The sequence below is a fragment of the Globicephala melas genome, chromosome 21, assembly GCF_963455315.2.
Source record: "Globicephala melas chromosome 21, mGloMel1.2, whole genome shotgun sequence".
In the NCBI taxonomy this organism is placed as follows: Eukaryota; Metazoa; Chordata; class Mammalia; order Artiodactyla; family Delphinidae; genus Globicephala; species Globicephala melas.
The window spans coordinates 14,618,120-14,906,477 of record NC_083334.1 but is presented as its reverse complement, the minus strand read 5'-3'; the positions used below and the strand labels follow the sequence as shown (position 1 = coordinate 14,906,477).

The window sequence follows — 288,358 nt, the reverse complement described above, 5'->3', positions numbered from 1 at the left end:
TCTAATTCCTATGAACTTTTTCTAAATTCTCTTCCATTAGTATCATTTCTAAACACTACTTGCAATATTCAAAAAATTCATGTCAGACACATAGAATGCCATAAATGGCATTGGGGAAATCTCACAGAATTTATTTTCCACCAGTAACAAAGAGAAAAAAGACATTGTTCTGATTCATAAATGCTAACTTATACCTGCTTGGCAAACAACAGTACACCTGTACAACAATATAGATATCTGTCACTCTCAGATACTTTCATTTTTCATTAAGAATTAATTTTATTCCCATATGAGAAAAAATAATATTGGCGTGCAGTAGCTGCATTTTAGATTTTCTACTGTAGTAAACAGTTTATTATTAAGTATGTCAGATCATTTCAAATTAGTCAGTGTCCATCGTGTCCTGTACTGTACTGTTTCTAGCACTTACTAGCGACTAACATTATCACAACAAAAACAGCCCAGGTGCTGCTCTCCATGACATTGCAGTACTGGATATGTTGCTGATGGAACTGGGCTATTAGTTCATTAAGCATCCTGTTAACAGCTTACTGTGCACTCAGCTCTGCTCCAAGAAACTGACCAAAGTATTTAGGAGAGTATAAAAGATACTCAAATGGGTCCAAATCAAGAACTAACAAAAAATAGTGTGTTTTACTTATGGAGCATTTTTCACATGATCTATCCAGTGTGGAATTCTTTGATTTATTGTCTATAAATTTGCTTTAGCCCTTACAACAATCTGGAAGAAAGTTATTTTTATGAAAATCACTTTATAGGTGAGGAAACTGGGGCTTTGAGGGGTCGATAATGTCACCAAGATCTTATAACTAGTAGTAAGTGTTGCTGAACCAGCTTTCTGGTCCCACAGCCTATAGTTTTTGCCATCGTGCTACATCTATAGTGTTCAAGAGCATGGTCTTCTTCAAGGTGAGGCCGTTGACTTCAGTGCCGCTTTACTCTGACAGCAAGATTCAACATGTTGTGTAAATTGCTCTCTCTATAAAGGAGTAAAAAAATAACCTGATCTCTTCCAGTAGCTTCCTGACTCCTGTTTCTGATCTACAAAGCAGTAGGAATCTTTCCACTCCTGCTTTGCACTCTGATTAATATTTCATTTCATTTCTATTGCAGTGAACCAGACAGTCAACTTTGGTCTGGTGCCCATCAGAGAAAGAGGGAGATGGTTTGTGTTAAAATTTTTGAATAATAATCTTAATGGGGGCTTCCCTGGTGGCGCAGTGGTTGAGAGTCCACCTGCCGATGCAGGGGACACGAGTTCGTGTCCTGGTCTGGGAAGATCCCACATGCCGCGGAGCGGCTGGGCCCGTGAGCCATGGCTGCTGAGCCTGCGCGTCTGGAGCCTGTGCTCCGCAACGGGAGAGGCCACAACAGTGAGAGGCCTGCATACCGCGAAAAAATAAATAAATAAATAATCTTAATGGAATGCAGAATAAAGGATCAAAACAGTGGGAACATGAAACCCTACGGAACAGCATCAGTATAACACTTCCACACATAGCAGACACTCAGCGTTGAAAAATTTCAATAACCTGTTGATGGAATTGTATTTCTAAGGGAACAAGTCTGCGTTTCCGAGTTTTAATGAGCATTCACAATGTTAAAACAATTTGCTTATTCCTCTTTAATTTATTCGTATTGAATAGAACTTATTCAACCAGTAGGAAATGTGCTCAGTCTTGTGACAGCTAAGACATAGAGGTGTTTGTGAACACTTTTGGAAAAGAAAGGTTCTGTCGATTAAAAGCAGAAGAGAAAGAAATCAGGGGTTTTGAGGATAGCAAATAACAAAGTAACCAAATCTGATAACCAAGAAATGAGACAGAAAGGGGGCTTTGAGAGAAATCAAGTGAACTTGATGATGCCCTTCTTGTCTCCTTGTTCAAATTCCCCTTTTTACCCTCAAATTCACGGAACTTTTGTGGAGGCCTTGGTTATCTCCAGTGTTTGGGATGGGGCTTGAGGCAATGTCATGTAGGTTCCAGGGGCTGGGAAATGTCAGCTGATATTAGGAGTACACAGGCACAGCCAGAAGTGTGTAGCCTGCGCGTTAAGAGGTTACCTGGCAGAAGGGGGTGGGAAGAGAAGAGAGCGATCACTTTCATTTATGATACATTTCAGTCCATACGGAGATGCCTTGCCTGCTGTTCAGGTGATTCACTGATCTGTCCCATCCATCTACCTCTCTGGGTCATAGATTCGCAGTGTTTTATGGTTACCGGGTCTGCTGGACTCCAAACACAAGCCTCTTTTATGGATGAAAGGCAAATTTATAGACAAAAGGACAAATAGGATGCTTGGAGATAGCATCTTTTGGCCTTTATAACCTTTCTGGAAAATTCAAGTCTATAAAAACACTTCCATAATGTACGAACAATCCAGAACCAACGACATTACATCCAGTTGTTACAGGGCTCACATAATAAAACTGTGGCACCTCCAGTCCAGTAAAAGTGTTTGGACCTGTCAGCGACCCCACTAGCTTTTGTTTTAAAAAATATTCAACCAGTGTTTGTGGGAAAACAACACAAAATGTCAGCAAATGGGTATCTTCGGTACTTTTGTTTTCTCCCTGATGATTTCTAAAGATGGCCTGTACCTTTACACGTGGTTTATGGGTCCATAAAAGACTTTTCTTTCATTTTTTGCTAATTTTAAGGAATGTAATTTCTTTAAAGTACAATATTTATCATAAAAGATCGAATAAGGAAATTCGATGGAGAAGGCAAAGTATCCAACCTGTAGAAACATACTAAATAGTTCAGGAAAGTACATTTTGCAAAATTAATTGAACAATCTGCGGACAGCTTCCAGATGGTCAATCCTCCCTCTGCTCGAAGGCAGTGAGAAAGGCATGTGGGGGAAGGACTGTGACAAAAAACTTGAGGACGATAGTGCCCGTGGCTATTCGGTCATTAGCGAGAGTCTTTCCCTTGGCAAAATGGACAAGTACCATCGATTTTTATGAAATTTGAGACAGTTGCCAGAATTTAAGAAATTGCAACATTAAAAGAAAAGTTGGCTAAAGACTCTTACACTCATCAGGTGGGGAGTGATCATGGTCTAGAACGTGACATTTGTTCCTTAAATCCTACAACCAAGGGAGTTTTTGTAACAGAGTAAAAGTAACACATGGTGTCCTTATGTTAACAGCATTCAACTAGAGTCCTGAGAAACACCCTTGGTAACGAACATTTTGACCTTTGCAAATAATTCTCACTGTAATCATTTTGTGTATGAGCTCTGAAACCACAGAGCAGAGTTGCAATTCTGGCTCCACTCCTCAGTAATTGAGTGACTCTGGGCATCAGTTAACCTCTTTGTGCCTCTGTTAATTCACCGATAGTGAGGATAATTATAGTATCTAACTCATCTATATGTGCAGGGATAATAATAGTATCTTCTTCATAGAGTTGTTCTGAGACTTAAGATGATGTGTGAAGCTTTTCGAACAGTAGATACTTAGCAAGGCCTCAATCATATTAGCTATTAATATCTTTCTGAAATCCCAAATTTACAAACAAGCAAGCCAAAGTTCAGAGAAGCTATATGCTTCAAATGATGGCTCCTGGAAGCGACAGGGCAGTGAATAAGAACCAGATCTACCTGATTACAAACACTTATTCTTTTCTACATCATCATATCATAGGTCTGCATATAGGTCCAAATAAAAGAAGCAAAACAAGCAGGCCCTTGGTTAGGTTAGGTGAATGAGAAGGGGGAAAGGAGGGCTGATTATGGTACAACGGTGAGTTTATGACTCAGCATTAAGGTTGTTTGAGCTGATGACTTGGTCTGGGATATAAGTGTCAGAATGACTTAAAATGACGTAAGAGTGGTTACATTTTGAAGCTATCCAAAATTTCATCTCACCTGAGTTGTGTGATACAGGATTGTAAACGAATCTCTTAATATTCTGTCATATTTTTGTCATTTGTAAATTCGAAAGAACAGATCAAAATCATCTTTTAGCCCCCTTTCACATTTAAATCTTTGACTCAGTTATATACGATTAGCGTTAGCTTTTTGTCTGATCTAAACTTCTTTCACGTTTTAAATGAATCCTTGCTACCTTATTCATGAATATTTATTGAGTCCTTACTAAGCATATAAACTATGACGATTATTATAAAAGTTAAAGAGATAAATTAGTGTTAATCCAGCTCTGAAGAACGTCACATTCTAGTAGGAAGGGCAAAGCATATGCACAAGACGTTCAATATAAGGTAGAAAGCAATTATTTCTCTTTTGAACATATAAGTGAAATGCTACTGAAATTCAAACCTTGAAAGATGTGGGCTTGGAGCAGGGTCTAAAGTTGGAATGTGCAGACATAGAGGAGAAGAGAGATATTTTGAACAAGTTTAGAGAACATGAACTGCATGAACCAAACAGCTTTGCTGGAGTGTAGGGGGGTGTGCATGGAGAAATAGAAAATGAGGCACGACCTCTTTATAATAGGGACTGGGTCCGTGGGGTCAGGGTAAGTACTTGAGAGTAGCCTGGGGAGAGCAGGTGGCCATTGCAAGTTTTAAGCAGAGGATGACCAGATTAGAGCTATCTTTTTAGGAGAAGAATCTGACAGCATATGGTATGGCAGGGGAAAAGGAACTGAAGGAAGGTCAGCCAGGAAGGAATTGCCATAATTCTTTTTTTTTTTTTTTTTGCGGTATGCGGGCCTCTCACTGTTGTGGCCTCTCCCGTTGCGGAGCACAGGCTCCGGATGCGCAGGCTCAGCGGCCATGGCTCACGGGCCCAGCCGCTCGGCGGCATGTGGGATCCTCCCTGACCGGGGCACGAACCCGTGTCCCCTGCATCGGCAGGCGGACTCTCAACCACTGTGCCACCAGGGAAGCCCCATAATTCTTAATCTATATCACTGAACGGACAAATACGTGTCTTTGATTGGTGGACCTGGTTTAGCCCTTTACCAGCCCATTAATATACTAATTGAATGAATAAATAATGTTTTAAGATTAGAAAAAAATGAAACAGTGCTCTGCTGACCCAAAATAAAACTCAATAGACTTGAGCTGACAAGGATTAAGGTAATCCTAACAAAAGTATAATAGCATTATAGAAAGCAGATTGAAGAACAGGAGTGTTTTTGTTCACATGACCAAAAATACCATCTAATCCATTAAAATGTCCATGTTATTTGCAGAATGGACCTGTTTAATATTTTATTTTTACTCATTTCCATCCATGCAATCAAAACTCCAATATATTTCACATCCAAGCTTGTGCTGTGAAATATGATCATCTGTTCAATCAATATTATAATAACACAGCCTCAAAAAATTTACACATAATCTTTCAGAGTTTCCTCCACAATCTATTAGTTGTATAATAGGTTGGTGGGTCCATTTACAACATTTCTCCCCTGCTTCAGTTCAGTTTTGGGAGTGTGTATAGAGGACCCAAATTAAATAAAACTAGATGAGGTGAGTCATTTAAGCGCTACTGAGCACGAGTCTTTATTGGTGGCTATATAGGAGCCTGGTAAATATAAGGACTGTATTTAACAGGGCTCTTCTCCTTAAGCAGTTTATCTGACACTATTAAACATGAGTAAAGCATATTTTTTCTACTCATCCCAGGACTCTTGGTAAATGAGAACTTGCAAGCAAAACCAGAGCTTACAAAATTATCAGCTCTTATATAGTTGATTGATATTGCAATTTAAAAATCTGCCTAAATGTCTTTGTAGTTTCCATATCTTTTGTTATGTGACCAACTTTCTTGGAAAGAGGGAGAGATAGGTTCCCCAGACTCTCTCTTAGAACCAAAGAGACCTTACCTCTCTTAGAGAAATGTCTCTCCCATCCCATTTTTACCTGCTTTTTTAGCGTGAGTCACAGCCCAGGCAAAGAATGTGAAGGTTGCCTGAGTGGTTACTATGGAATGTCTTATACAGCTCACTGTCTAGGAGTAAATGCTTCTGGTGTTGAGTAGCTTGCCCATTTTGCTTCTCCACGGCCATTTAAATGCATTTGGAGAGGCCCTCTTATCTGGTTCAACTAAGTCTTCTTGCAGACTGGTTATTTGAAAAAGTTAGCAAATGGGAGTCATAAAATATGATCTTATATACTTTGATATTTTATCCATTTATCTGTTTATTTGGTTTTTAATTTATTATCTATTTAATTTTCACAGATTGGGGAACCAATTTCTTTTTTCTTCATAAATCACAGTCATAATGCATCTTTGTAATTTTAGAATTATGGTTTCTTTAGCATGAATTAGAGCTTAATGACAATTACACAGCAATATGGTTGCAGAATTCTAATGAACTTTCTCCTCCACGCCAGTCTACTTCAGTTGTCTCGCTCATGTACAATCAACAGCATATTTTAGCGGTTTGAAAGTTCAAAAACCTTTAAGTGAATTTTTATTAGTTTTTATAGAAATAGCAACTCTTCCCTTTTGCACTCAAATTTTACCACTTATTTATTAAGCAGCTAATTAAAATATTTAAGTATAATAATAAGTAAGCCTGGCATAAATAAATTTAGGAAAAATATGAGTAGCACTTGCTAAACATAGAACTTAACTAATTGGAGCAGAATTGCACCATGAGGGACTCCCCTGGCGGTCCAGTGGTTAGGACTCCAAGCTTCCACTGCAGGGGGCACGGGTTTGATCCCTGGTTGGGGAACTAAGATCCCGCATGCCCCACAGTGCAGCCAAAAAAATGAAATAAATAAAATAAAATACATTAAAAAAAAGAATTTCACCATGATAGTGGAGTATAACGACCAGCCACACGATTTCAGTGGGTTATGGCAGGGGTGTTTAACAGAATAAATAAAGAACGTTAATTAACTGTTGCGTTAGTTAAGTAAAGGTTGATTTCATAAGGTATTCCTCCCTAGAGTTGTCAACCCTTGGGCATCTTTGCTGACAAAGATTTGAATCTCTAAGGTAGTTGCTTACTTCAAGAACATATAATATATATGAGGTATCTTGACCTTGTGTAATTCCCCCAAATAAAGTTTCTTTCACCTTTTAATAATTGGTAGATTTCATAACAAACCAAATTGTAGCTGAGAACTACTAATTATTATCAGACACTTGAAACTTAGCAGATACTCTGCTCAGTGTTTGTTTGTTTATTTATTTATTTCCTTCCTTCCTTGGGGCTGCATTGAGTTTTCGTTGCTGTGCGCGAGCTTTCTCTAGTTGCGGTGAGCGGGGGCTACTCTTCATCGGGATGTGCGGGCTTCTCATTGCAGTGGCTTCTCTTGTTGCGGAGCACGGGCTCTAGGCACGTGGGCTTCAGTAGTTGTGGCTCATGGGCTCAGCAGTTGTGGCTCGCAGGCTCTAGAGCGCAGGCTCAGTAGTTGTGGCGCACGGGCTTAGTTGCTCCACGGCATGTGAGATCTTCCCAGACAAGGGCTAGGACGCCTGCATTGGCAGGCGTATTCTTAACCACTGTGCCACCAGGGAAGTCCCTGCTCAGTGTTTTTAATCAGTTATTTTATTTAATCTTTTTAACAACTCTATGAATTTAATACTAGTATTATCAGCATTAGCAGATGAAGAAACTGAAGCTCAAAAATGTAAAGGTACTTATCAAGAGTCTCGCAGATGATAGGCAAGTGCTACAGATTAAAATTCACATGCCTATGACCATGAAGCCGAAGCTTTTTTTTTTTTGCGGTACGCGGGCCTCTCACTGTTGTGGCCTCTGCCGTTGCGGAGCACAGACTCCGACGCGCAGGCTCAGCGGCCATGGCTCACGGGCCCAGCCGCTCCGCGGCATGTGGGACCTTCGCGGACCGGGGCACGAACCCGTGTCTCCTGCATCGGCAGGCGAACTCAACCACTGCGCCACCAGGGAAGCCCGAAGCCGAAGCTTTTAACCATTATAGCATTGTTTACTATTGTCCCATTTGTTTATTCAGTTTTTTAAAAATCTGCGTTTGGGGATCCTTTTAATGGATATCTCAGCAATTAGGTTCTCAACCTTTTTTTTTTTTTTTTAATTTGGCCACACCATGGGTCTTGCGGGATTTTAGGTCCCCGACCAGGGATGAACCCGGGCCACGCAGTGAGTGTGCAGAGTCCTCACCACTGCACTGCCAGGGGAGCCTCTAGGTTTCTCAACCTCAGTTGCTTTGCTTAGTCTTTCTGTGAAGATATTAACCTTTAACTTCTGTGTCCAGTGTTAGTACTAATTTCTAAATTTAAATGATCAAAATTCACTCAGTTTTCATGGCAGTATTTTCACATCTTACTTATTTTTTAAGGATCCGAAGGTTCTTGAATTCCTGTTCTTTCTTTTTCCCCCTCTCCCTCCCATCCTTCCTTTCTTCATAAAAATGGTGCACGTGATGATGTTCATTAGTGTCCTAACTGGTCTCTCCTGCTTCCAGCCTATGTCCCAACAGTCTATCCAGAGCACAGTAGTCAGAGTAATTTTGCTAAAACAGAAGTCTGACCATATCACTGCTCTGCTCTGACCTTCCAGTGGCTTCCTGACTCAGCTGGGATGTAAATCAAAGTCTCTAAAAACACCTGCGGCCTTAAGGGATTGGCTCCGTGTCTGCCCCTTCCTGACCTCACCTTCTGCTCCTCCGTCCAGCCACCATCCTCCTTGCTCCTGTTGCACACGTCTGGCACACTTCTGCTGCTGGGTTTCTGCATCTGCTGATCCCCTTCCTGGAACCCACTTCTCCCACATGTCTCCTCTCTCACTACATTCATTTTTGGTCCAAATGTTATCCTTTCATTGGGATCTTGGTTGCCCACCCTAAGTAATATTATATACCCCAGCATCTTCTGTTCCCCTTTCCCACTCACTATACTTTTCTCCATAATACTCATCACCTTCTGATAGTGTGTTTTTTTACTCATTTGTGTTGCTTGTGATGTTTAGGTCTATCTGAGCAAAATGTCTCTTTGTTCCACAGCTGCATGCTCAGAGCCTAGACCAGTGCTCAGCATAGAGTAAGGCTCTACATTGTGTTGGATGAATGACTATAAGAATAAATTATGATTTTAATAAGCATATTTTATCAGATCATAATGTATGTGGGTAGGAACCTGAACATGTTTAAAAGCATTTGTGAAACTGTAGGCAGTTTAAAGATCAGATATTTAGGCAACATTTATCATAAGATACAATAGTATTTTACTTTGACAATTCAAAATTGTTATTTAATCATAGGAAAGATTTTAAAATGCTGATATTTTGTCACCTAGTGATAGTATAAAGGAAAATATGTCTGTATAGCATACATATAAATGACATATATTTTATATATATATATAGAGAGAGAGAGAGACACACACACACACATATATGCATACACACAGAGTCACTGCTCCATATTAGAATCTTAGGAAATATATTCTCGGGTTATATTCAGCAGAAAACATCACAGTATTCTGTCTTGTAGTAGCTTTATAATCTGCCAAACCAACTTCCCCTAGGTCTGTTACAATTAAGGGACAATGAACAGGTATAAATGGACTGTATCAAGGAGTTCTTCAACTTAAAAGCTTGACTAGGAGGGAATTACATCAACCTGTTCTTAAGGTCGTGAGAGTCTTAAAAGAGTTCAGGTTGACTGAATTACACAGGTGAAGGAAACATTTTCAAATCATGCTTGCTATATGAGTTTCCCTGGGAATTGCCTAGACCAAAAATAAATAACCAGCCTTACCTTAGTTCAGAACAATGTCACATGCTTGCTAGGTTAGCAGACATGGAAAAATTATACCCACTGTGGCTGTTTAGAAGAAATATTCTGGTTTTCTGTTCTGTATTTTTGCCATAATAACTCCTACTCATTTGGTGAGACAGATGTATCAAATGTAATTTTAAGATCAATATTAAAGGGGAGGCATTTTCACTCACAGAACAATCCAACTGTGTCCACATCTGTCTTAGTAATACAAGGGTTTGAATTAGAAAATCTGTATGTTTCTTTCCAATTCTATTGTGGTGTGATTCTAAGAAATCTCAAAATTCACAATTTGTCTAATATCTTAAGTTTTTTTGAGGCCCAGACCATGTCCTCTACCTGTAGCCACACTATAGCCCTGGTCATAATTTTCCGTGAACTTTAGTTGCTCTATAATGTGATCTTTAGAAAACTACTAAACTAGTAGATCATATCAGCTATGTCACATTCCTAGTTTACTAACTATATTCGGTAACCTGACCAGAAAAACACCTTAAAAATCACTTCTCCAGGGCTTCCCTGGTGGCACAGTGGTTGAGAGTCCGCCTGCTGATGCAGGGGACGCGGGTTCGTGTCCCAGTCAGGGAAGATCCCACATGCTGCGGAGCGGCTGGGCCTGTGAGCCATGGCCGCTGAGCCTGCGCGTCCGGAGCCTGTGCTCCACAACGGGAGAGGCCACAACTGTGAGAGGCCCGCGTACTGGAAAAAAAAATCATTTCTCCACAAAAGAAAACTGCATTTGGTTGAAAACTCCACTTTTTGCATGTTCAATTCTGAGTTGCTTCTGGATAAGCAGATAAAATGTGTCTCATTTTTTTTCTTCCAGTTTTATTGAGATATAATTGACATACAGCACTGTATAAGTTTAAGGTGTACAGCATAATGATTTCACTTATACACATCATGAAATGAATATCACAAGTTTAGTGAATATCCAACACCTCATATAGGTAAAAATTAAAGACATAGAAAAAAATAAATTTTTGTCTGATAAAAACTCTTAGGATTTATTCTCTTAAAAATTTTCATATATAACATACTGTAGAGCTAATTATATTTACATGTTGTACATTACATCCCTAGTACTTATTTATCTTATAAGTGGAAGTTTGTACCTTTTGACAGCCTTCATCCAGTAGGCAGAAAAAACGTCTGTTTAATCATGTAAGGAAGAGAGTCTGCCTCACTCAAGTTTTCAGTAAGTGGTAATATAGAATAGGATTTTATTGAATTGAGCTTGTTTCAATTAGTTTGTGTCAGCTTCTAAAGCTTTATGAACAATTATTGGCGAAAAAGTCTTGAAAATGGGTCAACAAATTTAGTGGGTTTTTTGGAAAAATGTTATAGATTTTTTAAAATGAGGCTTACTGCATCACTGGATCTGTTTCTGTTCTTGGATTTAGGCCCACGTAGGGCAGCCCTAAGTGCTCTTAGAGGGGAAATCAGATTGAGTGCTTTCTACACCGCTCTTTATTAGCCATGCTGAACCAGTTATTTTCCTGCCTACCATTCCCTACACCCACGTCTGGCTCCTTACCAAGTAAATACATTAGGGACAAAGAATTTCAGGCAGCACTTAACTAGTCATCTTTTATAAATCTCAGTTATACGAAGTTGAGTCGGGGGTGGGGTGGAAAAATGAGTGTTTCTCTTTCTAAGCATCACCCTACAAAGCACAGCGCTTTAAAGTTTAGGTGCTTAGATGTTGCCCTTGGCATTCTCTAGCTTTCGTACAGACCTCCTTTCTTTTCTTCCTCACCATCACCTTTTTCTCCTCAGTTCTTTCTTTGAAATCCCAGTTTTCCCCCATGCACCAGATGCATTATTCCATTTCTCAGCATTCATGGAATCAAAACTCCACCATTAGATTGTGTAAGCTGTTGCTTCTTCTATCACTGATTATAAGACAAAATTATTCTACCTTTTCATTCTACGTTCTCCTTCTACCTGTAAGTGGTTTCTTTTCTGAGTGTGGAAGGGACGGGAGTGAACTTCTAGTACCCTCAGTCTCAACTTGGAATTCATTCAAATTTAATTTCCACTCATCACACCCTTCACGATACAGCTAAAGATTCACCTTGTCTAAAAAGCATTCTTCACTGATCCCTCTCAAATTACTTTAGATTTTATTAGCCCATCTCTGAATTATTTGTTCATATTTTTAATAGTTTACATACAAATTTTGTATTTCCCCATCCATGAGATTAAATCAAGGAAAGAGACTTTGTTCTCTCATTTAGAAATTTACATTTAGAATCATAGAGTATTAGACCCGCAATTCACCTTAGAGATCATCCAGTTCAATGGCCTCATTGTAATGATGAGTAAATGGAATTATTTTATAGCCTCCCATTAACATATAACACAATGTACACAGTAAATATGCAACAAGCGCTTGTTGAATAAATGAAGCTCAGCTGCTCATTTAACTGCTCTCATTACCTTTACATGGTTGGGGGCATTTATTCACTTCTATGTGAAACAGTGGTAAATGCTAAACAAATGGAATTTAAGTGAAGCAATCACAATAGGAAACAGATAACATTGAAGCAGGCGACTCTATTAAAGCTATAATCATGGCTGAGTGGTTGGGATTGGTGTGACATGCCGGTAATAAGATGACTCATAAAGAGGGAATTTCTAGTGGGGAGTGTATGTTGCAAGGAACCTTCCAACCCCCGGCACATTAGTAAAGACTGATTTAATTGAAAGAGTACGATTTTAAAAGTTGAATGATAGTCCTGAAGCATCCAGGAAGATGAAGTATTCATTCATTGTCTTGTATGCTCTGTTGTTAATTGGTAAAGTGGAGGACCAATTCTCTAGAGAGCATGTATTATGAATTATATTTACATTCCTAATTAGTTCTATTCTTTCCTATAACATGAGTCTTCCAGGACAGTTCTTCTAATTGTTGAATCTTTAACATGCATTTATGGTTGTTAGAGAAACCATCCTTATTTCAAGTTCTGTGTCTGATGTTGGAAGCATTTAATTTAAGTATCTAAGTTAAAAATGCAGTTAATTGGTCTCTGGCTTAAGAGAGAATATGCTTTAAGCCATGCTCAAGAGATGGGAATGATTGCCTAAATCTTTTTAATCATTTTCTTTCCTGGGAGAGGTAAACTTTAAAGTTCAAAAAAGAGAAGAAAGGCAGAATCAAAGTAGAAAGCTGTTTCAGACAAAGGGCAATGAGTATATATAGTTAATATGTCTGCATTAGAGAATTAATGACTGAGTAAATACAAATATCTAAGAAATGAGATAGCCAGAACATTTGGGATGCTAAGTAAATGCTATACACTATAGAAATACAATTTTTTAAAAGTATAATACACATTCATGAAAAAATTCAAACACTGTGTAAAGGTGTTTAGAAGAACGTAAAAGTCTCATTTCCCACATTTCATTTGAACTTCTTAGAAACATTTGTTATCAGTGTCTGTCGTTTCCTTTTCAAAACTTCCCAAAGATACCTCCATCTCTGTTTCCATATCTATCTACCGACCATCCTACTTACCTACCTTCCTACCTATCTATCCATCTTTTAATTTATCTATCGCTATAGATATCAATCTATCTTTATGTTACTCTGTCTGTGGGTACATACAGTTTTAACATAAGTGAAATTATTACACATTTCTCTCTGCAACTTTCCTTTTTGTTTTAAAAGTTAGCAATATACCTTGATAACTTTTCAAATTAGCAATCATATTTTATCTCCCATTTTTTTCATTGCAAAATATTCCATTATATGAGTGTACAATTTTGAAAATTTAATCACTTCCTTATTTATAGACTTATAGATTACTTTGTCTGGGAGGAAGTTCTTTTCCTCCACCCTTCTAGGTTCTTCTGGCTGGTCTAAAAATTAAATTGACATGAGCTAGATTAGCAGGAAAAAAAAATCCATTACCAGCTGTTCTCTGGGGCCCCTTAACTGTGCTTTAGGAAAGGAGAAACATCACTATTGTGAAATTAGAATATTTAAACTGGATTTTTGTTTTTGCTTGAAGGTGGTGTCACGGGCTACTTCTGTTGTACGGCTAATGCTAAGCACAGTGACCAATTCTCTCTTTAAAAAGAAAAAAATCACACAAAAGTTTAATAACCTGTATACATGGAAGAGACCCAGGACAACTGAGTAACTTGCAAAAACGGCCAAAACCCTCACCTTAAATATGACCTTTAGCTAAAGACAAAAGAGGATGTTGGGGGTAGTGGTTTGGGACTTCAAGGGGGAGGAAGGCAATTGACATGAAGACAGAAAAGCGAATGTTTGGTGAATAAATGTTTTCTGGGCCAGGAAGAAACAATGGGACCAATTTTAACAAACAGACTTTGCTAGGTTCCTCCCCGTCTACACACCTGGTTCGTACTATAGTTACCTGTGATCGTAGTTCTCTTCCTGGGACAAATCCTCTAGCTACATTCTTTAGGCAACGAAGGGGTAGGTCACAGTTTCTTGCTGAGTCTTTTGGGCATTGACTGTTTTCAGCTCAAAACGATCCGCATGCCAAAGAGATATTTTGGAGTGACAAGTTTTGCTCCCCTGGAACTTCAAGGTTTCTTGCAATGAACCTCCCTGGGCATATAGCTGTGATAAATTCAAAGCATTTTAAAGGCTCCTAAGAGGAGAAGTGAGCCAAGTTTTCGAGAAGGTTATATAGTTAGAGGAGAAATGAGGAAAAATGGTTTTAACCAGGTGGAATATTGAATGCAATCAGTGTCAGAGCTGCACTAAGTAGTAATATATACATGTGAAAATTCTCATCCATTTAAACTATTTTTAGTTAAAGCCAAGAAAGTTAGAGAATTTTTCCATAGTTTAGAATCCACCTAACACTAATTATGTAACCCAATTCATCATTCTGAATATTACTAGTTTTTATGTTTAAGTTCAAATGAAAGGCACTCATATAGAATAGAAGTAGCATTTTTGTCTTGGCAACACTTTTCTTTTTTTAAAATCAGAGTCAGCAGTGAGTCTGTCCAGGAACTAAACTTTGTGCTAAATTTATTCTCTACTTAATTGTTTGTCAGAGCTTCTGAAACTACCAACGATTCTTTTCCTCAAGCTTTATAATTCCTGCAGACTTTAGGACAGAAAAATAATTCTAGATTGGGAAAGCTAATTTATGATACCATCAAATCCATTTATAGTCCACTCCAGACCTGTAAGCTAGGATAAAGCAAATGATCTCTCTCACAAATGGTTAAACTGTTGTAATATTTGCAGAAAAACTTCATATTAAAATGTTTAACAGTGAATTTCATCTATTTTAGTTAAGTGAAAAATTATGAGGGTCAAAATGGGGAGACAGATAAAATCTTTTTTTTTTTTGATCTTTAAAGAAATTCTGAAAAATCTTTTAATCTTGTGAGGGTGTTACCCTTGCAGTAGGCACTTGGTACTGAGGGGTCTCTCTGTGGTTATGGGGGTCTGTAACTGTACTTCTTTGCCCAGATAAGGGAGGGGTTTGACAGGAATTAAGATGTGAAAAGAGGTCATTTGAACAGGAAATCATTCACACAAGTCTAGACAAGACCTTTATGAGCACTAGAAAAAGAGCTAAGGATTGGAAACAGCATCTCTTTACTATTTAGGATGGTGGCTGCATCTAGATCCGTGCTTCCCAATCTTCCATTTGTGCATGAATTTATGGACCTTACTAAAATGCAGATTCTAGACTTGCCTGGTGGCGCAGTGGTTAAGAATCTGCCTGCCAATGCAGGGGACACGGGTTCAAGCCCTGGTCCGGGAAGATCCCACATGCCATGGAGCAACTAAGCCCATGCGCCACAAGTACTGAGCCTGTGCTCTAGAGCCCACGAGCCACAACTACTGAGCCCACGTGGCACAACTACTGAGGCCCGCGTGCCTAGAGCCCGTGCTCTGCAACAAGAGAAACCACCTCAATGAGAAACCTGTGCACCACAACAAAGAGTAGCCTCTGCTCACTGCAACTAGAGAAAGCCCGCGCGCAGCAACGAAGACCCAACGCAGCCAAAATTAAATAAATAAATAAATTTATAAGGAAGAAAGAAAGAAAAAAGAAAATGCAGATTCTGATTCAGTGGTTCTGAATTTCTCACAAACTCCCAGGTGGTGCCAAGGCTACCATCCTTTGAGTTGCAAGGCAGTCTAGGTATTAATGAGAAGATTAGTTGTGGAAATGGGAGGCAAAGCTGATTGAAAGTGGCAATTGATAGTGGGGGCAAGCAATTTCATTTCCTTGGAGGAGCTAGTGCTCATGCGTAGCTTCAAAGGACTGCAAACACAGTTCTAGGAGTGTTGATAAAATATTTAGCAATTTCTGTTACTCTTGGAGTGTTAATTTCAGTAGCTGAAGAAAATGGTTTTTGGCACAGTGTCAGAAAAGGAACTTTGGTTGGGCCTTGCCAACAAAAGAATGTTGCTGTCCATCCAGCTCTGCAAGGATTGAGTCATTAGCCACTGCTGTTGCTGAACTGACCTTGAAAGGAGTTCAGGGTGGAGATCAGAAGTGAGGCACTGTGCTCTGGCAGATCAGGACATCAGATAGTTAGATATAATCAGGGGAAATTTTTATGAACCCGATTTCTTGCATCTTCCCATATTTAGAAAAGCACTAAAGTCATTAACTAAGATAACTATTCCTCTTGACTGACAGCAGCCTTCTACCAAGATGTAGGTTTGATTGCACATAGCCCTTCTCCAAAATCACATATATACTGACCTCCCACACCTCTTTGGAAGAGTTCCTCAGGGCTACGTGAGAGGCTGTCTCCCAGTCTATAGTCCTCAGTTAGACCCTCCAATAAAACTGAAACTCACAGCTCTCACGTTGTGTGCCTTTATTTCAGTCAACAGAATCCAGTTCTCGGAAAGCTATTTTGGTCTAGGGTTACAATTCCACTTCATTAGAGTCTGGAGGATGGATGGGAACTGAACTGAAAGGAACCAAGAAGAAAAGGGGCAAGAGAATTGGAAGGAAATGGCCCCAAAACATCTATAATCCACTGATCAATCATCAGAGAAATATTAGTAGCTCTTTGTGGGCAAAGATTAGTAACTTGCTAGAAACATGCATTCTCTATGTCTGCATACACAAATTAATTTCATTGAATTAAAGAGAATTCATTTGTTTAGCTATTCTTCTCAAGCTAAAGCCAAATTACTGATCTAATGCACTCTTTTTGGTAAAGCCATGTACTTTCAAGTTTAGATTGTTTCAAACAAGGAAGATGACGGAAATGGTATCATATGGAGCTATAATTCCTCCATATTTTGTCGTATCTCTTACTAGTGTTATGGCTAAATATGTCATGCAAACTATGTCTAAATATTCATTAATTTGACCATTTAGATGTGAATCTTTAAACCACTTGTATAAATAAATACAACCTATATGTTGTAGTCATATTAGGGCAAATTTTAATTAGAAGAATGAAGATCATTAGAAACTATAGAAAATCTTTTAAGTTCTGAAGACAGGGGAAAAGCAAACTTTGTAAAAATAATAGAAACATATTTCCTGAGTACTTGCAGTTTTAAATGTGAATAGAGAAAGAAGATGTTAACATATAGGGAAAACAATGGAATAAAATATTTATATATAGTATTGATAGTCATATGAGCTGCAGTTTTTCCCTTTTTCTACTATTAATATCATTATTTTCAAGAAGCATAGCCAAAGCCTGGTGTTTTATGATTGTTGAAAAAGCATATTTTTTTATTATCTAATACTCAAGGAGTTTCAAAATTGATTGCATTTGTTGAACAGTACAAAAGTAACGTATTGATCTCAAAATGTCCTATTTTAAAACTTTCCCATTTTATATTTCTTGTTTATTCATGTACATTTTATAATTAACTTTCATGTTTTGACCAAAGAATGGTGTGTCCTTCAGCCTAACCCCTGCTTTTGTTACACATGAATATATTTGGTGCTTTCCATATGGAATCACATTTTAAAATTAGATTTAATGCCTTAACTTTGGGTCAAAGCGTTGAGAGAGAAACACCAGGTAATTTGACTTCAAAGCCGCTTCTCCTGCTTTCTCTAAATAAGTTTATTGTTCTCAGACTCTTCTGGCAACATAATCAAAATGGCTTACACCATTTTGAACCACATTTAGCTCCTTTGAGATGTTAAAATGCTGAAGCTTGGAAATGTACCAAAAGCATGTTTAATTTTCCCCCCATTTTCGAACTAGATAGGAAGCAGTCAATCAACAGCATTAATTGGGTTCTTACTGGGTGCTGTGAGCGGCAGGGTAGATGATATGCAGAAGTGTTGAAAAACCCTGGGCAGTGTATTGGGTTTAGAAAGGATTTGCCTCTCTTCAATTTTCTAATGCTCCTACAAAGGAAGGAGTCCTTTTGTTGTCGGTAAAAATTCAGATGAGATGATAGAGAGGTGATAAACTGACCCAGAATCAACGGCTAATAACAAAATTTAAATAGGTAATCCTAAACCCTCAATGATGATAAGGTTGAACAGTAAAAACCATAAAAGTAAAAAATAAATAAATAAAATTGGCTCTCTATATCTGGAAATCCAAGTCAAGGAAGAAATAAAGACATAGCAACTGTGAATTCATGCAAGTGTTTGATGAGTGTTTTGTCTATGTTATCTATATATCTATCTATGTTTCTATGTATGTATGTATCATCTATCTATTATCATTTTACTTTGATTCAAAATAAGAACTTACAAAATGCTAACTTCCTCCTGACCTGATAACTGTTTTGCGTTTATCCCAATATGGTAACAATAGAATCATAAAGGAAATATGCAAGTCTTCAGTGACTGAGGAGGGACAGTACAAGGTTACAAGCTGTGTCATCACCACACCCAAATGTTGGTATTTGTTTGAGTCATCACACTGCCTTGATAAAAAAGAATATGTATTTTGTGTGTGTGTTATGCAAATGAAAACGTCCACTGTTGTATTTGATTCACTTTATTTTAGTCAGTTAAAAATCAATAAATAAACAATGCAATATTTCCTGATTTTAAAACCACATTAAAAAAATGTTTACACTATTCCAAACCATACCAGGAAATGCACAAAGAAATAATACTCTATAAATATTCTACATGTCCTTTATAATTGGCTTATTGGCTTCTTTAATTTCATTAATCACATTATTGCAATATCAGCAAGCAAATGTTGTAATCCGTTATCTTCCGTCTTTCAAATCTATGGCCATTTCTAACTTTGCCACCCCAGAGTAACATTCCAAATGTTATTACTAGTAGGTGATTAAAGCAACAACAGCAAGTGGGGTTCACGGTAGTGGTGTCAACTACCAAATTGCTGTTCTGTCTTTTCAGATTAATATATAAAAAGTGGCATTGCTAATTACTTTTTTAAAAAATAAGTTGTGTCATTGTCAGCATGATGTCTACATGATAAGCCAGAAACATCACTTTCTTTCTCTGAAGTGATAAGAACTCATTATAGGCAATGTCTACTGCTAAAACCCATGGACAAAAAACATTAAGGCAAAAGAAATACAGATAATTTCAAGTTCTGTTGTGTTGGTTTTGTAGGTTTGTCTTTATTTGCTTAAAACATAATATACAAATACTTCAAATATTTGAGGAATCAGTCTCCACATTTTGTTTTTATTTTTTACTCTTGAATTTGTACTGTGGTATCTGTGAAAGAAACAAAATATAACTTAAATATATCTTTCTTAATTTAATATCTGACTTGAGGAATTCTACTTCTGGAATCACATTACAGTATTCATCTCCTTTCTCCTTCTCTCTCTGTTCTTGTTTTTCTTTTTTTTAATGAGTATATATTGAAAGAGATTTGCTTTCCCTGTTTAGAGACGAGCGAGGATTAAAATGAAAAGTCACAATGAAATTCTGCTTTATTTTTTTTACCTGTTTTGTCAAGGAACAAGAGAAGAAGACCCTCAAATAGATCAGTATTTTTTTCCTTTTAAATATGATGAACAAAGCCATTTTGATTTATTATTTTCCTTCAAAGGACAGGTGACATTTCCTGCAACATTAACTTTAGTTCATAATCCCCTTTTGGCAAGTCAAAGAGAATTACAATCGGAAAGATTTTCACAGTCAGACGCTCAACTAGAATAAAATGCTGTAGAGCACTTCACTTCAGCCAAACCAGCCAAATCCTTCCATTGCCAATTTTATTTTATATTTTGAAGTTGGCCTCTCAGAACAGATTTGATTCACACCATTTAAAAATAAATCTGGCTCTGCAAAGCAGAAAATTCAGGCTGTGTTGTCATAGTATCAGTATTTCCATTTTTATGCCTGGAGACAACCTAGACTTCTAAAAAGAGCTACGGTTCCTAATTCTATGGTAAAAGTAAAAACTAATTTTATTGTAAGTGTTCCCATGATTTTTATATTTACTAAAGAAAAAAGTACCTCATTTATACAAGGCACATTAAACAAATTTTATGAGTGATTTACTTACATGAAAAAAATATATATTTGTGTTAAGAAGTGATACCCTATGGCAACAATTGATTTTGAGATATATAGCTTAAATTAGAATTTGAATTCAATATCAATATTCCATTTTGTTTTCACTTTATCGTAACGATTTCATCATTACCTGCTTAAAAATCAGCTAAAGAATCAGTGGTGTTTGCCTGGTATTCGTGTGGTAGCTCGCCTCTGAAGATGACTTGACAATTCTGTCCGTGCTCCCTGTACACACAATTGCTGTGAGCATCAAGCGGTAGAACTTTTGCTGCCTCCCTTGAATTCTGTGATGGCTTTGACTAAGAGGATGCAGAGGATGTGATGTTATGGGATTTCTGAGCCCAGACTTCAGAGTGTGATAACTTCCACTTCCTCCATCTTTGAGCCTTGAGCCACTATGTATGAAATCCAGACTACATTGTGTGTATGTATGAGTGCATGTGTTTGTGTGTGTGAACGAGAGAGTGATAAAGAGAGAGACAGAGACAGAGAGTGTGTGGAGAGGACCTGGAGGACAAGATATCACAAAAAATGCAAAACCAGAAGTGTCACAGACAAGAGGAGTCTAAGGAGACATGACAACTGAATGCAACAAGGTATCCTGATGAGATCCTGGAACAAAACAAAGGACATTAGGTATAGATTAAGGAAATCTGAAAAAAAAACAACTCTGGACTTTAGTTAATAATTATGCATCACGACTGGTTCATTAATTGTAACAAATGTACCATAGCAAAGCAAGACGTTAGTTATCGGGGAAACTGGGTGTGGGCTGTGTGGAAACTCTATACTATCTTCTCAAGTTTTCTATAAATATAAAACTTCGAAAAACTAAACTCAACTAAAAGAAAAAGTGTAGGAACTGGGAGAGGCATTAGGGAGGTAGACATGAAGCCACAGCTCCTCCGCAACCGCAGAGAAACTGCAAGTGAGGCATCAGCAGAAGCACCCCGCAGAGCTCCAGCCGATCCGCAGAACCAAGAGGCAACCAAACAGCTGTTTAAGCCTCTGTGTGTTGGGATTATGTATTATGCTTCAATAGGTAAAATAACCAACATGCTACTTTAATTTGATTATGTCAATGATGTATGCCTGTTTTATTATATGTAACTTCAGAAAAGGAATCACTAAGAATTTCAGTCCATCAGGAGGCATGGAGATGTCCTGAGAAGGGGCTGCTTTCTGGGAGAGCTGATGGCTTAGTTTGAAGTGTGAACACACAGGTTCTGGGGTCAGAAACCAGGTTCGTTTGTTCCATTTACCTCCAACTAGTAGAGTGTACTAGGAGTTACTCTTCCTCGTTAACTAAGAGATTTTTCTCCCCTATTAAATGTGTTACTATGCTTATATCATAGCGTAATAATTAAAAGAGATAATACACTTAGGTTCTTGACACAATTCCAGGCACATTTCTTGTGCATTAAATGTTAGATGTACTCAGCAGGCCACACTATCATGTTGTGTCTCCTCACTCATCCTTGAGGCTGCACGAGAGGCCCCTCTTCACCATTGCTTAGTTGCAGATCTAGGTCTAGTTCTGTTATAACCACGTCTGAGCAAATATTAAACTCTCAGTTATTGAGTAATTAGTGTATGTCAAATATTTTACATACATTATCATTTAATTTTCAAGGCTACTATCTAAGATGGATATTATTACTTTCTGTTATCCAATGGGAAACTCATGCTTTAAACCATTTACATTACCTACCCAAGCTCAAATAGGTTGAAAGTGGTAGAGCTGGAATCTAAGTCCAGGATATTAGATTTCAAAGCTCATGCACTCAAACATTTTTATTTATTCTATTTGCATAATTTAGTATTTTTTTGCTCTTATTAATTCAATACTGCTCTAAAATGTGCTATTTTTAAGCTTGGAATTATTTTACTTATATGAAACCAGCTAGATATTCACCAGTTTGATCGAGGTCAGAATTTTTTTTTAGTTGCTTTGCTGTGAAACCCTATCAGAAAGGAAGAGATGTAAATACACACACACACACACACACACACACACACACACACACACACACACACACACACACACACATATATATATATATATATATACATGGCTTAAATTGAGAAGACCTAGAAGTAGAATACTCAAGTAGTGGAAGGAAATGTTTTTATACTTAAAGAAAGAAAAATTCAGTACAGTTAAAGGTCAAGAAAAAAATCTCCCACAATACTGCAGTGATTGAGCTGAAGAATAAAATTAGGTTGTGATGAAGGGCAGCAAATGATAGTGATAGAGATATGAAAAGGAAAACAATAAATGAGGAGAAATACAGTATGGTCTGCTAATATTGGCAATGTTCTCAAGAATTCAGCCTCAGTGGGGAGAACCAAAGTTACATAACTAATCTCTGATCATAATCTCTTAAGGGTTAATAAAGAAGGAACAGGAGAAATGCTACACAAATATTCCACAAAATAACATTTAAAAAAAAAAGGCTTCAAGTTGGTTATCTACTCAGAATGCCCAAGTCCATCACTTTAGTAGCTGTATTTTTAAAAATGGGAAATGGTTTTCCTCCTGATAAAAATGGCATTTCCATTTCATCTTTACGCCTCCGTAACTGCTGCAGGAATAAGAAGAGAGAGGCAATAGGAGGTCAGGTTGACAGAAAACAGCCCTTTAGAAAAGAGAAAAAAATCATTCTTTGAAGGAAAGCAAAATGAGCAAAGGAATAGTTATATTAGACAATCAACATTGTATATCACATTTGTAGTTTCCTGTAACAAGATGCACATTCTGCCTTATGTGGCTGTTTTATTTATTTCCATATATATATATATGTGTATATATATATATATGTGTGTGTATATATATATATATATATACATATATATATATATGACTTGAGGTTTGTGGTAAGTAGAATAATGGCTCCCCCAAAGATGTCCATGCCCGGATCTCTAGAACTTATGAATTTGTTATGTCACAGGACAAAAGGGACTCTGTAGATGAGATTAAGGGTATAATCCTTCAGATGCAGAGATTACCCTGGATTATCCACCTGGGTCCAGTCTCAACACGAGAGCCCTTAAGTGGAGAGCACCTTTCCTGGTGGGTCAGAGATCTGTGACATGAGAGAGACAGGCTGCTTCTGTTGGTTTTGAGAACGAAAAAAGGGACCATGAGGCAAGGGGTGTGGCCTCTAGAAGCTGAGAATGGCCCTCATTTATAGCCAACAGGAAAACGGGAACCCGAGTCCTAGAATTGCAGAAATTGAGTTCTGCCAACAGCCTGAATAAGTAAGGAAACAGAGACTCCAGAAAGGCACTCAGTCATGCACACCTTGATATTAACCCTGGGGATGAGCAGCAGACTCTCGATCTACAGAATTGTAAGATAATAAATTTGTGTTGTTTTAAGATTCTAAATTTGTAGTAAATTGTTACAGCAGCAATAGAAAACGTATACAAGGTTAATTATTATATCTTGTCCATCTTACATCTTACATCTGTCCATCTTACATCTTATATCTTGTCCATCTTTACAGAGCATAGCCCAGTGCCTTATTTATATATATGTAAGTATATTATATATAAATATTATACAATTAATTTTATGTACAGTATACATAATTATGTATAATTGTTAATAATTGCTAAAGTTACCAATTAGTTATTTTCTAGTCCTAAAAATGAAACACAAAGGGGAATACCATTATCACTCTTATTTTACAGATAAGGAAATTAGGCTTAGCGAAAACAGAGGGTAAATACTTAGGCAATTCTATTTCTCTTTTAGATTTTCAAAGGTATAAAAATAACTTGTGAATGTGTCCACTATGACGGAATTAATTTAAAGACCCTTCACATAATAGTTCAGCTTGCCACCCACATCTATGTTAACTATATAGGCATTAATTATGGGCTAGACATTTTTTCATCAATGTGAAATTTAAACAATAAATGATACAATTTATTTTAAAAGCTAAAAAGCATTGATGTGGGTAGTCAAGAGATCAAGCTTAATGAATCAAACAAACTTTATATTGTTCATTCAAAATAGATCTTATGTATTCCCCAAAACACTCCCAGCCCAATTAACATTTTATTCAAGCTAAAAAATATCCGATTCCAATAAATGGACTTTAATAAGCTCGTACTTTTTCCTTTTTGTGCTTCATACCTCCCGGTACACAAAGAATGTTACAAATATATTGTTTAAGTGAACAATCAAAGGCATGTGGGTTAATTACTTAGCACAGAAGCTGTAGGATCCCTTAAAGATGTTATCTGTATGTCAGAATTGATGTTTAACCAACAGATATTTAGAATAGGAAGGAACCAGATGCAGTTTTATCTAGTGAATAACTCTAATATGCTTGTCTGGAACCACGTTAGCATAGCACAGAGCTTCCTAGGATAATAACGATAATGAGAAAGAGGAGGAAGACACAGCAACCTCTGCGGATCACATTTTACACTCAGTGTCTCACTGAATTCCTCCCTAAATGCAATAGGCATCTTCAGTGACATTTTATAAGGGTGGAAATCCAAGCTTTGCGAGGTTCAGTATCTTGTACAAGAGTGCAGATAGAGCACATCTCTGGATACGCAGGTGTCTAAAATGAACAGGTTCTCTGTTTATACATTTCAACTTTTCATTATTTTTCTCATTTCAAAGGATTCTATCTTTAAATTGCTGCAGGTGTCCATCAGGGAGAAAAAATTAACCCAGTTAGTAAGTGTATAAATAACATTTGTTTGTTGTTGTTTAGCAGTAAGTGGCATTGATATGATACTTAAGTAAATTTTGGCCTTGGAAATGTTTCCATTACTTCTTTGCCTTTAGCTGCTGAGTCCTACGTGTGCTGATCATGATTACTTTCAGGAGATGCCTAATATGTCACAAATTAAAAACACTTGATACTTTATTTCTAATATTTCTGAATTATGATAATAATAAATGGGATGAAATCAGGGCTCTATGTGTATATATACATATGTATATCAGAAAAAAAATCTAAAAATATATATCTGAAATACATATAATATATAAGGCTATGCATGTATTTCAGTGATATATTAGAGCCATATATTTCTCAAATATATATTTTTCATATATATGACTTTTCATGTATATATTTATATATACATATATATATATATGATGTATGGGATAGTTGTTTCAAAAGTAAGTTTCTCAATTAATTCACATTTTCAAGGTCCTTTTTATTCCACCTTTAAGAGGTAGGCTCTGAAATAATGGGAAAGGGTATAAATATAAATATATATAGTTTTCCCCAGGTGTTTTACCTGAGAAAGTTATATTTATTATTTTCACTTTCTTAGAATCCAGGCTCACTACTGATCAATAATTTGATCATTGTGCTCACTCATTTTTCCCATTAACTCATATGATTAGTTCTTTTGGAGATTTCATTTTGAAAAGACATGTTTTTTTATGGAGTGTTAGTATGTTACTCCAGCAAGAACAGACATATGGGAACCAAAATGTACTTACAAAACTACATTCAACTCAACTTCACCTTTCAATGATGTCATTTGATTTGAAAAAATAATCACACCCTCTTTAACATATATAAATCTGCATTCCATGACATATAAATCTGAATTCCAAGGTGCCATAAATGATTTTATTTCTAAATGATTAATATTTTGGAAATGATTCATTATACCTCTCTGTCTATAAAAATGAAAAGTATTTGTAAATGAAATCATAACACCCATAAGTAGATGATCCTATATTTTTATAGGTGTGAAAATATTCCAGGATTTTTGATAAAATAAATGAAGACAGAGTGATATTTAATAACATATATCTAAGGTGGAATAAAATGTTTTACCCACCATTTTAACACATGTACTTTTAAAAATGACATAACTTCTGTACATTTATAGTATAGTAAAAATTAGTGTTCATCTTTTATTTTTTTATTCATTCCCCAAATCATATATTGACCACTAAAACCTGTTCATAGGGTAAGAAAGTCTTCAAGCAGCATTTTGTTGGTGAGATGAATTTTGTTAAGAGATCTTCAGTGTTCTGCAGAGTTCTATTATTCTATGTCCTGCTCCAGGTTATAAGAATCTCTCCCATTGTATTTGTTTCCTAAGGCTGTCCTAACAAGGTACCACAAACTTGATGGCTTAAGACAACAGAAATTTATCCTCTCACAGTGCTCGAGGACAGGAGTCCAAAGTTAAGGTGGCAAGATTGGTTGCATTAGGAGGCTCTGAGGGAGAAGCTATTCTGTGCCTCTCTCAGCTCCTGACGCTTGCTGGCAATCCTTGGCATTCACTGGCTTATAGACACCGTACTCCAGTCTCTGCCCCCATTTTCATGACACATTTTCTGTGTCTTGGTGTCTTCTCCTTATTGGATTTAGGGTTCATCTAAAATCCAGAAATAATCTTGAGATTCTTAGTATAATTACATCTATAAAGATCCTTTTCCCAAACAATGTCATCTTCCGGGCTCTGGGGTTTAGGACTTGGACATATCTTTTTGGTAGCCACTATTTAATCCGCTACACTCATCCTTAATATGTATGGCTCTTTGTTCTATACTGTACACTCAATCATTGGCCATCAATCTTATATGTGTCCTGCCTTAAGGAAGCAATAAAATATAGTGGTTAAAAGCATGGATTCCTGAGCCAAATTGCCTTTGTTCAAATCCTGGCTCTGCTATTTTACTAGCAGTTAACATTAGATGAATTACCTAACTCTGCCTTGGTTTCCTTACCTGTCAAAGGTACATAATAATAATACTTAATGCATAGAATTTTTGTGTAAAGTAAGTTAATACGTAAAAGCACAGACACATATGAGTGTTGCCAATTACCATATGGAACAACTGTTTTCTTTAGCATGAGCTATTATTTTGAAATGTGACTGTACTCACAAGAAAAGTCAGTGGGATTGCTAGTTCTGCAGAATTGCACTTTGACGGGAGAGATGAAATCCACGATTTTAGGTCAAGAACTTGACAAAATGGCAGGGATGGTTTAAGTATAGAGCCGGCTCAGAGAAAGAAGGTTTCTTATAACAACTCTGCCCCAAGAGAGAACCTTCTGGCCATTGAGGGTTGCAGAGCAGGAGGTGCCAAGTCATGGGAGAGAGTGAGGAGAAAATAGTTGTTTCTGTTTATGTATGTTGAGTTTGAAGTAACAGTAGTCGTGTTTAGCCAGCAATTAGAAAGTACAACGAAATCTTGGGAGTGAAATTTTGTTAGTTATTCACACAGAAATAAAGGACAGGACTAAGGAGGAAAACTTAGAAAAAGAAAAATAACCCCAGAGCACAACAAAAATCTCAGAAAGCATCCAGTTGAGGAAGACAGAAGAGGGAGAGCTCCCACTAAGAAAGATAAGAACAGGTATTTAAGGATAAAAGTGAAATGACAAAATATGCTATCTCATAGAAATTAGAGGAAGGAATTTCATGAAAGGGATAAAAAAGAACATATCAAATACTTTAACAGGGTCAAGGATACTGGAAGACATTAGCCTTTTCTCAATTTGCAATTAGAAAGTCAGTATTGAATTTTAAATGAGCAGTATTTGTAGAGATTTGGAAAATCCACTGAGATTTCAAAAGGTTGCAGGCTGCATGAGTTGAGGAATTGGAGCCAATAATTACTCCAGGAGCTTAGCAATAAAAGAAATAAGATAAAAAGTTTGGTAGCAGGATTTATTCTAAAAGTAAGATTTTTGACCATCTTCGAAGATAACGAAGATGAAGCTAACATAGTGTACTAACTGAAAGGATAAGGGAGAGGGGACATAATTTTTGTGAAGGCTTAGAGGATGCAGGAGGGGAGGGACTAAAGGAGAGGGATGGAGACCTCAGGTCTGGAAATGATTCCATTCAAACAGACAACAGATATTTATATGGCCTAGAGAAAGCACATTCCTGCATTTTTCTTCATTGCTTCAGAGAATATTTATTGAGCCCCTACTACAAGATAAGCACTAAATAATAGACACTGAACAATGAAACAGACCAAAAACTCCTTCATAGACCTCACTTCTACTTTTTAATGTGAGCTTAGATCTAATTTATAGAATAATCAAATAGCATTTGACATTTAAAAGCTCTGCTTAAACACTTAAAGTTGAAGATGGTGTCACCTAGGTTGAATGGTTGATTAGAGCAGAAGGTTAAAAGATCTTGAGCTGTTAATCTAGAGTAGAGTTCTAGCTAAAGCAAGGTTTCTTAATCTCCGCACTGTTGACATTTGGGGCTGGATGATTCTTTGTGTGAGGGGCCGTCTTGTGCGTTGTAGGATGTTTAGCAGCATCCCTGGTCTGCCAATGGCAACCCCCAGCCCCCAAGTTGTTGACAACCAAAAATGTCTGCAGAATTGCCAAAAGCTCCCTGGAGAACAAAATCAGCCAAGTGAGAAGTCTGAGCTAGAGAAATATCATGGACATGGCTGACAGAGGTCTAGCTGTGGAGAGAGGAAGAACAAGCTATCCGGAATTATGTGGATATAGAGAGGAGTGAAAGGAGAAGAGGCTATAATGATGGTGAACAGCAGATTCAGTGTGAATGAGGGGAAAGGGGAGTTGACATGATAGGGGAACATGATGGCTGATTTTACATGTCAACTTGACTGGGCTAAGGGATGCCCAGATAGCTGGCGAAATAGGATTTCTGGGTGTGTTTGTGAGGGTGTTTCCAGATAGGACTAGCGTTTGAATCAGGAGACTGAGGAAAGGAGAGTGCCCTCATCAGTGCAGGTGGGCACCATCCAATCTGTTGAAGGCCTGAATAGAATAAAAGGGTGCAGGGAGTGAGAATTCACTCTCTCTGCCTGAGCTGGAACATCTGTCTTCTGCCCTTGGGTATCAGCACTCCTGGTTCTCAGGCCCTCAGATGGCACTGAATTACATCACCAGCTTTCTTGGTTTTCCAGCTTGCAGATGGCAGACTGTGGGATTTCTCGGCCTCCGTCCGTAATTGCATGGACTAAGCCTCATTAGAAATCTCCTCTTATATCTCTCTCTATACATATAACCTATTGGTTCTGTTTTTCTGGAGAACCCTGACTAATACAGGATGTTGCCAGTAGCAACATCGATAGAACTTGGAAATCAGATGTGTGTGACCTGAGTAAAACATTTACCTGCTGAGTCTCAACTGTTTCCTCTGTAAAATGAGGGTGATGTTACAGGTTGTTTGGTTTCGTTGTAGAGTTAAATAAAATTCTGCATATTAAATTATTTCATACAATGAAATGTGATCTACAAAGAAAAGCACTTTTATTAAGTTTGAACATAAGAGAAGAGAAGAGAAGTCAAAGGGAAGGCACAGTGCTTTAGCTATTTCACATGAATTTCATATGAATGCTTTTGCACATACTTAACACTTCAAAGATGAGTAGTTTATAAAACCTCAACTTTTTTAGATTTGTTTCTCAAAAACTTTTGAATGCTTTCAATGCTCTCTGCATAATCATGATGGAAGACAGAATTTGGACAAAATAAGACTAGAGAGTTTTGGACAGTGGCCTAAAATTATGTATTCTTTTTGTGTCCTGTGAATTTAGAAATAGGACATTTCTGGTTTCTTTTAATGTGTTTAAATGTGTGTAAAGTACAGCTATATTTGGGCCTGAAAAATCCTGTGTTGTTACCACCCTTGTGGTCTACATGGACTAAAAATATTACTTTTCCAAAAAGGTTTCAATGCCTAGATCCTGCCTGACTTTTATAGTCAACATATAAACTCCAGATAATATAGGTTTATGACAGAAATGCTGACAGGCTTTTTGGTCTACCAGTTTTAACTTTCTGGCCCTGACTTGCAGCCCTGCCCAACACCACTGTGAAAGGTTATTCAGTATGATCTTTCAAAAAGGAGGACTCTGGGAAGGTGAATTTGGGTGAAATCACACCATTAAAAAGATGTATTGGCATTTAGATTCGTTTGATAAGGTACTCTCTTGGTCCTAATTCTAGGTGGATGTCAGTCAGTCTGTATGTAGTTTTAAATGTCACCTTCTCCAAATGGCCATGAAGAAATGATTAGGAAAATCCTTTTAAAAACGTGTATAAAATATTGCAACTATTCCAGACTAAATCTGCCTTCGAGCCTCTACATATTCCCATTCCCCCTATGATCCACTGGCGTCATTATTGTCTTATTGCTCTTCTGATGTGTTGTTGTTTGTACTTCATGGGTAGAGAAAAAGCTTCATTTGGGCTTATACTTGGCATTAGGGTTCATACTTGTTTATGTGTAATTGCCCTGAACAGACCTCCGTGTGTTAAGAAAACCATCAGAATGGCAAGACCAAGGATAACAAATTTCATGAAAGTATTAGAAAAATTCTTTATGTTACTTTCTTTCCTAGAGGTTTTTCTAAATATGGAAACTGGTTATATGTACATACTAAAGTTGAACATATTCAATAAATTCTCAGTTTCACACCATTTCCGTTAATATAAACCTATTTGAACTTCAGAATTGGCACCAAACTACAACAGTTACCAATTTTTAATCTTTTGGAGTTTTGTGTGCATGGCAGAAATGAGCATTAGAAGGTAACAAATCAATATAGAATGCTTTGTAATATAATTTCCCAAATCACTTATTAAGATCTTTTTTCTAAAATATAAAAGACACAATTTCCATATGCCCATAAAGGATGCTACAGTCATTTTTCTAGTTTGTCTTTCTTGCCTGTAAAGTTGTAGAATAATTCCCTTATTTGTCAGTGAAATGACAGCAAAATCTTTATTACTGTAAAGGATTTTACTGAAAAGATGAACATTAAAATAAACCAGAAACACTGAAACAATTTTTTCAGTGTAATTCATGTTTCTGCCTTTTTAAAATGGTCATATGAAAGGAGAAAGATAATGAATATCCTTGGTGGGATATTTTTACTATTCAGAAGATGCATTTTCCATGTACTAAATCTCTTATCAAGTAAAATTTTCTATAGCCTCAATGCAGAGGGTTCTTTTCAATTATTTTTTGAAGTTCTTATGTTTGGATTTTGGCATTCTAAACACAAAAGCCTTTTTATAGGTTCTATTCCTTTTTAAAATCTGCTATATTATTCCGAGCATTGTATATATTGCCCATTATTTGTTTGCAGACCTTCTGGGCATTTTCCCCAGTACCATACAAATTGGATCCCAAGAGATTTTTCTATTGAGTACCTCTTTCATTACGGTGTCTTCTATTTATTTCTAAAAACATGCTAATATTGGGTAGAACCGAAAGATTGAGTGTATGCCATGATTACATTGCATGAACACATTTTCAAGAAAAAAGATAACTGCAATTTTTAGGCCAACTGTATGTAAGCCAGGAATAGGGATGCAGTGAAGTAGGGAGAGAATGTACTGTGACTTAGATTTTTATGGAAATTCTGTAATTTTTTTTTTTTTTAATGTTGAGCTTTGTTTGCACAGTCCTACAGATGCCAGCCTTTCTTGGCAATTTTGATTTGCTCTATTTTAAGCTGCTGTTTCTATTCCTCATTTCTAAGATTATGGTAGTGTGTGTCTGTGGTGTCTATGTATATGCATATACACATACACATATTGGGGAGGTGGGAGAGAGAGAGACACACAGAGACAGAGACAGAGAGAGGGAGAGGGAGAAAGGGGAAGAGAGAGACAGGCAGAGGGAAAGCGAGCTCAGAGGTGAGGCAGCAGAACTCACCTCTATTTTATACAAGCTTTTTCTACAACGTTTGTCACTTTATCCCAATTATTTTTCTCTGCAAGGGTCCGATGTTATTTTTATCACCAAAACGTCCAGCGTTTGAAGATGCTGCTGTTTATAATCTGCAACTTATATCTTAAACATAATTTATCTCTGTCACCTAAATTCTAACACTATAATTGGCTTAAGTTCATCAGCATCATTAATAATAACAAGCTTTAGCATGGTTAAATATTGCATTGTATATTATAACCATTTTATGCATTACATTGCTTCTAAAAATTTGACAATCATATAGTTTTTCAACAATTCTGACCCAGCTCCTCTTCAATATTGCTCTTGATTAAAAGCTAATTTTTCCACCTGAATACATGTTCCCAGTATCCTGTGATTGAATTAATCTCTTTCTACCTATATTCTCTCTCTCAATTGATCCTGTATCCTTTGAATTATTTTCAGCTTTCATATTTAATCTCCATGTATAATTCATTATTGTTCAATGAATCAAAGTTATTTTAATGGGAAGTGATGGAAATATAACTCAGAATAACTTATACAGAAAAGGGACTTCATTGGCTCCTGCAGCTAACAAATCCTGCCATGGAACTGTCTTCAAGGAAGAATTTATGCAGAGGCGCTAACTAGCGAGGAACTAACTGGCTTTTGGGGGGGTGGCTGGCGGTATCAGCAGAGTCGGTTCTCACTACCAGGAAGGAGTAGTTTACCACTTACATTGTTTAAAATCGTTGGTATGCAATAATAACAAAAAGCACAACTTGGCTTATTTTTACACTTTTAGGGATTCTTTTTTCTTGATATAATTAATCTTTTATTAATAATATATTATTATTTATTATTAATACTAATTATCTATTATGTATTAGCATTTACATGAATTTAAAGTAAAGTATAAAACAAGGTATATTCAGAGACTTAAATCTTCCATCCTTGTCCTGAACACCCTATTCAGTCTGTCTCCCTTTAGGTAACCATTGTTTCTTTTAAAAAATACAAGCGGGTATATCTATTTAATTTACACACACACATACATATAGAAACACATATATATGATATATATGTTATAGAATTCTCTCTTTTCTACAACAAAGGGAACTATACAATAAGCACTGTTTTGTGTCTTGTTTTTCTTCACATTATGTTCTGGTGATGTTCCCATGTCAGTTAATAGCTTCCTCATTCTTTTTTTATAATTGCATTACATTGTAGTTTATTGTGCAGTGGTAACTTACACGGCTGGGCCATTTTCTTTTAACTAAATAAATAGCTGCACTAATAATAAAAATAAAATTTAATTGTAAAGCAAAATTACTTTAAATATTATAAGTAACATAAAAATATATGCCTTTATCCCTACAACAACTCCCTTTATGTAAGTTCCTATTTGGACAATATTTCTACTCAACTGTAATCATTGTTAAGATTTTTTAGAGCAATTTCCTCTTATATAATTTCAAATCTAAACCTCAAAGTGTAAAACAAATTGAGGGCAGTTTTCCCTTTCTTCTGCCAGCAAAGAGCTTCCCCTTTAATTGGTGTTGATGTCTCTGTTCAAAAAAGTTACACCCCATTTTTCTTTTTTAAAATCAAAGACTTTACTGAAGGGTTTATTTAGTTGTTTGACAACTTCTGATTTTGTTTAAGAATCCTGGTCAATTAATGTCCAACTTCATCTTAACTTCTTACCGTATAAAGTTATCTGTGGTTCCCTGAATGTGCTGCTACCCTTTGCCCAGGTCACCCTCTCATGCTTACCTACTGGGCTCCTGCTCTGAATAACCTCCGCTGATCTACCCCATCCTAGGCAAAATTAGGGGCTTCTCCTTAACACTCTAAAAACACTGTGTGCATATGTCACTCTTAGCACTTATCACACTAAGTTATTTACTTGCCTGCTCCCCTCCTATCTGAGTTCCACTCGAACAGGACTATGTCACTCTTCTCAACACTTTCAACACGCAACACGGTACTCGGTAGGGTAGCTGCGTTAGAAAGTTGTATGTACGGATGGTTAATTGTGTCACATTCATTTTTAAACTTTGATACGCCTAACACAATGCCTAAACATAGATGAAATATACAGCGTCCTTCTTGAACTGCAAAGTTTAAACTCTTAAAGGGACATTAGCACCTATTTAGGTTCACTTAGCATTAATACCTCTATTTTTACTTAATGTTATAAAAAGAGACCTTACCAAAATTGTTCAGTTATAGAAAACGGTTATGGAACAGAGTCTGTGGGTTTGGAAACACTCACAACAATAACAACACGTTACCCAGAGATAATGAGATTTTGTTTATCTCTTTTTCTTAGCCTGCAGTTATAGTATCCTTGCTAGGTCATTCTGCCATGCATTCTAAAATGTTATCTCTCATTGAGTTGAATAGAATGCAGAACTTTCCTTCTGATTATAGGAACAAAATTTTTTTCTAAAAAAAATGGTTTAGAGATAATTGGAGGGTGACTATGTTCTCAGATATTTTCAGAATAAATAACATTGATAAAATAAATATAACTTATTCTTGGTAGATAGAATACTTCTGGAATTTAAGCATTTTAAATGTGATTTTCTTAGATCATTCTAACAAGATTTTATTATCCTTTTTTTTTTGCCTAAATGTTCTATTACTCATCCTGAAATATCCTCATAAAGTTTATAAAATTCTTGCATTAATTACTTGCACTTCAGAAAATAGCATCTGGTTTGTAAACTATGAATAGTAGAAATATATTGTCAAGAGCAGAATGTACACTTTTTCTATTTTAAAAAATAGATTGAATATGAATATGCTATATGGGAATGTATAATACTCCACATAATAACTTCATGATGGAAGTGAGCTATGTATTTCCTTCTAGAAAGGCTGAGGTAAAGTATTCGCCGTGCAATAACAAAGAGATTTTTTTCTTCAGAGAATCTATATCATTTGGTCACCTATGCCCTCTTCATAAGTCTCTATTTGAAATGACTAATGAAAATAACAGTTCTTTGATACTGGTAAAAGTTAGTTGACTGGTGTTTTCTTAGACTTTATAGGTAGTAAAAGAATAATCCTAACTTTTTACCTTGAAATAAGAGCATCAGCACAACATTTTGTTGTTACCTTCTTTCTGAGACTAAGTTTTAGAGAAAATTTATTTTTAGGAAGTTCAAAAGAGATGATATGCCATTAGATGATATGACATGCCATTACATTAGCTACATATTGATACCACCACTGATGTAAATGACTACATAGAGTATTTTGATATGCTGCTCTCTTGCTGAGGCTCATTCAGATTTTCTTATAAATATGTTGGATTTCTTCTGATTGCCCTTCCATAGCCACCCACCACCCAGCTTACCTGCTTTCTACCCCTACAGTTCCAAGGGATACAAACTAAATCAGGGGGTTTGCTTCCTGACTTCTTTTTTTTTTTTTAACATCTTTATTGGGGTATAATTGCTTTACAATGGTGTGTTACTTTCTGCTTTATAACAAAGTGAATCAGTTATACATATACACATGTTCCCATATCTCTTCCCTCTTGCGTCTCCCTCCCTCCCACCCTCCCTATCCCACCCCTCCAGGCGGTCACAAAGCACCGAGCTGATCTCCCTGGTTGAACTTGACTGATGGGAGGCATCAGTAGGAAATCGTGGCAGAAGGAAAGTGAGGTCAGGCTCTTTATTTCTCTGGCTTTCTTGCTGCTAGGTATCCATGGGCTAACTCTGTATGTCCAGGAAAGACCACAGCTCCTCTCAGGCAGCCTTCTCTGTACAAGAGTCCCTTCAGATTTTGGTAATAAAGTCCCCTCTCTGCCCCTTCAGGCCTAGCCCTGGAAACAACTTCTTGCTTCTAGCCCCAACTATTATGCAATCCTTTGTAGCTTCTCTTAAACCCTGTCTGCCTCTTTGTAACTACGGACATGTCTTGTTTTATTGTGTTTCACTTTATTGCACATTTAAGTTTTTTTATAAATTGAAGGTTTGTGCAACCCTGCGTCAGACAAGTCTCTGGGCACCATTTTTTCCAATAGCATTTGCACACTTCACGTCTCTGTGTCACACATTGGTAATTCGCCCAGTATTTCAAACCCTTTTTCATTACTATTATATTTGTTATGGTGATCTGTAATCAGTGATCTTTGGTGTTACTATCGTAATTAATTTTTTGTTTTGTATTTTTAAATTAAGGTATGTACATTTTTTAGGCATAATGCTATTGCAGACTTAATAGATTACAGTAAAGTTTGAATATGACTTTCAAATGTGCCGAGAAGCTAAGAAATTCTTGGTACTCGCTTTATTGCAATATTTGCTTTTTTGTGGTGATATGGAATCAAGTATTGTAGGTTTGATATTGTAGGTTTGATACGTAAGAATCAAACCTACAATATCTCTGAGATATGCCTGTAGTCTTCTATTAAACTCTTCTCAAAATACCCAATTTGAATGAGCTGTATGTTTCCAGACAGGGCTCAGACTGATACATACACTATTTTTGCATATCTCCATTGATATTCAGTCCTTGAATTTCTGTGGAGACTCATTAGTGTTCATATGTATGGTGTCAGAATAGACATCTAATAGTAAATTTTCAGACATCCATGGCACAAGTAAAAATGAGAAACAGCCATACAAGATGGACTATCTGCTATAGACTTTGTAGTCTATAAACTTTATTCAGAAGCAGAATATCTCACTCAGAGTCACGTTTCTCATTTTTAGGACACAATAATAATTAGTTTGTCTCTCTGTCCTACCTAAGACATTTTATAAACTACAAATTGGAATGAAGAGCTTAAAAGCACACTAACAGCAAAATTTAAAACAGCAAGAAAGGTGACAGGAAATATAAATAGAAGACACAAGCCTTAAAAAACACAGCCGTCTACAGCAAAAGGAAAAAGTAAACATTTCAAGACACCTTGATAGACGCTGGAAACGTCATCACATTCTAACCCAAAGGACAACTCACATCCATAATGGTGATCCCAGGCTACATTGTCCTGTGCCTAAGAACACAGGAAGGCATAAATATACCTTAGAAAAATCCTGTCAGTGATAATTGGATTTTGTTAGTTTTTTTTTTTAACTTTAAGTAACAGTATTTAAATATCTGGAGAATGAGATGAATTTATATCAGAATTTTACACACACGTATAGCATGAAGAGCCTTCCTTATCATAATTGATGAAAACTCCATCTATCCACTTGTTCAAGTCAAGACCTTTGAAATCATCTTTGATTTCTCTCTTTATTTCATACCCCACGTCTATTACACCGAAATCATCTTGGATTCAGAATATATCTTGGATCTAGACCCTCAACACCTTTTAATCTAGACCTTCACCACCTTCTTGCTACCTTTTTTAAGGTGATGTCATCTTTCCTTGACTTCAGTGGCCTCGTAATGGTCTCCATGCTTCTACTCTTTTCCCCATGACATCTGTTGCCAACATGTGAGCCAGTGTTCATTCTGAGGATAGGTCAGAGCAGGTCACTCTATTCAAAACTCTTCTATTGATAATTTGGAGTAAAAGCCCAAAACCTTGCAATGGCCGCAAGTTCCTACACGATTAAGTCCCTCTACTACCTCTTTGAGCACATTTATTAAAACTTCCTCTTCATTCTTCCAGACACACTGGTCCCTTGCTGTTCTTCATATATGCCAGGCACATTCCTGTTCTTGGGTCTTTGCAATGGCCATTTTTTTCTGCATGTATCTTTCCCTAATGACTCATGGCTAAATTCCTCACATGCTTTATGTGGTTTCACTTAAAATCCTTCTCAATAAAGCCTACATTGACCACCTGATAAAAATTGCACTATCATTGAAATTTTCATTCTCTTTGCCCTGTTGTATTTTTCTTTTTATTTTCCAAAGAATTCCCACTTTTAAACATACCATACAAGTTACTTATTTTTATGTGCAAATTTATCGTCTTATCTCCCTGCCTCTGGAATATATACTCTTTAAAGGTGATGTCTTTGTTTTGTTCACTGATATAAGACTTAAAAACTGCCTGGCACATCGTAGGTGCTAAAATATTTAATACAATGTAAGAATCAATTTAGAATTGCTTAAGAGGTTTAAACTTTTTATCATAAAAGGTATAATAAGTGTAAATTAATATTATAATTTTAATAATCCATGTCAATCTATGAAGCTAGTCTTAAGAATTCTCATCTCTTCAAATATTTTAATTTTGAACAAAAGCAGATTGTTATCATGGCCTGATATTTTATTATGTTGTCCTGGAAATTTACTGGGGTTTTTTTGGAACATCTGCTTAAAATTACACTTAAAACAAAGTAATCTCTCCTCTTTATCACAAAACATATAATTGCCATACTTAAAGGATTATGTAATATTAATCAATTTGATGTTATATATACTTAAATTAATACAAATAAGCTATATGATCCATAGCATTAGAATGTTAAAGAACTAATGTATATTGAATTGCTAGCGTGTACGTTTAAGATGTGTATCCTTAATTCCACTATTAAAATTGGTTTGTGTTTTCAGCCTGGTGCTAGGTAATTTGTATATGCTGTTTCAATGAATTATCTCAACAATTCTATCAAGTAGGTAAAATGATATGTATTTTATATGTGGGAAAACTAGAATAAGAAGAATTAAAGTCATCTGCTTCCAGCAGCATTAATAGATGTCAGAGAGTGCACGATCTCAGAGCCTGTGTGATACCACCATACTGTGAGAGGCCAGCTGTGCTAATTTATGTAGGAGGCTAGATTCAAACACCATTTTTAACTAAGGGACACTCCTTTCCAAAAACACAAGTTCTCACAATGAAAGGAATGCAGTTCCAGAGTAATGTACATAGTAGCTATTTTTGATATTCATTTCAGAAAGTCAGGCATTCGGAACATAACTTGTTCTCAGCTTTTAAGAAACTTTTGGCCGCTCTTCATCCAAAACTTTGGCTTCACTTTTGTCACATGACATAATAAAGTGCAGATAATGTAAAAGACAAGTTCTTCATCCACGGATGTGAGGAGACCAACCACTGATGCCGACTCTTCCAGGGGGGTGCAAAGCACACACATACACCTTTTCAGGATAACCTGAAAATTCAGGTTATCCATGTGAATATAAAGTTGATGTAAAAAGTAATGAAAAAGAAAAAGTCTAGTCATATTCACAGAGTTGTTAGGCCAACCCCTAGAAATGAAACGTTTGAATAGTAGAAATCTATAATTTACTCTAACTGTTGTGAAATGTCACTGAGGAGGTCTCCAAACAAATATACTTTGTGGTGGGTAAATTGTTATGAAAAAGATGAGGGGGGAGTTCTTCCATTTTAAGATGCTGAGAGCAGCAGGATGTGTAGCCACTGGCTGTCGTTTCAAAGCCATAGAGGACCTACAGGGTGATGATCTGGCTCTGCTGATACAGTTCCTGGATTTTATCTGCACTTATTTAAAAGTGAGTCATTCCTGATGCATATTGACTCTGAAGTTAATGGTGAAGGATTATATTTCAAAATAAAGAAAGCATTTTTTTTTCCTCAAAGCATCTTGTAACCCTAAAAAAAAAAATTAAAATTGTTAAATTAAAATTTGTTAAAATTGAACAAGAAAGAGAATAAGCTAGTTAATAGTAAAAATGAAAAATAAAAGGTCATATTTGGGGGTCTATTTATATTACTCAAAAATAGCAAAACAGATCCGAGACATTTTTTGAAATAAGTGTGATTTTTTTTTTAGGATTTATATTTCCTAACTTAAAAATATGATGATCCATGAATTTTCAAATTTTTGAGATTTCCGTTGAAAAAATTGCTTTCTCCAAGTATTTTTCCAGTCTTTTGTTTAGAAATAGCATTGTTGACGTATAGTTCACATACCATAAAATACACCCATTTTAAGTGTACAATTAGTGGTTTTTAGTATATTCGCATACTTGGGCGTCCATCATCACAACCAGTTTTAGAGCATTTTCATCACCCTTAAAAGAAAACCCTGTAGCCTTTAGTTATCACCCCTTCCCCCAATCATCGCATCCCCTGCAGCCCTAAGCAACTGTTAACCTCTTTCTGTCTGTAAATTTGCCAATTCTGGACATTTTATAAAAATGGAATCATCCATTATGTGGTCTTTTATGACTTTTTTTTTAACATCTTTATTGGAGTATAATTGCTTTACAGTGTTGTGTTAGTTGCTGCTGTATAACAAAGTGAATCAGCTATATGCATACTTAGCATAATGTTTTCAAGGTTCATCATGTTGTAAAATATATCAGAATTCATCCTTTTTTATTGCCAAAGAATTCCATTGCATGGTTTTACTACTTTTTATTTTATCCATTGATCAGTTAAAGAAAATTTGGGTTCCCACTTTTTGCTGTGATGGAAAATGGTACTATGAACATCATGTACACATTTTTGTAAGGACATGTTTTCATTTCTCTTGGGTATAGATCAAAGAGTAGAATTGCTGGGTTCTATAGTAACTCTATGTTTAGCCTTTTAAGGAATTGCCTATGATGCATATGTTATACATTTTAAATTATCACACAGTTCTTTTTAGTTTGTTCAGCTTTTTTTTCTTGTTGTAAGGGCAAAGGGTGACAACTTCCAAGCTCTTTACATGTCCAAGCTGAAACTGGAAATCCTGATACCCTTATCCTCTTATCCAGAGACCTATTTGTCTTTCCCAACCATGGATTTCTGTGTCCTTGAGGCTGTGCGGCCCGAACTGGGAAGGAGAGCTAAGCTTAGCTAAGCTGAGTGTAGTTTTGATGAACTTGAGTTTTCTCTTTTCTGAGATTGTGTCAAATATACTCTACCAAGAATCACTCTATTCCCTGGGGATGATTTGTCTTCAACTTGAATACCAGTTCAGCGTGGAGCCTCCATATTTTTGTTCATTTTTCCCTTAACACCTTGGATATCCCCTGTACCACCCATCATAGAGTGAGGCAAGTTTAGGGCAGAAACCACAATTTTATGCATGTTTCCTTTTCCTTTCTTTTTAATTTTTTTCTTTCATTCTTTGTCTTTCCCGTTCTCTGTCTTTCTCCAAAATCTATGGCGAAGGTGTTACATTTGTTTGTTTAATTCCTGCTAGTGGGTTGTTTTTTTTTTCCTGATTTTTAAAATTTTTGTTAATCATTTATTGGAATTGGGAGATTCTGTATTTACTGTCATGGAGATGTCTACCTGGAAGTTTGAAAGAAATTTTTCAAGTAGAACATTTTGGCTAGTATTTGCAAAAATGTTTAGAATATTTTTACATGGGAAGAAAAAAAGAAAAAAAAAAGATTTTTTTTCTTCAAGTAAAAGACAACCTGGGAGGGAGAACTCAGTGACAGATCCCTTGACTAGTGGTTAGTAGATGCAGGGCTCAGCCTGGTTGTGCCACCGACCCTGATGCTGTGACTTAGGACAGAGGCATCTACATCCTTCAAATACTATTTGAGCATCTATTATATTCCCAGCATTGTATCACTGGGGATTCATTGATGAGTAAAACAAATTCCTACCCTCAAGGGCTTGCAATCCAGAGTTAAACATTCCTTTAAAATAGAAATTAAAATAAGGAGTTTCAATGTTTCTTAATCTGCTTAAAGCTCACATTCCCATCCCATCTTAAGAGAGGCTTGCCTAAATACTTAGTAGTATAGGACATTTTGCTCTAATGTTCTTTGATTCCCAAGGACAAGAATGATAGAACTTGAACAAGGTGTGTGATGAAAAAAGAAAGGATCTCTGTCATGGTGGACTTAGCTAAAGAAAACATACAGCTGATAGGTTTGCACTTAAAACACTTTAAAAGGAATGGGAAGTCCATCAGCATATTAGATGTCCATACTTTCTAAAAATGTTTTCTTAAGTTACTGAATAAGACATTAGAAAATCTGATGTCCTTGAGCTCTATACTCTGCGGTTTCTTGGCAACTTAGAGGAAGCAACTTTTCATTGCTCATCCACTTAATACATTTTTTTCAAACTTTTTTTTTATTGAGTTGATGTACAATATGTGTTTCAAGTGTACAACATAGTGATTCACAATTTTTAAAAGTTAACTTCCATTTATAGTTATTATAAAATATTGGCTATATTCCCTGTATAATACATTTTTCAGTTTAAACATTACCAAGCTTGCTACTGTATTCCATAATTTTCAGTTCTGTAATCATTGAGAGAAAATATTACAATGGTTTAAAATGACAGGTAAACAAAGGATGGAAGAGGTTTTATTAAATATCCTCCTAATTCAGGGACAGAAGAGTACATTAAGAATTATTGTTCCTGTTCCCCAATTTTTTTGTGCCCAAATGGCTGAGCATTGAACTCCAAGAGAAGAAAAGGTGAAGGATTTGATTGGGGCTCCCTTCTCTTCCCTGTGCAAAAGCTGCAGTTAAGAACACAGAGGGGGGAAAGGAGTATCTGTTAAGAGTATTTAACTCTAAGCAAGAGTACCCTGGACCTTGTTTCTGAAGCTTCTTTACCTTCATGTTATTTATTTATTCCACATACAGTTCATTAGAACTTCACTTAAAGATGAAGAGAGATAGCAAATAATAGTATCTTTCATCTAAGACCAGAACATTCCAAGCCTTTTCAAAAGGTATTGCAAGAGGAATAAGGTATTAGCTGTGAAGGCCTTGCTTGCTTGTGTCTCAAGTCCTAATCATATAAGTTAAACACCAAGATGCTTTTCTATGAAGTCTAATAATTTATTTTTTTTGCATATATACAATTTCTTCACTGTAATATTGCTAGCAGAACACTGGAAATAACTCAGATGTCAAATATCAGAAAAAAAATTATTGAATTACTGTATATCCATACAATGAAATTCTATGCAGCTAATTAAAAATTAAGGATGTACCTTCTTATTCTCAGTATGTGTGTGTGAGTGGGGAGGGTCAAGGCAGGTTTTGAATTTAAAGAATGTCTAAGACATTTGCTATCATAGGAGAAAAAATGTTCTGTTGATGGCTTAAAGTAAAACAAGGAAACCAACCTCCCACTATGGCCACTGAACCTTGGAGCAATACTGAGCTTGTCTTTAGTATGCATATCTCCTAGCACTAGATAGGTCTTTGTTCCAAACTTGTCTTTAAAGCTACCTGGAGCAGCACAATATCCAGAGAAGTGATATTCAGAGCCTCAGGAGACAGCATTTTATCCAAGTGCAGCTCCTGGAAACAAAATGCGTTTAGAGGATTTCATCTGATGTTGGGAATTTCCAGGTAGGCCCAGCTGCCTCTGCAACCCCTGAGCCCATTTCTACTTGAAATGTCTGCCAAACCACAAGCACCATGATCACGGTTAATGTTCACTGAGCTCTTACTCTGTACCAATTGTATTATATCTACTGATTTATTTATTTCTCATAATAATCTCACAGAGGAGGTGAAATTATTGTCTTTGTTTTAAATATAAGGTTAAGTGAAAGTAGGTGACTTATTTAGGACCACAGGCCCAATAAGAATTGAACCAGAACTGAAGTAGAGGTAGTCTGACACTAGAGACCTTGCTTCTGAGGCTAGGATAGGACCTATCCTATCCTCTCTGAGGCTCAGTTTCAGACCAGGATGCTATAAACACTCTTCAGAGGTGCTTGTGGTTTAAGAAACCTGTTAGCCCAGATCCTCCCCCCAGCATAGTATGGCGATGCAACCAGCTGGCATAGGAATTTGCTCAGAAATGCCTCTAACGCTAGGTAGGATTATCTGGCTTATGTTGAAAGGTTTTGTGCTGGGTTACTTTCAGATGTGTCACTGAAGCATCATTAAATGATGCCACACAATCATAGACTCTGGGGACCTAACAGCACCTGCAGACATTCCAAAAGGCTTCACGATTTCTTTTCCTGCATCCTACCCACTAGCCAAATGATTAATTCACTCTTAACCACAAAGACTCATGTTCTTCTTGACTGTGAAGACTCATACATATGCCTGTTTTTTGTTTTTTGTTATTTTTTTTTGCGGTACGCGGGCCTCTCACTGTTGTGGCCTCTCCCATTGCGGAGCACAGGCTCCGGACACGCAGGCTCAGCAGCCGTGGCTCACGGGCCCAGCCGCTCCGCGGCATGTGGGATCCTCCCGGACCGGGGCACGAACCCGTGTCCCCTGCATCAGCAGGCGGACTCTCAACCACTGCGCCACCAGGGAAGCCCCATATGCCTGTTTAAATGTTGCCCATCCTCATGATTCCAAAGATAGGCAAGCTTTCTTAGTTTTCCTAAGTGGAAGTAACAGTTCCTTCTGTGTTTTCATTGTGATGTTTGCCATTCATTATCCTCCTCATCTAAGAGCGATTTTATTCCTTCCCTCTTTCTCTTCCCTAGCCATAAAGTCATGTTTTTCATACCAAATTCGGTCTTTTGTATGCCATGGTGCCTTGCCCGTAGTAGGAATTCAGCAAACATTTTTTAAAAGAAGTAAATCAAGAATGAATGAAGTGTGTTGAGGAGGCATGATGCAGGGGAATGTTAGCAAATTTTAAGGGAGAGGTTGATAGAAGCAAACATTCATGCAGCAACTGAATACTTTGGCATTGCGTCCATCAAGCAAGGCCATTACTCAAAGGATGTGATGCTTATTTTTATGTAGCATTGCCAGATGCATATGAAATTCCTCTAACAGATCTTTGTGGGGATCTAGCTATCATATTCCATTCCAGTAAAGGTATATGGAAACGTGACTAATAGGACAAAAATAAGATAAAATCAGCGTGGGGTGTTTGGGGTAAAATAGCTCCCTTCGCATGTGGACATATTTTGGGGGTTGCACAAGGAAACTAACAGAGAGATGAGATTCCTCCACCTAATTTCACTTTCTGTTTCCATAGACACTCGCCACACTTTCTTTCCTATCAAAGGCATGGGTAAATCCTACTTTATAGAACGCATGAGGGAATAATTTATCTAACTATGACTTCAGAGATACTATAGTATCTCTAAGCCTTCCTTGGATTCCTTCAGAGTTGTGGGAGATGCAGATTGGGCTGTTGTTTAGGACATCAGACTCTCAAGGGTTTAATCATTGTTCTCCAGTATCTGAATCTCAGCCTCTTTCTTCTGGACACTTGACTGTCATATGACCATAGGTGACAGCTCCTTTGGCATTGGCATCATGTAAAGTTATGTACAAAGCAGAAGGTAAATGTGTATATTGATAATAGGGGGTGTCCTCTTCTCACTCTCATCCCATCCTGATATTAACGTACTGAAAGTTCTAATTTTTTTTCAAAGACTGCTTAGTGGCTTTCAAATCAGAGCAAGGGATGGTAAGTGATGTGTATGAATGTCATCAAAGTGTTGGAAAAGTTGCCTGCAATGTTCCCACTGCAAGGAGAGAACACTTCTCTACGTGAGTTCCCAGGATTCCCTTCTGCTTACACAGGGCTCGACTCACACCAAGAAATTTACTTCTGCTTTTCTAGGCTGACCATTCCCTTCCCACTGATACATTCTTTCTATTAGTGGTGTTGACACGGTTTCCATATCCCAGTTCCCATGCCGGGGAGATATCCTATGTGGGGAGGTATCCTCATGGACCACTTTAAATAATTTAACCTTCTCAAGCATAAACACTGGCTCCCTCATGTGACGGAATTGACACTGGAGTGCCCAGTTACCCTCCCCTCTTTTGCCTTTTCAAGTAACACTGTCACACTCAGCCAGGCAAGTCTATTCTTATGACTCCCTTAATTTTTTATTCTGCATTTCAACTCCTTTCCTTTATACATTTCTCCAGGGCTAAAATAAATTATTCTTCTTTGTTTTCTAAGAATCTTTCTTTTTCTCCTTCAGAGAGCTCTCAGAATCTCATTTCTTAAGGTTTCCCAATTAAATATAAGATAGCAATTTCTCTTCATTGTCCTAGCAACTAATTCCCATACTGCAAATAAGCCTTCAAAACTGAGATATACTTGTAAAACTTCTCTATTCTAATTTGTGCCTTTGTTGGGATGTCTGTGTTTCTATATTGACTGGACAGGAGATAATGAAAGATTTCAAATATATAAGATTTTCATAAAATTCTTAATCACATTTGGCTGGATACTCTGTATTGGTTCATTCAAACTCCCTTATACTTTATCTGGGAAGGTTGGAAAGCTAAAAGGTGCACTCTCCGTACTCCTTTGCTGCTAGGATTCTGGATTGATGCACCTGTGCGACACTGGGAAGACAGGAATGAGCAGAGTCCCTCTTCCTGAAGGTTTTGGATGGTGTGGCTGGCAAAAGCAAGTTCATGGAAATATGAAGTTCCTTGAGCACCAGCCAGTGACCATTACGTGGAGTCTTGGATGTTGAGACAGTGGTGGCAGAGGAGTTTTAGCTTCTTATTTCCAGCAAAGCTCCAGTGTGGTGACCTCAGAGATAGTTGTTCTGTGTTGTTTTGTGTGTGATTCCAAGAGAGAAAACCCCTTGGACCTTCTACAGATCTTGCAAATATCTAACTTGCTGTGTGGGATACCTTCCTGCTTAAAATACCTGGAGTTCTTTCTAGTTCTGGCCCCTAACTCTAACTGATGCATTCCTCCCATGCTTGTGTAGAAAATGTAACATCCAGGGACCTCCAGACCCATCCCCCTAGAAGGTCTCCACCAGTCTCAGCAGCCTCAGCACTCAGCAGTCCTGCCAGACAGTGTGTCCTCATCATACCATCCGGAATCTATCCCAGCTTCCATATTTCTGTGCTCTGAACAAGCCCTTCACTTTTAGTCATGACCCACCCCCTTCTCCCCCCTCCTCCCTGACTCCCTTTCTTGTGCCACAAGCTTAAGAGTCTTCTTCGGTTTCCTTGAGCCATTAGCACAAAGTTAACGACTTCTTCTGCATTGGGGGGGAGTTCTATCACTGAACTTTTCACCCGACCCCACAGGAGGCCTTGGGATCTCTATCTCCTCTTCTAGACTGTTAGTTCCTTGCGCTGGGGTACCTCCTACCCCATTTGTTCTCAAACTTTTAAAAAATGGATACTAATTGCTTGTTCGCATTTTGAATGAGTAAATGGAAATTATTCATGGCTTCTCAATGGCTTCATAGTATTTCTGTCTCCCTTATGCTCGGTACACTTTGCAGCTGCATATAAATTATAGTGATCTATTGGATGGCAGTGTCATCCACCAATGAATGAAGTAAAGCATCAAATCTTTCCACCCTCACAAACAGTATTTACACATATTTTATGGCTGTTTTCACACTGATTTACCCCACTCAAAGCATATGCATTTGAATATGATCTGCTTTATAGCATAAATTCTCAGAGGAGAGAATTGAATCTGTTTAACTTGTTTGATATAGATACTGTGGCTGAGTCTTCAAAAATATACTAGAGGAGGGATTGGTTCAAGATGGCAGAGTAGAAGGACATGCTCTCACTCCCTCTTTCGAGAACACCAGAATCACAATTAACTGCTGAACAATCATTGACAGGAGACACTGGAACTCACCAAAAAATATACCCCACATGCAAAGACAAAGGAGAAGCCACAATGAGATGGTAGGAGGGGTGCTATCACAATAAAATCAAATCCCATAACTTCTGGGTGTGTGACTCACAAACTGAAGAACACTTATACCACAGAAGTCCACCCACTGGAGTGAAGGTTCTGAGCCGCACGTCAGGCTTCCCCACCTGGGGGTCTGGCAATAGGAGGAGAAATTCCTAGAGAATCAGATTTTGAAGCTAGTGGGATTTGATTGCAGGACTTCAGCAGGACTGGGGAAATAGAGATTCCACTCTTGGAGGGCACACACAAAGTAGGGTGCACATCAGGACCCAGGGGAAAGAGCAGTGACCCCATAGGAGAATGAACCAGATCTACCTGCTAGTGTTGGAGGGTCTCCCACAGAGGCGGAGGGCAGCTGTGGCTCACCAAGGGAGAAGGACACTGGCAAGAGAAGTTCTGGAAAGTACTCCTTGGCGTGAGCCCTCCCAGAGTCTGCCATTAACCCCACCAAAGAGCCTGTAGTTTCCATTACTGTGTCACCTCAGGCCAAACAACCAACAGGGAGGGAACCCAGCCCCACCCATCAGCAGACAAGGGGATTAAAGTTTTACTGAGCTCTGCCCACCAGAGCAACAGCCAGATCTACCCACCACCAGTCCCTCCCATCAGGAAACTTGCACAAGCTTCTTAGATAGCCTCATCCACCAGAGGGCAGACAGCAGAAGCAAGAAGAACTACAATCCTGCAGCCTGTGGAACAAAAACCACATTCACAGAAAGATAGACAAGATGAAAAGGCAGAGAGCTATGTACCAGATGAAGGAAAAAGATAAAACCCCAGAAAAACAACGACATGAAATGGAGATAGGCAATCTTCCAGAAAAAGAATTCAGAATAATGATAGGGAAGATGATCCAGGACCTCGGAAAAAGAATGGAGGCAAAGATTGAGAAGATGCGAGAAATGTTTAACAAAGATCTAGAAAAATTAAAGAACAAACAAACAAAGATGAACAATACAATAACTAAAATGAAAACTACACTAGAAGGAATCAGTACCAGAATAACTGACTCAGAAGAACAGATAAGTGACCTGGAAGACAGAATGGTGGAATTCACTGCTGAGGAACAGAATAAAGAAAAAAGAACAAAAAGAAATGAAGACAGCCTAAGAGACATCTGGGACAACATTAAATGCAACATTAGCATTATAGGGGTCACAGAAGGAGAAGAGAGAGAGAAAGGACCCGAGAAAATATTTGAAGACATTATAGTCAAAAACTTTCCTAACATGGGAAAGGAAATAGCCACCCAAGTCCAGGAAGCGCAGAGAGTCCCATACAGTATAAACCCAAGGAGAAACACGCCAAGATACATAGTAATCAAATTGACAAAAATTAAAGACAAAGAAAAATTATTGAAAGCAGCAAGGGAAAACCGACAAATAACATACAAGGGAATTCCCAGAAGGTTAACAGCTGATTTCTCAGCAGAAACTCTATAAGCCAGAAGGGAGTGGCATGATATAATTAAAGTGATGAAAGGGAAGAACCTACAACCAAGATTACTCTACCCGGCAAGGATTTCATTCAGATTCAATGAAGAAATCAAAACCTTTACAGACAAGCAAAAGCTAAGAGAATTCAGCACCACCAAACCAGCTCTACAACAAATGCTAAAAGAACTTCTCTAAGTGGGAAACACAAAAGAAGAAAAGGACCTACAAAAACAAACCCAAAACAATTAAGAAAATGGTAATAGAAACATACATATTGATAATTATGTTAAACATGAATGGATTAAATGCTCCAACCAAAGACACTGGCTCACTAAATGGATACAAAAACAAGACCCATATATATGCTGTCTACAAGAGACCCACTTCAGACCTAGGGACACATGCAGACTGAAAGTGAGGGGATGGAAAAAGATATTCCATGCAAATGGAAATCAAAACAAAGCTGGAGTTGCAGTACTCACATCAGATAAAATAGACTTTAAACTAAAGAATGTTACAAGAGACAAGGAAGGACATGCCATAATGATCAAGGGATCAATCCAAGAAGAAGATACAACAATTTTAAATATATATGCGCCCAACATAGGAGCACCTCAACACATAAGGCAACTGCTAACAGCTATAAAAGAGGAAATCGACAGTAACACAATAATAGTGGGGGACTTTAACACCCCACTTTCACCAATGGACAGATCATCCAAAATGAAAATAAATAAGGAAACAGAAGCTTTAAATGACATAATAGACCAGATAGATTTAATAGATAGTTATAGGACATTCCATCCAAAACCAGCAGATTACACTTTCTTCTCAAGTGTGCATGAACATTGTCCAGGATAGATCACACCTTGGGTCACAAATCAAGCCTCAGTAAATTTAAGAAAATTGAAATCATATCAAGCATCTTTTCTGACCACCACGCTATGAGATTAGAAATGAATTACAGGGAAAAAAACGTAAGAAACACAAACACATGGAGGCTAAACAATATGTTACTAAATAACCAAGAGATCACTGAAGAAATCAAAGAGGAAATCAAGAAATACCTCGAGGCAAATGACAATGAAAACACGACAATCCCAAACCTATGGGATTCAGCAAAAGTAGTTCTAAGAGGGAAGTTATAGCTATACAAGCCTACCTCAAGAAACAAGAAAAATCTCAAATAAACAATCTAACCTGACACCTGAAGGAACTAGAGAAAGAACAAACAAAACCCACAGTTAGCAGAAGGAAAGAAATCATAAAGTTCAGAGCAGAAATAAATGAAATAGAAACAAAGAAAACAGTAGCAAAGATCAGTAAAACTAAAAACTGGTTCTTAGAGAAGATAAACAAAATTGAACAAACCATTAGCCAGACTCATGAAGAAAAAGAGGGAGAGGACTCAAATCAATAAAATTAGAAATGAAAAAGGAGAAGTTACAACAGACACGGCAGAAATACAAAACATCCTAAGAGACTACTACAAGCAACTCCATGCCAATAAAATGGACAACCTGGAAGAAATGGACAGATTCTTTGAAAGATATAACCTTCCAAGACTGAACCAGAAAGAAATAGAAAATATGAACAGACCAATCACAAGTAATGATTAAAGATCTTCCAACAAACAAAAGTCTAGGACCAGATGGCTTCACAGGTGAATTCTATCAAACATTTTGATAAGAGCTAACACCCATCCTTCTCAAACTCTTCCAAAAAACTGCAGAAGAAGGAAAACTCCCAAACTCATTCTATGAGGCCACCATCACCCTGATACCAAAACCAGACAAAGATACTACAAAAAAAGAAAATTACAGACCAATACCACTGATGAACATAGATGCAAAAATCCTCAACAAAATACTAGCAAACAGAATCCAACAACATATTAAAAGGATCATACACCATGATCAAGTGGGATTTATCCCAGAGATGCAAGGATCCTTCCATATACAAAAATCAATCAATGTGATACACCATATTAATAAATTGAAGAATAAAAACCATATGATCATCTCAATAGATGCAGAAAAAGCTTTCGACAAAATTCAACACCCATTTATGATAAAAAATCTCCAGAAAGTGGGCATAGAGGGAACCTACTTCAACTTTATAAAGGCCATATATGGCAAACCCACAGCAAACATCATTCTCAATGGTGAAAAACTGAAAATATTTCCTCTAGGATCAGGAAGAAGACAAAGATGTCCACTCTCACCACTATTATTCAACATAGTTTTGGAAGTCCTAGCCATGGCAATCAGAAAAGAAAAAGAAATAAAAGGAATCCAAATTGGAAAAGAAGAAGTAAAACTGTCACTGTTTGCAGATGACATGATACTATACATAGAGAATCCTAACAACGCCACCAGAAAACTACTAGAGCTAATCAATGAATTTGGTAAAGTTGCAGGATACAAAATTAATGCACAGAAATCTCTTGCATTCCAGTACACTGATGATGAAAAATCTAAAAGAGAAATTAAGGAAACACTCCCATTTACCAATGCAAAGAAAAGAATAAAATATCTAGGAATAAACCTACCTAGGGAGACAAAAGACCTTTATGCAGAAAACTATAAGACACTGATGAAAGAAATTAAATATGATACCAGCAGATGGAGAGATATACCATGTTCTTGGATTGGAAGCATCAATATTATGAAAATGACTATTGTACCCAAAGCAATCTACAGGTTCAATGCAATCCCTATCAAACTACCAATGGTATTTTTTACAGAACTAGAACAAAAAATCTTAAAATTTGTATGGAGACACAAAAGACCTGGAATAGCCAAAGCAGTATTGAGGGAAAAAAATGGAACTGGAGGAATCAGACTCCCTGACTTCAGACTATACTACAAAGCTACAATAATCAAGACAATATGTTACTGGCACAAAAACAGAAATATAGATCAATGGAACAGGATAGAAAGCCCAGATATAAACCCACACACCTGTGTTCAACTAATCTATGACAAAGGAGGCAAGGATATACAATGGAGAAAAGACAGTCTCTTCAATAAGTGGTGCTGGGAAAACTGGGCAGCTACATGTAAAAGAATGACAATAGAACACTACCTAACACCATACACAAAAATAAACTCAAAATGGATTAGAGACCAAAATGTAAGACCGGACACTCTAAAGCTCTTAGAGGAAAACATAGGAGGAACACTCTTTGATATAAATCAGAGCAAGATCTTTTTTGATCCACCTCGTAGAGTAATAGAAATAAAATCAAAAATAAACAAATGGGACCCAGTGAAACTTAAAATCTTTTGCACAGCAAAGGAAACCATAAACAAGATGAAAAGACAACCCTCAGAATGGGAGAAAATATTTGCAAATGAATCATCGGACAAAGGATTAATCTCCAAAATATATAAACAGCCCATGCAGCTCAATATTAAAAAAACAAACAACCCAATCCAAAAATAGGCAGAAGACCTAAATAGACATTTCTCCAAAGAAGACATATAGATGGCCAAGAAGCACATGAAAAGCTGCTCAACATCACTAATTATTAGAGAAATGCAAATCAAAACTATAATGAGGTATCACCTCACACCTGTTAGAATGGGCATCATCAGAAAATCTACGAACAACAAATGCTGGAGAGGGTGTGGAGAAAAAGGAACTGTCTTGCACTGTTGGTGGGAATGTAAATTGATACAGCCACTATGGAGAACAGTATGGAGGTTCCTTGAAGAACTAAAAATAGAATTACCATATGACCCAGCAATCCCACTGCTGGGCATATGCCTAAAGAAAACCATAATTCAAAAAGACACATACACCTGAAAGTTCATTGCAGCACTATTTACAATAGCCAGATCATGGAAGCAACCTAAGTGCCCATCAACAGACGAATGGATAAAGAAGATGTGGTACATATACACAATGGAATGTTATTCAGCCATAAAAAGGAATGAAATTGGGTCATTTATAGAGATGTGGATGGATTTTGAGACTGTCATACAGAGTTAAGTAAGTCAGAAAGCGAAAAACAAATAACGCATATTAACGCATATTTGTGGAACCTAGAAAATGGTACAGATGAACCGGTTTGCAGAGCAGAAATTGAGACACAGAAGTAGAGAAAAAACGTGTGGACACCAAGGGGGGAAAGCCGCGGGGGTGTGGTGGTGGTGATGTGATGAATTGGGCGATTAGGATTGACATGTATACACTGATGTGTATAAAGTGGATGACTAATAAGAAAAAATGTATATATATATATACACACACACACACACACACACACACACACACACACACACACACACACTAGAGGATAATAATTTAAATACTCAGGCTAAGTGGGACATTCTATTAGGGGCTTTTCCATTCCGTGCTTGAACAAAGAAGTATCCCTATTTGTTGGTTCATTTGTATGAAGAACAAGTAGTCAAAACTGTCTTCTACTGTAAGGGGAAAAAATTACAGCAGATGGCTATTATACTACTTCTGAACACTGGTATTTCCTTTTATGGGGGTTAATGTTTGAATGTGGCATGAGAATTATTACAAGACTTATGGTAATACTAAAATGTGCAGCTAACTTTCTGTATAAAATTTTATTTTCTACTGTATTTGTTATTCTGTCTGATCATTAAAAAATATGTATTTATGGGAATGCCAAAGCAAGGAGCATATAAATTTATTTCTCTTTGTGTAATAGGGTGTGAGGGAATTTAGTTTTTCTCACAGTATGTACTTTTAACTTTTTTTAAAAAATGAACTTTTTGAATCTTTCTTTTTATTGGAAGAGATGTTATTCCAAAGAAACATTAATTTCTTTTAAACTGAAAATTGTTACCACCGTTTCATCATTTTATGTTTTCTTTATATCACACCCAAAGTCAAAAGTCAGTAATGAGTGCAAAGTATTTATTAAGAATGAAGGTATAAAATAGGGTTATAATGGAATACTGACAAATTTTATACAGTTTTCATAACCATTGCTAAGCTCCCTAAAGAAATATCTATTCCCACCAGGAGAACCCACACACTGAATGTGTTTATGTAAATGGGTTATTTTCACATGAAGCTCATTCCAAGCTACTTTTACGAACCAGAAATCTTTGCATCTTTGAGAATGAAAATTGAAATTTGTCCAGTTATTGGGCAATATGGACACCGTCAACATCAACACTCACAGTGAATTTTGGTACATGTACGTTAACTCCTTATCTACTAACTGTAGGGCTTTTTTTTAGAGACTTTTTTTTTTATAATATCCAGTTTTAATTTTAATTTTTAATTAATTTTTTTTTTTGGCTGTGCCACGCAGCATGCGGGATCTTAGTTCCCTGAACAGAGATCGAACCCATGTGCCCTGCAGTGGAAGCACAGAGCCCTAACCACTGGATGGCCAGGGAATTCCTAGAGATAAGTTATATTCTATGACTTTAATATTAAGCAAATTGAAAATACTCTTTTAAAACATATTTCTTTGCATTTAAACATATAAATGGTTCAGCATTGCTGTGTGGCCACTCAAGGAATAAGATGACCCCCCTCAGAAAATTTGATTTGTACATCAAGACTGATAGCACCGTCCACACACCAACAGAGTATGAACCGTTTATGTCTCACATAATGAGACATTTTAAAGAGAGGAGTGAAAAGGTCCCACGTCGACCCAAAAATCGCTTGAGAGAGAAAGAAAGAAGCCTGGCCGGGGGTTTCTACGGTGCTTAGAGGGTCAGCGTATGATGGTTATTTTGAGTGGTATGAACTTCCTCTTGGTGCTAAACGAGAGCACTGAGACTTTCGTGTCATCTTGTCCAAATGTGAGATGTACGAGGGAAGGAGAGTGGGGGTAGGATCAAAACCTGTCAGCAGTCAGATATCAAAAATCAAGTCAGAATCTTTAATATAATTATGCTTGGAATTTTCTTCATTTACGTAATATTGAGCTCCCTTCGGAAGTTAGCGATGCTTTGTATCACACAACTTGACAAGCATAGCAGAATGAACAAGAGCCTTGGATATAGATGCCCCGAGTTCACATTCTAAGTTGTTGCTTGTTTGTTTTCTTTTCCCAGGGCTCTAATGAGAAACTGATGAGAACAAACGGATGGAGAATGCCTGGTGCACCTGAGAGATGGTCAATAACAGTAAGTCTTAGTATATTTTGCTTGAGATTTTTCGTAAGCGTTGACTCCTCTGGCATTTATGGCAAATTTGGTTGCCATAGCTACAGAACAAATAAAAATAAAATTTCACCTTTGCCAAAGATAAACAAAGAGGAACACTAGTTAAAATGGTAAGGACAGATTTTAATCAGTCATAACTATTGCAATAGGGAAAAGAGTCCATCATGAACTGAACTCAACTTCGATTTGTACAGAGATGAATGGGCGTTCTATAGAGAAAATGTGGGTTTAGGGAGGGGGCGATCAGGGGCTTGGTGAACAGAGTCTGGTAAATGAAAAATTACGAAAAGCAGAAGTGGAGGTTGGTCCGTGTGAAATCACGTGGGTTTGCTAACTGGTGCTTGTCGAAACGTTGAAGTTAGGCTCCTATTTTCCCACAGAGACTGAGAGACAGGGGCTGATCTTCAGGTGTTGGCTGGAACAGTGAATTTCTTTGGCAACCTTGAGTTTTCTCAGGCAAGCACGTTAGGGGTGGCTCAAGTCTTCCCAGGGATGCAGCGTTGAGCTGTTAGAAACTGTTAGTGTCTGTTCGTCTTTTCAGGCCAACCTGGCGGCCTATCAAGAGGAGAGTTCAGCGGGCCCTGGTTAGTCTGGTCAAGGAGAGAATCTTTATCACCTTAAAAAGGAATATTAGAGGCATAGTTTTTGGAAATGTATACTAAACTTAAAAACTGCTAAAATTATTTACTAACATAAGTTTAAAAATTCTTAGTCTTCTTTTGAGATAAAAATCTCAGCATATGGAGTCATTCATACCAAAATGAGGTTGAAAAAGTATATGAGATTTATTCTTTTTTTGGAGAAGGGTTTACGAAGGCAATTTAAAAAATTTATTTTGAAATAATTATAAATTCACAGGAAGTTGCAAAAAAAAATGTGTAGGAGGTGTCAAGTACCCCTCACTCAGTCTCCCTCAGTAGTAACACCTGACATCATTATAGTATAATATCAAATTCAGGAAATTGACATTGTACAATCCAAAGAGCTTATTCTGATTTTATGGGTTTTATTCTTAGGCAGCAAAGTTAGTATTTTAATTCTATAGTGATATGCTGCCCCTGGAATGCAGAAAAAAAGACCCTTCAGTCATGCTAAGCTTTGTCATGTACCCATGACTTGAGTTGTACTCTTTTCGGTGCTTTTAGTTCTGTCATCCCCGTACACAAGGCTCTATCATTTCTCTCATTCTTTTGCCTTATTTTGTTTTACTTTTTATTTTGACATAACTTGAGACTCTCGTAAAAGTTGCAAGAATTGCACAAAAATTCCCATGTGCCATTTATGCAAATTTCTCAAGTATTCATATTTTACCACGTTTGCGTTACCATCCCAAACATGCACATACACACACACACGTGCACACACGTATTTTTACCTGTTTTCTTCTAAATACTTCAGTGTTTATTTCAAAGCAAAGACATCCTTTTTCCAACCCCAGTACAATTATAAAAATCAGCAAATTAGCATTGACACAATACTATTACCTACTTTAAATAACTTATTCAGATTTTGCCAGTTCTCCCAATGATATCCCTATACAGCAAATGCGTTCAGTTGTCACGATTTTAATCTCCTTTAATTCTGGAACACTTCCTCAATATTCCTTTGTTTTCTGTGACACTGACATTTTTGAAGAGTACAAGCCAGTTATTTAGTGGAATATCTGTCAATTTAGATTTGTCTTCTTTTTCCTCATGATTAGAGTCAGGATATGCACTTTTAGCCAAAAATACTCATAAGTAATTCTATGTTTTTCTCAGTGCCTCAGATCCGCAGATGGAAGAAGTTTATTTGTGCCATTATTGGTTATATTAACTTTGATAACTTGGTTTAGGTTGTTTACACAGCTTTATCTAGTATAAAGTAATTATTTTTTTCTGTTTGTATTTACTAAGCCTGTGAGAACATAACCTTGTCTCCCTCCCTTTCTCCCAGTCCTTTAAGGTTCAACTCAAATATTGCTTCTCTACCCAACATATTCTCCACTGTATACCTATATTACTAAGAACTTAACTTCATTATAGTATTCGTTATATTGAAAAATATTTTTTTTCTATAGTACCTAGTAGGTTAGAAACCTTTGCCATCAGAGACTTTATCATATTCATCATTGTATGTTCTAGAAAAATAATAGGTTCTCAATAACTATTAATTGAATTGAACAAATGAATTCCAAGAGGCAGAATTAAGAGGTATTATCTTCTCTGTTTTATAAAGAAGAATACTGACGGTCAGCAGAGGATGATGATTTGTGACAGCATTTCTTAACATAGCTATTGATTAGGTAACAATGAATATTATTGAGCTCATTTTCTGGGCGTTCAAGAGGCTACTTTAATTCACTGTAACCCAAGAACAGAGAAGGCAAGAGACTTTTTACACCTAGGTTCACAAGGCTCGATGGATTCGAAAATGTTTTGTGTCTGTTGATCGTGCACAGGGCATCAGTTAGCGCTACAAAACAGCCCACCTACCACTTAGTGAGCTGCAGTAGCACTCGGCATTCTCTTACACCCTTCTGTGGGTTATCCGGGAATCAACCCATCCAGACTGAGCCCAGCTGGGCTGGCTGCAAGCTTTGGGTTGGATCCAGCTGCGCTCCACTTAGCTCTCGCTCTCCTCAGAGCAGCAGACTCTCCAAGACCAGAAGAGCAATAGGCAGAGGCCGTAACATGTAAGGCCTCCCAGGGCTGGTGTGCAGAAGCAGCGCGTGTAACTAACTTCCATCTACTGTTTGCTAAAGCCAACCACATGCCACACACAGCCTCGCAAGGGCAGGTCAGTACACTCTGTGTGGATACGAGAGGGGAAAAGAATTAGGAAGAGTAATGGGAGCAATAATGCAATTACTGCAGAAATACAAACCCAGGGATAGATATATGCCAACTTCAAGTTGAGGAGGGACACACCAAGATTGCAAACCATGTGAGAGATCTCCTGAGTGTCCAGGTGCCTGGGTGCAGGCACATGTGTCTGCCTGGCAGGTACTGGCTTCCCTCTGTATTCCCTGTGCTCTGCTAAGCCCATATTCTCATTAGATCCAGAAATCTCGTCTTCTCAGTGACTACATACGTGTGCTACCTAAGGCATTTAAACATTTGGATGTTACCATATGCCCAAGCTAATTCACACAGTTGTTGGGAGAATAAAAAGTCACACAAGAGAAAATACTGAAAAGTTACAAGTACCATACTAATAACGTCTTATTGTTATTACTAGTCTTTTGCTCTCCAGTCCAGATGTCAGTTGCTCCCCAGAGAGCATGAAGATGCTCATTCCCTGAACAGGAGAACTTACTTTCTGAGTAGAGACGCATCAAGGTTTATGTTAGCTTGTATTGGGCAGAAATAAATGAATTCGTCCATTTCTGTAATTCCAAGGAAGAACACTAGAAAATGTCCTGGATATCAGGTAATTTTTCAGCAATTAAAAAAGAGGAAGAGAAAGACGGAGAGAAAGATGAAGAAAATTCCAAAAACAAAGCATCCTTTCCTAGAGTTCTGGTTTTCAACAAATATTTAGAACTGAATTTTTAATATATGTTTGCTGAGGGCTACTTGAAAAACAACTTATATTTCCAAATACAATGCAATCAAGTAAAAAGCATAATAAGTTCGGGTAAAATTCACTAAAGGTCTCTACCTGCTTCACGAAGAGCAGATAAAAATATCTTTTCTTCAGATGTGCTCATACTTGGGCCATTGTTCAATCCATAACTATAAAAGTCACGGTCTGCTTTTATGGTTCTGTGGGTCTTTTTGGCAACAGAAAACAAATGTTTAAGTCTTTAATATGAGAATGTGAAATAACTGCTTTGTTCTGTCATCTAGTCGTGACAAGTGTTTACATCAAAACAAAAAATACAACCAAACAATCATTTGCCAGGTTTCTTTTATCAGGAAAAAAAATAGAACAACCATTCTTAGTTTTAAACACAGGAAGTGTAAAGAAACTATTTGATAAGAAGAGAAGTACATAGAGCTGAATGGATGCTTCTGTAGATCACACACTAAAGAAAGGTGTTTACTGTCTCCACGTTCTCATTTACCGCCCCCCGCAAAATGTGTACCTTCATAGCCTTCAAATTAAAGATTTGCTTTCTGTGGTGCCAACACTCTGTTCTATTTATTATCAGCCATCTTTTATTCTTAGCCATTTTCTTTGCTTTCTTTTTGGGGGAATGACTATGTAAAGGAGAATAGTTTCAGAGTTTCTAAGAAGCTTCTATGAATAGATTGGTCACTGGTAGAACTAACTGTGCCTAAGTTCGATATGTGCAGACACCATGCTCAGAGTAGCTCTCTTAATTCTCATTTCATTCTCAAACTTAAATGTTTCCAACAGGTACCATAAGCACATGTTCAAGACTGACTTGAAACATTTTCCTAGATTTCACTTGGGTGATTTGCATTTTGCAACAAACACATCTCATACGAACATGGCAGCAAATATAATGCTACAGTGTGCGAATGCAGGTCTTTCCCTGTTTAATCTCAAGCTTCTCTCCTGTCTGAAAGTCAATATTCACACCAATCATTTTAAGCATATAGTATAGTTCCAGAGCCAAATAAACCTCTGGGGAAAATGCAGAACAAATAACATTCTGGTTCTCTTACAGAGAATGAAATACCTGAGCTTCTAGAACTATAACTAGATCTCAGGAAGTTTGTCTTTTTCCTAATCTTTTTTAAGTTCCATGTCATTTGCCATGTGAGTCTTACAGATGACGGGCTGTGTAGGAATAGTCTGAGGTCTTTCTTTCAGAATGTTTCGCAGTTCCTACCACCCTCCTTCCCTCCCTCCCTCCCTCCCTCCCTCCTTTTCACCCTCCCTCTTTTTTCTTGTTCTTTCTTTCCCTCATGAATTTAATTATGAGATCTGATTTGCCAAACAACAGATTTGTTATATTCCTTAATGTTTATATTTTGTTCATAAAAAGATTTCAAATTTGTTATCATAGAATAAGTGAGAAGAAATCTTGAGTCCATTTCAGTCGTTTTCCAGGTCAGTATTACATGATATGTAGCCTGCTCACATTGCCTTTTCTGTGTATCATTTTTTTAAATTGCCATGCACTGCTTGGTACCATGTGCTGGTATAATTCTCACAAAGTCAATCTACATATATTCTGGATTTCACTAGTCAAGGTTTCTGATATTATATAATGATGTTTTAAAACGTAAAAACAGTGGATTTACTGTCTCTTTTTTTTTATTGTGGTTAAAAAAAAACACATAAAGTTTACCATCATAACCATTTATAAGTGTACACGGTTCAGTAGTGTTTAGTATATTCACATGGTTGTGACACAGATTTCCAGAACATTTTCATTTGCAAATCTGAAGCTCTATACCCATTAAACAATCCCTCTTTTCGTCTTCCCAGCAGCCCCTACTAACCACCATCCTATTTTCTATTTCTGTGAATTTGATTACTTTAGATACCTCATAACAAGTGGAATTGTACGGCATTTTTTCTGTCTTATTTCACTTAGCATATTGTCCTCCAGATTCACCTGTGTTGTAGCATGTATCAGAATTTCCTTCCTTTTATGTTCATCCATTCCTCCACTGATGGACATTTGAGTTACTTCTACTTCTTGTCCATTGTGAATAGTACTGGTATGAACGTGGATGCACGCAGATTGACTGTCTCTTGCAAAGGACAGAACTGTATGATAAGACCTTCAAAATGTTGAGTTATCTGAATTAAATATAGCGGGTATTTTCTCGAGTTCTGCAATGCACACTAAAGAAATATTTCAGATTAAATACCTTGCCCTACAACTTGTAATGGAGAGCAACAGAAATAATTAGGTTAAAAAATTTTAATTAAACATATCTTTTACTTAGGTTTTACCTACGTGGCTCAAGGCCATTCTTAAACTTGAAAGAGAAATGTATACAAGGGAGGTATATTTGAAGGGTTCCAGGGTGCCCTCCTCCCCAACAGAGGCTAAAAGCTAATCTTTACTTTTGATACTCACTCCGCTGAGAGGAAGGATCTGGTTGTTCTCCATGGCTTCCTGATAATGACTGTTACTTGGTCATGCACTTGCTGGTGCTTTTCTGAATGCAGGAGTGCCAGGAGTCATTTTAGAAGCCTAGTTCTTTGTTGTGGCTCCTGAATTATCCTAAAGACTCTTTTACCAGTGATAGAGCTTGTGAAGTGGTTTAGATGCTATAGAAAAGTGATAGTACCAGGAAGCACTTCTTTTGATGTCTCATGATTCATATATATATATGTATGTATAAATCATACAAATTAACTTATTAATTGAGAATTTTCATTGGTATGTATGCTTAATAAAAAAGTAAAAGTTATTTCCTTGACCCTGCCTTTGGTAATAATCCAGGACTATTAGAACCTCATTTATTCTCTCAGAGCAGTATCACCAGGGAGCCACACTTTCTGACAAGAGAAAATCCTGTCTTTACTGGGAATGCTACAACCACTGTGTCATAAATCAAAAAGCTCTAATGGGTTGGGGGAAGGGAAGCTGCTGTAAGGAAACATAATTAAACCACTCTTTGAAGGCAGTGTGTGAAGGTAACTAAATCCATTTATCCCTTCCATGAACTCCACTCTTATGTGTGTTTGCTAAGGCTGTATCAGAAAACCAATTACAGATGTAGCTTCTGCACCTTGCTTGCTATCACTGAGGAACAGCTAATGTCCTGTAAATACTACTCTGCTATCTCATTAATTGAAGAAACACAACTCAAAAGGGAAGTGTATTTACTTCCAAGCTAATTAAAAGAAATATCGAAAAGTCTGGGGACTCCGTACTAACCTGCCTGCCTTTCAGAAAAAGTGAATGACCTCAAACTTCCACTTAATGCTCAGCTATATAAATTCTCACCAGGAAGTTCCGAAGGGATCAAGTTAAATATTTTAGATAAAAGGTTTGTTCTGTAAAGATTTATAATTAAAGGAAACATTGTCTCAAACGTAAGAGAAATATTTATGTCCTTAGACAAAGGAACTTCAAACTAGTTAGCCAAGGAACATGCAAGCAGTCTAATAAGTGTCTTTTGAAGGTAAAAGTGAAGACTCATGAATAATTCAGGTTCAAACGGGATAAGAGGCAATGGAACTACTCCTCACCTACAGGTATCTGGGGAAGACTTTGTGACCAGGTGCGATTTCAAGAGCTTTTTGGGTGATGAGAATATTTGAATTGGTGGTTTCGTTGCAACACATCCTTTATTCTTAAAAAAAAAATACAGATACACTAAAATTTTAGACAGTATGCAGAGACATTCTGAGAAGACAAAAGTTCAAAAACACTAAACCAAATTTTCTTCAAGAATAAATTATTCCACAAAGCACTGCAGTGGAAATTTACTTAATGATCTGAAATAGTGAACGTGCATCCCACAGTACCTACACTGTGAGTGAAAAGAAAATGGGAGCACTTACAGGAAGAATGAAGGAAACCTAGTTAGTAGAAAGAAGGAAATAATAAAGATCAGGGCAGAAATAAATGAAGTGAAACTAAAAAGATTGTAGAAAAGATCAATGAAACTGAGAGCTGGTTCTTTGAAAAAACAAAATTGAAAAACCTTTAGCTAGAGTCTCTAAAAAAGGAGAGAGAACATGCTCAACTAAAACCAGAAACAAAAGAGGAGAATTGCAACTGATATCAAAGAAATACAAAGGGTCATAAGAGACTACTATAAACCATTATACACCAAGAAATTGGACAACCTAGAATAAATTAATGAGTTCTTAGAAACATACAATCTTCTAAGACTGAATCAGGAAAAAATAGAAAATCTGAATAGAGTAATTACTAGTAAGGAGGTTGAATCAGTAATCCAAAAAACCCCAACAAACAAAAGTTCAGGACTTCACTGGTGAATTCTCCCAAATGTTCAAAGATTTAATGCCTAGCCTCCTCAAACTCTTTCAAAACACTGAAGAGGAAACACTTCTGAACTCATTTTACAAGGCCAGCATTACCCTGATAGCAAAATCAGACAAGGATACCGCAAAAAAAAGAAAAGTACAAGCCAATATCCCTGAGGAATATAGATGCAAAATTCTCAACAAAATATTAGCAAACCAAATTAAACAATTTATTTAAAGGCTCTTACACTGTGATCAAATGGAATTCCAGGGATGCAAAGATGGTTCAACATCCGCAAATCAATTAGTGTGACATATCACATTAACAAAATGAAGAATACAAATCATATGATCATCTCAATAGATGCAGAAAAAGCATTTGACAATTCAACGTTCATTTATGATAAAAACTCAACAAAGTGGATATAGAGGGAATGTACTTCCACACAATGAAGGCCATATATGACAAGGGTACAGCTAATATACTCACTGGTGAAGAAATGAAAGCTTTTCTTCTTAGATCAGGAACAACACAAAGATGCCCATTCTAACCACTTTTATTTAACACAGTGTTGGAAATCCTAGCCAGAGCAACTACACAAGAAAAGAAAAAAAAAAATCCAAACTGGAAGTGAAGAAGAAAAACTGTCACTATCTGTTGATGACAGATTGTATATATAGAAAACTCTAAAGACTCCACACACACAAAAAAGACTGTTAGGGCTAACATGGGTGAACCTTGAAGGCATTATGCTTAGTGAAATAAGTTAGACAAAGACAAATACCATATGATTTCACACATATGTGGACTCTAAAAAACCAAACAAAGAAAACAGAACAAAACTAGTAGATGCAGAGAACAGATTGGTGGTTGCTGGAGGGGAAGGGGTTGGTGGGTGGGCAAAATGGGCAAAGGGGGTTAAGAGGTACAAACTTCCAGTTATATATATACATAAGTGAGTTCTTCCAGTTATAAAATAAGTAAGCAATAGGGATGTAATATACAGCATGGTGACTACAATCAATAATATTGTACTGAATACTTAAAAGGTGTTAAGAGAGTAAATCTCTCAAGTTCTCAACACAAGAAAAAAGATTTGTAACTTCCTATGGTGACAGATGGTAAATAGACTTATTGTGGTGATCACTTTACAGTGTATATAAATATTGAATCATTATGTTGCACACCTGAGCTAATATAATGTTATATATCAATTATACCGGGAAGATCCCACAAAGAAAAAAAGAAAATGGAATTACTTATACTCCAAAAAAAACATATATATATATATATATTTTTTCGGTACGGGGGCCTCTCACCACTGTGGCCTCCCCCGTTGCAGGGCACAGGCTCCGGATGCGCAGGCTCAGCGGCCATGGCTCACGGGCCCAGCCGCTCCGCGGCATGTGGGATCTTCCCGGACCGGGGCACGAACCCGCGTCCCCTGCATCAGCAGGCGGACTCTCAACCACTGCGCCACCAGGGAAGCCCCAAAATATTTTTGATGTAAACTACCAACAGTCAAATATTCAATAAATTGCCAACATCCAAAATATAGAATATGATTATAGCTTAGGTTAACAGTCTTAGGTTAACAGTCTTTTCAGTATCCTCATTAAAATCACAATGGTCTCCATGGAAGGGACTCTCTGGGTCCCAGTCTCATTAAGGATGCTTTGAGCGTGCAAGTCTATCTTAATTTTCTCAAATCATTTTTAATGAGTTACTTACAAAAGCAAACAACCAATATATTTACCTGCTCCTACCTCTCATACAACATGTACCAGAATATCAACAGAGCAATAAAATACTGAAAAATTGCAAATGGATAACTTGGGATGGGTTTTCACTCCATGTTTAACAATTAAAGGTATCTTTAATGTTTTCTTCAAATTCTTAAGAGATTTAAAGTGTCGTTCTCAGGCAGTCAAAGCACATGGTAAGTAACTAGCAAGAATGTCCACGAAAAGTTGTGATAATAAGAATGGTCACATGGCATTCCTATAAATTTGGTAAATGAGTCCTGTCAGGAATAAATCCTGGTAGTAGCTGCTTTGTATGCATAACTCACCCTTGCTTGGAGGATTATGTTTTAGAACGTCATGACCTTACTGAACAGTAATAAGAACTAGTTAGATAAGTCTCTCCTCCTATGACACAATAACTTCAGTCAACTCTTGGAGTTATGTAAAAATTAAGAAGGGTAGGCATCAGTATAGAGATTTGTCTAATTTTCTGTTATTTAATCTTTTTTTAATATATCTTTTAAAAAATATTTATTTTATTATTTATTTATTTGATTGTGCTGGGTCTTAGTTGCTGCAGGCAGGCTCCTTAGTTGTGGCATGTGAACTCTTAGTTGCGGCATGCATGTGGGATCTAGTTCCCTGACCAGGGATCAAACCAGGGCCCCCTACATTGGGAGCTCAGAGTCTTAACCACTGCACCACTGGGAAAATCCCTCTGTGATTTAATCTTTAGCTCCTTTGCCTTCTCTCAGGAAAATTTCACGGAGAGTATTTCTTGGATCCTTTCCAATTAAGCCAGGTTTTTAGACCCACTTAGTGGAAAATATAGAAAATATTTCAACAACTCATGTACTGTATACTTTTATTTGTACAGTACTTATTTCTAGTTACATAAGAAAAAATAATTGAGAGGGAAATCAAATGCTTAAATGTGGAAGAAGAGAGGAATCCATTTAGGTTTCTGGAACAAAACCTTACCTTTTGATTTATCCATCTATTATGAGTGCTTTGGCCAGTCTCAGGTTCCCCTTCTTAAAACACAAATACTTCTTGCATTGGGATATATGTTAGTACCTTTTATTCTGCACAGCATTTCTATGAAGAAGACCTTACCTCATTTCACAGTTTCAAACTGGGAGACCCAAACCCCAGTTGAGTGCTGAGAGTTAATTCTATCTTCTGACTACCAGAAGTAGATTTTTAACCACTATGCCTGCCTTAATGTTTTCAAGGGAATTATTTAAGGAAATGGGAATTTTAATAGAGGAATTGACATGGATTTGGAATTCCAATTTTCCTCATTTCCTATCAAAACAAAAACTATAGTTCTATTCAATTCAATTAAAATTTATAGGGCATATCCTATGCTCAGGGCAGTGCACTTAGTACTGAAAGCTACAGATACATGAGAAGATTCAGTCTCTGTCCTCGAATAATTTATATCTAGCATGAAAAAAGGAAATATGATTAAATCAACCAATCTTCGACTATCCGATGTATAAGGCAAGCACTGTATCTTGTCCTATATAATATGTCCTTAGAGAAACATGAAATGTTGTAGGGCTGGGGGAAAGGAAAAAATCATATTCCAGTGAGGAAGGAGGCTGATAGAGATGAGATGACTCAGAGAGAGGAGAAATACAAAAGAGATGGTGGTGGGGAGTCACAAACAGGTTTTCTTTGCTTCCGCCGCATTGCTTAAAAGAAATAGAGCTCTTCTTCTGGCGTATGTTTCCTGTGTAAGTCGGCTTTTTGTGGTAAAGTCTTCTCCACCCAAAGACCACGTTAACAGTTAACAATAATGACAAACATAGGAAAGATTGGGGAGGGTTTGCAACAGCTGACTTAAGCCCTAGGCAATGTGTCAGAACTGAGGAACCAGGAGCCCATGATGTTTAAGGTACACAGGAGGTAAGAAGCCATGACCTCCTCTCCCTGCCTTCAGGCTCTGTGTGCTTCTGAAATCTCCCTGGCCAATCTTCCCTCTCTCCCACACCTTCCAGCAAAGCTCATAGCTATTTGGATGGAGGCTGGAGTTCATGGTAGACAAAGGTGAATATTGTTTGGGGCTACGTGGCCCTTATGAGTTGTGTTGAAAGGATTCCGTGAGGCAGGAGGAGAGATAAGAGAGGACAAGAAAATAACCCAAGGGAAAAAGTGAGAGAACTAAGTTTAGAAAGGGAAAAAGAGTGCAGAATGAACTGGTTTGAGAAGAAAAAAAGAGAAAGTTGGAAACCCGGGGACAGTAGGAAGTTTCTACTTGTGAATAAGAAAGAAGACTATTTTCCTAGTTTGTAGTACTCTTCAAAATACACAGAAAATGACCCTCAGTTTTCAAATCTGTCCTTGGGATTGCTTCTTTCTAATAGTTTCTTATACACAGATTTTCATTTGAAAATTAGTTTATCTTGGTAATGTTTACCACTTGCAAACTTTATTTTCTCTTCTTCATTGTGCTCTGAGAAATTCAGAGATCATATTACCCCATGAAATCACATGTGCAGCATCACACTGTGTCTTTGAAATGTTGCTTATAGAGCTTGGAGATAGTTCCACTACAAGCAGAGAACATAGGAGGTCTTAAATCTGTTGGGGCTGCTATAACAAACTACCGCACACTGGGGAGATCATAAACAACAGAAATTTATTTCTTACAATTCTGAAGGCTAGACGTCTGAGATCAGGGTCCCAGCATGGCTATGGGAGAGCCCTCTTCCAGGTTGCAGACTTCTCATTGAATCCTCACGTGATGGGAGGGATAAGGTAGTGCTCTCAGGTCTGTTTTATAAGAGACCTCCTAATACCATCACCTTGGGCATTGGGTTTTCAACATATGAATTTTGGAGGGACGGAAACACTCAGACCGTAGCATAGAGAACTCACAAAAGATTATTCACCTCCAGCATGATTTTCCATGCTTTAAAACAGCTCATATAACTTCCTAAAAGAATAAAATAAGGAATACAAAAAGAGAAAGGCACGAAATTTGTGATGGAGAAGATAAAATAAGAAGTGAACTATTTGAAGATATCAAGGGATTCTAACTAAATTCTTTCGGTTCAATATAGAATTTATTAATAATTATACTTGCTAAGTAAGGAACCATTTTGAGTTCCCACTAAGTGATAAACATTTTTCACTGTTTGGTGATTTTGTTGTTTTTTCTCAAAATCTGTATAAATTGAATGATATTATTCTCATATGACAGCTGAACTTAGTAATTAAAATAGTCAAGCTTTGAATCTAGCATTGTCTGATTCCTAAGTCTCTGCACTTTTGTACTCCCAAGGTAGCTAACTCAAAGGTCTGCTGGACTCAGGATATGTAAGGGGAAATTCAGAGTTGGGAATCCTCAGGTTGGGAGAGAATGGAGCTTAACAGCGTTTTACCTACATAATAAAATACAACAAAATTTTTTTTTAGATATTAAGTGTAGCCCCCCAAAGGACAGAAAGAGACAGATTTGCCCTGAAGGTCACCATTTTGTGACTGCATCATGACATACTATTTCATTGATTTACTTGCTCTAATATAGACATGCTTTTGAAGCAATTTTCACTTGGGTTTAAAATTTGTTCCTTAAATAGAAGTCTGTGCTTATCTCCTTTCTATAATGAAAAATAAATGCGTTTATGCTTAGCAGAAAAGTAGCTTTGCCAATAAGCAAATACACCAATGGCTTTCAGATTATTTTCCCCACTAATATCCTTGCTAATATCTCATAAGAAACAGTGGCTGCACTTGAGTTTGGCAGAATGCCACAAGGAAATACAACACCAAATGCCTGGAGTTTAAAATTTCCACATGGAGCTTCCACTATAACCACCATGCAGTAATATAAGCCATGATAGACAGTACCAAATGCCTAAGTTGGAAACCTTATATGTGTGCTGACATTATCATTGCCCTGGGACACTCTGGGTTTCAGACAGAAAATAAAGAATTACTACTGCATTAGAAATACACAAATGTGAGTTCAAAGGCAGGGGGGAAATAGATGTGGATGAGAAGACAAATGTGTGATAAGAAAAGTACACAGATTCTTTGCACACTGAATCAGCTTTTGAAGAACAGTTGTTCTTTATATAAAACATGCCTCTTTAAGGAAGATTAAGACTTTATTTACACATTGGGCAAGATTATTGAACTTCCATAAAATATCTAATTTGGTGAACACTGCACTAGACAGAAATGTCCACTAGAATCATATGTGCTCTTTTTGTTCATATCCTTTGCCCACATTTGATTTGTTTCTGTGTCTAGAATCAAAGACAGTTTTGTTGACTAAGCAAGGTTATATGGAAATGTGACAAGAAAGGAACATTCCATACAATTTACTATTTTAATTACACAAAGGAGAAGACAATAAGATTTGTCTGCCAACAGTAGTCTCAGAATGAAAAGGGAAAGAACGTTGAGGAAAATATGCTATGTTCTTCATTACTGTGATCACTAAAACAACATTTTTTCTTTGGCTTTTTTTAGGAGGTTTTATTTTTAATAATAAAGGATCTTATAAGGATTTAATATCCAAAATATATAAGGAACTCATACAACTCAATAGTATAAAAGACAATCTGATTGAAAAAAGAGCAGAGAGAACTTGAATAGACATTTCTCCAAAGAAGACACACAAGTGGCCAAGAAGTACATGAAAAAGGTACTCAACATCACTAATCATCAGGGACCTACACATGAAAACCTACACATAAAAACCACTAATCATCAGGGACCTACACATAAAAACCACATAAAAACCACAAGGTATCACTTCACACCTGTCAGAATAGCTATTATCAAAAAGACAAGAGACAAGAAGTGTTGGCAAGGATGTAGAGAAAAGGGAACCCTGGTGCACTGTTGGTGGGAATGTAGATTGGTGCAGCCACTATGGAAAACAGTAAGGAGATTCCTCAAGAAGTTAAAAATAGAACTATCACACAATCCAGCAATTCCAATACTGGCTATATATCCAAAGGAAATGAAATCACTGTCTCAAAGAGATACACCTCCTCCATATTCATTGTAGCATTATTCACAATAATCAAGACACGGAAGCAACCTAAGTGTCCACCAATGGATGAATGGATAAAGAGAATGAGGTATATATGTATGAATACTATAGAATATTATTCAGCCATAGAAAAGAAGGAAATCCTGTCATTTGTGACAAGGTGGGTGGACCTTAAGGGCATTATGCTAAGTGAAGTAAGTTAGAGGGAGAAAGACAAACACTGTATGATCCCACTTATATGTGGAATCTAAAAACATCAAACTCATAGAAACCGTAGAATGGTAGTTGCCAGGGGCTGAGTGGTGGGGGAAATAGGGAGATATTGGTTAAACTTCCAGTTATAAAATGCATAAGTTCCAAGGATCTAAAGTACAACATGGTGACTGTAGTTAACAATATGCTGAAAAGTTGCTATGACAGTAGAGCTTTAGTGTTCTCACTATAACAACAACAGCAACAACAACAGAATAGTAATTATGTGAGGTAAAGGTGGAGTTAACTAACCTATTGTGGTAAACAATTGTATCAATACACCTTAAGCTTATACAATGTTCTATGTCAGTTACATCTCAATAAACAAACAAACAAAACACCAAATAATTTTCACAAGCATCTCAAACTTAACATTTCCAATCAAGCTTTTATATTTTTCTCATGGAATATCGCAGTAACCTTCTAAGAGGTCTTGCCACCACTATTCTCTCTTCACCTCCAATATACCTTCTATATTGCTTCTAGAATGTTCTTTGTAAAACAGAAAGCCAGGCATGTCACTCCACTATTCAGATGGAGGCAGATATTAAACCCTGCTTGATTCCTTAACATGGCATATGTGTATTCATAATCAGATGCCCTCTCACCCTCCTAATTCCTACCATATATATCCCTTGTCTCATGGCCCCTACCCTCTCTCTGGTTAGATTATATTATTGCAAATGTAACCATGTCATACTTTATTCACTTCCTTTTCTTTAACATTCTCTGCCTCTTTATTTCAAGATATTCTATCTCCTGAGTCGCCACTCTACCTCAACCTGGGGAACTTTTGCAAACCTGGGGAACACCTACTCACCCCTCAAGGTACAGTCCAAATATCACCTCCTTTCTAAAGCCTTCCCTAGCCACTCATTATTACTTCTTCTTGGGTTTCTCAAAACAACTTTCACTAAAGCAACGGTCCTTTAAGATGTCTTGCTGTTTCTCCCTACTAAGGTGAGAAGAATATAACTTACTAAAGTCTTGTCTAGTAGTTGACTGGGCCTGGCTAATACCAGCTTGTTAGATATGATCATTAAATATTCAGGAATTTTGCAAGATGGTTGTTAAATTTTTAGTAGTTTAAAATCAACCCTGGTAGGAGAGTTTACACACAAAATTGACAAACACTACACATAAAGACTCTTTTTTCTTGTTTTTCCTCAGAGAGGTGGTTTGTGAGCATGGCTGGGTTTGTCTCCATAGACTAGCAGAGCTCCTAAGTATTCAATAGCATTGCTCGAGTTACTAATGTGATTTCAATTGGCTGACAATTACTTGGGCATAAATAAAAAAAGAATTATAGAAATAATGATGGAATTTCATACACTGTCACAATTTGAATTACAATCAGATAACAAGAAACAAGTATGGCTTTCAAGTTTATAAATACTTGGAGATTTTATTCCAAGACAACATGATCTGTAGGTCCAGGTAGAGTGGCTCAAATACAGGAATGTAGGCTTATTAATCTTTGTGTCGTATACATCATGCAGAATCTGGCATGTGGTTGATCCTTATTAAATTCTTATTAAGCAGATTTCCACATGAGAAAACAGAGTATATTTCTGTATCTGAAGCTTTGGCTGTTTTTATCCACTCATATAGAATCACTGCTGGAAACTGGCAGCACCCATATGGTAAAATTTTTGTTCAGAAACAAATAATTAAGCTAGTTAAAAGCAAAATAAAAACTTTTCGAAAAAGGAAAAATCTGAAAAATAATTGCTTTTTCTTCAGAGGTGTTGATTTTTGAGGATATTATATATTGAGCATTTTGTTCATTTGCTTATTTTTAGTAACTATTATTTATATTTATGTATAGTAACTATATTATATATAATAATCATATTTATATATTTATTATATTAGCTACTTACATATAATTTCATACAGTAAATATATATAGAGAGAGAGAGAGACAGTGTAACTATAATCTTATAAGCAACTGAAGTTACTTATAGTATATTGTAAAAAATTATTTATGTACAGGGTAACCAAAAGTTTTTCACATACATTTGTGTTTAGGTTTTTAGTCATTTCAAAAGTCATATATAACTTACATCACTGGTTGTCAGTTTTCACATCAGTATCACCAGAGGAGCTGTATAAAACAGTGACTCTCACTGCATACATGATGAAACCCACAGAGCCATATGGGAACCAGCCCAGGGTTAAGACTACCATTTTAGATAAACTTTGTCCAATACACTTATTTTACAGGTGAGGGGTAATGTCAAAAGAGGTTGATTTTATTTGATTATCTTCATACAACTGGCTAAGGGCATAGCCAGGATTTTAAGTCAGGTCACTGACTTTTAAGTTGGCATGTTTAATAGTATATAAGCTTCGGTGTGTGTGTGTGTGTGAGAGAGAGAGAGTGTGTGAGTGTGTGTGTGTGTGTTGGCTGTAGAGAAGCTAAGAATGCTATTCAGAAATTAGTAAAGACTAAAGAACAAAAGAAGAAACATTTTAAATTTATGGTATCTATTTAGCAATCCAGTCATGAGCTGGGTGCCCACAGAGGAGTTATCACTAAGAATGACAAAGAAGTTACAGACCCAAACCCACAGCTCGTATTCAGGTGAATGAATATGGACTCTCCCAGATTTTCTATTTTTTTGGTGTGTGTGTTCTTTAACCATTACTGTTTTAGTTTTTTTAAAGTAATTTTGAATTTCCCTCCATAACATAGGAAGATCACTTTCTGTATTGTTTTCTTATTTCTAATTTCATATTTTTATGATTTTGCAATGTAGAGGAAAAGCATTAATAAACAATTTTATCAAACTATCAAATTTTACCATTGGTAGACAGTGAGGGTTTGAAAAATAGTTCTCAATGTATAAATGATTTTATCACACTTGATAATTCCTTTCTACTAGCTGTCCCATTTCCTTCATCTCTAACAGAAGAAATTTTGGAAATCCGTTTCAGCTAAATTTATCTGATCATTGAAAACTCTTATCTGGGTGTATTTTTCACATATCTTATTTCGGGCGAAATATTTATCTCCTCCCAAATTTCCCCTTGATTATTCAGAAAGGTCAAGATATTCCTTACAATTTAGGTTAAATATGCCTCACAGCTTAAATTTTATTTTTTAATTAATTAATTTATTTATTTTTGGCTGTGTTGGGTCCTTGTTGCTGCACGTGGTCTTTCTTTAGTTGCGATGAGCGGGAGCTACTCTTCGTTGCAGTGTGCGGGCTCAGTAGTTGTGGCACACAGGCTTAGTTTCTCCATGACATGTGGGATCTTCCCAGACCAGGGCTCGAACCTGTGTCCCATGCATTGGCAGGTGGATTCTTAACCACTGCGCCACCAGGGAAGCCTTAAATTTTAAATTTATGGCCAAAGAATACAGATTCTCACTCAAGTGATATTGTAGTTTATGCTAGTGGATAACCAGTTCCAAACATTCATAGTCCCTTGTCTTGTTTTTTGTAACAATGACCTCAATGGGATTAATTTCATAATTCAAGAGGTAAACTTACTGGAAAAAAGAAAAGTATCTTTAAGTTCTTGTTAAGGGTAGAGACCATATCATCTTTATTTCTTCAGTACTTAACACAATGCTAAGTACAAATAAATTGTCAATAAATGTGTATCAAGTTGAACGACATTAAAAAAATATGATCCAAAATCAAAAACATTTTAGCTCTCCTACAGGATTCATTTTTTTCCAAAATGTCTTTCAGTTTATACCCTGCATAATTATATTTAGCGGGTAGTTCTACAATATTATTTATATTAAAAATGTATATTGGGACTTCACTGGTGGTCCAGTGGTTAAGACTTCACCTTCCAGTGCAAGGGGTGTGGGTTCAATCTCTGGTCAGGGAACTAAGATCCCATGTGTCTTGGGGCCAAAAAACCAAAACGTAAAACAGAAGCAATATTGTAACAAACTCAATAAAGACTTAAAAAATGTATATCTACTTATTACCTTATTAGGTTATTTAAAAATAAAAATAAATGGTTTAGGAAAATAAAGTTTTTCTTCTTTTAATACAGAGACAATTTCAGAATCTTCTTCCAACTACTCAATGTTTATTGACCCCTGAAAATATTTTTGCACTAAAAAAAAGGTCCAGGACCTAAAATGCTTCAGGAAAATAAATTAGGTACAAGTACGCCTTTATTACAAGTCCCAAATTGTAAACTATAAGAAAGCACTGTGTACTGTTGTCCAATATTGAGAGACAGGGAGGCTTACTGAGATTCTGAAGCAATGTACTTCTTCCTTTAACAGTTGTTCTTGTGAGATTCTTGTGAAATAATGAAGAATGGAATTAAGTAGTCATGAGATGGCTACCATAAAAAACATATTTATTTTAATGAATTGTGAACTGTTTCTATACCTCAGTGACAACTAAATAAAGATTAGTGATTGAAAACATAAAAGGTACAGAAGAAAATGGAAAATAAAACTATATTGGAAAATTTATTTAGTTCATTAGTTAAATAAAATAAAATTTTTCAAGATACATTGAACTATTATTTTAAATTCTTAGAAAAGATTAAGAGATTTTATATAATTCTGTTAAATTATCATCCTTTATTAATTATGTAGTTTAATTCTGCAATCAACACCTTCAGTTATAATGAACATCTTAAAACTTGACTCTAGAAATGTTCATAATAAAATGCTTTGAATACCCAATGATACAAATGTGATATATACTTTTAATTATATTTATCTCCTAATTTTTCCTCTATTGTTCTAGTAGATGCATTGCCATATTTGGTATTACTTTGGGATGTATTTTCAAGTTTCAAATGTTCAGATATAGGGTTATACAGATTTTCAGATACTAATGAATATTTAATTCCCAGATATTTAGATGCATTATATCATGCAATTTACATTGTAATAATAAGATGCAATAAAACTGAACACAAGAATCAAGTGCCTATCTATCCCAGACAGATCATAAAATTTTAAAAAATGTTTATAAAGATGAGAATTTTAAATGTAGTCTAATGATACAAAATTTTCTTACAAGAGTTTTATAGATACCTAACCAACAATTTGTTTTACTACCGAAATAGGTATGACTATATACAAACTAATATTACTGTATGCGGTAATATTACTTGTATGCAGAAAGATGATGATAGAGATAGATAGATGATAGATATAGATAGATGATACATAGATAAATAGATAGATGATAGATATATAGGTAGATAGATGATAGTTTTGTTAGTCAGCCTTAGTCTTTCAAATCAGAGGTAGAAGTCTAGAAATTTATTCTACTTCCTGCAAATTATTTTTGTTTTGTATTGATTTGTATTCATGGAGTACACAAAAAATATGAGGTCAATCTGATAGTAGCTACTCTGCCATTATTCTACTAGTTAAACTTAGTGTTTAGCTGAACACATGGCATAGATGAGGTGCTCAAAATTGATGAATCAATTGCTAGGTATATGACTGTTTAGGTGGTTTCGAATATATTGTTATATATTGTCGGCCTCCTTAAATACTTCTTGAAAATGAGTTAACGTCTATGTTATGCATTTTGAGATTTAGGCTAAGTAATTTGTTCGAAATAGTTCTATGAGTAAAAGTAGAGCAATATTTTGAATAATTTCAAACCTGAAGTGGTTTTTAATAGAAAAATAATCTAGCTTGGCTAGGTAAATAGCCAGGTTATAAAGATTTCAGAGTGTCGGGGAGAATCACTGACACTACATGCTTTTAAAATTCTGTCCAAGGATTAGAGAAGAATTTAATGAAAAGTGAGAGTGAGTTAATCTCTTTAGTATTTATGATATATAAGAAAACCACATTTTCAGAAACTAAAGTGAAGTAAAATAGAATGGATAATTTTAATAATAATGTACGTAATATTCTCTAGTGGATGTTTTCCTTTTGTGTTGAACTTACTATAGATTATTAAATTTGTTTATGAATCCTATTTATAAACTCTTCAAGTTTTATGTCTATAATTTATGTCATCTTTGTTCACAGCAGCTCTCAAGTCCTTATGCTCCATCCCTGTTTAACCTAAGGATGGAATAAAAACATTTCCGGTATCCTTAAAGACTTTGAATGATTTTACCATTGTTCTGTAGGACAGATTAGGGAGTGGATATCTGCAGATTTCACAACATGAAGATTTTCATCCCATTCAGACTGTATTGGGCTACTTAGAGGGCAGTGTCAGATCCCTGACAGCAGATATTAGAGCTAGTGGAATGATGAGTCAGAGTCCTTACTTTAAGGGCTAGAATTCTTAATCTCCAGTTGTGCCCAGGAATAAAATAGAAACCCTCACTGAAACCTAAGTTACGGTCAGGGGTCTCAGATACCAGGCAGTAGTTGCCCCACCAACTGCCAGATGGTTTCTGCTACATTGTTTTGGGAAAGTATCGCTGGTCTACCTCTTCAGCGCTGATTCACCTGACTCAGCACAAAGATCTTTACAGCATCCCTCTCTGACAGGATAAAGGGCAGGGGCACCTTTCCTAGGGAGCTAGAAGAGCCAAGTATGGTTCTTAATGTCCTTCATCTCAACCTTTAGGCTATTTGTCACTGCTTCTGCTAGACCGAACAGAGACACAGAACCCTAGGCACAGGAGTAATGAAGAGAACTTTCACAATGACAAAAACAAAATCGAGTATCTCCCCGTGAGGGACAGTCAACAGCACAGCAAAGCATTTCACTTTTGCATAAAATTATTGAGATCTTGTAATGTTATTTTACCTGGCTCATCTGGAAATCTGTCAGGGTAGCCACGAAACTGTCAACTCTACTGTAGTTACTTTGGAGGCACTGATTTTTCTGAAGGTTGGGCCTTTATTATAGTGGTGGTGGGAACAGAGGGAGGTTATTGACAGAATACTAGTAATAGTAAAGGCAGAGTTTTGTACGCATTACTAAACCAAAGACAAGACAGATCGCTTCATGAAGAATTGTTATTCCATTTCTAAGGATGAAAATAAGTTTTAGCAGATGAGGCTTGGGTGTCAAAAAATTGGGATTTCTAGGATGATATTAAGGTTTATGGGACCAATAATATAAGAAAATGCTTCAGAAATCCCAGAGTCATATCAGAATATTTAGAGCAAATGGTCACTATGGATATAGTAAATAATGCCACCGCTTCGGAGAGAATTGCTGTGGGATTTATAATATTTACAGCTTGCAAAGAACAAGGAGTCAGACTGCGTAAGATGCTGCTGTGGTTGTCACAGTGGACAAAGCCCAGAGATTCTTTCATACTCACTGTGGCAACATGGAGATACCTAGCGTGACTTGCTTAAGAAACCAGTGGTTCAAAACCGATGAAGTAAACATTATTTGCATTATACAGAGTTCATGAAAATAAAATTAAAAAATAAAATCATAGTGTACATCTGATTTGCATTTTCTCTGTACTCTCAGTATTATCCCTAGACTGTGGGATTTCAATGGCCTGGAGCGGAAAAATTCAAAAGCTTTCCACAACTGGAAACAGTGTGGTCAGGAGCCTAAAGCATTCCGAAGTGATTGGAGAACTGACTTCTCATCAGGTCCAGGGTGCTAAATGACACCTCTTAGGTAATAAATTTCTGCTTTTGAGTTTAAGGTCCTACAGTGCAGGATAATTCTCTTTGCATGGTTCCTAGAACAGCTCTCTGCACATTTGCACATTTAATCAGCACTACTTGATAATGAATATAGGATTTTGTAGCACAGGGTCAAACTGGTCCTGAGAGAAAAATATCTCACTCTCGGAGCAAAGCGCTTTCTTCTGAGTTGTGAGTAGCATCTCCCTGAGCTTATCCTCAGGTAAAGAGCCACTTTCACTTCCCTTGAACTTCCCCAAGGTCAGACTCAGGAATGACTAACAATAGAAGACAGATTACATGGTCCACTTCACTTAAAAACCGAAAAAACTAACAGTGGTTCCTGAAGAGTCACCCATCCATAGGCCATTTTTCAAGAAAGTCATGCTGCTTCCAAACTGTCACAAACTGAGAAGCACTCAAGGCCCAGAGGTCCTTAAAATGTCTTGAGAGACTATTGAAAAGACAGTTCACCTCTAACGTCTGGGTCATAATTCTTTCTACTATGTGAGAGAATACAATACGCACTACGTATCCACTCATTAGACTCACATCGCCACATGCAGTCAGGAGTCCTGACAAAGCTGTCAGGGTCCAAGGGCAGCAAGCCCAGTGCCAGTGTGGGTGGGAGGTGGGGGAAGGGAAGGAGGGTGTGAGGGAGGATTCCTAAGGCCAGTTCTAACCTCCTCTTCCTCCTTGGTCCCGGCCTAGACTGCCAGTTTTCAAATTTGACTAATTCTATGAGCTACCCAGTGTCCTTCCAGTGGTTTCCTTTCCTCTGTAAATTAACCATTTTCTGTTTACTTTTCTTAACTCAAGAACCCTGATGAGTAAACATGGGTACTTTATGAATGTCTTCATTAACAAGATGTATTGATAAATAAAGGGAACATTAGAACTATATTTATTACAGAATCCCATTTTTGTTTGAAATATATTAATACATTCACAGGAAAATAGAAAAAATAACACTTTCATCAGCGTGTGACATAATGAGAGTCCTATTCGATGCCTGGCCACTTTGGGTTCCTTGTGTTCAGAGACCTGCAGCTAAGAAAAGGAAAAACCAACGTGGCCAAGGTAATTGACTGAGTGAGAGTAGGGCTGTGGGTCACAGCGGGGTGTGGAGGAATGTGTGGGGAACCCAGGTGGGCCCCTTGGGTTCTCTCTTTGTCCTGCAGGGCTCAGAGCATCCTTCCCAGTAAGCCATGAAGGCAAGCAGCAGTGCCGGTGAGGAAGAGGGGAATCGAGGATGCGCAGTGGAGACAGGGGTCCCGGCCATCCTCTGCGAAGCTGCCTTTAGGCACAGAGGCAGTTGCTGCTTCTCAAGTGTGTACGAAGAAAGGCAGTGGCACCAGGGCTTGACTGTGAAGGACAAAGAGGACCACTGCATAGGTAGGACTTCAAGGTAGGACTTGTTGCCCCAGATGCTACGAGTCCTATCAGAGACGGCCTCTGTTTATAGCCTCTGTCAGGCTTTGCTTCAGCCTCAGAGAGCTGCCTCACCCAAGGTCACATCCCTCCCAGGGTAGCCCACGTCTTATGACTAACATGATAGGACAAATGTCTGACCGTTTTACCCCAACACGGAAGGATTCTGATAGGTCATTTTCTCTCTGCCACTGGCCCCAGGCTGCTTCCTTCCCATCAGTGTTGATGCGAAAGACACAAACAACCTGCATCCTAAACTCCGTCTCACATTTGTTCCCCAGGAAATCTAACCTGTGACATAGGACTTACAGCACAGGAGACCTTGAGGTCCCAAATAAAAGTGATTCCTTTTATTCTAAGGAAAATGTGAAAACTAAATATCACCACTGGTCATCTGAGGAATTACACTATATATATATATATATGCTTAGCTCACTTAGTGAAATCACTTCACAGGCACCCGTGTACTCTGCTCTGTTCAGTGGGGGGAATGACCTCCAGCTAGTCATCTTGTAAATGGGTCTGATGGTCATAAATGGGACTAGGTAGGAAGGGAAATACCCATCTGTCATTGAACCTGAAAACAAAACATTAACCCAAAATTCCCAAATGACACATCCTATGAATAATAAGGCTATTTCATCAACCACTGATTATTCCACTTACTACAATACACCTTTGCCAAGGCTTCTCCCTAATGAGGAAGGATGCAACAACATGGAGAAATTTCAGAGCCCCAAGCCTGAGTTCTGTGCTTGGATTTAATACCTTGTCCAAGCTCCTTCCTTTAAGCAAACTGTGAGCCCCTCTTTGAAGCTTTGGGGTAACGGGAGAACTTGTTTATCTATTGTAGAAGAGCATGCAACCTCCCAGGCTGGACAGGCCAGTGCCCAGGTGGCACTGAGCGAGAAGCTGTGAGTTGCTTGAGCTGAAGATGGCAGCCCTTTTGCAGCTTCCAAATTACTGCCAAGATCTGTTCTGGCTGCTGCAGCCCAGATGTTAGAAGATTTCTCTGTGTTTGATCCCAAACCTAGATACTCCTTTATAAATTTCATGTGCATTCCTTTAAATCCTTAAATGTGTGGACTGAACGAAAAATAGCAATGAACTTGGAGTCAGATATTCTGGGTTTAAATCTTAATTCTGCCACATAGAAGCTGATGAATTCAATATATTTTCTCAGTGGCAAAAAAAAAAAAAATAACCAACCCAAGGATTTTTAAGGAAAATTTAATAATAAAAATGTAGTTAAAAACACCCTTCCCAGGACCTGACATCTATTACAGCTCAATGTTTACCAGTTTTTTAGGTAAATTTGGATTCTCAGCCATAGAACTACATTTTTTTTTTGCCCTGGCTTTATTCTTCCCCCTTACCCCCTAGTTATTTATTTATTCAACTTGACTTTAGAATTTTAAGTAAAATCCAGACTTAAAATTTACACATAAAGATTTATTTAAGATTATGAAAATTAAAACAGTTCCAGAAACTAGATTATGCCTTTCTAGCATTAATTATGTTACCATTTTATGATACAAACAATAAACATTTTTAAAGATGTGATTACATTAAATGCCTTGGCTTTTCATGTCTGCAAATAGTTTTAATAATTTGCATAGCATAATAACAGGAATAATCTATTAGTTTCCTTCACTGTTTCTCTGTCCTGGTGAATTTTGTGATTATGTATAATAACATAAATTCTTATGAAAGGTATTCTTGTTTTTAAATACTTGCTCTCTCTCCCCTGGGTAAGGATTAAAATTAGGCTTGGCCCTGTGACTTATTTTGGCCAGTGGAAAATGAGTAGCAGTGATACATGCCACTTCTTAGAGAAAGCCTTAAGGTCCCGTGAGTGCTTTGCAATTTTTTTCTCTCTGCCAAGGCCATAAAATTTCCAGGTAGAGAATGTTCCAACATCCTGACTTGGAGCTAGAATCTCTAACCTTCCAAAGCCCAGAATTGCCAAGGTGGAAAGCCCAAAGTCTCCTAGTGGGTTATCAAGAATGATGGTATGCAAGGTCACCCTGCTTCCACCCTTGGGTTCCCCAACCAATGTGTTTTCCTTATTTGGGACACAGTCCTATTTAAGTTCTTTGATTCAAGGTGGATGTTGCATCCTGAAGGAGTGTGACCCATCCTCAGAAAGTAGCACCACTGAGCTGGTGCTTTAGCTATACCTTCAGGGGGCCATTCTAATGCTCCATTTTATCTGCAGCAGTCTAATATGACTAATGGACCCCATGATATGCTGTTTCAAATCTCCTTTGCTGTAAAGTGAGCCCACTTTATGCTGAATCCCATGCCAGTAGATGACTTTGTAAACACTTGGAGTAGGAAAGGCAAATCTAAAGCTGGAATATATGTCTAGTTCTGTGATAACAAACTGTTTGCTCTTCCAGGGTGGAAGGGTCCAGTGTACTCAACTTGCCACCAAGTGGCCAGTTCATTTTCTTGAGAAATGGTGCCATAATTGAGTCCCAGTGATGGTCTCTGTTGCTGGCAGGTTGGACATCGGATGGCAGAAACAGCTAATCAGCCTTGGTAAGTAGGAGTCGATACATAGCCTCCACTTCTTCCACTATGACCTCTCTAAGCTGGCAGCCCTTTCTGTCACTAAGTACATGGGCCGGATTAGTATTTCCAGGTGTGGAATATGCAGCTTCCAAAACCCGAAGAGGCTTACCAGGTATTGTGTTTTGTAATTCATGGAGGGACGTGCCATGCAATAATTTATCTTTTACTTTGGCTGGTGTGTCTTGGCATGGTGCCCAGGATCTCTGGCTGCCTACAACTTTTAGTGATGAGGAAGAATTCTGATCATTCATAAGGTTTATATCCCACGCCCCGGAGCCCATATGTCTTAACAGGGCTTCCAACATACTGGCCCCTTCTTGCATATCCGATTTGATTAGCATGATACAGCAGCTCAGTGTGATAGTCTGCAGGCTGTCCAGACAGTTCTGAGCACGGCACATTAACAGCAGAAGGAGAGGGAGTTAACAAAGCCCCAGGGCACAACTATAAATGTATACTTTTGTGTGTTATAAGTGAATGCAAATTGCTTCTGATTTTCTTTTCTGATAAGGGTAGAGAAGAAACTCGTTTGCCAAGTCAAAGGGTGCATGCCCTGTACCTCAGGTCCTATTAAGCAGAGATGCAACATCTGGCATGGACACTGCAGCTGGGGCTACTCCTTATGGCCTGCAGTCATCCTTCGGGTCCTTCCGCTTTCTGCAGGAGCCAGAGCATTAAATTAAATGGTGACATGATCCTTTAGACCTTAAGGGAGGCACTAATTTCTGCTATTTTCCCTATCACCCAGGGTGCAGTACTACTTGGATTCACTATTTTGGCAGTGTCAGGGATGACTTTTAAGGGTTTTCATCTGGCCCTCCCACTATCAAAGCTCTTATTCTCTAGGCAAAGGGCCCAGTGTGAACTGTCCCAAATACCAAGCATATCTATCCCAATTCTTCATTTGAGGGCTGGGAAAAGGACGTGTGAGGGGTGAGCAGACCGTGCAGACTCATGGCGAGCCTGGTCACAGAAGGAGCGCTGTACATTATCCCCTGACCTCACATCCCCCCATGCTGATAGAGGACAGCATCCCACACAGAAACAAATACAGCAAAGAAAGCTCAAGCCGTTCTAATGTTCTAGGCACTGAAAAGCAAGGATTGTGACCAACGTATCTCAAGCACCTGTAAAAAAAAATGATCTTGGGCTGTGGAAAACTGTGAGATGATTCAAGCAGTGACACTAGTAATGATATTCAGACCCTGATGTTAAAGATGCACATGAAGAAAATGGCTAGCTGGCTTCCCGCTCCCTCTGTGCTGAGTGAGTCTTAGGGTATCATCCTCTCCTGACCATGGGATGCGTGGAAAGTCTGCATGAAATTTCCATGAGTTCCTTTTGCATCCCCAAATTTAGAACCGTATGACAGCTGTCCTCGAAACCGCCAATGCAATCCTTCACTATAACTAATACCATCTATATAGAATCACCTTTTAATTCAATACGGCAAGGAGTAACAATGGAGAAAATTCGGTGTAGGAGGAACACTTGTGGAGGAAGCAAAGAGGAGAAATAGAAGAGCAGAAAACTTGAGTTTAGAATAAAAGAAAGCTAGAAAAATAAAAATTCAGTAAGTGTACATAAACGCAATATTGCTCAGGGATAAATGCATTCTGCTATTTTAGGCATTTCATTTTATTTTATGCTCTGGGCCTTTGTGGACACATTTAGGAAATCTCATTTGGTGGACAGTGGCCTGTTTCCCAAAGTTTATCAGAATCCTATTATACTTTAATCTTCTCCTAAAGCATTTATCCTTGGCTTTGCATTGTCCACAGATCCAGTTAGAACACTTTCAACTCAATTTACCAAGTATTTAATAGCAAGACTGAGTAGAATGAGATTGAAAAGGAATTCTAACGCACAAGTTGTCATTAGGCTACTACAAATACATGCAATTCGTATTCTAAAGTTTTCCCCTTAAGATTGGGATGAAATCCTAACTGTTACTGTAACAGCAATAATAATAACCAACATTGGGTTACTACATTTATTTTTATTTATTTATTATTATTTCTTTTTTGCGGTACGCGGGCCCCTCACTGCTGTGGCCTCTCCCATTGCGGAGCACAGGCTCCGGACGTGCAGGCCCAGCGGCCATGGCCCATGGGCCCAGCCGCTCCGCAGCATGTGGGATCCTCCTGGACCGGGGCATGAACCCGCGTCCCCCGCACCGGCAGGCAGACCCTCAACCACTGCGCCACCAGGGAAGCCCCACTACATTTATTTTTATAAAACTAGTTCACAACCATCATTTTATTCTTTTCAATAACCCTTGGAGGGCAGCTAAGCATCACCACATAAATTCTTGATACATTATTGATCTGACTTTGGAAGATGTGAAAATAGTCATCTATCTTTGGAATACTGATAAGAAAACCTAAAATGGCTTCGGCAGTTTGGAAAACATAAAGTTTAAACTTCAGTTCAGTATCTTAGTATTTCCTATTAACCCAGTCCCATGATATCGAACCATATTTTTCTCATCTCAAAATATTCATCCTTATCTATCTGTCATGGAACAAAAATTGGTTACTCTTTTTACAAATATGAAGGAAGAAGAAAAACAATCATCAGCTAAATTTTCTGACAGTCAACATCTATTTGTGCATGCAACACAACTGTACTGAATCACTTTATCCATCCCAGGATGGCTTTGGACACTGCTTTGGGTGGCTGTTATATGTCTCATTATCCTATCAGATGGCTTCTCCTCCCTTCCACTTTCCTGCGGACACTTCACTGTAGTGGACCTCTGCTGACCACATGACAAATGACGAAGCAACAAGGAAAGTTTCATTAAACTCTCTAGAAGCCTGAACCATCAAACAGGTTTTTTTGGAAAATGCAGACCATCACTATAATAACTAGAATAACCATCACTGTAATAACTCAGCATCCTCTAAACACTTAGCACACTGACATGCACCCCCAGGAGCAAAATGTCACGAGGAATTGTTTTAGAAGCAACTGACCCCAAGATTCTCTAACCCCAATCAGGTGCTTTAAAGTTACCATGATGCCAACACAAATTTATACTCGCTTTGCCTGGAAGGAACACCTTAATGTCTATTTTTCTGTCTAAAGAGATTGCTAGGATCATTAGATTCTAGCCGTTGTTGACTGAGAAATCCACTGTGGACGCAGTGGTGGCTCTTGTGACAGACGGAGCACCTGACGTGGTGGATGCCTGGCTGAAGCCACTCCAGGTCTTAGCGGGCTCTTCCTCACCTCACTGGTCCCTCTTCTCTTTAACAGAAAGCTGTTGCCTGAGGAAGTGAAAGGTTTCCCCTTTCACACATCTCTGAGATATCTCTGGATGTGCCCCGAGCTTTTTCCAAAGCCCCCAGAGCAGTGCTACACCTGTAAGGGTTGCTCTTCTGCACCAGAATTCCCACCCTCTACCCTAAAGCGCGTTCGAGGGGTCTGCTCTGAGTCTGTAAAAATAAGTTTATATTTTAAAAAGGCTTTCTTAAAATCCTTGATATTTTTAATGATACTGAGTTTTGGTGAGAATATTACTTCTCAATCAATCCCTTTTCTTTCAAAATTTCCTGTCACCTTCTGTGACTCTCTAAGGTACTTTTATTCCCTTCTGCCATCAAGGGTGGGCTGGCTGCCAGGCAAAGTCATAAATGTCCCCATCTATGTGGGAAGATAGATTCAGTTTTTACATGATCCAGGTCAGAAACTTTTCAGTATGAAAGAGAAGAGTTGACTCATCACACCAAGTGTACTAGGCAAAAATGGGTTTGCTTATTTTGGTTCACTTTGGCTCTGGGCCAAAGTGCAAAGCACGAAATAAATTTTACTATCACTGTCTGAACGTGCGTCCCCGTATAGCAAAGGCTGTGGTGGCAGATGCTACTCTTTTACTGGAGAGTGTGATCCTAGGGGCACAGGAGTGGGTGGAAAAGGGTGGTGGGTGCGAGCAGAGAAGAGCAGGAGAGATGCCCCTTCCCTTCCTATCAGTCCCTGATCACTGCTCAGCCTCCCACAGGCCTGTTCCCACCGAGATCCATGGCTACCTGACTATAACTGTCCATGGAAGATATGTACACATATTCCAAAACATTTATCCATGTCACTTTGTAAATGGTATTCTGAAACAGACTTAATATTCGAGCAATGCAGTCATCATTTTAGAAATAACATGGCATATCTTTTTAAACCCCTGATTAATTGTTCGGGCTTGATGAAATCAACAGACATGAATTAACACAAGATTTAAGGCCCAACAGGCAACCTCTTCTCTCCTCCCCCAACCACAACACCCGGAGGAACTAGGAAACACTCCCTAGAAAACAGAAGGTATTCACAGTTGTAGGAATAAAAATGTGGAACAGGAAAGGACATATGCCATGTTTCTAAGGACAATATAGAATCCCTTGTTTGCAGTGACCCCTACAAACTCTTAAAGAGGAAAAGGACATCTTCTGATGTCTTATATTCATCCGCCAAAGAACTGATGTGTTCAATCCATTTATGACTATAATACTTGAATTAGAATCAGGTGAACGGTCACGATGAAATTCAACAGTAATCTCAGGCTTTTCTCACAGTGTTTTTCTCAGTTGAGGAGTTCTGACTTGTTATTTTATTATTCACACGTAACATGTAATGTAGTTATTCCGTATATAAACTCAGGAGGTAACATTTGACCTCTTTTGTCATGTTTGTTTTTCAAATGAGGAAACATCTGTGAGCCATACATCATCACTCTTTTTCCTGATTTGCAAAAATCACTTCTACCCTTTTTAAGCTGAGATACCCTCTGGTGAGATCAAATTTAATGAGATGACCTCTCTTGCATAATTCCCTTCAAAGATGTACAGAGAGATACTCTTTTACTACATTTATAATTACAGACCAATTTTATAGAATCCTTAGCAACATTGCCTGGAAGAAAATTCACACAGATTGATATATGTGATGAGAAATTATTCCCACAATTTTGGGTTCTCTCACTCAATCTGCTCATGGCAATGGAAAGCATTTATATGGAGGAGCGAATTCTAAAACAGTAACAACGGGATGAATGGATCATTTGTCAGAAATGCACTAAAACAGTAAGGTTGTTGGTTCCACCATGGTGTCTGCAGGAGCGTGATGTGTAAAGTAGCTCAGGTACTCTGACCCTGGGCTAAGGGAGCATCCTCACATCCCTCCGTGCTGTTCATGCTGTCTCTCCTCTATTGACTATTGCTTGGTAGGAGGAAGGGCGTGAGTGCTGGAGGAGGGAAGGTGGCTGTGGGTGGGACCAGGGAACGTGATAGGGTCGGTAGCATGGCAAAGCTCAAGGACAATTACTTTGTGATGAAACAATGGCTCCCCTGCTTTCTGTGGTGTGTTTGATAGCCTAAGGGAATGACCCTTGACATTTCTGATTTATAAACAGCATCTCTACCTGAGAAAACTCCTGGTGGGTGGCAAGGGGGGCGGATATCACACAAAATCAATGTGTGAAACATATCAAAGAGAACAAGTTACCAGGAATAAGCAGAATGCTTGATGAAGGTGGAGCAGGGTTGGCTGTTAAAAGGCTGCTGTAATCTTGTCTCATCCTATTTCAGTGAAATCCTTGCTCAGAGGAATAGATAAAAGAAAGTTGAGTGGGATTTTGAATGTGGTAAAGACTTTATATTTGATAGCCTTAGCATGTTATTATCCCCCACGTACCTCCTGTATATCTGCATAGTTGTGGGACTTTTTTTTTTTTAACTATCAGAAGTAAAAAGTGAGTATTCATTTTTGTATTAACGTAGAAGAGCTGAGTTACTAAGTTCCATGTGGCATGCTTTGAAAAAGAGTATCTTCTCAAAGTTCACTAAAATCTAAAATGGATTAGACGCCTGATTCCTTTGAATATTATATTTTAATTCTCTGCTAGTCATTCAATCCCCCCCCCAAAGGAGTTTAATATATAACTAATTTTAGAATTTAAAAGTGATTAAATACCCAATTAAACTGAACAGTGAAATATAATTTAACAGAAATTAACCATGTGTGAAGGATAATATTCTGGAGTTTTTTTGAAGTTTTATGATTTTTGTTTGCTTCTTTTTTAACACATGAATCATTTCCCTGTATTATATTTATTTATTTATTTATTTTTGCGGTACGCGGGCCTCTCACTGTTGTGGCCTCTCCCGTTGTGGAGCACAGGCTCCGGACGCGCAGGCTCAGCGGCCATGGCTCACGGGCCCAGCCGCTCTGCAGCATGTGGGATCTTCCTGGACTGGGGCACGAACCCGTGTCCCCTGCATCGGCAGGCAGACTCTCAACCACTGCGCCACCAGGGAAGCCCATCTCTGTATTATAAGTACAGGGACTTCACAGTCTCCCTCTGAACACTACTGTGATGGCAAAAGTAGTTTCTATGGGTTAAGCTCCCCTAATCAGAAGACCAAGTAGAATAAATACAGATACACACACACACACACACACACACACACACACGTATATATTTGTAATCAGAAGACCAGGCAGATTGAATACACATGCATATTTTATATATACAATGTATTATATAACTATCACCTATGTTTTCACAGGCTAAAAACCTAAAGAGATTAAAATTATCCTCATAAATAGTTATAAAATCAACATTTCCTAGGTGGTGCTTATACCTCAAGGGTCTGTAACAAAACTCAGAAAGAGGCCAACGTAGCCAAGGGTGTCTCCTTCAGAGATTGTGTGAATGGCAAACAGAATAACTTTTCCCCACTTGTGTATGATACAGCTAGTGTCCCTCACCACTCAGGAGTCCCACTCCCTTCCGGGTATTGGCCTCATGGCTTCCTTGACCACAGGTTACAGTTTTGCCTGTCCCAAGGCCTGGATCACATTTGGTTATTCAGCATGCTGTTACTGTCCCTGTATGGGCTGCCCTGAACTTAGAAGGCCACGTAGAACTTTAGTGAAATTCTTTTTCCATACATTTTGTGGCCATCTCCCCTCTTAAGAGCTTTAACACAAGTCTCTGGTATGGGTAGGGCAGGGAGAAAGTGGAGCAAGAAAACCACAGAAGCAAGATCTCTCACTCTGACTCACTCTCCTGGGACCTGACTTGTGCTCTTAGAAACTCTCCCCGCTACCATGGATTTTTTTTTGTCTCTTGTACATGACCAAACACATCTGAATTTTCTGAGGAACCAGGCTTAGGTTCAAAACTTGAAATACTCTCCCCCGTTACCTATTTTTAAATGTATTTTTCTAATATATGATGATGAGAAAGGGAAATACATCTACATTGATGCAATTTTACCACCGAGACACTGTATTCTGCTCTAAGGTCATATTATCAACTGTAACGCCAAATGCCAAGCCCAGCTGATTAAGAAAATTGATAAACACATGCAAAACAATCCTTTATTTCTCTACAGTCATGCAGTCAAAAGAGGTGATATCCCACTTTGCAAATAAATTCAAGTTCCAAGAAGAGTACTGTTAGTAATTTATGCCTATGGATGTATCTACTTATAGCAAAATAGCTCCTGTTTTGCACCTCTTAGGTTGTGCTTTAAACTCCTAGCACTCATTCAATTCAGTCTTTTATTTCTTCCTACATTCATTTACAGAAAATTTTTAAAATATGTCTACTATGGTGTGAGTACTTCTTTGTGCTAAGCTAGTTTCTCCAGAAATACAAATGATCACCATGCAGTATCTTTAACTAGCACAGTTTAATTTATCAATCTGCAGTCCCTCACAGAGGGTGAGGTCCTACAGCAAAGAGTAGGCTTTGATGTGACTGTTGGAAATAGGGCTTTTACTAGACACAGATTTCTTCCTGCGTGGGGTACTACATGGAGGGATTGTGGTTAAATAAAGAATACCAAAAGCATATGAGAGATGCTGTATGCAGGGAAGAAGGTGGTACGTGGTAAGAAAAGGGAAGAAAAGGTGTAAGATGAGCTTGCCAAGACCACAGTGGAGAGACATAGAGTTGAATGCCTCTGAGGCCAGGATAAGGTGACCAACCATCTCCATTTATCTGGCACTGGAGAGTGTCCTTGGATGTGGGAGGTTTAGTGCTCAAACAAGGATAGTTGCTCATTCTAACCCTAAACCAAGTAGAAACCACCAAATACTAGTTGGGGTTGTGACAATCGGTGCAAAGATAGGAAGCTTATGAAGTATATGTACAAAGCAAGGACTAGAATATTCTCATTGGAAATCAGGGTTTTTTTTTTTTTTTTTTAAATGAAAGCTTCTTTCTTTCTTTCTTTATTTTTGGCTGTGTTGGGTCTTCGTTTCCGTGCGAGGGCTTTCTCTAGTTGCGGCGAGCGCGGGCCATTCTTCATCACGGTGCGCGGGCCTCTCACTATCGCGGCCTCTCTTGTTGTGGAGCACAGGCTCCAGACGCGCAGGCTCAGTAGCTGTGGCTCACAGGCCTAGCTCCGCGGCATGTGGGATCTTCCTGGACCAGGGCTTGAACCCACGTCCCCTGCCTTGGCAGGCGGACTCTCAACCACTGCGCCACCAGGGAAGCCCTGGATATCAGTTTTATTTCTACTTTATTAGGACCATCCAAAAAGTCCCTTAGCTCTTAGAACTTTGTACTGCTTGAAAATAACTCATCCCCTAAATTCAGTTGATGATTCAAAAAATGGTTAAGGAAAAATATCATGGCTCATTAACTCACAAAATTAGTTGAAAGGGCTCCAGACACCCTTATAATGCAGGGAAATTTACTTTTTTCTATTATTCAAAGTATTGCCTTTTAGCTCAAATAGCTAAAACTTTGTACATTATTGTGATTTATCAAAAATGCTCATATTACACTCTTTTAACAGAATAAAATATATTCTAAGATCACTCATTTACTTTTGCTTACTTATCACTTCAAGCATTAAGAAATGTAATTAATATTTATGTCGGGCCACACAGTTAAAAAATGTATTAAGGTATTTCATTTTATTTATATATCAAAAAAGGTTTTTTGTTTTTTCAGGAAAAACTTAATTTAATATCATCCAAGTAAATCTCATTGTGTCTTTTATCAAAGACTTCATATTCAGCTTAATTTTATTGTCCACATGTGGGCTTCAAATTGCTTTGTATTTATAAAAAACTACTTTTTTCTAAATACAAAGTATTGATGTCACCTTTTTACAAATTAATTAATTTTCGTAAGGTAATTTAGCGAATTAAATACTCTTAAGTATCGATATTATTGACAGTTTTAAGATGTCTGATAACTAACTATAAGCAGTGCCTAAAGTTTAAGGAACAGGCAAAAAGAGTTGTTATGCAAATAGTCATATTCATTGTGTAATAAGGAGTGAAGAGCTTCCCTGACACCCTCAGCTGACAAGATTATCTTTTTTTTTAATAGATCTTTATTGGAGTATAATTGCTTCACAATGCTGTTGTTAGTTTCTGTTGTACAACAAAGTGAATCAATCATATGCATACCAAAGAAGACATACAGATGGCCAAGAGGCACATGAAAAGATGCTCAGCATCACTAATTCTTAGAGAAATGCAAATCAAAACTACAATGAGCTATCACCTCACACCCCTCAGAATGGCCATTATCAAAAAATCTAGAAACAATAAATGCTGGAGAGGGTGTGGAGAAAAGGGAACCCTCTTGCACTGTTGGTGGGAATGTAAATTGATTACAACCACTATGAAGAACAGTATGGAGGTTCCTTAAAAAACTAAAAAGTGAATTACCATATGACCCAGCAATCCCACTACTGGACATATACCCTGAGAAAACCATCATTCAAAAAGAGTCATGTACCACAATGTTCATTGCAGCACTATTTACAATAGCCAGGATGTGGAAGATTATATCTTAAAGCATGAGATCTGCCCATTTTTACTCTGTCCTCCGTCTGTATATGTTCATTGTTATGGAATGCTCCAGCCATTCAGCTATGGAACCTAAATCCCTATGGGGCTTGCTACGGTGATGAATGATTCATGATAACTTAAAGACATGAGATTTAGCTTTAAAAACATTCTTATTGAATCATTAATAATTGTGATTATCTAGTTTTCACATAAACCAATGTCCCCAAACAGAAAGGCAAACTGATGCACTGAATCTGAAAGAAAACTCATCAAGCCTTCCAAACTTATTTCCATGTTTTGTTTGTGCTTGTTATGATTCAGGAACTTTTTTAAAAAAATGTTTTTAGGTTGTAACCATTTGACTTTAACTTACTGAGTAACTTGGTCCAAAGAAAGGCCAAGTTATTTGGTCAAAAGAAAGGCCAGAATAGAAAGGAAGAGGCACAATGGCATCCTTATCACTGTATATATTCGAGGTGAATTTTTATTGATCGCTGGGAGTCAAAACAAGTTTTTAAAAAATAGGAGGGAAATATGTGGAAGAACTTTGTGGACCAGGAGAAGACAGTGACCTCTCTCTACGACCAAGTAATGTCAGGTGTTTGATTGATTATTGATGATACTCATCTTGAAGCCACGGAGAAAGCTTGTGAAAAATGCATTTGCTAGTCCAGCTTCATCTACTCCGGGAGTAAGTTTTTGTTTTTGGTTAACCAACTTTTCTTCAAGAAAGAGAAAACAGAATTATATGTAATATATGGGGTTTTTTGTTTGTTTTTTTGTGTTTTTTTGGTGGTACGCAGGCCTCTCACTGTTGTGGCCTCTCCCGTTGCGGAGCACAGGCTCCGGATGCGCAGGCTCAGCGGCCATGGCTCACGGGCCCAGCCGCTCCGCGGCATGTGGGATCCTCCCGGACCGGGGCACGAACCCGTGTCCCCTGCATCGGCAGGCGGACTCTCAACCACTGCGCTACCAGGGAAGCTCTAATATATGTTTAATCAACTGTTCTTCAACAAAGAGAGAACAGTATATGTAATGTATGTTTAACCAACTTTTCTTCAAGAAAGAGAAAACAGAACTATATGTAATATGTGTTTTCAAAACCCTCATCTATCCACTGCATGATCCTCCTGCTCAGTTTTGTGAATTTTATTCTTTTGTGAATAATATTTATTTTAACAATTTGTCTCATTTTGAGCAGGTTCCCCAAATGAGGATATTTTAGGAACGCGATCACAAAGCAGAAGAATCTGAGGAAATTGACAACAGGGAGTATGTTCGCTCACTCATGAACTTCGTTAAGTATTGATTAAGCACTTACAGCATGCCGAGCACTGCTGAACCGGGATATAGTGGTAAACAAGAGGAATAAGGTCCCTGACCTCAAATAGCAACAGATCAGTAAAGATGACGTTGGGGAGTTTGCCAGTGTGCCACAGCAAGCAACAACGATAAAAACCTTTTTCAGGTTGTGCTCAGCCTGAAAGTTGCGTCTTTCTGCCCCAAACAGCTAAGGCTGTCTATAAAGTCACTCCTGGTGACACTGAAGAGTGAAGATGCTCAGAGCAGAGGACCAAGGTCAGCAGACTCTTCCCAGGTAAGAGAGAGAAAGACATCACCTCCAACAAGCTGTGGTCCGGGTTTGCAGGTACACATTGGAAAAAGGCTTCTTTAAGACACTATTTATAGGATGAATCAGCAGTGGTTACTAGGAAGCAACTGAGATACAGTTGAAGCATCTGTGCTTAACTTTTGAGTACTTCAGACAGGGAGGCTGGAAATGCCACACAGGCACGATAAAGGCTCTGAAATAAGTGCAATGTGAGGTCATCTATATGGATGGGGGCCCCTTCCCTTTAATATCCAAGTGAAGTGACTCAAAACTCCATCCTCTACAGGAACAGAATTTTTCTTTCTCACTCCTCCTTGGTGGGTCATCTTCCTCTAGGACTTGAAAATAAGATTGGCTTTGTCTCGTCTGCTTGAGAATCGGTCTGCCTTCAGCCTGTGGGCAGAGACCCACACATTGGAATTAGGTGCAAAGTCTTAAGCTTCTTTCTGGGCTATCATCATAGAACTGTGCTCTCAAGGAGATTCTCATCTTCAGCTGAAAATAAGGTGAAAGTTAAGGCTTATTTTTCTCTGGGAGGCAAAATAGAATAGTGGTTAAAGGCTTTAACTTCTGAGTCAGAATGTCCAGGTATGAATTTTAGATCTGCCAAAATTCTATGACATTAAGCATCTAAAACCCTCTAAACTTTAGTCCTCTCCTCAGAAAATGGTCCTGTTAGTTGTATTTACCTCATAAGATTGCTGTGAAGATTAAATGAGATGATGCATGCAAAGAATTTGGCACAGTGCAGGATACAGAGTAAGCATAAATAAGTATTAGAAATTATGTATAAGGACCTTATCTACCACTCTTTAATTTTCTTAGGGAAGTCTGAGTTGTTTATGTTCCACTTTGTTAAGAAAGAGAGAATCTGGGTCTAACAAACTGAATTAATGACTTTGAGCAGAAAAACTCAGATTGGTTTTAACTGAAAGTTTCCAACAGTTGGAACATATTTCATGTCTTCAGAGTGTAAGGTAACTGGAGATGTTTTAACTACAGCATTCTGAGTCAGTCCCCGTTTTTCCCCCCAAACACACAATTGTCCTCTAAGATTTAAAAAAATTCCACAGCCAAAGTTATGTCATCTTGAAGAGACAAAGACCTCTTCTCTTAGTCTTTTTTTTTTGCATAAAATAAATTGTTCTAAAAGTTAACTCTCATCATTATGAAAGCAGAATTATTAATGGACTCTTGAAGATACACATAAGGAAAAATAAGCCCATGTTCATATTTCTCATCTGGCTTCAAAGAGAGATCATTTGGTCATAGCTTGGAGTCAGCCATCAGCTCCACCATGGAAAGAAATGACCTATTTAACTTTGGTATTTCTCACTGGAGATTAAAATATATAAAAGTTTAAAGAGTCGTGTCTGGATAGATCTATACAAAGAAATCTATATAAATATAGAGGTGTGTATATATATATATGCTTAACGCTATAAAACTATATAAAATTATGATAATGTATTTCAAATGCATGCATTTTACTTACAACTTAATATATTAAAATTCTATAAACATTTTGTTATAGCTTTTGCTATGCCATTTCCAGGAAGAAAATACAATTTCAGAAAAGTCATCTTAGATTTGTATTCCATGAATGCTTCACTTTTTTTTTTTTCCATCTGGGTTGAAAAATAAGGGCAGACTTAATTCCATTCAACCGTGTCTTTAAACAACTCTTGGAGCAATGAGATTATAACAATGGAAAGTCCTAAATTGATGAGAGACTGTTCCTCTCTTTACTTCCCCAACCCTGATTTCTCAGGACCCAACCAGGACAGCAAACGACCCCTTGGTAGGGTGAGGGCTTGAGTATTTATAGGATGGGGCTGCTGCTAGGAGAAGTTACTATCGCTGTCCTTGCTGGAAATGAGCAGGTTCCGGAGTTGTCTTCTGCTTTCAGTCATCCCAACCCGCTCGGCCCCCAACCCGGGAAATGGCATTGCTAACAGTTTGATTATTTCTGAACTTCATACTTACCCCTTCATGATTTAGTTGTTTATGCTTCCAGAACAGTTGAGGAAAACAGAGTGACACATAGAAAATAATTAAATAATAGCATCATATTACAAATTGATGCAATGTATAACTAAATATCAAATTCAGTGCTAAATTAGGAAATTGGTTATGTAAGGACTGAGCTATTCTAGAGAATGTTTGATCTTTGAATTCAGAGAGTTGCCTGGAGATTGGTGCAGGTGAGCACAGGTGAGGGAGAAGGGCTTGATAAGTGTGTGCTCATTGGGAACTCAAGGAATATATTTGATGGGACGGGTGGAGCCTGCTTGGAGAGGGGATGGATTGACGACCAGATAGAGGAGTTTGGGATTGATGATGTAGAAAATAGGGAAAACTCAAATGTTTCTGAGCAGGAAAAGCCTGACAAAAAGCTGAATGGCAACATTAATACTAAAATCTCAGTTTTCCAATGTGTAAACACTGACGTGTTTGCGCACTCATATATTACAAATATATTGTGCAAGGAAAAATTTGTTTGAGGGAGGTAGGAAACAAACAAATGTGTTATTGACATTAAGTGAGAAACTCAAATCTTTCAATTTTGCATTAACGTTAAAAGCATAAACCCTTTTTTTCAAAGTTTGCTTATAATCCAGTCATGTGTTAGTTCTGCCAACAGCTATGACAGCTCCATGTACATCATGAAAACAACAAAGGTAAGGAGCACAGGAGCTACTGTATCTGTGAGCATTTAGGTAAAATAGACACTGGTACTACTTTATTTTGGGTTTGGAATTACATTCTTATTTCGGAAGTCCTAAAGTGCACAATCTAAAGAAATCTAAAGGAGCCTACAATCTAATGGGATCCAATAGACAGTTTAGGATAACTTGCTGTTCATGGAAGCTGTGACGGATGCTGGCTCCCAAGAGGGGATGCTGGGCACAGCACACACGTGGATGCTGAACCAGACTGAGGTCTATGACAAGCAGAGGAATATGTGGCACCAAATTCTTTGTGAGCCAGGAACAAGAGGCACCATCTTCACATTGTGAGGTCTGGCTCACCCCTCTATTGGCTGAAAGAGGACTCTGGCCAAAAATAGAAAATGGGAAGTGATTTTCTGGAAAGCTTGCTTTATATTCATATTACTACATTTATCAGGGTTTCTAAAATGCTTAATAAATTAATTTTTTTCTGAACAAATACTTTTAAAAAGTTTTAATTGGATGGCATGTTATAAAAACATCACACATAATATGTATATATTTTAAAAATTAATTTCTTACACAGTTGTCAAAACACAAATTTTGTAGTTTAGTTCCTTAATGTGCCTAAGATGAAAATTTCTTGAAACAGGACAAATACTAACAGCCATCCTCTGCTTCGAATGCTTTCTGTTCTCCCCATATTAGAGAGGACGACTAGAATTCATGTTCTCAAATCAAGGCAAAAATATCTTTGAAACAGTATGAGTATTATGTAGGTTTTCCCTTTTAGTGCTCTTTTTAAAAGGCACTGCAGTTCATTTTTAAAAATTAAAGTCCACTGACATGTAGAATGATCATAAAATAGATGTTTCATTGTTAGTGTGGAAAGTTTCTATAACTGGGTTTTAATTAAGTTATTTTAAATGGATATTTCAAAACCTGAGTGGGTGTTAATAATGTGCTAATATATGCAGCTGGTAATGTCTTTTCTCCTATTGACTGTCAGTGAATTAAACTTTTATCAAGATTTGCCCCTGTCATTTCTTCCTCAACACCCCCCTTTTTTTTTTCCCTACGTAGGCATTCTGGTGGCAACCATGAAAATACTCCTAACCAGGAAACAAAACTGTGAAGCCTATTACCAGGCTTCAAATCAAAACTTCCACTGTACATCTTTACATATTACGTCCACATTACTTAGGATGTCAAACAGCGTTGATGCTTCAAAAGGAAGCCTATGGTATGTCATCTGAAGGTCAGGCACAGAAGACATTGCTATGAACACAGATCCTTTAGCTTTCATAACATGTTGGAGAAGAGGAAGGAGCTGCTGGATACAGGGAAGTCGGCTTGCTAGGGAAAAGTCAAGTCCCTCAATCATTTCATCCTGTTTTTATTACTGGGAACTCAGGGTTCTAACTCGGTACCACACAAACTCTCTGGAACCCACGCCAGATGGCTAGAGATGAGATTTGGATGAACTAAGAAGACTCCTTGCTCCCTGTTGCAGGGACTGATTTGGTAAGACTGCCCTTTCCCAAGAGTGTCCCCATGGCTGGCCCACATGCCGGACCTTCTGACTCCAAACTATGTTTGCAGTTCACGTAACAGGCTCAGCAGACTTCAGTTCTATCGTGCCACCTGGTAATCTCTAGGAGCTGCAGCGAGTTCCCAAACCAGACATCCACTGTGGCTCCAGCCTTCTTGTTCTGGTCCACATCTCCCGTGCGCGTAGCCCTCTCACACTTCCAGCCCTCTTCCTATAGTTTATCTTCAGCATCACGCTGCTTCTGAGGCACTGGAGAGCATTCAAGAAAAGGTAAGGCATCAGTGACTTGGACATACATCAATACTAATATTCTCTCATAGCTTAAAAGGGCTGTGCCAGAGTGTCAAGAGGACAAGAAGTAGCCATACTACTCTTTAACCCACTGACCAGATTTGGGTGGTTCAAGGTAATACGTTCCGTTCTCATGCCTAGATGCTGCACTGGCATCAGCATGCTTACACATCAGTATATTTATGATAGAAATATACTGATCTGTAGAAATGAGTTAGATGACTAAAACCTGAGAATATAAGGGAAAAAAAGTGCTGTCTTGGATTTAAGCTGCAAACTCTAGAATAACATGTGCAGTTTCAATAAAACAATGTGCTCTGCTAGTTGGTTTGATAAATTGGTTAAGAGCAGGAAGGCAGGAGCAGGGCTAACTAACTAGGTTCACATCTTGGTTCTACGACTTTTACGACTTGTGTGAGGTTTGGAAGAATTCCTGAACTCCAAGCCTCAGCGTCCCCAGCTGTGAAATGGCAATGTTGACTCTCTCCTGTGATTGTTGTGAGAATTTAGTGAATTATTACATAATTAGAAAAGCCTCAAGAAGTCCTACCTGTTACTGTTATCGGATCAGGTGATAACGTTTGAATGGAACCCTGTTTGCAAAATAACTTTGACTCAGTGAAAGGCAAGTGAAGCACATGTTCAAAGAAAAGCACATTCATTCTACCTTCATAACAAATAAGGATATGGCAAATATTTTAATGTACAAATCACAGAGAGAAAATGCAAATTCAATACATTCCAAATACATTTGTTCAATAAATTCTGTTCTACCCAGCTTCTAGTATCTGAGTGATTTCAACATTCCCTTTTAAGTGGCTTCATTTGTTAAACCTCAGAAGCTGGTTTTACAAACTTGTTCTTCTGTCTCTTATTCTCAAACTTCCCATTTTTACCAAACCTGTAATGCCTACCAGCCCTGCTTTGATCTGTCAGTGCTGCCCTTACTTTCTTCCTACATCTTTACTAAGACAGGGGTTTGGAAACTAATATCTCCCAAAACTTCAAAACAAGTATTTCACAATCCTCAGAAAAATGCCCACATTATCTGTATTAAAATGGCACTCGGCCTCAGCACAGAAGCCAGAATGGACAAAGGAATTGGAAAGTTTATCATTTAAGGTAGGCTGGAAGAAACGACACATGCACAACCACTACAAAATGAGACGAAGTCCCTGATACTTAGCTACAGATGTAGACGTGGTTCTTGCCAGGTGGGGTCTTGCTAGAATAGAGCATCTCAGTTTCCCGGTGTTTCACAGCTTTTTCATGCCCATTCAGGAAAGACATGCTGAAAATTTACACACTTATGGGCAGACATCAGTGCCCCTCTGGATTCTTGACGGAAACCAATGATCAACAAGGCTACACCTTCAGTTAGGAGAAGAGCAAAGAGTTGTTAGAGTGACGTTCCTGATGTGTATCTCTAACCCCACAGCAGTCCCCTTTCCACCTCCAGCTTTTCTTTATCACTTACTCTGCCATTGTATTGGCAATTTGATTCTGAACTTCTGGAGTCTGGAGTCTTCAGGGGCAGCTTTGCCCTGCTGACACTTGATTTTGGATTTCTGGCCTCCAGAGCCGTGAGAGAATAAATTTCTGTTGTTCTAGGTCACCTGGTTTGTGGCAGTTTGTTACAGCAGCCTTAGGAAACTAACACACCCCATAAGTCTTACAATTCATTCTGTTTAACAGGAGCAATATTTAGTTTTACTAATAAGCAAAATTATTTCACTAAGACAGAGGTTATTTGTAAATAAAGTTACTTCACAAACACGATTTAAAATTATAGTTGTTATAGGACAACAAAATATATTTTAAATAATATTAAAATTATTTAACAAACTATTGAATCATAACGAGGAGATAATGTATAATCAGGACAACAACCTCCCTATAATCATTGTTTGGCCATTTGACATGAGCTCAACATCCAATATAAATATTTTCCCAGCTATTCTGAGATGGGAAGATCCTGGCATGAATTTAATTTTTCAAAGTTTTGTTTTCTAATCATCCATGGGAATGATAATGTGTTTTTTCTTTAGATACCAAAGTGAAGTACAAATCTATAAAATACTATATTGAAAACAGGAAAAAACCATCTAATGGGAAAGGGGAAAAGAGGCATTAGATTCCTAGGGCTCTATACTAGACTCACCACCCACGGTCTCTTTCTCAACTCGATGGGAATGTTCTCTTTCTCAACTCGATGGGAATGTTCTCTTCGGCTGTAGCCCGTTAACTAGCTGATCTTCTAGTATCTCGGGCTATAGTAAGAGATTCCATCTTCCCACAGGGGGACATGCAAACGATAAACATACAAAGACCTAGAAAATTGACCAAAACACTGGAACAGGGTATGATTTAGCCAAACTCACTCAATTTACAGAGAAAAGCTATGGCCCAGAGAGATGATGTGAATTCCCTACTGCCGCATAGCCAGTTAATGCATCCTTACCGCTAATAAGTGCAGGACCAAGGATGCAGTAGGACTGGACTGCTTAGTAATGCACAAGCCTGCCAAGGAAAAGAAAAAAAAAAAATCAAAACAGCAGCAAATACAAAACACTACAAGATTTTAAAATGCTATTTTTGGTCACTGGAGGAAACTGATTTCTGCTTTCGATTCCACCTCTCTGTCCCTGAAGTGAATAAGAAAGAGAAGTTCATGTTTCTTTTGAAAGCTATGTTGTCTGTTCAATAAAGTCTGAATAGTAAGAAATTAGGTTCTGCCCTGCCCTTGTCTGTATTTTTCAGCTGGGTATATATTCCCGAACTATGTCACACATCTGCAAGTAAATTAATCCAAGAGAAAAGAAAATGGTGCTTATTTAAGTCCAAAGCATTTCTTAAACATAAGCATTTGGTCCAATGGCTCCATTTTCAGAGCACTGATAACAAAATCCATACACTTAAACATTAAGAAAATAATAATAAGGAAAACCTTTTACTTTTTTTTGCTTCTTCTCCATGACATTTCTTGAGGGTTTAGGCATTTGGCCCCTAATTTTATTTTCACTCCACAGCTCTGACAGCTGAGCCGCATAGCTTGGCATTTAAAAAAAACCAGTATAAGTGGTTGAAATATACAATTTCCTTGGTTTGGGAAGCCTTGAAATATCTGGACACTTCCTTCCCAGCCATCTTTGTTGGTTTTATTGACACGATGGGTCATACAGCTTTTTGATGAAAGATGAATCAGAAAGAAAAGAGGAATATAATTATCCAGTTTTGGGTCCAGTGGAGTGGAGATGAACTGGATGGCTCAGTGCAAACCCGAATTCCTGTCCTCTCCCCACAGCAGGACATGAATGTCAACTGAGGCTGCTGATTTCATGTTCTTGTCATTACTCAGACAGGAAAGCAGTGTTTTGTTTTTGAAGCATTGCCACTGTGTTTTCTGTAATCTTTATAATCATTTACTTCTAATCTCCTCTCAATCCTGCAAATTTAGTCTTCAGGTTCAGTCAGATCAGTCAGACCATCCTCCTCATCAGACAGTGCTTGTCTTAGGTTTCCCAACTGAATGCTGTCACCTTGGTAGCCTTGCTTCCCCAGGCCATTCTCAAATCCAGCCTTATCTCAGTTCCAGCCCCTTTGTAAACAACCTTCAGGTGAGATTTGTAGATTCCAAGCAAATTCGAGGCTCCATTCCTGCCTTCCTTTAGCTATATCTATGCTGGCTATTATTTCTCACAGAAATCACTCACTTCTTGGCACAGAGTATTGAATAGCCTCAGAATCTTTAGTTATACTGTTTGGGGACAGAGGCAAGACCCTGCCGCCCTTCAAGCTCCAACAGAAGCCATACAGAGCCATTTTCTTAACTACATTTGAAAACAAAAAAAAGCAATGCCTAGAAATGCCTCCATTTGCTGAGTTTGTAAATTGTGAATGAATTGCATATGTTTTCCATTGTTGTGGAAAAGGAAAATCTAAATTTTAAATATCTGCTCCTCAAAAATAAATGCAAGAAGGGATAATCCAGAGAAAATAAAATAAGAGCAATTTGCAATAATTATTATTTTTTTCTACAAGGCCTAACGCGGGGCTGCAGGGTGAAGGAGTGGGTCATATAGCAAAGGTGGAGCTGGGAGTGGTTCTCCCTGGCGTTGTTCAGTGCAGTGGCCTCAGCTTTGGAGGAGTAGGCAGGTTGGGGAACAGATCCCTTCTCAGCTTAAACTTGACTGAATTGTGCTAACTGTCAGTTAGTGCAAGAGCCCTGGTAGAACACCCTCAAAGTAGCCTCAAGATGGGGAAGGACCCACCCTCCTATTGAATTGGAAGTCTAGGGACTGACATGTATTTTTTCCCAGTCTCTCAGTGTATTCTGCTTGGAACTGGGTTCACCCAACATTTAATGCCCCCTTGCCCTTTTAACGTAAAGACATCCATATGTTATTTATCTCTTTTCTCCATTCTTGTATATTCCAACCTTTCCAGGTTATTGCCATTATTTATGACTCTACTAAAATGTAAAACTGGCTTCAGAAATGTCAAACAGAATAATGGGAATGGAGAAATCAGAGACAGAAGTCAACTATAACCAGTCCCATAGTTCCTGCTTCTACGTGGCAAATGCGACTTATTTTCTTATATAGAGTGCTTTTGTGGCTATGGGAAAATACCATTCTTTAAAATGCAAACACACACACACACACACACACCCCAACTTGTCCACAGAGGTAAAAAGGCCATTTGCTAAGATGTAAGTTTACTGAATAAAGTCTGTATTTAGTACTGCCTCAGTTTCATATTAAAGGGCTTACATGCTCTTTTTGGAGACAATATTCAGTACAGTCCTATGTAAGCTCATTTTGATAGGCTATATTTCAATCAAAAGGAAAAAATAGAAAACAAAATGAAAAAGAAAACAAAGCTAAATTATTCAAAATGGAAAAATTTTTGCAAAGCAATAAGTACTGGTAAGTAAGGGTTACAAGTCAAAAATAATTGACCAAATTTCTGTTATCACTGTAAGTTAAAAAATAACTATGAAGAACTGGGGAAGTGGGGCCCCCCTATGTCTAGCTGTGAATTTTTTTCTAACTAACCATATAACAATAGACGAATTTCTCAGTATTATGTTATCTCCATTTCATCTGGGAGAAAGAGAATTTGAATAGACAATCTCTAAAGTCTTCTGAGACTCTTAATTTATATATACTTTTAAGTCATATACAAATTCAGATTGAAAAATATCAGAAGAGGTTAAAAGTGCATGACTGTGAAAAATTCACCTATTATTTTTTAATAATGGTATTTTTCTTTTAAAAATATGATTATGTTCATAGATTATAACCTATTTCTAATTTACAAATTTATTTTTGTGTCTAATCTCATTTGGAATATTATTAGAAATCCACAGGGTAGATGCCATTAAGCTGACTTTTAAGTGTAAACACTGATACACAGAAAAGTTAAGAGTAAAAAGTATAATGTATAAAGTATAATCCAAGTTTTCTGAGTCCTTCATACTATGCTTATTCTTTTAAGCCAAGCTACTTCTTCAAAGGTGCAAGAGACATAAATAACTTTTTAGAGAACCACTGAATACATCCCTAAAATACTGAGATTAATTTCAGTAAATCTGAGGGAGACAGTAGAAAACAGAAAAGAAACTGAGCTCTGAAAGACTCACCGTATCACGCATACAAATCTCTCCCATATGCAGGGGCAAGAGTGAGAACAGGCTGTTAAGATCGATTATGAATATCTGCTGTCTTAGCTTGGTTCCCTGGAAACAGACTCTAAATTGGAGACTTGTGTGCTTGAGATTTACTGGGGATTGGTCTTGGGAATTATACATGCAAGGGAGTAAAAGAAGTAGGATTTAGCACAGGGCAAGGCTGAACCATGATGCAGTTGCAACATGGACCCCAAATGATTCTTCAGGGAGTTTTAGAACTTAGATCCCTACAGAGCTGTCCTCTAGTGAACAGTCCTTTATATGCCCTCATTGATCACCACTGGAGGCAGGCTTCTCCTGGGATGGAGACATGACACTGGACTGGGGGATTCCATTTTGCCAAGGGAGATTTTCACATAAGGACTCAGCTATGAGATGTCAGCACCCAACAGTCCCAGTGGCTAAGGTATTCAGTTCTCTCAGCTAGTAAATGAGGACTATAGTAAGTAGGTTTTAAGGAAGGGATATAAGCAAATTGGCCTTCTAAAAGGCATATAAGAAGCACGCAAATCGGACTGGATTAATGGGACAACTCAAAGGTCTGAAATAGTCTTTGGCATTCAAGAGCAAGTTGACTTTCTCACCTGTCAACTTGACAGGTGTGGATAATCAGGTTTTTATGGAAATGGCATATGAGGTAAAAATTATCAAATTAAAATTTCCGTATACATTTTATCCCTATATCATATTTCTATTGTAGTACTGTTCAAAAAGTTATATGTTTTCTAAAAAATGGAGTACTAAGCAATCATTTTATTTCTAAGCCCACAAAATACATTAATTTTCCCCAAAGCTAACCTTTTTTTCTCTAGGGTTTTGAATAACAATAAAACACTTTGAATGCATTTGTCTAGACTATTTGAAGGTTTGTTTTTTGGTTTTATTTTTGCGGTACGCGGGCCCCTCACCGCCGCGGCCTCTCCCACCACGGAGCACAGGCTCCTGATGCGCAGGCCCAGCAGCCATGGCCCACAGGCCCAGCCACTCCGCGGCATGTGCGATCTTCCCGGACCGGGGCACGAACCCGCGTCCCCTGCATCGGCAGGCGGACACTCAACCACTGCGCCACCAGGGAAGCCCTGAAGGTTTTTAAAATATTTTTCAAGATGTGTTACCTTTGTTTCTCTATGTGTTTAACTTCTATTCTCTCTGACAATCTTTCTTTTTTTTCCTCTCTGACAATCTTATATCTAGCTGGAAATCTAAACATTTCTTTCCACTCAAGAAATATATTAAACTGCAAAAACATGATATCCAGGGTCTGAACAAGACAAAACAAACCAACCTTGAGATATTCATGAACTTCAAATCATTTAAAATTCACAAATCTGTATACATTAGGCTGCAGGAATTTTAACAATACGTGTAATGTGACATGCTGTCTGCTTTACATCTAGACAAAATAAATAAAAACGGTAATGGTTTTGTGGAAATCTTAATACACGTGAACATTATAAGATACATTAGGTAGGAAGTCTGTTATGAACATTAAAACAGCATCTTATGACTTTTGCAATAAAGAACCTGACCCAGATATCTGGAGAGTACACATGATCACATCTCTTCTATTTTCTCAAGCATCCACAATTTAGACAGTTCCCGGTAAAGAGAAAATGGGATTGATTTTAATGCCATTTTCTTTCAGTCACTGCCATTTGGATACAGACTCTATGCATGAACCTCTTCCTCTACTTACCTTTTAAATATTGAAGTATCTCACAGCTAGGTTCTAAGTAGTCTTTTCTTACTCATACACACTCTCCTCCAGTTGATCTCAACTATCCCCATGAACGTAGATACCATCTGTAGGCTGAGAAATACTAATTATACCTTTAACCCAAAATGCCCTCCTAAATCTAAGCTTATATCCATTTGAAATCTACAATGAATGCCTCTTAAGCATCCCAGATAGGTTGATTGTCCCAAATATGTTGTCTGACCTTCCCAGACATATCCTGTCATGGTCATCTACATTTCAGTGAATGGTGCTGTCATTCATTTAGTTACCAGCCAAGCCAGCCAAGAACCCAAGATTCCCCTTTGACCCCTTCCTTCTCTCGTCCCTCACAACCACTCCTCAGCCTCTCTTGGTGTTCTGTCCATATCGATCTTATACTCAACTACTTTCCTCCACCTCCACTCTCATCACCCTGGTCCAACCCACAGTTACGTTGTTCCTGGATTATTCATTCACTGCTCTCCCGAAGTCTACTTTTGCCCTTTTCAACCTTCTCAACCATGAAGCTGAAAAAATAATTTTTTTAAATGTAGGGCTTCCCTGGTGGCACAGTGGTTGAGAGTCTGCCTGCCGATGCGGAGGACGCGGGTTCGTGCCCCGGTCCGGGAAGATCCCACATGCCACGGAGCGGCTGGGCCCGTGAGCCATGGCCACTGAGCCTGCGTGTCCAGAGTCTGTGCTACGCAACTGGAGAGGCCACAACAGTGAGAGACCCGCGTACCGCAAAAAAAAAAAAAAAAAAAAAAAAAGTAAATCCTGGGACTTCCCTGGTGCGTTGGTTAAGAATCCACCTGCCAAGGCAGGGGACAGGGGTTCGATCCCTGGTCCAGGAAGATCCCATGTGCCATGGAGCACCTAAGCCCGTGTGCCACAACTACTGAGCCCACGTGCTGCAACTACTGAAGCCCGTACATTTTAGGGCCCACGTGCTGCAACTGCTGAGCCCATGTGCTGCAACTACTGAAGTCCGCACACCTAGAGCCCATACTCCACAACAAGAGAAGCCACCACAATGAGAAGGCCGCACCCTGCAACGAAGAGTAGCCCCCACTCGCTACAACCAGAAAAAACCCAAGCATAGCAACAAAGACCCAACGCAGCCAAAAATAAAACGTTTAGATAGACAGATAGATAAATAAATAAATAAATAAATGTAAATCCTATCCTAGGAGCAAGACACTTCCCACTAAAGTCTTTCAGTGGCTTCCCATGACTGAGAGGGCCCTGCATGGCCTGACCCCTGCTTTTCTTTCTAGTCACCCCATTTCCCCAGCCACTGAACTCACTGTTCCATTCATACACCAGACTTTCCAATCTCATGATCTTCAAAGTTTCTCTTCTCTTGTCTTTTCATATGACTGGATCTTTCTTATCTGAGTCTCAGTTTAAACCTTACTTCCATAAAGGGCTCCCTACTCCAAACCATCTTAAAGTAAATTCTCTAGATGTTTTTCCCTCTATTTTAAAGACCTAATTATTATTAAATAAGGACCTGGAAATACCATTTTTGTTCTTTGTTACACTTTTCACAGTCTGGATTTTATTTGATTATTTGTTTTTCTCCCCGAGAAGAGTATGAGTCTGAGTCAGGACCTGTTCCAGTTAGATTCCCTAAACACAGTGCCTGTCCCATAGGTGATAAGCCAAAAATATTCTGGAGTGAATAAATGCATGGATGAATGAAATTTGGAATTTGAATTAAAATATCAACAGTACTAAAATTACAAATTCCCTTCTAGAAATTATTTTCTTAGAGCTTAGTAGGTAAGCATAACAGTAGAGATGTTCAACAGCCACCATCTTGGAACAAAGTTCTTCTTAAAGTCACAGTATGGAAAAATATAGGGAGTAAAATATTTCCATGAGAAAAAAATAGACCATTTGTAACAAGGTTGCCACAAATTTCAGGCTGTCTCAGAAGGAACTGGCTCTCTCCAGTTGAAGCCAAGCCAAGGACAGTAAATAGAGTGTGGTGATATATCTCAGAAATTGTGTACATTGGCAAAGTTGGAGGAAGACAGTTTTTCAACTGCTGCTTCTATTATATTTGAGCACAGGATAGTATCATTAGTCTTTTTCTTCCTTTCAAGAACGACACAATTTACAATTTAAGAAACTCGTTTTATTTCTAAAAATAGGCTCTAATTTTATAATATTCACATTTAATAAGGTGTGAATTAATAGCCCCTTAAAACGATGTCATAAATTGGACATTTATTAAACCCTCCAGTTTTATTTAAATTTGCAACAAAATCACTATTGTAATTAAAACACTCGGGCTTAGCCTACCCTGGCATCGTAAAAGAGGACAAACTAGTAAAACATATTTTTATACTAAAATAAATAAGTAATCTTTGGTAACTCGTTTTATAATTTGGAAACAAGGCTAGTTTTCTTCTTGAAGGGAGGAATTTTATTCTTACCTCTGACATTATCCCTATTTACTGGGGTTTCAACTTCATTGCCAAAACTCCAATCCCCATTCATGATTTTGACAATGATGTATTTTGCTTTCCTGAGGCAGAGACAAAGCTATACGGCCACCAAACCTTTCTCATTTTCCTTCTGGGCACACCATGAGACTGTTTCCCAGTCTTGCTTACAGTTAGGGTGGAGCTATATGACCCATGTGCGTAGAAGTGATGTACACCACTTGCAGGTTTGACTTCTATTAACACCTTACAGGATCCTGTTTCCTCATGTGCTGGGCAAAGGTGGAGGCTTCCAGTGGAGGAGTCCAAAGATTTCAGATCCACAGCAAAGAAGGAACCTACGTCCCAGAATAACTTCATGGAACAGAGACACCATCCTTCATCTTGACCATGCTGATTGGACTCTGACGGATGCAAGAGTTAAACCTTTATTTTGTTAAATAAATGAGATTTTTGGACCAGTGTCTTTATAGAAGTTAGCTTTTCCTAATACATCTGCAAAACTCCACTTTTCTATTTAGTTAAAAGTTGTGACCACTTATTGTTTTATTTTTTTAAATTAATTAATTAATTTATGGCTGCTACTCTTAATTGCGGTGTGCAGGCTTCTCACTGCAGTGGCTTCTGTTGTTGCGGAGCACGGGCTCTAGGCATGCGGGCTTCAGTAGTTGTGGCATGTGGGCTTCAGTAGTTGTGGCACGCAGGCTCAGTAGTTGTGGCACGCGGGCTTCAGTAGTTGTGGCACGCAGGCTCAGTAGTTGTGGCTCGCAGGCCCTAGAGCGCAGGCTCAGTAGTTGTGGCGCACAGGCTTAGTTGCTCCGTGGCATGTGGGATCTTCCCAGACCAGGGCTCGAACCTGTGTCCCCTGCATCGGCAGGCGGACTTTCAACCACTGCGCCACCAGGGAAGCCCAGGAATACAGTTTTTGAAGGCAGTTCCTTAATTTAGGACCTGACACTCAATAAAGAGTGACTTAAAAATATGTGGTAGCATATATATGGTAAAACAATACCTTTACTTCTTGGAATATTTATCAGGCATAATGATAAGATAATGAATCAGAAAACAATATGCCAGAAGGCTTTTTTTAAACATAATTTGATCAGTTTATCACTATAAAAGAATCTGTTGTATCAAAAGAGTTATCAGACTGATTAACATGGGGAACGCTGATATGTAAACAAGCTTTACAATGTAAAGATCCTGCTATATAGTGTACAGTTGTGAACATATCAGAACCAGCAATAAAATAGAGATATTCAAAGGAGATCCTTTTGATTTCAGGGAGAATTCCCTCTTATTTACGATTATATGGGTTAAAGGAAGATTCCAATATTTAATGACAAATTAGGAGAGAACACACAAGGAAATTCACAGTCAAATTATAAGAAGAAAATAAAGTTAAATGTCAATGCACAGTAGGAAAAAGTATTTTATGCTATTATTTACAAATTGTAGATACAATTTTTGTTTCAGTTTATTTTCTAGGGACTAAAATAAACTAATACAAAAATCAAACTAATAAAAAATGTTTAATACTTTAAACATTTTTTAAAGTGTAAAATATTAACTTATAAAATCTCCTGATATAAAAATTAAACATTGGGCTTCCCTGGTGGCGCAGTGGTTGGGAGTCCGCCTGCCGATGCAGGGGACACGGGTTCGTGCCCCGGTCCGGGAGGATACCACATGCCGCGGAGCGGCTGGGCCCGTAAACCATGGCCGCTGAGCCTGTGCGTCCGGAGCCTGTGCTCCGCAATGGGAGAGGCCACGACAGTGAGAGGCCCGTGTACCACAAAAAAAAAAAAAAAAAAAAAATCAAACATTCTTCCACAGTAAAGAAATTATTCATATTTTAAATGCATGCAGAGCAATGAATATTTGCTTTTTAAGTGTAGAATACCTTTTAAGGCTCTTGAGAAGCATGCTGTCGCACATATTTTATTTTACCAAGTTAGTCCAGAGCATTCATCTTATATCTTTCCATTGAATTCTTCTTTGAGAAACTTTTCTGATGGGCACTGAAATTTTCCTTTCATCTTATAAAAAAGCACATGTAGATTTTAAAATTAAATGTTAATATTATCATTAGTTCCATAATAATCAGGGATCAAAAGTAACCTCTCTCTCCTCTTCCTTCTTTCTCTTCTCTTGATACAATTAAGAGCATCTTGAGAGTATCTTATTAAATACTTTCCTATTAGATACTCACAATATGACTTTAATTGTATTTATAATCAAGAACAATTCTGTTTCTCGTGAAGTTCTCACTAGGTACTTTAGGAATTCTGAATCCAAAGAGTAGTCATCCTTATCATTAATTGCATTCATAGACTGTGCCTAAAATTCCTCATTTTATCATAGTGGAATGTGAAGGAGGGCAAAAAGCCTTTCAACAACAACAGCACAGACAGGAGAAGCTGACCCATAAATCAGCATTAGTTCCTCCACCTGAAGCAGGAGGTGACCCTCACTCAGCCATAATTACTATGAACAGCCACTATAAGACGCAACGGGAGAAAGCTCAGTGAGGAATTTCGGAGTTATGGTGTGGATAGTACAAGTTCTTCTGTCTAATGATAGAATCTCAAAGGAGCTCTAATCAACTCCTATCTCTGCAGTGCCTTATGAAACATCCTTTCTACAGCCTGAAATATTTTTCCCAAAATAGAGCTATTTCTTTAAAAAGCAGACACCTTATGCCCCAGCCCCCCAAACAATGAACTTTCCACTGACAGTTTTCCCAAGTGGTACGATGGCTTCATGGGTATCACACAATCCCTTGGAAATTTTGTTTTTTTTAATTTTAATTATTGGTGCATCTGGAACAAAGTTAGCAACTACATGGTAAATCAATTTCAGATTATTTATAAGAAATTCTGGGAGACAGACATCACATATACAGATAAATAAGCATCAAAATAAATAACATGAAAACAAAGTGTCCGGATGTCAATATTTTTTTCACTGCAATCGCTCTGATTAAAAATGCAGGGAGGACATTTCTAGTACAATCAAGAGATTTTTACAGTCTCTTCACTAAAATAATTCAAGATTTTTGGTTAGTGCTTAGAAATGAAAAGTTTCTCAAAAACCCTTATCATCAAAAATACAGGACAAGCCAAAAAACATGATATTTAAAAAATCCTTAGAGGATTTCTAGGGGCCCACTCCAAAGCCACTGAGCTTAATATAATAACTTGAATAGTTGAAAGATTTTATATGTATTGTACAGTGTCTTAGTTCACTAGGATTGCTATGACCACAAACCATAAACGGGGTGTCTTTTAAACAACAAACGTTTCTCACAGTTCTGGCAGCTGGGAAGTGCAGGATGAAAGCACTGATGGATTCAGTATCTGGTGAGGGCCCCCTTCCCAGATCGTAGATGGCTGTCTTCATGCTGTAACCTCACATGGTAAAAGGGTGGGGGAACCCTCTCTGGCTTTTTTATATGGGCACTAATCCCATTCGTGGGGCTCTACCCTCATGACCTCATCACCTCCCGAAGTCCCCACCTCCTAATACCATAACCTTGGGCGGGGGGCATTTAGGATTTCAACATAAGAATATGTGGGGGACAAGCATTCAGTCCATTGTAACAAGGTTGTAGATTGGGTCAAATATGGAATTTTAAATTTACCCTGAATGAGATACAGGGGAATCTGACTGTATTGAAATTGGAATTGACATAAACCATAAAAGAAGCAGACTTAGAAAGGAAGTTTGTTCCTAACAATATGAGGTTTTTAGAAACCCAGAGTTGTCTCTCCTTCCAACCCCATGGGAATTGTGTGATGTCACTTTCCACCAAGCACAAACCCAGTCTATGAACCATCACTGTCACTGCCATCGCCACTGCCACCACTGTTACAACTCCCTTTTGGGGAGATGGCTGCAGACCTCAAGGGAGCAGTGCACATGCCCAGGGCATGAGGAAGTGTGCAGAGCATATTAGCACAGTGCATTTAAGGAAATGGGAGGGTTTACCATTCATTCATTCAACAAGGATTTATGAAGATCTTCTGTGTGGGACACTCCATGCTGGATGCTGGGTATAGCGGTGAACCAGTCAGACACGGGCTTTGCCTCTGTACTTATGCTCTACATATCACACAATAGATATGTACAACTCCAAATATGGAAAGTGGTATGACAAAAAGATAAAGTTACTCTATGTATTAGGGGGATTGATCTAATCAGGGAAGTCAGGGAAAGGATCTTGGAGGGAAAGATAGTTCAGCTAAGAGCTAAAGAATGAGCAGGATCTAAGTAGGTGAGAAAGGAAAGTAGTACCTTCCAAAGAGATAAAGCATTGTGTGCAGAACCTGTGGCAAGTCTTGATCAAAGGGAGCCTGGGTAGCTAGAGCGAGGAATGAGAGCAAGTGTGGTTTGGGATGCAGCTACGGTGGTAAATCCATGGACTATGTTAAAGAGATTTGTTTTTTATCCTACAATCAGTACAAATCCATAAGAGCACTTTAATGGGGGAGTGGCACAATCAAATGTTTTTATTCAGAAATTATTACACTGGATACTGAATAGAGATTTCTTAGAAGCTTTGATAAATATGAACTACTAAACACTGATATATACAATTTGAAATATATATATATAATTTGAAAAGCAACAGGTAATGACTAGGCAATTCATTTTCTGAAACTGCAAACTAAATTCAACTGCTTGGGCCTAGAAGAATCAGATTTTACTTCTTAATACATGTACCAGCATGCCCCAAACTCTTAGTGACTAAATATGACACCTGTAAGATTTCTTTCATGATATTTAAGAATCAAAGATTACAGAAAGTGTATGTATACATACCATTATCAAAAATTACATTCATGTTTTAAACTTTCAGAATTGAAGTTTTGAAGAAACCAAACACAAAATCTATATGAGTGGAATTCCCTGGTGGTGCAGTGATTAAGAATCCACCTGCCGATGCAGGGGACACAGGTTCGAGCCCTAGTCCGGGAAGATCCCACATGCCGTGGAGCAACTAAGCCCGCATGCCACAACTACTGAGCCTGTGCTTTAGAGCCCGTGCGCCACAACTACTGAGCCTGCGCTCTAGAGCCCGTGCACCACAACTACTGAGCCTGTGCTCTGCAATAAGAGAAGCCACCGCAATGAGAAGCCCGCACACCGCAACGAAGAGTAGCCCCTGCTCACCACAACTAGAGAAAACCCGCATGCCGCAACGAAGACCCAACGCAGCCAAAAATAAGTAAATCGATAAATAAACTTATTTTTAAAAATCTATATGAGCAAAATTAATATTTTATGGAGAAATTCAAGAAAGACCTTATTAGATTGATTACCTTCTCTCCCACAAATGTTTGTAACTCCCTTTTATAGTAACTTCTGGGGCTTTGTGATTACACACATTTTTTTTTTGGAGGGGAGTCAGGGGAGGAAAGAAATAGGTGAGAGAGATTAAGAAGTACAGACTTCCAGTTGCAAAATAAATGAGTCAGGGCATGAAATATACCCTGTGGGGAATATAGTCAATAACTATGTAATATCTTTGTATGGTGACATATTGTAACTAGAGTTATTGTGGAGATCATTTTGAAATGTGTAGAAACAGTGAATCACTATGTTGTGTAACAAGAACTAACATGCTGTAGGTCAATTATACTTCTTTTTTATTTTTAATTTTTATTGGAGTATATGTGCTTTACAATGTTTTGTTAGTTTCTTGCTGTACAACAAAATGAATCAGTCATATGTATACATATATCTACCCTTTTTTCGATTTCCTTCCCGTTTAGATCACTATAGAGCACTGAGTAGAGTTCCCTGTGCTATACAGTAAGTTCTCATTAGCTATCTATTCTATACATAGTTGTGTATATATATATATGTCACTCCCAATATCCCAGTTCATCCCACCCCCACTTCCCCCCTTGGTAACTGTAAGTTTGTTCTCTACATCTGTGACTCTATTTGTTTCGCAAATAAGTTCATCTCTACCATTTTCCAGATTCCACATATAAGTGATATTATATACTTGTTTTTCTCTTTCTGACTTACTTCACTCTGTATGACAGTCTCTGCGTCCATCCACATCTCTGCAAAAGGTACTATTTAGTTCTTTTTATGACTGAGTAATACTCCATTGTATATAGGTACCACATCTTCTTTATCCATTCCTCTGTCGATGGACATTTAGGTTGCTTCCATGTCCTGGCTATTGTAAATAGTGGTGCAATGAACGAACATTGGGGTGCATGTATCTTTTTGAATTATGGTTTTCTCTGGGTATATGCCCAGTAGTGGCCTTGCTGGGTTATATAGTAGCTCTATTTTTAGTTTTTTAAGGAACCTCCATGCTGTTCTCCATAGTGGCTTTATCAATTTACATTCCCACCAACAGTGTAGGAGGGTTCCCTTTTCTCCACACCCTCTCCATCATTTATTGTTTGTAGATTTTTTGATGATGGCCATTCTGACTGGTGGGAGAATTCTGACTCATTGTAGTTTTGATTTGCATTTCTCTAGTAATTAGTGATGTTGAGCATCCTTTCATGTGTTTGTTGGCCATCTATATGTCTTCTTTAGAGAAATGTCTATTTAGGTCTTCTGCCCATTTCTTGATTCAGTTGTTTGTTTTTTTAATATTGAGCTGCATGAGCTGCTTGTATATTTTGGAGATTAATCCCTTGTCAGTTGCTTCATTTGCAAATATTTTCTCCCATTCTGAGGGTTGTCTTTTTGTTTTGTTTATGGTTTACTTTGCTGTGCAAAAGCTTTTAAATTTAATTAGATCTCATTTGTTTATTTTTGTTTTTATATTCATTACTCTAGACACATTCTTAAAGAAACAAAAACTATTGTATCATAACAATTTTAAAACATACAGAAAAACAGAAAAAAACATGCAAAAAAGACATATACTTATCATCCAGATTCAACACCTGTTAACATTCTGTCTTTTCTGTTAATCTAGATCTATACTCTATATCCAAATCTATGCTTGTATCATTACTTATGTTTATCTTTTTGGCTATATCATTTAAAATAATTTACAGATATCATGATTCTTTCCCCTAAATTCTTTAGTATGAGAAGAAATGCTCTCCTAGTATGATCATCTACCTAACAAAATCAACAATTCCCTAATAACATCAAATACCTGTTCTATATTCCAATTTTCCCAAATGTCTGTCCACCAGGATTCAATCAAAAAGTACTCAATACCTACGTTTGTCTCTTAAGTCTTTCTAAATCAAGTAGTTTCTCCCTCTTTTTTCTCCCCAAGCTATTAACTTTTTTAAGACATCAGACCCAACGTCCTATAGAATGTCTTACATTCTGTGTTTGACTGTGTTTTCATCTATGATTTATTGTTTCTCTATCACCTGTAGTTTCTATAAGCTGAAATTTAAAACTAACATCATGATTAGATACAACTTAAATACTTTTGTGAAAAATAGTTCGTGGAGGGCTTCCCTGGTGGTGCAGTGGTTGAGAGTCCGCCTGCTGATGCAGGGGACACGAGTTCGTGCCCCGGTCTGGGAAGATCCCACATGCCGCAGAGCGGCTGGGCCCGTGAACCATGGCCGCTGAGCCTGCGCATCTGGAGCCTGTGCTCCGCAACGGGAGAGGCCACAACAGTCAGAGGCCTGCGTACCGCAAAAAAAAAAAAAAAGTTCATGGAGAAAATTGGTTTTCTTGTTGCATTTAATTTACAGAATGTCTGAGTTGTTCATGATTAAGTGGTGCCACTGAATTAATGTCATTAGTCAGATCTTTCCACCATAAATGTATGCTTTCTCCTTTGCAATTAACAAGTAATCTGTGGAGAGATACTTAGCATTATGTGAATATTTTTTTACCAACATTTCCCCAAAAAGTGTTAGCATCCATTGAAGTCTCTTCCCTTAGGTTTTTCATTAAGATTAGCAAATGGTGATTTTCCAATTCTACGTTTTTTTACATTTATTATTATTATTCTGTAAATAAGCTTTTTTTTTATCAACTAGGGTCACTTTTTAAAAATCCTTGAATCTACAGTTCTTATTGAAAAAACAGGATATTCTATTTTGTTCTCATCTTTTAATTACCAATCTTCAAAGTAAGGAATTGGTATATTATTCATCTCCAGTGGTGATAAATGAGTTTGTTTGATTTATAGTGTCTTTTCTTAGTATTACTATTAACTCAATGATATGTATTTATATAATAGATTCCAATGAATTATAGTTATTATTATTGATGTTTGAACTCTCCCAGTTTGGATCAGGAGGGGTCACTCCAGGCTGGCAACTGCATCCTTTTAACATAACCCATTTGTCCTTGAATAGTTATTTCTCAGAATATGTAAAACACTCATGGTGTTAAAGGCTCACGCTGTCACCGCACCCTGCCACCTCCCTCCCACTCCCTCCTTTAGAACCAGCCATTTCCTAAGGGTCTCTGCTTCCTTCAGTGTGAATAATAATTAGAAAATTAAATCTGGGTGTGAGGAGTGCTGATTTCCACAAGGAACATTATTTTTTCTGGATGTTTTTCAGTGGAGAGAGCTAGAAAATTTATCTTGTAAAATTATATTTTTATTTGTTATTTTCAACTTTTAACATTACATGGTTTTATTTGACATTAAAAAAATTTTTTTTTTTTTTTTTTTTTTTGCGGTATGCGGGCCTCTCACTGTTGTGGCCTCTCCCATTGCAGAGCACAGGCTCCGGACGCACAGGCTCAGCGGCCATGGCTCACGGGCCCAGCCGCTCCGCGGCATGTGGGATCCTCCCGGACCGGGGCACGAACCCGTGTCCCCTGCATCGGCAGGCAGACTCTCAACCACTGCGCCACCAGGGAAGGCCCTAAAAAATTTTATACATATATCTCTTTTCTATTTTATTGCAACTCTTGGGTCTTAAATAATACAATTACTATGAACACAAAACAACCAAGATAATTTTAAGATTCCCCTGCATTTTAAAAAAATTAATTTATTTTTATTTTTGGCTGCGTTGGGTCTTTGTTGCTGCACTCAGGCTTTCTCTAATTGCGGTGAGCAGGAGCTACTCTTCGTTGTGGTGAGCAGGCTTCTCATTGCAGTGGCTTCTCTTGCTGCAGAGCATGGGCTCTAGGCGCGAGGGCCCAGTAGTTGTGTCTCGTGGGCTTAGTTGCTCCATGGCATGTGGGATCTTCCAAGACCAGGGCTCGAACCCGTGTCCCCTGCATTGGCTGGCAGATCCTTAACTACTGCGCCACCGGGGAAGCCTCCCCTACATTTTTTAACTTTAAAATACACCTCTAAGAATAAACAGAGTGTGTCGTACGTTCTAAAGTCATTCTGATGTGAACACATATTTCGAAAATCTTGTAAGTGCTACACATTTTTTATTTGTCTTATAAAAACCATCTCTTTACATTTCCTTTCTCTTGTTTTAGTGCAGACCTTCTAGTAGCTTCCAGTTAACCTGTAGTATGAAATCTAATTGAATCTGGTCCTCCCAACCATTTATTCTACATTTCTATAATCTCTGTTATTACTTGTAAACCAAGACTCCTCCCTCCAAATAAAGAAAAATTTAATTCTGTGACACTCCAAACCCGATGCCAATTCTTTTAATTACTTCCTCACTTTCAGAACTAATCCAACATCTTCCTCCAAAATTAACAGGATCTTCTCTAGTAATACCAGCAATTATATATTTTGAAAGACACTTGATAATATTTTTATGCTGTTTGACATAGGTGTTGTGAATAGAAAGTCTTTTTAAACCAATCACAACATGACACCCAGATACTCAGAAGTTAAGTGTTAGGAATAATCCACTGTTGAGCTGGAAAAGGGAAAGCCTTGAGCTGAACCAATTATTCTGACAACTTAGACAGGAAAAGGAATTTAACTAAAGAATAGTTCTACAGTGGAGAAAGTGGGAGAAATTTGGCTAAAATTATCCCAGTTGAGTGTCTAGTTTGATCAAATCCTCAAAATAATGGCTGGGTTTTCTATTTCTTTCTATCTGACACCATGGGCTTTTTTGCAGTCTTTGAAGCATTGTGGGAAATAATTTAGTAATGCATTCTTGTCCATTATAAGATTTGCAGTGTTTTTCACCATGGCTTTGGGTGTTTTCTTTCTGTAATAACTTTGACCCTCACCTGATATTTATCATTTACTCAATTGATGATCTATTTCTCACACAAATAATTTTGGGGGAAATTTTATGAAGCAGAAAACTTGCAGTGCTCCATGTAAAGTTCTGATATTTCCATAACCTTCACTAATAGTCTGCCCTGATTCTTGTGAGAAATTAACTTTTATCTCATTCTAAGACTCAATAACAAGATAAAATGATGTTAAAAATAAGTTTAATTTACCTGAGAATGTTATCAAAGTATGCTAGATATCCGAGTCACATTCTAAAAATAATGTGAACAGAGTTGATTACATATATTAAACAAGAATATTTAATAAAATTTGTACTGGTGTAGATCCTTCTAGATCTTGAACAACATACTGTAAAATACTAATTTACTGTCTTCTATGCGATAGTTTGACTGCATTGTTTTATTTAATCTCAGAATGTATACTTTAGACAAAAAGAACCCTCAGATGGAATAAATAATATTGACTAAAGGGAAAACTGAACTGTAGTAATTTTTAAAGGAAATATAAGTATACAGAATTTAACTGCATGCAAAGTCTTTAATCTTAAGTGTTTTCAAATGGATACCATTGTGTTTCATTGTATGCAATATTTCACTTTCTATGCATTTTAAGGGCATCTAATTTTGAAGAAAGCAAACAGAGCTACATGGAAAAGAATATGTCGAGATGTTTACTGCTGAGTATCTTGGGAGCTGGAACACTGACCTTGAAGATTCATTACTAATAATGAAAAGGTGGCATTATTTGTGGGTTCACATTAGGAATATTGAAATCTAAGAGCAAGTTGTGAAGCTCAGATTCTTTTAAAATCCCAAATTTAATTTTTCTTTGGAATTTAATATTAACAGTAGACAGAAGAATCAAATGGAGGAGACTGAAGATCATCTATGTTAGTTTGTTTGAGAGAGAACTAGACATTAAAAGCGTAGTGAAGCAAAAGAGAAGAAATGAATTAAATTCACAAAATACTATGATAATGTTTTTCAGCTGCTGAAGAACACAAGCAATAATGTTTCCAGCCACAGACATCTTAAATAAGAGCATTTGATACGTGACAGCTGTGGCAGTCAGATAAGAAAAGTATTGTGAAACACTAGAGAAGTAATTTTCCTGCAACTTACTTAGAGTAGCCAGGGCTATAAAGGTGCTGGGAGAGGGGTGTGGGGGGCATAGAAAAATCAACCCCCGACTTGGAGAGAAAAAACTCAATACTTATTTTGTAAACATTATACATTGAAACAGTGATACCATTATTCCACTTCATTTCCCATGGTTTTGAAATATAAATCAGCCCAGTGAAGAATTCTCACTGATACCAAGATGCGTTTCTTGGTAGTTGTCAAATGTTGTGAGACAGCTGTAAAACTGCTAAGAGTAATTCAGTTTTAGCAGATTCTAATGACATTTGTGTTGACAGAATAATATTCATGGCATGTAGCTGGACAGAGCCTCGTGGAGATCTAATAACCTCCTGGCCTAATGTGAATGCCTATTATATCTCCCTAAAGAAGCGAGGAGAGTTATTTGAAACAAGGTACAGAGACACACTGTCTTCTGTTTCTGAAATTTCCACTGGGCATCTAGCCTAGATATCAGTGCATTTACAAAGTATTACACACTTTAAAAAGGAAACACAAAATCTAACTATAGACCAGCAAATTGCTGGAGCATCTTTAAACTCTGTCCTCTCCCCAAGACTGCTGAGTACAGTTACAAGAGCAAGAAAAGGGGTAGAAGAGGAAAAAAAATTTACCCTTCTATGAAGGATAGGCTATGAAATCATAGGGAAAAAATGTTCTGACAAAATACAGTGTATAATCTTTTCAAAATACCCTGGATGCCCCTTTACCCTGAGTGCTTCAACTGTGAAAATAATATGACTTAAAAATTGTAAAATGCATCTTTTAAGAATTTGAGTTTTAAAGTAGATTAGTTATAACACTGTGGCTATTATTCCCACAGCTTCCCTGAGGGGCTTAGCTTACTTTCTCACGGAAGAAGTAATGCTGTGTATTACAACTCCTAGAAAGAACTCAGCCTGCTCTTGAAATAGCTACGTAGTATTCCAAAAATAAGAATTTTATGACTATGGGAATCCCAGGGTCAAAAATTTTGCCACCAGGGACCATAGTCCCATGCCAGCTTGCTTCCTCTTCTTTGAGGGAAGCCAGTGACTTTGATGCTGCTCTAAAGGCCAGTCTTTTTCAGAGGTGACCCAGAGGGCTTGCGGATCAGATAGAACGAAGGGGTATTTGCATAGGTCAGCAGAAGTGGAAAGAATAGAGAAGAAAATCAAAATGAAAGTCAAAAGAAAACCCAATTTATTCTGGAACATGTAAAATCAAATATAGAAAAACTGGGAAAACCTAGTTTCTCTATACAGCTAATACTGTGAACCAAAATATGTTTTTTACTAATTCTTTTAAAGGGTCTGTTAAATCATCTGGCCTTAGAAATCTTCCTTTATCGTTTATTTTTCTCTTCATGATATACCGGTAGAGTGCTTGGGATGTAACTTAAGTGAAAATAAATTCAGGGAGACTCGGTCACCCCTGCCTGAGGCATATACTTCGTTTGCTCTGTTCACCTGGCACTTGTCACATACTGCCTTACTTCCTGATTTTATAGATTTGTCTTATTTCCCTTAATAAGGCATAAAATTCTTGAGCACAGGGATCCTGTCTTATTCAACTTGTCTCCTTCAAAGTGTGATAGATCCCAAAGGAGGACCAGAGATGGCAAGATAAACTGGATCCACAAAAGCACAGCCCGAAGAAAACAAAATCACGTCACAGAGAAATGCCCTTCATCTTCTCCTTCTCAGACACTGATGACTATTTCTACAGAAAGAGCATGAATATCCTGACAGAAAATTGGATGGATGTGGCCATAGTAATGGATTCCATTTTTAGAAACAAACACATAAAATTTTTAATATATTGGGACTTCCCTGGTGGCACAGTGGTTAAGAATCCACCTGCCAATGCAGGGCACACGGGTTCGAGCCCTGGTCCGGGAAGATCCCACATGCTGCGGAGCAACTAAGCCCATGCGCCACAACTACTGAGCCTGTGCTCCAGAGCTCGTGAGCCACAACTACTGAGCCCGTGTGCCACAACTACTGAGCCCATGTGCCACAACTACTGCAGCCCGTGTTCCTACAGCCTGTGATCCACAATGAGAAGCCATCACAATGAGAAGCCCACACACGGCAATAAAGAGTAGCCCCCACTCACCGCAACTAGAGAAAGCCCGCACACAGCAACGAAGACCCAACGCAGCCAGTAAATAAATAATTTAAAATGTAAAAAAAAAATTTAAATATAATTTTACTCTTATTTCCCAAAATAAATTGTATATTTAACCTCAGGGTTGCAGGGTGACAACCACAGTTATACATGTTTGGAAGTAAAAAATGTTTTTTCTATAATAGGCTAATATTTCTTCCACACCATTCAACTGGGAAGTAGAAGAAGAGAATACTTTCACTTGTTCATTAAGAGTGCATGTCATTCTTCTAGTATTTAAAGAGTACTGCACTAACTGCCCCTACTTCAGATAAAGACTCGGTCTTTCCGACTGCAGCTCATGGCACCCTCCCACAAGCATGTACACAGCACACATATGTGCACACAGATACATATACATAGCTCCTCCACAAGATGGTGTCCAGGTGAGTGAAGAGGAAATTGGGTGCCTTTTTAGCAAAGGGGGGAGAGAGACTTCAGTCCACAAGGTTTTATTTGCAGCTTCACTTGTCCTTGTTCCGAAGTACCAGTTGAAACTGTGGCTTGTTCTAACTACTCTGGAAGGACATCCCTTGGTGACTGGTGCTGTTGATGCCTCTGAGTCTGAGCCTCAGCCATGCTGTGGCACCTCACGGGCCTCCGCCCAGCAGTGGATCTCTCACCATGGTGCTGCATTGGCAGACTTGTTGGCCCTTAGCTCAGGGACCTCCTGCTTCTGAATCCTTTCCATGACACACAGAAGCTTGAAAATGCCAACTCAGACCCACTTTCTGCCTCAGTCAACAATGCTGCTTCCACAGCTCAGTGGCCCTGATACAGCTGCCCCTTGGTAGATGGGCCCTGGGGCTTCACGCTTTTTATTATGCTGGTGGCAGTTCCTCTGCGGTCTCCATTGTTAATATGGGACCTGCCTGTGAACAGCCTTCTCCCAAAGTTCGAGTTAGAAAAAGGAGCGTAAGTCCCTTTGATTCGTTTCCCCTTCAAATGATCTAAGAGCCCCGGCCTTCCCTTTCATTCTAGAAGAGAGAATTGAAAGAGAAACATACCTACTTTCTTTTCTTATCCTTTTCCTTGTCACCATTTCACCATCATTTAAGGAGCAGATTTCCCCTCTCTTTTGTCTTCTGGTTTAGAAGGAATTCACACTATATCACATCCTCCTCTTTCTCAAGGTACATTTGTTCTGCTTCCTTCCAGAGGCTTTGAGGGTGGACACGGTGCAGAGAGAGAGGCTGGATAACGAATAAAGGCTTTGCCAAAAAAAATGTTTCCTCATTATATAGCAAATGAGTGGCTTTACAATCGGGTCCAAAAAAGGAAAACACTTGGTGAAACTGAATTATCCTTTTAACCACAGGCGACATCAGAAATCGTAGCGGAATCTAAAGCAGCCAATGTCAGTCCTTCTCTAGATGTTTGTATCAGGATTCTCACCACTGTGAAACACTCTTCCCATAAGGGTGGTTGAACACAGCTGCAAAGTCTGCTCTTGAAGGCATGAGGTATTCAACCACAAACATTTTTTTCTCAAAATATCAGTGGTTGTATCATGAAAAAATCATTCATATGATATTACCTTAAATGTTTAAGAATAACAGTGAAAAATAGCACTGCAGTATTAACTAATAACAACCACGAAAAATTTTTAGAAACACTGAAGAATTTAGTTGGATTATGCCCAATTACATTAGCAACTGGAAAATATTTCTGTACAGGAATAATATGAAAAACATGGATCTAATCCAGAAAATCTACTACCTAATAAAATGAAGTAACACCTTTTAAAAATTTTCAAAATAACCTTAATTTAAGACCTAACTCCATGGCAGAGTGAGAAGAGGTGAGTCTAATTCTAGAATCAGTACTATTTCCTTAGTTCAGTTCCATTCAGCTAGTGCCGTCAGCATGATCTGCATGCTTTTTCCCTGGGCCTAACTCTCAGTTTAGCTAAATGTTTATCGATTCTTTGCTAACTGTCCAGCATTCTGATAAGCATCAAAGATTGAGCAGTCCCTGCTCACAGGGTGCTTTATAATCAGTAGGGAGAAATAAATGTACAGTTAATGATAATTCAAAGTACAGGAGGGCACATGTCACAAGAACAGTATAAAAAGATTAGCTAAGGACCATGCAGATTCCATTACTGATGTTTCTTTTCCAATTTTATTTTAAGAACTTTATTTGGTATGTGTTGTTAGTGGAGTTTATCCAGACTACAACAATTTTAGAATATTACCTTAAAAGTTTATTTATTGATAGGAAGTCTCTTAGAAGAGTAGCTGGTTAGGGAGAAGGAGGTAGAGACATTAACTTGTAGGATACAAAACTGATAAAACTATTATTCTTAAACCTCCATATATTATCACAAAGGAGAGACTATAGGAGCAGTTTTATTTTTTTCTATAAACAACCATCAAGATACACTTCACCTGTTTAAAACATCTATTCTCCATCAAATAAACCCTTATAATTTATTTTAACCTGTTTTTATCTGTATTGTTGTATAGGGAATATAGTATTTCCCTAGATTTTATATTCACTTAAGAGTTTCGTGGCACTTGTTATTAACTGTTCAGATTGACATATGTAGACCTAGGAGAAAGATAAGTGACTGTATTCTGCAGCACTAAAAAATATAAAAATAGGGGCTTCCCTGGTGGCACAGTCCTTGAGAGTCTGCCTGCCGATGCAGGGGACATGGGTTTGTGCCCCGGTCTGGGAAGATCCCACATGCCGTGGAGCGGCTGGGCCCGTGAGCCATGGCCGCTGAGCCTGTGCATCCGGAGCCTGTGCTCCGCAACGGGAGAGACCACAACAGTGAGAGGCCCGCGTACCACAAAAAATAAATAAATAAATAAAATAAAAAATAAATAAAAAAGAAGAAAATAAAAGAAGAAGTCAATGTCATTGTGCCAAGTTACCAGATGGAAGAAAATAATAAAGATTAGAGCAGAGACTAATGGAAAAGAAAACAGAAAAACAATACAAAATATTAACAAAACTGACAAACTGTTAAGCTAGAGTAGACAAGAAAAGAAGAAAGATGATCCAAGTATATAAAATTATAAATGGAAAAGGAGACAACTGATACCACAGAAACACAAAAGATAATAAGAGACTACTATGAACAATTCTACCCCAACAAACTGGACAACCTAGAACAGATGGATGAATTCCTAGAAATATACAACCTACCAAGACTGAATCATGATGAAACAGAAAATCTGAAAAGATCAATGAGTAAGGAGTGAAGGAGTAACCAAAAACCTGCTAATAAAGAAAAGCCCAGGACCAGATAGATTCACTGTACAACTCTACAAAACATTTAAAGAAGAATTAATGTCTATCCTTCTTAAACTCTTCCAAAAAATTGAACAGAAACATTTTCATACACATTTTATGAGGCCAGAATTACCATTATACTAAAGCCAGATTAGCACACTAAAAGAAAATAAAATTGCAGCAATTTGCCTAATATAGATGCAAAAATTCTCAACAAAATTGTAGCAAACTGAATTTAATAGCATATTTAAAAGATCATACACCGTTATCAAGTGGGATTTATCCCTGGGATGTCAGAATGCAAATCACCCAGTGTGTTATACCACATTAATAGAATGAAATAAAAATCATCCGATCACCTCAATGGATGCAAAAAAAGCATCTGACAAAATTCAACATCCATTCATGATAAAAATTCTTAACAATTTAGGTAGAGAAGAAACGTACCTCAACATAATAAAGGCCATGTAAGACAAGCCCACAGCTAACATCATACTCAACAGTGAAAGATTAAAAGCTTTTCCTCTAAAATCAGGGACAAGACAAAGGAGCCCACTCTCACCACTCCTACTCCACATAGAAATGGAAGTACTAGTCAGAGCAATTAGGCAAGAAAAAGAAATAAAATGTACCCAAATTGAGAAGGAAAAAGTGAAATTGTCCCTGTTTGCAGATGACATGATCTTAAATATAGAAAATCCTAAAGAATCCACCAATTTTTAGAACTAATACCAGAATTCAGTGAAGTTGCAGGATACCAAACCAACATACAAAAATCAGTTGTGTTTCTGTACACTAACAACGAACTATCTGAAAATGAAATAAAACAATCTCATTTACAATAGCATCAAAAACAGTAAAATAATTAAGAATAAATTTAAACAAGGAGATAAAAGATCTGTACACAAAAAACTATAAAACACTGATGAAAGAAATTGAAGAAGGCACAAATAAATGGAAAGGTATTTTGTGTACATGTATTAGAAGAATTAATATTGTTAAAATGCCCATACTACCCAAGGCTATCTATAGTTTCAACGCAATCTCTATCAAGAATCCAATGGTATTATTTACAGAAGCAAAAACAATCCTAAAAATTATATGGAGATAAACATAAGATCTTGAATAGTCAAAGTAATCTTGAGAAAGAAGAACAAAGCTGGAGGTATCATGCTCCCTGATTTCAAACTATTTACAAATCTACAGTAATCAAAACAGTACAATACTAGCATAAAAACAGACACATAGACCAAAAGAACAGAGTTGAGAGCCCAGAGACAAACCCAAGCATATATGGTCAATTAATTTGACAAGGAAGCCAAAAATACTGTATTGGAAAATGATAGTCTCTTCAATAAATGATGCTGGGAAAACTACATCTTAACACACAAAAGAATGAAACTAGACCCTTATCTTACACCACTCACAGAAATTAACTCAAAATGGATCAAAGACTTAAATGCAAGGTCCGGAACCAAAAAACTCCTAGAAGAAAACATAGGGGAAATCTCCTTGACATTACTCTTTGCAAAGATGTAATGGATATGACACCAAAAGCAAAAATAAATAAGTGGGATTACATCAAATGAAAAAGTTACACAACAAAAGAAGCAATCAACTAAATGAACCTACAAAAGAGAAGAAAATATCAATATCTGCAGACTATATATCTAATAACAGGCTAATATCCAAAATAGATAAGGAGATCATACTTCTCAATGGCAAAAAACAAAAAGTCCGCAAATAATAAGATGGACAAAGGACCTTAATAGACATTTTTCCAAAGAAGATATCTGAATGACCAACAGCTATATGAAAAAATGCTCAATACCAGTAATCATCAGGGAAATGCAAATCAAAGTCACAGTGAGATAGCACTTTATACCTGTTAGAATGGTTATGATCAAAAAGACAAGAGAGGGGCTTCCCTGGTGGTGCAGTGGTTGGGAGTCCGCCTGCCGATGCAGGGGACACGGGTTCGTGCCCCGGTCTGGGAAGATCCCACATGCCGCGGAGCGGCTGGGCCCGTGAGCCATGGCCGCTGAGCCTGCACATCCAGAGCCTGTGCTCCACGACAGGAGAGCCCGCAACAGTGAGAAGCCCGTGTACCGCAAAAAAAAAGACAAGAGAGAAAAAGTACTGATGAGGATGTGGAGAAAAGGGAACCCTTATCTGTTGGTGGGAATGTGAATTGGTGCAGCCACTATGAAAAACAGTATGTAGGGTCCTCAAAAAATTAAAGATAAAATTACATATGATCCAGCAATCTCACTTCTGGGTATATATTTGAAGGAAATGAAATCACCATCTTGAAGAGGTATCTGCACCTCCATGTTCACTGCAACATTTTTTACAATAGCCAAGACATGGAAATAACCTAAGTGTTCACTGATGAATAAATTGATAAAGAAAATGTGAGATATATATATATATATAATGGAATATTACTCAGCCATAAAAAAGGAAATCCTGCCATTTGAGACAACGCAGATGAAACTAAGGGGCATTGTGCTAAGTGAAATAAGTCACACATTGAGATAAATATTGTATGATCTCACTTAACATATGGAATCTAAAAAAGCCAAACTCACAGAAAAAGAGAACAGTTTGGTGGTTACCAGAGGCAGGGAGGGATGTGTGAGCAATGGGTAAAGATAGCCAAAGGGCACCAACTTCTAGTTATTAGATAAACTTTAGGAATGTCATATAGAGCATGGTGACCATAGTTAACACTACTGTATTGCATATTTCAAAGTTGTGAGAGAGTAAAGAGTAAATCTCAAAATTCCTCACCAGAAAACAGTGGCAATTACATGAGGTTATGGATGTGTTAACTAACCTTATTGTGCTAATCAGTTTGTAGTAAATACATATATCAAATCATTATGTTTGTACATCTTAAACTTACACAATGTTATATGTCAATTATATATCAATAAAATTGGAAAACAAAAACTCATCAAATTGCATGCATTAAATATGTGCAGTTTATTGTGTGCCAATTATACCTCAATAAAATTGTTAAAAATGAATAAGTAAATTCTTTTTCAAAAATAACGGGAAGACTGTCTCAGGAAGAGAGAAAGGAATGTGCAAAGCCATGGAAGCTTGAGAGAGGAGTTCCAGGTCCCTCAATTAGCATAAATTTCAATGTGACATCAGTAGAGGTGTGGGAGGAGGACCCATGAGGAAAGAAAGGACAGCAGAGTGGAAAGATCAGTCCTAAAACTTTGGTTCCTCTTAGAGGTAAAAAACTTTCATCTGTTTATGCATTTCTATTCCACTTTGCTCTAGAAAGAAATTCTGGCAACTTAATAATTTACAATGAAATGATTCTGTAGATCTTTCCATAAGCCCATAAATTGGATGGGCTCCCCAGCAACACTACCATATGCAATTTCTTTGGTGGAATGTGAAAAGCTAGAAACCAAAAAGGAAACAGTTATTAAATGTAATTTTAACAGACTCCAATTTGGAAAAATATGTAATGAGAAACAAAACAGAAATATTAAAAATAGTCATTACTTAAGTAGGGAATCCTGGATTGAGAAAAGAAAGTGATGTCACATACATTACTCTTAGTGTTGTCATAAAACCAGGCCAAACAATAAGAAAAAAATCTGTAGACAGTAATCTGTCATGAGTCAGAGGAAAGTCTCAATCATCCATGAACATTTTTCCAATTCTAATTGATTTAATTCTGTGAATACTGAGATTTGTTTAAAGAAACACAACAATACAGGAAAGAAGCTAGATGGAACTTGCCAATAAATAAAGTATGCCAACTTCTATGCCAAGTTATGTTGCCAATATTCTTTAAAAGCAAAGCCCAGAATTACTATTAAGTGATAATTAAAAGAAAAACACATGCTCAGGGCCAGCCTGATTTACTGGGGGAGGGTAAATTTTGACAGCCTTGTACTTCATAAATTTGTGAGTAATTCTGTTATATAGTGGACTAACCCAGGCTAATATATACATGCTTTACCTGATTAAAAATGCCAATCTATGCTGATCAACTTACTGTTTCTCTTGCCATAAATTCAATCATTAATTCACTGTGAGTCACTACATAACATAAAATACATTTTTAATTATTATAAATCCATATTTTGAGAGAAAACTAAATCTAGCAATGTTCCAGCAAACAAAAGAAGGAAAAGAATAGAGCCTTAAGAATAATCTCTCTGACAAGTTTTAACCAGAATGGAATAACTGTAGAGACTTTTCTTTATCTAAAATTAATGTCAGTCTAGGGACTTCCCTGGTGGCTTGGTGATTAAGAATCCGCCTGCCAATGGAGGGACACGGGTTCGAGTCCTGGTCCAGGAAGATCCCACATGCCACGGAGCAACTAAGCCAGTGCACCACAACTACTGAGCCTGTGCTCTAGAGCCTGTAAGCGACAACTACTGAGCCCATGCGCCACAACTACTGAAGCCCACGTGCCTAGAGCCCATGCTCTGCAACGAGAAGCCACTGCAATGAGAAGCCCACGCACCGCAACAAAGAGTAGCCCCCCTCACCGCAACTAGAGAAAGCCCACGCGCAGCAACGAAGACCCAATGCGGCCAAAAAATAAATTAATTAATAAATTAATTTTAAAAAATAAAAATTAATGCCAGTCTATACAACAAATAATCTCATGCACTAGCATGGGCTTATACCGTTCTGATAAACCCAGAGAATAATGGGGAAGTCACCAAGTTAGGCCATTGTCTCTGGAAATATTTGACTTCTATAATACTTAGTCCACTTACAGACACTTATAACCAACCTATATGCCTTTTTGCCATATGCCATTTTTATAGATGTGCTTAATACCGTGATTTTTTTTTTTTTTTTTTTTTTTTGCGGTACGCGGGCCTCTCACTGCTGTGGCCTCTCCCGCCGCGGAGCACAGGCTCCGGACGCGCAGGCCCAGCGGCCATGGCTCACGGGCCCAGCCGCTCTGCGGCACGTGGGATCCTCCCGGACCGGGGCACGAACCCGCGCCCCCTGCATCGGCAGGCGGACTCCCAACCACTGCGCCACCAGGAAAGCCCAATACCGTGATATTTTTGATCCTAAAGTTATTTGAACTGTATTTCAAGGCCCAGTTCACTGTACCATGAGTCCAGCTCACAGGAGTAGATAGAAAAAAGAAAGAGGCTCTAATTTCTCTCCTTTAATTCTCAGAGCACGTTAGAATAACTCCACGACCTGGTGTCACAGAGGAAAATGAAATGGTACTTTTTGTTTCAGATAGCCGCTTGAACACCACCATGGAAAAATCTTCACCATGTAGGGAGAGTTGCAAGGCTGTGATCTGGGTGTCCTGCAAACTCCCCATTTCTAAGATTATATTTTGTTTTACAAATGAAAGTTTGTTTCATAAAAAACAGTACAGCTCTACTTGGGCTTGTTAAAAGACTGTACATTCCACAGCGGCTACAGAAAATGGATGCAGAAATCAGAGCCCTGGGGTTATTTGCCTGAAAGGATCTGGAGAAATACAAAACTGCTTTTATAAAAGTCTTTCTAGAAATCAGACTGCTGTGATTAGGATGTGAAAATTGAGGGGTTTGCTTTCTAATATTTCCATTTCCATGCTCCCTTCTGGGTCATGACAATTAATTGGCCTACTTGGGGCTAAGTGCAGCCAGCTCTGTGATAATTGCTAAAAAACCTATCCTGGAGCCAAAATAACTCCTTGGGAATTTCACTTTTCAGTCAATGAGAGACTCCAGGACAAATACTTAATCTCTGTCTGATACATCCCTCCCAGTTACCTTTACAGGATGACTAAAGGGTCCACATGTTGGCAGTGGCTTTTTTTAAACCTTGTGAATAATAATAATAAAAAAAATGTGTGCAGTCTGAAGTTATATTATTAAACATTAGAGTAGCAAAATCTTTTGAGAGCTATAGTATTGAGTCTTGCTGACTTTCATCTAGTTTGCCCATGACTGAAGTGATCCATGTGGATTAAGGCAATAATTCAATCTGAATGTTTGCTTTGTATTTTAAAAACAAATGAAATGTTGAACCGTTGTCAGGTGTTAGCTTGATCTTTATTGTAACTCTTTGCTAAGATTATGAGGATTACACTGAGCACTTGAAGTAAGATTTGAATAGTGACAAATACCAGGTTACTATTATCTGGTTTCAGCATCAATCAAAGAAGTGTTAAATAATCAGATAATGTCTCCAAGCTCTCAAAAAAACGAAATCCCTTTATGCTAATCCACACATGCTACTAATCATGAGGCAACCACAGAAACTACCCAGAAAACAGTATATATGGTTGCATTCACAGATCCTGTATTCAATATAAATTAGGAATTAAGATACTCTGTTCTGATTCATCCACATGTCTTATACCTTTAGGCAAAAAAAAAAAACCTATGGGTTGAAGGATCTCCTCTGGCTTATGAAACTCACTGTGAGATCCCCATTCTTGCTTCTGGTGATTCCTTCCTATTTTTCACCTGTTTTTGGACCCAACTTAAAAAATGAAAACATAGTTATTATAGAATCATGGTATTTTGAGTCTAAATTAGATCTTCAAAATGGTTTAATCTAATCCATTCACTTTATAGATAACAAAACTGAAGCCTACAGGATTATAGTTCATTTTTAGTAGAACTCAAAACTTCTGATCCAGAGCTCAATTATATTTTTATGACACCAAATTAGTTTTTTGTTTTGGAAATTTATTGTCTGCCTGCTCTCTAAATTATCATTATTTATGAAGAGGAAGACACTTAGAATTTTTTAACAAAGCTCTAGAACATTGCTTTCCGTTTTCATTTGATGATATGGGTGCCTTTATGAACATTTTCAGTGAGAAGCAAGGATTCTAAGCATACCAAAAAGTCAACATGTTTACTTTAGTATACGGTTGATCCTTGAACAACATGAGTTTGAACTGTGCCACTCCACTTATATGGAGATTTTTTTTCAATAAATATATTGGAATTTTTTTTGAGATTTGTGACAATTTGAAGAAACTCTCAAGTGAAATTTGTGGCCCAGAAATATTGAAAAACTTAAGAAAAATGTCATGAATGCACAAAATAAATGTAAATAGTAGTCTATCCTTTCATAGACAGAAGATGTGTAATATTTAATATGAAATACTGAAATTAGCAAACAATAATTTTAAACCAAGTATAATAGATATTTTTAAGAATTTAAAGGAAAAGGTGGCATAGTAAGTAAATATATGAGGAATCTCAGCACAGTAATTAAATCTATTATAAAGAATCAAATGGAAAAGTCTAGAACTGAAAATTACACTATCTGAAATAAAAATTCATCAGATGAACTTTACAGTAGACTGGAGACCAGAGAAGAAAGGACAATGAAATTAAAGACAAAAAATTAGAAATTATCCAATTTGAAGAACAGAGAATAGAATATATTTTTAAAGTGCAGTTACTTGTGGAATGACATTAAGCAATATAATATTCATGTATGTTTTGTGCCAGAGAGAAGTCAAAAAAATTCTTGAAAAAAATGATATCTCAAATTTTCTTCATATTTGATAGAAACCATCAATACAGATCCAAGAACTGCAGCAAACCCAGAACAAGATTAATGCAAAGACAGCCACATCTAGGCACATTTAATCAAACTGCTGAAAATCAAAAAAAAACAAAATATCTTAAAAGCAGCCAGAGAAATAGACAATTTTTATAGAGAGGAACAATGATTTAATTGAGAGCTTACTTCTCATCAAAAACAATAAAGTCCGGAAGACAATGGAATGGCATCTTTAAAAGGTTTTAAGAAAAAAAAAACTACCAGAATTATAATATTCTGTTTTCTAATAAAAGTATCCTTCAAATTATGAGTTAGAGATTCAAATAAACAAAACCTGAGAGAATCCATTGCCAGTAAATCTTCACTACAAGAAACAGTAAAGGAATTCTTCAGAATAAAGGGAAATAACACCTAAGGAAAACTTGAAAGGAAACAAGAGCAAATACCTGAAATGGTAAAGATGTGGGTAAGTAGAAAAGATTTAAGAGAAATGTGTCTTCAAATTCAGGGGCTCACTGTTGTGGTTTTCTGTCTCTGACCCTCAGGTTTTAATAATTTCAGTTACCTTTGCCTCCAGAGCACAGTGAAGCTCTTATTATCTGCTTGGGCTATTGCCCTGAGGGAATAAACCAAGGTAATTCTCTGATTTCTTTTTCTCAAGTACTCTCTGTGCCCTTGCTCTGCAATGTATTCAAAGAGCTGTTTTCTATATTTTGTCAAGGTTTCACTTTGTTGTCAGCAAGAGAGTCTTACAAGCTAGTCAGTCATGGCTGAAACAATAAGTCAGCCAAGCAACCTTTAAGGAGGAAACCAAAGCTAAGGAGCTTAACTTTGTATTTCCAGACATTACAAAGTTACAGCAATTAAAACAATATGGCTTGATGTAAGGAGAAAAAAATACACAAATTGAACATAATAGAGTCCAGAATAGACACAAGTAGATGGAACTAAATTTACGGCAAATGTAGCACTTGATCTCAGAGGAAAATGTACAGACCTTTCAAAAACTGAAATTGGGAAAAAAAAAAAAAAAATATATATATATATATATATAATCTGTACACCTAATTCACATTATATGCAAGAATCAGTTTAGATGAATTATAGATTTAAATGTTAATTATAAAATAATAGAGTTTCTTGAAGTAAACACAGGAGGATATTTGAATGATCTTGGTCTAGGCAAAGACTAAACTGAACACAAAAAGCATTAAAGATAAAGGAAAATATTTTAAAATTAAATTACATTAAAATTATAATATTCTGTTCAACACCAGTAAATCAAACAACACCAATAACAGTGAAACTACAGAGTGAAAATTGTGTTTAGTTTTCGTTTTGGTTTTGGTTTCGTTTTGCCACAGTTAAGGATAGAGATAGGGCTAAACACCTATCAGAATAAATATTATTTATTTAAATTTAATATAAAAAATTATAGTAGTTAAGTGTTGTCAAGGTTATGTAGGAACAAGGACTCTCACATATTTTTTGATAGGAGAGTAAATTAGTGACACCACTTTGAGGAACAATTTGGCAAGGTCTATTAAAGCTAATATTAGTGAAACATCTAAAACTGAGAAATTCCACTTCTGATATATGTCTAAGAAAAATGTACACCTACATTTATTAAAAGATATGTACAAGAATATTTATAGTAACATTATTTATAATAACCAAAAATGTAATCAACCCAAATGCACATCAATAGTATAACAGATAATTAGACTTACAGATAGTTATAAAAAAGAATACCATCCAACAATGAAAATGAACAAAATCATGCTACTCACTATAATGTGGATGGATCTCATAAATCTAATATTGAGCAAAAGATGACAGAGAGAATCAGGCATACAAGAGCACTTATGTATATAAATTTATATGAAGATCGAAACAGGCAAAAGTAATCAGTGATGTTAGAGGTCAGGATAGCGGTTATTTGGAAAGAGAATCAGAGACTGGGAAGGAATAAAGAGGAAATGTCTAAGGTTCTAATATTTTTGACCCGGATAAAGGTTACAGAAGTTTATAACATGAACAGTCTTTGAGCCCTGTTTTCTGGTTTGTATGTTTGTATATAAGCATACTGTGCTTTGATACAAGAAGCATCTTACTAAACATGAAGTTTGGTAGAACAGAAGGTGTGGGTACAATGATGAATTGGCAAGAAAGGGCAACAACAGCAAGGTTACAGAGATAATTGTTCTGAATTCAGTTTTTCTAGGGCAATAGCTTTCAAACTCTTTTAAAGCCAAAAACTCACATTGTGTGTGTGTGTTTATACTTACTTAGGTATATATAGAAAATGAAAGAGAACGTTTACAAAACGGCACCACACCAATAGCAACACACTCTGGTAACTTCTATTCTAGGTACTTTTCAATTATCTTTCTCAATCTGAAAAAGATCATCTACAAAAAACTATGGTGGCAACATCATTTTTATTGGAGAAAATTTGAACACTTTCTCCATGAATTTGCGAATAAGACTAAGATGTTCACTAACACCACTACCAGTCAGCATCGTACCAGAGGTGTTATCCAGTTCACTTAAACAAGGAAAATAAATGAAGTTATAAAGATTGGAAAGAAAGTAAACTTAAATCACGTCAGGATTGTATATGTAGAAAATCCAATGCTTGGTTGGGAGATTCTTCAAAACCAGGATTGTCCAATTCCCTAGTTTATCTTTTTTTTTGCGGTACGCGGGCCTCTCACTGTTGCGGGCTCTCCCGCTGCGGAGCACAGGCTCCGGACGTGCAGGCTCAGCGGCCATGGCTCACGGGCCCAGCCGCTGCGCGGCATGTGGGATCTTCCCGGACCGGGGCATGAACCCGTGTCCCCTGCATCGGCAGGCGGACTCTCAACCACTGCGCCACCAGGGAAGCCCCTTAGTTTATCATTTTAATCAATAATCTACAATATCTTTATTTTCAGCTAATGAAAACATAGCATGTGTTCAATACATACTTTTTTTGAGGTAGATACATACAATGAGTGAGAGTGAGATTCAAATTCTAATTGTAGGTAGGCTTTGAACCAAAATTGTAAACTTTCATAACATGGTTTTAATGTCTAAAATCATTTACAGTTTCAAATCTCTTTATCAAATTTTCATACAAACTTCTCTGAATGAATAAATTTCTTAGAATACAGACATTAATACTATTATAGAACTGTTAAATCTAATAATTCAAATGCCCAGTGAATGCCTAACAAAGTTAGCTTAACTATACTAGGAATGAGTATATAAGTTATCAAATGCTAAGTACAGACTTAAGTATGTAGAATAAAGCAAATACCTTCCAAAGATTGTCTTTCCATCTTTAGCTCTATTCTGCCTTTTATTTTCATGTTATCAAGTAATTAGGTGTGTATGCGTATTTGTGTGAGTGTGAATGTGTGTGTGTGTGGGTGTGGGTGTGTGTTCTGCAGGTAACACTGGGTGATTCTACAAGTGCTCCACAGCCAAGACATTTCTAGGGCAAAGGAGCTGGAACTTTAGTACCTGGTTGCCTCTGGGAAAACTACCTTGGTTAACAGGAATTGATCCAACAGGCTTTTTGGCTAGCATCCAGCTCAATAGGAGGTCACATTTTTCAAAAATGAGTTTTTAATTTTGTATGTTTATTTATTTATTTTGGAACTCCACTGGGACTTTTCAGGATTTAAACTTGTATTACTTTTTAAACATATTCTCCTAAGGATATTTAAAAGTTCTCTTTCATGTATAGCTTCAAATTGAGTTCAGAAACTCAAGGCAAGGATATTCGGTGTGTCTTAACCCTTAAACTTAATGACTTCTAATTAACCCAGCAAGAAGCTAATGACCTGTAATCACTTGCCAATTGATTGAGTCTTTTTTTTTTTTTTTTTTTTTTTTGGTAAAATTAGTCTGGGTGAAACTGAGAGGGCTCTGGCTGGTGGGGAAAAGCAGAGGAGGATCCATGTTTAAGAAGTCACTCACAAGGTGAGTTCTGAAAGATATTCAGGGTAATGGGAACCATATTTGTGGTCTTTTGCCAATTATTATAAGACCTATGAATGGTGTTGTAAATAAAATGCACGTATTGGAGACTTTATAACTGAAACAATGAGGCAGTCATTTTCTAATGTCATTTCAGTGACCTTAGTGCTTATCACCTGCAACAATTCAGTTACAAAAAGAGGAATACACAGCAAAACTATGCATCAGATAATTGATTTTATGAGATACTTCACTTACAAAGATATATATATACTTTGATGAAAGCTGTTCTATAAGAAGATGGCAGAACATGTATGATTATGAATCACATAAACATTTATTAAGAATCTACCTTTGAGCCAGAATCTGGGCTATCCATTGGGCATTGAAAGATGAATAACCCACAGACCCTTTCTCCAGGAGTTTACACTGTCCCAGATTAATGAATAATCACCTAGAGCAAGGAACCCTATGACAAAGAAATACTTTACAGAGTATAAATTTTGAAAATGCATGCATAATCCTCTCAGGTCCTTCATACAGAGCACACATATATTTTTATACCTCTTAGAATTTGCCAGTTACTAGCAATATTGAAGTTCAGGAGGCTGACAAAGGAATCTCAACACAAGGAAGATTTGATGGAACAGTGGTATTGGCTAGCCTTATTTGAATTGTAAGAAATGTTCCAGAGAACATTCAAAAGCAGTCCCTACAATTCCAGCTATGGAACAAGATATCTAGTTTAAGACTAACACTATTCAAAAGCATTATGCGTTAAAAAGAGTGGTTTGTGACTAGGTATAATTGGTTGTAACAGAGTGATAAGACACTGGAAAAAATTGTCATTATTCATTACTATTTTTCAAAATAAGAAAACATACAGAGAAGCCTGACATTATGGAACAATTTTCACAACCATGATGTAAAAAGCTGTACCAATAAGGAGAAATTTTTTTTTTTTTTTTGCGGCACGCGGGCCTCTCACCACTGTGGCCTCTCCCGTTGCGGAGCAACAGGCTCCGGACGCGCAGGCTTAGCGGCCATGGCTCACGGGCCCAGCCGCTTCGCGGGATGTGGGATCTTCCCGGACCGGGGCACAAACCCGTGTCCCCTGCATCGGCAGGCGGACTCTCAACCACTGCGCCACCAGGGAAGCCCAATAAGGAGAAATTTTAAAATAAAATAAGGCAAAAAAAAAAGTACAGTGCTTCAAACACTATCTTTTTTCCCCCTTAGAGCATGGTTGAGAGCAATTCAGCCCTACAATTTTTTCCAACAGAGAAACAAGAAGGTCAGGGTTATCAGCAGCACTGGGCTCACGAAGCCACCGCCCTTTCTGCCTCTAAACGTGGTCAATACCTGCTTCCTCACCAGTCCTGCAGTGAGTCACCCACTGACTCACTCATTTTTAGCTGGCACCCCTCTTTTTAAGTGCCTGTCAAATATCCTACTTACTACTATGGCAAGAAAAAAATCATCAAAGTAGGAGAGTAAAGGAAAAAAAAAGTAGATGTTGTTGTTTTAGACCAGAGCCTGGCCTTTCTTCTGGTTTCTCTTCTCATCCCCCAAAGCCATTTTCTCCTACTGCTCTCTATACGATGCCTCTCAGCACCACAAATCTCCAGGCGATCTAGTTTGAAAACTCAGGTAAGTTCAACCCTACCTGCTATTTGTACCAGTAAAACACAGCATATTATCCTTGCAAATAAATATACATAAAGATCATCAATTAATCTTTCCTCCAAACTACACAATCCTCTGAGTAAAATTAATAATTACAGACACAATTATGCTCTATTAGCATGAGTAAAATGTTTATGGAAAGAACCTTAGCTAAGTAAATGCAAATGATGGTAAATCACAGGCACAGAATTTTTACTTTGCTGTTTCCTCTGGAAGGAAATTTCCTAAGATCTTTCCCTGCTTTCTTCTCATTTTTGAGGGCTCAGTTCAGATGCCATCTACTGAGAATGGCCATTCTTAACTATCGCCTTTCATGAAACACCCCAAACTCCCTTTTCCACATTACCTTGTTTAGTTCTTACAGCACTTTGATTTTTATTTATTGTTCTTTTGTTAATTGGCTGTCTGTCTCTCCCATTAGCCTGTTAAGCTCCATGAGAGCTGAGAACTTGCCTTTCTGATTCACCTCACTATTTCCAGTGCCTAGAATCATGCTTGGCATATAGTAGGTACTCATGAATATCCAATCAGTGAACGAATGAACAAATGAAATGCTCATGTTTTTGTTGTAAAGGAAAGGATTATATAGAAATAAAAAGGTGACCACCTGCAAACCAAGCGCAAGACTAATTTTACCTGGAAGTATTTGTAGTTTACCAGGCAGCACTTATTACACACTTGAATTTTCAGACCTGTATTAATCTTCCTGAAATTGTACATATAATAACCATCTTTATAAGTGTGGAGAATATGCAAAAGACCCCACACATAACAATGGCAAATGCACAGTATTACAGTGAAGTAAAATGGCTTCTCTATGTGACAACTGGCTCAAAGTTAAATTTGTAAGTAATTGATTTAGAATCGTTACCTGTTTTTTTAAAAATGAATTTGCAGATTGAGACACACTAACTCTATCCACATTGTAAACTCATGAAACATAGCAATTATAAATTGATCAAAGTAGATGAGAGCAATAAAAATTCATAACCTAGTTTCCACATAGGTAGGTCACCTATGAACAACCAATTAAGCACTATAATACAAAAGAACAGGAATTATTCATTTTGATCTATATTCTAATTGTGTTAAATGTTGTTGCACAATATGATTTTGAATTCTCATTGAAAAGAAGACCTTAAAAAATGAATGGTATTTTCTTAGCCATAAAATCAAAATCTGAGTTGCATGACTCTTAAAGTACTTTTCCTGGCTAATCCACTTTTTGCTATTAAAAGTGTGATAAATTATTATATGATTCAAAACCATAATATAACTAAAGGAAATGATCGTTTGAAAGGATTTTGACTGAATTATGTTTCAAATTATGTCTCAAGAGTACTTGCCTAAAACACATTATTTTTCTCCGTATTTTTAAGTGTCAGATCTGCTATAAGGCAGAACTTTAGGTAGCAAGCTAGAAAAATTCACTTGTAGATTAACAATAGGCGTTTTCATGTATTTTGGATAGCACAAAGCTGTCTGAATTCATTCTGTATTGATTAAGAGAAAAAACAGTGTATAAAAATTATGTTTTGTAAACTCTACACCTTTCCTTGGTCTTGCCACTGGGGAAATTTTTGTTTTATGTTAAACCCCAGTGATGAAGAGCTATGTGATTCATTTCAATATCTGTACTCAAAAAAAAAAAAAAAAAGAAAATTAGATTAAACTATAATAAGGAAATTTCAGAACCAGGGTTCATTTTACTGTAAGAAGTGGACAGATGTGGGGGAATGTGGATTTGCTAACCTAGAATCTTTTTTTTTCACTGTAAAGATAATTAATTCTCTTTCTATACTGTAATATCGTTCAAGTCAGACCTCCAAGAAAAATTGATTCTGAAAATCTGACATAGCCGTGCTGGAGTTCCATAGGATTACATTGAAGATTTACTATCGAGAGCACGTCCTTACACAGCTGAAGGTTTGGGAAAATATTAAACCTATAAAAATTAAGTGTCAAGTTGTTAAAATCAATGACACAAAATTAGAACAATTTATCGTGAAACAACATGGAGACTTGTAGATATACATCTAGTACAGTCAAGTATTCAGTCATTACAACGTAAAGCATTTTGAAATATTTTTAAAACCAAATTTGTAGTCACAACAATTTCTGAGCCTCTTTTTCACTGCACTAAAAATTTGTTTTAGTTATTTTCCCAAAGATGCTTATAAAGTGCACCAATACTATGTGACGTGATCAATAAATGCTGATGATTGATTGATTGATGTCTTGGTCCTGGACAGAAGAGTTTCTAAGTCACCTGTGCCTTCTTGCAAGACGAAGATTGCAATACGGAATTGTACATATTATAAAGTCACCCCTCTGAACTTGTGTGTAATTCATACCATCTATGTAAATTCTGAAAATTTTCTGTAAAACAGACAAGGCCATGGCTAAGTTCAATGTATATTGTGCAAGAAAATATTACTTAAAAGCTTTTACAATAAATGCTGGAGAGGGTGTGGAGAAAAGGGAACACTCTTGCACTGCTGGTGGGAATGTGAATTGGTACAGCCACTATGGAGAACAGTATGGAGGTTCCTTAAAAAACTACAAATAGAACTACCATATGACCCAGCAATCCCACTACTGGGCATATACCCTGAGAAAACCATAATTCAAAAAGAGTCATGTACAAAAATGTTCATTGCAGCTCTATTTACAATAGCCCGGAGATGGAAACAACCTAAGTGTCCATCATTGGATGAATGGATAAAGAAGATGTGGCACATATATAGAATGGAATATTACTCAGCCATAAAAAGAAACGAAATTGAGCTATTTGTAATGAGGTGGATGGACCTAGAGTCTGTCATACAGAGTGAAGTAAGTCAGGAAGAGAAAGACAAATACTGTATGCTAACACATATATATGGAATTTAAGGGAAAAAAAGGTCATGAAGAACCTAGGGGTAAGACGGGAATAAAGACGCAGACCTACTAGAGAATGGACTCGAGGACACGGGGAGGGGGAAGGGTAAGCTGTGACGAAGTGAGAGAGTGGCATAGACATATATACACTACCAAACGTAAAACAGATAGCTAGTGGGAAGCAGCCGCATAGCACAGGGAGATCAGCTCGGTGCTTTGTGACCGCCTAGAGGGGTGGGATAGGGAGGGTGGGAGGGAGGGAGACGCAAAAGGGAAGAGATATGGGAACATATGTATATGTATAACTGATTCACTTTGTTATAAAGCAGAAACTAACACACCATTGTAAAGCAATTATACTCCAATAAAGATGTAAAAAAAAAAAAGCTTTTAATTGAGAAAAATTAAATAGTTTACATCATTTATATTTTCTAAATTCTCTTGTGTTTCTTTCTCACAACCACTGCTGAACGTAAATTTGCCTTTCCTTAATGAAATCACTTCTAAGGACACAGTCATCTGAATATGACTTACTTAAAAAAAAAAAAAAAAAAAAAACCAAGTCCAGAAATGATATTGCAACTTCACATTCTCATGACATCTTGGTCAAAATCCTGAGAAAATATTGACAAAGTTATTATTTTAAGATATTAAATACCAATAATAATATGTGTGGCAATCTAGCTAAATAGCACACTAAAACCCACCCTGTTAAGAATGTCAGGAAAAATTAGTTCATGGAAAACAACAAAAAATTTTAGATTAATTTTAAATTATTGAGTTATATCCAGACTCAGTCTTTCTTCTCTCCTCTAATTTTTACATATTTTTAGAGAATCCTGATGATATAAAGATGAATGAAAGCCAGCTCCTAATAGAGCCCATTCTTCAGTCTATTGGAAGAGATATATGTGAATAATAATAAAGATTCGAGCTATGATATGTGGAAACTGTAGCCCTCATACATTGCTAGTGGGAATATAAAATGGTGCAGCCAGACTGGAAAAGATTTTGGCAGTTCCTCAAAATGTGAAACACAGAATTACCACACTATCCAGCGATTCCACTCCCAGGTATCACCCAAGAGAAATAAAAGCTTATATCTATACAAAAACTTGTACACAAATATTCATAGCAGCTTTTATTCATAATAGCTGAAAATGGAAACAATCCAAATGTCCATCTACTGATAAATGAATAAATTAAACGTGATATATTCATACAATGGACTATTACTCATCAAGAAAAAAAAATGAATTACTGATACATGCTACAACATAGCTAAACCTCAAAAGCATTCTAACTGAAGAAGTCAGTGACAAAAGACCACATATATTTATCTGTTTTTACGAAATGCCCAGGATAGGCAAATCTACAGAGAAAGAAAGTAGATTAGTGGTTGTCTAGGGGGAAGAAGCAGTAGGTGGAGGTGGAAGGGAGGGTACAGAGTCACTGAGAATGAGCAGTAGGGTTTTGGGGCGATAAAAATGTTCTAAATCTAGATGATATGGCTGCACAATTCTGTGAATATACATTTAAACAGGTAAATGTTATAGTATATAGCTTATAGATCATGTATCAATAAAGCTATTAAAATACAAGGCAATATGTTGTAAAATAAAAATAAAAAGTAAAGCACTCCTGAGGATGGAAAAGAGAATAAGTAATTCCTTGTGTGGTAGGGCAAGGGACGAAACGGAATATTCGAGGTTTCCCAGAAGAGAACATTTTTAAGCCAGATCTTGAAGAATTAGTAGAAATTCTCTAAGTTGAGAACATTTGTCATGTTAGGCAGAGAGGCGAAAGCATGAACACAGGAAAAAACCATAGTTTATTTGATGAATGATTGAGTAGCGGGAGGACAGATAGACTTAGGGGAGGAAAGGCATTTGGAGTGATAGGGAATGGTAGAAAATAGACTCAAAAGACAGGTAGAGAACAGGACTCCTTAAAGCCCTTTAGGCCATGCTAAAAAAAAAAGAGATACATTTCTTTGTATTTGACAGAACGCTATTAAAGTTTTTCTTAAGAAAATTAGCATACTCCTTTTTGTTTTAGAGAAATAAAATACAACTCTTCTAGATAAGATTTTCGTCTCTGATCAAAATTGTCTACGAAAAAAAAAAATTGTCTACGGAATCTAGGAATTAATAAGACACTTATAAGACATTGATTTTGACTGCTCATCAATTGAATAAGTAGGAAGAGCGGAACTCTTCCACTTTCAGGGAAAGATTTCTTTTAACTTTGCGGTTCAAGAGGGAGCTGATATAATCTTACAGACAAACCTTCCTGGCCACAGGTCTATCCAGGGATATTCTTGAGCCAAGTAAAGTCAATCATAGTAACCATGACACGGTCCAAAGTCTTTGGTCCTTTGTCACCATTTTTTTTTCCTCTAATTGGGACTAAGAAATGAGATCCCCTTTCTGTTTGATTGTTTGATGGTAAAACTGAAAAGATAAGGTAATCCAAAAGTCACTAATTTTATTGGTGCCAGTGTCATAGAGAATGTCTGTTTACGAAAATTAAGTAGAAAAGCAAAAACTGGCAGCAGTAAGAAACGAGGGGCATCCTGATGGTATTCAAATCCATGGTTCTAGCAAGCTCCGAGGCCACACCCTGCCCCTCTTGGTAATGGGAGCCTAATTTCCTCTTTTGGGTGAAGCTGGCTAAAGTTGAATTTCTGTCATTTGTGGCAAAATATTTCAAACAGTAGTAGAGTTAGCCAGTTTAAGCAGTAGATACTTGCTGGCTTATTTAATGCACCACAATTTATCAGTCATCTGATATCTATGACCTTCTGGTTTGGCTAGAACGTGGATATTAAACTCAGAAGCAAGAACAATGTGTATGTGCTGTGAAAGGGGAACTGAAAAGGGAAGAAATGAAAAAGTTTCATAAATTTTTAACGTCCGTTCCTAGCCAATAGATGGATGTTATCATATCCTAAATGGACACATTTACTCTTAGAAAGTCATTTGCAACTAAGAATGTAGGTCAGAGATTCCAAATATCTAGGATGTGTGTCAACTTTCCCTCCATACTTTTGGCAGGCATGGCTAGCTGACAACAGAATCTTACTAAACCTGGATGTGCCCTAGAATTCTTCATGAACAGCTCTCTAGGAAGCCACTGACAATTAAGTAGAGTTTGCATGCAAGATAAAATCTACTTGCCAGCCTCGATTAGGTTAGTGATAATTATCTTAATAAAATCATTATGACCCTTTTCTCTCTTCTCTATAAAGTTAAACCTTACTATCAGTTTAAGACAGAAAGCCTGCTTTCAGGAATCTATTATTCATGTATTCCATAGTGTCATTTTAAGCAAGGGGTCACCTTTCCCAATATATGTGCATTTTAATCCTTTACTACAAACATTGGATGAAAGGATTTCCTTTTGGTGATAAAGAATTTCAGGCATCTGAGAGCAAATGGAAGAGTTATTTCAGGAAGACTTTTTCCCAGAGTTCCTGAAAGCCCACCATGTGTTTGGGGCTAATCCCCCCTTTTCGGAAGTCATACCACCTCTATTCTACCCACCAGGCCCACTCTAGACAAAGAGAATTTGAGGGAAAGTTTGACCTGGTTTATTAAATGAACTGCCCGCAGTTCATTTTATAGAATAGTTCAGAAATCTGTCAAACCTGATTTCAATATCCCTCAATATTCTATAGACCTAAAGTTAAAAATAATATGTATTTTTTCTACCTGGTACATTCTCTGATTTCTCTTAGCCAAGATAGGGGTGGGGGGATATCAACCAGCTGCTTCTAGAAGCTAAGCTCCTGAATCCTTGCAACAACTGTCGGGAGCCTGTTCTCTTACACACACACACACACACCCCCACACACACACACACCCACACACACCCCACACACACCCCTACACCCACACCCACACCCCCACACCCCACCCCACCTCCACACCCTCCCCACACACACCCACACCCCCCACACACACACCCACACACACACCCCACACACACACGACTATGACAAACTAAGGAAATCATATTAATTTAATTTAAGGCACATACACACATTTATACCAAAAGTGGAAATCCAGAAAGTGTGCATGGAGTGAAAACCTCGTCTCCTTTTTCCCCTCCTAAAGAAGTCCCATTGTTCTTTGTCTTTCTCATGAAGTTGTCAAGAACAATGAAGGGCCTGAGATTTTATCCTAACTAGAAGCTAATTAGGTAGCTCACCAAAGTTCCATGGATTCTGTCAAAAGTCATGAGACTCAGAGGTCAGTGACAAACGACTTTGTTATTCAAGAAATAACAGTAGCCAGAATAACCGCATTTTCCTGCTCCAGTTCCACAAGCCTAATTCCCGAAGGGCAACTCAAAGAGGTTCAGGTGACATTTGTACTTGCAGTGGGTTGTATTAGAGGAGAAGAAAACTGGGTTTAGGGAATTCAAGTCTTTTATAATGGGCAGTAAACGTGTCTGCCCATTTGTGCTACAGGAATATATTATGGTATGGTATGGTATGGTATGGTATAATGTAATATGGTATATATAGTATCTTTAGTATTATTATTATTATTATATTAAGCAAATCTGCCTTTTGCTCTAGAGACACTATCTGTATCTTCCAAGGCTGGTTAATATTTAAAAAATCCTTAGAAAAATAGCACAAGAACAATAGCAGTCAGTGCCTCTGCTCACAAGACATGTAAAAATGAGACACGTGGAAAATTATCTCTCAACAGGTGTGTACAACAGATTCTTATTTGTTAAGTCAATATGGGTTGATTATATTAAAAGTCATAGAAGTCCAATTAAATTAATTATGATCAATAGATTTCATGATAAATGTTCTCATTGAGAATTTCTGAATGTAATATTAACTGATTATTGTCATGTAATGGTAAAAAATACTGTCAATGTATAAATTCAGAAAATCAAATTTCAAAAGGAAGTAGTGGCCATTTTATCCCTATCTTATTCCAAGAGTGGAACGCACATTGAAAACAATCCGGGAAGAATTTTATAATTAGAGCAGCAGCTTCATCAATCTGAAATCAACCATTTAAAGATGGTGTAGTACATATTGGACATTGGTTTGCCTTTGTGACAAATGTGTAAAAAATATTTTTATTTTAATTATGTGTGACCCAGAAAGCCAGCTTTATTTTAGATAAAATAGGTGACTAAAATAAGCATCATATATTTATGCCCTCAAATGACAGCTCACTTCAGATTTTATAACGTAAATCTATAATCAATAGTAGTTTAAAAGTATGCTACTGCTAACTAGAAATAAAATTTGACACGCACTCCCCTTCAATCACTTAATAAAGTGATTGAAGTAATTCCAATATTTTTACTATAAACTTGTCAGGTGTGTAAAATGCCATTACCATGCACATGACTCACATAGAAGCTGTGCTTACCACTTCTGATCATCTCACTTCCAAACTTACTTCTGCTCATGAAGGGCCCTCATCTCTCACTTCAGGCACAAATTGGTCCCTGCCTTCCCCTATAACTTCAAGGTCTTATCTTCCCTAGGTTGGCATCTCACAAGGGACCCTAAACAAGGGAGGCATTTTTAGGAGCCGCCATAGAATCGCTGTACATTATTTGAGTGATACGCCAGTTGGTAATCCGAGGCCACATCTGGTGGGCGTCAGACTGGATTGAACCTTTCGGGCCACCTGAGCTCCATGCTATTATCCAGGACTGTATCCATGGTTTCAAGGCTCTAAAAACTCCAAACTCTTAATAGTTTCCTTTAGCTCCTGTGCTCCCGATTTATCTATTCCTTTCCAAGCATATGTTTAAGGGACCATATACCAGGTCATTACAGTTCAATTGAAAGACTTTGTAGAGGCAAAGTTGCCTTTCTTTAGAATGAGCCTGCATAAGTAGATATTCAGATATTTCCTCTCTGTCGTACTCCTTGTTAACACACTAATGTTTCACTTGTCATCAAGCCGGCCTGTGCCTTGTGCTAACAATTCCTTCATTCTTTTGTCACTGCACGTAAATCTTCACCCTGTTCAAATTAGCCCATTTCAAGTTGTTCTCCTCGAATGTGGCTCCCTGATCAACACATTGCTGTCAGTTTCCAACATGGAAGAAAACCAGCATGCCTTCCACCTTCCATGAGGGTTGGTTCAATTTTAAGAACACTGATAGCCAGCAGCTTAATGACCACTTTTGGGGTTTTTTCTCTACTTCCTGCCTGTCTAAGCAGCAGAGTGTATGAGACTGAATGAACCCAGTAAATGTGGTACTGGTTTGTATTTTTCTTGAATGAAAAGCCATAATTAGTTTGTTTCCTTTATACAGTGTAAAACGAACAAGATGGATTAGAGTGGTTGCTTCAAGTAATTATGCAATTAAGATGTGTGTGCACTGCTAAGTGAATTCATAATCTTTAGGAAATTCTTTTCAGTTATGACTAGTGCATCGTAAGCAATGTTTTAGCTTTTAAAATCTCAACAAATGTTTATTTTTTTCCTTAACATGCTGAACTAGACTTTATTGACATACTGGCCTACAAATGTTGGTGTTTAAATTTTAGCTGGCTAGAAATGCTCTAGAAAGGTTCATAATCACGCCTGAAAATCTGAATTACCTAAAGAGCACTTGTTAAAAATTGCCCTAATGCACTCACTGAAACTTACAGTCAACAGCTTGGATTTTATGTATTTCTTGCTTCTAAGAGCTTGCTATGAATTAAATTTGTATGGCCTGACAATAACATTATCTGAACATTCAAAACTAATTACATTGCTACAAATATTCTGCAAGAAGCTAAATCAATATGAAATTCAAAAGTGCACAGCAAGCTTATTTGCTTCATAATATACCTATTTACCATTTTTAAATTATAGCATTGTGATTTTTGAAAGTCCATCCTAATTTGGTGGAATGATGAAATTCCATCATTCCATCCTAACTTGTCTTTCATTACTACCAAAACATAATCAATCAGAAATGCACAGAGAATTTGTTCATTCAACAATTATAACCACCATTCAATAATTCATATCTAATGAACCAGAAAATATTCTCACGTGTATTATAATTATCTTTGTACATGTTTTATATTACTCTATCTCATTTTCATCAGCCAAAGAACCTAGTTTAGTACATTGAACATACATACACACATATTTGTTGAAGGAAGTGCTGGAGGGAAGCGGGGAAGGGAAGGAAGCAAAAAGAAAGAGGGAATACCCACTTTTAGATTTTTTAATTAATTATTTTACACATTTCAAAAGTTAAATATAAGTTTAATTGTAACTGGGCAAGGGTATCATGAAAAGGTTCTGATTTTTGCAGTGAATCTTTAAAATTATTTCAACCCTCTGCATAAAATTTACTTTTAGAAGAAGTTGAGACTATGATGGTAAATACTTTATCTCAGGGATAAGTTAATAGAAATATTTCCTGGTTTTAACATCCTAATATTTTACAAAGGCGTTTGGTATTCTCTAAATTAAATATGTTTAAGTATACTTACATTTTATAAACAATTAACTAATCCATATTTTCCCCAAATGTGAAACCATTCCATCACCATTTTCAAATATGTTTACTTAGCTTTAACTTAAAAAGAAGTAATATAAAGACCAATATTTGTGCTAATGATAATCAAGTTCTTCAGTAACTATGAGTTTTCACAAGATTTTTTTGGCGGGGGTTCCTAAGATTTTGGGTCATCAAAATAAGGAAGGTTTTCTTTCCTTTTCTTAACTTTGAGGTATTCTATCTTTCTCTTGTACTTGAACTCCAGCTTTGGAAATGGCATCTTGTGGTTAGCCTCAAAGTGAGCATCTTATACCTTCAACTCAAATTATATTTATGTTGACCAATTCTAAATTTTAATTTCAAACACAGCTGTTTCCTCCAAGCTCCAAATATCTCCAACTGCCTAATCAACATTACAATTCAAAAGTTGTGTTATTTTCACTTAAAAATGAACTTAAATGTCAGTGTATTATTACTTATCTTTCTGTTTGGATCAGTGGCACCTATACCCCATGTGACACATGCCTGAAATAATTTTGGACCCTCCTGCATGGTGACAACCACCTTTTCTCTAAATTGTGCTGGAATTGGACTTTTCTTGGGAAAGAATTGTAGTCACAGACTGGAAGGCTTGTGATGCTTTAACGTGTGAAAATAATCACCCACGTGCTTCTTCCTGATTTAAGGATGTTAGATACAGACTCAGTAAGAAGAAGCATGTTATTTAAAAGCAAAGCTCAAGAACTGTAATATGACCTTTTACCTTGTGTATCAAGTGATCTTGAATGTCCAGGTGACTACAACGTTGAGAAGCTGTACCATATTCAAGAGTCAGCAGCAAGATGCCACAAAGTCCTTTTGTATCTCCATCAGGATTTACAAGTGTTTCTGACAAAAGATGAAAGGTGACACCATTTGAGATACACCATAAACTAGTGAAGATTCAGTCCGCATGCTGCACTTTCTCTAACTCTTTCAAGCCTTATTCATCAGTTATTGATTGTTGACTAATGTATTACAGGTGATCAAATACTTATCCCTGAACATAAACTATTCCAACTATTCCAAATAATTCCAAACTATTCCAAGGATTTTCTACACTTTTCCAGTATTTCATGGAAAGGCTAGATTTCCAGGATTCTTGGTGTTTCCAAATTCCATGATGTCCTCTGTAACTTGCTCAGCGAACAAACCTGATGTGTGAGATGCTTATCACAAAACAAACTTATTTGAATTATTGTTTTCATTAAGTTTTCCAGAACTCTATTTTATCCTACTTTTGGATTAAGAAAAAGAAAAAAAAAAGCGGCCCCATTATTTTCTGAACATTCTTAGGTAATTTCAGTGTCCAATGGTGACTTTTAAGACATAAAATACAAACTAAATTTTTAACAAAATAGAATATTAGAATGTTTAGTTCCATGAAATAATCAACAGTTTGACCTTCATTCAAAGATATTCTCTCTTCTCTGTCATTAGCTAAGGTAAGGGAAATGATCAGCCTCTTCCCTCCTCCCTCTCCCTCCTCCTTTCTCAGTAGCTACTACTTCTGCCCTCCCAGGTTCGGGGCAGGGAGGATTGGAGGGTAGGAAGACAGATCAGGAAAATCCTTATTGAATTGGTAGGCAGGTTTCATTCTCTGAGTCTGGAAGTTGTTTGAAGAAAACTCTCTCCTCTTTGCAAGTTATTAGGTTTTCCGGAGCCTCCCTTTCCTTGCTCTACCCCGCCCTCTGTTCATTCGTAGGGATCTCTGACTTGTAATTCTCCTCTATTCTGGCCGCTTAGTCCTTCTGTAGCTTTTCAGAATTCAGAGGTTGAACTCTAGCAGTTCTCTTCAGGCGTATGTACAGAGGGCTGTGGGGAGTGGGGACAGGGCAGGAGGAAAATAATTAAACCAACCATAATCTTATTTCCACCTTGTTCTAGTCATCAGTCAACTCAGCCTTTGAGTCGGGAGAAAAGAATTGTAAAAAGACATTTTGAGATGAGACATTGAGGACACAAGAATTATAAAGGAAGTTTCAATGGGCCCTACAGGAGAATTACTTCCACTCAGCATATAAAAAAGGAAATAATGTGATTCAAGTTTTAGACTCACAAATTAATTAAACTTGCACTGTGTTTCCTAAAAACTCTGAGGATCTGTGAATCTATTAAAAAATTCTAGACTATTTTTTCTTCCAGAAATAGGAAGATAGATGCTGCTTTTTTTGCAGTCTTAGAAAGTAACAGTAAAAAACCCAAAAGTTTTCGTTTTATCCATATTCACCCATGGCTGTGTGGATCTGACCTAACCTGCTCACTGGTAGAATTCAGTCTCAGCCTCCATTCTGTCTGTTACATGGCATTGTAAAGCTGAAATTGCCTAAGACCTTGAATTTAAATTCCAAGCAATAGTTTGGAAAATCCCACAATGGCAAAAAATTTTGGCAGCAAGCATGGAAAAGTGCGCTTTGTCAGGACAAAAGGACAGACCTGACCCCTGGAAGTAGTCAGACGCTCTTCACAGAACGTTTCCTTTTTTTTTTTTTTTAACATCTTTATTGGAGTATAATTGCTTTACAATGGTGTGCTAGCTTGTGCTTTACAACAAAATGAATCAGTTAGACATATACATATATTCCCATATCTCTTCCCTCTTGCGTCTCCCTCCCTCCCACCCTCCCTATCCCACCTCTCCAGGCGGTCACAAAGCACCGAGCTGATATCCCTGTGCCATGCGGCTGCTTCCCACTAGCTATCTACCTTACATTTGGTAGTGTATATATGTCCATGCCTCTCTCGCTTTGTCACAGCTCACCTTTCCCCCTCCCCATATCCTCAAGTCCCTTCTCCAGTAGGTCTGTGTCTTTATTCCTGTCTTACCCTTAGGTTCTTCATGACATTTTTTTTCTTAAATTCCATATATATGTGTTAGCATACGGTATTTGTTTTTCTCTTCCTGACTTACTTCACTCTGTATGACAGACTCTAGGTCTATCCACCTCATTACAAATAGCTCAATTTCATTTCTTTTTATGGCTGAGTAATATTCCATTGTATATTTGTGCCACATCTTCATTATCCATTCATCTGACGATGGGCACTTAGGTTGTTTCCTTCTCCGGGCTATTGTAAATAGAGCTGCAATGAACATTTTGGTACATGACTCTTCTTTAATTTTGGTTTTCTCAGGGTATATGCCCAGTAGTGAGATTGCTGGGTCATATGGTAGTTCTATTTGTAGTTTTTTAAGGAATCTCCATACTGTTCTCCATAGTGGCTGAACCAATTCACATTTCCACCAGCAGTGCAAGAGGGTTCCCTTTTCTCCACACCCTCTCCAGCATTTATTGTTTCTAGATTTTTTGATGATGGCCATTCTGACTGGTGTGAGATGATATCTCATTGTAGTTTTGATTTGCATTTCTCTAATGATTAATCATGTTGAGCATTCGTTCATGTGTTTGTTGGCAGTCTGTATACCTTATTTGGAGAAATGTCTATTTAGGGCTTCTGCCCATTTTTGGGTTGGGTTGTTTGTGTTTTTGATATTGAGCTGCATGAGTTGCTTGTATGTTGTGGAGATTAATCCTTTGTCAGTTGCTTCATTTGCAAATATTTTCTCCCATTCTGAGGGTTGTCTTTTGGTCTTGTTTATGGTTTCCTTTGCTGTGCAAAAGCTTTGAAGCTTCATTAGGTCCCATTTGTTTATTTTTGTTTTTATTTCCATTTCTCTAGGAGATGGGTCAAAAAGGATCTTGCTGTGATTTATGTCATAGAATGGTTTCCATTTACATGAAATATCTTTTTCCAGCCCCTTACTTTCAGTCTGTATGTGTCTCTAGGTCTGAAGTGGGTCTCTTGTAGACAGCAAATATATGGGTCTTGTTTTTGTATCCATTCAGCCAATCTGTGTCTTTTGGTGGGAGCATTCAGTCCATTTACATTTAAGGTAATTATTGATATATATGTTCCTATTCCCATTTTCTTAATTGTTTTGGGTTCATTATTGTAGGTCTTTTCCTTCTCCTGTGTTTCTTGCCTAGAGAAGTTCCTTTAGCAGTTGTTGTAAAGCTGGTTTGGTGGTGCTGAACTCTCTCAGCTTTTGTCTGTAAAGGTTTTAATTTCCCCATCAAATCTGAATGAGATCCTTGCTGGGTAGAGTAATCTTGGTTGCAGGTTTTTCTCCTTCATCACTTTAAATATGTCCTGCCAGTCCCTTCTGGCTTGCAGAGTTTCTGCTGAAAGATCAGTTGTTAACCTTATGGGGATTCCCTTGTGTGTTATTTGTTGTTTTTCCCTTGCTGCTTTTAATACGTTTTCTTTGTATTTAATTTTTGACAGTTTGATTAATATGTGTCTTGGCGTATTTCTCCTTGGATTTATCCTGTGCTTCCAGGACTTGATTAACTATTTCCTTTCCCATATTAGGGAAGTTTTCAACTATAATCTCTTCAAATATTTTCTCAGTCCCTTTCTTTTTCTCTTCTTCTTCTGGAACCCCTATAATTCGAATGTTGGTGTGTTTAATGTTGTCCCAGAGGTCTCTGAGACTGTCCTCAGTTCTTTTCATTCTTTTTTCTTTATTCTGCTCTGCAGTAGTTATTTCCACTATTTTATCTTCCAGGTCACTTATCCGTCCTTCTGCCTCAGTTATTCTGCTATTGATCCCATCTAAAGTATTTTTCATTTCATTTATTGTGTTGTTCATCATTGTTTGTTTCATTTTTAGTTCTTCTACGTCCTTGTTAAATGTTTCTTGCATTTTCTCTATTCTATTTCCAAGATTTTGGATCATCTTTACTATCATTATTCTGAATTCTTTTTCAGGTAGACTGCCTATTTCCTCTTCATTTGTTAGGTCTGGTGGGTTTTTATCTTGCTCCTTCATCTGCTATGTGTTTTTCTGTCTTCTCATTTTGCTTATCTTACTGTGTTTGGGGTCTCCTTTTTGCAGGCTGCAGGTTCATAGTTCCCCTTGTTTTTGGTGTCTGTCCCCAGTGGCTAAAGTTGGTTCAGTGGGTTGTGTAGGCTTCCTGGTGGAGGGGACTAGTGCCTGTGTTCTGGTGGATGAGGCTGGATCTTGTCTTTCTGGTGGGCAGGTCCACATCTGGTGGTGTGTTTTGGGGTGTCTGTGGACTTATTATCATTTTGGGCAGCCTCTCTGCTAATGGATGGGGTTGTGTTCCTGTCTTGCTAGTTGTTTGGCATAGGATGTCCAGCACTGTAGCTTGCTGGTCATTGAGTGAAGCTGGGTGCTGGTGTTGAGATGAAGATCTCTGGGAGATTTTCGCCATTTGATATTATGTGGAGCTGGGAGGTCTCTTGTGGACCAGTGTCCTGAAGTTGGCTCTCCCACCTCAGAGGCACAGCACTAACTCCTGGCTGCAGCACCAAGAGCCTTTCATCCACACGGCTCAGAAGAAAAGGGAGAAAAAGCAGAAAGAATTAGAAGAAGGAAGGAAGGAAGGAAGGAAGGAAGGAAGGAAGGGAGGGAGGGAGGGAGGAGGGAGGGAGGGAGGGAGGAGGGAAGGAAGGAAAAAAGAAAGAAAAGATAAAGTAAAATAAAATAAAGATAAAATATAATAAAGTTATTAAAAAATAATTATTAAGAGCAAAAAACAAAACAAAAAAAACGGACGGATAGAACCCTCAGAGAAATGGTGGAAGCAAAGCTATACAGACAAAATCTCACACAGAAGCATACACATACACACTCACAAAAAGAGGAAAAGGGGAAAAAATCATAAATCTTGCTCTCAAAGTCCACCTCCTCAGTTTGGGATGATTCATTGTCTATTCATGTATTCCACAGATGCAGGGTACATCAAGTTGATTGTGGAGCTTTAATCCGCTGCTTCAGAGGCTGCTGGGAGAGATTTCCCTTTCTCTTCTTTGTTCTCACAGTTCCCAGGGGCTCAGCTTTGGATTTGGCCCCGCCTCTGCGTGTAGGTCGCCGGAGGGTGTCTGTTCTTCGCTCAGACAGGACGGGGTTAAAGGAGCAGCTGATTCGGGGGCTCTGGCTCACTCAGGCCGGGGCTAGGGAGGGGCACGGAGTGCGGGGCAAGCCTGCTGCGGCAGAGGCCGGCATGACGTTGCACGAGCCTGAGGCGCGCCGTGCGTTCTTCCGGGGATAGTTTTCCCTGGATCACAGGAACCCGGCAGTGGCGGGCTGCACAGGCTCCCCGGAAGGGATGTGTGGATAGTGACCTGTGCTCGCACACAGGCTTCTCGGTAGCGGCAGCAGCAGCCCTAGCGTCTCATGCCTGTCTCTGGGATCTGCGCTTTTAGCCGCGGCTCGCGCCCGTCTCTGGAGCTCCTTTAAGCAGCTCTGAATCCCCACTTCTCGGGCACCAGGAAACAAAGAGGCAAGAAAAAGTCTCTTGCCTCTTCGGCAGGTCCAGACTTTTCCCCCGACTCCCTCCGGGTCAGCTGTGGCGCACTAACCCCCTGCAGGCTGTGTTCACGCCGCCAACCCCAGTCCTCTTCCTGCTTTCTGACCGAAGCCCGAGCCTCAGCTCCCAGCCCCGCCCGCCCCGCCCGCCCCAGCCGCCCCGGAGGGTGAGCAGACAAGCCCCTCGGGCTGGTGAGTGCCGGTCGGCACTGATCCTCTCTGCGGGAATCTCTCCGCTTTGCCCGCCCCCCCCCCCCCCGCACCCCTGCTGCTGTGCTCTCCTCCGCGGCTCCGAAGCTTTCCCCCTGCGCCACCCGCAGTCTCCGCCCGCGAAGGGGCTTCCTAGTGTGTGGAAAACTTTCCTCCTTCACGGCTCCCTCCCACTGGTGCAGGTCCCGTCCCTATCCTTTTGTCTCTGTTTATTCTTTTTTTTTTTTCCCTACCCAGGTACGTGGGGGTTTTCTTACCTTTTGGGAGGTCTGAGGTCTTCTGCCAGCGTTCAGTAGGTGTTCTGTAGGAGTTGTTCCACGTGTACATGTATTTCTGGTTTATCTGTGGGGAGGAAGGTAATCTCCGCGTCTTACTCTTCCGCCATCTTCCCGGAAGTCCCAACTAACATTTCGCACAGAACGTTTCTTAAAGTCAAAGCATGTACTGGCTGGTTAGAAACTCCACTCCAACCAAGTCTCTTGGAAGGTTAAAATTACACCAATTCAATGTCAGAGCTTTCAGTGCAGGGTTGATATTGAAGTGTGGTATTTAATTCAATGGGATGGAATTTTCCGGTACAATTAAATCCAAAGCTATGGCTAATGTGACTATAAAAAGGGCATTTGACTATCCAAGTACTGTGACCCAGAGAATATGTTTGTTCATTTAAAATGTTCAAGATATTGAGAAGTAAATTGATAAGTGATTTGTTAACTGAAGAGGGGAGGGGAATAGTAGGAAGAGGATTAGCAAAAGGCAAGAAGAAGATTAGAAGAAAATTAGACTTTTAATCTCTTTCTATAATTTTTTCTTTGTTTTTTATATATATTTAAAAGCCTTAAAATGTGCTTATTCATGGTCTCACCAGAAACAAATACATAAAGAGAAAGAAATCCAATTGACTTTTAATTGTTGGACACCAAATTATCAATTCAGAAAAATTTCTAGGAGAAATATAAAATTAGGTACTAATGTAAGCACACATGTCCTCTGCATCTTGTGAAGCTACAACATAGCCCAGGGAAGCTGAGCACACATTAACCAGGGCCAAGATATAGCCAATCAAGACCATTAAGCAGCATGAAGTCAGTCTAGAAAACTACAGGTCTGGATGGGGACTGCTTATACTTCTTCCTATGATAGATATTATTTGACTACTGCTATGAAATTTGAATTTATATGTTCTTTCCATTATCTTCACATTATCAATGTATTTATATCCATGCCCTACATACTGTCAACCTATTATAGTCTATAGTACTTCTTGCAAAGTCAGCCATGTTATTAGTAGCTTATTTATTTAATAATGATGATTGCTAATAATTTATTTCATGATGCTCACAACAAAAACTTAAATTTTCATTTTTCATATGGAAAAATAGGAAGCTTAGTTTTTTCAATTAAGTTCCCCTAGGCCATTTACACAACTAGGAAGTGTCAAAGTCAGAAATTGAATACATACATGTCAACTTCATTCAGGGTGCGTGATCAAAATACAATTGCTCTTTATTTTCTCCCCCTTTGGGGTTGGCTTCTCATCCACAATGCTTGTCCAGCCCTACCTGTCAAAGGAAAGTGTTCCCTTAAATCAATACTCACTATAGTACTTGTTCTTAAATAATTTGGCCAATTTCCATTGCCTACCTAGTGAACTGCATCTTTTTTTTTTTCTTGGCTGCTTTGGGTCTTCGTTGCTGCGCGCGGGCCTTCTCTAGTTGTGGTCAGCGGGGGCTACTGTTCGTTGCAGTGTGCAGGCTTCTCATTGTGGTGTCTTCTCTTGTTGCGGAGCATGGGCTCTAGGCATGCAGGCTTCAGTAGTTGTGGCACATGGGCTTCGTTGCTTCGCAGCATGTGGGATCTTCCTGGGCCAGGGATCAAACCCCTAGTCCCCTGCATTGGCAGGCGTATTCTTAACCACTGCACCACCAGGGAAGTCCCGTGAACTGCATTTTTAAAGAAGCTTCTAAATACCTAGAAGGGCAAGGCCTAATTCTATCAAGCAATTTTCTATCTGGATGCACTGGAGCCAATGGGCAGGTGAAATATTGGGGACTAGATTTTCTCTCATATCACATTATATAAACAACTTTTAACTCCACCAAAGTGGAAGGAAAGGCCATCTTCTCTTGTAGTTTCTCTCCTGTCTTGGGACTGTAACTTGCACAAATGTAAATTTCCTGGAGGGACGATAATGACAATGATAGGCAAGAACATTGAATAGAAAACTCTTCCTATGTAATTGTTGAACATTTAATTTTTATTTAAAATCCCTATTAGTATGTAAAACTCAACTAAAATCTTTTTAAAAATTATATAGAGAACAGCATACATGTCTCAAGCCAGGCAATATCTTTATTAACAAATTTAATTTCCAGCAATCAAATAAGCCATCCTCCTCAAAACATCATTTAAAAAATCCAGTTGTCTTGCTTCAGCCATTTCATTAGCTGATGCCCACAAATGAACTGACACCCTTAGAATTTTTATAAATTTTATTTGCAATATATATTTTAGCTGAGCGATTTTTCCTCATGACCTAAAATAACCTAAGGGCTCAACTATCGTTCTTCATATAATACTGACTTCCCTTCTGTCAAAGATAGAAGTCCTTTCACCCTGTGATATGCTGGCTTCCACCCCTTGCTACCAAAACTCCCAGGTTCCTAAAACATCAGTGGGTCTTCTACCTGAAGCTGCCCTTTGCGGTAATGCACTCTTTTGAGTCATCTGTCTTTACTTTCCTTCCTTTGCTTGTCTCCCACTCTAGTGTCAGTTAAATATCACCTGGCATTCATATGACATTACCGTGATTGCAATATTTTGGATGCCATCTAAAGAGTTTCCATATTTTGCAACTCCCCTGTAGATTAGCTCCCATTGCTGGGAAACACTGTGGCCTCCTACTTTCTTCACTAATAGCTGACACTCATCACAATCGAGGGAGTCAGATCTGCCGGAAGAAAGTGATTCCATCTAGGGTGGAATAGAATAACAATGTTGCTAAGTATACCTACCACTTATTGAGTACTTACTGCATACAAAGCAACATGCTGAGTTCATTTCTTCCTCACAGTGATCTTATGAGAATGTATTCTTTTCCTTAGAAATTTCCAAAGTGAGGAATTAAACACAGAGTAATGAAGTCATTTGCCCAACATTACATACCAGCAAACAGTAGAGTGGAGATTTTAACCCAGGCAGCCTCACTCCAGAGCCTGCTTGCCCAGCAATATTATGAAGTGCCCATAGTAGTTTGGGTGGACAGTACTGAGAAGGCATAGTGGTGGGCAGCAAAGCAAATGAAGATGGATGGGTTTCTGGATGTACAGTGTTAAGTGTTGCCCAGGCTCTACAGTTGTTTGAAAAGAATAAAAATCAGCGTGAAGGGGATATCAAAGACGAACGCTTTCAAGACTGCAAATTCATTTTATTCAATCTCAGTGTGTAAGAATACAGATGGCTGCATAATTTAAGCCGGTCTATGTAAATGATTAGCAAAAATAACTCAAGCCCTTGGCCTTTGGAAAAATTGTCAGTGTGGTTTCAGATGCTTGAAACCTGTGCTCCCTGGACTAAGCCAGGCAGGGTCCCTTAGGTGAATTAGTGCCATTCTGTGAATCACCACCCAAACGTGTAGGCTACATACTGTATTTCTATTTATTAAGCAACCATGAAAGACAAAGCTGCAGGGAATCGCCAAAGCACCAATAAACAATAAAAGAAAGCCCCACTGTTGTTTTGTTCACATTTCAGTTTTCCCACATGCCCCTCTTCTCAAACTGCAAAATTGCCGTTCATCCCCATGTTGACTTGAACGAAATGTGGTAATCTGTAGGGATCGTTTTCTTTTAGAAACAAATAGCAATGAAGCTTGCCATTTAAATCTTCCTTCCATTGATGCACTTGAGTATTTAAATTGCACAGTTAAAAGTAATGAGCACTTGGTACCATTTTCTGTCTGCATCAAACTGTTCTCTCCCATTATCTAAGAGAAGTTATTTCATTCTAAGCTTCTCAGATGTAATAGAAGAGACTTTTTACCTGTTTTTTCTTTTTTATTCTCATAATTCCTTGGTTCTCCCAAGTCTTAGCCCAACCACTTTTAGTTCTTGCATGCTTTCTTTAAATGATAAAGAGCTCCTTGAAGCTGTCTCAGCAATAATGCCTTCTGCTTGCTTTTAAAAGAGCTGTCAAAATTAGTAAGTCCCCAACACAAGTGTTTTCCCTATCATTCTTCTTCCAAATCAGTGATATTAGCTTCTTCTGCTGTGAAATTCTTTATAAAATAGTAAAAATAATAATAATAATAAAAAAATTAGCATATTTTATTTGTAGCTCAATATGTGACTTGCTATTCTGTCACAGCAATGATTTCCAGTCAGAAATGTCACAGTGAAAGAAATAATGATTTAAAAATAAACTTGCTGGGCTTCCCTGGTGGCGCAATGGTTGAAAGTCCGCCTGCCGGTTCAGGGGACACGGGTTCGTGCCCCGGTCCGGGAAGATCCCACATGCCGCGGAGCGGCTGGGCCCGTGAACCATGGCCGCTGAGCCTGCGCATCCGGAGCCTGTGCTCCACAGCGGGAGAGGCCGCGGCGGTGAGAGGCCCACATACCGCAAAAACAAAAACAAACAAAAAACAAACAAACAAACAAAAACCCTAAAAATAAACTTGCTGATGTTCAGTGACCAAGGCTTTGAAGTGTGGCTTCACCCAACCACTAATTCTCAACATGAAGAAGGATTGACCCTTGGAGATCTCAGTTTGGATACATCGTCTGTTTTTCAATTAGATTGTGCTGTGTCATCCCTCCTTGGGCTGGATACACTGAAACGTGAGGCAGGGGAATGGCCCATTCCCATTGGTGCCCCGAGCCAATGGCTCAGTTTGTACTGACCCGTGTCCATCTGGCTGATGCTCTGCTCACCATCCGGCTCCCTAACACGCTGGGCCCCCAGCTGGTCTTGCTCACTGTTTCAAGGAGCAGCGGGGAAGCAGCACAGCTCACAAGCTTCCTCTGTGAAGAACGACCTCTGCACGTAACATACACGAGACCTGCTCACACCCAAGGGAGTCCAGCCACCAATGCACCACACACCTCTTACCTGACACTAACGACTTTATATTGCACTACGGTATGCTTTCTTTAATAAGAAAACTTTTTCTAAAAAAGGAAAACCAAGTATAAATCCAACAGGAACTCACCATTTTTTGGAATATGCTAGTATATAGACATTGAAATGACATAAAAAAAGAGATTCTTGAGTTTTTGCTTTTTATTTTTTAGCATCTTTATTGGAGTATAATTGCTTTACAATGGTGTGTTAGTTTCTGCTGTATAACAAAGTGAATCAGCTATACATATACACATATCCGCATATCCCCTCCCTCTTACGTCTCCCTCCCACCCTCCCTATCCCAGTCCTCTAGGTGGTCACAAAGCACCGAGCTGATCTCCCTGTGCTATGCAATGGCTTCCCACTAGCTATCTATTTTACATTTAGTAGTGTATATATGTCCATGCCACTCTCTCACTTCGTCCCAGCTTACCCTTCCTCCTCCCCACGTCCTGAAAGATCAGTCTTATGGGAGTTCCCTTGTATGTAAGTAGTTGCTTTTCTCTTGCTGCTTTTAAGAGTCTCTCTTTAACTTTACTTTTTGCCTTTTTAATTAAATTCATGCCTAACTTTGCCCTTGACGTTCATGTCCCAGTGACCTTCTGTGGTCCATTCTTCTTTCTTTTTTAACATCTTTATTGGAGTATAATTGCTTTACAATGGGTTGTTAGTTCCTGCTGTATAACAAAATGAATCAGCTATACATATACATATATCCCTATATCTCCTCCCTCCCACCCTCCCTATCCCACCCTTCTAGGTGTTCACAAAGCACGGAGCTGATCTCCCTGTGCTGTGTGGCTGCTTCCCACTAGCTATCTACCTTATGTTTGGTAGTGTATATATGTCCATGCCACTCTCTCACTTCGTCCCATCTTACCTTTCCCCCTCCCCGTGTCCTCAAGTCCATTCTCTATGTCTGTGTCTTTATTCCTGTCCTGACCTTAGGTTCTTCAGAACCATTTTTTTTTTTTGTAGAATCCATATATATGTGTTAGAATATGGTATTTGTTTTTCTCTTTCTGACTTACTTCACTCTGTATGACAGACTCTAGGTCCATCCACCTCACTACAAATAACTCAATTCGTTTCTTTTTATGGCTGAGTAATATTCCATTGTATATATGTGCCACATCTTCTTTATTTATTCATCTGTCGATGGACAGTTAGGTTGCTTCCATGTCCTGGCTGTTGTAAACAGAGCTTCAGTGAACATTGTGGTACGTGACTCTTTTAGAATGATGGTTTTCTCAGGGTATATGCCCAGTAGTGGGATTGCTGGGTCGTATGGTAATTCTATTTTTAGTTTTTTAAGGAACTTCCATACTGTTCTCCATAGTGGCTGTATCAATTCACATTCCCACCAAGAGTGCAAGACGGTTCCATTTTCTCCACACCCTCTCCAGCATTTATTGTTTGTAGATTTCTTGATGATGGCCATTCTGACTGGTGTGAGGTGATACCTCATTGTAGTTTTGATTTGCATTTCTCTAATGATTAGTGATGTTGAGCATCCTTTCCTGTGTTTGTTGGCAATCTGTATATCTTCTTTGGAGGAATGTCTATTTAGGTTTTGTGCCCATTTTTGGATTGGGTTGTTTGTTTTTTTAATATTGAGCTGCATGAGCTGTTTATATATTTTGCAGATTAATCCTTTGTCCATTGATTCATTTGCAAATATTTTCTCCCATTCTGAGGGTTGTCTTTTTGTCTTGTTTATGGTTTCCTTTGCTGTGCAAAAGCTTTGAGGTTTCATTAGGTCCCATTTGTTTATTTTTGTTTTTATTTCCATTTCTCTAGGAGGTGGGTCAAAAAGGATCTTGCTGTGATTTATGTCATAGAGTGTTCTGCCTATGTTTTCCTCTAAGAGTTTTATAGTCTTGTCACATAATTTTTTGATCAATCTGGAACTGATTTTTAGCTAACTTCCAAAACCAGTCCACTGATCAACAATTTCATTTCTGTCATACTTTAATATTTCTATATATATATATGGTTTCTTCTGGATTCTTTGTTCATTGCATTCATCTATCTGCCTTTTTCTGCATCAATATCCACTATATTAATAATAATAGCCTTTTAATAAGAATTATATTTGGTAGGGCAGGTATTCCTGACCCAATCTTCTGCTGCAGGTGTGATTGATCATTATGGCCCTTTGCTCCTCACATATACATATGGTTAAATCATATTGCTTCCATGAAAAACTGTTTTGAAAATTTTACTGGCAATACCAAGAACCTCTCGATCAATTTGGGGGGAAACTGACAAATTTATGATACTGAGCTCTCCCTATCAATGTACATGGTCTGACTTTCCATTTATTTAGGTCTTCTTTGATGTCTTTTAGCTAATGTCATACTAGTCTTTATAAGAGACTGTTACATTGCTTTTAGTTTTATTCCTATGATACATTTTTCCTGCCCTTGTATGTAGTATCTTTTATTTAGCAATTCTAAACATTATTTGCTAGTATATAAAAATAAAATTGACTTTGGTACCTTGACTCTTCTACTTAGCCACGCTATTCAATCAACTTATTAATCTCAGTGGTTTGCGGATTACTTTGGGTTTTCTCCTTCCTTTAAGATAAGGATGGTGTAGTAGTGCACACTAGAAAAGGCTGGGAGAAATGAACATTCACTTTAGATCTGAGATGTATGTGATAAGCTGTATAATACTGATATAGAGAAAAATGTGAACAATGCATAAGCCACCCAGGCACCCTCAAAGTAGGAAGTTTCTGAAGAGCTTGTGTAGAAGATGTCTGGGTGAATTTCTTTTGAGTTGTCTATTCATTGTTCAAGTTTGAATCAAACTATTCAAGAGCTTCCTCCATAGGTTTGTTACTCTCTGCCATCTTCTTTTTCAAAAATTAATTGTTGACTAATTCAGTAAAAACGTATTTTTTACCTTTTAAAGCGTATATTAGGACTTCCCTGGTGGCGCAGTGGTTGAGAGTCTGCCTGCCGATGCAGGGGACACGGGTTCGTGCCCCAATCCGGGAAGATCCCATATGCCGTGGAGGGGCTGGGTCCGTGAGCCATGGCCGCTGAGTCTGCACGTCCGGAGCCTGTACTCTGCAACGGGAGAGGCCACAACAGTGAGAGGCCCGTGTACAGTAAAAAAAAAAAAAAGAGTATATTAAATGCAGTAGTACATGGAACAAATGTTATAAAGTAGACAAAATGATAGCACTTTAGATGAATACAAAGTGTTTTGAAAACATCCCTATGTCAAGTTCAATTTCTTGCAACAATTATTCATTGAGGACCTTCTACAGGCAAAACCTTGACCCATTAAGAAAAGTATTTGTTTGGTTATCCCGTGCTAGGAAAAATTAAGAAGATAGTAAATTTAACTAATATAAGCCATCAATCTTAGAAACAGAAATAACCCTCACCCCCATCTTTACTCTGTAATAGGTTTATCACCCTGATTTATTGGATAATTGCCTAATCCCTCTTGCATATGTAGACAAGAATTCATCAACCTGAGGTACTTAAATGTATTCATTATTGAGAGAAAACTTCAACTAGCTAGCCATTACGTCCTAATTGATTAGCTATGGTCATCACTCAACACTTTCTAGGGAAAAGTCATACAAAGGAAATGCTTATGAGAATTCTTTTTCGACTCAATGAAAATTCTAATATTTTTCAATTCATGTCTAAAACATGGAAATACTATGGTAATATTTAGCCTACCTCAACCCAAATAGTTCTAGGGATATAATTTCTGGCTCTACCTCTTATGAGAAGCAAATCCTTGTAAGCATAAGAAATTCCCGAACATGTCGTAGATTTTCAGTAATTGTTATCTTTACCCTTGCCTTCTCCTTTCCTCCCTGTGGTGGGTTTGGGAGGGGTGGGGAGGTTATATCTTTTACAGGAGATAACACTTTGAAGACTCAATTAGATTTAGGTATTTAAAAGATTTAAAATATTAAATGTTCTTCCACTTAGTTCTTTATTTGAGCTACTCAAGTCTTCTAGACTTGTTACATCTGCTAGTAATACAGAAATATATTTATTTCTAATCAATGCAAACAATACTGAAGTATATTTGGTAAAAATGCAAACCCTCCACTGTTGCCACCAATCTTTTTTCCCTCTCCAGAGGAATGAAAACAGTGTACTTTGTAACTTTAGAATGTTTTTCTATGCATTTACATAGATACATTCATAAATGGATAAAAAGTTAGGACATTTAGGACAAATAGTTTTGTTGTTTTAATACAAATGGAATCATATAAATATTTCTGCAAAATTATTTTCTCATAATAACATGTCTTAAAGATGTTTCCATGTTTATATTTTCAGGTCTTTACCATTGAACTGCCACAGAGTAGCTTTTTATATAGTTTGGGATATTATCTAGTCATTCACTTACTGGTGAAAATTTATAATATTTACATCTATCTGTGTATATATTTTATTTTATATTTAAAATTTTTTTTATTGGAGTATAGCTGATTTACAATGTTGTGTTAGTTTCAGGTGTACAGCAAAGTGATTCAGTTATACATATACATATATCCACTCTTCTTTTTAGATTCTTCTCCCATATAGGCCCTTACAGAGTATTGAGCAGAGTTCCTTGTGCTATACAGTAGGTCCTTATTAGTTATCTATTTTATATATAGTAGTGTGTATGTATGTATTTTACATCATCCTGGTGTGAATATCCTTATACATGCCTCCTTTTACAGGAGTGAACAGTATGTACTAAAGATACTTGGACATTACATTTTTCCAAAGCGGGGAAAAAAAACCCTACCAAGTCTTCCCCACCTACACATTCTTACATTAGCAGGACCAGAGACTCAGGGGCCTAGAAATTATGTACCTCTTCCCTCAACATACAGAACATATCCAGAAGATTCCTTTAAATTCAGTTATGTGTTTTTCAATATGTCCCCCTAGTAAATTCTCATGGCCGTGTACTCTGTCTCTTCCCATATCAATTACCTCTGTCAGATTCTGTAAGATTTGTTCTCTAGATTAGCTACGATTTCTAGTATCCCAGCATTGCCTAATGTGTCATACAATCAATGATGTAGCTGGCGGAAAAAAATTGCTTAAATTTGGCTGAATGCAGGTTAGCTGAAACCCAGCTATTCAACTCCAGCAGTTTGTTCAAAAATTAATATGTATGAGAACTGTTAAAAATGAATATATACAGGAACTGGTTTTTCAAGTATTCTTTTATTAAATATTGTGCAAACACCTATTATCCTTTTAAATATCTGTACAGACCATTTTCTAAAATGCAGTGTGTATTATATAATATGTAAATATTTATATTTTATTTGTTAGTAGAAATGATATAGCATTAATTTTTAACTTACCATAATTTATTTAGGCTATTTTGTTTCATGTTGTGGAAAGTTTAAATTTTTGCTATATGTTAGAGTTTTCTAAGTAAAATCTTTCTCTAATTTTGCAATACCAATTTTCAGGCATTATCTGCTTATTTCCCTATTTTTTACCTGTATTTCTGATCCAGTCTTAGATAACTATGTCCACTCTTTCAGTTTTCATAGAGAAACATCAAACAAAAGTGGCTTAGTTTGAAAACAAAATACCTGCTTAATTTTTTCCCTTGCACAAAAAGTGAAACATAGTCACATAAGCAGAATAGGCATACTGTCTTTAAATTGTTATTTTTAAAGTAGAAAAATCCTATCCTTCAAGATTCAGTTCTTTTTTTTAATTAATTATTTTTTTGAATTTTATTTATTTTTTTATACAGCAGGTTCTTATTAGTTATCCATTTAATCCATATTAGTGTATATATATCAATCCCAATCTCCCAATTCATCACACCACCCACCCCCACTTTCCCCCCTTGGTGTGCATACGTTTGTCCCCTACATCCATGTCTCTATTTCTGCCTTGCAAGCCAGTTCAACTGTATCATTTTTCTAGATTCCACATATATGCATTAATATACAATATTTGTTTTTCTCTTTCTAACTTACTTCACTCTGTATGACAGTCTCTAGGTCCATCCACGTCTCTACAAATGACCCAATTTCGTTCCTTTTTATGGCTGACTAATATTCCACTATATATATGTACCACATCTTCTTTTTTTTTTAAATTAATTAATTAATTTATTTATTGATGGCTTCGTTGGATCTTTGTTGCTGCACACAGGCTTTCTCTAGTTGTGGCGAGCAGGGGCTACTCTTTGTTGCAGTGCATGGGCTTCTCATTGCGCTGGCTTCTCTTGTTGCGGAGCACGGGTTCTAGGCATGCAGGCTTCAGTAGTTGTGATGCACGGGGTTAGTTGCTCTGCGGCATGTGGGATCTTCCTGGACCAGGGCTCAAACCCGTGTCCCCTGCATTGGCAGGCAAATTCTTAACCACTGTGCCACAAGGGAAGTCTCTTCAATTATTTTTAAATTAATGACTCATTATTAGCTTTTATTCTATTTTTCCATATTTTAACAGAAATGTATGCTTTATTTTAGAAATAGAAAACTGTAATTTTTTTATTTTGAAAATACAATTTTTTTAATATTTTAAAATAGAAAAATACAAAAGGAGCACAAAAAACCCTAGAATTTTACCTATCCAAAATATCTATTAACATTTCATTATCTGTACAGATTCTTTTCTAAAATACAAAGTATGTTTATTATATATTATATAAATATTTGTGTCTTACTTTTCAGTAGAAATGGGATCATACCATTATTTTGTAACCTACAGTTATTTAGGCAATTTACCAAATGTTAGATATTTATTTTATTCTAACATCTTCTTATCTTAAACAGTGTGCAGGAATAATTTTAATATGAATTAGAAATGTAAAAGCAAAAAGATAGAGAATAAGGAGAATTGGTTAAACATGAAAAAACATGACTGAAATGATGTTAAATATTAAAAAGCAAAAAAGCAGAAAAAGGCCTATAAACTGGAAAAGAATATGTAATGATGTATGAAGGTCTGCAAAGTGCCCCATGGTGTACCAAAAATAACTAAGACTAAAAAAAAGCAGTGTCCAGGAATTTTCATTTAAACCCCATCATCATTTCAGCCAAAATGACCTGCTGACCAACTTGCTTTTAACTAAATTGCTTTCAATGAAATTATGTTCTATAAAATTGCATTTGTCCACATTGCTTTTTCTAAGTTTTTTTTTTTAATGGTCAAATTATATCTTGCTATTAGGACAGAATTAGGAATCTGGAAGCCATTTTTGACTCACGCTTAGTTCTTTCGTCTACCTCTGCACCTCCATCCCCCCATCATCTTTATCCTCAAATTTCATCATGGATCAGTTTCCATCCCAGAACCATGAGATTCTTCCTGTGAATGTAAACGTTGTTTGGAAGATGACTTTCTTCATACCATACCTTCAGAAATACTCTGGAGTTATGGCTTTTTAACCATAGAATATCTAACTCTAACTCTCCTAGTTTTAGGATGTTCCCTTCAGTCCTTTTTCAAACTAAATTTCATGTATCATGTTTTTACCTCTCCTTGTAAGATGAAGACTAAGCATTTTAAGTGAACTCTTGAATTGGTGCTATATGCCCAATGAACAATTCAACTATATCAACTAGGCTACTCTATTGCTCATTGCAAAATGTTTATGATAGCACACTCTTTCCATATATACCGAGAACACTCTATTTCCCTCATCTTATGGCTTCATCCTCAAATTCCCAAAGCTGTCTATGTTAGTCCCATAATAGCAATGCAATAGGAAAAAACCCCCAAATTATCAATATGCCTGTATTTGCAGCCCTTCTCACCTGAATTCCAAAGATTCTTGTTTAAAAGGCAATCTACTGACCTCTTCCCTGTAGCCCCAAGTCCAAACAGCAAGCTGTCTGTGAGACTGTGCTTTCCCAGTAGCTGTACCTAGAGTAAAGGAAGGGTAGAGGGTTTGGTAAGAGTGAGATGTGGTGGACAAGGTGCATGAGAGTGTGTTGAATGAGGGTTAAGAGGTAGGGAGGAGTTAGTGAAATAGAGGAGCGGAGTGGCATGAAGGAACAGGAAAGTTTTACTTTTGCTTTGCGTGTGTGTGGTTTTCATAAATGTATAATATCGAAAGAGGAAATTATGTTTGAAAGCATTTATGGTGAACTTCCTGTGTCACAGGTAGAATAAAATGCCTGCCTGGACTTGTTAAGAAGGTGAAAAGCAAAAATGATGCCTCAAGGTTTCTGGACTGAGATTTGTGTTTCTTTTTTTCTTTTCTTTTTTTTTTTGCTGTACGCGGGCCTTTCACTGTTGCAGCCCCTCCCGCTGCGGAGCACAGGCTCCAGACGCGCAGGCTCAGCGGCCATGGCTCACGGGCCCAGCCGCTCCACGGCATGTGGTATCCTCCTGGACTGGGGCACGAACCCGTGTCCCCTGCATCGGCAGGCAGACTCTCAACCACTGCGCCACCAGGGAAGCCCTGTGTTTCCTTTTAACATGATTTTGGCAGAGCCTGAATCATGTGGAGACATAGCTTATAAATATGATCACCTGGTCAAGAACTGAATAAGTTGTCCTGACCACTTCACACAGGTAAAATTAGAATAAAAACCATCCTCCGCTTGATGACAGGCTCCCAGGGAACACTCAAATACCAAGGGGCAAGTCTGGCTCCCTTGCCATCATTTTTACTTCATCCATCTAACAGAAATTGCACAAAAATCACCAACTACATTCCATCTCAAATTTCTCTCAAGTCTATAATGAACCCGTATCCTATTTTGCATGAATCCCTTTCAGCCTAACCACATCACACTCAGCATCTCACCTGAGAATGTAACACAAATCTGTCATCTGAGCAATACTGAAATCTTGCTGTAACACAACTAGCTGCAGTGTTTAGGAAATTGCATTGTTTTGGAGAGAAAACCTGAGAAATCATGATCCATCTAGAAATACCTCTATACCTTACAGCATCCTTTTATCACTACCATGCCAAGAGGACCAGAACTCACACTGGCAGTAACAGGAAGGGAATAACACTGGAAATATATCGGATGTTGGGTTCAAGTGCTATGACAATGGCAGCAAGATTTTGCACATAATTTCGAAAGAAACCCTACCATAGTACAATATAAGGCTATCCTCAAGAATTCATCTGGACCTACTTTGTAACCTCCCTGTGTCTCTCACTTTCCTTGCCACTTTTGTCTGTTATTATTCCTCAGAAGCATATCTTTATGTTTTCCCTTATTTGAGTTGCAATACCCTGTCTTATGAAGGTTGTCCTGGTCCTTAGGTTCATGCTTCCCCTAAATCTACCTATTCACTCTTTACTGTTACATTCCTGGCACCTAGGACAATGTTGGTACATAGTACATGTGCTCATTTGATGGTGCCTCTATCCTATGTGTTCCTTACTCCTGTTTCAGTTCCAAAAGCTAAAACAGTGCCCCCTAAAGTAGCATAAAGGATCTGCACTAACTTTAATCATCAAAGGAAAAATATTCATAAAAGTTCATAATAGTTAAGTTAAAGATAGGAGAAAGTGCAGAAAAATCCTCTGTGAAGAAAAATAAGGACCAGATGATGTTTTGCAATTGTTTACAATGCTCTCTAGGAGCTGAAGTTTGTGAAAAAACCATAACTAGTGGTTTCTAAGAAGGTGGTTACCTTTGTCAGGGTGCTCAGGAAAGGCCCCTGTGAGGATATTTTAGTAAGAGAACCAAATAACGAGAAGCAGAGAACCATGTACAAACTTGAGAGAAGATCATTCCAGGCACGAAGAAGAGCAAGTTCAAAGGCCCTGAAGCAGGGGTGAGCTCAGCATGTTCTAGTGATAAGGACCGGCAAATGAAGTGACGGTAAGAGGTACTACCCAAATTAAAGAACATTAAAAAAACAATTAATATTTAAGGATGAGATATGTTATTTTTTCACATCAATAACCTGGAAATTGTGAGATATGCTGTCCAGAGATTTGAAAGAAATTAGTTCCTTCATCCACAGTAATATACAAGGAAACATTTACTAGGCATATGTTATGTAAGTTTCCTTAATTTACAATTTTTAATAAATTTTATTGAAGAATAGCATACTTATACAGAAGTGCCCAAAGCTAAGAGCAATCAGTACACATATTCATTTAACAGTTGTAATTATGTACCTGGCCATGTTCTAAGCACTGGGTACAGGGGCGAAATGAAAGAGATCACACATCTTTCATGCAGCACTTATCTGAAAGGCAGGAGAAAGAAAATAGATACATAAACAAACAAATAAATAAAATCACTTCTCATGTTGGTCACTGCTATGATGTGAGCATAGCCGGGTAACTATATAGTAACAACTCACTATATTTGGCCTTACTGATATTAGAATAGAAAAAGAAAACTTCTACAACCTTGGTTTTCATTTTTAGTATATATAAGTATCACCTGGGGAACTCGTTAGGAATTCTACCCAAGGCTCCACCACAGAAACTAATTCAATAAGTTTGTTGAGGCCTGGATATCGGCATTTTAATTAACATCTATGGAACCTTAAGCAGCTGAATGCATAGGGAAAAACATTTGACCCGGTCCGGGAAGATCCCACACGCCACGGAGCGGCTGGGCCCGTGAGCCATGGCCGCTGAGCCTGCGCGTCCGGAGCCTGTGCTCCGCAACGGGAGAGGCCACAACAGTGAGAGGCCCGCGTACTGCAAAAAAAAAGAAACACAGCCAATGAATGTTTAAGGATATAAAAATGGAAATAATTGTTGTAAATTAGAGTAATGACACGTGTAAATGACAAAATATATGACACTATAACTGATAAAATTTTGATCTCAAATACAAACACTCACACACACAAATATATAAAGTTACCAGCCACAGTCTGCTAAATAAGTGCTTATTATAATTTAAAAAAAGCTTACCCATAATAATAGAAATCACCAACCATATTAAAAAAATACATAGAAACACAAATAAAAGCAATTTTGTTACCACTGCATATTGCAGTTAAGACTTCAAAAATAAATTTCAGTAATACACAATGCTATCTCAACTTATGGCAGTGTGTACTGGCTCATTCCTACTTCAGTGCAATCTGGTTAGGTGCAAAAATACTTCTGAGAATCAGACTACATGAATAATATTATAATAAATAATATATTAAAAGGCTCTAGAATTATATTGTTACATGGAAATATAAATATTCTATAAATTTCAGGAGTCAAAATGAGTATATGTTTCAACAAATTATGTGTGTAAAAATATATGCATAAATATTAACAAGAACCGAAATAGAAATTTATAGGATGCAAAATATTTTTGCTTTTCATGTTCACCGGTGTTTTATTTTTCTAAAAGTTTCTGAATTATCTTAGGCAATAGATAATTAAAATTCTTATCAATAGAAAAGAAGCCTTATCTCATGTGAGGAAATGTTAATTTGTTTCTTTCTGTTAATGAGCCCAGAATCAGTGTCCTGTGACAGTTATTTATTCATTTCTCTCTGGGTGACACAACCTTCAGAATAACATTTACTTCTTGTCTTCCTGGCATCTCAATCTAAAAACCTAAGGAAATAAGATCACATTTCAGCATTTCCCTCACTAAAGATTTTTATTGGTCAAGAGAATTGCTGTTCTCAAAACAACAAATGACACTCAATATGGAAAATCGTCCATCATTTTCCAGATTTGGGAGTCCCATCTTGCTAGCTTCACCAGATGCTGTGCCCTTGCCTCTACTGGACTTAGATTCGCATCCACTTACCTGTGATGACTCTTATGTTTCCAAAGGATAGGATAAAGGGTATGCCCTCAACAAATACAACTATTTGTCCCTGGCTGGGCATCTGACCCAAATCCTATCTCTTCACCAATTGTTAGTTCAACCTGCCAGCTGCGGAAACCTTAAGATGGGAGAAAATATTTGCAAATGAAGTAACTGACAAGGGATTAATCTCTAAAATACACAAATATCTCATGTAGCTCAATATCAAAAAAAAAAACAACCCACAACCCAATCAAAAAAATGGGTGGAAGATCGAAATAGGCATTTCTCCAAAGAAGACGTACAGATGGCCAAAAAGCACATGAAAAGATGCTCAACATTGCTAATTCTTAGAGAAATGCAAATCAAAACTGCAGTGAGGTATCAACTCACACCAGTCAGAATGGCCATCATCAAAAAATCTACAAACAATAAATGCTGGAGAGGGTGTGGAGAAAAGGGAACCCTTCTACACTGTTGGTGGGAATGTAAATTGGTACAGCCACTATGGAGAACAGTATGGAGATTCCTTAAAAAACTAAAAATAGAACTACCATATGACCCAGCAATCCCACTCCTAGGCATATACCTAGAGAAAACCATAATTCGAAAAGATACATGCACCCCTATGTTCACTCTAGCACTATTTACAATAGCCAGGTCATGGAAGCAACCTAGATGTCCATCAATAGAGGAATGGATAAAGAGGATGTGGTACATATATACAATGGAATACTACTCAGCCATAAAAAAAGAACAAATTAATATTATTTGCAACATGGATGGACCTAGAAATTGTCATACTGAGTGAAGTAAGTCAGACACAGAAAGAGAAATGTATGATATCGCTTATATGTGGAATCTGAAAGAAGCGTACAAATGAACTTATTTACAAAACAGAACTAGAGTCACAGATGCAGAAAATAAACTTATGGTTACCAGGGTATGATGGGGGGAGGGATAAATTGGGAGATTGGGATCGTCATATACACATTACTATAAATAAAATAGATAACTAATAAGGACCTAGTGTACAGCACAGGGAATTCTACTCAATACTCTGCAATGGTTTATATGGGAAAAGAATCTACAATAAGAGTGGATATATGAAAAAAAAAAAAAGAATTATACTTGTCCTTTTCCTCAAGGCCTAAAAAGAATGGAAGAATCTAGATCCTAGTTTCACAGTACTTGAAACCTAACCTGACTTTTCTAAATTCTCCGTAAGGAAAGAGGCTTCAAAAGCAAAGGGAAAGATAAAATGTATAACCTTAGACATTTTTCATTGTTGCCTAAAGATCTGGTACTCTGTGAGAGCAGGGCTGAAAGAAGGCATTGGTCGGTGACCAGACTGTGTAATCTTAGCATTTCAGAATTCTCCCTGAATATAGATGTGAGGGGAGAAAAAGCTCATCAGTGTTTGCCAGTCTGAAAATTGTTTTCCAAATATTTGCATAATAATGCCTATACTGGTCTCGCAGCATCTCTAAGATTTTTTTCTTTTAAATATCTTACTTTCCCTCTTTGTTTCAAAAAACGTTTAAAAAGATTTATATAGTTGCTTAACACACTCCAAGTTATCTGAGAAACTTTTTAGACTTGAGTAGTAGGAGGAGGTGAAAACAATTTGTGAAGTATCTGATTGGGAAGGGCACCTAGAGAAAAAATTTAAAGTACGCACGTAAATAACATTTATATGAAAAATTTAAAAGACTATCATCATTTTTCCCAGACCATTATATTGCTCAGCTATATGATTTTTGCTGGAACATAAGGAAGTGGACAAGCAGAGGGAAGCTTGGGACTTAAAAAGTAAGTTACGACTTTGCCTGATAGTTTCTAAGAGGAAATTATTTATGTCTCTCTTAATACAGGGATAATAAGGGGAAGTGGAAGTCTACAGAAGATAGAGGAAAAGGCTATAAAATTTTTGATACTTGAATAAGGTATTTTAATTCCCAGATGAGGATCCAGTGACAAGTACCATAAAATCAGGATGACCCAATAAAGACTTGTGATGAGCTAATTTTACTCAAGAATGAGGGAAAAATCAGCATGAATAATAACTGAAGATTAGAGGAAAATGTATTTAATACACTTAACTTTGTAAAAAAAAATTCTGACCTAAATTATATATTATTCATTTAAATGCACAGTATTTAAATGCACTAGATAGTAATTCTCATAGACACTAAGTATAGCTTTGTTAAGCACTCTTTGTATTTTAAAAGAGTAGGAAAGGGGCTTTGGTTTAAATCTCCCAGTTAATCATGCTCATAGGAAGTAAGAGGTTAGCTCGGCTATCTCCACACACCAGGTGGATAAATATGGACATTTGAAATATAATGCCCAGAAGATAAAATTTTTAAAAATCCTTCAGTTGTAGCCTACAAAATACATAAAAACTTTAAAAAATATTAGTATATATATATATCCAAACTGTCTTTAGGTTTTCAGCTAGATCAGTTTTGCTAGCTGGTAACTTTAGAAAATGTAGGAAAGCCCACCTAACAGCGGCTGTTATGATTATGATTCCTCATCTTTGAAGCATACTTTCAGTGAATAATATTCTAAGCTCTATGTTAGGTTTGATGAGGAAGTTAATTACACTTTTGAACTTTCCTGGATGGATTCAGATGTCACAATCTATTTTTTTTCATTGTTTGGGCCAGAGATAGAGTCAGAAATATGTTCACTGTGACCAGGAAAAAGATCTAATCTCTCAAATTAATATTTTTAATAGTATTTATTACTGCTAAGCAGTAATTCTTCTCCCAATTTGCTTCCACATATGGACATGGAGTATTTCCCCATTTTACAGCCGTTCCTCTTCTACAATGTTTCTATCAAAAAGTCATGTTTCTAAAGGCTGCATCTGGAGTTCCAGTGTTGAAAGTGTTTTCATCAGAGAACAGATAACCAGCAATAACTTCACTTGCCTTGCGATGCTCCATCTTCTACAGAAGAATCTATCTTCCCTCACAAAGCATATTCTATAAGATCCAGCACTAGACACGTGCTAATTTAAAGAAGAGAATCTCCTACTTAGATAATCAGTACTTTTACTCCTATTTCTCATTTTAATTCCTATACTCAGATACCCCTCTTAAGTGCTTTCATACTAACTGTTACCTGTTTGGTTTATAAATTGTAACGTCTGCCACGAAAATACCAGACATTTCTCATGCACTTTGGGTTCCATTTAGGATGTTAGGATTCTCTTTGTAGTTGAATTGTGAAAATATTATTTGTAGATTTATATTGAACTTTGAGTTTTGTGGAATCATATAAATCAAAATTATTTACCCCATGGCCTGACCATAGAATTTAGTGGGTATCATTTAATTTTTCAATTTTAGCCCTATATTTGACAAAAGCATGCATTTATTAATAAGTTTCCATCAGTAACAGTGATATGGTATATTTAGAATCTTTCTTCTGGATTTTTTTCTAGTCATATTTTCTTCTAGCTGTAAAACCAGACAAAATTCTAATCCAATCCCATTCTTTTATTTACAAACAGTCAAAATTTGAACATTGCTTAAACTCTCTCACTTTGTTTCCTTAATCTGTGTAATAAGCGTAATACCACCGTCATAGGCCATTATAAAGATTCAGTGACTATATATAAAATAGATAACTAATAAGGACCTACTCAATACTCTGTAATGACCTATATGGGAAAAGAATCTAAAAAAGAGTAGATACATGTATATGTAAACTGATTCACTTTGCTGTACAGAAGAAACTAACACAACATTGTAAATCAACTATACTCCAATAAAAATTAAAAAAAAATAATAATTAAAAAAGTCTTAAAATAAATAAGATACAAGGATGTAATGTATAGCATAGGGACTATAGTCAATATTTTATAATACCTTTAAATGGAGTATAATCTATAAAAATATTGAATCATTATGTTGTACACCTGAAACTAATATAATATTGTAAATAACTACACTTCAGTAAAAAATACAGTAATGTAAAAAAAAGATTCAGTGAGAGGTTATGCTCAGTAAACATTACTTCCCTTAATCTAACATTTTAAAACTTTTTTTATAATTAAATTTTTTAGAGGTAATAGTAGATTCACATGGAGTTGTAAAAAACGATACAGAAATTTCTTCTTACCTTTTAACCAATTTTCCTCAATGGAAACATTTTTCAAAATTGTAGTACAATATCACAGCCAGGATATAACATTGATAGAAGCCACAGCTCTTGTGCACATTTCCCCAGTTTTATCTGTGCTACTGTGTGTGGGTAGCGTGTGTGTGTTTAAAATTTTATTTTAAAGTAATTTTAAACTTATGAAAAGCTAAAAGAATAATACTAGGAGCATTTTTTATTTTTCCTAAATCATTTTAAGTTGCCAACCTGATACCCCATCGCCTACCAAATATATAAGTATGAATATCCAACAAACAAGGCCATTGTTCCACATAACTGCGCTGTTACCATCAAAATCAGGAATTTAACATGGGTACATTATTACCATCTAATCTACAAAGTTTATTCAAGTTTCACCATTTTCCAATAATATCCTTTCTAGAAAAGAATCCAATTCTATTCAGTTGGCACATCTGTTAAGTCCTGTTCACATTGGATCTATTCTTCCATCTTTACTTGACTTACATGATTTGACACTTTTAAAAATTGTAGGTCAGTTATTTTATAGTATGTCCCCTCAATTTGGGTTTGTCTGATTTTTCTTCATGACTAGATTCAAGTTAAGTATTTTTGGCAGGAGTATCAGAAAAGTAATACCAAATTATTCTCACTGCATTCTATCAACTGATAAGCAAATTCACTGTGTGCCATTGCTGGGGATATTAAACATTAGCACGTGATCAAATAGTTTCTTCCAGGTTTCCCCAGTTGTAAAGATCCTCTCTTTTACCTTTATAATTGATAAGCATTTTGCGCAGAAGTTCTTTGAATTTATAGAAATATCTTGTGCATCATTTAACTCTCACCAAAATGTTTTACATGCATTGATGTTTTTGGCTGAGTTACTTATTACTGTGATAACTGCCAGATGATTTTCTTATTCTGTAGTTTTCTCCTCAATTTATTAGTTGGCATTCCACTGTTACGAAAATCTTTCACCTCTGCTCATTTAGTCATTCATTCACTTATTCATGCATTCATATCTGTATGTACTGGTGGATTTCTGTTTTATTCAATTGATTATAATATGTTGCTATTACTACTTATTTTAATGCTCAAACTGTCCCAGATTTGACCAGTGCGGATATCAGGCTGGTTTGTGTATCTTTGGACATGGTTCTATCATATGGGGAACATTTCTTTATTTTCTGGTGCATCAAAATGTTCTTGTCTCATCCGTTTCTTCCCTTCCCCAGTCCAGGAATCGGAAGTTTCTCCAAGGAGATCTGGTTCCTTTTAGTGGAGAATGGCATTTATAAAGCAAGATCTGAGTGAAAGATATGCTCATTGCTACTCGAGTATCTCTGCTCCCAGGCTCTCTCAGGACAGAGCTAGGATATATATGAACTATGTTATATACAATTATATTATCTATCCCCAGATCTTCCTTCCTTCCTCCCTCCTTCCCTCCCTTCCTTCCTATCTTCCTTGCTTTTTTCTATTTGTCATCTATTGAAAACTATAAATTCACATTAATATTTCCATATCTAATCTAACATTACAGGGCTCATTCTAGTTTTCTTTTTTTCCATATTTGTGACTCCCTTTTCTATCAGCAATAAATCGGACTCAATTTTTCTCAACATAAATAACTATTTGATTATTTATCTTCATAGGTACTCAACTCATATCAAAGCTACCATCACCCTCCTCTCCACCCTCCCCATCTCTCCGCCACCGGTGTGACAAACTTCTCAAGCTGCTTACTTTCTGAATACCCTACACTAGCAACTACCACTTCACTCCTCCTCATGCATGCCATTCTCACCCCACTCAATCTTCAGTCTTTCACATAAGATGCCACTACGCACCTCCGCCTTCAGACATCTTCCTCAACTCTCTCATCCTCGAATAACCAGGCCAGGCTGCCACCAGTGCACCCAAGCCTCCAGACACTCTGGTACCTCACTCAGATTCTCAAAGCCTCCCTTAGGCACTGCCCATAACACTGTATGGATGACAGTTTTTTCACATCTTCACCTAGTAGTTTGTTGACCAAATTAGGAAGAAAGGAATGGAGGAAATGAGGAAGTAAAGGAAAAAAAGGTGCACAGAAAGAAGGAAAGGAAGGATTTTGTTTTAAATCAGGGATCTATAGACCCCTATCTTACACTATACATAAAAATCAACTAAAATGGATTAAAAACTTAAACATAAGACCTGAAACCATAAAACTCCTAAGAGAAAACACAGGGGAAAAACCTCCCTGACATTGACCTTGGCAATGATTTTTTGAATATGACACCAAAAGCTTAGGCAACGAAAGCATAAATAAACAAACTAAAAATTTCTACATAGGAAAGGAAACCATCAACAAAATGAAAAGGCAACCCATGGAATGGGAGAAAATATTTGAAAACCATAAATCTGATAAACCATATAACTGAAAACCATATATCTGATACCCAAAATATGTAAGAAACTCATACAACTCAGTAGCAAAACAAACTCAAATAAAAAATGGGCAAAAGAGCTGAATAGACATTTTTCCAGAGAAGATATACAAATTACCATTAGATATATGAAAAGGTGCTCAACATCAGTAATCATCAGAGAAATGGAAATCAAGATCATAATGAGATCTCACCTCACATCAGTTAAATAACCATTATCAAAAAGACAGAAAAGGGGCTTCCATGGTGGTGCAGTGGTTGAGAGTCCGCCTGCCGATGCAGGGGACACGGGTTCGTGCCCCGGTCCGGGAAGGTCCCACATGCCATGGAGCGGCTGGGCCCGTGAGCCATGGCCGCTGAGCCTGCGCGTCCGGAGCCTGTGCTCTGCAACGGGAGAGGCCACAACGGGGAGAGGCCCGCGTATGGCAAAAAAAAAAAAAAAAAAAGACAAAAAAGGTAACAAGTGTTAGGGAGGATGTGGAGAAAGGGGGACCCTTATATACTTTTGATGGGATTGTAAACTGGTATACCAATTATGGAAAACAGTATGGAGGTTCCTCAAAAAATTAAAAATAGAACTACCTTATGATCCAGAAATCCCTGTTCTGGGTATATACCCAATGAAAATTAAAGCAGTACCTTAATTTTATGCTCCCATATCCATTGCAGCATTATTCACAATAGCTGAAATACAAAAACAACCTAAGTGTCCATTGATGAATGATTGAGTAAAGAAGTGTTTGTATGTACATACAATGAAATACTCAGCTTTAAAAAAAGGAGATTCTGCCATTTGCGACAACATGCATGAAAATGGAAGACATTATGCTAAGTGAAATAAGCCAGAATCAGAAAGAAAAATACTGCCTGATCTCATTTATATGTGAATCTTAAAAAAGTTGAATACATAGAAACAGAGTAGAACAGTGTTCACCAAGAGCTGGGAAGTGGAGGAAATGGGGAGCTGTTGGTCAAACGGTATGATGTTTCCGTTATGTAGAATGGATAAGATCTGGAGATCTAATTACAGCATTGTAACTATAGTGAATGGTACTGGATTGTGTACTGGAAATTTTCTCAAAGAGTGGATTTCAGGTGCTCTTACAACAACAACATGTTAACTGTGTGAGGAGGTGGATATGTTAATTAACTTGAATGTAGTAATCATTTCACTATATATATGTCTATATCTCAAAACACCATGCTGTGCACCTTAAATACATACAATTTTTATTTAAAAAGAAACAAATAAAAATAAAAGTAGAATTACCTTGAGATCCAGCAATTCCACTTCTAGAATTTATCCAAAAGAACTGAAATCAGTATCCAAAAAGTTTTAGTACCCCTATGTTCATTGCAGCACTATTCACAATATTTCCAAGTTGTGGAAACAATTAAAAGTCCATTAACAGATGACTGTGTAAAGAAACTATGGAATATACATCTAATGGAGTATTATTTAGCCTTAAAAAAGACAGGAATTCTGCAATGCATGACCATATGAATGAAGCTTAAGGACAAACTAAGTGAAATAAGCCAGTTACAGAAGACAGGTATGGCTTGATACCATTTGTATGAGGTATCTATGAATAATCTCTAAATAGCTGCTGTACAATATTGTACCTAGAGTCAACAATAACATATTGTACATTTAAAAAATTTTTAAGAGGTAGGTCTCATGTTAAATGTTATTTCCATAATAAAAATTTAAATTTAAATTAAAAAAATACTTTCATTTTTCAACCATCTTGGACCCTGTGGAGGCCTGCTGGGAGCAGGACTTCTAAAACAACAAATATGTCTGGAAGGCTGTGGTCCAAGGTCATTCTTGCTGGCTATAAGCAGTGTCTGTGGAACCAGAGGGAGCACACAGGTCTCCTGAAAATTGAAGGTATATATGCTTGAGATGAAACTGAATTCTATCTAGGCAAGAGATGTGCTTATGTATACAAAGCAAAGAACAACGCAGTAATTCCTGGTGGAAAACCTAAAAAAAACAGAGTAATCTGGGGAAAGATAACTTGTGCTCATGGAAACAGTGGCATGGTTCATGCCAAATTCTGAAGCAACCTTCCTACTAAGGCCATTGGACACAGAATTCGTGTGATGCTGTACCCGTCAAAGATTTAAACTTACTGAAAAATAAATAAAAGTGTGGATTTGTTCCCTTGTAAAAAATAAAATAAAAAAATAGAACCATTCTGATCTCAGTGTCTAGCATAGGACTGTACTGATTGAATACAAGGTAATAAATATTTGATGAATAAGAAAAAATTTTTAAAAACCAATCAAGAGATTTATTTATCACCTATACCAATAGAGATATGAGAGGAAAATTGTTCTCTTTTTAACTGGCAGTGTGGTTGTGTAAGGGAGAACGAGTAGTGAAGGAAAAAGTTAATTTAGGATATTTAAAATAGGCCAAGAGTTGCCCCCTGAAAAGTTTACAGAATTGTCACAATTTGGCATTAGAGTCCACAACCACCTATAAAAATTAATAAAAAGACATCTTGATTAAAACATTGTCAGGAAGCCAGAGGGGGAGCTCTCCACCCTACAAGGATTGCAGATCCCGACAGGAAGAAGAAAGACGTCCTCTTCCGTCTGGCAAGAGCTCAGCCAATGAGAGACTGTCACAACTCAGCCAACGAAAAGCCACTATACTTGGCACTCTCAATTCCTCCAATGGACTCTTTGTTTAGTACAGCCCTCCCAACTTCCTCTTCTCTTTAAAAGAGTTCTCCTCTCCTTGCTGCAGGGGGACTTGTGAGTGGCTCACCGTTGCAATTCTTTGCTGATCCTGAATAAACCCATTTTTTGCTGGAGAAATAACTGGCAGTCTGTTTGTTTAAGGTCAACACTCCCCATTTTGTGCTTTTCTGTCTCACATATTGTGGACACCTAGCACCCTCATGGACTCTCCCCACCTTGCCTCCACCTATCAGCCAAGGATTTGAAACTCATTCTCATATTGTAAATAAGCAAAAGCCAATTTTTTTTCCTTAGATAATGAATATGCAGAGACGAGGTGCTAAGTATTCTTTATCTACCTCACATCTTTTTCTAAACAGATGGCTTCTCTAGGCACCAATCTTGCCTTTCTTCTCCATCATGCTTAAATCTGAGGTCATGGCTCGGTTTTTGACCTGTATCTCATAACTCATTCCTCCCTAGCTCCATTTTTGACCTGTATCTCATATCTCATTCCTCCCTATCTCCACCAGACCATGCTCTAGATAGTATTCATAGCTAGTTCTTGCTTCTTAATAAACGAAAAGATAGAAGGAAATGACTTCTCACCTGCCCAGGGGAAAAACTGATTGATTGCAGACACTATGGGTGAAGTATGGAAAAATGAATCAATGATAGGGCCCTTTGTGTCCTTTCTGACATTACGGAGGAAGACAGGCTACAGAAGACAAGCACAGGTAGGACAGCGCACCAGTTTGTCTGGCAATGGATCAGCGGTGCAAAAGGCAGCAGAGTTTATACACAGAGACCAAGATGAGACCCCAGAGAAGTGGTTCTGAGAAGCTTAAACATATGCTCCTGTTGCCTCTGCTGATGGTGTGGTGATCTCACACTCAGACCTTCAGTCAGACTTTCTTTAGATTTTCCTTCCCCTACAGTTTCTCGGCAGTGAGGTGTTTCACTGAACGTCTGGAGTAGCAGCATAGGAAAGTGTCATAAAAATGGAGGAAATTAAACGAAACATGCCCGGTAGGAGCCGAGCATGAATGCACCAGTTCCTGTTCTTCATTGCTGTTCTTTCCAGATGTGGAGAATTTTCGTGAAATGGAAGAAATAAAAAAAGAATGGTTAGTGGTGTCTAAAAATATGTAATTGGATTCAATGACTATTGTGCTGGAAAGGTGTTTTTCAGAAGTACTTCCTGGAGAGAAAAGACATAGGAGAAATTATATTTCGCCTGGCCTGGCAACATTATTTTCCACGCTGAGGACTGTGAATGTTTTATCTGGCTGTCATCCTATTGGCTTTGCTGAAAAATTTAACCCTTTGAACATATGTTAAGAACCGAGTGCCAAGGTAGCTGTTCAGTGTCTCTACCTCAGCTTCTAGTTGGCTGGCATTGCTGCATATTTAAAAAAATAAGATATATTGCTGTGGAATACAGGGGAATATTTTCTTTATGGATAGAACCTTAATGGAAATGTGGAAAAGAGTCACTAATGTCTTAAAAAGTTTCTTTGTATTTAAGTTGCTTGAAATCTTCTTACCTTTCGCTCAGTGCTGTTGACTGGGGTTTTTACCTCCTGCTGTTGACAGGGTTTACCTTTTTGAAGGAAAGTCATTTTCTCGATAATTTTCTCAGTTGTTCTAATACCACTCATGATGAGTGATTAAACTTCACTTGGTCTTTTTCCTCTTTCTAATTCCACTCACAGACAGTTTTCCTTACCTGAAAGGGGAAAAAATTGTACCTTGATCTTTGAAACTATTTCATGGAGTTGCATATGCCCTCAACAAACTTCCCTACTTTGTACCCCTCATAGTTTTCTTGATAGGATAATTTTCCAGCCCAAAGTCTGAAATAAAAGAACATATAGTTTCGATCAAAGGAAAAGGAGAGAGGCATCCTGCTGTAGCAAAGCAACTTTGACATTTTCCTTCTATTCAGAATGTTTGATTCATTCTTCCATTCATTTAATATCTATCTAGTGAAATGTACTAGCTATAAGGTAGATAATTACACTTTTCAGGTGTCATTACACATTTTAGGTGTAAGGATCTCTTAGACACATTCTCTGTCCTCAGACATTTAGATTCCAGTAGGTAAGAAAAGATATTTTTAGAATAACCTAAAGGCTGCAAGAGAAGTACCCATTAAGTGCTAAAACTGAAAAGACATATGGGAAGCATGAATCAGGGAGTTATTAATTTTATGAATCAGGGAGTTATTTTATGGGGAAAGTTCCATTTGATTTGGGACAGGAACACTGGTTGAATTTCCATGGGTGGAGATGGGGTGGGAGGAATTCAAACAAGGAAGAATGGTATAAACAAAATAGCTGACAAGGAACTGACCAATATACTTGTTTGTTTGTGTCACATGTTTCTCTTGTAGGGAAGACAACGAAAGTTCCCCACACCGGTACTGCCTTTCATTTCTCATGTGTTCCTCCCAGTTCTATGCCTCAACAGGGCTCCATGGAAATGTGAACGCTTCCATGTGTCCCCCCACAAAGCTGTCTACTTAAACCGAAGTTTATGCCCAATCCACCAACCCTCAAGGTCTGAGAATTACACATATGTGATGAGGAAGTATACAAATGAATGTAGCCCCCAAATGAATTTTCAGAAGTAGAGACTCTCAGCAATGGAAGGGCAGTTGGGCCCGCTGAAAGCTTTTACGGGTTTTTTTTTTTCTCTCTTACAACTACCCATCCCCTGCTTAAATACCTCTAGTTGCATGGGACTCAATACTCTAAAGAGAGTCCATTTTTCCTTCTGAAAACTCTACTACAAATTTATTTTTCACATGTTAAGTGGAAACCTGAACTTCTGCCCTCCAGTTCTTTTCTCCAGGAGGACTGGTCCCCGAAGCAGTCAGGCTGTGAGAAAATCCTCTTCTGCTAGAGATGAACTCTATTTTCCTTATGTAAATTACCTACAGGTTTCTCTATAGGGTGACACACATCCACAATAATTCCTACTCTCCAACCCATGATTTGGAACGTTGGATGGATTATTTTGTGTATTTACTCCTAAATTCCAAAGACCTCAAAAATACTTGCTAAAATAAAGCTCTTACCATTAAGAATGAATCATGTGGAGAGAAAAGAATACAATCCACGCCCTTGGCAAAATAATAATAATGATAACGAAAATGATGATGATGATAATAATGGCTTTATAAACCTCTTTTTAAAAATAAATTTACTTATTTTTATTTTATTTTTGGCTGTGTTGGGTCTTCGTTGCTGCGCGTGGGCTTTCTCTAGTTGCAGTGAGTGGGCTTCTCATCACGGTGGCTTCTCTTGTTGCTGAGCATGGGCTGTAGGCATGCAGGCTTCAGTAGTTGGGGTTCATGGGCTCTAGAGCTCAAGCTCAGTAGTTGTGGCACATGGGCTATGTTGCTCCTTGGCATGTGGGATCTTCCTGGACCAGGGCTCGAACCTGTGTCCCCCGCATTGGCAGGTGGATTCTTAACTACTGCACCACCAGGGAAGCCCAACCTCTTTTCTTGATGACCCATTCTCTTATGGAACCAAATAGCTTGGGTTTGTAGAGCCTTTGTTCCAGAATGTTTAAAAAATGGCAATACAGTAATTCAGGAGGTAGGAGTGGCAGTGTTTTCAGGGATTATTTACCACAGCCTGGCTGTGAGAGCCTATTTTGTGAAGGGAGATAATATTAGTTAGGACATTGGGGAAAACCACTGATTGTCAAAAGTACTGTTGAATCTTTTATAAAACCTAAGCTCGGAGACCAAAATCCAGAATGGTTCCAAGTTTTGCTTTGGCTACAGGAGCTTGTCTGCATCTCTAAATAAAACAAAAATAAACGTAACAGTTCTGTATTTCTCGATGTCTTGGTGAGTAATGCTTGTCTGTTGCCAGATATTTAGTCAAGCTGAGTCCTCCTATAGAAAGTCCAAGATGCTTTGGGTGCTTTTAAGACTGTGTCCCCAGCTGGCTAGTGAAATTCCTTTCTCTAAAGTTTCAGAGGAGTTCCTGGATACCAAATCTAATGGCCTCTTCTAAACCAATTCTCTCTATTTTTATAGAGTTATACAACCTCTCTTTGAAATTCTATCCTCCTCATAGATGTAAACATATCAAGAAGAGCTAGAAAAACACAGGGCTGCAATTCAGAGCTTGGATGCTTTGGAAACTAGTTGGCTGATGACATTTTTAGAACTCTTTTTACAAAAACTGATAAAGAAGAAGGCATGTCTCTCATTAAAATTATAGATTTGCTCTTCAAATTTTTCTCATTTGGAGTTTATTTTGTAATATGCTGTGAGGTAGGCTCAAAGTCATTTTTCTCTGCATAGTCAATTTTTCTAATGTGATTTAACAAATACTCTATCCTTTACCACTGATTTTTCATGCCAGCTCAACATACACCACACTCTCATATTTAAAAGGATTTGCTGAACAATCTATTCTCAATTCAATTGCTCTATTTATCTTTTTCATGCTAATGCCATATTCTTTTAATTAATATAGCTTTGTGACATCTTAATACAATAGTTTGGGTTTCTTTTTTCAGAATTGCCTTACCTAATTGTGAGCTTTTGATCTTCAATATATATTTTAGAATCAGCTTTTCAAATTCCCTGGTAAAATCTTGCTAGAATTTTAATTAGGAATATTGAATAATCAATGTCTACATTAATTCAGAGAGAATTGACAACAAAGTGGTGTTTCTTTCCACTTATTTTGATCTTCTTTAAAGTTCATAGAGTTTTTAAAGCGTGTGTGTGCATGCATGAGTATGAAGGTCTTATGCGTTCTCTGATAAGTTAAACTCAAGCTATTCACATAAATGGTGTTTAATTTTGTATTATGTGTTAATTTGTTATTGTTGATGTAAAGAGGTGCTATGGATTTTTAGGTTGATTTAATTCTTGGAAATCTGCTGAATTCTTAATAACATAAATTATTTTCTGTGAAGCTTTTCTATGTAAGCGACTAGAGCACCTTCTAATAATAGTTTTTATCTCTTCATTTCTATTCTTATCCCTTGGTCCCTTTTTTAAAAGGTATTTTTATTTTTTGCACTGGCCAGAACCTCCAGCACCACCTTACCTATTTCAACCCTTAATTCAAATGTTTCCTTTTGATCCATTTATTTAAACTCGTAACTCCCACCCAGTACTCTCTTTCCCCATTCCTGTGTTATTTTTCTCCCGGTGCCTAGGAGAGTGCTTGGAGTATAGTGGGTGACAAACAAGTACCTGTTGAGTGAATAAATGTTGGACGGGAGGAGTGGTAGGGGGTATTCTTTCTTATTCCTTAAATTAAAAAAAAAAATGTATCTAACATATGAAAATTTCTATAAACATAGCTTTTTATGTAAAAAATGTTTTCTTCTAGTCCTAGGGTTCTAGTATGTTTATACTAAAAGTTTAACTTTATCAAATGATTTTTCAGCATCTATCACAAAAGAGGCAGCATAAAGAGTGATTAAAAGCCTAGACCTGGGGGCTTCCCTGGTGGCGCAGTGGCTGAGAGTCCGCCTGCCGATGCAGGGGACATGGGTTCATGCCCCGGTCCGGGAAGATCCCACATGCCGTGGAGCGGCTGGGCCCGTGAGCCATGGCTGCTGAGCCTGCGCGTGAGAGGCCCGCGTACCGCAAAAAAAAAAAAAAAAAAAAAAGCCTAGACCTGGACGCTGGATTCAGATTGCCTGTATTTGAATCTCAGCTTTGCCTCTAACTAGTGCAATGAACTTAACTGGCCTAAATAATCTCCTTCAGTTTCATCTTTAAAATGTGGATGATAATACTACCTACCTCATAATATTATTATGAAAATTAAGTTAGTTAATATGTGTAAAGCCCTAGAACAGTGTCTGGCGCAGTATGAATGCTTTAATAAATGTTGTTAAATAAATACTATAATAATCATGGATTTTTTCTCCTGAATACATTTTATGGCATTTTACTTTATAGGGTTTTTTATTATGAAAATCCTTACACTTAAAAAAAAATCAGGCTTGATCTCATTGAATTCAGTTTTTACTGTTCTATTGGATTTAATTACACACAGTTGTATTTAGGATATTTGCAACTTCTTTAGAAATGAAATTAACATAACTTTTTTTTCTGCAGAGCTGAATTTTTAAAAATATGATACTGGTCTCATGAAATGAATTGGGTAGTTTTCTGTCCTATATTTTCTGAAACAACTCATGTAAGATACAGATCATCTATTTCTTGAATTTTTGGTAAAGCTTACTTATAGAACATTCTGGGCCTAGTTTTACTTGTGGGAGGAGAAGTAGTGAGAAAGTGCTTGAAAATGAAGGTTTCAAGAACTTTAACGCATATATATCCTACTATTTTGCTAAAATCTATTATTTTGTAAATTATATCTAATTTTAATTCACTATAGTGAGAAAATATAATGTACATAAAGTTGTTTCTTTTATGGAGGCTCTATTTTGGCCTAGTACATACTCAATTTTAGGAATATTCACCTGTGCTCTTTTATTCTATGTGTGTTTGTGTTTGTTCACAATAAATTCTCTCTCCATATCCCTCTGTATGTATATTATGTATGTATGTACATATGTATGCAGAAATAATTTAAACTGTATTTTAAAATACTATAACCTTGTTTTTAATCTCATATTTTTCTGAGAGAAATTTTTTAAATACCTTGTTTTGTTTTTTTGTTTTTGTTTTTTTGCGGTACGCGGGCCTCTCACTGTTGTGGCCTCTCCCGTTGCGGAGCACAGGCTCCGGACGCGCAGGCTCAGCAGCCATGGCTCATGGGCCCAGCCGCTCCACGGCATGTGGGATCTTCCCGGACCGGGGCACGAATCCGTGTCCCCTGCATCGGCAGGCGGACTCTCAACCACTGTGCCACCGGGGAAGCCCTAAATACCTTGTTTTTAATCTCATATTTTTTTGAGAGAAATTTTAAAAATACCTGGTGGGATCTTATGCTAGTGATTTTTAAATCTAACGTGAAAGCACTATTATTTGATGTTAAACTCATTTATATTTATTCTAAGCACCATTCTATTAAGACAATTTTTTCAACACACACAAAAAATGTATATGCACAAACACACAGAGTTTTGCTTTATTTTTACTTTTTCTTCTGTCCTAGTGTCTATCTGATATATTGAAATTTCTTCTACTGATTTAAAAGTTTATTTTCTATTTTTACTATTCTGATGATTATTTGAATTTAGGCCTACATTTACCCAATAAATTCCTAAAGCTTCTCAATATTGTATATTCCCACTGATAACAACCTTATCATTCCTGATCTTCCTTATTCCTCTTCCTCTTCCAATATCCTTTGGAGTTTTAGTCCCAAAGCCTTTATTTAAGTTAAATTGACCCTTGAACAACATGGCGGTCAATGGAGTCAACCCTCTGTGCAACTGAAGATCCACATATAACTTACAGTTGGCCCACTGTATACGTGGTTCCTCCTTATCCTTTGTTCTGAATCCATGGATTCAACCAACTGTGGACTGTGTAGTACTGTAGTGCTTACTATTAAAAAAATCCTCGTAATAGTGGACCTGGACATTCAAACTGGTGTTGTTCATGGGTCAACTGTAATTACTTATTTAGATTTACTAAATAAGATTTGATAAATTCTTTCTTGAACTTATTTCATTTCTTTTTCAGGAACTTCTTTTATCTTTAGCTACAGAATATTCCTACAAGACTTTTTTCAAATGGGGATCTGTTTCCTAAACTTTCGTCAAACTTTATATTATTTATATAATTATCTTTATTTCATCTCACATTCAAATGACAATGTGAGCTGCATATAAAATTTTAGATTGAAAGTTGCTTTCCTTCAACATCTTGATAGTATTATTCCGTTGCCATCTTTTATCTAATATTGTTCATAATTGGAACAATCCAACATAGTATCGAGAATGTATAGATAAGATAAAAGAGGAACTATGTTCAGAGGACAGAACTATATTCCCACAATCCGAAAGAGAGAATTCTTTGCAATAAATTGTTCAACTACTGCCTGAAATGTTTTGCCCTTGAAAACAGGGAATCTGCATCTCTATTCTTCAGATTCCTATTCCTAATATCTATAGAGAATTTATATGTAAGTCATAATAACATGTGTAAAATTTTATATATACTATTAATAAAGAAAATACAGCAAACTCTTTCAATATTCCCTATTAATTAGTGTTCTTGCTTTGATCTAAGAAAATTAATAAATATATAAATCAGAATACTCTTCATCAAGTTTTAATTCCAGGCTAATTTATTAACTAACCATTTCTTCATCCTTGTGGCTGCATACACTATTTACTTGCTACTTTAAAATAAATTTAATCAAGTCCACAAACTTAAGTTTTATTTTTGAAAGATATTATCAGCAGCTAAGAAATTGAAATAGTTCATTTCAATGATTTCTATAAAATGTTTACCTGTATTCCCTTTGGTTTAGGTTTATTTGAAGGAAAAAGTGATATTCTGCAGTTTTAGATCATCTCTAAACACATCCAAAGTCTTCAAGAAATTTAAATCAGACAAGTTTAAAAGTTAAGTACAATACTAAAAATGTTAAAATTCTAAATAAGATACTTTTTTGTTTTTAGTAAATTTATATAATTGTTTTGATTATCCAAAAATGATATAAATAAGGACTAATTCATTTAATGAAACATTGGACTTTAATTTCCAGAGTCACATATTTTTATCATAGTGGGAGATGGTACCACTCAGCTACAAACATGACCCCAAAGATTTTCACCTACTGGTATTTATACCTGCATGGAATGCCTCTCATTGAGTGTGGGTAGGACCTGTGACTTCTAACCAATAAAATATGACAAAGGTGATGGATGTCACTTTCATGATTATATTGTATTATGTAAGACTCTGTCATTGTAGATTGTGGGCCCGATGAAGTAAGTGGCTATGTTGGAGAAGCCCACATACAAGGAATTGTAGGCAGCATCTAGGACCTGAGGGCAGCCTCCAACTGACAGCCAGTGAAAAGCCAGGGAATGTGAGTCAGTCATTCACCCTCAAGAAGACGAATTCTGCCGGCAATCTGAATGAGCTTGGAAACAGATTCTTCCTTAATTAAGCCTCCAGATGTGCCCAGTCAACACCTTGAAAGTCTGAACAAAGGATTCAGACAAGCTGTGCCCAAACTCTGACCCACAGAAACTGTGAGATAATAAATGTATGTTGTCTTAAGTTGCTAAGTTTGTGTTAATTTCTTAGGCAATGATAGAAAATACACATATGATAATACATAGATGTGATAAATGGAGGAGACTAAAGTTGGAGGAATTTTAATTGTTTACTTTTTTTAGCCTAGAGAATGCTAAACACAAAAGATATTGTTATGATCCAGTGAAATGAATACGATAATAGAAAATGTAGGCAACTCTGCAAATTGCTTATCCAAAATGAAAGTGAAATTAACTTTGTCTTAGGTGGACTTCAAAATTGGAAGGCAGAGAAGGCTGTTCACACATAGATAAAGAAGGCTCTTGATCATTGGTATTTGGCAAAAGCCACTTAAAATCAATTCATATATCAGAGACTGATGTAACAGTAAATATTGGGGAGTGGGCTGGGGAAAGGCTTTACCGAGACTTTCTCAGTAAAAGTCAGAAAGTTGTAAATTATAAAATAAGTTAATTTTATTTTAATAAAAATAAGATTATAACATGTTAGTTCTAAGTAAAATTAATCAAATGTTAGTAGATGGATTGGGCTTTTTTTTTTTCTCATAATATTATATTATAGAGGTATAGGATGTCCTACTTCATTTATTATTCTGTAAAAGAATTCTTAGTTTTCATCAATTTTTCCCATGATCTTTCAAAATTCTTTGATGGTTAAGTCATTCTATTTTACTTACCTATTATTCATCAACTTTGTTTCCTTTCCTTTTCTTCAGTTATTAGCTGGTCTAGATGGATAGACTTTCATTTGTCATTGGGTTTGTTGTGATCTGAGCAGTTCTTTCATATCACTTTTATTGACTACATGAAATATTGCATCTTTTACAATAGTCACCCTTCTGTTTTGCAAAAGCTTTATATTATTTTCCATTGTATTACTGAATATCTAACAATTTGAAAAACGACTCCCTGTCTCATGGCAAAGACAGATTGTAATATTAAACCTCAAATGTGAAATCTACAAGAGCAAGGATTTTGTCTGCTTTTTCTATAACAGTCTTTTTCAAGATCTTAATGCAAAAACCTTAATTTCTACTTTGAAATCTACTCCACCTTCTATTTCTAGCCTCATTCAGCCCACAATTTCCTATCCTTTCTAACTCTAGTCCTCTGCAAAAATATACATAAGTAAGTCCATGATCTAGACTTTCTTATAGTACTTACAGTTGGTACCGTGGTACAGTTGGTACTTGGTACTTGGTACAGTTGGTACTTACTTGGTACCTTCTTAGAGTTTCAATCCATCTCATACAGTGAGCTCTATGAACCAAGAGAGAAGGAAAAGCTTCAATACTTTATTTTTAAGTGCTAACTAATAAAACCAAGAAGTGTATGTATATTTTTATTTGTTGTCTTCTTATGGTTATAGGTCAGGTTTACCACATCTATAACTCTATCAACAAGATAAATCAATATAATGTATACGTTGAGTATAAAGTTATTCACCTTTCCTCTGCAATCTTCCCCTTTGTCCATTTCCACATTTGCTATCTTCTAGTATTTGACACGGTGCCTGGCACAAAACAGCTTCTTAATAAAGAGTTGTTAAGTAAAATAGTCAAATACTCTCAAGCAAGAAAACTAATAATAATTTTTATGTTTTAAAATACGGAATATTAGTTATAATAAATTTCTTCATGCCACTCTGAACAAATGCAAATTTAGGTGTAAAACAATGTCACCGAAAAGAGGAAGGATTCCAGGGAAAGTTTTGTACTTTACACTATGTGTTAAAGGAGGTTGATGTGATATAACTCTGTGGGGTTCGTTTGTATTTAGTAAGCAAGTGACAGGCATATACATGGAATCAATGATTTTTTTTTTTTTTAAATACAGGCACGAATAGACATGATTTTTTAGTGATCAAGTATGAGCAATGGCAAGGCAAACTTGATTACCACTGGCTCTGGGAAAAATCCAAGGCTTCCTAGTAGATAAACTTACAGTGTATATAGTTCATTAGTTTCGTTGATTAGAACACAGCAAGGCCCCAATCAGAAGCTGAATTCCTGTGGCAATCAAATCATCTTCACTCTACACCATGGCAAACTCTTAACTCCCAACAGTAAATCTGAGTTGTTGGTCTCAAGATGATCTGAATGAGAAGAGGGTGCAGTTTTAAACCTGTCAAATCAATCACAGCTGTAACAATTGCCATTCTGGGCTATGAAGACTTTTCTGCAATTACAGCTAATCCAAAAGAACAAAACAAAACATTTAAATAATTTTTTAAGTAAGGTACTAGGGTAGGATTTTTGTTACCATTGAACTGAAAATACATCCACCAGAGCAAAGTGACATCTTTGTTAAAATCTAATTCTAACCCATTAGATTTGCTTTTAGGGTAATTAAAACAGACTCAGTTGTCATATACAAAATGGAAATGGCAGCTACATTATTGACTATAAGGCAAAATAAAGAATAATTTATACGAATAAATTGGATCCCAAGCCCAATTTATACAGAAAATTTCAATCCAGGAAAAGAGTTACAGTACAATGAGTCTTCTTCTCTTTAGCCTTCATGTAACGTAATAATAAGGACATGAGTGGGTTTCCTTTGTTTTTTTTTCTTGTTGCTGTTGTTCTTTTTTTAGCCAAACTGCAACTGGACTGTTCTCATCAGGTAATATGAAAAAGTTTATTCTGGTTATTTTGTTCAGAAGGAATAACATCACTTGTTGCCATTGGAAGTTCAATATGTTACAAATTTAGTATCACTGAGCCAAGAAAAGGCAATAATCTGACCAAATATTTGCCGTTGTGAGACTACTACTATTCTATCTTTTCCTGGAATACCGACAGGGACAACAAAGATTATTAAACTTCGTGACAAATATACAGCAACATAGAGCAACTTAGTTCATTTCAAGAAATTTTGATTATAAAAAATCAGAAAGGCAAAAGAAAAAATATAATTAAATGTTAGAATAAAATTTAAATGTTTATAATAAAGTAGTTTAAAGAGTACTTATTGAAATTTAAAGCTTTACTGTTACATCACCAACATTTACATATTATATTTAAACACTGAATTTTTACAATAAAATATCTGGTAAGTAATTGGATTATTTTCTACATAAATGTTTTGTTATAAGTGGGTGTGGGCTAGAATTTCAATCATTTCTGTTAAGAAATGAGTTTTGTTTCAAGTTAGCAAATGCATACCAGTCCTAGTAGAGTCTGTCACAATTCTTTTTTCTGGTCTAGGATCACACATTGCTTTTAGTTTTTAATGTCCCTTTAGTCTCTGTAATCTAGAATGGGGCTTCATTCTTTCTTTGTCTTTCATGGCTTTGATATTTTTGAAGAGTATAAGTCAGTTATTTTGTATGCTGTCCCTCATTTTGGGTGTGTCTGATGTTTTCTCATGATTAGAGTCAGTTTATGCATTGCTAGCAGGTGTACGGACATAAGTGATGTCATACCCTCCACAGTGCATCATATCAGGAGACCCATAAATGGACACGTTTTAAAGAAGAAGTTTAACAACCATTCTGCCATCTTAATGAATAAGCAAGTTCCTCTTTTTCTATGAATGTTTCCATAATTTTTTCATATTTGTAATTACAGAATGATATAATTTTTTATTCTGCTTCCTTTTCCAACATTATAGCATTTTTATGTCTCTGCAGAACTTTATAATGTTATAATTTTCACGTAATAATTGCATAATATGCTGCTAAGCTGAAGTGTCATAATTTATTTTAACAGGTTGTCTATTAAGCATTCAGGTTGTTTCAACTGCTTCACTATATTTTTTATTAAGTGGATAAAAACCATATATGTTGCACTGCTGATGAAGTTACTAGGTTTAACTGGACAAAAAATTGTGACAAAATATTATGCTAACATAAGTGAAATTCTATATTCTCAAGTCTTCAGCAATAGCCCCCTTTTCTCAACCAACAGACTTACAAATGGGAACTTTGCAACAAGCAGGATCTGGCAGAGAATAAGGGTGGGACTGACATGTATTCATTCCCAACCCTAGAAAATAATTTTAAATGTAGGCTACATTATTTTTCTTGATGGACTACAGAATAGCTTTGTATACAAATGTGCTTGGGGGGAAATATAATTTAAATTGGCTTAAATATGCTTAAAATTATTTTTTTTATAAAGAACTAACTCATTTTGGAAAGTTTAGATATATACCTGGGCATTTTACTCGTGCTTTCTCCAACTTTTACACTAGAAAAGAAAATGTCTTAGAGAAGTTTTTGTGTACTTACACAGGTGGAGAGAGAACGATGTTTTACATACGGCAGTTATTGTGAATGCAACCAGAATGCTGTCAGGTGATCAGAAATAGAATGCTGATGTTCTGTAGTGAAGCCTTACAGATCCTCCATACAATATGAGATTTTCCATTAGTGCCAGCAGTGAGCAATTTGGAAGATTTCAGAAATTAAACCTTGAACCAGAATGCCAAGCATCTTAATGCAGTGCCAGACTCCCAGGACAGAAGGTTGGAGGGAAAGAAGAAAGGAAGAGAGAAGGACGCTATTGGTGATCTCTTCTTAGGCGGCACAGTTGCCTAGGTTCACAGAAATTAATTGACTGCATTTCCAAATGGTGTCCAACCACGAGCTTGCAAAAGAGCCTATCAGAGAACCATCTGCTGAGTGGGAGGGAAAGAATTCGCATAGCTCTTGCTGGTTATATCACTGCTTAATTTGACTCTTCCCTGTATCTAGTCAACTCATAATTATCTGCTCTAATGGGTCTCAGAGGGAGGGATGGGAATGGGTAGCTGTGACACAGATAATACTGAAGAGCAAAGACTGCAAAATATTTTCCATTAGGCTTTTGCATATATCATGTGCTTAAGAAGGAAGTATGTTTATCTTTCTAATTATGTTTTGCTTAGACTAATTTTCTTTTTTTAATTCCCATGCCAATGTAAAAGCTATTTCATATTACATGGATAGTAGGGGAAAGCAGCCTAGGTTTAAAAATCTTCAAGGGAAAATTCCTGAAATTGGTAAACTGCAAACCTGAAACATGTTTTTCTGAAAGTGTGGCCTCTCCGGTGTGCCCGTGCCTCAGTTCAAGCCTTCACTGCCTCTTAATCGGACTCCCCATTACTGCAGTCCAAAGGGAGCACAGCGGCCGTGGAAGGGAGTGGTGCTGAGTTAACTCCACTGTCCTGACTGACCCGGAGTTTAGGTGCTGGGGTTGGAGGGGAGTGTTCCCTTGCTCATCAGCACTAATTCCTCAAGGATTCCATACTCTGTACCCAAGGGCCTATGAGTACTTTAGCCTACTGAAAGAAAAAGTCCAGATAGTGCAGTGCAAATGGCAAATTTCGGCTCCAGTGATGCACAGACAGGTAGATCCAGGTAACGCCATGTCAATGGATGGCCTTCCTAAGAGCAATGAGAATAGGTAGCGTGGCTTCTCAGCACGGGTGAGCTGTGCTGCTCAGTACCTGGGGTTGATGTTCTTGGGCTTTGTCTTCGCTCAATGGAACTGGAGACAGCTGTGCTTGACTCTCTGCTCCAACTCCATTCGTCTGCATGTGGCCAACCACCCACCCAGCTTCCCCACCCCAACAATCACCCCTGTTTGGTGATCAGGCACCCAAACAATCACCTCTACAACCACTGCCTTCCCACAGTCAGGCACCCTCTCTGGCCCTGCCCTCCTCCAAAATACCAATCCATCCAAGTCTCCTCTCCTAGGATACCTCATCTCAGTGGAAGTGACTCTTACTGTGTACTCCTGCCCTTATTCCAGTTTAAAGTTTTTAAATAAACTTTAGTCCTTGCCTTAATAAGGTCCTGCTGTTGAGTCTCAAGATTCTTACCTTCTTTCCATAAAATACAACCTTTGCAAAGGAACTTGTTTTGTCTTTCAAAAGTATTGATGGGAGGGTTGGTGAACTTCAAAGAACTATTCTGGAGAAAAAGAAACACCAAATTTTACTTTTTTGCCTCTTTGCATTTCTGGTATACCAACCCAAACTCTCCTCTGGCAGGCAGTTGGCTATCGCTCATCATCTAGTAGACAGGAGGTCACTTACAAGAAAATTTAGAAAGAAAAGCATGGGTATAAATATGTAATCTGTTATTTCAGTAGAGGGATTGTTCTAGAACAGATCTCTCTATGCTGTTCTCCTGTTTAAAACCCTCTGGTGACCTAGCATTCATGGCATTAAAACTGCATGTCTTATAGCTGCAAAATTTCCAACTGGTCTTTCTAGTTTCATTTGTGTCACTCCCCTACTAGGCCAAACACAAAAATCTATTTTCCATTCTCCAAAGGTGTCATGTGTTCAAGTTAATATACTTTTAGGATAGTGTCAGTGTTAAAAGAAGATGGGCTTGTAGCCTGAATATGGGCTCCAGGGCCACATCCACCAACACATTGTTTTGGTTAAGCATCTAAAACTTTATTATCCTTGAAAAAGGCAAAACTGAACACTACCACTCGCCCTGCCTTTTTGGTCTATTTCTTTATGAATTCAAAAAGACAAGGCTGTCCCTGAAAATTGCATGATACTAAAGTGCTGCCCACATTTTTCTGTGGATGTATAGTTCCCTGGGCTTGTGGTCATAATTAACGTGGATGAGAAGGATTACTACATTTCTCTTCTCCATGCCCCTTCCCTACGCCAAAGGGAAGGTGATTTTTATTACAGATAAATTCATATTTTTTATTTTATTTATTAATTGGCCTACAATATTATGTTAGGTTCAGGTTACTACATAGTGATTCAATATTTTTGTGCATTACAAAATGATCACCACGACCCCTAGGTCCATCCTATTGCTGCAAATGGCAAGATTCTTTTTTATTTAATGGCTGAGTAATATTTCTTCCTTTTACTCCTCACATATTAGAAAAGCCTGTTGGCTTCTCTCCAAACTATATTCAAAATTGACCACATCTCCACCACTGCCCCTCCAGTCCCCTGGACCCCAGCAGAGCTGCCTAAATGAGCCCCTTTTCACTCCACTGACCCTTTAAGGTCTTCCTCACAAAGGAGTCAGAGTGATCCAGTTAAAATGTGAGTTATATTACATCACCTGTCACTAAGCACCCTTTAATAGCTCCCTCCCATCACACTATAAATCAAATCAAATCCAATCAAATCCCATGCCGTAACTCATCCTACGATGTGCTACCTGATCTGTCCTGCCACCTTTTCAGTCTCATCTTCTACTTCATTTCCTGCCATTTCCCCCTGCTCATAGCACTCCAGCATCAGACCAGCCACTTTATTTTTCCTCAAAACATCAAGCCCTGCCGTGGGCCATTTTCAATTATCTAGAACCTTCCTCCAAAACGTCTTATACAATAGGATTTACTTATTTGTCATGCTCATTGCTCATTTTTTATTTCCCACCTGTAGAAAGTAAGCTCCCCAAGGGCAGAGTTCCTTGCTTTATTTACCAGTATATCATAAGTAGCTAGCTAAGTAGCTCAACACATTTTTGGTGCTTCTTAAGGATTGGTAGTTGAATGAAAAAATATTGGTTCTTATTGTTGATACTATCAATAACACAAGCTACGCTTAACTCTACACACATACACAACAGTCACACAGCTCCATTTCTTTTCAGCATCAAACAAAGGACAACCATCACAGATTTAACATCTTTGAATATCAATCTTGTAAGGTAAGAATGGAAGAAAAAAATGATAAAGTTAATTACTTTTGTACTGGGTTAGTCAGTCAGGCTTATGTAATTAAGGTTTCTCAAAAACGTTCTCCTTTTCTAATAAATGATGAAGTCTAATATTTACATTTCAGGCTTTGTTTCCACAATAATCCAACTGAATATTTATCATCAGTATTCAGTGAATGTTTTATAGAAAAGTAATAAAAAGATGCCTGCTTAGACATTTCAGAAAGCCATTTCTATATGACTAAAATTACAAGCTCTTGGGGACTCAATGAAATGAATGTGATTTTATCTATTACTGGTCCAAAGAGGGCCAGTTTGTTACGTGGAGTTTTTGCTCACTCTCCTGAGGCATTCTGGTTTGGCATTTTTCATTCAGAATATTCAGATGAGTCCATTCGAGACCATGTAGGTTACATTTTTGATTATGAAACTGCAGACCAAGTAAGCAGAAGAGTTGACAGCATGGGGACCCTTTAATGATAATTCCTGCCCATGTTAGCCATGGTTTTCCCATCACTGCAACAATGTTCAACTGTGTAATCAGTTATAATTTAATTCAGTTCAGGGTTAATATCGAAGTCTGAGCATTTCTCTAGTGCAACACTGCTGAGGATTAGCCAAAGCTGGATTCTAAGGTCAGAGACCAGGAGCAACAGAGGAGAGAGAGGGAGGATGAGAAAGGACTGCCAAGATAAAGGCTGGCTCGCATGGGTATGTCTGCTTTATCCCCTTCACGTTTATAAAATTCTGGAAGACCAGTTTATTTTGGAAAATTAATCTTTAGTATATATCACATTTTGCAAAAAAAATGGTTTATATAAAAATGTCTATACTAAAGTGGCCATGGTGTACGTTGTAAGTGCGTATGTATTATGTAAGGCATAAGGAGAGAAATAAAATCTGCTTCACACTTCTTCGCTTGGGCAGATTCCAACAACCACCCAGCCGAGCAATAGGCTATTTGAGCTCTGCTTTGTTTTGCTCCTTTTGGAAGCAGTGAAATTTGTATGATTAAGATATAGAGACGCCCTCTATATCAGGTGGTCATGTGCTAAAGTAAGCACCACTGTCCTACATTAGTTAGTAATTCCTATGGGTTTTGTTTCATTAAGTGGGAAGCCATCCTTAATAAAAAGCAGAGAAAAGCATCAATGTCACCTGCTCACCTTGGTTGAAAGAATACAAGCCCTGGATTATGTTGCTTGGGTTCAAATCCCATCTCTGCCACTGACTAACTAGACAAGTTTGGGCATGTTACTTAACCTTTCTCTGCCTCTAGAGTTTCTCTGTAAGGATAATCATAACGCCTTCCTTAAAGGATATCTTAGGATTTAACTCAAATAGTGCTGTAGTAGTCTGCTTAGGCTGCCCCAACAAAATACTGCAGCCCAGTAGCTTAAACAACAGACGCTTATTTTCTCAAAGTTCTGGAGGCTGGAAGCCCCAAATCAACATGCTGGCACAGCTGGTTTCCGGTGAGGACTTTCTTCCTGGCTTGCGGACAGCAGCCTTCTTGCTGCGACCTCTTCTCTGTGTACAGGCGCTCCTGGGGTGACTTCCTCTTCTTAGAAGGACACCAGTCTTACTGAACTAGGGCTCCATTCTTATGAGCTCATTTAACCTTAATTACTTCCTTAGTGGCCCTGCTCCAAATACAGTCACAGTAGGGGTTTAGGGCTTCAACATATGAACTTTGGGAGGACACAATTCAGTCCAGAGCAACTACAAATTCAGTGCCTGACACATAGTAACTTCACAATAAATACCAGCTCTTATTATGTGATATGCTTTTACTCTTTTCTCAGATGTGTATATGACTCCTACTTTCAACATTCATCACTTTGGCTGGTTAAAAAATCCAGTTTATAAGTAGAGGGAAATTTACACAAGTAATCCCCAATGAATGCATTTATTTAATGACAGTGTAGTTTTGTTTCTAGTGGGATGATCTGAATGCAGACATATACACCTTACCCATTAATTTATGTAATTTTGTAAAAGGCACTTGACTGTAATCTTGTACAGTACGTCATTGCTCAATGTCAGCAGACTATAGTCTGTGGGCCAGCGCTAGGTCTGTGGCTTGCTTTTTTTATACATCATGTGAGCTAAGGATGTTTTTTACATTTTTAAAGTGTGGCAAAACACACACACACACACACACACACACACACAAGAAGACTATGTGAGTGACACTTTACAGGGTTCACGAAGTTGAAAATATTTACTATCTGGCCCTCTACTGAAAGGGATCACTGCCTCTGCTACATGGAAGGAGCTGAATTTGAGCTCTTCAAATACAACCATTTCTCATCATGCAAACGCCTCGGCTTCACCTCCGCTTTTCTCTATCCTGAGCAAGGTTTTACTAGTTACCCCCAACATTTTCTCTTTATCTTCTTTATTTTGGGGAGAAGTAGTTCTACAGTATCTGGCCTGTCTCACAAACTTCTGAGAAATGTGCTAAGTATAGTTTCACCTTTTCCTGGTTCCTGGGACCCGCTGATGGCCTCAGACGTGAGTAAGGATCATGGCGTTTTTGAGCTGCTTTTTCTATTTGATACCCCTTACAGTCAGGAAGGATCTCTCATTTCTTGCTGTTGTTGTTCTGTGCCTCTTTAAAATTTCCTGCTTTCCATCTGCTGTGGGCTGGGAAAAGAAGGAGAAAAAAGAAATCATGATTGAAGAATACTTTGTATCTATCAGGTTTCATTAGATTCTTTTCATATGTTAGGTTCTTTAATTCTCATAACATAACTTTATGGTTAGATGCCATTATTTCTGCTTTACAGATTAAGAAAATGAGCCTCAGTCAGCTTCAGAAGGGTTAATTTACTTGAATTCAAGCCCAGTCCTTCTGGCTCCAAAATTTAAGTCCTTTCATCAAAGAAACCAAAAAACCTGGCTGACTTGAATTGTAAGTAACATAAGGGCAAACAGACTAAAATGATGCTTTCATAAATAAAGTGCCCAGTGCTGAAGTGTCCTGAGACTTCTGTTTTGTTTTGCTCTTCGCTCTTAGCTGTGTTACAGATAATTCAGTTGTCTGACAAACAACTTCCAAATTAGTGAGGTGTTGTGATGACACTTCCCTTGTTCAAATATATCCTTTGAGACCATTAATTCAATACACTCATTCAAAGGTAAATATTGAGAAAGTGTGTGTACTTATAACCCTAGAGAACGTCCAAAAATGAGTATGGTTATGGAATTATGGCTCATTTATAGTGTTATGCACATAACTCTCTTTATAGGTATGAATGTATGCGAACACACAAACACACACACACACACTTATTCAGGCATGCACCTTGGAGACCCAACTAGAACATTTCTGCTCACTTCTGTTTTACTCTTCCAGTCTTTCCCCCAAGGCAGGTTTTAAGTTAAACTCCTGGGATGCATCTGATGTCCACTCTTCCTCCAAGCCTCCTATACAACGTAGGTCCTTGTACATAACTCTGCCTGCCTGAAACAGACAGGAGAAACTGAATCATTATGAAGATACATGTTCACTGAGAAAGCAGAAACCCAAAGTATAGGATTTAATAAGCAAATTGTTTTGGAGATCTTTTTAATTACCTAATACCAGACTCTAAAATATTTTAATTTCTATATCATTATTACATAAATGCTATATATGATTGTCTTTGCACAATAACAAATACTTGAATAAAAAGAGAAAGAGCAACGTCAGTACCATATCAAGTTAACCATGAGGTTTAGCTTCAGGCAGAGTCTGACAGTCTGTCTCACCAGAGCAGGGAAGAAATTCTGGGCTTTAAGGGATTAGAGATATAAGGCAACTGTAATGGCACACTCGGTTTTTCTTCCCAAAGTTTTTGAAAAGCAGCTCACAATGGAAAGAATGAGATATTTATTGAGATGGAAATTTACTTTAGTTCTCTTTACATATTTCTTTCCCTGTGACAAGCAGGTGGGTCTCACTGTTCTCTCCTGTCACAGGGAAGGATTGAACTCCAGATGGAAAACAGAAGGTGGTTAAAATCACTCCTTTCCTGGAATTTGGGTTCCAAAAGCCCAAACTCTTTTAGAGTGCTTTGCTAAGGGGAGCAAGTAGGATGGGAGGTAGTCTGAACAGCTAAGAGGAAGGACAGAAGATTCCCTTATAGAGAGGCATAAAAATCGCTGGATTCCCCAAACAAGAGTGACCTCTGCCTCACCCCAAGAGTACCTGCAGAGAGGTGGAAAGCCTTCACAGAAGAATGGCTGCATGTCCTCCAGAGGAGGATGAACTCTACGGACTATGTCTTGGAGCATCAAGAAAATTCCTAAGTTGGCTACATGAAAGGTCCCACTGGTTGGGACTAACAGGATACTGGGTGTCACATCACCATGCTGACCTAAAGATAAGAGAGTCGTTTCCCCAATTTCTAGATACCTCAAGACATGCTCATATTCTTGTGGAACCTGGAGAAGGAGAGAGGCCTCCAGGAATAACTGAGATGGAGTTTCAAAGGCAAATTTATTTTGAATTAAAAACAATAAAGAACTATGGTCTAACTTCTGTTGCTGGGTTTGTGGACAAAAGTTTCACACAAGTACGTCCCAAAGGGAATTCTCTCCACACATTCAAATCACAGGGCTCTCCCAGCCTCTCCTGGGGCTGGGGCTGCGGTGAACTGGGCCACCATTATTTATGCCAAGAAGGCCACTGCTGCCTGAGCGACGCAGTTCAGTGTGAGTGGCCCCCGGTCTACAGTGATCTCCTCTGCCTGGCATGACGAAACACCACCTTCTCTTCTGTGTCTTCCATCTCCCCTGTTACAACTTCAGTGTGATGGCAAAGGGGACCCTTTAGTATCGTTATCAGCCCTTAACTCTAAGTACATAAAAAACTTTTCTAGCTTTTCCTGGTCTTTTAAGTAACACTGCAAACAAAAACCAGGACTCGGGCTTCCCTAGTGGCAGAGTGGTTCAAAGTCCGCCTGCCGATGCAGGGGACACGGGTTCGTGCCCCAGTCCGGGAGGATCCCACATGCCACGGAGCGGCTAGGCCCATGAGCCATGGCCGCTGAGCCTGTGCGTCCAGAGCCTGTGCTCCGCAGCGGGAGAGGTCACAACAGTGAGAGGCCCGCGTACCGCAAAAAAACAAACAAACAAACAAACCAGGACTCACTTTCCCCACAGCAGAGCAGCAGTGCCTCAGGCAGGATTCTGCGAGTGGCTGACTCTTTTCTCTGTCCGTGATACATCTTTCAGGGCTCCTCTTCTTCCCACGGTCTCATCCCTCAGCTGCCCTGGGCTACCTTTCCCAGCAGCTCCCCACCCCTGAATTTTCTGCAACTCACTTCTCAGAACAACTTTCTTTGCTGAGTCTAATTTCTTTAGGACTTTATCCTAGGACAGGAAGAAAACTGAGGAGTAAAAAAGGGAGGAAACAAGAATCCTAAGGTTCCAAATGCCAAAAACGCAAATTGAAAAATACTTCATTGGTTCATGGACTCCAAAGGATATGTTTATTAAAAATGGGAAGAAGGGAAGGGATAAAATTAGGCTATAGGACATCCACCACCTCTTGCCTCTGCTTCAGTCTCTTTTACATGAAAGTAGCTTTTTCTTATGACAGAGACTTGGCCTTATGACCACTAACAGCTCCTGAATTGTATGTGTTATAACTTCCCAAACTAAAAGGGGAATGGATCTTTTAGTTTCAGTAAAGTACACACAGACACAGACACACACACACACACACACACACACACACACACACACAACCCAAACAAATAAAAAACTCAGAAAGGGTTTCTAATTGGCTTGGTTTGGGTCACATATCCATTCATATACCAATTAACTGTGACCAGAGGAAAAAGAATGATAACTGGCCAGTCTGGATCATGGTGGATCTTGTAAGAACATAGACTCTCCCAGTTTAGCACACGGAAGTATTTTCTAGGAAAATAAGCGTTCCTAGAAGACAAGAGCATAACTATCTCTATGGTAATATTTTGGGGTGTCTAGTGAGCCAGACACTAGAACAGATTTTGCACATGTTATTAAAAGGATCAGGAAAAGCCAGAAAATATTTTGTGTGTCAATTTAGAGTTAAGGGCTGATAACGATACTAAAGGGTTCCCTTTACAGTCACACTGAAGTTGTAACAGGGGAGATGGAAGACACAGAAGAGAAGGTGGTGTTTCGTCATGCCAGGCAGAGGAGATCACTGCAGACCGGGGACCACTCACACTGAACTGCGTCGCTCAGGCAGCAGTGGCCTTCTTGGCATAAATAATGGTGGCCCAGTTCACCGCAGCCCCAGCCCCAGGAGAGGCTGGGAGAGCCCTGTGATTTGAATGTGTGGAGAGAATTCCCTTTGGGACGTACTTGTGTGAAACTTTTGTCCACAAACCCAGCAACAGAAGTTAGACCATAGTTCTTTATTGTTTTTAATTCAAAATAAATTTGCCTTTGAAACTCCATCTCAGTTATTCCTGGAGGCCTCTCTCCTTCTCCAGGTTCCACAAGAATATGAGCATGTCTTGAGGTATCTAGGAATTGGGGAAACGACTCTTATCTTTAGGTCAGCATGGTGATGTGACACCCAGTATCCTGTTAGTCCCAACCAGTGGGACCTTTCATGTAGCCAACTTAGGAACCTTCCATTGCTTTGAAGGCCAAAGACACTTCTGAAAATAAATAACAGGATTGAAGGACTCAGATTCAACCATAATCACAAGATTACTTCTAAAAGCATTATTTACATATTGATCTTCTTTTCCTATTTATAAACTTATATCTGGTCAAGGAAATGAGTGGAAAATCCAGAAGACTGTGGAGAAAATAAACATTAACACTTGTAATATGTATTCTTTGAAAGATTTTCCTCTACCTAGATTGCTTTTAGGTACAGAGGTGATATTCAAAACACTGAATCACCAGCACAGCTGCATAGCTCACCAACCAGTCCGAACAAATGCTGGGTGATAATGAATAAGGATCTTGAACCCTCCTTCCAAATCCCTATCCAAGGCTTTAGCTCATAGTTACTTTATCTTGAGGCGGTCCAGGTTTGCCATATTTGGGAGAAGCCCTGTTTATGGTGGTGGTGGTGGCAGAGGTCTTGGTGCAGTGGCTATTTACCAACAGATATAGAGGTCCTTTGACAGTTTAACAACTGGTATGGCTGTATGGCCATCTGTACCAGTACATACTGATGGAGTTATTAGCCTGGGACATGTCATAATTCCTTACAGTTTGTGTTTTCTTCACTTAGCAAAATCTAGTGAACATTTTCCTATGGCAAAATATATTCCTATACGTGAGAACTTTCTAACTCATCTTTGGTGATGAGCTGTAAACATGCCAAGATAATGATCCCTTAGTCTTTTGCAGTGGCTACGTGGGCATGTACCACCAGCTTCCAGAACCAGTCATCTCAAAACAACTCTACTGTTTACCCAGTATGTTATAAAAATACTGTCATTTTCTCCATGTGTCATGATGTGAAAGGGTTGGGAAGAACTGTTCTACAACATGGCTTTTAACAGGAACATATCATCCCATTATATGGCTATAATATGGTTAACTTAACCAACCTGCTATTAGTGGATTTTCATCTTGTTTCTCTTGTTTTCCCAATATTTTATTTTATTCCTAGAGGACATGGTTACACGTATGTCTGGTTATTTTTAAATATTTTATTTATGTATTTATGTATGTATGTATCTATTTATTTATTTATTTTGGCCGCACTGCGCAGCATGTGGGATCTTAGTTCCCCGACCAGGGATCGAACCCAGGCCCTTGGCAGTGAGAGTGCGAAGTCCTAACCACTGGACCGCCAGGGAATTCCCTATATGGTTATTTTTTAAGACAAGTTCCAGAAAGAAGAATTTTGATATACTGGGTCCTATTTAAGACTTGGACACAGAGTATAAAATTTCCCTGCCTTTCTATGAGTTCCTAAGAATACAGGTTCTAGATCTAGATTGTCAGCGTGTGCATCCCTGTTTCATCACCTTATTAGATGTATGACTCGGTGACTCTGTGCCTTAGTCTCCTTGATGAAAATGGAGTTAATCACAATATTTTCCTCACTTGATTGTTGTGAGGACCAATGAGTTAATATATATGGGGCACTTAGAACAATCCCTGGCTCACTGTTATTCATTAAATATTAGCGATTTTCTTGTAGTAGTAGTTTCTGTTAATTTTAAAGTTTTACAGTTTTCACTCACCTTAGAAATATATAAGAGTATGTTTTCTTGGGAACCCTCCTACACTGCTGGTGGGAATGTAATTTGGTGCGGCCACTATGGAAAACAATATGGAGGTTCCTCAAAAAACCAAAAGTTGCCATGTGATCCAGCAATCCCACTCCTGGGCATATTTTCATAGAGAACTCTAATTCGAAAAGATACGTGCACCCCAATATTCATAGCAGCACTATTTACAATGGCCAAGACATGGAAGCAACCTAAATGTCCATCGACAGATGAATGGATAAAGGAGATGTAATATACATACATATATATATATATCTCTACAATGGAACAGTACTCAGCCATAAAAAAGAATGAAATAATGCCATTTGCAGCAACAGGGATGGACCTAGAGATTACCATACTAAGTGAAGTAAGAAAAAGACAGATACCATATGTTATCATTTATATGTGCAATATAAAATACCATACAAATGAACTTATTTACAAACTAGAAATAGACTCAGACATAGAAAACAAACATATGGTTACCAAGCAGGAAAGAGGGTGGGGGGATAAATTAGGAATTTGGGATTAGCAGATACAAACTACTATATACAAAATAGATAAAGAACAAGGTCCTACTTTATAGCACAGGGCACTACATTCAATATCTTGTAGTAAACCATAATGAAAAAGAATACGAGAAAGAATACATATATGTAACTGAATCACTTTGCTGTACACCAGAAACTGAATCACTTTGCTGTATACCAGAAACTTTACAACATTCTAAATCAACTATACTTCAATTAAAAATATTTTTTAAAGAATATCTTTTCTCCCACAATCCCAAAGGAACTGTGAATTAAATTCTTTATAATTATTTCTATAATATCAATATAATTTGCTTTTAGAAAAATGCAAAATTACAAAATTGAGATTTATGAGATTACAAATCTTTGGTAGACATATGTTTTGTGTTTTGCTCACTTTCTATAAGTTTGTTTGGCCAATTCAGGGATTTTTTTAAACATGGAAAACTTTCTGGGAGCCCTAGGCACCTATTACCCCATTCTGGGTAAAATGAAAAATAGAAATGCCAAAGCAATCAGAGCCTCACAGCCGGATGCTCTCTAGACAGAGAGTTTTACAATCTTGGCTGCCCACTGTAATCACCTGGGACGTTTTAAAAGGCACTCATGACTGGACCACACCCCCAGAGATTGTAATTTAATTGGCCTGATTTAATTACCTGGCATAGGGAGTGTTCCAAGCTCCCCAGGTGATCCTAATGTGCAGCTGAGACTGGAAATCATGGTGTAGGCGGGCACCAATTAATTCAGGATTATTTGGGTGTGTCTGTGGGGCTGGCGCTGGAGAGAATGACTTTCATAATCAGTCGACTCTCCAGGCCAACTGAGTCACTTGCCACCAGGTAAGCTGGCTACAGAGCCTTCTTAAACTGGAACAAAAACATCCAATTCAGCTAGACGTTGCAATATCTTGAAATTTTTTGCTCTGGACAGTTACTTTCACTTTCAAAATTTTCTTTTTCTTAAAAATCATCCCAAATGTTATCCCTGCATTTGGTGGTGGGAAAGATCACAACATAACAGATATTTCATGTTCTTGACTATGTTTCTTCTGTGTTTTGTTGCTACTGATGAAGCAAGCAATCACAAAAAGATTAATTGCACACGAAACAGCCTGGATAACATGCACCCTGGGTACAATGGCTTTGCTCTTTTGTCTGCTTTGAGTGTAAGTGTCTTGAAATTCAGTATTTTAAGGAAAGAATACTTCACTTGGACTACAAACTATAGACTGAAATTGTCCTTGAACTGGGAATATTCAACCACAATGTGATTTCAATGGAAAGATTTAAGAGCAGCTTCAAAGAAGTCAGAAACCTAAGGACGAGAAGATGCTGATGTGTTAGGAAAGTCTACAATATTTGCTTCTGTGGTTTTGAAGATGTAAATAGAAACAGCTATGGCAAAGAACTTCTATAATTAGGTTTCATCCTGATTCCAAAAGTTGCTTCTTACAGAGCTTTTAATAGTATGTGAAAACCACTGTTTAAAACTCTGGGTTTGAATTTCCTGCCACTTTAATGAAAAAATTAGTATTTTCAAGCTTTGGGGGTTTTTCTAAAGTCATGCACTAAACAAGCAGAAGTCCTCTGTTGCCCAAAGGTTTTGGCGGAGGGTGGACGCTCTGGTAATTTTCTTCTCCCCGGGCACAGTCTTTCTCTAAGAGTCAGAGAATGCATTTAAATCAGAAATTAAATGGATTACGGGTGGGTGTAGTTATGGACAGACACTGGCACTTGGACCAAACAGATGTGCTCTTTAAACATGGTGACCATACCCAGTTCTTCCAAAAGCACAACAGAGAACAACCTTGCTCAGTTAGTCATACTTCCCTGAAGGGCCACCACCTAGAGTGGCATCTGCATTCAGCAGCGAGATGGGACAACCACATCCTACCCTGGAAAGGGAACCCTTATCATTTTCCCTCAATCCAAACTGCCAGGCAGTATCAGGTCCCTCTCACGAGCTCACCAAATGTGCTGTTTCCTTACCTGTTTTACCGCTCTGGTGAATTCTTTGTAGGTCTAAATCCTACAGGATATAAATCGAATCTGGAGAAAGACTCTGAATAAGCCTCCACCACCTCCAACCAAATTTTATCCAGGTGCAAAGTAGACCACGTGAGAATAAGAGAACCTAAATCCTGTCTATAACTGAAAGAACAGAGTATTATTGGCAAGTGATCAAGGAACATTTATGGCATTCTTGAGTTCCATTTAACATTTTGCTGAGAAGTTTCAGGAAAAAATTTAATAGCAATGGTGACTGATGGAATCAAATAAGTGAATCAAGTCAAACTGCAGTTGTGTTACTCTTTACATACCAGGGAAAAAAAAGTTAGTTCTGGATTAGTCTCTTGGATACTAGATAGGGAAAATCTAGCCTGGTGTACCCCATAATTTGCAGAGATGGCAGTGAGCCTTGGCATATATCCTATAGAAATTAGTCAAATAAGATTAGTTCTGGGTACCTCCAAGAATTCAGGATGCTATTTGATGATCACTGTGGGATTCTCCTGGACTTGAGTTTACCCAATAGGACCTGAAAAACTTCCAGCAGTGGTTCTCAAATTTTATTTCTCATAATTCTCTGTAGAGAATTTAAAAAAAATTATCCATACTCATAGCCTATCTCAGAATGTCTGAATCAGAATCTCTGGTGGTATGTATTTTGAAGAAATATTCATAGGTGTTTTTGATGCACAGCAAAGTTGAGCATGTCTGAATTTAGGTGAATAGAAGGGATCAAGTTTCCCACGGGAAACTAGCTCTTCTGAGGGACTAGAGTTTTTTTTTTTTTTTTTTGGGACTAGAGATTTTTTAGGATTGTTCCAGATCATCTCGGCAGTCCTTTCAGGGGAACTCAAATCATTCAAGATATTCTAATGAACAAGATTGGTTACAGAAAGGAGAAAGGACACTCTTTAATTGTAAGGAGCCTTTGAACATCAAAGAGCTGTGCACTTGAAAGCATTATTCCAATCAACTTTTTTCCACAAGAATTAAGTTTGGAGATGATTTTTATTTTTGCCTTGCAAATTTTACAAAAAAGCATGATAACTCCTTCAATTAGACAAACTTATATTTTCTGTAATACATGCTTCATGTAAATATTTTCCTGTTTTTATATTTGTCATATTATATATCATTCCCAAGAATGCTTTCATTAGAAAATATTTTCCAAAATATGATCATACAGTTCATAAATAAATTTTATACAATTTATTTGATGAAAAGGAGTATCTGTAGGAGGAGAAATTTGGACTAATATTTATTGATCTCCTCATATACATTTATTTAATTATGGAGTGGTTATTATTCTTCTCATTTTACTGTTGAAAAAAATTGAAGTTCAGATTAAGAGGAATCTCCAACACTGTACAGTTGTTAAGTTATAGTGTCAGTATTTAAACTCAAGTCTGGCTGATTCCATAGTTCCTATTTACCAAATTGCATTATACGAGGACAGTCAATAGAGAAGTAGGTGTCCTTTCTTAATCCTTCAAAATTCATCTGGAGTGTTAGTCTGTATTCACAGCATGGCCATAAAGATTAGACAACTGGATATCTACTAAGACTTTTTCATCTTTCTTATTTTCCAATTTTTCACAAAGGAGTATATAGATACTTTAAGGAATAATTAAGGGGATCCAATTAAAAAAAAATCTACTGTCTCCTTAACCAACTAAGAAATAATACAAAAGAGTAGGTAGGTGGGGACCAAATTTTTGCCTTTATTGTGGACAGTTTAGGCTGAAGGATATGGCTTAACTCAGGAGGAAAGTGGGGCTCCTAAAACTGAATTACAGTTTTAAACAGACTTATCCATCCGGCACAGGCAACCGCCAGAACACTGGAAGCTTGAAGGAACAGAGTTAAAGGTATGCCTTCTGTAGCCAAGCTTCTTTTCAAGAGAAAATTCTAGATCTCTCCAAACTCACCAGTCAGATAAGCTGCTCCACCGGGGGCAAAGAAAGTCCAGCGCTGCTACACCTATGAATCTCCCTTCAAATGGGAGAAAAAAAAAAAATCAGAATTAAAGAAAAAGTGCTTCTCCTGGTCAGAAAACTGTGCCAGGAAGATTTTCATATGCTTAATAAAAATGTGTAAGGACACATTTAAAGTTAAACTTCATTTGCTGAGTCAGAGGAAGAAGCAAAAACCTAGCAAAACAGCTCCCACATCCACATGTTTACAGACCGGTTCACTGAAGAGGGAAAATAAAAAGCCTCAGGTGGAAAGTCATTTAGTATCAATGTTTCTAGTATGTACTAATCAAGCACATATTCAAGTCAAGGGTTTGAGGTGACGTGAATACTATCAGTGTCAGAGAAGTTAATAATGCGGACTGAATAATGCGGTTCTACTGAACTTTAAAAAAATCTTGCTTTGTAGTTCCTCCATCTCTTTGGTAAACTTTGCCTTAAATTTAGGTTATCTTTGAGGACACATTCCTCACCATAAGTCCTTTGTTCTGTACTAAGACTGAGAGACTGCAGAAACTATAGCGTTATCCACTTAGTTTTAGATATTCTTTTGATTCTTCTTTAGTCTCTTTGAAGAAATATTTCCACCATTTAATATTTGTAAACATGTGGGGTATTTGTTCAGCTGGTAGTTCATTTACACCAGCACACATTAATTCATAATTAGTGTGAATTTAATGAGTTAAATAATTTCTAACAACTTCTTACTCTTCATGAGTTTTTAATTTACACTTTAAAAATGATGTGTAAATATGAAGGCAGATTTCTGAATAGTTTAGGCCAACCTTCCTACCCCATTCTCCTAAAATATTTTTATATCAGATTCCTTAAATTTGAGCCAATATTTGTTTGATTTAACATCTCAAAAATCAGAGAAATACTAGAGCTGGAAGGCACTGGGTCTAATATCCTCATTTTGTAGATAAGGAAACTTGGACTTAAAAAAATTAAGTGATATGACAAAGATCACAAAATAACTTCTTTAGTAGAGCTGAAACTGGAGTTAAGTTCTTGCAACCCCAGAAAGGGCTTTTCAGAACCACTTCCTTTATTTTCCAATTTATTTTCATACTACTAATGTCTAGCTTAAAAATTCTACCTCCTAAGATGATAGTTCTCAATCCTACTTGCTTTGTTTTGCTATTTAATTTGATAGTGGTTTTTATTTTTTTAAAAAAAGTCTGGTGTGATTCTCCTGAGGAGGAAAATGTTCTTTTATTGTCCCTTTTATACTGTAATATAAAAAAAATTTTAATTTTTAAATCACATATCAAAATTCTTACAAAGCATTTGGTTTATCTCCATTCAGCTCTAATTTTAATAGTCAGTTCTAACTTCATGAAGGATCTGCATGGGCACTTTCCATTTCCCGAATGTTTCAGTTCTTGGCTTTGTTTTCCCAGACCTGGTATTTCATTCGGATTTGACTCCCATCACCTGCATTTTGCAGAGGTCCCTTTGCCGCTTCCAAGCGTATGTGTCAGATTGGGAGAAATGTCCTTGCCTGTTTCTTACATCAGAAGGTGTTTAAGTGCATTTCCCAAATAAGAAGCCCTGTTTTCCACCTGGCTGCTGCGAGTAACTTCAAAATCTCTGGGGATGACCATGTCTGTTCTGGGAGGTTCTCCTTGGAGTCTGATTGTGTAAAAAAAATCTGCTTCTTTTCCGGACGCACTTGGAAGTCTCTCTTTTGTTCCCACTTGATTATAAAACATGTTCAGCTGCTCCACATCAGAATAAAACATTACTTTCCTACCCAAAGATTTTTGCATTGTCCAAGGCTGATTAGATGGTCAGATTTATCGTCCAAAATTTGAAATCAGGTTTTGTGCCTCTTAGTAATGATTTCCATCAACACGATGCAGCCATCATACTTTTCCAACACAAAACATATGAATCAGGGCATAAATGTTTAGAAATATCTTGATGTAAAATAGACCGTAAAATGCAGCATAGCGTAGCATATGTCGACACAGCGGGAAACAACGGGTTCCAAAAGAAATGAGCCTAATTTTCTGATCCACTGGTGTGAGAGTGACTGGACTTGGAGGAGGCACAAAAGAAGCCATCTGAGGATGTAGCATGCCAGAGGAAAGGGACATTTTGATAATCCTGCCCTTCTCAGGAGCACATACACTTTGATATGAGACCCACTTTGATGTGAACACACAGAGGACAGAGTGTGGGAAATGGACCTGTTTTCCTATGTTTCCTCCCACTCATTTCATGGCTGCAGCAGTAATGCCCCATGTCCACAGTGGAGGCTTCATCAACAACTTGCAGGCTCTCAGGACGAGGAACAGTGGGAGTCCTCATCTACGAGTCAGATCTACTCTGGCTAAAGCATCATGTAACTGAGATAGGATTACATTTTTAGTGTTGAATTATTGACTGATGTCTCCCTTCCTTCTACATGTATGGACCCAGCCTAGCAATGTGAATCAGCAATCTAAAATACATGGTATAAATGTCTCTCCCCACCCCATTTTTTATCTTTTCACAACCTTCAGCCAAAAAAATAAAATAAAATAAAGAACGGAATTTCTCAGGAACTGTTAGGGAGCCAAAAAATATGCTAGATGCATTAGGTTTATGTCAGATGTAGGATCTAAGGGAAACAAGAAATCCAGGAAAGGTTTAAAAATCAGATTGAGTCTGAGAGGAAGCAGTCTCTGGCTTGGCGCCTTATGGACGGCAGAAATGATGCAGGGAGGATTTCCCAATTAGATCTGATTTTCCCTGACAGCACCATAAAACCATGTCTCCACACAGCAGTAAAACTCATATTCCACTGATCACTCAGGTTCTTTATTGCTGATTAGGTTTCCTGAATAAGTTCAGTAGTAGCCCTAATGAAATAGCTTCAAATTTGTTGGATGGAGAGAGTTGGAGCCTTGTTTAATAGTACCGTTTCAGTTAAGATTTTCACAACTCTTGCCAAATGGAAACTGAAATAAAGTTTTAGCATATCCAACCTGGCTATTTTCATGACAGAAAAGTTATTGGTCTTGAAGCCCCATCAACATAGCAGCATCATATAAGGAAGGTCACTGGTATATGGGAAAGGCCAGCAGATCTGGACTATGGACGTGATCTGTCCAGAACCATTCACTTCATTCCATGGTCAAGAGTTTCCTTGCTGCCTGTAAAATGGGAAGTTGAACTAGAGATCTCCTCCAGGTGTAACCACTATGGTCCTAGTAACAGGACAAAATAAATGTCCTAGGAACAGGACAAAAAAACTCACATTGAGTCTGGCTTCCTTCATGAGAACACTTCAGCCCAAACAATCACAATTAAAATAGCATGTGAGAAATTAGTGTTTTGGGTACCACTATTTATCAAGCAAATGGATCAAATGTCTTATGGACATTTTGGATAGGACCAAATAAATATCAAGGGCCTACTGGCATGAACCAAGTGTCTTATAGATGTTTGGGGCAGGACCAAATATCCTGCAAGGGGAAAGGAGAGGAGAGAGGCGAACACTGACTTGAAGTCGAGAGTGTGGACAGCAGGTCCCTGAACCAGTTTGTACAGAGAACATCATTGAGAGAAAGCAGTCCCTGTCCCCCTTCCACTGCCATTACAACCAGGGGGTGGCTGCTGTGCAGAGAGGGGGCTAAGGGCAGCGTGCACAGCTCTGATGGTGCTGGTCACCCCCCAAGCCCTGGACAAATGCAATGTAGGCAGAGCCCTGTCCTGGTCCTATCAGATTTCTCCATGAAATCCTCTCTTTCACTCTCCTCTCCTTCACGACCAACACAAAACACCCAGATGTTAGTCCCAAAGAAATCAGTTTCCCCTCCACCAGGAACCCAGTCTCCCAATTATCCTCTTCTTGTTCATTATAAAACATTCCATTCGGAGATATTCACGTGATTACAATAATTTGCCCATGAGAATATGATAAGTAACCTTTAACCCTCCGGTTGGTGGCTGTTTATACCCTAAAGTACTTCTGGCATTCTACTCAAGAGGCATTCTCACTTGTAATATATGGAGGACGGTACTTCTGAGCAGCGGGTTTTATGGCACCAGAGTGCCGCTCATCCAAACTCCCGGAAGGAATGAAACAAAGAAGTTAACTTTATCTCATTAATCTTCACAAATTAGCAAGGCAGGCTTTATTTTTTCTACTTTTTATAATAGACTGAAATTCAGAGGGGTTAAATGACTTGCCCAGAGCTTAGTAACTCCATGTTCTAAACACTCAACATGTCTTTGTACTTCATCACATCAGAATTTTTAACATGAAGTTTCAGAAGTGTTAATTTTGAAGGTAAATTAAGAGTCTTTTCTATTTATGATGTTAGAACATAGGACTGTTCTTCTTAAAATAACAGGTGCTTTTTATCTGGAAAGACCTGAGTTTGAATCCCAGCTAACTTGATCTGAGACTAAGTGAAGGCCCTTCAGATGTTTTGAGAATCATTCTCATCTCTCCAGTGAAGGGTAATGGAAAGCCAAACGTGGAAGCAATGTGGAGTGTACACTTGAGGACATTTAGGTCAGAGGGAGGCAGACTATTGGGGGGTTTTGTAATAACACAGGGTGCTGAGTTAGGGACACAGATCTAGAGACAGAGATCAAAAGATGTTAGAGTAATAATACAGGACACTGAATTAGTGCTACAAAGCTAGAGTGTCATAGATCTAGAGGTAGAAGTATTATCTTGGTAGCCAATTTGATGGTTAGTTTAGGCCTATTTCACAGCTCAGAAACTGAATTAAGGGAACCAATTAGTCTACTTTTTCAGGTCTTATTATTGACAGTCTTCAGATAATATTTTTTATTTATCTATTACCATTTTATTTCTCCCAAAAGGAAAAATCATGCCAAAGAGCAAGTTAAGACAAGATTGGTTATAACAAGACAGTTTTCTGTGACTGAGCCCCTCAGGAGAAAAATCACGACAGAGAACTGGATTCAGAAACCTGTTGGTCCAGTCATTCTGTCTAGAACTCAGAGAGTATTGAAGATTTTCCCGTGTGATGACTTTCTCAGCCACAATCCAACTAGATCTGTATCAATTAATTGTATTAATCAATTCAGATAAATTTTATGTAACTTGGTTCCTTCAAAGAATGTGGAAATAAGTAAATGACCTATTGTACATTACCTCCATTCACTCCTTCATCCAAAAAACTAATGATAACTAAAGGTTAGGCCTTTGCTGGGCATTGGAGATAGCATGTCCCTACCCGCTGGGCAATCAGAGAGTTCATGTTTGCAGAGAGGTGTAATAGGGGCATGCACAGAGTATGGTGGAAACATGAAACCTGAAAAAACTAAGACCTGCATATCAGCAAAGGATTCTGAGAGGAGATAAGTTTTGAGGGTTGTATAGGAACTACCAAGACAAAAGGGAAGGCAAAGACAAGGTAGAACATAGGCAAAGAAAGGAAGAATGAAACAATGTGGCATTTGGAAAACAGGAAATACTGCCAATGTTCCCTGGGGAATAGGACAAATGTCTCAACTCCTTCCACTCTCTCTCTCTCTTCCAGTATACACAAGAACGCATGCAAAAAAAAAAAAAAAAAAAAAGAGTGCGTTTTGCCCCTCTACTCTTGACTCTGTTCTGAGGAAAAAAACCAGTAAGATACATACACGTATATGTATTGATATGTATTAAGAGTGGAGGGGGGAAAAGCATTTGTTCAACTTTTTTGAGGTTTAATTACCACATAAAATTGTAAGATACTTCAAGTGTACATGGTGAAAGGATTCCTCCCATCTAGTTAATTAACACATTCATTACCACACATATTTACATATTTACCTTTAAAAAAAAAAATCTTGTCTTATAGCTGAAAGTTTGCTCCCTCCTTTTACCAACGTTTCTCCATTCCACGCCCACCCCAGCCCTTGGCAACAACTTTTCTGCTCTCTGTTTCTATGAATTTGACTTTTTTTTTCTTTTTTAGATTCCACATATAAGTGATACCATGCAGTATCTGTCTTTCTTTGTCTGGCTTATTTCACTTAGCATAATGTCTTCAGGGTACATCTATGTTGACACAAATAGCAGGGTTTCCTCCTTTCTCATGGCTGAATAATATTCCATTGTGTGATATATATATATATATATATATATATATATATATATATATCCCACATCTTCTTTATCTACTCATCCATTGACGGACACTTAGGTTGTTTCCTTGCCTTAGCTGTTGTGAATAATGAACCTGGGAGTGCAGATATCTTTTTGTATCCTGTTTTCATTTTCTTTGGATATATACCCAGGAATGACTTGCTGGATCATAAGGTAGTTCTATTTTTCATATTTTGAGGAACCTCCATACTGTGTTCCATAATGGCTGTACCAAATTACATTCCCACCAACAGTGCACAAGGATTCCCTGGAGAAAAGGCATTCTTGATGATAATTTTGAATCAGATCATACCATATCTGAAGCTAGTCATCCCTGGAATGTCCCAGTTGAAGAGCCTATAAATTTCTTTTTTAAGAAAAATAGCATTAGTTTGATTTCATTTACTTACAATTGAGGGATTATTGATAGATACATAAATAACCCAAGCCAAAAAAAATCACAAAAGTTATTTTCTTCTTTCATAAATATTCCTAAAAGCACTGAAGGTGTCTAAGTCAGAAAACCATTCATAAAGGCAAAAATAACATTCATATACATATACACCTATATAAACACTACCTCTATATTTGAAGCTGCCAAAAATTCCAACCACATAGGACAGGTACCCCTAGGCTTTAATGCACCAGAACTGTTTCAATTCGTTGCTTTTCATAAGAAAGATTTTATTTCCCCAGCTGATCAGAGAGTATTCTTGGAGAAAAATCTGTTGATATTCCCCTTGCTGAGTTTTAAATAACCTGAGTACGTGTGATATATCTTTTGTAGTGGGTACTTCAGAGAAAGAACACTGCTTTTAAATCTCATGCATGCCCCAAATGTAATGTGAAATAAATTCCACGTGAATGAGCTCCTGCCATGTCTAAATACTGAATTGTAATATGCAAGTTTCTCCGAGATGGGCCATTTTTTTTGTGGTCTTAAAAGCATCAAAGCTAAGAGGATTGATAAATTTTAAGTCTCTCTAGCAGATTTCGTGTAAAGCTGTAAGTTTATATCTCCATGCAGCTGTAGTAGCAAAAACATGAGTAATTCATTCTGAGGTTTCCCCAGGAACTCAAGCCTGTTCAATTAACAGGGTGTATTTCACTCAACACAGGAAAGCTGTGAATAAAAATGTTGATACCGACAGCCTTCAGTCTGCCCTCCAGGAATTTGTATTTCATCTTTGAGATGAACCTAGTGTCACAGAGCGTCGTCTCTGAATTTTTCCATCTTGTTTCGGCATGCTTCCAAAGCTCTCAGATTGTAATTAGAAGCTCGAAATCAATCGAATCCCTGTTTGGTGGCTCACTGCTATAGGGAGTAAAGAGCTGAAGTCTCCTTTGTGATTCACTCATCCCTCAAGTGTGAGGGGTCTTTTTTGAACTCCCAAAGAACATCTTACCTTCCCTAGAGATCCTTGTCAAGCCCAATAGGAATCGAATTAAAATGCCAAGATCAACTATCATCTACTGAGCACATCCTACATGCCAAGCACTTCACCTGATTTTCATATATCATTTCTCTTAATTTACACCATAATCTTCCAAGTATAGGTCTTGTCATTTCCAACTTAAAGTGCCTGAAGATCAGTGAGGTTAATTAACTGAGCTAAGGTCACAAAGTCTTTAAAGGAGCCAAATTCAAATGCTGAGCTGTCTGTCATCAAAGACCCTGTTCTTTCCACTATACTGTGCTTTCCTAAAAAAGTGCCTTCAGGGCTTCATCTTGAAGCTGTGAAGTAATACATTGGCATAAGTACAGTTATAGAGGCTCTGGCTGGCTTTCTTCTCCCACACCTCAGATCTTTCTGCGAACTACTAAAGCATAGTCTGTAACCTGAGAAAAAGTCTTCCCAGAGGCCCTTCACCTGCAATCACTGAAGATAAGAAAGCATTCCATACCCACGCCACTCTTAACTCAATCCACAGAGGTCACCCCTTCACTGTTACCAGAGTTTCATGACTGAGCAGAAAGGTAACCAGTGGACCAAAGGGACATTCATTTAACATATAAAACTTGAAAATATCAGCTCCTGAGTAACAGTCACGTACCAGGCACTGGCTGCTGTGTATGCCCAATAGGAATCGAAATATGCAAAGCAAACAGTTGAGCATACAAACATTTTTCCCAAAACAAGCCATTTGCAGATGCAAATGCAAATTGAGGCCATAGAGGCGTGAACTGAAAAAAAAGCGTTAGGACATTGTTGTTTTATCTTTTCAGCTCCAAGAACTTCACAGCTGCTCTTAATGTGTGCGTGAATATGTTATGTGTGTGTTTTGAAAGAAGTAGTGTACTACCTTCCTTAAAATCCTCTATGAATGGCAGATTACGGCAGAAAGTTTTTTTCTCAAACACCTAAGCTTTCCTAAAACACTGGATCTTATTCTCAGAACCCAGTGTGTTAGGAATAAAGTAAGCCAATGTCATTTATTCTTAAAAGGAAATGTGTCATTTCTTTCAAACTTCTTACGAGTTTTTTCCTTTAATTTTATTTTCCTCTGGAAAACATTTATATAAAACATTAGATTTTATAGATTTTTAAAATTTTCCACTCCATGCTCTTATCAGTTACATGCCATTGAAACTGGGCAGTTTTATTGGTTAAAATAACAGAGTAAGAATGTATCAATACTATGCAATGACCTATATGGGAAAAGAATCTAAAAAAGAGTGGATATATGAATATGTATAACTGACTCACTTTGCTGTACAGCAGAAAGTAAGACAACATTGTAAATCAACTATACGCCAACAAAAATTTTAAAAAAAGAATGTATTATAGTGCTAAATTCCACTATAGTAAGCCATGTTTTTTTTAATTGTGGCTAAATACCCCTAACATAAAATTTGCCATGTTAACCATTTTTGAGTGTACAGTTAAGTAGTATTAAGCACTTTCACATTGTACTTAATCACCGTTATCCATTTCTAGAACTCTTTCTGTCTTTCAAAACTGAAACTGACCCTATTAAACAATAACACCCCGTTTTCCCCTCCCCTCAGTCCCTAGAAACCACCAATCTACTTTTTGTCTCTATGAATTTGAATACTCTAAGTGCCTTATATAAGTGGAATTATGCAATATTTATCTTTTTGTGATGGAATATTTCACTTAGCCTAATGTCCTCAGGCTTCATCCATGTTACAGCACGTGTCAAACTTTCTTTTTAAGGCTGAATAATAGTCCATTGTATGTATATGCCACATTTTAACCGTTCATTTGTTGAGGGACACTTGGGTTGCTTCCTTCGGCTACTGTATATAATGCTGATATAATCATGGGTGTACAGACATCTCTTCAAGATTCTGCTTTCACTTCTTTAGGTATATGCCAAGAAGTAGAATTGCTGGATCATATGATAATTCTTAATTTTTTCAGGAACTGTTATATTGTCTTCCACAGTGACTGCACCATTTTACATTCTCACCAACAATGCACAAGTGTTCAAATTTTCTGTATTCTCACCACCTATTTTCTGCTTTTTTAAAAAATTATAACCATCCGAGTGGGCATGAGGGGGTGTCTCATTGTGATCTGATTTGCATTTTCCCTTATATGATGTTTCCCTTAGTGATGTTGAGCATCTTCTCGTGTGCTTATTGGCCATATGTATATCTTCTTTGGAGAAATGTCTATTCAAGTTCTTTGCCCATTTTTAAATCTTGGTTGTTTATTTCTTGTTGCTGAGTGTAGGAGTTTTCATGTATTCTGGATATTGACCCCTATCAAATATATGACTTGCAAATATTTTTTCCATTCCAAGTGTTGTCTTTTCACTCTATTGACTGTGTATTTTGATGCAGAGTTTTAAAAGTTTGATGCAGCCCAATTATCTATTTTTCATTCTGTTGCCTGTGCTTTTGGTGTCATATCCAGAAATCATTGCCAAATCCAATGTCATGAAGATTTTCCCTTAAGTTTTATTCCAGGAGTTTTATAGTTTTAGCTCTTCCACTTAGGTTTTTGATCCATTTTGACTTAATTTTTGTATATGGTGTAAGGTAGGAGCTCAACTTCTTTTTTTGTATATATATATATATATATATATATATATATATATATATACATACACACACACACACATATATATGCCACCAATTCTCATTACTCATGGAAGTTTTGTCCTATACAGTCATTTTAAACACTGAATTAGGGAATCTGAACCGTTGCTCTAAGAGAAATACAAGGTTAGTCTCCTGAGAGCCTGTGGTCACGTTTTTGTCACCTAATCAATACATAGCCTTGTATTATGTGTGTTTCTGTTTAAAGACACCCTATTCAATGTACATTGTTGATTTATTAATGTTGAGCTCAGAGCCAACAGCACTATGACTCATGCCCACATGAAGCTTAACACATGGGTTTTCTCTTTAAGATACAACAACTCTGCTCTTAGGAATACTAGAATGCACTTCAGCCCAATGTTTGGGGGCCATTTTAAACAGAAAGATCACCAAACAAACAAAAAAAAATTAAAAATGAGGAAAATGTGGCACTAAACAGACCATGAAAACAACACTTGTGTTCAGTATGAGAGAAGAAACATGAAGGCAGAGCGTCGCCTTGTTTCACTTCAGTTGGGAACATATGCGCAGATGGACTCAGACGTTTTGCTGCTCTGCAAATGATGTGTCTGCAGATGCCTATGAGAGCACCACACGTATTGATGTGGGGATTACAAATACATTTTAGCGAGTAGGCGAATTCGAAAAAGCGAATCTCTGAATCATGAGGATTGTGCAAATATGTATTTCTACTTTGCTTCAGGAATCCTCCTCTCTCTGACATCCACTGAGAGAAAGAACTGGAGGTACAGAAGCCGGGAGGAAAACATGTATGTGCTTAGTCTTGGTCCCTCATCAGGGATTTTGATATAATTTATTGGGCCTTCCCTCCCCTCCCCCAGCAAACTAACTTACCCTCTCTCACCCACAGGCATAATTTCAGAAAGCACTGAGAAAAAGATGTTTATTCTAATCCTGAAATTATACTCTATGTGGTTATTTGGTCCAAATCATTAAATTTTCTAAAGATAGCTCAGGTTGACTCGAGTATCTAGACCACTTAAACAAATACCTACCTATTGTGGAGATAGAGGCACCTGACTAGCAAAACCCAATGTCCTTAAACATTCGAACAGGTGACTCAGGTACATTGCCTGGCTGCCATGTAGCTTCCTATAGGATGAGACTATCTAAGCAACGACTGTGAGTTCTGGGCAGCTTGGCTGTGAGGGATGTTACTGGAAATGAACCGGGATGCGGTATTACTATGTTCACTTCTCTTAAACTGCACTAACCTGAGGTTGCACACGTGAGTCCCAACAATTCTGAAATACTAATAAGATCCCAATCTCTGAGAATTCAAGGCTGAGGGCACACATGGGCCTGTGGTGAATCCAAATTAAAGATAACCTTGTGGAGGCGCTGGGGCTCTTCAAGCCGCCTTCTCCTGTTGAGACCTCCTTCATGCCTTTCCAAGGAAATGAGTTGATTTTTTAAAAAACTAAAATGGGGTTTTCTGTTTTTACTTCATATTCCTAGCATTCACAATGAATGCCCGTGTATGTCTATGTATGTGTGCATTGAAAGACATAAAATATATTCGTATTGTGTGTCCATTTTTCTTCCCTCCATGTGTCTAGATCTCAGGATTTTATCACTACTTTGTTTGAGACTCGGGCCTCCTTCAACAGAAATAGACTGTACCTTCTGGTGTTCCTGTGGGTTCAACTGTGTCCCCCAAAAGATATGTTCAATTCTTAGACCCCAATACCTGTGAAGGCAACCTTATTTACAAACAAGGTCTTTGCAGATGTGATCAAGTTAAGATAAGGTCATACTGGATTGGAATGATATTCTCATAAGAAGAGAGAAATTTGGACACAGAGACACTGACACCCAGGGGAGAAGAAGACAGAGACAGAGATTAGAATGATGCATTTACAAGCCACAGGACACCAAGGATTGCCACCAATCATCAGAGGTTGGGGAGAGGCAAGGAAGGATCTTCCCCTAGAACCTTCAGAGACAGCGTGGCCCTGCCTACATCTCTATTTCCAATTCCCAGCCTTAGAACTATATGAGAGAATACGTTTCTGTGATTTTAAACTACCCAACTTGTGGTAATTTGTTAGATCAGCCGTAGCAAACTAATACAAATGCCTTTTCTGGAAATAGTACTGCTTGTATAATGCTTTGTCCCTCTCATCCCTGAGAATTACTTTGTAATTAACTGTGTCATAGAGAACATCTATATCATTTTCTCATTTTATGGATATGGAAACTGAGATCTGATAACATTATTTGTTGTAGATCACAGAGATATAAAGGGGAAGAGTCAAAAAAAAATAACACAATCTCCTGACTACTTGATTTGTATTTCTTTTCAATGCACACACTTGCAAAGAAATTTTAAACTAATGGTTGAAAGAACGAACACATAATTCTTTATCATCCTTTTAAACTACGGTTATAGATTTAGCAGCAATCAAGAAATATACTCAGAGCTACAGGAACTAGCATCTCACTGTTCCAAATGTAGCTTAAGATTCTGCTTGGTTCAATTAATAATTGTTAAATACAACTTATCACATGGTCTTGGATTTTGCTCCTCATTATAATAGCATTTGTAACTGGATTCAGACCTGCATCATTTAACTCATGATTCTAGCAGATTAAACACTTTCTACCTTCCTTTTCCCAAATGTACCCTTCACACACATACACATGCAAACCTACAGTAATGTTTAGACCTTGATTGACGCATTAGGTATATGTGAAAATCTATACATTTATATATTTCCCAGTGAATAAGATCTATTTCTCCCCAAATTATCATGTATCTGAAAAGCAAATATTAACAAGGGAAGGCTCAGCATCAAAGATAAAAGGTGGGGCAGTGGTTGAGAGTCCGCCTGCTGATGCAGGGGACGCGGGTTCGTGCCCCGGTCCGGGAAGATCCCACATGCCGCGGACCAGCTGGGCCCATGAGCCGTGGCCGCTGATCCTGCGCGTCCGGAGCCCGCGCTCCGCAACGGGAGAGGCCACAGCAGTGAGAGGCCCACGTACCCCCGCCAAAAAAAAAAAAAAAAAGATAAAAGGTGGGAGGATACACTATCTCTAGTGATGGCAAGAAGCACCACGTACCATCACGTCAAAAACAGGAATTTCAGAGCTTATTGGTCATTTCATTTTCTTAAAACTGAACAGTAAATCTTATTTCACAAGGCTGATTAGAGATAAAATTTGAGTTATTTTATTAACACTTTATTTTAAGAGATAAAATTTGAGTTATTTTATTAACACTTTTATTTTATTTTATTTTATTTTGCGTGGGCCTCTCACTGTTGTGGCCTCTCCCGTTGCGGAGCACAGGCTCCGGACGCGCAGGCTCAGCGGCCACGGCTCATGGGCCCAGCTGGTCCGCGGCATGTGGGGTCCTCCTGGACCAGGGCATGAACCCGCGTCCCCTGCATCGGCAGGTGGACTCCCAACCACTGCGCCACCAGGGAAGCCCCTTTATTAACACTTTAGATCATCTAGTTATTCCTCTTGTTCACCTGTTAGTAGGTGTGTAATATCAAGAGTAATCAATGATATATTTACCTTTCAGAATGCCAGAGCATGACATTGACTTTTCTTCAAAATAAGTATTTTCTGTATAGTTACTGCTGCTTTTTGGTAAGCTGTCTTCAAGAATTATGGTTACCTTCAGAGAAATTCAGTTGAATTTCTTTTATAGTGCCTTATGTTTTAGTTACCAAGATTCATTAAAATTCAGTACCACCTGTGCTTTTTGGTATTGCAAGTATGGTGGGACTTATTTTTAAATTAAATTTGTTGTGCTTCATTGCTAGATATGTACCAGTACTCACTGACAACAGCACGTATTTTTTAACCATGCAACTTTATAGCAACTTCTTTAGTTTTTGTATAATATTACTATATAACCAAGTCTTACAAACTCTTTCTTGTTTATATGTATATAAACATATATATGTATGTATGAATATGTATATTCAATATATATTTATATATGCTACTCCAAAAATACTTTAAAATTAGTTCAACGCATGTACGACAAAAAGTTCTTAACTTTTTTTTTTCAAAAAATTATCCTTGTGTAATCAAGAAACATCTTACACTTCAGCTACTCTTAAACACTGGCAAATTGATACTTTGAATAGTCTACAGCTACGCTAATATGGAGGCTGTTAGCCACATGTGGCTATTCAATTTAAATGAATTAAAAGTAGATAGAAATGAAAATTCAGCTCCTCAGTCACACTAGTCACATTTCTGCTGTTCAATAACCACGTGTGGCTAGTGGTTACCTTATTAGGCGGTGTGGATATAGAAAATTTCTATTATTGCAGAAAGTTCTATTGGACAGTGCTGGTCTATAGCATTAAAAGTTAAAATTAAAAAAGAGATTATTTGAAAAGAATATGAATGTGGACCACTTATGTATTCCGGAGAATTGATTTTAGGACTCCCTAAAACAAAGACCAAAAGAAAAGGGAAAATAAAGGATCTAAATGTTTTTGCATTTAGATGCAAATATCCAGATGTCCTCCTACATCCAGTTCTTCTGTTTCTTCGGTTTTGGTTCTCTGAGTTCTGAATCAAGTTGATGTATACCTAGCAGCTATATTTTCCATTGCCTTTTCCACCTATTTCAATAATTTGCATGCTTTCTATCATATAACCAGCCTGTGTAACATGGAGTGATAATCCTTAGCTACGTTGCTTAGAGTGCTCATTTCAATTAGGGATTTGGCTAGTTTTCTGAAAACATCCAGATCAAATTCTAAATTCCCTAGTACATAAAATATAGTAACATGTGAACATTATATACAGTCTCCTTTTATTCATGTTATAGATAAATGTTAGGTGGATATAAGGATAAAATACACTTAATTTATATGTCTTAAAATTATATTTATAATTTTTTAATTAATGACTTACCATTATTGTTAATTCAAGTTGAACTTTAATTTTTATATAAAGTTTTAATCCACACCTGGAAAGAGGAAGGGAAAACTTAAGAAAATTCATACAAAATAACACTTCTGCTACGAAAAATAAATTATTTAAACTGAGTGAAAAGAGCTAAATTTGGGCCATTTAAATTTAAATTTCCCCTTCCTGTCATTCATTTCTAGGTTTTAGTTTCAATGTGAATATTAGATAAGAAAAATGAACAAAGCATGCCCTTAAAGATTATTAAATAATATGTCATAAAAATTGCTCAAGGTCAACTCTCAAACACCATAGGGAAAGCTGCTAGCTCTTTAGGGAGCTTCTGACTAACAAATAAAATAATAGTTTCAAAGATGCAAGGGTGCCTCCAGCCAAAAACAGGAAGAAGGGCTCTCCCACAGAGATTATTGTTGTAATGGTGTGTGCTCCTGGGAAAGAGATGGACTTTAATAATGTAACAAGTCTGTCAAAACCTCACAGTAATGTCCTTTGGTGCCTGGCCAGAAAGATGTACTGTGTCTAACAGTTGAAATACTACCCCTATTTCTTTCCCCAGTCATCAAAACAAAAAGAGTTTCACTTCACTACTTCCCAGTGGACAGTTCTTTGTTATAAAAATTAAAAACAGGACACAGAACACGATCAAATTGTAAAGCTCACTAAAGTTACATTAATTTAACAGGACAGATTATGAAATTGCCTAAGTGTTACAAGAATGCTCATTCAACTACTGTGCACCAACCTACCCTAGGAGAAGACTAATGCTCGTTGTTACACAAGCAAAGATAAATGTAATTTATGAAAGTAATAAGGAAGAGGAGAGGGACTAGCTGGGTATCAATTATTAATACCTTTTAAAATTCTGTTTCCACTTTCTTTTCAATCTTTTCTGATTTCTTTGTCATCTTCAGCTATATTCCCTGGAAGATTCAGAAAGAGAAAAAACAAAAGGATGAGCAAGGTAATTAAAAAGAAAGTATGTGTAGTAGAGATAGGAGTTGGTTACAGGGTAAATTTTACATAATTAATAAACTGACCATATGTGTATTGATATTTTACCATATCTCCAGCACCATGCTATGCCCTAAAAACAGCACTGATTTCAGCAGATTAAATCTATTTTGTAGTGAGGATATATACGGTTTGCCCTAAATAACTTCTGGAATCAACTAGGGCATTAGTTAATTAATCAGAGCCTATGAATAATTATATAATAAAAAGTATATTTAGTGCCACATCATCTTGTATAGACACGTCTTATCATGTAATAATAGTTCAATTATAATTCAAAAAAGGGAGAAAGCCACAATTAGCTGGATTCACCTTGATGAAGGAAATAAGACTTCATTTGGCCTTGATGGACTGTTTACATACGTAGAGAAAGAAAGTGGGGAGGAGGGTCTTTGAGGTCTACAAAGAAATGGAGTCAAAAGTGAGCATCTCAGCTGAGAAGACAATTCAGTTTCTACTGGAGAAACAGGATTTTGCACATGCATTGTATAGTTATGGAAAATCAGGTCACGAGGATCAGTCAGAGGTCCATATCAAGGACCCAAATATGCCTTCCAAACCAGGCAAGACTTTCTAAGTTACATGGCCGATTAGGCATTTGCAGGCGCCCTCTGTTGCACTAGGGCCTCAATGATATAAAAGCTCAGAAGTACAATAAGGAATAAACTTAAACTATGATAAACAAAGATGCAATTGAGGGTCAGCCATAATGAGTGACCTCAACGGATTTCGGAAGTTGTTGAGGGGCAGGGTGTGCACAGCCTACTCTACTGCTGTGCCGCTGAGAGGCTGGAGAGCAGGGGAGGAGTCAGTCCCCCCATGAGGCTCTGATGGGGCGCCAGGCTCCAGTCTGCAGGGACTGCCGAGAGCTGAGGTTGTCGTTGTGCAGCTGAAGAGAGTGAGATGAACTGAATCAGCACTTAACATCACTCCATCCTTATCCAAAATGGAAAGCAAATAAAAGCTGACATCACCCCAGTGTCAAAGCCTAGAAGTTCTTCTCTAGAGAAACAGAAAATGTTTCCGGAAAGCTGCAGCTCCCAACACGGATGCTGACATTCCAGAGTAAATCTCTCTTTGTTCTGCTATTGGGGGATTTGGAGTCTGACAGCTAGCTCCTTGTGCACTTACTGGAAAGAAGCTTTACTAATCAGCATGACATCAGCTCTGTTCATATATCCCGTCATATTTTTGAGTCAGGCAGGAGACCTGGCTAGAAAAGAGCCACAAGTGAAATTCCCACCAGATTCCCACCTGCGCATTTGAGTGTGAGTTCCACAGCAGTTATGTGGAGCTGCTTGTGAGCATCTCAGCAACATCACTGCTTCTCTTTATGCACAGGTGGGAAGCCTGGAAAAGTACATTTCCTAGACTGACTCAGTGGGAGGCACCTGCACAAGATCTGGAAGGCACAAGAGAACAAGTCATGGCTTCAGCAGACAGCGGAGGTGAGTGTTTGCCAACACCACTCACAGGTCCTCTTGTGAGTCACTCACTGCTCTGGTCCCTGTACTTGCTCATTTTCTGAAGACCAGGAACAACTTTCTGGACCTAAAACACCACCAGTGCTTCCTATGGTTTTGTAAACCTCTAATTTCCTGTGTTCAGTTACTTCTTGTTTCTCTTTTTCTGAATGAAATTTGTCCTATTCAGAGATATATATGAAGAGACTCATGTACTACTTTTACTTTTATACATAAAAGTAAAATAAATTTAAAAAATCAACATGAAAGAATAGCTGGCACTAGAGTTAAGAGAGCTAATTTAGAGAAGAGAAGAAGATACCGGGAAAAAATAACTAAAAAAATTGGATTCCTCTTCTTAGACAAATTTTACAATAAAATACATCCTTGAAACAAAACAAGATATTATAAAAAATAAATGGAGAATAAAAGATATTTAAATATAATAGCTGAAGTAAATGACTCAACAGAAAGATTTACAAAACAAATGTGAAGAAATCTAAACTAAAAAGCTTAAAGACAGCAAGATTCAAAGATACAAAAGAAAACAGAAAAAAATTTAAAAGAAATTATCAAAGAAATGATAAAAGAGAAAAGTCCAAAATCTAAACAAATGCTCTAGGAGATTTTGAGGGTTTTGGTGGGGTTTTTTTTACACTTGATCTTGATCACCTAAAGGTTATTTTCATTCCTTAAACAAGTAATCTCCTTACCCCATCATTAAGACCCATTATTCCCAGTACATTTGTTTTTCAATTTCAGCAAAAATTTAGTGTCTTAACACCTCTGCTGTCTTATCCAGTCTAGATTCCCTGTGATGACATCACATCAAGCATTCACTTAGCAAGGGACCTTTCATGTCCCTTTTTCCTTTTGTACCATTCACTGGGACCAAATCACGACCTTGGACCAACCCAAGAAATTTCCTTCTGTTCCTACGCCATGCTGGGGAGGAAACCACGCAATCAAATAGATGCAGTGTAGTAGTACACCAGAGCAGATCATTCTTTTCCTGAGAGCTAATGATTAAATATTCAGAAATCTTGCAAGTCAGTTGCTAAACCATTGACATCACCCACATCGGGAATGTTTATACCAACAAAACTGGCAAATGCCACAAATCAGGGCATTTCATTTTTTTCCAAGGAGCCAATTTACAGCCCACCACTGCCACATTTCTGCTCTCCAAACCCACCTGGGCCCTCATCTCTCCAGATAATCCTCTTCAGTTTCATCATCAACTTTCCACTCCATTCTCCATGAATTATTTTTCAAAACTCCATTCTCTTCAAACGTCTCACTCTAAACTTCTTTCACTCTGGTCACATTTCCTAATGAAAATAATTACACCAGTCCCTGATTCTCTCAGTGTCCTGACACTCCTACCCCACAGTTTCCCCACATTCTTCCATTCTAACCTTTTCCTTCTTCCTTCTTGTTACAAAGTTTTCCCCTTTCACCTGGATCTCATCCCCTTTTGCCTCCTGAGAAACTTTTGTTCAACTATCTCTTTTTTTTTCCTGTGTATATATTAGTTTCTTCTCATTAGATTGTCAACATTCTCAAATTTCTCTAATTAGAAAAACAATATCCCTTAGCCCCCCTGCATCCATCTCCAACTATTATACTCTCCTTCTTCATCTTAGGACCAAACGAGGCTTTCTGAAGGGCACCTCTCCATCCGCTGTGTCTGCTGCGGTAGCTCTGGAGCCAGACAGCTGCAGGTGAGATTCAGTGTCTATCTCTTACTATTTCTGCTGCCTTAGACAAGTGACTCAAGCTCTCTGTGCCTCAGCTTCCTCATCTGGCAACTAGGGAATATCGTCATACTTATCTTAATAAAGGGGTTGATACAGCTAAAGCACTTAGGTAAGTTCCAGACACATAGCAAATAGAAACTGTCAGTTAGGCACTATGAACCATTGTTTCTACTCACCTCACTGCCCTCCACCCCCCAGGTCATCAGCGATCCTCACGTCGCTAAGTCTAATGCACATATTTCAGTCTTTATGTTTTCAAACTTTCCGGCAGCATTTGACCTTGAATCCTTGGGTAATTCCCCCTTCCCTTCGGTTCCCTGCCACACCATCTTCACTATCTTCTAACCACACATACTATGTTCTCCCCATTCTAAAAGGCTAGTATCTGATTACGCCATGTTTTTCCTTGACCCTGTGCTCCTTGAAAATGTCCTAAGTCAACTGGCTCACAAAAAATATTTTTGAGAATTTTATCATTATTATTATGAATAACAATTACTGTCAATATATAGAGATAGGTGAGTGACAGATAACAGGTTCGAACCAATCCTTACTATGGGTTGTGTAAGTTAAATCCCAATTTCCCGTCCTGCTTGGTGTCACTATACTATTCGTAAAAGGTTCATTGGCAGGAAAGTGACATGTTACAGGTAACATCCAGTTCATATTATAGTTTGTATCCTCTTAAATAATCGTCAGACACAGAATCATTCATGAGTCAGGCCTCAGGCCTCATCCCTAAGGGATCAGGTAATGTGGATTGCATCATACCTACACCCATGTTCTTACAAGGATGGAAATGTCTCCAACATACTTTTGCCCATCCATACTTCCCGAACACTAATTTCACCCAGGCAAGCTTCTTTCTACCACCCACTATGTTATCCTGCACACCTCTGATTTCACCAATGAAAACTCATTTCTAAGGTTAATTATGCAAAGTAACAAGCCCCTCAGTTGTTGATGGGAGATAACCAAGCTGAAACACTTGTAGGAGCTGCTTGTGAAGAATGACCTTCCTCATCAGCTGAACACCCCCTGAGGTGTGTGTTCCTGATTGGAGCAACTGGCTGTCCCATCTAACATGGAGAAAATCTCACCAGCTCCAGGGAGGTTCTGTAAAGTAAATCATAAGCATCATAACGGGTCTCGTCATACCCTTTCCCAAAGCGAACCATTCTTCTTCCTGCACCTCCCTCAGCCCCTCTTCTCCTAGAGAAATTCCTTAAGTATCCCAGATCGCTATTTAACGTGACTTCCTCTGGGATGCCTCCCCATCTCCAAAGAAGCCTGGTAAGTGCCTCAACCGTGAGCTCTGCTCCACTCTGCTGTGGCGTTGTTGCATTTTATTGAAATTGTTTATGTACTTATCTTTTTTTCTCTTTAAAACTCTACATTCCTAATAGCTAGCATTTATTGAGCCCTGTGTGTCCAGCACTGTGTTCATTCATTTACACGTGTTAATTTACTTACTTCTTAAAATTGTATTATAATGTAAATCCTATTATTATTGTCCACATCCTTATTTTTCCAGTTTTATTGAGGTATAATTGATGAGTAAAAATTGTATATATTTAGGGTGAAAAAAAAAACCCCTCTACATTCCTTAAGAGCAGAGACTGGGTCACTGATTTTCTGTTTATTCCCAGGGGACCGCCACACGCCGGGTGCCATGTAGGTGCTAAGTGAGTGATCTTAGAATCGATGAAAGGGAACAAGCCTAATAGCTTATATTGGAAACTGCTATTTTATTCACAATTATCAAACATTTTGAATGCCTATGATGCAAAACGACATGTACGATGATCTGGGAATATGAAGAGATATACGTCGGGAGCCCCAGTCTTCTGAATTCACATTCTAGTTAGTTAGATAGATACACAAAATAGGCAATGGTAATAGAACATGGATAAAGATGTATATCCCCACTTTCAGGGGCAAAAACTGACTGTCAAGTCAATCAGGGTAGTACCATCCTCTTGTTCTTAAAGTTGATTCCCTTATCTAGGCCTAAGTCAGTAAGTTTTGACATTACCCTGATCAGACCTTGCTTTAGAAAAGGGCACATGACACATTTTAGGCCCAGTGAGACACAAGGGGAGTTTGCCTGGGATTTCTGAGAAAGAAATCTTACTCTTTTAGAGCTTTCAAGAGAAACATTTCCTCTTTCAGTATGTGTGATGTACCCATAAAAGCCTGGAACTGCAGCATTTTGCTGTTAAGGAGGCAGTGAGTCTTACAAAAATCTAACACAATAAAAGGCAAAGGGGAGAGACAGAAAGAACCAGTTCCTTTGTACACAATGATGTGCTGCTGAATCAAACCAGCCCTGAAGCTGTGTCTCATATAGGCTTTCCATTATAACTGAATTTTCCCTTATCTCAGTTTTCTCCCTACTTTCTATTATTTATATTTGAAAACCATTAATTGTAAGTGTGAAAACAGGATGCAGAATCCAGATTCCAAGATTTGTATTTAATTCACTCCTCAGTATGCACTGGCTAATAAAGCTGCCGTTTTGACCAGTATGGCTAGTCACTTAAGTTAGACTAATTAAAATAAATACACTCAGATACTAGAGGTCTGGTGGAATTAATCAAACCACCTGTAGTTTTGGCATCAGGTGAACACTCAACCTGTGTTTGCTTATTAGATATTTAATTGTAGAAGAAAAAGAATCGGGGGGAGAGAAAGATGATAGCACATGAATCTTAAGGAGGAGACTGAAATGGAATAACCAACCTTCAAAGGCAGAATGCTGCCTTCTGTAAGAAAGAAGTCCTGTACAATTCATAGAATGGAACAGAAAAAAATTCAAGAATAACTATAAAATCACGGCAAGATGATTAGGAGCAAAATTTTTTTAAGGCAGGATTCAAACATATCTACTACAGAGTGACCTATCCTCCAGTGCATGAGGTTTAGCTGAATTCCTTATACGACTGGAGGTCAAATAAAATGTATTTTTCAAGTGCTTTGAGAAGTCATCCTTATGCTTGTTTGGAAAATTGAGCACAGCAACAGCATTCAGAAGTAAATCCCAGCCCTACAACCTGCATAGAAAGAAGGTATAAACTGAATCTTATTATTTCTGCTGCTTCTCTGTTTCCTACACAATCCAAGGTAACTGAAAAGAATATTTAACTCTTACAGATCATCAGTTTATTTCAAGAAATTTCCAGAATATTTTGTACGTGATCATTTTAGAACATTCCTGTCTGACAATTTCTCTTTCCATAAAAAATGCCTGATTTTACAGCCTCCGTTCAAAGTGTTGAAAGGATTATTCTTATGCACTAAATCCCACTGCCAACCACACTTGGTCTGTTACCCTAGCAAGCCGCGTAGGTACAATGTGAAATAAGGCCAGTGAATGCCATAAAGAGCTCGTAAGTTATGGCAAAGAAAAAAATGAGGGGTTCACATAAAAGAAGACAGAGAATAGTCTTAAAGCAGGGTTCCTCAATCTCTGAACTATTAACACTTTGGGTCACTATTAACATTTTTTGTTGTGGGCGGTTGCCCTGTGCATTATGGGTTATTTAACAGCATCTCCGGCCTTCACCATTTAGATGCCAGTAGCCCCTAGTTGTGACAATCGAAAACATCTCCAGGCATAGCCAAAAGGCCCCTCTCCTGGTTGAGAGCCACTGGTTTAAGTAAAATCATTTTCAAATGAAATGATGACAAGTTGGTGCTTCATGAGCATTATCTAATTTTTACAGGGCCTTGAAAAGCAGATACTATTAGTTCATCTTAAATGGAAATGGAATTAGTGTGAGATGGAGCAAACAATGACCCAAGGCCCAACAGCGGTCCTGGATTCAAATGCTGAATGTGTCTGGTACTGTTCTAGGCCCATTGAACAGTGACCAAGACATAATTTTTGTCCTCAAGAAGCTTCTAGTGCTTTGGCTCCTGGCTGACGGGTGGAATGGAGACAGTGCTATGGGAAGCCATCTGAGACTCTTCATGCCGCCTTGGAACTGGGAGGAGAAGTGGTCAGAGGAAACTTTCTGGAGAAAGACCTGAGGGGTGAAATGGGATTAGCCAGATTAAGGAAGGTCAAGATGGGCTTTGGAGGCCAAAGCAGAGAAGAAGAGCATTCCAAGGAGTGCAAACAGGATTTACAAATGCCAGGAGTTAAAAGAGAACGTGGCACGGTTCAGCATGGCTGAAGAAGGGGATGGGGAAGAAATGACAGTACTCCTCAAAGTGTCTTAGAGCCAAATGATGAGCTGGAAATAAGATCAGTTATTTTCTACGATCCTTATCACATGTTGGAAAAAGCTTACCTGTGCTTCCAAGGAAATCCTGGTCTACACATATGGATCAGCCATGGTGTTGGTTTGATAATAGAATTAGTGCTGTGTTCTTGACTAAGCATTAAAAACGAAATAAAAACACTAGAATGGGATCATCTCAACCTGTTGAAAATAGAAAATAGTAGAAACTCAGTAGGCATTAATGTTATTTATTTAATTTTATTCGTGTTATTACTTATCTCCATATAGCTTGGAACTTTTTTTTCCAGAATATTCTCACACACACATCTAGTAAAAATATATAAGATTTCATCAAACTTCAGAGGCTGTCTAAACTGTGCTGCTCATAGTATTGAGCAAGAGGCACCTCAGAGGTCTACTCAGAGCCGAAGGGAATCGGATTTCCAGAAGCTTCTGTCACCCAGAGCTAGTTTAGGAGAACTGTACTGAGAAAGCAGACGTGTGAAACAAGTCCAAGAGTAGACAGTTATTTACAGCGTGCTTCAATTCACTTCAAGACATTGTATGTGTGCTTCATGAGCATATTTATATATTATATTTAAATTAATTTCCTCCCAATGAATGTAAAGAAAACATTTAACTGGGTCTCAAGATGTAAGAGAGCCAAACCTTCTCTTTGGTGTTTTTTCACTGTCTTCAACTTCTATTTTTAAGCTATGAACTTCATCGTTACACCTACTGGATTTAGGAGACTAAGGTGTAGTGTGGCTTAAAAAAAGCACTGGCACCACAGTCAAGAGATCTGGGTCTCTTGATATTTTATAAATAGCATGATTGACACTGTGTTACCATAGATAAGTCACATGAATGGATCGACGTACATCCTGACAACTTCACCAGGTTGTCGTGGGGATAAAAATAATGAAATCCTATGCAAGTGCTTTAAAAAGTGAGATGAGTAATGAAAATATTTCGGGGTGTGACGTGTGCATTTTATGGCTCCCAAATTCTAAGCGACTACATTTTTAAATGTTTGAAAGCTTCCCTTTGCCTCCACGAAAGAGAGAGAAGAACCACAGGAATAGGACTTTTGATGACCTTAGAACAAACCCAGTCTCCGCTAGATTTCCGTGGATTCCTTCATCAACCTCCTTCTCAGGCACCGGCACCATTTTTTTCCTAATGCCCCATCCCCAGCCATCCTCCTTTCTCTCTACAAGATCGCTATCATTATAATGTCAATAGATACAGTTTCTTCCGTATTTAAAAAAAATAAAATGCATCCCAAACCCTTCTTTGACTTCACTTTCCTCTTCAGCTACCACCTATTTTTTCTCCTTCACAGCTAAATATCTTTTAAAAGTTACTTATACACTCTTTCCTCTTCTTCCATTAGTGTGTCAATCCACTCCAATCTGCAGTCTGTCCCTAGGTTTCCTAGCATTCATGTCACTAACTACTGAGGGCGTTTTCACTCCTCAGCTCACCGCGCCTGCCACTCATTCAACACTGCTGCCCCTCCTGTTCCGGAAAAGCTCTCTTCCCTGTGGTCCATTAGGCTTTCCTCCCCTCTCTCCACCTCTCTGCATGTTCTGCTCCCCTCGCTGAGTCTTGCAGCTCCTCCTCTATACTGGATCACTAATGTTTGGAATTCGTCAAGAGTCTTTCCTTAACCTGATTCTATTTTTATCATATAATTTTTCCCAAATAAGTATCATTTGTGGCTACAGTTGCAACAAGCATTGTGGCAGAGCTCAGTGACCCCCGTAGATGCTTTCTTCTCTCCCACAGCAGCCTAGGAGAGAGAATTCCCTTGTAACACTAGCCTCAGTTTGCAATTATATCTCTCAGTCCCCCGCTGATGAACAACTGTGCTCCCCATTCTAGTCCAAAACTAATGGGAGAAGAAACCATATCTGTTTTACTCACTTTTAAATTCCCAACGCCTAGCAGAGTTCTTGCCACATAATGGGCACTTAATAAAAATGCATTAACTGAGTGATTAAGGGACTGAATGTAGAAATGAAGGAATGGTAAAATTATTATGGATTGTAGGCTACAGTGGGACACCCAATGTTTTCTCTATTTCTCTGATTATAAAAACAATGCATGTTCCCTCAACGTATTCAGGTCTCTATTTATATGTCACCCTTGGGAGAGGTCTTCATTGATTGCCCTAGCTAAAAATTTCCCTTTTTCATCATCTGCTCTCTCCTTAGACCCTGCTTTATTTTTTGTAGAACTTAACACTATCTGACATAATTGTGTGTGTGTGTGTGTGTGTGTGTGTGTGTGTGTAAGTATTTATTTTCTGTATCCCCAGACTAATCAAGTGGTGAAGGGGAAGGGGATGATGGCAGCGGTATGCCCTAGGAAGAAAGAGTATTTTATCACTGACATGGTTTAGAATTGAGTGATATTAAAAAATGACTGACTTTTGGTGGGTTATTTTTTTTTAGTTCTCTACAGACAGTGCACCCTTTATTACCTGCATTCATGATGGACCGCTCCCTCTGTTACACCCTTAGTGCACCAACGTAAACCACACTAGAACAGAGATAGCTTTTGGTTTTTTTCATGGATCTTTCCCATGTTAGATAAATGAAAGGTCAGTATAAGCATTTTGGAAAATAAATATTAACATTAAAAAATGGACAAAAATAGCCACTCATTATCCCTTCATTGAAAGGTTTAAATGGGTTTTTTAAACACTTTAACATGTTTTCTTCCACTTTTTCTATGTATTTTTTAACATAACTAAGAGCATGAAATGTACTCACATACCTGCAATTTAATTTTTTTTCCTTAATAATTTTCAAGTAGTTAAGTGAACACAATCTGAAAGCAAACAGCCACAGTTCCAATCCCTAATCAGACACTTACAGTCCTGTGAGCTCTTAAGTCACATACTTAACATCTTTGAGCCTCAGCTTCCTGATTTTAAAAATAGGCTAATCACATAACTGCCTCTTTGGGTTGTTACAAAGATTAAGTGAGGTCATCTATGTGCCTGGTTTGTGATAAGTGAATGTTAGTTTGGGGATGTGCAGCCTCTAGAATGGTCGGCAGTGATCCTAGCCTCTGGGCATTTGCATCCTTGTGTAATCTCCTGCCTTTGAGTTTGGACTGTGACTCAGTGCTGGAGAAATGACAAGTGAGGCACAGCCAGAGAACAGAATATGGCAAAAGTAATAGGGATGTCACTTCGGAGAACTGGTTACAAAGAGACTGTGGCTTCTGTCTCGTACACCCTCTCTTGCTCTCTCCTTAAACTCCAAGGGAAGCCTGCTGTCACAGGTGAGTTGTCCTAGGAAGAGGTTCTTTGTGGCAAGGAGCTGCCAACAGCCAGCAAGAAACTGAATTCTGACCACAGCAGGAATGAGCTTGGAAATGAATTCTCCCCTGTTGAACCATCACGTGAGACCACAGTCACAGTCCAAATGGTTTACAACATTGTCAGAGACCTCGAAGCAGTGGCATTCAGATAAACCTTGCCTGGATTCCTGATCCACATAAACTAAGAAATTTTAAAAATGTCTGTTGACTTAAAATAATTTCTGCATTTTGGAGTAAGGTGTTATGTAGCTTTTATGAATGGGCAATTTCAGATATTGCAGAGTGTGGAGAGTTCTCTGGAATGTAATACTTTTCTTTCCCAGCAAGTTTTTGAAAAAGAGATATGAAACAGGACTGGGAAATGGGAAATGAATATACCTTTTCTTTTTATTAGTAAAAGTTAAGCTTCGGTATGTGGCTTAGTGTGATAGCCAAATAATCTTTCTAACTGAATCTCAGAGGTAGGCAGACTTAGAACCCTATCTTGGACAGCACTGGATGAAAGAGCCTTTCTCATGTGTCTGGAAAGAACAGAATCTAGAGAAAGAGTCTGTTACTGGGGAGAAACAGAAAGAAGTCTTCTTCCAGCAGCCAGATACCCAAAGGAAAAAAAGGGTAGAGCAGATCATGTCCAGTTTTGCATCTGAAATTTACCAGTTATTCCAGGGGCAGCATGAGTAATGGCACAGAGTAAACCCAGGAGGCGACTACCATGGAGTTCCCTGCACCTAGAGGGAACTTAATCAGTATTGGTTAAGTAGTACTCCCTAATTTTAACCTTTACAAACTACTTATGAATATCACTGTAATAGTTGTATCATATTCATCATGTGGTTATATTCCAATTTATTAAACTAATCACAACTTGTTAGAAATTTAGATTATTTCTAGTTTTTAGTGTTATAAGTATTGCTGATGTGAATGTCTTTCTCCTTATTTCTTCAGCATAACTCCCCAAAAAGACAGTTGCTAACTCAAAGTTTATGAGCATTTACATGTATATTGTTAAATTGGTCTCAAAGGTCTGATTAATTTCCACTCCCTTCAGCAGAGTATAAAAATGTGCTGACACTTGAAGCCTTGGATTTTAGACTTTATTTAATAATCTGTGCTAATTTATAAGTGAATCATATCTTGTCCTTACTTGAATTTACATTTCCTTGATTATTAGTAAGGTTGAAGACTTTTCACTGTTAATCGGCCATTTGTATTTCCTTTCCTCTAAATTATCTGTGTGTCTGGTGCTGGTGGATCTGCTGGCGTCATCTACCTCTGTCCTTAGGGCAGACACTCAATTGCCTCTCTTCTGGAGCAGTGTGATCCCACAGAGAAAAGGGCCTGGGAAAATGCACTGAACGTTTTGGATTATTCTTAACATTTCTATAATTCCCTTTTTTAAAACAATTTTTCTAGAGTGTTTCATACTCTATTATGGCTCATAATAACACTGAATGTAGCATGATACATATCAGGTTTTGTTCCAAGGGCTTTGTATAGATTAATGCACTGAATCCTCACACTGACCCTATGAAGTAGCTACTATTTTTTTCAATAAACAAATTTATTTATTTATTTGTTTATTTTTGGCTGCATTGGGTCTTCGTAGCTGAGAGGAAGCTAAGGAGAAAAAGTACTGAGTATCTGTTTTGCCCCAGGTAAAACAGATAACAGGTGGCAGAGCTGGAATCTAAACTCAAGAGCTTCCATGCCAGGGTTCATGAGCTTATCCACTAATCCACCCAGTACAACACCTTGGTTAACCCTACAGGATAGTGGACTCAATTTTTCCTAACAAGTCATCCTCAATAAATAACGTGTTTGCACATTAAAATGATAAGGATTCTACCTCACTCTGATAAGGTTTTAATAATAAAGTGATTGTTTTCAAAATTGAAGAGCTTCTATTTACAATAGCCAGGACATGGAAGCAACCTAAGTGTCCATCGACAGATGAATGGATAAAGAAGCTGTGGCACATATATACAATGGAATATTACTCAGCCATAAAAAGAAACGAAATTGAGTTAACTGTAGTGAGGTGGATGGACCTAGAGTCTGTCATACAGAGTGAAGTAAGTCAGAAAGAGAAAAACAGATACCGTATGCTAACACATATATATGGAATCTAAAAAAAAAAATGGTTCTGAAGAACCTAGGGGCAGGAAAGGAATAAAGACGCAGATGTAGAGAACGGACTTGAGGACATGGGAAGGGGAAGGGTAAGCTGGGACGAAGAGAGAGAGTGGCATGGACATATATACACTACCAAATGTAAAACCGTTAGTGGGAAGCAGCCGCATAGCACAGGGAGATCAGCTTGGTGCTTTGTGACCACTTAGAGGGGTGGGAAAGGGAGGGTGGGAGGGAGGCTCAAGAGGGAGGGGATATGGGGATATATGTATACGTATAGCTGATTCACTTTGTTATAAAGCAGAAACTAACACACCATTGTAAAGCAATTATATTCCAATAAAGATGTTAAAAAAAATTGAAGAGATTTATTTCTTTCTGATTATAAACGATGTGTATATTTTGATGTTTAAAGTGTTCAGGGAGTGCAAAAAGAAAAATTATATAAGTTCATCCTCCAGAAGCAGAAAAAGTACTGTGTAAAAAAATGAGAGTAATTTGAAATTCTATTTTCATATTGTTGCAACAAAATCTGATGGGGTTTAAAAGCATAAAATCCTACTTGCTGTAAAAGATTTTCACACCATCCTTTGACTATATATATTACACTGTAACATTTAGATGTTACCAAAGAAACATATATATTGGGGGAAATTTAATTATTTAGGTACAACCATCTTAAATTCAATTATGGAAAGGAGATTTCACTTAATTAAAGAGATGAAACAAAGCATTTAAAAACAGCCCAGATAATCTAGGATATTTGTGTTGCTTCCTGTAATCCTATTTCCCCTTCTATTTAGAACACTAATTTTTCCATTTACAAGAAAGAACTTACCACACATTTAAGTTAATCAAACTTACATAGTAAATCATGGGTGAATACAATTTAGGTGTACACTGATCCCTGAAGCAATGCTATTAAAAACTGATGACTTCCACTTTACTGAATGCTCTAAAAATTATGACAAATATTTAAAATCAATTAAGATTGATTTCTGGTTAATGGGACTATTCAAAAATCATACAATCCAAAAACTAAAAGGATAAGCACACTGTTCACATTTATTTAATTTTAAAAATTTAAACAATAATTTTTAAAGTCTAAAATAGTCTTTACTCGAAAACCCTTTTAAACTAAACATTGATTATTCTTCTAAAATCATTAATTATCTCATGCCTTAATTGTCAGTGTTACAAAGTGGGAACTGATCCCAAATATATATTTTCTGATCCTAAATTAGTAGCTATTTCACCTGTTTCAAAATACTGTGAAAAATTACACTTCACAATGTAGGGACATAATCTATTCAAGGCAAGCACCATATCTTTATCCTCTTGTGTAACAATACACCTGGTTCATAGCAGACATGCAACCGATAATTGTTGCTATGTTTTCTATTTAAAGGCAACTATATTATATCTGGAATATTTTCTGTTTCATATCAGTATATCACTAAACTTCTCTTTCACTAGGTGTTCAAAATGCACAGCCTTAAGAAAACCAAAAATATGATCAACTACTTTGGTAGCAATCAAATGACTCCTCTGTACTTGACCTTCTGACTCTCTTTGATTAAAAATCAGATATTTGATTGGACTTAAACTGTAGGGTTTTTTCCTTTCTCTGTTTTTATTTTCTCTATCTTCCGCCCAATGTGGTTAAGTACTGAGCTATAATAGAGTTGCACGATACAGAAAAAAGGACGGAACTAAGGTATATCCTAACTTTACCTCTTACTAACATGTAACTCTGAGCAAATTTCCCATTTGCAAAATAATAGGATCTAATATTATTTCCTCATAACACCACCTAACAAAATCATGATACTATGTATCGTCATAATATTTAATAGCTGCCACAGTCCTTGTCTATTTTTAAGGATTGTGTAATTTCTTTTCAACGTTATTTTTATTTCTAATTATTCAAGGTAATCAAAGATGTGCTTTTTTCGAAAATAGACTTCCACCAAAAAAAGAAAAATTCTAAAAATGTGGATGGGAAAAACCTATAAAGATAAACATTTTGGAAAAGTTCACAAAGAGTTGAAATGTTCCAAATAGATGACATGATGATGAGATATTAGGTGACAGTGAGTAAGTCCCATCTTTTCTATTTCTGGTTTTGTTCAGGGCCAGCCAGGGAACACGAGGGAATCAACAGCTCACGTGATGTTACACTGCCTACCTCTGTCGCTGGGACAGAAGGTCCTTTGATACGTCTCTTGTTACTTAGAGAAACTGGGTGCGCTCTAGTCAGTGTTAGGCTAGGCTGTAACATGGTGTGGGGAGGGGCTCATCCTGGCATCGGGATGCTTTGGATTGTCTCGTCAGCCCAGCAGCCATGGAGGACATTCTGTGCCGAAGCCTGGACCATGGTGCCTCAGAGCAGCTATGCCCAGCCTATGCTGTGGATAATCACAGACTCCATTCCTTCTCTGATGGTTGGCCTTCTGTCACATCTACACTGAGTGTTGCTTAGTGTTGGTGTTGAAACCAAGTTGTATAAGCCCTAAGACTCACTGATATTTTTAAAACTGGCTGTGCACATTCACATGAATCAGAATACTTTGCTGGGCAACAACAAAAAAAACCCTGGCCAATATATACGTTTTACCAACTTACAAACTAAATTGATGATTTTTTTTCCTTAAAAAAATAATAAAACCAGAAAATAATTCAAGCAGAAGCAAAACTATATGTGTTCTAAAACTATTAGTCAGTTATCAAAATACTGTTCAAAATGAAGCCAGACTAAACCCATGCTTTATTAAGTAGAAGTCCCTCAGTAACCCAGCTGCCTCCAAATGGAATTCTGTCATGCACCCCTTCCGAGCTCTCCACGCTCAAAGACTGAAAACTCATCAAAGTCTGATGGGATTGACCTCTCCACCATGAAATCTTGTATAATGTTCTCAACTGCAATTCTCTCTCCCATCTGGGAACTTATTAAAACATATTATGAAGACTTCTTGTGACAATCTTTATTAAAACAATATTAACAAGGCATGTGCATTTACAATCCCTAAATCCCTACTAGGTACAGCGTTCATCTGAAAATACCAGAATGCCCTACCAACAGTCCTGAAACAAGAGGAGCTTCCCTCCACCAAACAGCAATTCCAGAAGTGGACAGCTGCTGGGATTTTGCCTGACATTGCCCTCTCAGTGACTGGATAGGGGAGCAACCCTAAGCACCGTGTTTTCATGCAATAGTGTGCAAAGGCACTCAGCAAGGGACAGCATGGAAGAGAGAGTCTCCTTGCCCCTTTGTATCTTTGTAGGGAGGCCCTAGAAGTCTTCCTCTTTTATCTCATTGCCCAGTGGAGGTCATGCCTACTTCTGGAACATACCTCTGTACCTTAAGATCAAAGTACTTGAACCAAATCAGGGTTCTGGTGAGAAAGAAGGTCAGAGGTAGGGTACTTTTGGATAGGCAATATACTGTACCTAATTTAGATCAACATATGTAATACAACAAACCTATAAGATAAAGGAACATTTTGATTTTTTTAACAACAGCAACAGCAAAAATCCCTGAGGTTCAAATACAGTAAGTAACTTGTCCTAGACCATATGACTAGACAGGAGTGAAACAGGACTGAAATTCAAGTTTCACTCGCTCTAAATATTAGTTTCATTCTTAAGTTCATCTATTACTTCCCCCTTTTTTTTTTTTTTTTTTGCGGTACGCGGGCCTCTCACTGTTGTGGCCTCTCCCGTTGCGGAGCACAGGCTCCAGACACACAGGCTCGGTGGCCATGGCTCACGGGCCCAGCCGCTCCGCGGCATGTGGGATCTTCCCGGACCGGGGCACGAACCCGTGTCTCCTGCATCGGCAGGCGGACTCTCAACTGCTGCGCCACCAGGGAAGCCCTATTACTTCCCCTTTTGACTGTTAAATAATTTAACTGGAGTATGTTTGTTTCAGCTTTGTATGTGTACAAATTTATTGTATAAAAAATAACTCCCTCAACTCTATTCGGTAAGATATTAATGTTTATAAAGATATTGAAAGACTTAAGCAGAATTTACAATAGAAAGAGGATGGAACATCAAGAACTAGTAAAGTTGAATATGGAGTAGGTAGGGAGCCATGGGACTTACTGTATTTTAAAATACAAAGCTAGCTACTAGTTATATGGCAAGAAAATTATTGCTACTAATAACGAATGACAGTAATACACCAGCAGTTAGAGATCCTACAAATAGTCTTTTCTGTTAGCTTAATGATGTAGGAAACAGATATTATTTATTCTAGTTTTGCTATTGGCTTCTACATTTTACTAGTAAATTGTCTTAACAGACTTTAGGGTCACTCGTGATAATCTAAATGGCGGTAAGAGACATCAACATTTACCTAAGATAGTGGGTGACCCAGAGACATTTTACAATATAATGTTTTTGAGGCAGACTTGTTTTGCTTATACTAGTGTTAAAAAGAGTTTGCTATTTTTAAGCACATTTCAGCTGGTCTAAATACAGAAGAGTCCCTGAAGGAAGCCATATTTAAATTAACTCTCCTCGGTATAGTTTTAAATTCTCACATTGACTGATTTTGCAATTTTTCTCACTGCCTGGTAAGGGCAAGTAATTTTGTACATTAAAATACGATGTTTGAAATTGGCACCGCTCTTAGTTACTGTGAGGATTTACCCAACAATTATTTGTGCAATTATTTGTATTTTTTAAAATAAAATATCTTTCTGTTGAAGGAGCACTTGTGACGTAGACTTCCATCATTAGAATTAATTAAACATCAAGAAAAATCAGTGTGCATTCACAAAGAATTAGTGTTGTTTTTCACTTCCATAAAGTCTCATGTTCAAAGCTAGGATTTATGTAGAATTTCATTTAGAAATATATCTATAATCACTGTGTTTCTAACTTCAAACTGAACATACCGCTTCAGGCTGCAACATCTTACACCTACACATTACAGCTGCCTTAGTTCTCTCATCTCTATTTCACTCTCTTCTTACCTTTAATTAAAATGCATTAAAGAAAGAAAAAAGAAACAAATGGTTGTAGAAAGTAGCATTTAAATGGGAACGATTTCTCTAAATACTGCTGTTTAGGCAATATACGGCATGGTGTGCAGCTTCATCGAGTACACACAAGATAACATAAATATTACTGATTGTGATGTTGGATGGAGTGAAAAGGACTCTTCCTGGGATCTGACTTCCAGATGGAACTTTTCAACATGTGAGCTATAGCATCCCCTGAATCTTTCACTTTTTGAAATCATTTGTGTTTTCATAAAATTTACAAATGAGTATAACTTGTTACTTTTCTATTGCTGCTGTAGAAAGTTACTGCAAATTTAGTGGTTTAAATAATACAAATGTATCATGTTAGAGTTCTAGAGGTCAGAAGTCTGAAATGGTCCCTCTGGGCTAAAGATAAGGCAGTGGAAGGATTTCATTCCTTTCTGGAAGCTCTGGAGGACCATCTGTTTCCTTGCTTTTCCAGCTTCTAGAAGCGGCCCTTACACCTTGGCTCAGAACTAACTCCCTTCCATCCTCAAAGCAAGTGGCAGCCAGGCAAGTCACATCCAATTCCTCTGACACTGACTCTTCTGCTTTCCTCTTCTGCATTTAAGGACCTTGGTGATTACGTGGAGCCCATCTGAGCAATCCAGGATCATCTTTCTATCTTAAAATCAGCAGATTAGCAAATATAATTTCATCTGCTACCTTAATTCCCATTGGCCATGTAATTTAACATAGTCAAAGGTTGCAAGGATTAGAACAGGGACATTTTTTAGAGACCGTTTTTCTGCCCACCGCAAATATAAACAGATATACCCCACTCTAATAAATTAGATGTATAAATGTTCAGTACTCCAACATTTTCACTCATAGATTAGACATATTTAAAGATCTATAAATGATGCATATTTGAACACGTATATAACCTATGTATAGAAATAAATATCACTTTTTATAATAAATATACTGGCATATTGATAAATATCCCTAAATAAAACAAGTCACGGGTTATATGTACAATAGTAAATCTAAGCTCTTTGCTTCACTTCCCTGGTTTTTGCCTTGGCTCCTGTATCATACTTTATCAACCCACTTGTTCTACGAGGGGTTGACCATCAACCTCTCTTTCAAAAAACAAAGGCATATAATCACATTTGTACACGTACAAACCCACTTACAAGCACACACCCACACACCTAATCAGGTTTCTGAATCAATCCCATCTGAGGGAGGGAAAGTTTTTTCATCCTGATTTCCAGGGGTTCACCTTTTAGTTGCTGCTATTAAATCCACTCCCATGTTGCTTCCTGGACTGAAGCCATTCTAATCCCAGTGATGCCTAATTCTGGTAAGAAGGTTATGGTTATACCTGCACATCAAAGTCTGAGTCCCTATGTCCCTTCAGTATAGGCACACACCGCGCATCTGGGTTCACCTTTCAGTATAGGTTCACACTCTGAGGAATCGTACAGCCTACCTCATATTTTGATTCTAGGAGGATCCTAAAATCCTGACTGCACGTTGACTACATTGGTTTCAGAATGTAAGATCTTGCACACTCAAATTAATTTGTGGCATGGCTATTGAGCAGAAAATCGTATTTATTACACAATGAGTTTTGTTCTATTGGGAATGGAAGAGGAGTTACCCTGGCAGAATTCACTGTGTCTTAAATAAGTAACATGCTCAACCTAAAACAGCTGAAGAATGTTGAGCTTCTTAGGCAGCTAAATTCCCTAAAAATTTTATTCTTTGAGACATTAAATCATTGCAATAAATATTTACTAAACACATATTGTATACCAGGCTTAGCTCTAGGCACATGGGATACAAGAGTGTACAAAAGAAAAAACGACCCCTAACATGTGTCATGTTGCAGAGCAGAGCAGAGCAGTGCATTCAGGAAACCTCACATAAAGGGCTTTGTCATCATAATCCACAGTGCAGGAAGGAAGCAAAGGCAGGCTGCCTTTCTCATGGTCTGGCTCTTCCCTAGGCTTGCTTCTCTTTCAACTTGTATTTTATAATTTACCTTTTTCTGTGTTCTTTCATTATAACTTACCCATCACTAGAATGTAAGCTCCAAGAAGGCAGGAAATTTTATCCATGCTGGTCACAGCTGCATCTTCATGGCTCAGAACAGTGCCTGGCACACAGTAGGTTCTCAAGAATTTATTTGTGGAATGAGTGAATAAATAGGCGAACTTTGCCTTTTGGTCCACTCCTGGCTGCTCTCCTCCTTGGCTCCTGTGTCACACTTTATCCAGTTTCTGTGGTCTAAGTCTTCATTGGCAGATGCTGAACAAAGGAAAGGGAGTACTAGTATTTTTTACCTTTAGCTCTCATAGCCTTTGTTTCTTCACCTGTGCAATGAGGGTGATAAAGGTTTTATTACTTACCTACTGCTGTGTAATAAATGAACCCCAAATTTAGTGGCTTAAAACAATAACAACAAAAGTGTATTATTTCACATAATTTTTATGGGCCAGGAATCTGGGAGTGGCTTAGGTGGGTTCCTAGAACCAGGGTCTACTAGTCAAGGTCTCTCATGAAGTTGCAGTCAGGAAATTGGCCAGCACTGTAGTCATCAGAGGCTTACCTGGGGCTGAAGGGTTATTTCTTGGGTGGCTCACTGGCAAGTTAATGCAGGTTGTTGATAGGAAGTCTCAGTTCCGCAATTTGTGGTCCTTTTCATAGCACTACCTAAGGGGCCTAATGACATGGAGATGGCTTCCCTCCGAGAGTGACCCAAGAGTAAGCAAGGCAGAATCCACATGGCTTGTGTGATCCAGCCTCGGAAATCACACACCATCCTTTCTGCAATATTCTACTTAGTTACATGGGTCAGCCCTGTTCACTGTAAGAGAAGAGTACACAAAGGCACAAATACCAGGGGGTGAGGATCATGGGGGATCATCATCTTCAAGTCTGGCCACCAGAAGATACCTGACAAGATGGTGGTGGCATTTAAATAAGTCACACATGTAAACCACCTGGCATGGTGCCAAGCGCACAGTAACTAGGAAATGTCGGTTCTACTTGGTTGCTCAGGCTTCACTGAGCTTTTTTTTTTTTTTTTTTTAATCGTGGTAGATTATCGCTCAGTGCTTTCTGTAGACGTCTGCCTTTGTCTATGGAATTCGTATCTCTTTCTCATCTATTCATTCATTCAACAAGTCTGCTGTCCTCAAATACTATAGACCTGTGACAAGCTTATCCACCTGAATTATACATTTTTGGCACTAACCACTTGGTGAAATATGACCCAAAATGGCTGGTCTGCCACTGTGGTATTAGAATGTGCTATTTCCTGGCACCTGTGCAATGATATTATCTCCCGGATTTCCAGGTTACACCTGGTGTCTGTCAGTGGTAAGTAAGTTGGTCATCTTCTCTAACCTGCTCTGATAACTTTGACCCTTTCAACATTACCTTCTATGCTTCCAACCTTTCTACACACAGAGAATAATCTATCACGGCCTCAGCTTGGGTGTCATGAAAGCAGACTGCTGTGGTCTGAGTAATACAGAGCTGTGCAGAAATAAAAGGGATAAGCAAGCAGATGAGAACAAGTCTTTGACAGATGACTGAAGACCAAGCTGAGAAGAGAGAAAAAAAATCCTTCTAAAATGAACTTTTCATCAAACCTGAGAACAATTAGTGGGTGAAGAAGACATTTTGTAAACCTCATTCCTCTTGATTTTTTTCAAATTATAAGCTGTTTATGAGTGCTCTCCCATAAGCATTATTTTGCACATTTGAAGAAACTAATCATAAGCTTCCCCCGAAGCCAGCACCTGCTCAATTCTATATTGCCAGCAAGGGTGTCACAGGAGTAGAGGCCTCACTCCAGGGAGTTAGCAGAAGATTAAACTTCAGCCGGAATGTTGGGAGAAGCTGGTATGCTGAGTCAATACCAAGTACCAGGTTTAATTTGATGTTTTCCATGCACGATGAAAATCGCGGGTTTTTTCTAACTGTAGAACTATTGCCTCTTCTGCTTTCTTTTATGGGTTCCCTGTAGAGTGTGTGTTATGCTCTGATATTTGAAATTGATCGTGCAGGTTCTATTTCGAGGGTGATAATAAACCTGGTACAAAAGCTGGGGTTAGTGAAGGTGACTATTAACCTTTCTTCTAATACAGTCGATCGATTTTGCCTTGTGGCACCAACAGATTCCCAGTATGATCTGTTGATGTCTTCAATTTAAATATCACCTATAGATGAAGAATTAGAAATGGAAGAGAAATAGTTGTTTGCAGGGAGAGCTAAAAAAGAGTTACCCCTCATTGTGTCCAGACTATTATAAATTTTGCCACTAAGGAATTCATAGGCAAATTAAAACCCTTTATTATCTGCCATGTATAGAACATCACATTTCTCATTTACTTATGAAGGTAAAGATCAACATACTAAAAAACTTTAAGCAATTTTAAGATCAAAATGATTCTTGCCATTGTGTGGCAAAAAGAAGTTTTGTAATTAGATAAACCAGACTTACTGTGCTGTCTTGGGGAGGTAACTTAATTTGAGCCTCAGTTTCTCTATCTGCTAAGAGAACAAAGAATTCCTGCATATTAGTTCTGTGAAGGTCAAATTATTTATCATCTGCAGCACCTAGAAGAATACTAGGTGGTTGCTGAATAAAACGTGAGTTCTCTTCTCTCTTTCTCGGAATGTTTTTTACAACATATGTACAGTTTTTCCATTTGTTTTCCATTTCTGAGTCTAAAGAATCTCAGGTTTTAGTCTCATTTGCTACAACAGATTTCCTTCAGATAATGCACTGGCAAGGTGACAGATGAGTTACCCAGTGTTTGATTGGGAAACACATCTCTGAACTTCTTACTGTCATCTTAAAATGTGGGTGTAGATTGGATTACAACTGGTTTGGCATTAATAAAAATATATATGACAATTATAGTTGCTCTACATGGGAGCTTTCACTGGTGCCTTGTGACCTGTTTACTATTTCAGGTTGAAGTCCAATAAATTTCATTTTTGTAATAAAAAAAGTCTTCATTTCCAAATGATTAGCCAGCTAGAAAAACTATAAACCTCCTAACTCAAGACTTGGGTAAGAAAGAGATGTGATGCTCCTTGTAAATTCTCCACTGCAAACAAAATCAACATTTGTGTGATATAAGAATCACATCTTGGGACTTCCCTGGTGGTCCAATGGTTAAGACTCTGCACTTCCACTGCAGGGGGCACAGGTTCGATTCCTGGTCAGGGAACTAAGATCCCGCTCGCCAGGCAGCGCGGCCTAAAAAAAGGAAGAAAAAAAGATTTAAAAAAAGAATCACGTCTTGACCAATTATCGATCATTACATACATGGCTTTAAATTTCTAAAGTTAGGATTATAAAGATATCCAACAAGGACCAAATGAGAACATGACACACGAGGGTAGCCTGACCTTAGAGCTACTTAGGAATTACTGTGTAAAGGGAACTTTGATTTCATGGGTTGAGAATAAGTATGCATCTTGATAGCTTAAAGCAACATTACAAAAGTGGACCCATGCTGTATCAGTATACTTACTCTTTTGTCCAAGTAGAAAACCAAACCTCTTATTGTTTATATCACACCTTTTGGGGGGTAGGAGGAGGAAAAGCAATTTATTTAAGAAATTAAAAAAACAACATTGAAAACAACTCGAAGCCCCAGGAAGCTACAGGACATGGTAATAATTGTGCCTTCAGAATGAGGTAGCAAGAGCTGTATGTTTTACTGAAAATGACTGAGTTAGATAACAGTTGTAAAAAGACTCAAGTGTTTCAACATTTTACTACCTTAAAAATGGGAAAGACAAACTCAATTAGGTTTTTCCTGAAAAGTCTCTCTTGTGCTAAAGAAATTAATACACATCCAAGGCTATGGCATATGTATATTGTATTTGGAAGTATCCTGTTGTGTTTAATGCAAATTCTTAAAGTAATACATTCAAGGCATTGCATGCATCTCACCCATGGTGTAAATTTGGATTAAGCAACAAAACAGAAGGCCTGCTTTGTTCATGACATGAAACATATAATTTAACAGTCAATGAGTAAAAACTGCTAATGGACTCAACTCGGTAAAATGTCGTTTTACACTAACCCTTAGTCAGTCTCCCTGAGTTTGCTGTGCCTATGAATGCCTGGAAGGGGATGGAAAACCATGGCCTTCCTCGGCATGGAGAGCTGACATGGGTTTGACTTCCTGATCAGCTCATTTTGTAATATTCCTTTCTCCTTAGATTTTCTGTCTTTCATGTTCTAAAACACTTTTTCTCTCTACCTATAGAATTTTATTACTAAAAGGTAACTTGATAGTACGTTTCTTGAAGGAATGGTTTGGGGGGCTACAGGCAGTTAGGAAAATGTTTGTGTAAACATTTTGTTTTCTTACTAGAAACTGGTTTGACAACTTAAGTCTGGCTGTGTTGTAGGCAGATTTTATAAACTCAGGGTTGGGACTGCTAGAGAGGCCAATTTTATTGCTTTGGCCTTAGTTCTGGAAAGGATTACTTAGATTTTTTTTTATTAGTATTGCCTGAAAATTTCACAATCCTCTAGGAGTTAAGTACATGGACTCTGATTTTACATGAGCCAGACCTGACTCTGACTCCTGATTCCAGCACTGCTTATGTGACCTCTGCCACCTTCCCTCTTTAAGCCCTAGTTTCCTCATCTGGAAAATGACATCATAATAGTATCTATTCCTCATGTTTTGAGGATTAGATTGGGTTTCCTTATGCAGTACAAAGCACATGTGATTACTGCATATTAAGTTTGCAGAACTTTTTAGCTTTTTTTACGTTTATTCTCTGTAGATGTCGGTTTCGCTCAGTTCCTTCCTGAAGAGCTCTGAGCAGCTTTCTTGCCTCATCAGTCTTACTCTGTGAAAACCACTCTTCCAGGTACACAACAAAAGAGATCTGTGACTTTCCAGAGCTCCCTCTCTAGTGGGGGTAAATATGCACAAAAATAGCTTCAAAACAACAGCGTAGATGATAACCGTTAGAGCAGAAATATAAAATTGTTAACTTTAGGAGTACAGGAAGAAGACCCGGCTGTATAATTTTCGAGTCCAGTGCAAAATGAGAATGCAGAGGCCCTTGTTCAAATTTCAAACAGCAAGAGCAGAGCATGAAGCCAAGCACTGACCACTTCTGAGCTTGGGGCCCTGTGTGACTGTGTTTGTCCCACACCTATGCATCTGGTCCTGACTGGATGGGCATATTCATTTCAAGCAAGAAAATTAGAGATCTATTTATTGAAAGATCTAGCAGCTCAACTAGACCTTGAAGAATGGAAAGAACTTTGAAGAATGGGTAGAAGAGTCTGGGCAAAAGAGAAAATTTGTGTCAAGCCCCCATGGAATTAAAAATAGTTAGTTTTTTTTTTTTTTTTTAAGAAAATGAGACTTATTGGGGAAAAGGAAAAGTGATTTGTCAATAGGAAAGGAAGGGAGACGGGGAGATAGTAGAACTAAGTCTGAATTTTCTGCTAAGAATAAAGTAATCCAAAGGATTTTGAGAATAGATACAAGAGCAGATCAATTTAGGAATATGTCTCTGGTGGCAGAAAAACAGAAGAATTGATTTTATGAAGGAAGTATAGGCAGTAGGAACTTTGCAGGTGAAAGTGACAAATTCCTTAACGGGGAAGTGGCAACGGTTCTTCCGTTTCTGTCTGTTTTTCTGCAGTCTGATGTATGCTTTTTTCTTCTCCCACACGAAGCAATGATCTGTTTCTGTGTTGAGGACATCTTCAATTATACAGTGCAGGCCAAAGAAAAACATAATGGAATTTTAACCAGATTGCTTTTTCTCTGTAGACAGATTTTCAGGAACATCTCCATTCTGGTTATAGAAGGAGAGCTTGAAAACACCGCAATGTGCATTAAAAACCTATCACCTTTTCTTGGCCTTTCAAACAGAACTGTGTTCCAGAAACACCATGTCATTTTGTATTCCAGGCAATGCTTTTAAGACAACATGGGTAAACCCTTGCCCTATCCGTTGCTGAATAGAAGTGCAAGTCTGTGCACGTTTGTGTGTCTGCCTCTCATCCTGACTGTCTTCAACAGTGGGGAATTAAAATCTTTTTCCTTCCTTTTCTGTTTTTTTTGTAATAACTCAGCCTCGAGTCAGAGGTACATGTTCAGCCTCCCCAAAGTGCTGCTGTCATGTAGAAGGAGTTCCTTAATTTATCACGTCTTAAGGAAAGCTAAAAAGTTCAGGACGACAAGGACAGGATCAGCCATCCTCAGAGTGGTGAATGCACATGGGGGGCTGTAGTTCAGTATCTACAAAACACAGGGAATACAATCTTATCCACATTGCAGATTCCACTGAAACGGGAGAAAAGGGTGAATATACATTAATGTCAATGGAAATTATTAAAACTAATTACAAATTTTAAGGAAGAACTCTAAGGTAAAAATTCAGAAATTGTTTTTTTCTTTTGCTCCTCCATTAAACTGTTACTATCTCTGTTAAACTGGGCAAATGACCTAAGTCTCTCCAAGCCTCAGATTCCTTACCTGTGAAAGGAATAGGTACTTGCTAAGGTCTCTTCAGCATTAGAACATAAGCCTTGACATTCTCTGGCTCAGTGAATCTCCGTCTCGGATGCCTCTGTAGCGGGTAAGAGGGAAGGGGTCACATTCCTGCCCATATATGTGCCCACAAAATGCCCATACCCTTGAGTGCAGCACTTACCTCTCTAAATGTCTATATTTCTTAAACAAGGGTAGTTACCCTTGTTATTTTCTCCGGGATAATGTGCAGATTGCAGGCAATAATTAACATTCTTCTAGCCATGTGCAGCCAGTTTAGGATTGAGTCAGCAGCTGCCGGTCAAGCTCAATCAGACTGGGGGGCGGGGAAGGGGGCAGTGGGAGGGGAATGCATATTCAGAGGCATCATGAGAAGCATGCATTTCCAGGGCTCTAAGAATGGGGCTGAGCAGCCCTTTGAATTAGAATTTCCTCTGTAGGTCTATTTCATAATTCCAACCAGACTTGAATACTGTTTCTTCATTTTAGTTGCTTTTTAAAAACTCTGACCCTTCACTTTTTGCATTTCTAATGTGCTACACACACATATACACACGTATATACACACACACATACTAAAATGTCTGATAGTTGCGCTGAAGTAATTTTGCTATTTGGAACGTGCACAGCAGTAGGAGCTAAGCGGAGCGACCCTTGGGAAATCTCTATTGTCTGGAGTCTGGATTGTCGGGAAAAAGCTACATCAAAATCCCATATTATGCCAGATAGTGAGGTGAGTAATGTGGTGGGGAATCTCAGATGGTCCAGGAAACAAACCTTTTTCCAGTGACCACAGCTGTAAGAGGCGTGGGTTGTGAGAGTGTGAGTATGAGAGAGCTATAGGCGTTTACTGCTTTCCTGGAGAAGGGCTATGGGGTGAGGATGGGCAGTTTCCTTAGAGCATTTTCCACTCAGTAAATGGAGAATTTACTTTTAGACTTTTAGAAAATACCTCCAAGTAGGTACCAAGAATAACTCCAAACTTCTGTCGTTGAGCTGCAGGAACAGAGCAAGAAGTTGTTTTGTTAAGGGGCAAGAAGACTGTAACTAATTGTTTAAAAATGCTAATAACCATGATGCCAGTGATTCAACGTCTTTAGATTTTTTAGTCACTGGAATATGGGAGTGCAGGTATCTACTGATAAACAATAATAGAACCACGTACCAGTTACCTGCCTCACAGTCTGCACTCTCACATGTATTATTTCTCCCTTTTTAATGTATATTGCAAACAAAGTTCAAAGAAGTTTAGTGATTTGCCCCAAGTCACTTAGAAAGAGGCAGAGCTTATAGATCCCACAGCTTAGAGGGTAGCTTTGCTGCTTGCATTATAACACTTTACCTCTCAAGGAAGGGTGGTTTTACTAGAGGCCAAGACTTCTCATTTTCCTTAAATCACTCATGTTGTTGTTTGTCTCATTCTTCTTAAAAATAGTATATGTCAGTTTTAATATGTTTTAATTAGAATATTATTCACAGATATGAACACAATGGGGAGACATTTCTCTCTTGCTTCTACTTTTTGGAATTTCTTCTGAAGAAGGTAATAATACCTTTGAATTTATGATTATTTTTGTTTTCTTTCATTTTTGCCTCTTACTATTTCTAGTATGGCTACATAGAACCAAAATGCAAGAATTTTTGTAATTCAAAAATTTGCAGAAGGGACAAAATGGTTCGTTCAATCCAAAGAATCACTGATATTTGGTGAACTTAGCAAAATGCACAAAACATTAGTCATGAGTTTTAATTTCTACTCCATTACCAATTCAATCATATTTTTACTAGAGTCAGTGGGTGAATCTGAATTAAAGAAACATCAAAGTTTCTTAAGTTTTGTTTTGCCTGTGTTTATATCTCGTATTGTTGTACACCTGTGCACTCCTGTTTTTTTAAGAAGCTACAACGTATAGGCATCTTTCTCATTTGAAAGGAAGGTTATGTTCATTTGAAAGGCATGGGCTGCCTAGAGTACTTCTCTCCTTTTACCTTTACCATCTTGCTGTAGAAGGTCATATGTCTCACAGTGTGTATCCCTCTGTTACAATTTGCTTCCAACTGAGCAGAAGGGCTTAGCCAAGTTCAATGTGTCTAACAAACCTCTAATGGGAACCAGAGGCTGCAGATGCTAGGAGAGTCAGAAAAGCACCTGATCCCTCTTTATTGGCATGTTGGGGCTAATTGTGCTAATCGATGCTCCTTGGATTCCTTGCTTCTTCTCTGATACAGCACTTTATAATCCTTTCAATTTCATTGAGCTGCTGGAGCTCCCTGTGGAGATAGGAGATAGCTCAGAGACACGCAGATAGGTACGGTCAAGAAGAAAGTCCTCGAGGAAACTGCTCTGAGTCAATCTGTTTCTTTTGTGATCACTGTGGCAATGTTACAACAAAAAGAAAAAAGGACAATTTAATTAATCAACAAATTCTAAACACAGACTAAGTAAAATATGTCAAAGACAAATATAATGTGATTTCACTTGTATGTGGAAATCTAAACAAAACAAATGGACAAATGTAACAAAACAGAAACAGTGTCAGAGATACAGAGAACAAACAGGTGGCTGCCAGAGGGGAGCAGGGTGGTGGGGATGAGGGAAATAAGTGGGTGGAGGTGGGGGTGGGGAATCGGAGGAAGGCAGTCAAAAGGCACAGACTTCCAGTTGGAAGATAAATAAGCTCTAGGGATGTAATGTGCAACATGATAAGTATAATTTATCCTGAAGAAAGATAAGTTTAAATAATTCTAAATCTTTAAATGTATTATTTAACAACACTGCTGTATGTTACGTATGAAAGTTAAGAGCAAATCCTAAGAGTTCCCACCACAAGGGAAAAATTTGTTCTCTTTTTCTTTTCTTTTGTTTCTATGTGAGACGATGGATGCTCATGAAACTTACTGTGGTCATCATTTCACAATGTAGGTAAGGCATGTCATTATGCTGTACACCTTAAATGTATACAGTACTGTATGTCAATTACATCTCAATAAAACTGGAAGGAAAAAAGTGTTTGTAATAAAAAATAAATTCCAAACATACAGAAGAGTTTCAGCGATATAAAAAGAACTACCTCATCCCTGGGTCTACTCTTTATTAACACTGTGACCAGGACCAAATACTAAAACCTCTGTGAGATATAGCTTTTTCTTATGTTAAATGGAAACTGACAAGAATTCCCCAGCCAGATCTGATAATAATCACATAAGATAACATGTGTGAAAATCGGGGGACATACTAAAGTGTTGGGATTTTATTGAAGCATCAGAATATTCTTAGGTTTTTAAAAAAGTGGCCACATTAAGGAATTTTTTATTTTTATATGGTGGCTTTGACATAATCTGAACAGTTTCAAAATAATGTCATAAGAAGGCACATGTGCCACAAAAATAAAGTTAATGGCAGGTTGTATATAGATGGCATTACTTTCCTTCTTAGATTATTTTTCTCTGTTGCTGTTTTACTTTTTTGATAATTTGTTTACTCTCTTGATGACATACATGGAACCAAGGTTATTTTTTTCTTTGTCTAGCTTAAAATATACAAAACCAGTGTGCAATACTTACTTATGCATTTTTCCATCAGTCAGGTGTATTTAAAACAATTTTAGTTTCTGATCCCTGCTCTTATCGGAAAGCTCCTAACAGAAATACAGCCCCAGGGGGAGATATTCAAACTGATATGTTTGTGTAGCTCCCATTAGTGATCTGAAGTATATAAAATATGTATTAAAAGGTTTCCCTATGCTCCACTCACCCCTTCATGACCTTTGCTCAAACAGGGTGCACCAGCTGGCTGCCCTGAGGGCTCAGCAGTTAAGCTACATAAAGAAAGCATTTTTTGAAAAGGGTAAAGCAAGGTGTTGAACTCAGGCTCTTGGTAACCTGCAACCTCACTCCAAGACTGCACCGCTCCAGAGGCACATAAAACGCATTCCTCTTTCTCTCCTCTTAACTTTGCAGGCAGCAATGATAAGAACCTAACAAGAACTGCCTTTTTATCACTAGAAAATGCTAGAGTGGATCCAGAGAAATCAGAAGTTAGAGGGGTCAAACTGGGCACCGGAATTGTTCTCTCTGTTACAGGAACTATTCTCTATGTTTTGATCCAGCGTTGGCTGTTTCATTCTTCGTGTTGACGGGATCTGAGGGAGGGCAAATGGGGCAGAGTCAGATGAAGCAAACAAAAGGTTCATTTTACAGTTGTGGCCTGTTACTGATTGGTGCAAAAGAGCTTTTGAACTATCACCCTGATGTTCAAGGAAAACAAACAAACAAAAAAAAACAGCAAATAGGCTGAATTCTATAACCATTTTCCACACATACACATCTGAATAGAATTAATTAGCCCTCTTCATTTTCACACATTTTAAAGACTCAAACTTAGCTTTGTCTAACCCTTAGAAGTTCATTCGATTTATTTCCCAAGCACAATGTTTGAAAATGTGAATTCACAGTATACTGATATGAGAACTTGTTTTCTACTCCTGTGAATATTTAAATAAATAAACGAGGAGAGAAAGAGAAAAAGAGAAAGGGAGGGAGGAAAGGAAGAAAGCAGTTAGGGAGGGAAGAAGAAAGAGAGGAAGGAAGAAAAGAAAGGCATTCTTGGTATGAAATAAAAAGCTTAATGTCAATTTCCTCTACTTTGGGGATGTTCCAAGTTGATGGAAGATGGGTGATAGAAAGAAACGGGAGGAAAAGCAAAGACCATAAGGATGTTAGACTGTAATTTTTCAGTCAAAGTAAAATATAATATTTGAAAGCAAAAATTTGTTATCATATGAAACTACAGTCAAAATCTTTGTAGAACTCTCCATATATTTCTATCTCAAAACCCATGAAACTTTAATATGCAGAGAAAAATAGGGTAGAAAAAGGAAGATGATACTATACCTCAAAACTGTCTTTCTTATTAAAACCTCACCTTTGGAGAGGTCTACATGACAGCAAGTGAACATCTGGAATCTGCTGATTAAATGAATATTTCTTATTTTAATCCAAATACACAGCATTTGTGCAGTTATATAAAAGTGTATACTGAGAAAAACTCTGCAGCACAGAAACCACATCTCCTCTTTGGAAAATGTGTTCTCTTGTCCTTTATTTTTAGAGACCCAGGCTGCAGAACTGGTTTATCATCGTGACTTGGAAAAGGTCATAAGAGACAGCCTTGTTACTATATCCAGGTGTGGCACAGAGCACAATGTCGAGACTATGCCCTAAAATTCATAAGATTCTTCCAGCATTGCAGGACTAAAAACTGGATAGACCCCATTATTGAGTATACACAGAAGCATGACTATGACAGCTCTTCCAGTTGGGTGGCTACATCCAGGATGTCTGGTGAAGACCCGGAACACAGCAAAGCAGAGTAAAACACCCCACAGAGGGCATGGTATTCTTTCAGGGATTCTAAACACTGTATGTATCTTCCTAAGTGCCTAATTTGCTACTGAAGAATGATTTGGCTTCTGGAAGTAATTTAGTTAGAAAATAGGGGATGACGACCAGGCTAAGGACAGTCTGTAATTTAGGGTCAGACTCCATGGCCCAACATCGCAATTTCTCAGTAGTTTATAATTTTTGCTTCCAATCTTAAACTGGAGAGAGTACAAGTGTGAGAAAACAAATGACCATTTTTCCTTCCAACATTCTAAATACTTCATCTGGAGTTGGGTACATTTTTGAATTTTCATTGTGTTAGGAAAGATAACATTATCTTAAATCATTTCTCTGTCTGTGTGCCTAATCATCAGATTGGCACAAAGAATCTCCATGTTTTTCATATCATTTTGTAAGTTTATCACATGTGTACATATATATGCATGCACGTGAATTATGTATATTTATTTGTAAGTCATATCAATTGTTGTAATACATTTGAAGTTTAAAAACTTTATATTTGGGCAATATTACATTAAGTAAGAAAAAGTTATATACCCTCAATGAATAGTGTTTCAATTTTTGCTAAAGAGACTATGGAAAAAGTCAAGTGAATCTTTGATAGGCACAATAGTGTTTTAATTATGAACACCAAAGGACCTCGTAAAATCAACAGAGGTTCAGAGAGCAAACTGCTGTGTTAATGCTAATCATATTCTTATCTAACTTACTGAAAATGTCTTACCATGATATTATGTACCAATACAGTTGTAAAGTGGCAAATCTTTAGAAAATGGCAAGTTGCCGAATAATAATAACCCAAGAAATTATGTATCATCTGAGGTTTGGAACCGAAATGAAGTACACAATTTGTAATAACCACCTGCAAATTTGCAAAGCCACCACACAATCATAAAGTGTGATCAACAATGTGAACAAAGGGACTTCAAAAATGAAAGAAAAATTAAGGCAGGTATATTCTTTTCCAAGAAAACAAAGATAAAACTGAAGTGTGTGTTTTGTATATTTGTATTATAGAAAACAAACTGACCTCAAAACAGTATAAATGACTTGTGGAAGTTAATGACTGTCATCCTTTTGCCCCTCCCCCTCCCCCCAAACACACAGACACACACACACACACACACACACACACACAATTTTTTCTCAGGAAATGCATGGGGCTGTGAGGATTTTTCTTAATTGAGGTAAAGGGTCTAAAACACCTAGAACCCACAGTCTTTTTCCATTTATGTACAAACCTTTACATTTTGTGAAGTTAGCAGTGTCGTTGATCAAGTCATCAGCATAATGAAACAGTTGGTGTATTGAGCACTTCGGGTAATGGAGTCATTAACTGTACTGGGAAGGAGTACATAGGTTACAGGCTCCCATCACTGTACATATTGGAGAAAAACAGGTTTTTTAAGTTATAACTTTTTATGGTCAATGTAGTTATCAACTGTAATCACAGAAGTATTAACGTGGCATAGTATTTTGGTATTGAAATGAAATGCAGCATTACATAAAAGTAATGCTGTTTATTTCAGGAAGAACTCTGTCTAACCAAGATAATTTCTACACATCTTTAATGAAGGAAGCTTAGCACTTCCCTTGATAATTATTCCTACAGTCTAACAATAGCTCTATTCAAAAGCTTTTGTTATATGCAGTAAAATAGTTGCTCCAATTTTTACCAGTTTCTCCCTGAAGAGAAATAATTGATTCTTTGAAAGCTTTAAAAGGCTTTCAGATGAATGTTTCTGTCTTATGACAAGTGAGGAGATCTCTGGGACCATGGCCTGGTCTCCATGCAGTTCACATGGGTCATGTCAGTTAGTCTATTACAGTGGAGAAGGGAGAAGAATCCCATATAAATTGCTAATTATGATCAAACCAGTCACAAGTAACATGAAACAATTTGAAAAATGAAAAATAAAATGTGTCTAGTTGTTCTGATTATGTAATTACACCAATGTGTGTAAATCTATAACCAAGTATCTTTTGTATTACTCCCTATTGACCGGGGAGCACATGAAGCTATAGAGATTATTTTAAGGACAATAAGACATGATTCTGTCCAGAGTTCCAAAGGACACCTGAATCTCGTCATGGCCCAGCCATTCCTTCTCCAGTGGGATACCTAATGGTACAAATAAAAGGGAAGTCAAAATGTCATTTAATTATTAACTAGGCTAAATCACAAAACCCAGTTATTTGGTAAAGTGAACTGAGCAGATGGTCGCTTCCCCCAAGAATGAATCTTACCACCAGATGGGCCACAAGAAACTAAAGCAACCAGTGTTTACATAGAAAGAAAAGAAGGGAAAAAAAGATATCTGCTGGCTTTCTTGTCCAGCCAGCTCTAAGGAGTAGGAAACCAATGAGACACACTTACATAATAAGTAAATTTGGCCAATCAGATTTGTATTTCATCCACTTTACAGAAAACAAAAAAGTGATGGGTAGAGGGGCAGGAACCTTAACTCCTCCCTTGCAAGACATAGAGCGTTGAAGAAGTCAGGCCTATTCTCTTACCCAGTATGTAGGATAAAATTCTCCCTCGGTATCTGCAGGGGATTGGTTCCAGGACCCCAGGGGATACCAAAATCCCAGATGCTCAAAAATGACATATTTGCATGTAACCTATGCACATTCTTTAAATCATCTCTAGATTACTTATAATACCTAACACATGTAAGTGTTAGGTAAATAGTTGTAAATACAATGTAAATACTATGTAAATAGTTGCTAGCACATAGCAAATTCAAGTTTTGATTTGGGGAACTTTCTGGATTTTTTTTTCAAATAGTTTTGATCTGCAGTTGGTTGAATGCAGAACCCTTGGATACAGAGGGCCGACTGTACTCTGCAAAACCACACAGGAGCACCAGCTCCTCTCCGGGATATCCTGCCACGGCACAAGTTTCACAAGCTTTCTCTACAACAGCTAAAGGGGGAAATCAGGAAACTCCAGACAAGAACTCCCAACCATTTGGGGCAGCTCTCCAACAAAGAAATTCCAGGCCAGTGATCTAAAGTTGGAATCCTTTGCTCTGAAGGCAAAAGTTCTACTAAATAGAACAACTTCAACATTCTTTCCTAGCGCTGTCTTCTGGACTGCATGCTCCTTTTAATTACACAATAGAGTGTTATCAGCTATAGTCACCATGTGTCCATCAACGGATGAATGGACAAAGAAGATGTGGTCTATACATACAACAGAATATTATTCAGCCATGAGAAAGAAGGAAATCCTGCCATTTGTGACAACATGGATGGACCTTGAGGGCATTATGCTAAGTGAAATAAGCCAGACAGAGAAAGACAAATACTGCATGGGATCCCTTATATATGGAATCTAAGAAAAAAGTCAAACATAAAAACGGATGGTAGAAAACTGGTTGCCATGGAAGCAGGGGTGGGGAAAATAGGAGGAGGTTGGAAAAGGGTAGAAACTTTCATCTATAAGATGAATAATGTCTGAGCATTTAATGTATAACAAGGAAGTTCTATTCTTTTTGGTATCTGTATGCCTGGCAATAAATGTTTGTTGAATGAATGGAGCAGTGAGATATATAATTAATTTTTGAGGAAAGAGTCATTTGAAAAAAGATATGCAACCAAACATAGTAAACATAACAATTATTCATTCTGATTTGTAGGCTGAAAGATAATGACACAAACTATCTGCATATTTTATTAACTACACATACATGGCTGTTATTCAACTCAAAGTCATGAAGTAATATGAGAAGATGCAAAAGATGGGCATCCATCAAGAAGGATTCCAAGGGGGGACCTGAATATTACTAAGACTGTTTTAAAGTTTCCAAGCTGTAGAATACATCTAAATAATTAGAGGAATAAGTTCACGAGGAGACGTCGAGGCTTCCATCCTTAACATGGGTGCTGCAGATATTCATTCAGTTATTCAACAAAATGTCAAGAGCACTATGTTCCAGGGACTGTACTAGGCATCAAGAGTTCAGAGGTAAAGAAAGAATAATTCTTGGCCTCATGGAAATCCCATTTTAGCCAGGTACGCAACATGAGAAAGAACAGTCTGCAGATCTTCGGGAATGTAGGAAAGGAAGTATTGGTTTTCCATATGCATCTAGATGAGCAATTTAAGGGAAATTTTTATGAGATCTGAAGCATGATCAGGATATTTCTCCATGTGACCTTTGGGTGGGAAGGAAATGGGCATTAGGCAGAGCTGGGCTAAGTGTAGAAACAGGGGTGGGGGCAGTTAGGTGAAAACAAGGTAAAGAACACAGCATAATGAAAGTATAAAAGGGCATGATATTTTCTGGAAACTTAGTTCTCTGGTGGTTAAAGCAGATTGTGCCGATAAAGAAAGGGGTGAAAATTTTCAGAAGACAAGTGGTGGAAAGTGATACTTTAAGGTAGACGGGGGACAGCTTGTAAATATTCTTGGCTTCCATGTTGAGGAGTTTGGACTGCTAGCCCTTCAATGCAAATCTATGCTTAACTTCTACCTCCAAATCAACGTTCTTTGCCATCCTACCTAGAAACCTTGATCTCTACCCTTTGCTTCTTCTCTGGGATCATGCTTAATGAATTATTTCCTTTATCATCAATCTCTCCTTTTTTCCTGTGTTTTCTCTTTAGTGTTTGATTAGCCTCAAATATCTTACATAATTAAAAAAAGAAACATTTGAGTGATCCTCACCAGCCACCATGCTCTCTCTTTCTTACCCTTCACTTCATGAAGATTGATCAGTATAGTTGCTTTACTCCTAATTCCACCGCAACTGAGATTCTGCTCCACTGGTATACCTCCTGTGTTAAGACAAACATCATCACTGACCCTGTTGTTGCCAACTCTAGGGGATGTCTTAAAATTATCTGTGGGGTCTTCTGCTGCATTTGTTAGTGTCACACATGTACTCTATACTTTCTAGTGTCTTGTCATCACTCGAGTTCACTTACTTTTTTTTTTTTAACCATTCATTCCCAGTCTCAAAAGTAGGATACTCCTCTGTCCGCCATTTAATGTTGACGTTCTTCAGGATTCAGCCCTTGTTCCACTTTTCTTCTCATTCGATACACTGTTCATGAGTAATTTCATATTCATTTGTGGTTTATTTTATATGTATATATAATGAGTCTGAAATCTGTCTCTCTGGCTTGGTCTTCCTGCATTTTAGATTTCTCTGCACAAACTTCCATCTGTACATATCCACTTGGCTATCCCACAAAATATCTCAAACTTTGAAAGCCCAAGAAATAATGGAAAGATCTCCAAACCTTCCCTATTGCTTGTATTCTCTAATATCAACTGTCACTAATATTCACCACATCATGAGAAAACCTTACATTATGCTAGACTACTTCATCTCCACTATGACACCCTCCCTCACAAAATCCTGGTGATTTTATTCCTAAATATTTCCTAAATTTTTTCTTTCCTCTATACAAATGCCAGCCTCATCATCTGTTGCTTGCGCAACTTCTATACCCTTCCAATTAATATCTTTCCCCCAGTCATATTTCTCATTTATTCAACTCTTCTTCCAACCACTACAATGAGTCATCTTAAGCATGATTATAAGTTTCCCTAGTTAAAATCTTTTACTGGTTCCCCATTACTCAGAGATACAGCCAAACTCCACTTCATGCTATATTCTTGCTTGTTTAAGACTATCCAAAGTTTTCCCATTGTAATTATGAAATTCATATAAGTCACCAAGACCTACAGTACCTTGCAAGAGAGGTTCCTCCCTATGTCATCAATCTCATTTTTAGTCACCCTGCCACCTTTGCTTGCTATAGCCATGTTCGTATTTTTTCAGTTCTTCAAAGAAGCCAAGCTCTTTCTTTCCTACCTCAGGTCCTTTGCAATGGGACTCTTCCCCAACTATGTGTGTTAGTTTCTTCTCACATTTAAATGAGACCTGATCAGAAAGGCCATTCCTGGCCATCACATTTCAAGTATGTCCATCCTCTCACTTTTTATATCAGCAGTTTGTGTTTACCTGCATAGCACTCCTAAGAGCTTACACTCATTTTTTTTTTTTTTTGACTCTTTAACATGTAGAGTGTGAGCTTCAAGAGAGCTGTGTCCACAGCAGAGTGTCTGGCATACATTGAATAACCACTCAATGAACGGTTATTGAGGCTGTAAATTGCATGTGATATTCATGATAGCTCATTTTTACCTCCTTTTCTATCCTTCTGAACCTCTACTTCCTACCTCATAGTTTATGTTTTCATAATTCTGAACTGTTTGCAGTTATAGAGAAATGCCATGTTACACGGTTTGATACCTTTTCTCCTGCTCCTATGTTTGTCTGGATAATCATCTATGTTTCCCTTCCTTCTGAGCCTGGATGACTTATTAAGCCTCAACGCAGGCGTCATCCCACCAGGAAACCTTCCTGAAAATCTAGGCTATGCTAAGTCAGGCTCCACTGAGCTCCATGACACTCTGGGTTCCCTCTATGGTACACTTTCCACGTTGTATTGAAATGATCTGTTTTGGGCTGACTCCCCACCTCCCCCATCACATATCTGTATTCATATTCCTTTAGGGAAAGGCTCACATCTTATTCCACTTTGTATTCCTTCTACAAATAAGGTGGCTAACAAAAAGATACTTTTGGATGACCCTATTTTTAAACTTTGTTTCAAGTAACAGGAATTTCAAGAGTACTAAACAAAACCATGACATGGTCAATTCCGTGCTTTTACATAATCACTTAGCTATATGGAGGCTGGACTGTAATAGAGCCTATTAAAGCCTAATAAGAAGATGAGACACAGTGATGGAGCAAGCAGGAGATGCAGAACAAAAGGGAGTTAAGACTCAATAGGGGGTGAGGGAAATAGGGATGGATTGGTAAAAGGCTGCAAACTTTCAATTATAAGATGAAACGGGTCTGAGGATCTAATATATAAAATATGATAACTACTGTTGATAACACTCTATTGTAATAATTGAAATTTGCTAAGAGGGTGGAAATTAAATGTCCTCACCAAAAAAGAAGGGACAGGGTAAATAAGTGAGGTGATGTTTGTGTTAATTAACTCGATGGGGGAAATCCTTTCACAATGTGTATCAAATCAACACATAGTACACTTCAAATATCTTACATTTTGTCAATTATATCTCAGTAAAGCTGAACAAAAGGAATCAGTAAGACAGAAGGGCTAAGCTGAAATGGTAATGACAGGGAAGGTGAACTGAAAAGAAGGAAGAATCTAAGATGATTACATTTTCTGATTTCATTAATGGAAAGGACGGTATAACCATCTATAAAAAACAAAATGATATATGATGAGGCTGCTAATGCGCTGCAACTTCAGTTCTCATAACCTTTGAATTCTATCAACCTTTCCTATAAGTCAAAGAATAATTTAGTTTGTTCATTCCCATTCCTGCATTTGCTAATGTGGAGTTTGCTTATGTGTGCATTCTGAAATACTTACCATTAGTGTGAAATGAGAATGTATCTTCCATTTTTTCTGCCTATTAGTCCATTAGCCTTTCATGTTAATTCTGTGTAATTCGAAACGCAACCAATATAGGAGAGGATAATTTTTTACATTTTCCTAAAAGATGGTACACTCACTTGGTAAAGTAATCAATTTTACACATTTACTTCAATTATATCAATTTCTAAATGTTATGAACCTTTCTCTTGACATCTATATAATTCTACATAATTTTCAATTGCTTTCAATTCCACCACTTAGTTGAGCTTCATTCCAGTTACTAAATAATGAGTTTTGAGAAAACCAGAATAAAAATCAAATATAAAATTCCAAGGATTATGCTAATGTAATGTTTTTTCCTGTGTGGAAACTTGGATATACACAAAAGGAAAAAAAAAGACATACAAAAATTTGACTTAAAGTAGAGAAAAAATTCCAAAAATCACCAAAACAATTGTAATGCTAGTCCATATCAGATCTACTCTACCTACGATTAGAAAAGAATTTTGAAGGAGTATTTCATGAAGATAAAATTTCAGGGTGTAATCCATGAAGATTTCTTGAGTGTACTGATTTATTTAAAATCTTTATTGGCGTATAACTGCTTCACAATGTTGTGTTAGTTTCTGCTGTATAACGAAGTGAATCAGCTATACATATACATATATCTCCATATCCCCTCCCTCTTGCATCTTCCTCCCAGCCTCCCTATCCACCCCTCTAGGTGGTCACAAAGCACCGAGCTGATCTCCCTGTGCTATGCAGCTGCTTCCCCCTAGATATCTATTTTACATTTGGTAGTGTATATATGTCAATGTTACTCTCTCACTTCGTCCCAGCTTACCCTTCCCCCTCCCCGTGTCCTCAAGCCCATTCTCTACGTCTGTGTCTTTATTCCTGTCCTGCCCCTAGGTTCATCAGAGCCATTTTTTTTAGAATCCATATATATATATGTGTTAGCTTATGCTACTTGTTTTCCTCTTTATGACTTACTTCACTCTGTATGACAGACTCCAGGTCCATCCACCTCACTACAAAAAAGTCAATTTCATTTCTTTTTATGGCTGAGTAATATTCCATTGTATATATGTGCCACGTCTTCTTTAACCATTCATCTGTCGATAGACACTTAGGTTGCTTCCATGTCCTGGCTATTGTAAATAGTGCTGCAATGGACATTGTGGTACATGACTCTTTTTGAATTACGGTATTCTCAGGGTATATGCCCAGTAGTGGGATTGCTCGGTCGTATGGTAGTTCTGTTTTTAGTTTTTTAAGGAACCTCCATGCTGTTCTCCATAGTGGCTGTATCAATTTACATTCCCACCAACAGTGCAAGAAGGTTCCCTTTTCTCCACACCCTCTCCAGCATTTGTTTGTAGATTTTTTGATGATGGCCATTCTGACTGTTGTGAGGTGATACCTCATTGTAGTTTTGATTTGCATTTCTCTAATGATAAGTGATATTGAGCACCCTTTCAAGTGTTTGTTGGCAATCTGTATATCTTCTTTGGAGAAATGTCTATTTAGGTCTTCTGCTCATTTTTGGATTGGGTTATTTGTTTTATTGATATTGAGCTGCATGAGCTGCTTGTAAATTTTGGAGATTAGTCCTTTGTCAGTTGCTTCATTTGCAAATATATTCTCCCATTCTGAGGGCTGTCTTTTCATCTTGTTTATGGTTTCCTTTGTTGTGCAAAAGCTTTTAAGTTTCATTAGGTCCAGTTTATTTTTGGTTTTATTTCCATTTTCTAGGAGGTGGTTCAAAAAAGATCTTGCTGTGATTTATGTCATACAGTGTTCTGCCTATGTTTTCCTCTAAGAATTTTATAGTGTCTGGCTTACATTTTGGTCTTTAAACCATTTTGAGTTTATTTTTGTGTATGGTGTTCTAATTTCATTCTTTTACATGTAGCTGTCCAGTCTTCCCAGCACCACTTATTGAAGAGGCTGTCTTATCTCCATTGTATATTCTTGCCTCCTTTATCAAAACTAAGGTGACCATATGTGCGTGGGTTTATCTCTGGGCCTTCTATCCTGTTCCATTGATCTATATTTCTGTTTTTGTGTCAGTACCATACTGTCTTGATTATTGTAGCTCTGCAGTATAGTCTGAAGTCTGGGAGCCTGATTCCTCCAGCTCCATTTTTCTTTCTCAAGATTGCTTTGGCTATTCGGGGTCTTTTGTGTTTCCATACAAATTGTGCAATTTTTTGTTCTACTTCTGTGAAAATTGCCATTGGTAGTTTGATAGGGATTGCACTGAATCTGTAGATTGCTTTGGGTATTATAGTCATTTTTACAATGCTGATTCTTCCAATCCAAGGACATGGTATATCTCTCTATCTGTTTGTATCATCTTTAATTTCTTTCAGCAGTGTCATAGTTTTTCTGTATACAGATCTTTTGTCTCCTTAGGTAGGTTTATTCCTAGGTATTTTATTCTTTTTGTTGCAATGGTAAATGGGAGTGTTTCCTTAATTTCTCTTTCATCATTAGTGTATAGGAATGCAAGAGATTTCTGTGCATTAATTTTGTATCCTGCTACTTTACCAAATTCATTGATTAGCTCCAGTAATTTTCTGGTAGCATCTTTGGATTGTCCATGTATAGTATCATGTCATCTGCAAACAGTGACATCTTTACTTCTTCTTTTCCACTTTGGATTCCTTTTATTTCTTTTTCTTCTCTGATCGCTGTGGCTAAAACTTCCAGAAATATGTTGAATAACAGTGGTGAGAGTGGACAACGTTGTCTTGTTCCTGATCTTAGTGGAAATGGTTTCAGTTTTTCACCATTCAGAATGATGTTGGCTGTGGGTTTGTCATATATGGCCTTTATTATGTTGAGGTAAGTTCCCTCTATGCCTACTTTCTGGAGGGTTTTTATCATAAATGTGTGTTGAATTTTGTCGAAAGCTTTTTCTGCATCTATTGAGATGATCATATGGTTTTTCTCCTTCAGTTTGTTAATATGGTGTATCACATGGATTGATTTGTGTATATTGCAGAATCCTTGCATTCCTGGATTAAACCCCACTTGATCATGGTGTATAATCTTTTTAATGTGCTGTTGGATTCTGTTTGCTAGTATTTTGTTGAGGATTTTTGCATCTATGCTCATCAGTGATATTGGCCTGTAGTTTTCTCTCTTTGTGACAGCTTCGTCTGGTTTTGGTATCAGGGTGATGGTGGCCTCGTAGAATTAATTTGGGAGTGTGCCTCCCTCTGCTATATTTTGGAAGAGTTTGAGAAGGATAGGTGTTACCTCTTCTCTAAATGTTTGATAGAATTTGCCTGTGAAGCAATCTGGTCCTGGGCTTTTGTTTTTTGGAAGATTTTTAATCACAGTCTCAATTTCAGTGCTTGTGATTGGCCTGTTTATATTTTCTATTTCTTCCTGGTTCAGTCTCAGATGGTTGTGCTTTTCTAAGTATTTCCATTTCTTCCAGCTTGTCCATTTTATTGGCATATAGTTGCTTGTAGTAATCTCTCATGATCCTTTGTATTTATGCAGTGTCGGTTGTTACTTTTCCTTTTTCATTTCTAATTCTATTGATTTGAGTCTTCTCCCTTTTATTTGTGATGAGTCTGGCTAATGGTTTATCAATTTTGTTTATCTTCTCAAAGAACCTGATCTTTATGCTTTTTTTTTTTTTTTTTCTTGCGGTACACAGACCTCTCACTGTTGTGGCCTCTCCCGTTGCGGAGCACAGGCTTCGGACATGCAGGCTCAGCGGCCATGGCTCATGGGCCCAGCCGCTCCACGGCACGTGGGATCTTCCCGGACCAGGGCACGAACCCGTGTCCCCTGCACTGGCAGGTGGACTCTCAACCACTGTGCCACCAGGGAAGCCCTTTATGATTTCTTTCCCTCTGCTAACACTGGGTTTTTTTTGTTCTTGTTTCTCTAATTGCTTTAGGTGTAAGGTCTGGTTGTTTATTTGAGATGTTTCTTGTTTCTTGAGGTAGGATTGTATTGCTATAAACTTCCCTCTTAGAACTGCTTTTGCTGCATCCCATAGGTTTTGGGTCATTGTGTTTTCATTGTCATGTGTCTCTAGGTATGTTTTGATTTCCTCTTTGATTTCTTCAGTGATCTCTTGGTTATTAAGTAGTGTATTGTTTAGCCTCCATGTATTTGTATTTTTTACAGATTTTTTCCTGTAATTGATATCTAGTCTCATAGCCTTGTGGTTGGAAAAGATACTTGATACGATTTCAATTTTCTTAAATTTACCAAGGCTTGATTTGTGACCCAAGATATGGTCTATCCTGGAGAACGTTCCATGAGCACTTGAGAAGAAAGTGTATTCTGTTGTTTTTGGATGGAATGTCCTATAAATAACAATTAAGTCCATCTTGTTTAATGTGTCATTTAAAACTTGTGTTTCCTTATTTATTTTCATTTTGGATGATCTGTCCATTGATGAAAGTGGGGTGTTAAAGTCCCCCACTATGACTGTGTTACTGTTGATTTTCCCTTTTATGGCTGTTAGCAGTTACCTTATGTATTAAGGTGCTCCATATGGTGGGTGCATAAATATTTACAATTGTTATATGTTCTTCTTGGATTGATCCCTTGATCATTATGTAGTGGCCTTCTTTGTCTATTGTAATAGTCTTTATTTTTAAGTCTATTTTGCCTTATATGAGAATTGCTTCTCTCGCTTTCTTTTGATTTCCATTTGCATGGAACATCTTTTTCCATCCCCTCACTTTCAGTCTGTATGTGTCCCTAGGTCTGAAGTGGGTCTCTTGTAGACAGCATATATATGGGTCTTGTTTCTGTCTCCATTCAACCAGTTTATGTCATTTGGTTGGAGTCTTTAATCCATTTACATTTTTTAGTTATCAATATGTATGTTCCTATTACCATTTTCTTAACTGTGTTGGGTTTGTTATTGTAGGTCTTTTCCTTCTCTTGTGTTTCCTGCCTAGAGAAGTTCCTTTAGCATTTGTTGTAAAGCTGGTTTGGTGGTGCTGAATTCTCTTAGCTTTTCCTTGTCTGTAGAGATTTAAATTTCTCTGTCGAATCTGAATGAGATCCTTGCTGAGTAGAGTAATCTTGGTTGTAGGTTTTTCCCTTTCATCGCTTTAAATATCTCCTGCCATTCCCTTCTGGCTTGCAGAGTTTCTGCTGAAAAATCAGCTGTTAAGTTTATGGGGATTCCCTTGTATGTTATTGCTTTTCCCTTGTTGCTTTTAATACTTTTTCTTTGTATTTAATTTTTCATAGTTTGATTGATATGTGTCTTGGCGTGTTTCTCTTTGGGTTTATCCTGTATGGTACTCTCTGTCCTTCCTGGACTTGATTGACTATTTCCTTTCCCATGTTACGGAAGTTTTCGACTATAATCTCTTCAAATATTTTCTCAGACTGTTTCTTTTTCTCTTCTTCTTCTGGGACCCATATAATTAGAATGTTGGTGCATTTAATGCTGTCCCAGAGGTCTCTGAGACTGTCCTCAATTCTTTTCATTCTTTTTTCTTTATTATGCTCTGTGGTAGTTATTTCCACTCTTTTACCTTCCAGGTCACTTATCCGTTCTTCTGCCTCAGTTATTCTGCTGTTGATTCCTTCTAGAGAATTTTTAATTTCATTTATTGTGTTGCTCATCATTGTTTGTTTGCTCTTTAGTTCTTCTAGGTCCTTGTTAAACGTTTCTTGTATTTTCTCCATTTTATTTCCACAGTTTTGGATCATCTTTACTATCATTACTCTGAATTTTTTTCAGGTAGGTTCCCTATTTCGTCTTCATTTATTTGGTCTTGTAGGTTTTTACCTTGCTCCTTCATCTGTAAAATTTTTTTTTTGTCATTTCTTTGTTGTTTTTGTTTTTTGATGGGTGGTGCTGTATTCCTGTCTTACTGGTTGTTTGGCCTGAGACGTCCAGCACTGGAGTTTGCAGGCAGTTGGACAGAGCCAGGTCTTGGTGCTGACATGAGGACCTCTGGGAGGCCTCACTCCAACTGATATTCCCTGGGGTCTGAGGTTCTCTGTTAGTCCAGTGGTTGGGACTCGGAGCTCTCACCTCAGGAGCTCAGGCCCGACCTCTGGCCTGGGAATCAAGATCCTGCAAGCCTCGGGGTGTGGTTAAATAAAAAGAAAAAAAGGAGCAGTGCAATATCAAAGAATAAAAATCAAAATAAAATTAGAAAGATCAAAAATATATTAGGAAAATAAAGCTATCATTGAAACAACTGCAACAAGGTAAAATAAAACCACAACAGAAAAAAGAAAGGAGTAAAAGGGGGTGGGGACAAGCCCAAAGGAGAGAACAGTAACAAAGTATAAAGAATAAAATAAAATGAGAAAAATAAAAGATTTATTAGGAAAAAGAAAAATCTAAAAGAATCAACAACAATGAGTCAACAAGGTAAAACAGAACCCCGATCTAAAAGAGGGGGGAAAAAGTCTTGGCTATGGGGGTGGAGTTTAGGTGGGGGTGGAGTTTAGGCAGGGGCTGGGTTTAGGGTGGGGTGGGACCTAGGCGGGTCGGGGGTGACGTTTGAGCATGGAGCAGGGGCATAGGCGGGGCAACATTCAAGATGGGGTGGGGCCTCTGCTTAGGACCTGCTTGGAAGGGGAGAGGCAGCACGTGGAAAGGAGGGCCTCTGGAATGTGGAGTTCTCCTAGTTTGAAGGTAGGGCCCTGAGTGAGGGTGTGTGGGTGGGGTTTAGGCCCAGTGTGCTGGAGGGGGTCTCTGAGTGTAGACTTAGGGCCCTGCGTGGGGGTGTAGGGGAGGGGCTTGGGCTCTGCAGGGCAGGAGGGAGGCTCCGAGGGCAGAGGATTAGGCCCATGAGCCCAGCAGGCTTCCCGGTGCCTAAGTAGACAGGGAAAGCACTGGCCCCAGCCCCTTCCATTCCTTTGCGCCCCTCTCCTACTGTCTCCCCCAGGGTCTCCCCGTCGCCGCTGGACCCCTAACCGTGGGTGGGTCCCGCTGGGTGTAGGAACTCCTCCCCTCCCCCAGCCACCCCTCAGGGATGCCAGTCCGAGGTCCGGCCTTTACTTTTGCTCCCCCTTCCCTCCCTGCTACTCCCTCAGGACCCCTGTGGCTGGAGGGGGCCTCGGTGGGCAGAGAATCTGGACTGAGATCTCAGCAGGTCCCTGGGGGTGGGGAGGAGTTTCCCCAAGTGGGCAGGGGAAACCTAGCCACACACCCTTTTTTTTTTTTTTTTTTTGGTGGTACGCGGGCCTCTCACTGCTGTGGCCTCTTCCATTGCGGAGCACAGGCTCCAGACGCGCAGGCTCAGCGGCCCTGGCTCACGGGCCCAGCCACTCCGCAGCATGTGGGATCCTCCTGGACCGGGGCACGAACCCATGTCCCCTGCATGGGCAGGTGGACTGTCAACCACTGTGCCACCAGGGAAGCCCCACACTCCCTTTTGATCCTCTGCCCTCCCAGTGGTTCCCCAATTTCCCCGCTTCGGACGTGGGATCCCTTCCCCTCCCCCAGCTGCCCCTCAAGGGCGCCAGTCCCGTCCTGCCTCCCCTTCTCCTCCTGCTTCATCCCCCACGCCCCACAACCTACCCGGTCGCTGGGGGCTCCTCCCGTCCCCTTAGGTGTCTGTGGTGTCCCCCACGGGTGCCTGGTAGGTGCCCTAGTTGTGAAGAGACACGAACTCCACGTCCTCCTAGTCTGCCATCTTGACTCCAGCCCCCTGTACTCACGTACTGACATACAGTATAAGAGCACAGGACCTGAAGTCAGAGAGGCTTTTACTCAAAGATTTTCTTTCTGGCAAATTTCTTAATTTCTCTCTGAGCTCCATCCCATTGTAAAATGAGAAAAATAATTCAATTAATTCAGATTTTATAGGATGCAAGTTTTAGAAATGCAATTCAAGTTAGTTTCAGTGCAGAAAAGAATTTATTACCACAGCTTACCAGAAAGTGTTAAGAATGCTAAGTGCTAACTTACTCAAGTGGTATCCATGTGCTCAAACAATGGTTCTTTTTCTCCCTCTTTATCACTTGTGACTGTTTCTTGAGGTTGGCTTCATTCCCAGCCAGGTGCCAGGGCCTATACACATGGTGGGAAAGTTGCTAGCTCATTTTTTTCTTTTTCTTTCTTTCTTTCTTTCTTTTTGGTACCATGAGCTGAGAGGACTTATATAATTCTGGAACTCACACAGAAAAAAATAGCAACTTTCCTAGGGCAGAACAATTAGTCATGCTTGGATCATTGTGACCAGCCCTGAACCAATTGTAGTTTCAGGAAGAAAAATAATTACGATCATCCAGGCCATGGGTCCAGCCAGCATTTGGTCCACGGGGCAAGATCAATTCCACCCAACCACAAGGTTTCTGCAGAATAAGGAAAGGGTGCTCCCTGAAGGAGGAGATAACAGAGAGGCAAAACACTGTTTTCCATTATAATAATACATATTCCAAGGTGGTTGGAAGGTTAAGTTAGATGATACACAAAAGTACATCAGAAAACTCAATAAAAGTGGATTTATTATTAATTACTGATGTGCAATATTAATGTAATCATGGGCTATGCTTATCTTCTGCCTATAGAGGAGAATTTGGTCTCTGCCTGACCAATTCCTGGGCCTTTATTGTTCAGGTTAAAGATAAAGATAAGAAACACAGTGTTGAAGAATTGAAGAGAGTAAGGGATCATATATTGAACAAATATTTGAGCCTGTACTTTGTGCTAGACAGTTCTAGGTGCTAGGATAAAGTGGTTAAACTAAACAGATGCAGCCCCTCCTCTTGTGCACTTGTTCAAACAAAATAATTTCAGGTATGATCAACGATTTCTAGAAAAGTAATGCAAAGTAATAATGCTAAAAATTGCCTAGGAATGAATTATTTTAGATTGGGTAGCATGAAGAGGCCTTAGCAAGAACGCAATAAGACAACGGTACAAGACAGTCAGTACCTGTTGGCTAGAATGTGGTGGGTGAGAAAGGGAAAAACAGAGATGAAGATGGAGAGAAAACAGCGACCTTCTTATGATGAAGAATCTCAATTTGATTATTTGAATCTAAATAGAAGCCATTGAAAGATTCTGATCAGGAATAAAATGTGATCTGCTTTAGGTTACTGAAAAATCATGGTATCTTTTTTTTTTAATTATTAATTGGGGCAAAAATAGAAACAGGAACACCAATTAGGAAGTTTTTGCATTCAATGCTGTGATTATGGTGATGAGAAATATGAAGATCACAATAAAGGTGAAAAGAAAAGTGGATCGATACCAGATAATTTTGGAGATAAAATTGACAAAACTCAGTATTGTATTGGATATGGAAACAGAGTAAAAGAAGTATCAAGGATAGTTTCTAGGTTTTAGCCTTGAGCAACTGGATGGATGAAAAGATAGGAGGAGAAATAAATTTGGGGATAAAAGCATCAATAAGGGGCTTCCCTGGTGGCGCAGTGGTTGAGTCCGCCTGCCGATGCAGGGACATGGGTTCATGCCCCGGTCCGGGAAGATCCCACATGCCGCGGAGCGGCTGGGCCCGTGAGCCATGGCCACGGAGCCTGCACATCGGGAGCCTGTGCTCCGCAATGGGAGAGGCCACGACGGTGAGAGGCCTGCATACCACAAAAAAAAGAAAAAGAAAAAAAAAAGGATCAATAAGAGTTTCCTTTTGGCCATGATAAATTTGAGCTCTCTATTAGACATCTAGGTGGCAATGTCAAATAGGCAGGTGATCACATGAGTCTGGAGTGGTCAAGCTGAAGATATAGATGTCAGAGTCATGAGCATATAAATGATACTAAAGCCTCAATGTTGAATGAAATATACTAGGGAGAGGTTTTGGATACAGACATGTAGGGGGCCTAGCAGTAAAGTCTGAGACTCACATATTAAGGTGCCAAACACAGAAGTAAAAGATGACAGTTTAGATGCTGAAGAACACAGGTTATCAGTGAAGAAAAAGGAAACCATGGAATTGTGATGTTGCGGGGAGTCTTTTCAAGAAGGGAATGATGAATGATGTCAAATTCTTCTGAGAAAATCTGACAGTGTCAAGAGAAGTGACCACTGGATTACACAACATGAAGGTCCTTGGTGACCTGGACAGGTGTAGTTTCAGTGGATTGATGGTAATAGAAGCCCAGATGGAGTGGATTGTAAAGAAAATGTGGAATGAAGAACAGGAGAAATAGAACAGTAGTTACAGGTCAGTGTGCTCAAAGGATGGTTTTCTTAAGCCATGAAAGTTGATGATAATAATCCAGAAAAGAATGTGAAACTGAAATGCCCAAAAAAGGTGTGTGGTGGTAGTTATATGTGGGTAAAATTCCAAGAAGTAGAGAAGGATGATATCCAGAGCACCAGTAAAGGAGCTGCCTTTGACGGGGCTGGAGCCCTCAGCCACTATCACAGGAGAGAAGGAAGGTAGAGCGTGTGTGTGGAGATGGAAGTATTCAGATGGACTTGATGGTGGAAAAAAGAGAACATTTTCTTCTGAGAACTTCTATTTTCTCGATAAAATATGTGACAATGTCATTATCTGATAATTTAAACTATGGGGGGATATTGGAGGTAGCAGAGAGAGGAAACGGCATAAAATTGCTGTTTCAAAGTGTAAACAAGCAAACTACACAGAAAGGTGCTATAGGATGAGGGGTGCATAGATCGTCAGATAGTATTTGTGGTCATGGATTTAGGCTGAGCTCAGGGAGCTGGCTTGTGTGTCATTTCTAGCAACTTTTAGTATACAAATAGTTGGGATTAACCAAGTTTGGGATTTTACTAGTAAAAATCATATTGGCAAAGAGAGGCAAGGAAGTTAAGGTTGTTTGCAAGGGAATAATTAGACTTATACTCAATCTAAATTAAAATATGGAAGGAGAAAAAGTAATGTTGAGGATTATGGATAATTTAAAAAGTGGTGGAGTCAGTGAACACTGAAAACTGTTGGCACAAAAGCAAGTAATCGATTTTCAAGAATTGATTTGAGAAAATATCAGAGTCAGTGTGGACTGGATTTGGGGAGTTTAGAGAAGTTTGGCGAGAGGAAGAAAAATCTAGGTGACAGCTCTGTGAAAAATAATGATGCACAAGGATTTTAGGAGGGCTTAATTATTATGAATGGAACTCTTCGTTGGCATTTTTTGAGGCACTGCTGCAAAGATTTACAATTGCTTTACACGGATGTTTTGAAAAAGGATTGGCATTTCTTTGAACATGACCCAGCACTGAGAATATGCCTGCCTGAACTACATAGGGGATTCTGATTATAATTATCAGATCTTCATCAGACCTACGGAGCAGCCAGGATGATCTTTTAGAAGACAAGTCAGCAAACTACTTTGTACCTAAAGTGTTACTGGAACCCAGACTTACCCATGTGTATACATATCACTTACGGCTGCTTTAGCACCATACCTGCAGAACTGAATATAGTAGGATAGAGTACACACAACAGAATCCACAAAGCCTGAACTATCTCCTATCTGGCCCTTTGGAGAATGTTTGCCCATCTCTGTTTTAGAACATAAATCAAATCACATTGCTCCCTACTTCAAACCTTCCAGTGACTTTCAATAAAATCCAAATTTGTTAGTCCAGCTGACCTCTCCATACTCACTCCCCTGACTCTCCTTCCAGCTAGCTCATTTATCCACAGCTACAGAGGCCTGCTTTCTGTCCCTCCAATGCAACAAGTGCCTTTCTGCCGTGTGCCTTTGCCATAGGCTAAGAACACTCTGCCCTGAATCTTCACGTGGCTGGTTTGTCTCACCATTCAAGCTTCAACCTCCATGTTTCGTACCAAAGATCAGCTCTGTGGCACTGCACACCACACTTTCCTTCAGAGCACTTACAACTATTGTGTACTGACTTGTTTGTTTCTTTACCTTCTGCTTCTCTCCATGAGAATGTAAGTCCTCTCGGGATGGGACCCATGTTTATTTTTTGTTCCCTACTTGTAAGCCTCAGAGGCTAGAGCCTGGCACAGAGGAGGTGGTCATGAACACTGGTTAAATAAATGAAAGAAAAATAATAAATGCCTAGCACTTCAGAATGTTACATGTTTTTCGCAATACTGCTCTGAGGTCTATCCTCTAAGGAGTTCGTACTGTGACTACCCTTAGTGTCTTCTTTATAGTGCACAGATTCTAGAGCCACGCTGAATTACAGCTCTGCTCCTTGCCAGACGTGTGACCTTTGATAAAGCACTTAACCTTTATTTCAGTCTGTCCATTTGGAAAATGTGGATAAGATAGTAGCTATCCCATAGCGTTGTGAGGATTAAACAAATTTATGCATCTTAAGGGCCTCACAGATGTATGTCTTGTGGTAAGCAATGAACAAGTGATGGCTATTTTTAGCATCGCCATCATCATCATCAACATCCCTAGACCAACCAATTATTGCCAGGGAGGCACTGTCACATAAGAACACAGAAGCTTCTGCCATGTTAAACTCCATAAGGATCATAAAGGTTGGGGAGGGGATTGCTCAGAGAAGACATGGTGATGCATGATTTATGATTTTCAATCTTATTTGAATGCTAAAAAGAACAAATTAGCAGAAAGATAACAACCTTACCTAGAATACATTTCAACCCTGTGGGGATCTGGGCATGCCATTTTACTTGTTTTGATCTTAATTCTTTCGTTTGTAAAATAGATTATTTCTAAAATCTTTCCAGTTCTAAAAGTTTATGACTCTTATAACCACAAATTCACATGTAATACAGAGGAGAAAAACTTAAAAATTAATTTCCTACTCAGTTTTCAACAAATTCTAACTTTTTAATGTATAAGACATGAGCCAGTTTTCATTTTCATCCTGATTTATATGAACAATATTTCTGGGTCTCACAAAATTCTTATGCTGTAAATTAAGTACGATTGTAGTCTATTTCATGAATAGGTTAAAGGATATTAAATGATTTTTCCAAGGTCTTTCTAAAACTTATTTTAGAAGACCTGAGATTGAAATGAAATTATTCCGAGTTTCTTGTCACTTGACTGAATTAGCTTTCATTCTCTCTCTGGCACAGCTAACTTGATAACATTCTCCTGTTAAGAGTGTAATCTTGGATGAAATAACCATACATCACTCCAAAGAGATTTCAAAGTACCAAGAATGCTTTCTGGATTATAAATTCCTAGGAGACTTTACTTCATATAGACCACAAAATATATTCAAATTAACCAGTAAAGAGTCAAAAGTTATTTCACACTAGGAATTAGATAGGTGTCAAAGGGGAATTACAAAAATGTAACCATTACAGAAACCTCTTACTTTACATTTAGTGGCTGCTGCTCCTTTCTGTGCAATTCATCATGTAGATAATGATTTAAGTGGCTGTGAATACTTGTTTTAAGATCACTTTTCTAGATTTTTTTTGGGTTTATTTTTTCCTTTAGATCTCAATTAACATTGACAACAGACATTTAAAAACAGCTAACAAAAGATGATTTTCATATGCTAGAAATCACATACATGAAAGTAGTATTTGTCAAATGTATTTATGCTGCATTAAAAATTGCATTTAAAAAACAAAAAAAAAAACCCTTTTTGTTGATCTCTTTTCAACCATTAACAAAAGGACTAAGGGGCTTCCCTGGCGGCGCAGTGGTTGAGAGTCTGCCTGCCGATGCAGGGGACACAGGTTCGTGCCCCAGTCCGGGAGGATCCCGCATGCCGCGGAGCGGCTGGGCCCGTGAGCCATGGCCACTGAGCCTACACGTCTGGAGCCTGTGCTCCGCAACGGGAGAGGCCACAACAGTGAGAGGCCCGCGTACCACAAAAAATAAGAAAAAAAAAAAAAGTACTAAGAATAACAGAGAGACACATATCTATGGTTATAGAGATAGATAGATAGATATCTCCCTTATGAAATGTGATGATGATAAAGATGTGAATAGCATCAATATGTGGATCATTTTCATGAGCTTTATTCTCCTTTAATAAAAATGAGAATAATATTGACCTTAAAAATACAGTGAAGTTTATTATTACCACTTCCTGGTCCTTGGTAATTCTTGCCCTTCTGAAACTTGGGGGAAAGCAAAGAGTAAACCCTCCTTGGAATCTACGTATCAGTCATGTGTCAGGGATGCCAATAACCTTAAGGGCCAGATAATTTATAGGAACATCACATTTCACATGAAATTCCATCCCCAACAGAATCCATGGATCATTTCCCTTTAGGGAAACCAAATCAAAACAAAACAAGACAAGCCACACTTTCCAATTTTGCAGCCAGAATGTATCAAAGGGATGTTTTCTTAGAAGAAAAAGAAAAATCAATAGGCATATATTCTGCAGCACATGAATCACAAAACCCTGAATTTCCAGTTTTCTACCACCTCTCAATGTCCTGCAAGGGATATTTGTCATTGTCACAATTATTAGACTCTTCAAATAGAGACATGTTCCAGAACCCTCCAGGAGATAGGTTTCAATAGCACTTTAGGCAGTTTACACGACCCGCTTCCCACTCAGCCGGAGAAAAGGCCCTCAGCTCACTGAGGGCTGCTGAAGGGAAGGGGCGTTCTGCGTCTTTTGGTAACATAACTGGCTTCCATTTTGCCCTACCCCACAGTAGATAATATCCCTCACAAATGGCCTTGTCTGTTTTCATTCCACTCTCCTCTTTTTCTGTTCCCTTCCTCCTGATTTTTGCAGTTTCCTTGCTTCCTACATGTATCTCTCCGCTTACATTTTTGCAGCAGAAAACAAGAGAATATGATTTAAAAGTGGTGAATACGAATTGGCAAAGAAATACTATTCAAATGTCTTTCTTTTGTCCAACTTCTTTGTGAAGGGCAAAATACACATTCAACAGAAGTTGTATGGGTGATACATAGTATTAATAGGAATGTTTTTCTCCGATTATGTTTATATCACTATTTAGGGAATGTATAAAATGAGAGACTTATCTCCTGTTTGTAACTTTACTAGGAAAACACACAGTTTATCTAACATCGTAAGATTAGAGCAAAAATTACCAAATTATAGCTAAGTTCTCTTGTATAAGCTATATGAACTGCTTTACGGAGCCGGAAGTTTGGATTAGGCAATGGACTCCATGTTGTAATGTAAAATTCCAAGGGGATTTTTACAATTTTTCCAATCCATTACAAGTGCAGAAGGTATATGTTTTACTTCACAACTTTTGCTTTCTATTTTCGTGTGTGTGTAACAATGCACTTAATATGTGTTGTGTAAATGTGTAAATATATGTATAAATTGGCAATGGGCAATTGAAGTTTTGGAAGACCTCTGAATGAGAGTATCTTCTGTACCTAAAATATTATTTTTAGCCATATCAAATAAGACCTCTAACAATGTTCTCTTTTCAAGATTCTTGAAAGGTAATTTTCAATTTGGCATAAGCTTTGGCTATTTACAGATTTGTCATAATTAACACTTGGGCTTAATCAGGGTCTTTTCTAAAGCTGTAGATAGATCCCCATCTCTGACTATTGATCATAGTGAGGTTAATAATTAACCACAGAAGGCATTTTCATTTGTTTTAATCTAAGTTCATCATTCTCCTCAGGGTCAGTTATCCACGTGAGTGGCACCACAACCTGCTAGTCTGTGGGATTTGTGGAAGACACAGCACTACCTGTAAAGCATTTTCTGAACAATACCTGTCTTGGCATCCAGAGGTAAGTCTCTCAAGGTGTGCTGCAAGAACCCATGGGGAAAGGTAGATTATAATGCGTAAGGCTCTATTTTTCCCTCATATGAAAAGCAGGAATAAGATCTTTATCTTAATTTCTTGGCAAGATGTTTGCTGAGGGATTGTGAATTTTCAAAATTCTCTTTGTATAAATAATTACTACTGATTTCAAAATCATTTCAGCTGTCACCATGATAACCCTTGGTAAAACAAAAAATCTTAACACAATAAATGCAATAGCAAGGGCCAATATGGGGAGAAAAGGCTACATATAACTAATAGCAGGAAAATATAAAATGTTGACCAATGATGGACAAATATTAGTTTAATGCTGCCGCTTACTAGCTGTAAGACTTCAGGTGAATTTCTTAACTATGACACACCATATTTTTTCTTATTTGAAAAACTTGGGTAATCATAACCTACTCAGCAACGTTTCTGTGTGGATGAAAACCTAGACTATATTCCACAATCAGTGAAGTATAGCTGTCATTATTACTGTTATTATTATTATTACATTGGAAATGTAGAATTTGACCAAAATGACAAGTCTTTACCCTAGCTTGTTAGAATCCTTTGGATTGTAGACACACACTGCAGGGACAGTTTTAGTTCAGATTTCAGATTTTCTACTTGGGCTGAAAATGCCCGTTGATATTAGCATAAGAAGAATTTTGGTTACTACAGAATTAACTTCCATAGAATCTGCAAAGTCTAGGGAAAATAAATCTGCACGTGAGCTTGAATATCTCTGATCCTCCATGACAAGGTAAAGGTAGGAAAACTACTAAGTATCACTTGCCGAGTGGCAAAATGGAGACGAAATGGGGATGAGATGGCTAAATCCACGCCAATGCAGGATAAATGAAAGGGTGCGCTGCTTTGTCACAACCGTGGCCTGACACTCAGACCTAAGTGTGAATCTCAGTTTACCCACCTAGACACGGGATGCTAAGGAAGTAACAACTTCAGCAATGAGTCTGCTTCCTTCTTGCAAAGCACATTCCCACAAAGCTTTTTTTGAAGTGCTACTGGGAGGATCAAATGAGACAACATCATTGAAGATGCTATTTAATATTGGTGAGTTTTTTTCTTTTTTCCCATAGAAATGCTTGTGGACTACTGTGCAAGTTTATAAACAACATGTTTCAAAAAAGTAAGGTGAAAATAAACAATGGTGCCTGGGGGGGGTATGCCCATTTAGCCAAAGACTCCTTGATGATTAAGGAGGAAATTAAAATTCCACATTTAGCTAACAAACATTAAAGAAAGATAAAGGTAGTACTGAGCAGCCCCTAGAATGTGTTGTCTTTTCCTCATTTCCAACTCAAACGAATTACTAAGGACAACAGAACCATTCTGTTATTTCACAGTAATAATAAGGAGCCCCACTGCAAATCGCTGAATATCCCTGATTAATCACTAAATAAAGAAGTCCCATTAAAAAAAAAAGAAACATAACAGTGATGAGATAGAGGAGGTGGTATGTTCATTCTGTAACTGCAGCTGAATTTTAATTATTTTGGATAATCCTTTATTCCACATATATGAATGCTCTTTAATGCATTTGAGGTAATATCAGACGGCCTCACCATTTCCATGTCTCCCTGGAATTATCTAAATACTGAACGAGTCCATTAAGAAATCTGGATGATGGGTTTATATTAACATATGCCACATTCATATTTTAAAATGGTTTTCATTATCTTCTCATTTTTCTTTTAGGTTTTGATCATTCCTCAAACTCAGGCATGCCACAATCACCATTGAGTAAAGTCACGAGTTCAGCAAGGAAGGAAGCAGGCACAACACTATTAATTGGTTCTCGTACACTCTATTCGCAATCAACAATGATCACAATCGCTGAGGCAATCATGTGATCATCTGCTGTGCCTGTTAAAATGGCAGCAATAAGTAGTTCAGCTGTCCTCAGACTATTCAGTTTTACATAAGTATACACTGACTCTCCAGCAGACCAAGGGTATTCAAATGAGATAGTCAGAAACAAAAGCCACGTTTGCACATGCAAGAAAGCAAGCCATTATTCTAGAACCCAGAGCACTCTAACCCACCTTACAAGGTTATCATAGAAATACCTTACCTATGTCTGATCCACTAACATAAACTTATTTGATAGTAAATAACGCATTCTTGAAGAAAAGGCCCCAAATTCAATTTACATCTCACAGTTGAAGTAAATAAGAAAAGACTGACAAATCTCCCTCCATAAATCCCCACAATTTCATGTTCCTTTGGCCAAATTGGGGAAAAGGCAGAGCAGAAAATGAGGTTTCTGCTCTGTTAGAAGGCCGCATAAATAAATAGGAAGTTTGTTTTTAAAGTACTCCAGGAGATCAATTATATCAAGGAGATAGGTATGACAGAAATAATATTTGCAGAAAATTAAAGGGGATTAAAATGAAAAAGTCAAGTTAATAAAACTTCTTAATCAAAAAATTATTACCTAGTCGTTAATAACACATGGAATAAGGGATCCTGTTTGTTTGAAGAAAGTATAAATTGTCCTCTGAGGATATATATGCTACTAGTGAGCAAAGGAAAACAGATGCTGTTCATTTCAGAATACCTAATACAGTTATTTCCCAGTTCAGGATAAAATGAGCAGTTTCAAGGAGAGGAACTTACTACAACTGAGACTATGAGGAGAGAAAGCTTTGGTAGCCATCTATGAGCTATTTCACTTACAGGCTTATATGTCACAACTAGTTGTTGACATTGGCTGGAACAGCTGCTGGAGGATGAGACTACTTGTTTTACCCTCCCTTTCAAAAACTACTTTCTAATGTAGCTTGTTTACATTGGTACTACAAAAGCACTGACCATCGTAGTTAGTTTTAATAAAAGGACCTTGATTCTACCCTCTGCCTTATAGATTTTTTTTTAATTTATGGATCTCTTTTAAAATTGCAACATGACATGGATGGATCTAGAGATTATCATACTAAGTGAAGTAAGTCAGAAAGAGACAGACAAATACCATATGATATCACTTATATGTGGAATCTAAAATATGACACAAATGAACTTATCTACAAAACAGAAACAGACTCACAGATACAGAGAACAGACTTGTGGTTGCCAAGGGGGAGGGGAGGTGGGGGAAGGAGGGATTGGGAGTTTGGGATTAGCAGATGCAAACTATTATATATGGAATGGATAAAAAACAAGGTCCTACTGTATAGCACAGGGAACTATATTCAATATCCCGTAATAAACCATAATGGAAAAGAATATATAATATATAAAAAAATATATAATATATATATAAAATATATATATATAAAACTGAATCACTTTACTGTACACCAGAAACTAACACAACATTGTAAATCAACTATATTTCAATAAAATAAATTTTTTAAAAACACTAAAATTGCAAAACAAAATATCTTTACTTTTGGTTCTTGCCTTTTATTACAACCTTGAAGTTTACACTCTTCAATTCTTATTAAGAATAGAGCTAGAATTCATACATTTATCTGCACGTTCTAAATTTTCTCCTAAGGTCAATCCTGACCATCAAAATAATGTTTGTTTTACATTGTTTTTGTTGCCTCTTGTAAAAATACTCACAAAGCTTCAGCACTCTGTCATTGACATATGTTGAGAGATGTTGTATATTGAGAGTGAACCTACGGATCACTATTTATTCACTGTAGTGATGATATTAAAGACGTCACCAGGGATCACCTTAAGAGGACTAATGGGAAACACTTCTTCTGACTCCAAAATGAAGGAAAGCAATGATTCTCATAAACAATTGAGTCGTATTCATTGTCTGGTTACTATTTCTTGTAAATGGTGGTGTCTCTCTCTGCTTTGGCTCTCCATTAACTTAGATACTAGACTTAGGTTTGCTTCAAGCAATCGTGTGTCAACTACACAATACAATATATATGTTGATGTGTTAATTTTATTCCTGAATATATTAGTTTCCTATTGTTGCATAATAAATTACCCAAAATATTAGGGCTTAAAAGCAACAAACATTTATTACCTCATAGTTTCTGTGGGTGCAGCTTAGCTGGGTGACTCTGCCCCAAGGTCTCAGACAAGTTTGCGATCAAATTTTGGCCAGGGCTCTCTTTTCAACTAAGGGCTTAAGGAAAGGAGTATCTGCTTCCTTGGAATCACTTACGTGGTTGTTGATAGGATCCAGCACTTCACAGGCTGTTGGACTGAAGTCCTAAGTTTCTGATTGTTCGTCAGAGGACTTGCTCAGTTCCTTGTCAAGGGGCCTTTTCCACATTTCTGTTCACATTCATGGCAGACTAAGTGAGCAACAGAGAAAGCAATAAAGAAGATGCAAGTCACTGTCTTTTTGTAACCTAATCTCAGAAGTGATGTCCCATCACTTCTGGTATATTCTATTCAATTAAAAGGAAGCCACCAGGTCCAGCCTACACTCAAAGGGAGGGAATTGCACAAAAGCATGGAGACAAAGAGGTGAGGCCATTGAGGGCCAACTTAGAGACTATTATTTCTATTTTCTTACATGAACTTACCCTTTGCCTTATTCTTCATTATTTTTATTCTTTGTACTATACATACTTCAATAACCTTGCTTACAATGCATACATATATCATATGATAACATGTGGTGTGTCTTTAATAAATGTCTATTGTGTTAGACTGAACAGCCTTGGTCATTCCCTTCAACAACTGCAGTAATCATTAATCCATCCACTAAGCACAGATCTGTTTTGGGGACTAGGTACACCATGATTTTTAAAAAGGAAGAAAAAAGTCATGCCTTCAATAGTGGGTGTGGGGAGTCAGCACAGAAAGTGAAATTCTAATCATCATCCATTCAGTCCTTTAAAAATCACTGACTCAGTGCCTACTATCTGTCAGGCTCTCTTCTGGCCATAAGGTGTTTTGATTCTGTAGGACAGAGTATGGCTCAGGAAGAAGTTGGAGATTAGGTTCTAGGCGAGAATCAGAGATTGGAGGAGGCTATATTTCTGTGTAAATCTCACACAGAAATTTATAATATTTTTTGGTGAAAAGTTTAACGATTTGCTATTTTTTGTCATGACATCTGCATAAATATCATGTACTCTGCAAAAAATGCAGTGTCCAAATAACCCTCGAGTGAACTTGCCCATGTCAAGGCAGGCACGACTGAATGACCACGCACAAACGCCATGTGCTCAGGAGGGGTGCCATGCAGTTCCTCTTGGGCTCTGGATCATAACAGTTATAGGCTTAAATTGTTTGAACTATTTTTTTTGTTAGACAACTGATATCACACAATTTATCAAAGTGATAGAACTTTTATTTGGTGAGTTGTATTAAAGTACCACAAATACAAAAACGTGCACAAATCATAAATGTAAATAAATTATGTTTTTCTAATATAGAGAATTCAAAACTCTAGGGAGGTGAAATAAACTTTGAAGATTATAATTTTGTATTTTAGAAAGCTGTGATGCAAATAAGTCTAAGGGCCACTTAGTTCATTCACAGCAGTGACAGGGCCACAGTTCCCACCTCATGGCTCCTGCCCCAAGACCACATCACACCACGTTGTTCTGTAAGAGAAATTATAATATATAGAATCTATCTTAAGAGACCCTTAAACATTTTGTTTGTTTATAGTTTAAATATTCAATAGCAAATATTTACATAAGTAATTCTTCATGATAAGATTAACAATAATTAAGTATTCAAGTAAATCTTGGAAAATTTCAAGTTGAACAAATTTAAATATATTTTTCTATAGTAAGATTTCTCTGATCCTCTAATATATTAAAACTGTTAATTTTGCTCACCATCTAAATGTTTATTAATGTGAGTTATATTTTTTTAATATAAATTCTTTTTGCCTATTGAGGATAAACCCAATCTTGCCTTGGTGTATTTTCTTTTTTAATACACATTGGATTTGATTTTCTAGTTTTCTAATATAAACTATTTTTAGGACTTTTTACACCTATATTGAAAAGTAAAATTGACCTGTAATTTTTCCTTTTACATGTCTTTTTTGGCTTTTGATAGGAGGGTTATGCTTCTTTTGTAGAATGAGTTGGATATTCCCTCTTTTCTTACCATTAAAAAGAGTTTGTTAAATTCAAAGTTAAATAAATTAAAGATACTCTGCATTTTGAACATTTGGTAGAATTCGCCTGTAAAACCATCTGATTCTGCTGTTTTATTTGAAAAATTTTATTTTTATCTGTTTTATTTGAAGATTTGAAGACTAGTTTGTTTTAATACTTATAGAATTATTCAAGCTTTAACCCTCTTTAGATCATTTCTACACCTATATTTTCTCAGGAATTTTTCCATTTCATCTCACATTTCAAAATTGTAGGAATATAGTTGTTGATAGTGTTATTACCTTTTTAATTTCTATTTATAGGAAGAGTCCCCTTTCACTCATAATATTATTTATTTATGTCTTCCTTCTCCTGATCAGTACTGTCAGGGGTTCATCTCCTTTGTGGGATTTTTATTTTCATGTTTTCCAATTCTGGATTCTTGGATCCCTCATCTGACTTCTGCGTTTCTACAATATATTCCACAATTCTAGTCTCTCCTCTTGATTACGAATGCTAGCATCTTGCATGGCCCTCAGTCCCACTTTCTCCCTGGGTTTGGATTTCCCTGATTTGTTTTGGATGAGATATTACCCACTATTGTAGGAATACGCTCTACATATAATCTTAACACCTCTTCCCCTTACACTGAGGAGATTTGGATATCATGTGATAAAAAGTAACCAACTCTCTACTCCACCCTAGTTCTGGTCCTGTAAGCCAATCCTGTCTCAATAAAAAAATATACACTCAGGATGGAACAAAGCAAGTCTCTGAGTCCCAGGAGCTACTTCCCATCTGCTCCTGGCTCCTGTGCACCTCGGTCCCTAACCCTGCCTCTGGAGCTTTGAATTATGTATAATGCCATCACTTGCACCTGGCCAAGGTTCGGACCCTTCCATGCTTCTTCCTGGCCTTTATCCACTTAGCCAGTGTCCAGCCTTGGCTATCCCTGACACTCTCCACCTTGAAAATAGTCTACTCCATTTGCTTCTTGTGTTTTGCCCCCAACTATTTGTGTCTTCAAGGGGGTGTGAGCCACTGAGACAGAGAGAGGAGAAGTCCAGAGAGAAAGAGGGAAATGGATAAGCACTGGAAATGGGTGCCTGAAAAGAGTTCTCCTGACTGAAAATAAAAGCCTGAAGCTGAGGCTTGGGGGATTGACTACACTTGATCCCTCATGTCCATTACCCTTTGGAAGATTTAGCAGCTATCATGTCTCCACTTAAAAGTAGGCTGAATAACTCTAATACAAAAAATAGACCTCTTCAATTAAACAATCTTTTGAATTTTTATTAGATATATTTTAAGCGGATTTTTCTTTCTGCATCATGTACTTTCTGCCTAATCTCTGACATGCCACTCACTCACATCTAAGAAATATGTGATACGCTATAGCCTGGTGACTGGATAAGCTGCTCCAGCTCTCTGTGTGCCTAGTATTCACTTACAGTTTTCTAATGCCTGCACTTCATCTTGATGTGGCTTAGTACCCATGTGACAACGAAAGTCAGGCTGTTTATTTCCTTGCCCTTGACATTATTTTGTTAAATGCTGACAGCAGACGTAAATATGAAAATGCTCTAACTAAAGTGACTATGACAGCTTATTCTATAATTTTCCCATTTTTCTCCTTTCATAA

General features: G+C 37.7%; 1 pseudogene; it reads left to right on the top strand.

Moving 5' to 3' along the window:
- The first annotated feature begins 179,171 nt into the window (after positions 1-179,171).
- LOC115867701 (large ribosomal subunit protein eL33 pseudogene) lies at positions 179,172-179,504 on the top strand (annotated as a pseudogene).
- Positions 179,505-288,358: the final 108,854 nt, after the last annotated feature.